Here is a 288,358-nt window from a genome sequence, read left to right on the forward strand (position 1 = left end):
ACAAGTCATTTAGATGATTTGGAATAGCAATGAGAGCAGATTTAGAGGAACAAGCCTTCAAAGCAGGAATGCAGAATCCAGCAGTATCTGGATGCCACTTCTTTTCCAAATCCTTTCAGATGCAGCCTAAGGGGTTAGTATTGACTTTAAAAGCCAGGGGCCCTGATTCAACAAAAACAGCTAAGCACTTAATAACATTAAGCACATGCTCAAGTCTCTTCCTATTCAACAAAACACTTAAGCACATACTTCACTCCTCTTAGATGGCCCAGAACCAAAACACTGAGTTCTCAGAATTTCTTCAATCTTTATTTAATTTTGGAGGAGGGACAGGAATTTGAACCTTGATCCATGTTTTGCAAAGGGTCCCTATTTGCAAGTGAGTCAGACTCCAGCTCCAGACCTACACACCCAAATGCTGGTACATTAATGTTTTGGATCGGGATCTGAATTTTTTAGCTTGCGCTTCACTCTGAGCTAAGCTCATGTTCATTAAAGAGATTGAACTGCAAGCAGGGAGCTGTTAAACCATGTTTCTGTGCAAGGTTTAAAATGATGATACTTTCCCCGACTCCACCTAACGGAGATGCAAAACTGAGGTGCGACCTCAGTGTATAGTGTGCAGATGCTCAGCCTAGGAGTGTGCAGGATTTGCAGAGCTCCTCCAATTTGGCTCCTCTTCCAAAAATTTAAACCCACCACAGCCCAGTTCTGTAGCCCAGCTCCCAGAGTCATGTGAAATCCTCAGCCTTTGGTTAGTATTAAAATGCCATATAGCATTCACTTAGAGGTTGCAGAGGGAAAGTGCAAAGGGAGCGGGCCCGGCGTGCTGGGAGCCTGCTGGGGAACGCAGCCGAGGCAGGGGACTGGCAGCCAAGAGGGAGAGCCTCGGTCTGCCTCGAGATGTTGTTTCAAGCTTTCGGCAGACTGAGGCAAACGTCACCGCATTGCTTTGCGCACATTTCCAAATGTCACTGCTTCCTCCGACACCTTCTTTTTCCCTTTTTTTTTTAAATTTTGATTGGTTTCTAACAAAAGCTGAGATCCTCCAGAGTGAAGCAGCAGGCACCAGGAAAAGTAGCAAACAAATAAAGAAATCAAAACAAAAACATCTGGGCCACGTGGCCAAATCCGAGCCCGTTTCCCGTCTCACACCAGTGCCAGTCGCATCTCGGCGCGTGGAGCTCAACTCTTCTCCTCTCTTGTTTTGGCAAGGGAGCTCCAGGGCTGCTGGCAGGGCAGAATAAAGCTACAAAATGAAAGGCCACACTCGTTCCAGGGAAACTGAAAACAAATAGTCTGCCAATTGTCTGGGCGAGCAGAGGAAGTGGTGCTCAGACATCTAAGGCAGCAGGAGGATGTGAGCCCTCCCGTAGGTATTACCAATTGCCTGGAGGAGGAAGAAAATTAGCCTGGTTAAAAAGAAAAGGCAGAACTCAAATAGCCGCATAGTGGGCCTGCCAGGAAGAGCATCACTGGAGGATTTGCTTATTAAATGGTTGCCAGAAGGAGAAGAGGAGGAAGGAGCATCCAGCCAAGGGCTATAGGGCCCATAAGGAGGCTGTCACTTTGAGCAACAAAAGGCCCAGGGAACCAGTGGGCCTTTCCTTGTGGTCACGGCAGTGGGAAAACCAGGAAAGTCAGAGCAGCTGGAGGGACCGCTTCACTCAGGCTTCCCTCCACCGCTGCTGGGGACCGATAGACATCCAGAGAAACAGCTCTTGACCTTCCCCGGCAGCTAGACTCAAGAGGAGTCTGGCACAAAGACTAAACGTGAGACGGGTAATGAGGAGAGACAGGCATGACAACTGCCTTGTGGGCAATACCTGCCTTAAACCTGCCCTGGTAATAGCTTTCCACTATACCTGCGCTGAACAAAAGCACGTGGGCTGGAGACACCGAGCATCCTTCATTTGGCTGGCAGATGAAGAGGCTGCAGTAAATGCCCAGTCTTACTGAGCTGGAGGCAGAAACGGGGAGACAAATCCCCTGCCCAGGCTAAGGCACAGAGATAAGAACTGAGCTGTCACGTGCACACGAATCTTACTCGTCAGCATCTGGCTCCTTCACACCACTGGATGACACAGTTAAACAAGGATTCCTCCTGGGAAAGATCAGACTTGGAAAACTTGAAGGGGGAAAAAAAAAAAAAGAACAACTCCTTGCAGCCCAGCAGGAGCTGCAGTCGTGATGCTGAGGTGCGCTGGCTCGGCAGGTAATTTCCCAGCTTTTGTAAATGGATGACATCCTGGTGCGACGAGCTCTCAAAATTACCCCACTGCATTGAAGAGACAAACACAGCACCCTGCACCGTTGTGATGAGGCAAGAGCTTTATCTTCCGTGGACAGGTATATGAAAGCACTAACCACAGCATATTTGAGAGTGTTGGGAAGGACTGGATGGCAAGTGTTGGTACAATAACAAGGGTTTGGCTCCTGGGAGTCACTCATTGCCCTACAGGCCATTCCCTGTTCTCTCCCATCCTGCTATGAAGCCAGAGCAAGATAAAAGGTGGGGAGAGGATGGACCCAGCCCAAGAACCACATCCAGACCACAGGGTGCTGGCTGGATTGTGCTGGTCTGCTCAGACCTTCCCCACCACTCCCCAGATCACAGGCCATTTCCAAGTGGGAGCACCAACCCTAAATGTGGGTGCAACCCCGGGTTTACCACAGCAGGTGTTTTGCCAGCGCTTCCAGCTTAATGCACAAAGGGCCCTGCAAAGCCCAGACGATCAACATTGGCTTAGCCAAGAAGCAGGGGAAAAGCTCCAAAGGCTGTTACGCTCGCCTGTCTTTCCCAGCAGCTTATCCAGGGGACTTTTTAACCAAAGTGACCAAACCCCATCTTTTGTTCCTGTCCCCTAGTACATACACTGGCTTATTTTCTATCCTACAATTGCAGAGACCATCGGAAACCTGCAGCCCTTGGAGAGCACGCAAGGGCTGCAGCAGCCACCCTGGGAGATTTATGAGGGCAGCAAGCTCTTGGTTTCCCTGGTCACCCTCAGAGGATTTACAGCCCCGTGCATTGAGAATGAACAAAGACCTGCTGTTCCTCATCAGAGACCTTATGATTCTGTCCATGGGGAGGAGGCTTCAAACACAGATAACCTTTGCAAGGAGAAATAGCCATTCCTGGATGTAACACGAGAGATAGGCAGAAAGAAAAGCATCCGCCGTGCTCTGGGAAATCTCAGAAAATGAAGCTGGGAGTTTGCGTTACTTGTAAGGGTGGAGAAGAAAGGTTAGTCGTGGGGCAGCGGGAGGAGGAAAGGAGGTTGGTAGCAGAGTTTGTTCATGTAAATTTGGCTTCTGGGCTGGTTTTCTCTTGGATGTGATACAATTAAAAGCTGCTTCTGCACAGGACTCGCGTTCCAGCTTCTTCTTCTATCTACAGAGCACATGGTGCCTTGAGGTCTGCACCAGTAGTCTTGGACCCCCGTTCTGAGTGGGTTACGCTCTTTGACATACAGATACAAGGCACCTATGGGCAGTTTTTGGAGTACAAGGGCTGATAAACTTTCAAAGGCTTTGCTGGAGCCTGTGCACGTTGCCCCTCCATCTGTTCTGGGGCTCTGATCTCCCTGTAATCAAGAAGAGCACTACCAGCAACACTTGCTAAAAGACTTTGCTACAGAGCCGTGACCTGTGTGGTTTTCCTCTCAGCTTGTTATCCAGTCTTAAACGACTGGCATGAGACTTGCACTCAGCCAAAATACTTGATTCTGCTAATGGATCTGACCATGAATCCCACACAGCTGTTTACTGTACCCTTTGTATTGGAGTCATCAATGAAGGAGGAAGGATGGTAAACAGTAATTACTATGCAGATTTCAAAGAGAAGTGCATCTGTGCCTTTGGTTTCTGCTTTGTTTGGTGACATCTTCACAGGACAAAGCGGATTTTTTTTCCTTAACCCTTAAATTATCAGGGGAAGTATGAATTTGTTGTGATACTAATTGTCATATGCATTTAAAAAAAAAAAAAAACACCACCAAACAAACAGTAACACCATTCCCTGGGACTGAAGATGCTGCATCTCAGTAAGTGGCTTCCTGGAGGAATATATCCACAAAGGAGCAAATTCCCTTTCTAATTAAAAGGAAATCTCTGAGACAAGCTTTTCCATGAAGGAAACAAAAAGGCAGAGCTGACACGTCTAATGCATATATTAACACTAAAGACATGGAAATTAATTGGATTTATTGCTAGTCACAGCTGCAAAGATGGCGCATTTCTAAGTTTATTTTACAGAAAGTGGCAGGAGGAGTGGGATTTAATAGTCATCTCAGTTAAGCTAATGAGCCAAAACTAATGGTCTCTTCTTGTTTAGAGAGGCCCCAGTTCAGTGGAGCACCTAAGCATGTGTGCAGCTCTCACCGTGGTTTCCAAGGGATGCTTTGCATCTGCTGGAGTGTTTGTTGATGAGTAGGATGCTTACAGATGCTTACGGTCTGGGAGGGAGAGGAAGCATTTTTTCTGAATGGCAGTCAAAATCAATGGGATGATCAGTTAGGATCATCCTACGTTATCATTTCTGTCCAGAAGAGAGAAAATTACTTTCCAGAGAAAAAAAAAGACAATGAGAAACTCAGTGTCATGAGGAGTTCCCCGCTGTCTTTTAAATTCTTAGTGTGAAAACAACAAAATCTCTCCCTGCTCTTGCAGGTGATGAAATGCAACGGAGGGGCCGGCAGGACTCACACCCTATGCACAGGGCACAACTGGGACAGAGGTGATGGCACAAATACAGTGACATTAATTGCATTTCATTTATAAATCAAAACTAAGTAAATCCAGCCTGCCTACGAAGAGGTTTGCAGCTATCCCAGGAAGATGGCTGGATCCTGCAAGAAGGCCAGTCACTGGAAGGACTGGGGCCGGGCTTTTTGCAGTGTCCGAGCTGCAGAAGGAGCATCATTCCTTTTTTTCCTCCCTGGCTGCAGAGTCTCATCCTCTCCCTAGCCCAGCAGAGCACAATCTTTACAATCTTTTTCTTTTTTTTCCCCCAGGTTAGTTTTCAGCTATTTTAACAAGCCAAATCAGCTTTCCAAGGGGTCGGACCCATTCCAAAAGAAAGCCATAGCTACCTTGTGATGGCTCCAGCAGGTACACCACTGAGACGGGAAGCCAGGAGCCCAGCTGCAGCTCAATACCAGCACCAATGTCCCTAAATCACGGCCTCTCTCATGTTTTCTAGGCCACATCACTTGAAAGGATGCTGAAAAGGTGCCCAAAGGAGCTTTCAGAGATCCCTCCTCTCCTGTAGATGAAGAAAAACAGAAGGTGTTCGATGGGAAGGCTGACCATGGAAGTGGCAAGATGGGTGTCATTTGCAAAGCACTTATCTCGCCTCTGCATGAGAGGGTTTGGAGGATTTTTGGTAGCTTCCTTCCCAAATTGGAAACCAATTTTCTGAGGCAAAGACAGGCTGCCTTAGGCAGGGAGGTGTTAGACTAACAACAAAAGGGAAAGGTGCAAAGAGGGAACAAATGGAAACTCATTTAGCACATAATGAAGGTGCTGAGAACAAAATTAATCAAAGCAAAGAAGGAAGTGGAGAGAAATTCTCTCATCACCTATCCACCAAAGGTAGGTCCTGGCTAATAAACAGGAATCACTGTTGTACAGGCAAAAATTTGGCCTAGCTGGAAAGACGGAAACCTGGTGGGAAGCTGACTGGAGTGTTAAAGTCATGGCTTTTAGGAAGGCTGAAGTGGGGACAAGATGGAGAACTGTTAGAAATAGGATCACGAGCATCCAGGTCATTGGACTCAGTAGTAAATTAATCTAAAAATTGATGGCTCAATCATCTAAGATAGAAAGCACAAAATAGACCAACCAGTATCTTCAGTGGAGCACAAAATCAAACCTGCGAACCATCTGAACATCTCCCTCAGCAGCTGCCAAAGGCAAGGAGGGGAAAAGGGCCAGATTGTCACGGGGAAACTTCAAATGGAGCAAATTCTGCAGGAAAGCTGCCTCCAGCACTGAAACAGCCTCTGTATTTGTAAAGATGACGGTGATTATTTCCTATCTCAAAAGAACTCGCACATCCAACAGGGGAGAATTGTATATTAGACCTTTTTTCTTGGCAGATACAGCGAATTTGATCACAGGACTAAAAACGCACAGTAGCTTAGGTAGGAAGTGATTGCCACTTGAAAACATTTGTTATGTGCAGACAGAATAAAATAAAACCCAGTAAGATATTGCCTTGCTGCTCTCCCAGGCTGCTTTTACAAACCTGAAAACAACCATGAGCCAAATCAGTTCAGAGAAAGAATTTAAACAGAAAAAACCCCAAGAATTATAATTGGGGACTATTGAAGAACATTTCTCTATACTGACCAAAAGCCACAATCCAACAACCAAGAGACTATTACAGTGGTTAAAACAACAACCCCTTCTTCACGAAGAAGAGAATACAAATACCCTTTATGAAACAAGTGGGGAAAAGGGAACCTGATGGCAGTGAATACAAATCAGCAGGTAGGATCTATAGATCATCCATATGGGAAACAAAAGGGCACAAGAGGCAGGAGACGGTCAATGGCAATCGCAGCATTTTTTTTTAAGTACAGGGAAACTTCTTGTTTTCCATGTAGCAGGCAATAACCCTGCAGAAAAGGCAGCAACATCAAAGCAACATTTTTGGTGTGTGTTTTTCAAGAACAGCCAGATGGCAAGGTTACATCATATGGGGCTGATGACATACTTTTCACTCCAGTGGTAACTAGGGTGAGCGTTAGGCAGAGGCTAGATATTTTTAAATAAATGCGTTTGTACAACCTGCAGCTAGGCAGAACTGTCTATGCTGGGCTTTTACCTTGAAATTTCCCATTGTTGCTTTGTTGACACAAGCAACGCTGGGAGTTTTCGTGCAGAGGCATGGCCAAAAAGTATGTTGGGTAAGAATGGGTAATGCAACATCTAAAACACTGGGAGTAGCCTTACGGTAAAACTCTTCTGTATCTCCACCAGTAGATATGAGCCAGTTGTACCACTGGCAAACAGATCTTTCCTGTCCTCATAAAGAGCAGTGGGGTTTGCCTCCTGGATCCCAGAGATGAAATCTCACGAGGAGCCCGTGCTGTTGTTGCTGGATGCTGCCCTCAGAGCAGTGAGAAGGACCCGGGCATTGGGTGGGACCGGATCTTGCTGATACTCCCCTACAGCTCCTGGGCTTGGGACTCGCTGTGGGATCAAGTGCCTTTCCAGCTGGACACTCCCAAACCCACTTCATCTGGGTTTGGTAACAGAGATTGTTTATTGCAAAGCCAGTTTAGAAACTCCGTATAAATAATCCTCAGCCTCTTTCCTGCTATTTAGCAGAGCTGAAGCCCTCCAGGGAGCTCCCAAAACATCCTCAGAGTTGTCGGAAAGGCAGAGTTAGTCACTGAAACCTTTTACTGATGGAGACAGATCCAGAGCATGGGTGAGCCCAGGACAGCTCAATGAGCACGTGGCCAGGCTTGCTTCCAGGACAAGGCATCGCTCTTCTTTCCGCCTCCCTGCCTGAGCCCATGCTGACCACCTTCCCACAGGCAGATTCTCTTTTCAAGATGGGGGGACTGATGCCTCATGGCACTGCTGTGTGATGGTGGCCATCCTGCTATTGACCCACACAACTGTCCCCATTTCCACTGCAGCTGCATGGAAATCAGCCCTGTGTAAATGTATCCCATGGGCCGCTGTTGGCTCAACAGTCAATAGCTGAGCTGGTCCACTCATGATACACGTGCAGAGGTGTGTACCAATTGGTATCTTCAACTTCCAGTGTCTTAAGAAAGAAGCAAATCTACAGAGTGGCACAGATCTGCTGTATTTGTGCAGCCATGGTGAGACAAGTCTCTAAATGATGTCCATACACACCCACCTCCACTTTCCCAGAAAACGCCTGTTACGCCACTACAAAAAAAAACCCCTCGGTTATTAACTATTAATGAAAGCATTCTCCAGAGAGGTGGGAACAGGAAAGCCGATGAGCCCAACCCAGCTTACCAGAGCCAGAGATGTGGGGTGTGCAGTGCCAAGCAGTGATTGATGCAACGTGAGCAGTCCTGAGCCAGTAAACAGAAGAGACCTGGCCTGCTGAAAGAGGAGTCTAAATCCCATCGGTGTATAGCAAGGGCCTGGCCAAAAACTTCAGGACAAAGAGCAAAGAGCAAAGCTACGTACCTTGAGTTTGCCATGAACCCCGCCACGCTCCTGGGTGCTGCTGGCTACAGTATATCAATTCTTATTAATACGGACTGTTATTTAGCAAGGGAACAAGTCGATGGAATAATATACTCCAGATTCATTACTGTCAGCTCACTCAGAATTATGTGTATTAATGACCAGATTATATCTGTTTATATAATACAAATTACCATAGAGTGACTGCAGGCATTGAAACGCTCCTTGTCTGTTTGACACACATAAATAATGGAGGAGCTCACGCTGCATTTGGTACACATGACTAACCTTTTATCCCTGGCACCCTGGTGCAGGCTGGAGAAATGACTCGGGTTTCAAATTCCTCGCTCCAGCTGTCATTAGCCTCGCAAAGCGCTAGCGAATCGGCGGCTAATTGATGTCCTTGTTGGACATTATTTTATTAGTCAGGCCTGGTGAGCATCAAGTGGAATTTTAATGCCCTTCTATCCTTGGGTCCGTGTGGCCGTAAGTGTTAAGGCTTGTAAATAATTAACTGCACTCTAAGAGCAATTTTAGGAAGAAACACATAAGTTATCCTGTGGGTTCAGGCTGCTTCAGCTGGCCCTGGGGTTGCGACCAGCGGAGGCTTCTGGCAGAGATGAGCTGAGCTCTTCGCAGGGTGGAAGGAACAGCCCAGACCTCGGTCCCCCGGCGATGGTGGTTCATAGGGTGGTTTATCGACCAGGTCTGGGGTTCACATCGTCCTTGGGTGTGGATGGTCCTCAGGGAAGCTGCCATGGGGAAAAGGGAGAAGCAGGAGTTTGCAAATAGCCTTGAGAGAAGGTTCAAATGAAGGCTCAAGGGATAAAGCTGGGCTACGCTGCCCGGTGCTCATTGCTGCACCAAAAATACGTCGCTGCATCAAGCTGTCCCCAACATGTGGTGAGGAATAAAGGATTTTCACAACCCACTGTGAGCTTCTGGCTTGTCTGAAAACCCACGTGCCGGGTCACGGAGGGGTTCAGGCTTAATGGCTGTGTCGCTCATCAGCCGGGGCACCCAGCGGCAACCCCGTGCTGGTCCTGAGTGCCGTTCGGCAGCAAGACCGCAGCTGGGGGACCCAGGGCGAAATCAAACCCCTCTGTGAGTGTGGGGAGGAAGGGTTCACTTTGACAGTCTGCATGCAGAGCTTGTTGCTTGGAAAATACTAGCCTTTTTGCTTCTACTTTTTGCTTTAAAACTGGCTAAATGACCTGAAAAATGAGCATAGGTTTATAAATCAAGGACAAAAAAATATTTTTGCTCAGGTTGAAATGAAAATTTGGGATTGTTTCCCTTTTTAAAATGTCATCTTTTTTTTTTTTCCTTTTTGTTTTTTAACAGCACTGGGAAGTCCACCATACACCCAGACCTCCCGAGCTCACAGCCGGTGGATGTCCTCAGTACCATCCGCTGCTGATCTCTTGGTACTTCTCCCCTTCCTTTCCCTCCTCTACCTGTCCCTCTGTAACCTCTCTCTGGGGCAGGAATCATCTCTTCCTACATCAGTATTCTGCATTTGTTCTCAAACAGAGCCTCTGAAGCAATAGTGCAATGCAAAAAATAAATAATTTAAAATAAAACCTTCATCAGTCTCATGAGATCCTTACTCTAGCCCTGCTTACGTACTGCACGGGCTTTCCAGGAGCTGAGTAAAAATGAACAGAGAACTTGGGCACACCAGGCTATTCATACATTAGGCAATAATTATAATGTATATTAACTGCCTGGGTGTTGAAAGAGTCCCAGCATGAGATTGCTTCTCTAATAGGAGACAGAAGTGATAAAAGACGGTAATAGATTGCCTTTCAGATGTGGAATTAAAAGCAGCAACTCATTAGATTATTTTTTTTCACAGCCTCTAATCGCAAGTAGTTTCTTTTCAAGTCAGATTTCCATTTCCAAGGCTAAGCTCGGCAACACAAACAGAAATTAAAGGGGGGGTGGGGGTCCTATTCTGACCTCTCATTCATCACAGGAACGGGGAGTAACTACGTTCCGCTCAGCAGTGCTGCCCAGCCAGAGCAGGAGCCCAGGAGCCAGCCCACCTAGGCAGCCTTCTGAAGAGACTCTCATCAAAAGATCAGAATTTGGCAGCTTTTTTTTTGGTTTTTTTTTTTTTAATGCTAGCTGCAGCCACTAAATTTCCTTTTTTAAGAGATAGCCTAGAAGATAAAGCTTTTGAATTAGAGCAATCAAACAAAAAAATGAAGTTACATCAAAGCAGTGGCGGAGGTTTTTAAAATCTGACATTTCAACTTACTGATCCAGTTTGTCTCTAGCAAAGAATGCTTTCCAGACAATTTTGGCTGCTGTTCTTAAAAGAAAAGTATAGAAAGCAAGAGGAGAGAAAGCTGGATTTTAGCTGAGCTGGGAAGCACAGTAAATAACATTCATTAGGTTCTCTTGAACAGTTTTAATGACTCAGAGTTTTAAATCGTTCATTCAACATCTTTACGGGCCAAATTATAGTACGGTTTCAAACACAAATCCTTTGGCAGGAGCTGCATAATCCATAAAACATTTGAAGGGGGGAGTACAGGGGGAGAGGAAAGGAGGTATAAAATCAGGCTGGGAATGGTGTTGCTGGTCAAATTTCATCTAAATCAGCCACAAAGTCTGGTTTTATCTGTATGATGGCACCTAAAAATAAAGGAGTCCAGAGCACCTCCATCCTCCCACCCCCAGAGCCAGGACCAGCACAACCACGCACACGTTTTGGCTGCCAGCCCTCCCAGAGACCCCAAGCACAGGTTAACCAGGTTTCATCGCCTGCATTTATAGTAGCCCAGCTCTTAAACACAGATGGAGATTCGGATGTGGCAGCATAAAGGCTGCTTTTTTTTTTTTTCCACTGTGCTATTACCCTGGATGGGAAATAAGCTCTTCAGCAGATGAGGGTTTTCACAAGATTCATGCACAAAGCCAGGCCTGGGGTTTAGGGCTAGTTTAAGTCTCCCAAAGCGGCATGGTCCGTGTCCCTTGGGAGCAATCCCGCTGCGTCCTCCCAAGTGGGGTGCAAACGCTGCTAGTCCTGGCAAGCGGGGGCTCAGGCACCTGGGACTTGTCTGTGCCCCGGTGCCGCTCCTGGAGAGCTGGGGGAATTGAAGGCAAAGCCCCGCAGCTTGGTCACAGCTCTCCTCGAGGAGCGTGGGGATGCAGGGAGTGCCCAGGAGTTTTTCTGGAGCCCAGGGGCTGGTTTTGGGTGCACCCCTATGGGGTATAGTCACAGCCTCCTACTGGGAAGTCCATCCTCTTGCCCAGCACCACTAGGTTGAGGCTGGTTATGGTGGTTTATCCCACCCGTAGCATGCTCTGATGCCAGTTAAAGGGAGTTTTTAGGGTGATTTAGTGCCTGAATGGGCAGAAACGTGAAGCCCATACCCACAGCCCAGCACAGCCATCGTCCACAGGAGCCCTTCTGGCTGATGGGAGATGCGAGCTCACGTGGCGCAGACCTTGCAGCAGCAGCAAGCAGTGACATGGACCAAGTGACACCAGCCCTGTCACAAGCCAGAGCCCCCCAGACCGAGCTACGATGGCACAGCTGACCCACGGCAAGCCCTGGACCCCAGCTGTGCCGGCACAGGGGGGCGAAGGGTCGGCGTCCCGGGAGAGAGAGACCTGATGCAACTGGGCTGTGCTGTTCCCCGAAACGGGCTTGCTCCCGCAAACCCCATTGCAGCACCGGGCAGGGAGGGAGCGGGGAGAGGGCAGCACCTGGCAGCTGCGAAGGATGGAGAAATCCTGGCGGAGCATTAAAGGCAGCACCCGTTGGCCCGGGGGCTGTTGACAGGCATCTCACTGCTGGCCCTGTCCCCAGGGACACACACCCGGGCAGGGCTCCTTGGGGAAAACACCCCATGCAGGAGATTTTAAGGAAAGTCTTCAGCATTTTGGGAACTGGAGCAGGCTGGGGGTGCTGCAGAGGTACCAGCTCGCCCCGGGGCGCGAGCCGGGAGCTGAGATGACTTTTGTCATTTTGGTAAGAAAGCGCTTGGGATAAGCGTGGTCAGGGCCCAGATCTCACCTCCAGCGGTGTAAATCAGGAGTGCATCCACTGCCGTCCGCAGAGCGTGGGAGCAGAGCAAGTTTGTCCAGAGGTGATGAGAAGCAGGGAAGATGCTTTGCTGTACATCAGTTTGATGAACATGGTGTTGTGGTTAAGAGATGTCTAGGAGAGCCCTGCGAGGGGAAGGAAAAGAACATGCAGGATTTCCCGCTTATCAGCTGTAACCACCTCCTCCATCTCTGCTGTCAGACAAGAAAGAGTTTGCAGGAAGGCGCTGTGGTCTGGGCAGGAAAGGGATTTCGTCCCTATCACACCACACTGCGGCACATCAGGCCCCGCTAATGGTTTGCCTGGATCAGACATGCTTTGCCCGGATCGGGCTTGCAGCCATGTGCATTTAATTGCAGCGGCATCGCAGCCATGCAGATTACCCAAGACGCTCACCAGCTGGATATCGAACCTGTAGTCAAAACCAAAAGTCCACAAATACAGAGCCTCTCGCCACACTCCAGCTTGGCTCCACTCCCCAACTCGGTTAATTCCTCCAGAGACGAAAGGCTCAAGCCCTGTGGCCGTTTACTTTATAGAAACAGGATCAAGACCTAAAAGTAGCCATTAACCCCCCCTAAAAGTCCTCATGGATTAATTTTTGTTGCTAAACGCCCTCCCGCTGCTCCCCCTTCCTCCCAGCATCCTGTTGCATGGAGAGCTCTAGCACAAAAAAAAATGCGCAGCTGAAAATGAAGCATCCCCCAGAGAAAACAAGGAAACCAACCCAGTAGTGAGCCCTCCCCTGTACTGCCCCATGTGCTAAATGCATTGGAGATGAACAGTGCAGACCGAGAAACCCCAGGACATCCCGCTCTCTCGCTCTTGTATGATGACACATCCCCGCTACAAGCAGGCAATAAAATCCTGCAGCCGCATCAACAAAATTAGATCAATTCCATGGCTACACATCCGCATTTAAACCTGATCAAATAACTCCTCATCCTAAGGAACCTGGGGAATAGCTCTTTATAGAGAGAGCGCGAAAGGAGACGGAATCGAATTAAAGATTCATTCAAATTAAAAGGTTCAATTTTAAAAGAGGCAGGGCCAAGCGAGAAGGAGCTGGGGAATGTATTTCTTAATGAGCTCGGTGGCAGGAGTATCTTTAATAATAGATCTGATGGGGGAACCATGTAACCCAGCAGCGCAGGAGGCATTTGCCTCCGCACCGCAATAAAACGAACGGCATGTGTCCCCTGCGCACAGGTGGTTGTTAATGCTCCGTCTGAGCCTGAGATTAAATTTCGGTGACCAGAACAAAAATGTGGCGTTGGTATTATGGACAGGCCTGATGATGCTGAGCCAATAGCACAGGGGACAAAGTGCCCTAAAAAAAGGGAAGCTAATGAATCGTTATGGAAGAAAATGAATAATTCTACAGTAGGATGAGGTCCCCGGTAACTTGGCTGTGCCCCTGCCTGGTCCTGATTTGAAAACAAACTCAGCAGGAGAAATGCTGCCTTCTTCGAAGTACAGATGAAGATTAAAAAAAGGGAAGGTTTTTCCCCAGGCTCTGGCCTTAACTGCTGGGGCAACCTCAAGGCAGCCACTTACAACACGGACAGTACTTCTCCTTATAAATAGAGCAGGATACATAAGGTGCTTGTTGTGATGAACCCTCAGAGCATTAAAAACACGTGTGTATCGCTTAGACACATCGTTTCCTCACAATTTTGTCTTCAAAATGAGATTTCTCTAACTTTTTCTAGCCGGGGGAGCAGAAAATAAAAGGTAGTTTACAGCTATTATACTTTTTTTTTTTTTTTTAAAGCAAAAATGCTTCAATTGCAAGAAAAAAACAAGTTTTGAGTAAAAAAATTAAGTTTAAGCCCCTGGTGAGGGGGCTCTGAGCTGACAGCCTGGGCTGGGGGGCGATACCTCTCCCTGCCCCGTTTCGGGAGCGAGTGCCCCAGCAGCCTCGTGGCCCCTCTGCCAGCTTCGAGCCCTCGCCCTCATCAATACCCCTCCTTGTCTGCCTGTCGAGAGCAGGCGACGCCGTGTCACACAGAAAGGCAAGGCAGGGAAATAGCCCCCAAGAAAAAAAATTACCAAACCACTTCTTTCTAACCCGTGCAGGAAGCAGGGTCCAGTTTTAAAGAGCTTCGGAGTATTTTGCCGTGGCCCCGAGCCTGCCCAGAGGATGCTTCCCCGCACCCAGCGTCTCTGCTGGGGCCCTTTGCCAAAGGCAGCGGCTGCTGGGGATGGGGCAGGGGGGCTGCAGATGCTCACAGCTTTATTAGAGTTATTACAGGCAACTTCACCTCCATCATTGCAGCTCAGTTCTGCAGCTCTCCAGGCTTTTTTCAGTCAATTGCATCAAAACTTACTGTCCAATATTGCACCGCGAAACAGCGAGAGCTGCAGCCCGGCCGATTGCCATCTCCCTTTCCGGGCCGGCAGGGGAGCGCGGGAGGCGGCAGCGAGAGGAGACAGGCGTTCTCTGTGAGCAGGAGGTGAGATTTATGTGAACAGTTGTGGGAGGGAGGAAAGGGAGGGCTTTGGGGCTCAAGAAAATCTGCAACTGTTTTTTTTCCACAGCCGGGTCTGCTTCGCGGGCAGCCGGCTGCCAGCAGCACCGTCAAACTCATCACTCTCTGCCGCGGCCGTGCAGAGGCTTTGCAGGAGGATCCCAGGCACCGGAGAAGTGCAACAGGCTGCGGGAAAGCAAGTTGGCAGCAAGAATGGGTAAGAGCTTGGCCAGGCAGATAGGCAGGTGGGGAAACAGGAGAAAAACAAAGAGAAAAACGAATTTGCACCCCAACATCTCCAGCTGCAGATCAGTCCTTTTTTTTTTCCCTTAATTTTCTTAGTTGACTTCAGCATCCTTCTCTCTTTTCTCGGCAGAATCTGGCTCATTTTTCCCTCCCAAGGGGAGAGATGGACTGCCCATGTCAGCAGCTGCCTGCAGGCAGACAGATTGCAATATACAACATATATATACATATATATGTACATATGCGTTTATAAGTATATCTATATATAGGTGGTGCCCCGAGACTCCCTAAGATGTGGTTATCCAAGAGCATAGTCCCACATCACCCCCCACCTCAAACTTCTCCCTCCCTTGCCCCGAACTGGAAGGCATTTCAAAGTCAGGTTTAAGGTCTTAAATTGCTCCACTGCCTTGGAAGACTCCCCTGCTTGCTGGAAGCGGGGTCTCTGCTGCGGCACCGCAGCCCTGGCATTCGCCAGCCCAGCTCACCCCGATGCAGGATTTTGGTACAAGCATTTTACAGCGAACAATGTGGCAACCCATCTGTCAACAGGCAGGGTTTGGGAAGAGGCCCGACCTGGAGCACTGGGGTTTTGACGTTACTTTATGAATAGCAGCAAAATTAGAGCCCAGCATCTCTGTCCTGGGAACGGGGAAATTCTGCCAGAGATGTGGATGGGTGAATCAAGCTAGGAAAAAGCTTAGAGAGACACTGCAACATGCTAAAACCTGATATTTTAAAATGTTAGAACCTGGGATAGCATTGGAGTAAAGGGCTCAGGACATTCACCAACCCCTTCAAAACTAAATGGCTTAGGTGCCACCAGGCCCTAATGAAGTGCCCCAACCCAGGACCATATTGTCATCGTGTCCCACCAGCTGCTGGCCACAAAGAACATCCTGAGTCACTTGGTGCCATCAAAAATGTCATGGTACTTAGTCGCTGTATTTAGCACAGCTCTAAAGCATCGCCTGCTGGTCTTGGATCACATCACACCAGCGTTAACAAAACAGAGCAAGTCTTTGGCTCTCATGATTGTGGGGTGAAAACCATTGGAAGCACATTGGCCCCTAGACCTGCAATGCCAGAAACAAATAAGAAGCACGAGCAATCCCATGCTTACATAGGGATTTTCTTATCCCAGCCTTCCACATTTTTTTCAGCTGTTATTTCTGGGGTGATACCCTATTTCTTGCTTGTTTTATGATATATGAGACGTGGACGGTCACCAAGGAGCAAGTGTCGTAATATCTTTAGGATCTGCCAGGATGGGGACTGAGCGCATGGGATGAATCCTGCAGGATGGCTGGGTCTCCAAAATGCCGACGTCCAACGAAAGCATCAAGGAGCAACTCCCCACTGACACTTCACTTTCCCAGCATGACCATCCACTGAGTCCTTGAGCTAAAGGGGATTTTTGTACTTGTTTAAGACTTTTTTGTCCTCAGGAAAGCACCATTCAGGGCTCCCCGGCAGGGAATAGCCAGTTCCCGTGAGCTGGAATAGCCCATTCCCATGTGCTGAGATTGCTGCACTCTAAAACAAACATTTTTAACAGTTTTGGCTGCTGTATGGCAAATGCCCTCAATCCCCACTTGGGGTAGGTCCCTTGGAAAGCAATTTCTGACGAGTTTTGTTTTTTAATTAGAATGTGGCTGCATAAAAAGTTATAAAGAGGCTTCTGTTCAACTATACTTTTTACAGCTGCGCGGTGGGGAAAAAGCCCTTGCTTTAAAGCATGGGGAGGAATCAAGCGGGTAAGAAAGGTGATAGCTTCCCCAGCGCTCTCCTGATGAACTCAGAGCAGCCGAGCCTGGGGGAAATGCCAAAACAGGCAGCCCATTGCTCTTGCCTTCACCCGCCCAAAAACACACCGTGCCTCCACCACGGCCATGCAGCCCCCACCTTCCCTCTTGCAAAGGATCTGCTGCGGAGTTGACTTCCATTCAAGGATGGCTTCAAAAGGCTTGATTTAGCAACAGATGCAGGCACACGATCAATCACGCCATCACCTCTGGTTGTGCACCCAACGGTTTCTCTTTCTCTTGCTGGCCCGTGTTCGCCAAGAGCAAATTGAAGAGTTAGAAAGAAAAGTAATGGAAATTGTTTATTCCCATTCTGCAAAGGATGCGGGGGGGTTCAGGGCCCTCCGTGCAGGTACGGCTGCACTGCCACTGATACCAGGCTGACTGAAGGTAGGCTTTGCCCAAAGTTAACCACTGGTGAAAGCTTCAGAAGAGCAGCCCAAGTGCACTTTTCCATCTCTGGTCACAGATGCGTCATTGGAGGTTCTGCGAAGTTTCTCTCAGCATTTTTCTTTTATTTTTTTATAGCCTCATAACCACTTAAAAACACTTATTTTGGAGGAGCAAGTGTCTCTTTCGTTGTTCAGAAGCAAGGAGTGGATTGGCAGAGGACAAGGCGAGGAAAACCCCTTTCAAATAACTCCCCGTGAACCAAGCAAAGTGCCTGGATCTACAGCATGATGGAGGCAGAAGTCTTTCTTTGCTGGCTCTCTTTGGAGAAATAAACACAATAAATGTGATTTATACAGCAGGTCACATGCTTAACAAAAGGCAGGCAACAGTTCAGCGGTTTCCCTGCTCCTGAAGGTGGGAAATCTGTTTGGTTACACTCGCCCTCTTCCTGAGTTGTTGGCATATCCCAAGGAAAGCGTGATATTCCCATGTTTCATGGGAGCAGCATAATATGACAGAGAGACCTAGAAATCAAGGACCAGCACAAAAGCAATAAATACCAACCACAGCGCTGAGCCAATTAGCAAAACAAAACAAAACCAATTCAGCCTTGGCTTTTCACTTAAAGGTAGCAACGCCTCTGCTGCAGCCTGGGAAGTTCGCAGGCATTGGCAGCTCTCTAAATTCACCTCGTGTAAACTCAGCAGAAAGATGAAAAATACGTTCCTGCTCCAGGCAAAGCTGCCGAGAAGCTGCAAAGTGGCTGAAAGAGGAGTCTGCAGGCAGATTAATGTGGGGATCAACGAAAGAGCCGGAGCAGCCAAATGAACTCAGCTGGACATGTGAGCAGATCGATGGGGATACGTGAGCAGCCCCCTGCCCAGCCAGTTAGCGAGAGCTTTGGAAATGACAGACTGCCTGGGTCAAAAGCAGCACTTAGAAAACACGGCCAGAAAAAGGGGCTGGAATCAAGGCTGATCGTATCTCCTCGCTGTGGGAGGAGGAACCCAACACAAAAATCAAAGCACCCAAATCACCGTGGTACTTGGAGGGTGCTTGCACGGCAGAGAGCGGGGAGAGCACCACAATATCCTACAAAAGACATACATGAAAGCATGAACAGAGGTTTTTGTGCCAGTAGCTCTCACCCCTGATGGAAGGATGTCTTCCAGGTTGGGACTTCAGTTCAGCTCCTGAGCTTCTACATAGGCAAGTCAACATCTGATGCCCCAAGCAGCAGCTCTGTTTTGCCTTTATTAACCTGTAACCAAATGAAAGGTTTTAAATCAGCTTTTACACAAAGCTCCTGTATCCCTGTTTTTAGGCTGCAGGAGCCATGGCTCTTCTGAAATCCTCTTTGCAAAAAGAAGGCACCAGGAACAGGCTCTGCTGCTGCATGAAGCTCTCCTACTCCAGAAGCTCATTGCAAACCTCTCCTCTCAGTGGGAGCATCAAGCCCAGCTAGCAAAAAATGTATTTTTTTTAATTCATATAGACGTTTTGGCATTGCAGCCAGTCTTCATCAGTAAGAGCAAATGTAATACTGGTGACTTCAATGCACCTTGCTGAAGAACAGGCTTCAAAACTTGTCCTGATGCTGTTGTCCTTGGGCCCATCACCCTCAAAAATGGGGATATTTGAGATTTAAAGGAGGCTGTGCTGCACCAGGTAACTGCAGCCCCAGTCTGCAGAGGACAGAGCAGCCCACCCTGACCTGAGGGGACGCAGGAGCCCAAAACCCCGCACCAGTGTGAAGGAAGGCTCAGGCCGGTCTGAGCACCCCGACGCTGGGCAAAGGGCCCGGGGAGCACCAGCACGGGAGGACAGAGGCGACGGCAAGCGGCAGTAAAACAGGCTGAGCTGGTCACCTAACCACAGCCTTGCGAGAGCCGGTATTTATCACTCCACGGGCATCCGGGAGGGCAGGTAATGGTGACACAGCGCTGGCTTCGGCACTCAATAAAGCACAGTCTGCAGGAGATCCCTAATTCTCCAGCTGGCGGGGAAGTTTTCACATCTGGGGACCTGCTCTGTTTAAAGCTCTCCTAATGGTCCCCTCTGACTGTTTTCACAGCCAGTTGCCCTCTCATCTGCAGCAGGGAAAGGAGCAGGGCCTCATGGCTGCCTCGCCTTTCCCACGCTGGCTCTGCCAGGCTGCGAGCATCGGCAGCCACCTGCCTGTCCTTGGCCTCCTCTGGCTGAAATCAATAAAGCGGCTTTGCTTTTCAAGCCCTCCTCTCACTTTCGGAAACTCTGGGCCACACTCCAGCTGAGAGCTGGCGTCATCCCCAGATAGCCATCAGCTCCCGCAGCCGCGGCACCTCTCGGTGGGATGCGGGCGGCTCATCCGGGAGCTGTTCTGCCAACCTGATCCATCACGTCTCTGGTATCTTTGATCAGGAGCTCTGAAATTTAAAAGACTATTTTAAAAAGTTGTTTTCAAATGAAGAAGGATATTCCTGCTGGCGCTCGGAGCCAGACTGGCCACCGGCTCTGCTGTGCAGGGCGATACATGGTAGCACAGACCCGTGCGGTGCCAGTCCAGGGAGCAGCGAGGGAGCCATGGGTGCGTTGGGCAGGAAATGAGACAGTTTGCTCCATCGTCTGACAAACCACAAATCCAGGGATTTTCAATCATTCCCCGTTACCTCTGGTGATGCTTGAAGGATGCAGGGAAGGACCAGACGATGCTGGCAGGGAGACGGGGCAGGAGGTCCTTTTACAGCCATTTCTCAGCTCGGCTGGAGCGGACGGTGGTGGGGCTTTGGCTCATTCATCCTCCAGACATCGCCCATGAGGGGTGCACAGGGGACGGAGCACACCTCCCTCCTCGTCCCCCAGCACAAAGCACTCCCCACACCGCTGCCATCTGGAACAAATCCCTTGTCCGGGACAGCAGCAGAGGACAGGGAGTGGCGGGAGAAATTACTTTATTTCATCTCTGCTGCGAGCATCAGGAATCCGTGTGTAAACTGGCTTTGCGGCAACAGCACCTCTAAAGAAGCGTTTCCTGGCTGAGCGAGAAAGCCTTCTGTTAAATAATAGACTTAATGAAAGATGGTTTAAAAACTGTCTGTTTCTAATTGAACAACCCAAATTCCTAATTTCTGCATACGCTCGCTGCCCTGAGACACAGAACGTAATAGATCTACACATACCGGCATGCGGTCTGAGAGCTGAAATACTATACCCATCAGTTTGTCTGAGGGAGGAAGAGTTCTCAGATTGAAGATCAGCAAGATTTCAGAACTGGTAGAGGATTCATCACAGTGGTTTTTGCACTCATCTGCTTTATGTACTCAACTGGGATTGACTCGGAGTTGTTACTATTTGGGCTCTGAGGAGGAAGTATATGGAGTCCTTCTACGTTTCTCATTCGGTGAGACATCTGAGCCTATGCCTAAGTTGAGCCAAGAGAAAGGTCTCATTGAAGCCGGCACAAGTATTCATACGTTTAAATGTACGCATGCATTTTAATTATCTTGTGAAATTGAGGCTTGGGCGCAGTAATCTAAAATGCTTTCATGTTTCTAAGCTTGTCCCCGGCCCTGCTCCTTTCAGAGCTTCTGTCAAGTTGCTCAAAACCTTTGCACATTGATATTTTCCATTTTGTATGGATACTGTGTCAGTTTTAGCGGCAGCAGCCCAAACAATTCAAATACTCCCAGGGACAAAGTCATGGTAAAACAACATCTGATCAGGTACTTGGGCTGCATCAGAAATGTATGCATTACCTTTATTCTTATTTATTCCTTGCTGCAAGGGTTCAGCTTTGCACCCCTTAAACTATCCAACTTCTGAGCACTGTTTTCTTCAGATGTTTCATTTGTCATGCAAAAGTTAAGTATCACAGCTAAAAATTCCCATTACACCAAACACCTTTTGAAAAAAAAAACCCCAAAACAACCTTTTCCCTAACAAAGATACCTAGCAAGATACAGAAATAGCTGTAAAAATAACAGATGAAGCGTAATGGCTGTACTGCATCCGTCTAATTTTGTGCTGTGTTCCTGGTGGGGGCCACCAGCAGATGCCCACAGCACAGGAAAAATAAAATCTGTGACAACTGTCTCACATTTGCTGAAAACGATCTGAATTTCCAGTAATTACCTCGTGTGAGAATTGGCCTTTACGCCATCTCGCAGCCTACGAAATGCTCTTGCAGACAGGAACCGGGAAGGAACATCTTAATGCCAGTAAAGGCTTTGCAAGAGGACCGTGCTTCCCCACGATGCAGCGCCCTGCCTAAAAACCCAGATCAGTTTTTCTCTGCTTCTGTTTAAGAGCAGCGTTCCCAGGCTGCATTTCCCAAAGGTGTTTGGTTTTACAGCTGTCATGACAGTAATTTTCTCAGCTTTGCGAGGTTCCCTCATATCCTGTTCGAACCGGCTTATCTCTGTTTAGAAGTGATGTTCCTACACGGCGTTCTTCAGGAACAGATGTTCCAGCTGATCCCCCATCGCCACGCTCAATGTATTACACAGCCCCATTTTGAAACAATTAGCCTGTCACCATTGAAAGCAACCTAATGTTTGGCTACTTGTTCACTTTTGAAACAAACAAACAAAAAAGAAATCAGAAGTAACCTATGACTTATACTTTTTCCAAGTATGCCAAGATGCTCTAAATTTACAGTTCATTAAAATGGCAGCGTGTCCTGGTTCAGCTGCTGGTCCCAGGATTTGTTATCGGGAGAAATAAATCTCTGGGGAAAGCTGCTGGCAAAGAGCTTCCCCAGCCTCACAAGTGACCAAAAAAAAAATTAACAAGAATCTTTATTTACACAAATTAAAAGCTAATGAATTAGTGAGAAGTGTTTAGAGCAGTCCGTAGCTTTTGGACCATAGACTGCTGTCAACGCACAAAATTTATTGTGGAATACAAGACAGTCTAATTACTAAGTCTTTAATGGAAGATGCTCTGGAGAAGATTGCAAACACCCAACTGAGGGCCGCGTACCCGTGGTTGTGACTCCAGTCGTCTGCAGATGACAGCTTGGGAACCATCCATGCAGGGCGCTAACGCAGACCCAGTACATCACAAGACGCGGTAAATGGCTGTAGTGCCATAAGTCAGTGGAGCTACATGTGGATTTATATCAGCTAAGAATTTGATCCCCTACATTAAGCAGCAATACTACCCACAAAAAAGGAACTTGCAGGATGCTGTAATAAAACTATCTCCCTTTGATCTCATCAAGATTCTTCCAGCCTAGTTCCACTTGGAGAAATTGATCTCATGGTCGTACAGATCCAGACCAAACCGAGTGAGCACCCAGCAGTGAGCCCATCTGCTGCCAGCACACGTCCCCTACTTGTCCCTGGCTGCTTTGCACCTCCTCGGTATGATTTGTAACCCTGCTTTTGTCGTCTCCCTTTTTCCCTACATCTCCCTTCCTCTTCGGGGCGCACGCATGCAGCGATGCGGGTGGTTGAGCAAAGCCCGAGCTGGCAGTCCCGTGGCTGATGGTTCCTGGCCGGCACAGGGTGCAGTAACAAGGAAGACGGCAACAACCGAGTTTCCAGCATGGAGCAGGTGCCAGGCCACGCGTCCCTGCTGACACGCAGCCTGGCAAGGACAGGTCCAGCCTGCCAGGACCAGGCTGAGCAGGAACAGCATCTCCAGGAGCAGGCTGAGAGCCCAGGCAGGAACAGCATCTCCGGTAACAGCTCAATAGCGGCAGACGGAGATAGGAGATGAACTGAGGGTCAGGAGAGGGCTTGCAACGACCACGAGCTTCAATTAACTGAAAACAGCAGAGGCTGCCTGAAATAAAGCTCCTTCTCATATCAGCCGACACTCAAGACAACTGCATTTTTGACCATCAAAGCAAAAACAAAAAGCTTTGCTGTCTGCAATAGCTCACAGACCTTAGCTGGGAGGTAATCCTGCCATGCAAAATTTTAGCAAGAGAAATGCTTTCTCAGCAGCGCAGAGGTGCCAGAGACATTCCCAGGTATTATACATGCGTATCAGATGTGAAACTCTTTTCATAAATACATTTTACTCTCAAGCAGACAGCCCTCAAAATAGGAGTAGCTGAACTGAAGGGCAGGAGTGGAACAGTGAAATGTTTGCGGGGACCTGTCCACGTCACTGCTAACTCCAAATACACATTTAGCAGCCAACATTCCTCAAAGAAAGGTTAGAAGATGAGGTCTGCTCACTTGGCGGCTCTCAGGCCAACGGTGCTATTAGAATATGACCTCTGGGGTGAGTTAATCTCTACCACCCCCTGATTCCCACCATCCAGGGACGCTGAAGGGAAAGATCCACATCCTAGTTCCAAAAACCATAAGGAGGTGCAGAGGGCTAGCAGAGATGTGGACATCTTCATTGCCCAGCAAACTGAATCCCATCCTCAGCAGAGACATGGCAACAGGACCTGTGTATAGGCTTACCTTTTGCATACACAGAAATAGTTGTTCTGTAATGAAAGGCAAAGCATGGACCCAGCACTTATTCCCCCTGGAATATTCCTACAAGGTTCATCACTGATTAAAGTGATTTTTGGCTCCCTACCACCCCTTTCTGCCTCTGGGTTCTTGCACATACCCAGTAGTGCAGCACTCGGGGACTGAATTACCAGGGTTATAATTCTTGGCTGTGTACTTTTAACTACAGTGAGGCATTGGCAGAGCTCAGCGCACTAATTCACCTCCATGTAAACATGATTATTTTAAATGAACTCCAGACGAGGTTTAACTGTAAAAACATCTCCAGTTTTTGTAGCATTTTTAAGCGTTCAGCTCAGAGTTGTTTTCGTTACGGCAAGAACTTACCCCTTCTTCAGTTTAGAAAGAATATTTTCAGAATTAATGATGTCCCAACACCCCCCCAATTATAACATGACACTTGAACAAAAGTCACAAGTCTGAAAATTAATCTGCAGCAGGATTTCACAGTCAGGATTTTCTCTTTCTTAGCTGGCCGTTCCTTCCCTTACAAGCAGGAATGCTTTCTGGTTTCGAAGCCAAGTTGCAGAAGAGAAGTGAAAACAGTAAGAGGTATTCACTTGGCCGCATTTCTTTCAATGTTTCTGGCGTAGGGTTCCCATTATAGCTTGCAAGGAGAAGTGGCAGAAGAACATTGTGTATACGTTGTAATGGTTGTACTTTCCCTGAACAGACATGCTTCCCGGAGGTGGCAGATTAAAGAACTGGTGTTACTTCAGACAGAGAAAAATAACATCTTGCCAGTTGTGTTTATTTGTAGGGACCCATGATTTATGCTTTCCCATTTGTAGAGGGGTTAAGAGAAATGGATCATGTGGGTTCTGTTTAGATAATCTTTGAGGAAATTCAGTCTGCATCAGGTGGGGAGAGAGAGGGTTTGTTCTCGTAGACGAGAGAGGCTGGGAAATGGTAGGGAGACGCGAGATTTCCTCAAGATCCTGGAATGAAGTTCAAGGCTCTGATTTTCTAAGATGATGGAGTGTGGGTTGTGAGAATGAAGCAATTAAGTAACAACAAAAATAGTCCAGGTAGGCAGGGATGAGCAGTTCTTTGCTGTTATTTATTGGGCCAGTGCAGAGAAAAAATGTTGCTAAAGGATCTTTACCTGTCAAACAGTACAAGAAGATGCAAAACTGTTCCTACAAGCACAAAAGAGAGATCTGTCCCCCTCCGACCCAGACTCCTGCTCTTTGTTTTCCATAAGGATGCCTCTTTGTGGTGCGGTCCCCATCTCATCCCTCTGCACCCTCCTGGTTTTAGCAGGACTTGCAGAAACCAGCCACTATTGTCCCTATAAAGGTCTATAAGAACCTAAACAAAACCACTGGCCTCCCCTGGCCTGAACAACATCCTTGTCGAAATTAGAGGAGGCAAGAGCGCGACTGCTTTTAAAAAGAAGATACTTATGGCAAAGACAGTTTGAGTTAATTGATCTGGGGAAACAAAGCAAAGCAAAACAAAATCATCTGTTCAAAGTTTGGCATCGAAAGAGGCAATGGCACAGCAGCCCAAGCACAGAACGGGAAATCCTCCTCAGTCCTGAGCTGCAAAGCTTATGGGCCAGAGGAATCCCTTACTCTACGGCACCTGGCACCGTACTGCCTAGAAAGCTGCATTAAAAAATCGGCATTAACAGACGTAAGTGCTATTTAAGCAGATGCTGGGTTTCACAGCAAGTACCAGGTTTGATCCGTGGCTCGGTGCCCGCTGCTTTGCCATAGGTGCTGATTAAGGAAACGCAGCAGGGAAGGAGCCACAACTCTGCAGCACGGAAGGGAAGACGGTGTTTATGTGACAGATGCAGGATGCTGAATGCCCTTCTGCAAGGGCACATCACGCAGGAAGAGCACAATTTCCAAGACTGTCAGAATAAAAAGAAAGGGGGAAAAAATGACAGGATGCCATTAACCCAGCAAAATCCCCAGCCACTGCAAGAAGCGTCTCCCAGAACCCATTAAAAATAAGCTCTAAGTCATCATTTCAGTGGCAAGATTTTTACATGGTGATCAAACAGTCGGCCATCCAGGTGATAACAGGCTGCAGGGTAAGTACAACTGTACGTATATTAAAGAACAGACACCAACCGGGGGAGATTTTTTTCAGCTGACAGTGAGAAATTGGTGTGCTGAGACGGTAGAGCAGGGAACGACCCCACCGATACAACCGCAGCATGTCCCTGCACAGGGGGCTCTGCCTGCAAAATCAAGGCAAAATGAAATGTTAGCTACCCTCATTTGCAGGGCTGGGCACTCCTGCCAGGAAAAGCCAGAGCCGAGACAGGGCCTGAAGAGTCGGAGCTGCTGCCTGGCCTGCCCGGGGCAGGCAGGATGAAGACGGGCACTGCTGGGAGTGCCCTGCCTGCTGCCGGCAGTGATCCCTGCCTTCCTCCCCACCGCCCTCCCGGCAGCTGCCCGGGCTTCCAGCTCATCGGCAAAGTAGACAGCAGGATTGCTACTTTCCAGTTGGGTTTAGTTTTTTGAGTTTTAGTAAAGTTCTTTGCTCAGGACCCACTCAACTCTTCAGATGACTGATTTTTGCACCTCTCTTTTTCCCAACTATTTTTCTGAGAACTGCCCTAGACCTGCAGCGGCAACTACACTGGCAAGAACCCCACTGGCTTTTAGTTCAAGCCATTTCAGGGCCTTCATGCACCCCTCCAAGGTACTCAACAGCTTCAGTGCAGGACCCGTCAGCCTGGAAGACCTACGGGCCTTGGGGGTGAAGTCTGATCAGAATGACGATGCTTCTCTGCCACAAGCAAGTTCTACAGAGGGGTGAAGAAGTACCTCTTCCCAAAACAGACCTTTCTTGGACTAGAAATATTGGGGAATGACCTCCTCCATGAACAAGGTGCCTCACAGGCTCCTGATTACACTTCTGATTTGACTTACTTTTCTCTTACCTTCTGGTTTCTAACCTAAATATGAAGCAATGTATAAGGAAGAAAAATAACCCCTGAACTGTAAGAGTCCACTTTCTGCACTCGCCTCCCAAGGCAGAGGATGAGAGCAAAAGGCAAAAGCGGGTTTCACCTTCTACCCAAAATACAACAAAAGCTCTAGACGTGGACACAGGATTGTGGGTTTGTATTAGTGCCATCACAGGAGCAGCGCCCAGGGCATTATCATAGCCTCTGCTCAGCTGGTCACATCACCATAGTGAGATTTCGGGGGGGTTTTTTGAGATTTCTGGAAAAAGCTTCTGTTGCAGTTCCCTCACCCGGCTCAAGGACACCACAACATCAAGGTTTTGATAAATGATCTGGCCACATTTGCAGGATCGAAGAAGCAAAATCACATCCAAGTCCTGGAAGGTTGGGGGAGGCATCAACACACAATCACAATAATGAACACTTTAGAGACAGCTTTCGAGGACATGTATCTAAATCAGGAGTGCAGCAGAAGAAGGGGAGAAAAAAAAGAGAGCTCCATAGGAACAGGCCTGCCAACCAGTACAAATATCACAACGCTTATACAATAGCTTTCAGTCCCACACACAAAACATTCTTGGACACCTATAGAAAGGATGAACTTCTCATGTCGTATCAGTTCCATAGGATGCAATCCTCTTGCCTTTCTGTCTTAAACTCTCGTGTCGAGTGTTAACAGCAAGCTGTTAAACAGCTGCAGGGTTCCAGGTCTTAAATGGCTACATTTCAGACTGGGATCCAGCAAATTTTTGCAGATGTGTAATTTTAAACATCTGAGTATTCAGTTCACAGGGAGGAGGTTGGCACATACATCTTTACCCAGTCAGGACAGAAACGCTACCCTGTAGTGATTTGTAAAGCACCTTGGAAGGTTAGCGTATGTTTTTAGCAGCTAATTTTGACAACTTCCATCTCTGAGCTATGAAGGTGAACAGGAATAACAAAAAACTCACTTTATCCAATTTCCCACAATTCAGATAAGATTAAACGTGCACATGAAATTTTCCACTTCCTATACTGAAAACCAAGATAACTCAGCTGAACAGGGGAAGGCCGACACTGGCATCAGACAAATTACCTACCAGCTTACGGCTGGAGTCCTGTCCCAGGAGCCTGTGCTGGCCCGGGAGCGAGGATCCCCACGTGTGCCAGGAACTGTGTGATGTCCCCCTAGATCCACCCATTCTCTTTATTGCTGCCATCCTCGCCACGCAGCATCTCTCTTTTTTCTTCAGGGAGGGGGAGAGGAGGAGAAAAAAAACCACCTGGATTTTGAGCACCTCACTTCCAAACGGCCAGATTTTACTTATCAAAGTCAGAAAAGGATGCTCTGCAAATGTAAACACTTCTGACATTTCAGTTTTGCACTTTCATATACTGCAAGTCCAATCCATGAACAAATACCCTTGTTCTAGTGCTTTCCTAATGTAAGGCACGAGCAAGCTTCACCAGGAATTCAGTCGAACCAAAAAATAAAGCCAGGGTTTTGGTTTCCACACTACAATCCTGAAATCCAATAACACCCCCCTACCCTCCCACCTCTCTGCTGCTGAGAATTAACTGAAAAATATAGCTGTATAGAGGTGGGTTTTTAATACTTTTCCTGGATGGAATTCTGTTTGATGCTGTTAAGCTTTGATGACATACCCCAATGACTTGCTTGGAAGAAATCCATTTAGCAAGCTTGCAAATCATGCTGTTTCAGTTCTGTGAGTGCCCATGAGAAATGTGCATTTTCAATCATAAAAGCTGTAGAAACAAAATGGAACTTGGAGACGCAGACAGACGAATTCCTTATCACGGCTTGGCTGTGTTCACAGAACATGTGCTTACCATTTCAAACTCCGGAAAACTATTTACAGGAATCTGAAATACAAGACTGAATCCAAAAGTAAGAAATAGATAAATTTCTAGAAGATACTTTTTTTTTTTTCCCATTTCAAAGGAAAAATGGAGACTGATTAAAACCAAAGCAAACACCACCCCCTCCACCCCTCCAGGCAGCCTTTAGCTTTTCCTAGGAATATAAATAGTTGTAATACGATCTATGCATGGGGTGCCAGATTTACAGAGGTCCCCTTAATGTTTATGCGGCAGGATACTTTGTTTTGGGGAAGTTTTGGGGAAGGAAAAGCAAATAGTTTGCACTTCCTTCACCTCTCCAAAATTCTCTTTGAATGGAAACAGCAGAGGTTGCAGTGGGGATGAACAATTAGCACATCCACTGCCACAGTGTAATCCCCACCAGCAGCAGACCTCCGAAGCACAGTGCCAGGGACCCAGAAGCTTCCAAAAAGATCAATCGGTCACATCGAGTTGGGAGACAACAGAACTCCTCGGGGAATTTTCAAAACTGATTGAAAATGGTCTTGACTGGGCATTTTCTGACAGATTTTCCAAAAAACACAGCTCATTTCTACAGGATTCAGTCAATGACGACAACACCTTTGATTTAAATGCATTTGTTCCCATAGAAGAGAAAAATAAGAGAATTAGAGCAAAATGTGGGATGCTCAGCACTGCAGGCAGTGAAAGCTGACGCAGTTATTTTCCTGGTACGATGAGACAACTGCCTCTCCCACTGGCCAGGGCTGTCTCATCCTTTCCTGGGCCTGTACATCCATCTGCTGTCTCCTGTCTCATCCTTAGTTTCTCAGCTGTCTGCATGTTCTCGATTCGATTACTGTACTTTGTTTAGCAGAACGCAGTCCCGATGCCAGCCTACGGCTCTGGGCGCAAGAACAGTACAGCTCATTTGCTTTTTACGCTGCAACAAAGGAGACCTAAATTATATATTAGCACCCTTAAAAACCTAGCAGTCTGAGAAAGCGCTTGGAACATAGTTTCATGAAGGTTTTCTCTTGCAGGAAAGCTGGTTTAAGAAGCTCTTGCCCTCTCCCCTGCAGTTCATTATCCTGCTGGCAGTTGTTCTAGTGCAACCACTTGATGCCCTGCTGTAGCAACCTGCTGCAAGGTACAAGAACATCTCCACCTTCCCAAAAAAGGCTGCTGTTTTTTAAAGCGTTGATCACGTCAATAGTCTGATTTATAGCACAGTTGCACAGACAGCAGCATCAGCACAACCTCGCAGATACTCTCCTCTGCTCCTGGTGGTTTGCCACAGTGTAAGAATGTCTAGAAGCAGCTTTACCACTGCAGACAATATTCGTGGCATCATATGCTGAAAACCAGCTCCCAGTAATGCTGTCTCATTTGTACCTTTTCTTTTTTTTATAAGTGAGGTTGCATTTTGCATGAAGCCTGCCACGCTTTTACCCTTCACCCAAATCCGCTATTTACGTGTCCGTCAAGACAGACAAGAAATCAACTCAATAACATGCTAAAGAGACTCCCTTTAAAGTTGAATCCTCTGGATATTACCGACCTTGAACGGTTGAAGCTCTTTCTTCTTCCATTTACCCTTGCAGATTCTGCAGCAAATCAACTGAACACTGTGGCCAATGAGATCAAAATAAAACCAAGAGGAACTTCTAATCTTTCTCTGTTACGGAGAGATGAAATCAGTGCAGGCTCCATAAAATAAGAGTAATGGGAACCGTTCACGGTTATGCGTATCTGCAGCAACAAAGTGCCTCTCATTAAGTGATGCAGTGAAGCTGTGCAGATGAAGTTATATGCTCCAGTATCACAACAAGGTACAAGTCAACCCAAAAGGAGTATTTTTTTTCCTAGTTTTTCAGAGATGCCTTCACGCCCCATGTCTTTGAAAGTGCCACAGTATCTCCTCTTTTCCACAGATATCCCATGAAAAGCTCAGACTGGATGAGGAACAGAGCAAAAGCTGTGTTTGCCCTGTTTGGAGGAGAGCTTCTTTCCTAGTTTTCCTACTGGAACATGTCTGAATTCCTCTTTTTTATTTTGCTTGGATGCTGCTTGGGGCAGATGATCCTACCTTCCTCCCTAGCCACTGCTGGATCGACCATGTTGTCCAGATTGAGGCAATAAAAGATGGAGCAGTCCCTGGGAGGGTGGCAATATGTTCATGTGCTCTTGCTGTTAATCATTACTATGGTATTTCTGACTAGAGTTTATCGGGCTTCTGAAGGGCTGAGACTGCAGCAACTAGCTCTGTCTTATGAGAAGGAGAAATTTACATTAAAAATGTAAACAAAAAGCCTTACCCCCACAATCTCTCATTCAGACATGTTTCAAGATGGGGAAAAAAATCTTTAGGGAAACAAACATCTAAATGCTGAAAAATTCTTGTAATTCTAAAAAAATAAATTCCTCATAATAACAATACAAACTCTAATGGTCTCTTTTACATACAATTTTGAATTACTGTCTTGTGATAGCAGTTTTCTAAGGATGAGCAAGCTCTGAAGATATCTAGGAACACAATTTTCTTGCAACCTTTGGTTTCAAATATATTTTCCTCTGGCTCCACATTTTGACAGTAGTGACATCATATTGAGCCAAGCATTTTTCTCCATCAGCAAGGCAGAATTTTGCCATGGATTTTAATACCAATCACTTCCACGTTCATCTGTACATACAATAAACAGTTAAATGGCCTTCACCTTTATTGACTTAAACTCACAACGATTCTGAAAGAATTGCATTTTATTTGCTTAAAAATATTTGAGATATTTACAAACAGAATCATTGCCTAAATTTATAATCATAACAAAATTATATGAAAAAGAGTAGAAAACAGTACTGAAAGACCGGTATTTTGATGAAACATCCAGACTATCACACTAGGCAGACAAATGCACCAATGACAAAATCTTCAGACAGCGACTGTCACAAAAAGCCGTAAGCTTTAAAACGTATCTGTCCCTGAAGAATCTGAATCGCCATGTATACTACTCATACTCTGTGTCTGGTTATCTATGTTCATGGAAGGCAGCTTCACTGACACCTTTGCTGCAGAAACACGTGAATTTAAATGTGGGGCAGCATCCTCTCCTAAAAAAAAAATTAAAAAGCAGAACAAAACACATTATTTGCTGTCTATGACAAACTACTAAACTGTACTGAAGTCATCTCCATATTGTGTCACTCCATGGAAATACAGAGACACAGACACCCTTACTGACCACAGTTTTGAGGCATTTCAAAGAGTGCTGTTTTAGCCATCAGAGTTCTCTTTCTCAGGTAACAATGGGATGAATTTCTGTGCATATATAGATTGGGTAGTATTTACATACAGATACACCATACATACACACACACGTACACATATGATCTCCAGTAGGCCCAGAACAATTTCAAATATGTATACTGGTGTTTTCCACAGAAAGGAATTGAGATCCGCAGACACTAACAGTATTTCTAAACTCCATCTATATGCGTATGTCTATTCGCATCAAACCCTTAGAAAACGTTCAGGTTGTTCAAGACCACATATATATACACAATCATAAAAAGCAAAGCAATACAAGTTGAAGCCATTGGCTACAAGTCCTACAGAGAAAAACACCCTATATCAAAGCTTCAGCTGCCTAAAACACAAGTGCGAAGTTGTTTTAGCTCTTCCCTATCTCCCACCCATTTCCCTGACTCATTAAGCATCCTTCTTGCTACTTCTTTGCGGTTTATCTCCCTTCTTTCATCCTCTGACAGACTCCAGAGAAAATGTACACAGCCTCCCCCCAGAGACGTGCCTTGCAGGACCTTACAAGCCATGTTCATCTTCCAGCAAGTCTGAGATGGCACCGTGCCACTTCCCATTCTTGCGAACTGACCCTGCAAAACGTGGGATGTGCTGGGAGAGGGACAAGCCCCCGCACAGCCCAGCCACCGCCACGCCAGCAGCCCCTGCAAGGGAGGGGGACACGTCCTGCAGCGTTTCCAGCAGCGCTGGCTGCTGAGCAGCTGTGAAAGATCACTGCAGCGCTGAAAAGTTCCCCCATCTGGGAACCACTGGAGGGGTAGAAAACAACCTGTAGCCAGATACCAGAGATGGGAAGGGAGAAAGGTCATGGGCAAGAGTTACCGGATTTAGCCAGAGGAAGGAGACAAGATAAATCAATTCACGGGGCAGGGGGAGCACGACATGAATCAGGCTACAGACACAGAACGAAGGAGGACAGGAGAAATGGCATTGGATGAATGGTACAACATTCACAAAACTACAGAAAGAGCAGTTTGAGATTTCCGTTGTCCTTGGGATGTTTATTTCAAGTGCAGCAGCAACAAGCAAAACAAACATGTATGAGTCTGTGTACAACAGCAAAGGCTCTCTTGGAGTTTGTTCTTATTCCAATAAGCTATAACAATTCTCCCTTCCTCTGTGATAGACTAGGTAATTAAAACACTATTTTCCCAATAAAACCAAGAAGTTAGGCTTTCTTTCACCCCAGTTAATTATCTACTATGTCACTGTAGTAGTAATCTGCTTTCATCTGACTTGTAGCAAAGCACGCTTCAAATGGCTAATTAAAACAACAAAACCCCACTGCTAAAATAAAATTTCATCCGGTGTTTTTCATGTTAGAACAGCAGCCAACAGCCTGGGAAGTCAAACACGATCGAGGCCAGAGACAGTAAAGCCAGTACATGGAGCAACCTGTGCCAGCCAAGCCTCCTGCCCCTCAGGAAGGCCAGGCTCTGGAGAGGGAGCGAGAGCACAAGAGCATTTTTTGTGTCCCCAGGGAACCAACGCGTCACCTGCCTGCCACAGCCACTTACGCACTTTGCAAGAAGCAATAGTCTGGTTTCACTAGACTGTCCTCACTAGCTGGACAGCCTTCGTCACCTCCAGCCCGAATCCCCCTACAAAGCACAGCTGCCAGAGTTTGGGCTGGTATGGGCCTGAGCAAACCTAACACAAGAGCAGCAAGAAGACATGAGAAATTCCACATCTTCTGAACATGATTCAAAAGCACATTTATGGTAACACCACAAAGGCGTGCAAGCAACATATGTGTTTTGTTTTTCCAGAAGTATTTCCACAAGCTTAGTCTGTAGCCATGTTTGCGTGATAAAAATAGGTTATTCAGAAGGGGAACTGAAGAAAAGCAAAGCGTTTATTTGGTCAGACGTGAAGCTGACACACAGTAAAGATGTGAATGTGTAAATGCCCGAGGAAACTTTGTAAATCACAGACGCTAAAGCAACTTTCCAACACTATATGTAGTTGATGCTTTCAAAGCTTGACTTTGTTAATAATTTCCACAGTCATGTCACTTCCATGATGTCATTGTTTCAACAGCTGTTTTCAGGTTTGTTTAAAAAAAAAAAAAAAAAAAAAGAAAAGAAAAAAATGGAGGTTAAAAAAAAAAGAATATTCCCTTATCCCAAGGCTCTGTGGTAATTTCCCAAGTATTTAGTTCTGGGGTGCTGAAAGAATGTATCATATTAGTCTACATTCTTCCTAACACATACTCTAATATATTTTACAGACATACTATAGTTCAATTTTATGATAGATATAAAATGCTAAAAGAACAGAAAATTTAAAAGAATAATTCCATCTACTTGCTCAACAGAAAAGTTACCAGGTCCTCAGTTATCTAAATATCCTTAAAGATGAGCTTAAAAATACCCAAATTAAACATTTCCCTTTTTTTAAAGACAGAAATCTGAAGCCTTTGACCTTGTTAGATGCACACAGAAAATACAGAACCTGGATTTTCAGCATTTTAACTGTAAAAAACCTATGGATATCCTATTTCAGCTACACGGGAGATTCTGCTCCATGACTGTAACTTTCCAGGATAGAAAGCTGCTAGTCCTGAAACTCTACGTTGGGCCAAAGATAATACTAAGTTACTCTTACATGTGCTTTATCATTATTACCTTTTGCTTAATCTAACCTCGTGCATGCACAGTGCATAAAACACATTCGCATATACATATAGGGATGGGTATGTGAATAAATACACAAATGCAAGCACAAAGGTTTAAATGCTTGTATTCCTGCTCACATATATATTCCCTACCGATGTCTGTATCTGCTTTTTGCTGTATACCAGTGACAGTGCTTCTATAGTGCCTGGCCACCTCCTTCTTTAACAATGTGATATTCCATTTTATTTCTTCCCCCCTTCAGAGAACAGCTCATAACCAATACTAAGAGGGTTTTCTCTTAAACATTGAGCTCTTCACTGCCACAAATATGTAAATTACAATGATGCTTATAATCTTCTGATATGCCATAAAAATGGAATAGAAAATTCCTCCATTTACGAAGCAGTGCAGGGCAGGAAGGCAGGTAATCATCGCAGCTTTTTTCCCCTCTTTAGAGGCTCTGGAAGTACTCAGTACAATTTTGTAATCATGTACTTAGATGTATTTATAAAAATTTTCCTTGTTAAAATCCAATAAATGGAACGTGTGACCTGAGGTGACCTCCAGTTCTCCAAATTCATTGTCACTGTCTAATAGAATACATTCACATAAACTGTGAAAACTGACACTCTTAATAAGTGTGTAAGGGTCCTGGTAGAAACTCAATAGTGACTGAAAACATCTTGGTGACCCACTGATGGAAAAGGTCAGATTTCAGATTAGAGATTTTTCCTGTTCTTGGCAATCTGTAACAAATTCATGTACAGTACTAAATTTCCAGATCTTTGTTTAACAGAAACATAAAAATTAATGGTGTGTCAACCATCCGGTGACCTGTGAAGGGAGTTTTTCTCTAAGAGGTACTGTCACACAGAGAGTATGCTATATACAAGTGTATCGTGAATGTATGCCAAATGGAAAAGGAATTAAACACACTGAAGGGAGGTTTGGTTACTAATACCATATGGCAACAATAAGAACATAGAAAAATGTTTAAATCTTTCTTTTTAAATTTTTCTATTTGGCAAAATAAAAAGACTAAACAAGTCTGACTTTTAAGCCAAATAAAAACCATGTGCTTTAACTCCTTCAAGTGGGTGTCCAGACATTAAATAAAACTTCTATTTTTAATCTATCTGGAGGTAAACCAGACCCATATCTTATAAGGGAAAAGAGCTATCTTCAAGACAATAAATAGGGAGAGGTTTGAAGGATCAGGACCCAGGTTATTGTTTCAGTATAAAACCAGAATCATAATTACTGTAATTACCTACATATTACTTCCTAAAATTTAAAAACAACCATCACCCCTCAGCAACCCTCCCCCTACTCTCTAACGTAACAACTGAAGCAGCTAACTTCTAGAGCAAGAATAAACTTCCAAGCATATGTAAAAACAACTCCAGTGCAGTGCTCTCAGTCCTTTAATTGCATGGGTTGATACGAATGGCTTGTTTCTTCTTCTGCCAGATTCCAGCTGCTTCACTTTGTTTATTACTGACTTCAAAGTTTAAAACACTGTCCTGTCCCAACAAATAACTTCCTCCAGATGGCATTATCTCAAGTGTTCAGAGCACTGGGGACAGCACAGCACCTGCAGGTCTGTAACTCAGCATCTTAAAATCTTCAATTAAAGTGCCTTTTTTTTTTCCTGTGTCATTCCCCCATTTGGCTTTTTCCCTACAAAAAAGATTTACATCTGGGATATAGTTACAAAGACTGTTAGCAGGGAAACAGAGTTGTCAGAAATTCTTTACAGTAATGACTGTAAAGTAAAGTAGAATACCTACAAGCCCAAAAGTAACAGAACCACTATCAGCAGAAACGCTTTATCTGCTCCTCTTACCTGTAAGTAAAGATGTGAGATATGTATTTGTGCCGATGTGTGTCCGATCCATGTCTCCATGGATATCTGTAGGGTACCAAAGAAAAATTCACTCATTTTCATACGTGGTTGTACAGGCAAGTTACCAAGTATAGCAATCCAAGCAGCAGCATTTTTGGCAAAATCAAAATTATTCCAGACATGCGGGGCTAGTATATACTGATAAGAAATGTCCGTATTTTGATGTAAGCAATTCTGAAGGCTACACTGAAAGAAGAAAATACACTGCAATGTCAGTCATGTTACTAATTATAAGGAACAGTATTTCCAGTTCAGACTCATGTCTAGCTATACCCTGCGTACCGGCTACATAATTCAATGCTTCTGGAATTTAATGGCTTATAGAATTGAGGGCAGGTATGGTAAGGAACTAGTCACATGGCCTCAAGATGGTAAAGAATACAACATTCTCAGGAATAAACAGGACCATCAACAGTTTATCAAATAATCCAATCATTTCGACAAAATTATTCTCCATTCATCATTAGAAATGATAGCTCCTCCACTTTTCTAGGCCTGGCCACCTTGAATCCATATGCATATTTATGTTATTGTGGAGAAGGTGTCCTTTCTCAGCTCTGCCAGAAATGAAGCAAAAATGCTTAAGCATGAGTGCTTTTTAGGGCAGGGACGCTCTTCTCATTGTGTAAATGCTCTGCTAAGCATAGGGCCCCTGGCTGCAGGTCAGACTGCTGCCTTCCACTAGGACAGAAATACAGAAAGCAAGAACAAGATGCTCTGCAAATGCATGCAGTTCTGTTTTCCTAACTCAAAACCAGACTGCCCCTAACTTAGCCGGTTTCATGACAAACAGAAAAGACTCTAGGCAAACTTAGGCCAAATTTCTAGGGCTGAGTTACATGAAAGGGATAGATTTACAATTAAAACACTTCAGTTGTTTTACAGAAATGGACTGACATCTGTAGGGCTTGAGCCAAAAATGTCTGGATTTAAAAGCATGAGTCTACTGCTTGAGCTGAAAAAACACAGTTTCATTCTCAAAGGCTTCAGCCAACTCATAAACCTCCATAAGTGGGCCACAGACACCAGCGGAGACAGAAAACTATATAGTATGAGTTCAGTTCAAGTTTTGACCTAAACTTGGCAAATTCCACCTTCCCATGGTGTAATGTACTTACAGAAACTCTGCATACAAGCGCACAGAAAATAAACATGCGTACACACATGCACTTTTCTTTTTTTGTTTGTTTGTTTAAACCCTAATGTATATCCTAGCTATAAATATTTCTGAAAAGAAAATAAATTCAGATCCTGAGTCAGTAAAGGAGGGTGGGACACAGGCTAAGCAGCTAACAAATTTTTCAAAGCAGAATATTTGAAAATTATTTTTCCTCCTCTCAAGTCTGAGTTCAAGGTTCAGTGGTTTTCCAAAACATACTATATTCCCACCAATAGCAACACTAAACAGAACAAAAACTAGAAATACATAAAATAAACTAGAACCAGATTTTTCAAAATCCTAACACAGAGACCGGTAGGGAAGGGCAGACAGAAAGCAGCTCCAAAAACATCTAGGAACGAGATTGCAGAGTTTACTAAATAAATATTTCCTTTTGGTGCCTAAAATCTACTCTGCTCCTTTAGATCTGGCATATTTTGCTCTGTAGAATATCTCATTGCTTAACAAGGTTGTTCTCTGGCCACAACTCTTGCTGTTGTTTCCCAGCAAATCACTTCCAAAAGATGTGTAAATCTTTCCAAATAACTACAATAATTATTAATACTAAGAAGAAATATTAAAAGTCAATTTGATTTTTTCCGTACAGATGCCTGTGATTTTTGGATGTGCAATTGGCTAGAAACAAATAGTCTTTTCTTAACTTTTAAGCACTGCTGTTTCTTGACTGCAACCATTTTCTTGAGGAGAACTGAGATGAGGGGTCTGCGGTAAACCCTGAAGCAGCAGCTTTTATTTCAAAGCAAAAAAGGAGAAGGAGATGGTTCATTATGGGTCCAAAGTCTTTGAAAAACACCAGGAAAATGTGTATCTTGTGCAAGGGCTGGGGAAGGAGTAATCTCTAAATCCACGAGAGACAACCTAGGTAAACAGCTGGTGGAATCAGAAGAATCTGACAAGTGATAATTAAAAACCTGCATATCTAATTGTGTAATTAATATTTTATTTATCCAGTAGAACTAAATATCACCTACATACCAATCTTTTTCTCATTTTCTGCAAAATCTAACAGGCAAGTGGACAGGAAGGTAATTTTAAAAGTATGCTTGTACAATATATTCAGCTCTGTTATTCACACCTTCATGTTTGGGGATCCGAAAGACATTTTAATGCCAGCACCTGAAGCAAAATAAAGAAGCTCAAAAAGAAAATGGATTCAAATGATCAATAGTGGGAATTCACACTAAATTCTAAGATAAAGTTATGCAGACTTCCCTCAGGATGCAGAATCATTCACTGCAATCCTAGCAGTAGGACTGGCTCCACTGAGACCTCGTATCTTAACAATATTAATTGCAGCAATACTGCCTCCAGCTTATCTACATCATAGCACAGTGCTAGACATAATAGCATTCATAGCCTACATGGGGAGTGGCAAGTAAAAAAAAAAAAGTATCTTTGTAATTCTTAAAGGTTACATGGTCTGTTTTTATTTAAAAATAATTGAAACACAATTTACACAAGTAATTAAAGTTGAATGAACAAATTCAATGATGTTTCATCATAAATTAGGGTTGCAGTGGGTTTGAAAATGAATGTCTTTCCAGTTCATGCTTAAAAAGCATATGGGTGTCCCAGTGAGGGGATCGCCTAAGCAAATGATGTTCTTTTGTAAGTTAGCGTACTGGCCAGGACACATCTTGGGTTAGTCTAGAGTCCCTTACTGCTTCACAATTTTTGTTCAGATCAGTTTTGCCCACACAGTTAAATTACCAACAATTACTCCAACATGCTGCTCTTCTGCACTCTTTGATGTGTGGTTGTCCGTGTCAGTTGGGATGCACATAATTCAGGGCAAATGACAATCTCCACTTATCAGACAGGTTCAGTATGTTGCAGGTGAAGACTAAGCACGTTATTTGCAGTGATGCTTGCACTGCATATGCTTACTAAGCATTGCACGCTATCCAGCCCTATTAACTCCTCAGCTACGTGACTATTAAAAAAATTGTTAGGAGTGTAAGAGGACAACTTTCAGTGAATCAGTGTGAGAAGTCGCAAGCTACATTCTATCACTTAAAAGTGTGATGGGAGACCTTGATGAGCTCTCCCTCAAACAGCCAAGAGGATTTCCTGGGCAAGGAGGTTTCATCACCTCCAGCCATGGCAGCAATCTGCACCCAGAGCTGAGTGAAGGCTAGGGGATGGGCATAATCAGGAAGAAAACAGAAACCTGTCCGTACCGCATGGCTCTTCAGGCAGTGCCACAGGGCAGAATTTTCTCATTGCAAGCCACTCTTCACATATAATGGAGTCACTAAATGCATTCTTGTAATACAAATTTATACAAGATATACTAAAAATAAAAAACTGTTCAAATAACAAGTGTTTTTCTAGATGACCACAAACAAAATAACTGTATTTCTCTATTCTGAATACTTCCAAATATTCACATGACCCTATGCATTTGTTTTGATGATTTTCGCTTACAAAGTCATGGGATTCTCCATATGGAAAAAGTTTGCCAAGACTCCTATCGCTGTACTACCATTACAAAGATCTGGCATATTAAAGTGCTTATACCTACAGCACAATTACTCAGTTTTTATAATTACACCCTTTAAAAAGGAGATTGTGAATGTTTTCCCCAGGAAAAAACAAAACAAGACAGAACAAAACCAGCCCTATGCAGTTAGCATTTTCCAGTGATACGTTCTAATAAACACTAGGACGTTTCTACACACGTTTCTAGCATACATACCGACAAACTTGTTAAAAAGACCTCCTTTCAAGCTATTTGTGTAACAGCAGAAGATGACCACTAAAGGTCTTACAATTTGTTCATATCAATTAACTTTGAAAAAATGCATTAGGAATAAGCAATTCTAGGAAGTTTAGGGAGGCAAGCAATTTTTCTATTAGCTCAGAAAGAATACTGTTGTAATCTACATAAGTAAGCATATGATAAAATAAGGAAAACATTAAATGTCTTTACTGGAAGATCTGCTGGGAGACAGCCATTATGTAAGTGTCCAGACCCTAGTCTGCCAAAGGCCGTCTAAACTTTCTCTTGAAATGAGTACCTGGTGTGATGACAAGTAACACTGCCTCTACAATTTAATGCCCGGGACCAGAGACTTGGAAAGGTCTGAGAGTAAATATACGTTTTTATCCTGTGCTATTTTAAAGTTTGTTAAAATCTAAAATGTTTAAACTTTGTGCAATAGAGATAAGCATTCCTCCTCCTCCTAAAAAAAAAAAAAAACAACAATCCAAGAACCTTGGCCTGTTACATGGGAAAGAGGAAAAACAAAATTCCTTTGCAATACTTGGGTGAATCTGAGCTCTAAATCAGCAGAATAAATGAACTGCAGAAACATATTGCTCTGCATCTATCCTACATATTCAGCACACTACACCACCTTCTTAACTCTCTCATGCACATCACTACTGATTTTAATATGACACACACCTCCATCTCTGCTAATTGCTATAAAAAGCAGGGAAAACACTGCAGACTGCTCCCAGCAACACTGTGCCCCTTGAAGATTTAACTACTGACCAACGGTTCCCCAGCAGCAACAGTGAAACCAACAACTGTTGTTAGCAACCCAGGAGCTGCTCTGCACAAATCTTTGAGCAGCAGTCAAGCAATGCCTTCTGAGACACTGAACATACTCGTTTACGTTAGGTTCTCATTTGGGCAGATGTTCTTTACCTCTGAAGCTGCACATACACACGCCAGTTGAAACTCTGAAGACACTGGCTTCATTAACTGATGGTGACAACTCCTTCTCGTATCTAGTGCCAACTTATTTTAGAAAGCATTGCAGCACTTTGACATTCACTCTTCCCAGTTCAAACTGTTGGTGCCAAACCTGGCTGCACTCAGTTCATCAATAGCTTTCTTCATTGCTCTGGGCCGCGAGCATGATTAATATAGCCTGTAAGCAGCCTGAATGAAATTCATTTATCAGTTGTCTGGGTTTAAATATTCCTGGCCACAGTACAGGGAAATCTGCACTGGAACGGAGTGCGTACGGAAATCCAGTTGGCATGTGTGGGAGCAGCTTCCTTGCAGAGGTGTGGGCTACTGCGTGCTGATGGGACACGACTTGTGCAGGTGAACGGCACAGACACCTGGGTCTGTTCACCGCTCCAGAGCACACACTGCAGCTCCTGAATTTATGTAGCGTTCATAGGAAGAGCAATTATGGAAAGCTCCTTCAGAAAGCAGCTTTTGCAAACCCTCCATATACCTGACAATGACATAAACCCAATTATTTAGCACAATCCTAATCTGCCACGATGACACCCAGTGTGTACCATTATGAAAAGCACAAAGGCAAAAAAATCTTCTCTCATGTGTCTCATGGCATTTAATGGCTCCCCAGTATTTCACTTGAAGCAAATTCATTCACATTATATACACACACTGCACTCCCAAGTTCAGGAACACTTACTCCAAGTATTAGATAAATCAATCTGCTTTCTAGCAGTTTCTTGCACACGTTCACAGTAAGACCAGAAATTTTAAATGCATTATCCATTATTTTCTTTCTCTCCCTCTCTTAAATATAATGAAAAAACTAAGTCCAGAATATACTTAAAATTCAATACATATACAAGTTGGGGAATATGTTTCTCTTCATCATTACTCTGACACTGAGTTACATGGCTACACGGCCTACACATGAGCAGAAGAGAACAAATGCTTAAAGATCATCTTTCTTTATACAAGGCAACATTGGAATGTCACTGTTATTTGATGCAGTGTTGGGTTTTTTTAAATCTTGGAGGGAGAGAATGCACATATTGCAAGGTCTCTTGGAACAGGACTGTCTCCTACCATGTCAGAAGCCTGGCAGAAAGGGGCTGGGATCATGGCCAGGGCCTCTCAGTGATTCTGCAATGCAAACTGTAATACAGTTTTACTGCCCAGGTTACAGAGTTATCCAATCCTTCTCTATTCCTTCAGAGGAGAAATAAACAGGTTAATGCAGACTCATTGTCCATTGCTCTGTATTTTTAGATAGCTACTTGGAAAGTGAGTAGCGTAGTAGCCAAGGTGTAGCATTATTCACACAACCTATGCTTACCACGCACAGCAAGTTTCCTGGAAATGTATTCTAAATCTGATAAGAAAAATTCTCATTAAGAATAATTTGCTTGTTTAATTTTCACTTATTGAGCTTTAATGTACCATAAAAGTAAGTCATAACAACAGAGCCTTAAATAAATATTGCTTGTCTTGTACTCATTAATGTTTCAGAAGAACACAAAACTGCCTCTAGATACAGGAAGCTGCTGGAAAATAAAAACTAACCAATCATATAAACTAAAATAAGAGCTTTAAAGAATTTTTTGTTGAACACGGAGTTCAACAAAAATGTATTCTGTTCACTGTACACACGACACCAATGGGAATAAGAGCCAGTTCAAGTTCTAAGTTACCATTACTTGGGTAATAGTTTCAAGCTGCAAGGCACAGCTGTATGGGCCCAGCCAGACAGGCTATCACAGCAATGCTTTGATAGCATGGGGCCCTTAAGTGTCAGGATATAGAAAAGGCAGCAGTTGTTGGCTGTGAAAACAGTCTGATACAAACCAGATGGGGACTTACTTGATGGGCAACACAAAGGAAAACAATTGGCTCATTCAACAAAGTCAGGCCACTGCCCCAGAGAATTAACAGAAGACAATAACAGTCAACCAGAGTTGATGCAAACAAGAAACAGCCATGTGGTTACAGTTTAAGGAATTGTTTCTCCTCAGACTAAACATAAAGTTTTGATTTCTAATTCTTATATTCATTAATTTCAGTCTCGTTTACAAGCCCCCTCTTCCTCCAAAGTCTTCCGTGTAATTCATTTATGTAGCACCAGCCTTCACACACCTACTTAAACAAGAAAAAAATTATATGACAAAGGCAGCTATATTAATCTAATGTTTCCTGAAGAATGCCAAGACCACAGACAACTTTCTGAACCGTGTCAGAACAACATTACAGATACACAGCACACAGTGTGTTATTAGACATATTTGCATGCATATGGCAGTATATTTACTGATTCTTTTTGATTCGAAACGCATAAAGCCCAGTAGGTCACATGCTGGGTTACCAGAGTACAGATGTCTTCCAGTTTTGTGAAGAGTTCTTCTGGTTTCTTACTTAACTTTTTTCAGAAGTAAACTTCAGATCAATTATGTTACCACGTAAAAGTTTTGTTTGTCAGGCTACAGTTAAAAAAATATTAAAATAGCTATTACCAAACTTTTTTTGAAGCAATCAAAAATTTAAAAATTGGCTATTTCAGCCATAACTAAAAAAAAAAAAAAATCCACAACCCATTCGTTTTTAGAAGCTTGTAGAAGATTATGGTCCAAAATCTTAATTGCTCTTGCTGTTTTATTACAGGAAATATAAAAGTGACATGTGCAAAGGTATTTTGATTACAAATTACTTACAGAGATTGCACAATAAGTCAGACCTCTAAGGGCCTTCTGCAATTTCACTCTCAGACTAAAAACATCTGAACTTTCTTTTCAGATACTTCAAAATATTCCCTCTGGCAGGCTCTGCACTGCAGTGCTCTGCATGAGTGTGAACAGTTGGATGGCACATTCTGAAAGACAGTCACATAGCGGGGACACCCAAGCCAGTATGTCTACAAAATGCAGTGACACGCAGATGTCCTGAATGCCTTATGAAATCACATCGTCCTGGGACCCATCAGCTTCAGCACAACACCACACATCCCCTGAGTTTCACTGCTTCTGGAGATTGCTTGATGGCTAGTTCACAGCTTTCTGAGCTAGCGGCATTGCAGGATGTAAACATCTCCTAAACACATCACTCAGACCTACGATGGGTACATATGAACTCTACTCTTCTTTATGAGCGCTTTAGTTTCCATGCAGACTTGCAAAAAGCAGCTGGGTTAAAGAGCTGAATGTATGGCTCTCATTTAACAGCCCACAATGGACAGACAGAGCAAGGGAGTTTGTCCTTAAAGAAAAAAAAAAGACCTACCAAATTAGTAAAGTATAGAGTCGGGTCCTAATTGTCATCTTAAGTGGTTCTAGCTTTCAGCTGCTGTGGTTCTCAAGCCTGTGAGCATGGGTTTACCTCAAAAAAAAAAAGACTAGAAAGCGCAGCCTTGGCTGCATTCAAAACAACCACCACATATTGTAGGTAGAAAAGTAAGGTTTTTACTGCAGTTTCCTGCCATAAGCCCAGAGCCAACACTCCAACAAAGCCGTTGTGTGCTGCGCTCTGTCTGAGCTAAAACATCTCTCCGGCAGAATCATGAGGTTTATTTCCAAAAGCGCAGCCAAATTCTTGAAACCTCCAATGAAGGGGTGGGTTGTCACATCGTAGCATAGAAGATTTTTTTCTGCAGTGCTGCTATTATTCATTTTCACATCATATATATCGAGGTCAGAACACATTTTTTACATAGAGCTGAACTTTTGGGTTGAGTCTCTTCATTAGGCCGTTTCTACAAGGCTACGAATCTTAGGAACAGAACAGCCTTTATCAAGCCTTAACCTCACAGATACTGGCTGTCATAGCCTTGCATTTAAAAGCAGATGAGAGAGGAGCAAAAATCTCTTTAAATCCCAGCTCTGCCTGTAGAGGCAAACCCCAAATGCTCTTGTAAAAATGGTTTTGGACATCGTTCGTCAGAGAACGCCTCCGCAAAGGACGGCATGTAAAGGCCAGCTGGAGCAGGGGGAGGCACAACTGCCTGGCCTCCGTTAAAGTGAGGACTCCAACAGGAAACTGTTCCCCTCTTTCTTTTCTCTTTTTTTTTTTTTTTTTTTTTTTTTAAATCAGGAAGGAAGCTTCATCTTCAGAAACAAGCATTCCCTGTGTAATCTCCCTGCTTGCCTGTCTCTAGGAGCGGGTCCAATTACTGAAATAAGCAACATGCACTTTTAAGAAAAGTTAATCATGTATTTACACTGTAACTCAAACTAGTAAATATTTCCCATTTATAATTTTGATTTGCGTAACAGGGCACAATGGCAGCTATTAAGTAAATAAAATAATTTTCTCAAGATCTGTAATTATGGTTTTAGGATTATAAAAACAAACTAAAAAAACCCAGAAATTAAGCAACTGCCAGCAAATTCCACGCTTTTTACTTCTACTGAAGATACAACGGCCTGACAAGGACAGAAACTGCAGCTGTTATACTGTCTTTAAGCAAACATAGCTCTGCCCAAGTTTTGTAATATGTACAGTGCATAAAACAAGGCCACAATATGCAACCCTGAGATTATTACTTTACTGTAACAACCTGAGTTAGGATGGAGGTCTGCAGGTCGACCCATATTAAGTCTAACCTGCTTTGATTGCATAGTTTTGAGCCAAAACATAAACGTAATTCTACCAGACCCAGAAAATGTGAGATACACATTTTCATTGTTCTCATATGGTTGATGATTTATTATTTTGTATTAAAAATACATGCCTATCTGACATTAAAAAAGAAAAGAGTTAATGAAAGTCAAAGTTGTGCCATACACAAACAGAAACAGTTACCTCCCTGCAGCCAAAGCACTGGGGAAAAAAATGCATTTTACAGTACCGCTACGTATTTTCTGTCACGCTGAACAACCTTCACTCAGGTTGTTTAGAACTGTGCTTAAAAACAGTTCTTCCTTCTTTAGAAGCAAAGCGTAAGTTTTAGATTAGAGAAGAATGACAACACAGATACAAAGGTTCTAAATCTAAATTAAGTTTTTCTAGGTGTAGGGCTTTTTTCCTGAATGACAGCATTCATGATAAAAACCAGAACACAGTAGTCCACAGCCAAAATTTAACCCATCTCCATCATTTACTATTGTTCCTTGCAAATGCAGTCACCAAAAGCACATTTGCAAGTGGTATTTCAGAGATGAGGATTTGTTGTATTTTACTTTCAAAATTAGTTTTACGGAAGATGAAAAGTGTTTTAACGAAGTGTTACATTTGACTGTGTTATTCAACACCATTAGAAAATGCAGTCCCATACACAAACTCAGCAGTGAGCAACAGGTCACGCATGACAACTTTAATCTTCATTCACCAGTCCTTACCCTATTTTTAAGAAGAAAGCTACTTTGGCAGACTGCATTTCTCAAAATCAGCATGTTATCAATGAGTAGCACTACCATTAATTATATAGTATTCTTCATTTGGAAGACATCCTAGATAACATTTACTCCATGCTGTTGCCTTATTTGAAAGTTTCCTGGGCTCCTAGTCTTAAGAAATTAATCACATGGGCATTGGAAACATATATTTATATTTAATTATAGGCAGTCTTTGTATCACTGTATTGAGAAGCTGGTGCTGGAAAAACCTGGCCTCTATTCAGCGCATAAAGTAGAAGCTCTGTTTACTCCTAAAGTGTCTAGAAAAATAAGCAAACAAGATACTTAGGTAACAACACTGTTCAAGAGCATGAAAACTGCCAGTAAGTCAAGCCCTCTCACAATATAATAAGCAGTAAAATAAAAAAAATAACATTACAATTTGACTGTGGACACCAATTGTCTAAATATCTGTCTTTATTGGTTAGTTAGTTAATTGTTAGTTAGTTGTTAATAACTTTACAGCTATGCCTCGCCTCTGCTAGCAGTGCAAAAATTTACAAAGCATTAAAAAAGAAAAAGAAGAAAGTTAATGGCTGAGAATTACAGCTTTTGTAAATCCCCCATCTCCTTTATAAAAGAGGTTTGGAGGCAGACAGTCAGAATCTGTGGGTTATTCATCACTCACATTAAGCTACCTCCACTTGGCATATACATTCTTGTCCTAGTAATTTCTCTTTTACCCAGCCACTCCCCACACATACAGCTGGCTCCTTCCAGTTTTTATGTAGTGCTTTAAAAAGCTGAAGTGAGAGCTCTTAACAACAGGTAAAGCTGAAGAGTGTCCAGCTGCCTCTGCCCGAGGATCACCAAAACCAACCCAGTGGGGAAAGCAGAAGCCGTTCCTTCTGTTGCGTTGCTCTCAGCCAGTGAATTATAAAGGGCAACATCTGCCTTCCCTGCCAACCAGAAAAATAAAACAAACCCAGCACATACTGAAGACAGAAAGGTTACGTTTCTCCTATCGCAGTGCTATAAATGTTTCTCCAAGTTGAAATATGTGTTTGTAATACTCCTTGTCTTCACCTGTCACCATACAGTATCCATGCAATGTGTTGCCAGCACCCAAAGGCATCAAAGACTTCCTGGTCTGATACTGATGCCTTTTCTAAAAGAAATGCAACTTTCACACTAAAAAGAAATGTGAGATAAGAGGCCTACTTAACAGTGACTGTTAATCCAAGGAAGGATGATCATCCTAAAAGACCCTATAGTGCATCTGCCAACTGAACTACCACAGAGTCGGCAGCAGGTCCACCTGAGACAGCTGGAATGGTTCCTGACTCCAGCTTAGCTGGCACTGATGTACCAAGCTGAAAACAATAGGGACTGAGGAGTGTAAATACATCTTATTCAAGAAATTGTCTTTGCAGGCTGTAACCTCTGGCAGAGGCTGTAGCATACTCCTGGAGCTAGTAACTCCAACCAAATGCTCTGCTGAATAAAAAAAAAAAAGACAATCCTATTTCTTACAACACATCTTGTTATAGAGACACGCTGAGGAACATCGTTTAGAACAACTAGGAATCTCAATTTAAATTAATTTGCCATCGCTGCTAACGAACAGGCATGTGAATTAAAGTAGTACAAGACTATAAAAATCGAATGCCTCTTTACAACATTACGACAGAAGATGATGTGTAAAGGGACTTCAGACTCAATTATATGTATAGAAATGAACAGCAGGTTCAGGAGAGACCATTCTGATCATTTTCCATGACCTACCACAACACACAGGCCACAGAACAGCTAAGCATGCTTACTTTCTAGAGGCACATCAGTTCTTTCTTATTAAACCATGGGCTCAGAGCTGTGGAACCACTAATTTGTGAGAAACTTCTCCCTCCAGAGAAGCCCTCCAGAAGCCTGGAAACAGCCCTCGGGCTGATGTAAGCATTAAGTACATGGGGAGTCTCTGTCCTTAGGTGGCTTGCTCAAGCCCATTAATTTTTTGTGGTGTGCGTCCCCCATTTATATAAGCAATGTTTGCATGAAAGGGGAAAGCAGGTCAGCCTAGTCAGCTTGCTACCATCTGCTTTTATTCAGAGTTACTCAAGATCAGTGCCAGTGGGATCAGTGCCCATTAAGGGGTTTTATTGTGTGTGTTTATTTTTTGCTCTTTACAATGAAGGCAACGGCAATTACTGTAAGTTTGTAAAAGTGCATACAAATCATAATACACAATACAAAGCTGCTTCAGTCAGATCCTAGCGTGTTTACGAATCCTACACAGGCTGTGAGAAAGACTGCTTTGGCACAACAATTTGGATAGACTGGTGAGGAGCGTGTTAGTGTCCAGGAGATCTGGACTGTATTTAATACTTGCTATCAAGACCATATCCTGCTTGCAATGCACGGCGACTCCAGCTGATTCACTACCCCATGAGAACCTTACACAAAAGAAAAAGCATCACATTCGAGCTTGTCCCCCAGACGGGCAGACAATAGGTGGATTTATACAACTGGAAACTGGAACTGATGAAAGATGAAAGGTAGACTGCCAAAGTGGAAATAGCAATTTAGGGCTCTCAGCTTGTACATTCCAACTCTTAAGAGTGGATATGCAGCAGCAAGAGGCACTCTCCTCTTAATGAGAATTCTGCTTAGAATATGCCTGGCCACTAGAGACACAAGCTACAAAAAATCCCACAACCCCCAAACCAACCACACACCACACCCCCCACCCCCAAACCTGCAAAAAAGGAAAAAATGGAAAAATATGGAGAAATATGGAGGGTAGGAAGGCTCTACAGAGGGATCTGGACAGGCTGGATCAATGGGCTGAGGCCAATGGTATGAGGTTCAACAAGGCGAAGTGCCAGGTCCCTCACTTCGGTCACAACAACCCCATGTAACGCTACAGGCTTGGGGAAACGGAGCTGGAGAGCTGCCTGGTGGAAAAGGACCTGGGGGTGTTGGTCAACAGCCGGGTGAATATGAGCCGGCAGTGTGCCCAGGTGGCCAAGAAGGCCAATAGCATCCTGGCTTGTATCAGAAACAGTGTGGCCAGCAGCACTAGGGAAGTGATTGTCCCCCTGTACTCGGCACTGGTGAGGCCGCACCTCGGATAATGTGTTCAGTTTTGGGCCCCTCACTACAAGAAAGACATTGAGGTGCTGGAGCACATCCAAATAAGAGCAGTGAAGCTGGCAAAGGGTCTGGAGCACAAGCCTTATGAGGAGCGGCTGAGGGAGCTGGGGTTGTTTTGTCTGGAGAAAAGGAGGCTGAGGGCAGACCTTATCGCTCTCTACAACTACCTGAAAGGAGGTTGTAGCGAGGTGGGGGTCGGTCTCTTTTGCCAGGGAACAAGTGATGGGACAAGAGGAAATGGCCTCAAGTAGCCCCAGGGGAGGTTTAGATTGCATATTAGGAAAACTTTCTTCACTGAAAGGCTTATCAAGCATTGGAACAGGCTGCCCAGGGAAGCGGTTGAGGCACAATCCCTGGAGGTCTTTTAAAGATACGTAGATGTGGCGCTTAGGGACATGGTTTAGTGGTGGAGTTGGCAGTGTTAGGTTCGCGGTTGGACTCGATGATCTTAAGGGTCTTTTCCAACCGGAATGATTCTGTGATTCTATGAAATCTGCATTGCAGGGTTGCGCAGTGGTGCCGCATGCAGCTTAGCAGAACTGCCTGGCAGTCTGGACTGCTTTGGTTCCAGCAGGTAGTCACAAGTGTTTGAAAAGCAAATGCAATTATGAATCAAAATTTTTAAAAGAATTTGTAATAAACTTGGAAGTAAAATCCTTTACATTATTAAGATATACTTAAGAACAGAAGGTCCTCAGAAGCCTCTGGTGTCTGTGTGATGCGATACGGACAGTTCAGCAGGCACCCATACTGGGTACCACATGATATTTTGAGGCAAAAAGGACATACAAACTCCAGAAAGTACATTAGATGCTTTATGCAGCAGTACCACAGGTTTTCAGCTTACCAGTATGAAAAAGGGACTGGGCCCTCATTATTTGCACATTACAACACCCATGAATGAGTGAAATACCAAGCTTAATTTTGTCATTGCCCTGAGCTTCAGTTTATGATATATAAAATGCACTTTGAGGGATGCCACAGGTCACTGGATTAGATCACCTGCAATCCCGTAAAATCTAGGCTTGAAGAGGGAATCAGATGACATTTCTGGATATTTACCTTGAGCCCCAGTAAATCTGAAAAAAGACAAGTAAAAATCCAAGTATTTGACAGTCTCCATAGGAAGCAGTCCTTTAAGTAGTGATCATATCAGTTTGAATAAGTTTTTTTTTCCCTTTCCACAGAAAAAAACCCAACTGGTGCTGGAATTTCAGTGAGAATCCCTGCTGCTGTGTACAGACCAGAGGAAGGACTTGGTCCAGGAATACACCCTGAACCTCAGCAAAATAAGTGTACTTTAAACGCAAAGATCTGATCAACAGGGAGAAAGGAGCAACTGTAACTGCTTTCACCTGCTTAAGTAATGGGGCTATAGATGCCAGCCTCACCTCCTGAACTTAAAACTTCTGAGCAGAAACACTCCTTAAGCCCACACTGGAAGGTTTCCTGCTTTATTCTTTTGACTGTATCAAAAGTGCAAAATACCTTCCCTCCAAAGATACCCACATCCAGCACGGAGCAGAAGTCGATTCTCATGAGGACTGTACAAGGGAAACTTGAAGATATACAAAGCTGTGCACATTTCATGATGGGTGTAAAGCATCATCTGTATAGGCACCAAGGGAAGACTAAACAGGGAAGTTTTCTGCCTTTGCACATACCTCCCACAGCAAAAGCCTCAGCACAAGGTCAAAGAAATGTCTTGACAATACTGCAGCAGTGGGAGAGCACTATATCCCTCTGTGCCATTTAAGGAGGCATGCAGTAAGAGGAGAACTATCTCTCAACCTCTTAGAAGTTGAAGAAAATTGCCAAGTGAATAAAAACCTAATGCACATAGATCTGTAAGAAAAGGGCCAGGTGATACGTGGTGTGGAACTGGACTCCAGAGGAGAATGACTTCTACCCGAGCATGCCAGTCAGTAGGAAATCCTCAGAATGCAAGGCCATATGAGCTGGCTTGGTACAGTTTTCTTTAAGTATAAACTCGTTTTTTTTTATTTTTTCATTTCTCCATCTGATTACTTGGATTTCAATTACTTTAGATGCCTCAAAAAATCAAATTACATTCTAGGAGACTGAAAAACATACCAGGGAGAGTTGTGCTTCACCTGCTAGAAGTTCCTGTTGTTCACGCCTTTGCACAAATAAGTGACAGGAAGAAATGACAGGTCTAGGAGATCGGAGGATCATTTCCCAGAAAGAGATCTTTCAGGAATGGATGCAAGGATGCGCACAGTCACATGAAACCCACAGCAGTTCCTGGTGCTTGGTTTCCCAGGACCCTAACTTGAAGCAGCAGAACACACCCACAGCAGAAGGACATCATTGTCTACAATAACAATTCTACACGAGACTTTGCCTTAAGCTATGAAAAAAATCAAACTTCCATTTTAACATTTTATCTGAAAAATAACTGAAGTAACTCAGTGGCAAAAGAAGCAACCATAGATATAAATGGCACTTCTTAACAGATAAATAATATTTACAAAAGCCAAGAAATTCAAAACTCCTGTTCCAAATGTACTGTACAGCTAAATATTGACTTACAGTAATTCAAACTAGAAACTCTCAAATGTGGCTACTGAGGATTTAATGCGGGGATAATATGCAAAATGCATTATTACTCAGATGCATGTTTTCTAATGCATGGGCTATCAAGTAACCGCTATGGTCACATGTGCAGAAAAAGCAAACAAAAACTCTTTGAGAACTGGTGTTCTAAACCACTTGGAGCACCTAAAAGCTAATGACTACTTATAGAAAAGACAGAGTTTCTGTGGGAAACGCAGCTTTGCATTTCCTGACTTGCCCGAATGTAAAATATATTAAGTGAATTATGTCAATGAGCCATCTGATAGCACAGGGAGGTAACTGTATAGGAAAACCAGAGTCAAAATAGACCAGAAATAAGAGTTCTGAAGAAGCACTGAAAAACTTACATGAACCTCTAACAGGACATTTGCTTGAAAAATGCCATAATTATAGCTAATTGATTTCACAACTTCAATTTCCAAGATCTCTCAGAAATTAGTCAAAATCAAGGAGCAATGTAGGCTATGCAAACTATTCCTACCTCTCAGGTTGTGGTGGTACTGTCTACAGTGTGAAAGAATAGCTACGTTTTGCTTCACTAGCTGCTATTTTCAGGGTGGTATGTATGGACAGTCTTTAGCAAAAGCCTTTAGTGAAATTCAGTCCAAAAAAAGAAACAGCAAGATATTAAGGAGAAAGTAAACTTTCAGTAGAATATTTGTTAAGAGTTTGACCAAAACAGTTCCAGTTCCAAGAAAAAAAAATAAAGACCTTTAGCCTTATCCTAATCTTCTTCCTTCCTTGAAGCATCTGTTAGAGATTTGCGTCATGCCACAATAGTTTTAAGAAAAAATAACCCAAAACCTAACCCAAAGCAATGTTTGGCTGAAGAAGAGAGGCAAAGAAGTATTTAGTTATATCCATATTTTCAATATTACAGTTTTCAATACAGCATAATGTCAATGTGAACACAGAACTAGCGCATTTTCAATACCAAACAGGGACTCTGGAAGCTTTATTTTTTATACAGATTGTTTTAAGGGCTTCTTGCCCTCTTATTCATTTATTGCACAGATCATCTCCTCCCACAAGCAATTGTGCAATATCTCTGTGGCAACAAAGCCAATTGCTTAGTGTCCCAATATTACTTTCCCATGTACTTATGGCTGCCTGAATATAATTCACTAGCTGGAAATAAAAAGGAATTACTATCATGAAGTTGTGCTCTCTAGGTCACGTTTTGAGAGTCTGTGCTGTAGAAAAATAATTAAGTGAAGATACATCTACCTCTTGGTTCTGAGCTGCTCATATTAAAGTTTAAAAACGCTCTGCAGTCAAGCATTGCCACCTGTTCTTTCATTTTAATTTAAAAATTCTGAATCATGTTAATGTAAGCCTGAAAAATGCTTGTATTCTGGAAATATGTGCATTCACCAACCACAACAATTATTATCATATTAAATTTATGAAGATGTATGAAAGAATGGTACAAAGATTAAAGGGTATTATAAAGCCAAAAATATATATGCATGTATATTATATACTACAAATATATGTTTTCAAACCACTGTCTCCACTATGTCTAGAGAAGGCACACATTTCAATTAATAATACATTCAGGCTTTATTTTCAGTTGTAACTTTCAGGAGACATTACCCTTTCAGGCATGATACTGTAACAGTCCTACTGAACTTCAACTTTCATTAGAAGACATCAATCAACTGACTTTCAGTAAAAACACATGTTCACTGTAGACCACAAAAATTTTTTAAACAACAAAAGAAAGCTCTATCATATATATATTTATGACCATAGACAAAAGATGAATCAAATCTTGTCATGCATTTATCAATTAAATAAAAAAGGCTTTTTTTACATCCAACTCAAAGTCCAAAACCATTTCCCTTTTCTCCCAACATCTTGAATTCACACTTCATTTCAGGGCTCCAGATTTTCTAAGCTCTAATACCAATACAACCCTTTACCCTTTAAACTCTGAAAAAATACCTAAATGGTCCTGCCTCTGAAATGCTTCTCCATTTTCAGGCAAGTACTCATTGTCCCTTGCTATCTCAGTAAAGGCAACCATTTGACATGAAGTTTTTATAAACAGGGTGCTTTGAACTTACAGTAACAGATGTGCTTAGTTTTAAAATGTTGTATTTACTTAAACCCATGTATACTTATCATGTTGCAAGTTTTCATTTTTCTTTCAAATGATTCTTATTAATTTTTACCCTCAACTTTTTGACTGATTAAGTTGCTGTGGTGAAGCTTATAGAGACAAGACCTTCTGGTTAAAACTGACAGACAGTTGTTTCCATTTGCAAATCCTCTAGATTTTTATTGGCTCATTAAATATGTATACTTTGAATGAGATTTAAATTATCCTGGTATATTAATAATCTTTTTTTTTTTGTTCCTCTCAAAGAAAATTGACTACTGCCATCTCGTGGTCAAATATTTCCATTTGACACACAGACATCGTTGGACTGTGCCCAAATACCTTGGATTACAGCATAGGTAAATTATTATTATTTTTTTAAAGATAAATATTCCAGAAAACGAGATTTGATAAAAAACATTTTACTCCATTTCCAGCCCTCTCTAACACCCTGCTCAATGATACAGGCTGGAAGTACTGTCTTGTTAACACTTTGAGACAAAGTTGAGGTGTAAAAGCATGAAGTACAGTGTTAGGAAGAGTATCCCCCTTTTCCTCCTTCTCTCTGATGCTTAATAGCAAGTGTTGGGAAGAAGAAAAGGAAGATTCCTATAACCACTATTAAGAAAAACTGCTTTTAAAGTTGGGAATGGGTTGATCCTGCAAGGCAGACCTGCCACATAATTTCCTTTGTGGCGATTTAGAGGTCATACTCAACTCACCGGAAATTCAGCTTCCTTAAGCAATTTGGATTTTCTGAACACCAGAGGAAAAATACAGTTCTTCCTGTTAGAAAAAGTCATTGCACTATTTTCCACCAATGTTAAATAAGAGTTAAACCCTATTTTTTAACAAATTAAGTCTTCATTTACCCACTTTTAGAAACACATGTTGAGAAATGTCCCTACAACAAAACATATACATGCACTACAGTGTGCCACTTCAGTTCTGTAAGCTTCTCCACTAATTGTCCATAGAAGCTAAGTTTTACATTATTCATAACTTTCTTCATATGTAAACCACGGTTTTGAAATTAGGTTCCAAGTCCCACGACCAATAACATTGGCCTAGGGCTTTTCTTACCACTTATAAATATTTGAAGCAAAATAATTCTATCAGAATTATAATTCAATTAGATGTTTTAAAAAAATTAAATGGAAGAAGTTCAAAGAATTATTTTAAAAACGGCTTGAAGGAAGAATTTGTCTATACTAGGGTGGAGCAGTTATAATTGCATATTTTGTAGACATGCAGGTTTTTAGATTCCTGTTCTTAGCACATAAGATTAAAACTGCTACATATCTCACTCTACCACCTCCATGAACTTATCTGCTAAAAGAATTCAATATGGCAGTAATATGCACAGTTTATGTTATTCCAACAGTGACTTGAACTACAATAAACAAAAAATATTCTCTCCCTCATGCAACATCCTTAACACTTTTAACAAACACTGTTAAGTAATCCCCAAAAATAGCATGGTTATGCATAGATAATACATAGTGTCCTTCACAAAAGAAAATCACTATCTGTTACACACTAGCTTGAAGCCCATCTCAAACCAGGCCATTTTAACACTGAAAATCTCTATTTTTTTCACATTTGCATGATCTTAACTTTGTATTATCTTTCAGTTCTCCTCTAGTACCCCTGCATTTTCTCATGTGTATGAACCACTGCCATCTATCACAACATTATGAATATTTTGTTTGCTGAACAGCATTCTATAAAGCAATTAATATTCAGCTGACTATATAATATGCACATTGTAACGCTCTTGGAAAATAAAAATTTAAATAAGCATTTAATTGCAAGGATTCTGATGTCTTACATACACATAAATTTCCAATCCTTTCAGTGCACCCCAACAATATCATAACTATGCACACAGATTTATACACACTATATATAAATGTTTGGAAATTTGGGGAATTTTGTAGTAATGAAAACCAAATTTTAAAAAAATCAGAACTTTATTATACATCGGTAAACAACAACATTTAAAAGTGATGTGCTTAACTGAAAGAACTATGTTTGCTTATTGACATTGATTTACCTTCTTTTTGCATCTCTTCAGACTTCCTTCTCACATGAATAACTCGGGGTCTCACAGTCTCAACTTGTGCAGCTCCTTGGCTTTCCTCCTATATATCATACATTAAAATCATATTACAAATCTGACTTTTGATGTAAAAGCACAGTAAAATTATGTGGAGCTTCAAGAAACATCCAAAGAGGTTTTTAAAGATTCATGAAAGGATATGCACTTGTTCTCCTTCCTTTCGACTTCAAAAGAATTCAGATCTGAAGTGGCCTATTGCAATGCTATTTCCTCTAGATGAACATCCTGGGAGCAGTAGGTATGGCAAAGTGCCATTTAGACCTGAAGACACAGGAGACCCTCAATTTCTACTCAAAGCATGTGCCGGAAAGAACATAAGATTTCTCTGGTTTTCTTCAATACCCAGGACTTCTCCCTAGGTATTATCCTCCTGACTAAAAAGAGGAAATTGAAAGGGAAAAGAAAAATAAAAGTTTCAGCACACAGGTTGGAAAACTCATGACAAGTATAAAATTTATTTCCTTGTCCATGCTTTTAAAAGCATTTTCCGCTCTTCCTGAAATGCTCTTCAGGACCTAAGTCTGCAACAATGCCTATAGGAAAACAGCTTCTTAGAAGCAACAAATGCTCTGCATATTAAAAAGGGAGACATCATCTTTGTCAAGTACGCTTGTTATCTTATGTGTTAACTGGAACAGGAATTGTGGCCCAAGGACATTCCACTACATGTAGACAGGAAACATGAGAAGCGCAAAACAGAGTCACGGAGTCCTAGAAGACTTAAGGGTTTTCTAAGACAGACAAATTTGATTTCATCAGTTATTCCGTTGATTCCATAAATGACTATAAGTTTTTTAATGAAGATTCTTAAAGAAGGAGGAACACGAGAAAGTTCATAAATGTTTGCATATCACAGAGCATTTGGAGCCTATGGACAGAATTGTTGTATGACTTCTAGGAAAATTATATGCCCTGAGAAGCAACGGCACAGTTATTCTCTTGAAGACCTGATGACAAAGTACCAGTGGTATTTTGCTCCCCAAAAGCTGAAAAGGAAGAAAAGGAAAGTATGCTTCAGTTCTGTAAGAGAAACCCTCCACTACTGGGGAGGCCACAAGTGAAACAAACAGACAAAAATACAGATGAAAAGAAGAAAATTTTTACATCTGGCAAACAGACAAATAAGCATGGTGCCAACTATGCACTCAGGGCTTCCCATTTCTTTCAGCTAACAACTGTCTCCCACGATAACAGGCATCTCAACAGTGATGATATTGCTTCTCATGTACTTAACGATCATTTAAGCCAGTGTTGCAAAAATCAAGAGGAACAAAAAGATAAGCCATTTGGTCACTGTCTTTTCCTCAATAGCTGCATGGACTTGCTTTCGCTCCCCAGTAAACAAAGCATAGAGAGGGCTATGCTAGTAGATAGCATGTCATCTCTTAATAAGCACCAACACAACCTCACCAGCACAGCGATGAGCGTAAGCTGACAAAAGTGACTATAGATGCACCTGAGATCAAGCTAGCACCTCCACAAGGCACCGTGTGCATGGATACAGTTAGGACTGGCACTAACTTGGTCACCTCTATACACCATGATGTTGACCAACTCTGTTCATCATTTAAAGCTGACAAGATAAGAAAGAGTTGAGGTGATTTTCTGAAAGCAGGAAGGTCTCATGGAAATGTGATCGAAGGCAACCAATGTTTCAGAACATTAAATGTAAGCAGCATAACAGTATACTCATGAGTTCATTTGAAGTGTTTTTTTGTTTTGTTTTGGATTTTTAATATGACAAACCAAAAACCAATTTAAACTGAACTGAGGTGCAAACAGAAATGAGAGACAACACATAGATTCATAACCTACAATTATGCATTCCTGAAGATTAAAAACCCATGTCTTTTGAAATACTAAGAATGAAAGCTAATAAGAATACCAAAGTGACAATCCCACTTAAAAAATGTTGATTGTATAAAAACATTCATAATTATATAAGAACATTATGAAAATATTTTGCAACTAACTGATTTTCTAAGACTTTAACAATGCATTTGGGACTTCAAATGAATTAGATTTACCGTCTTTGAAATGATTAGCCACACAAATATGACTTCAATGAACACAAATATGAGCTCCCATGATCAAAATGATTTATCTAGAATAGGAAGAGCCCAGCTTCCTCCTAATCATTCTCTTGCTTCTTAGAGCTAAGAGCACAGGGGCAAAGTGGCCACAAATAACAGTCAATTCCTGTATTGTTGCACAAGAACGGAGAGAAGGGGTCAAACTGAAGATGGATCCAGTCTGGCATTCTGTCTAACAGTGGCTAAAAGCATATATAAATCTCAAAAAAATCCAATGCCAGAAATGGAGGAGCAGCCAAGGAATTTGGGTAGATAAGAAAATTCCTGTATGACTGAAGCCATTTGTTTTGGAGTGAGTGACCACACAGACTTCACTCTTTGTTACTAAAGGGCATTTGCGCTTGCCCTACGTGAAAAGACAATGCTCTTCCTGTTGGTCAAAATCTGATCTACACATCGGTGCCAGGGAGCAAACAAGAGGTACGTGTATGGTGGCTCCGCATCGCTGCCTACAACTGCCCTGAAACGAGGATCCTGTTCAGACAGTTACAGAAACCACCCAAGCTTTGTCATAACAAATCCTAACATCCAGGAGGATCATTCCCAGTTGAATCAGAGCAAAGCTCTACCAAACCCAAGGCCCAGCTGGACACCATCTGAAATACAGTGTATTTTCTCAGGTCTCTCAGTAAACACCATGAAAAGCCTAGTTTTGCTCCTAAATAGATTCATCTTCTTGCTTTGTACGTAGCTGATACAGTTTCCTTTCAATGAAGGCAAACACTGCCTAGAGATGAAGAACAAGATGTGAAACAATTGATGTGAGAGTCAGTGACTAACTTGGGAGGAAATCTTTTAAGAAGTTTAAAGTGATTATTGCCTTAAACATTGCATAGAATGAATCATTCTGAAAGCCTGAGCACCTCTTGCTCTCTCAGTTGGTATTATGTTACCAGAAAACCTGTTTCCTACAGGCAGGTAACAAAGCAGATCCAGACGTAGATCTGAATACAGATGCCATCCCTAACTGAAACTAGGGGAAAGGCTCATCATTGTTACATGGTAGATAGATGCTGTCAAAACAAGCTTTCAAATCATCTGGTACAGGAATTTTTTTTCAGAGAAGGATGTACAGATCTAATAGAGGATCTTATGGAGCATGGCTTTGTGACATCCTGGACGGACGTTTACAGTGGTTATCGTTTATAGGCATGGTCATATCATAGAAAAGCAAAAAATCTAGCCGTGAGAAACAGTGATTTAGAGTCTTACCTCAGGAACACCCACATACGGGAAGAGACCATTTTGTTTGGGGGAAACAACCAAAACAAACAAAACCACACACACAAAGTTCAGGGGTTTGTTTGATTGGTTTGGAGGGAGGGTGAGTTTTATATGCCAGCAGGCAAAAAGCCCACACTAAGGGTTCAGATGCAAGAAAAAGTTTCTGAGGATAACATAATATATAACTATCTCTATATTTTCTATGAAAGACACTATGTCAGATCACATTACATTTCTTGCATCAGTAAGACTATGTACATGGGTAATCTTACACATGGTACATTATCATCTGCCTGTACCCAGGCAAACAAAAATCAATCCTAACTCCATCAGTTAATTCTCCAGAGCATGAGATGCAGGTATCACTGGGTTCTTTATTACAGCTAATGGTGTTAAAAGAAGGAAACACATTTCACCCTCTCTGTTCCTTTTACTTTTGGCTAGTGAAACGATAACAAGGATATGAGCTTCACCCCAAAGACACAGCTGTTTAACAGAATCCAGTCTTGCCTGTGAACAATCATTCCAAGAAATAGTATGTTCCCGTGACCTCAAAGTGAAAGAGGTATCACATTTAAAATCCTCTTTGAAGATGCAACACATTGCTTCAGATGACACATTTAAGAACTGCTCAGACACCAATGGCACGATACACATCAAGGCTCAAAAACATAAAATCAAAGACAGGTCAATATAAGATACTTCAGGTTATTTTTAATATAGAACATCAGGGAAGGGCAGAATGCATCCAGGAACATAGCAACCATGGTAAGTACATTATTACTTTCAAACACACTGTGAAGCTTAACATATTAAAGAGCAATCTGCCACCTCATTTTTAGCTTTTGCCACTCGCTATTTGAATTTATCTTTAGTTAGCAAGTAAACCATCATCTCTAGGTAACAGCACATACTAATGAAGTAGCAACGGATTAACTCTATAGGTTTCAAGCAGAGATCAATAGGATCTTCCTCTACTTTCAAGTACTCTGAGGTGCATCATCATTGCTGCCTTTCCAACCCTGCCCCTGCGAGGACAACTGAAGCTGCTGAGATGCTGAATCAGTGGGTTACAACTGGTGAGGCCAAACCTCTATTGCTGCTTCCTCTCCCATATATCCATCATGTTATTCTTCTGTATTTGAAGCACTGTGCCCCTAAAACATTGGAACGCCCCATCTGAACTGAGTATGTATAGTATTAGATCCTGTGAGACCAGTGAAGTTGTGAGGAAGTGCAGAAAAGGTAAAAGAGAAGGTCTGAGCCTAACAGAAAGCATATTGTAAGGATCCAGTCACAGTAAACACAATCATTCTAATTACACACATGTACTTTTGACTTCAGTTTCTCAGCTGAATGTGTCACTTCAAATGCATCAGTTCTGTGATGTCAATCACCACAGCAAAACAGGAAAATTTATTTTCCTAGGTTTCAGTTTGCGCTTTCTGACCAGTTATAGAAAAGATCCTTTGAGTTTACCTGGGACAGATCCTCTGAGAGAGATGTCACTCTGCAGCTTGGTTGGGCTGCTTGCAGAACAGGTTTTGAAACTGGTTGTGATTCCAGTTCAGCCATAAGCATTGGACCACGACTTGTATCTGCATCTCCAAGAAATTCTGCAGAGAGAGAAAAATGAAGAGAAAAAAATTCCTTGATGAGCTGGAGCAATAATCTCCCAGTCAACTCATGTGGCAGGATGTGGAGCCTTTCAAGAGTCAACAATGGGACATGCAATGTTAAAGAGAATTATTTCCTCCTTACATGGCTCATTGTATACCCCTTAAATTGTTCTTGCGGGGAAAAAAGAAATAAGAATACATGTCTGTGGAAATTGAAAAAAAATAAATCAGTTTTATCATCTGTAGATTTCTAACACGGCAGCATTTATGATAGCTTCAAAGCTGTATAGTTCATCATACCATTATATGCTTAATGAGCTTTATCACACGTATTGGAAAGAGACTGGAAAGGTTTCTTCATGAAAATGTTTCACTGTTGTGTGAATGAAAAGAAACCTGTATATAGTCTTTTTTAAAGGGATAATTTGCTATATAATCCAGCATTTATCATGCTTTTGCAGCCTGGAAGCGTGTAAAGCACCTTTTTGAAAAATGTACTGACAGCTCATGTACTAACTTTAGCCTTTTGCTATCATACAGAGCCAAAGAATGAATTTAAAGCCTAATTAACTATAATCATTGCTTAATTAACTGTAATTATTGTTCACTTTAAGACTACATGTGCCACATTTCATTTGCATGTTGGTTTTTATATCCATGACTTTAAGCACTGAAAACAAGGATTTATAAATGAAAGACTGATCATCAAGATGCTGTTATATACCTACATGAGCAACACCTGCTCCGTCCTACAAATAGACATCATGTTTCCATAATACAGATAAAAACTGGTCACAAAACTGAAGACACCCATAGACACACAATCCCCAGAATCCTTACAGATATATCTGTGAGTGACTCATTCTGACAGAGAAACCGAGTATCCTCTTCAAGGTTATATGTACAGAGATATACACCCTGAAATATATGAACTTTTACACCCATTGGTGTAACAATTATTTAATTTTTACCCCTAAAAATAATTATGAAATAAAATGATGGGCCTGCATTGTAATTGTTGTGGCTATCAGGAAATAGCTCTTAGTCCTGAATTGCAATAGACTGAAGGACACGCAATCTCACATACCAGTGGACAGATACAAAAGATTTGGAAGAAAAGTGGAAACAATCACAGATCATTCCTTCCCCCCTTCAACCTCCCTCCCCCTGCCACCCAGAACAGATTGTTTCCTATTCAGTGTTGACTTCGCTATCAAAGGGACTTGGAAACAAGATCTTCTGTTCCTCCCCGACAGGAAAATACTCTTGTCTTGAAAGTAGATCCTAGCTTTTATACAATGTTGTTTCCTTAGCAATGTCAATGAATACTGTGCTGTGTGTTCAGAGGTGTGGAGGGAGGAAAGCTAAGTTAAAAATCATTAGAATGCAACAAAACTCAGTCTGGGATTATTACAGATTATGTAAAAACACAGGGCATCCCCCATGGTAGTTAGTCCAGGGTACTTGCCTCCTCTAAAAAAAATACTACAACAGAAATAATACTGTAAGATTTAGGGAGATGAGCATAAAAAATTACTAGAGAAACACACTGCTTCTAGATTATCATCACATGCAGGAGCTGGTTTTGAAAAGTGTTAGATATTTACAGGACAGACAAAGAGCATTCTGAATTAAATTAAATAAATTTTAAAAAGATACAGAGAAGATACAAACAAGTTATTCCAGATACAGTTATGGACAGTCTGGGTAAGAAAGAAATATCCCTAGTAGATAGGTCCTCCCATTAACTTGTATCTTCTAATTCTCTATATGGTTCTGAGCGCTATCAGAGCCTTAGAGCAGATTGATCTAGATTACTCATTTATTCCCACATCACAGTGTTCTTAATGCTGACTGTACTCTAACAACACAGTGTTAAACAAGTGACTTGGAGAAAGGGACGGTAGCATTACCTAGTCCTTTGCCAGGAAGCCTAATGTAACAAATCTCCAAACAACATTCAACAAACTACTTTCAAGTAAAAGTTTGATAGTATATAATGTATGCAATATATGTGATATGTAAATACCAGAATGTATTTTCAAGGCTGACAGTGGTGTAGCTGGTCCAAAACGTGAGGTAACAGCTACCTTAAAAAGCTTACTCTCTGTATAACCAGTTGAAATGTGAATCAGTTCAAAACTAAACAAATACTCTTATTTCTCTGAGATAATTTTTGCCACATGTTAAACACATTCAATTTCAATCCACTTCCTACTGGTCAGGGGCTGATAATGTGAGATATGCTTCTCTTGTGAAATTCATAAATGTGAAAATTCAAAGGACAGAAAAACAGCTGTTTGATCACTTTAGTTTACACAACTTTTGATGAATCAGTGCAACCACATTTGTGTTGTAACAGTTTAATAATTATTTCAGTTTAGTTTAATCATATTTAAAACCACACTCAACAAAACCAAGAGTTTCTACGAGCTTGCAGCAGTTTAACTAAGCAAGTATAGATGTACATTTTCAGATAACAATAGAGAAACTGGGATAAAAAGATAAGGGAGAGGAAGGATGGGCCAGTGGTTACAGCACTAGTTTCAACTGAAAAGAAATAAATTAATTACCCTGCTTTATCACAGCAACATATTCCTGCACTACTTTGTACAAGCCATTATGTGTGCACCTCAGCTACCCATTTGGGAAAAAATGAACTTCCATATTGTTACAGGAATATATGAAGCTAAAAATATTACCAGTTATGAGACACTGCAGTATCACCTTGATGGATTGATAAAAACAGTGAGGAGGAGTGCTGTATAAGAGGACACAGAGAAGTAGCTTGAACTGCTGATATTAATACCTGTCCTATGGAAACTGATTTCAAGAATGGTCAAACTAAGTGGTTTTGAGAACTGAAGTTGACTTAAAAGAATAAAATACAAACTTTACAATCAACTTTTCTACAGGCAAGTGGGTACTTGGCACAATTTTTGTTCAAACTGTAGAACATTAAAGACAAAGAAGAGTGAAGACACAGCTTGAATTAAATCCAGTTCTCAGAATAGGAATGCTAATCATTTCATTGCAGCAATTGCCTGTAAATTTTTAATATTGGTTTTTGAACATACCCTCTGAAAGTATTTTAGATACTGTTATAGAAAAAAACTCAGAATCCACACAAATATCACCGAGAAGAAGTGACAGTCTAACTGTACCTCCAATTTGGGCAAGCTGCCCTGGCGATGGAGAACGGAAACCCTGGGGTGGTCTGTTCTCAGAAGTCCGAGCAGTTGGATGGTCCATATAAACTGAATGTCCCATTAGGATTCTCTCTGCTGCACGGGTCAGCTTTGGTCTTTGACCTTCACTGAGCTCCCCAACACTATCATCAGAATCCTACATAGAACAGCAACATCAGAACAGCAGGTATAAAAATCCCCAATGTATTTCTTCCAAAACCAGGCATTGTTAATCTAATTATATTAACCCTTACAGCATAAACTTAAGTCTATACTATTAGCATTGAATAAAGAACACTGAAACCGAAGAGATATCATCTAACTGGGTTTGAAAGCAAGATCTACATTTATCAGTACTGGACAGAAAAGAATCACTTACAGCCAAAGAACATTACGTATTTTGTTAGTGGTATCCCAACATGATCAGAACCTAAGTTATATTTTTAGCACATGAAGTCTTTAATGTTACACATACAGCCATTGTTGACTGCCTGGCCTTGTAACACTAGAAGCATCTAAAAGCTATTGACTCTCTGTTGTACAGCATGTCACATTAGAAGTTCAATTTTTAAGTAGGTTTGGATGGCACTTAAAATAGGGATGGTTCTCTGGATTCCGACTTTCAAAGCTGCAGAGAAAAAACAGCTTGCTTCTATGCAGGAATACAGGTTGAATACACATACACACATGTGCACAGAATAATTCTAAAGCAATACTAGTAACATCTAGGAGAATATTCTTTCTCTTATAAACAAGAAGGTATGCTTGCACACACCTTGCCAGAATATGGGTGGGGGGCAGTTTATTAGTGTCTCGTATGGACAGACTGAGCAGTCCGTGACTATGGGAAAGGGAAAAAGCAAATTAGAGATGCATTTGTAATTGGCAGTGCTGATGAGAAAATGTCATTACAATTACAGTCAGACTCAGAGCTGACACTGTAGAAAGCTTTTCACTAAGTCCATCCACCAGAGCTCATTAAGTAAAATACCAACAGACAAAGGAACAGTTAAGGAGGTGAGTGAAGTTAGTAATTATTTAGACTAAACTGACCAAGACAGAATGAAGAAACTGCATATGCATCAATAAAATCACAAAAAGCAAGATCTGCTGTAAATAAAGGTGTTCACGAACCATACTGCAGTATTCACAGTTCACTTCCTTTAAACATTCCTCCAGCTATGTCAGTTAGAATAGACATCCAGTCCAAACTACTATTTTCCACATAGAAAATACTTAGATGTGTGACAAAAAAATACTTTTGTCCTTTGTGAGGCAGATAGTTATATTTTTTTGTTAGTCTGTTTTTTCTGCCAACTGAATATGAATATTTTGAGGTTTTGTTCCAAGATCAGTATCAACAGCATGTGCAAAAGTGAATGTAAACATTTGCCGAGTTATTCGTACCTTCTTAAAACACTCATAAGGCTGTTAAGTACAGTGAACTTGTACTGCTAAATATACTATACTGCTGAAGTGACAGAAAACTTCCCTGCTGTTCAAAATGACAGGACAAATCTGGTACACTGGAACAGTCACATATGCACCTTGAAAACTAGGTACGTGTGATGCTATGTACAGCTGACTTGTTTATACCAACACTTAACCTTCAGCGTTTTTAAAAAGTTTTACATGAGAACATAGCCAACAGAAGTGGGATTACTTCCAGCAGGGAATGAAGTGTACGAACCTGTTCTGTAGCCAACAGGAGGGATAAGTTTGAAATATTTTATCTACTTTTGAGTAAGAAAGTATCACTTCAAAAACTACTGTATTGGAAGGAAAAGGACTGTAAGTTACCTCCAAATGGCACGTTCCTTCTTGTGCAGCAACAGGTGCTTGATTTAATTTGGCTAAAAGAGTCAGGACAGGATCCCTGTGATAGCCTTTATCCGGTCTTCTCACAACTTGCCCTTCACTGGGAGGATCATAATCCTAAAACAAAAACAAAAACCACATAATACATGATCCAAAACTGTTTTTTGTAGGAACCTGAATCATTCTTTCTTTAGTTCACAATTAAGCTTTTTTCTTTTATAGCAAGTTGTTACAGTTTCCACACTGAGAACTTGTGTCACAAAAATCTAGACATTTAAAAATAAGCAAACTGATGACACACTGCTCTCTCCTTTTACCCACAGACATGCACAGTCTTTATTTGATGCATAAGACTGCAATACTTAGAGAAGAACAAGGTCCTTTAGGCCTCCAAAGTTCAGGGAAACAGTTAAATCCTCACACATACTGGTTGCTAGCAACGATCTGGCTGCAGAGCTGTTCTCACCAGCAAGGATTTAGCTTCCTCAACCAGAGAGCCTAGTTTGAGGATGGAGGACTATTGGAAGGAGTTACGATCCAGTGACAAAGAGAGGGAAGAACACCTTAGCAAGCAAGCTTTCTAACCTGATGAAGAGAATTTAGGTTCACCTGATAACAGAGTCTTAAGCCCAGAATGTAAGAGAGGAAGTGTGGCAGACAGAGGAGGCGTCTAAAGGGAAGCCTACAAAAGGAACTTTTACAATCTTGATCAAGAGGGAAGGCATTCTCCTCAAGTGACTATACACTCATATGGCAAAGTCTGGACAACAGATGGAAAGATCTGCAAGTTTGGGCACAGTCTCACAACTATCACGTGAATAAAATCGTGGATATTAGATGGGAAAGTATGCACAGGTGAACTATGGCCATGCATGGTAGAAATGTCTAGGAAGGATAGGCAGGGAGAAGAAAAGTGGGCTCCTGCTCTAGGACATTTAAACTTTGCATTATTGAGGTTGGAAGGAACCTCTGGAGATTGTATAGTCTAACCCAACTGCTCAAAGCAGCACTTCTTCCAGTGTTTGGCCACCCCCATGGTAAAAACATTTCTTATGTTTAAAAGGAATTTCCTGAATTTCAATCTATGTCCACTGCCTCCTGTCTTTCACTGGGTACCACTCAGAAGAGTCTGGCTCTGTCTTCCTTACTTCTTTCCACCAGGTATTTATACACATTGGTAAGATTCCCCCAGAGCCTTCTCTTCTCTAGGCTAAACGATCCAAGCTCTCTCAGTATGACAGATGCACCAACCCCTTAATCATTTTTGTAGTCCTTTGCTGGACTCACTCCATTAAATCCTTATATCCTTCTTGTACTGGAGAGCCCGTAACTGGACACAATACTCCAAATGCTATCTCGCCGGTACTGATTAAAGGGGAAGGACCACTTCCCTTGACCTGCTGGCAACGCTCTTCCCAATGCAGCAAAGGATGATGGTGGCCTTCTGTGCCACAAGGGCATATTGATGGTCCATGTTCAACTTGTTCAGCAGGATCTGAGGGTTTTTTTCTACAATGGTGCTTTCCAGCTGCTCAGCCCCCAGCATGTACTGGTGCATGGAGTTGCTCCTCCTTGGGTGCAGGACATGGCATTTCCCTTTGTTGAACTTAATGAGATTCCTGTCAGCCCATTTCTCCAGCCCAGTGAGGTCCCTCTGAATGGTGGCACAACCCTCTGGTGTTTCAACCAGTTTTGTATCATCTGCAAACTTGCTGATGATGCAGTTTGTCCCATCATCTAGGTCATCACTGAATATGTTAAACAGCACTGGCACTAGTATTGACCCCTGGCATACACCACTAGTGACTGGTCTCCAGGTGGACTTTGTGCCACCGACCACAACCCTTTCAGCCCAGTAGCTCAGCCAGTTTTCAACCTCAGGTCAAATCATTCCTTGATTTCACAGACCTCCATGTGCCTACTGACGGTCTGAGTCAGGATGAGAGGGGAAAGGAACACTGGGGATGTTGTGGGCAGGGTCTGCTTCAGAGCATCTGACCAACAGAAAACAAGAGGAGGCTTTCCACAAAACATTAACAGGGGTCTGATGATTGCAGGTCTTCATCCTCATGGCAGAGATTTCAACTATCTGGACATCTTCCAGAAAAGCCATACAGCATTGTGGAGACAGTCCAGGAAGATTTTAGAAATCCCTCTGGAGGTCCCTTCCAACCAATACTATTACAATTTCACTATCAATTTTTTAATTCTCTCATAAAGAAAACAGTTTGTTTTAAGCATAGTATTACTCTACCTGATACTATCATTTATCTGACAGCTATGTCCTACCAAGAGGCATTACGCAAAGTCAGAGAGGGAAAGTCCAGGCATTTGAGGAAAAGTGTTAAAAGAGGAAGGGAATAGAGAATACCTTGACTTGGGAGGCTTCCAGGATGATGGACTAAAGTACACGTCAGATGAAAAACTAGACTGAAGTTTTAAGCAGCTTTAACTAACTCCAGCCTCAGCTAACCTACTTTAATAATTTAAGCACACAAGCAATTAAAAGATGGCTTAAAGCTGAAACAGCTCAGAGCATAACAATGTTCTATTCTGTTTAAGATGTCTTAAAACTAAAAACAATAAAGATATGAAAATGCATATTAGCTACCTCTCACCTACAGAAGTATATAAATCATTCAACCTTTTTTTTAATATAAATTAGCTTGTATAATGTTTTTTTTTTCTTTGGAGCTCTGAAATGCTAACATTCTTTGTAAGTGTACAGTTTAAAAGCATAAAGTTAAAAAGTTTATAATTGAAAATGCTTAAAGCACATCCAATTTATCAAGATGCTCAAGGTAGAATACCACACTAACTCCGTTTCCTTGTAAAACATTTCCTTACCATTTCATTGGCATCTTGTAAAGTACTTGTTAAGCTCTCAGTGAGGTTTGGAAGAGACAGTCCTCCTTCTGCTAATGCTGAAAAATATTTTAAGTTACAAATACTAAAAAACATGCAAGTTATATGAAAGAAAGCCAAGGCCACATTCTTTAATAATTGCAACACAGTGCTTTAGTAAAGTTGGAAATTCCTGCTACCGGATGTATATTATAAAGATATTTTCAGCTTCCAAGAAAATTGCTCTTATACTTTGCTTTCAATAAAAACTTAGTACTTTGTACCACATGGTACTTGTGCAAGACAGTCCCTGTGATACTATGACAAAAGAGCAGATTTAATCTTTTTTCATTAGTAAACAGAAGCATTTTGTTCAGAAACAAGAAAAAGAGCAATGAGGTCTCTTAAATCCAAAACCATGAACTGAAAGTTAGAGACCAGGTTAATGCTTGTAGTTATCAGAAAATGTATGAAATGTAACTTCAGGAGACTGGACGATAATTTTATAAAGACAAAAACATTAATCCAAACTCTAATTTCCACAAATTTATCTAGTTAGTTACCTCTTGCAGCCAGCATCTGTCCGTAGCTGAAGAGTACCTCCCCTTCTGAGATGGGTCTGTCTGCAGTTTCTGTTTCTGTTTCTGTGAGGGTAAGGCTGCTTTCCTGCGTGGACTGCCCAGAACTAACTGTAGGCACAGGGGATGGAACCTGTGGATTGCAAGGAGGTGATTCGAAGGGCCTTGCTGATGACTGCTGAGATGGTAAAATCAAGGCTTCTGGCTCCTCATCATTAGCCACTGACATCTCACTAAAATGTAAGAATATGCATTGTGAACACAACAAAATGCATTAAACAATATAGACTAAAGTCTTAAATCCATACTGAAAATAAATTAATCTGCAGGTATTTTTTCAAATGAAAGAGCACAGCATTTTACAGAACAGTCCAAGAATCAACATGGTTAAATAAAATTATTAATGAATTTCTGGTTATAACTAAAAATTACCACGTGTATTCCCACTGAGGTAATAGAAAAAATAAAATGCTAATAATACAATATTTCATTGTCATTACATTTATTACTGGCAGGTGTAACAATACCAGTTTACTAAGTATAATGTTCAACAGGACAATGAATAAGGACCAATAAATTCTGAGAAAAGTCCTGATTTCACATTTTTCTCTAAAATATAAGTCAAGCAATTAAAAAAAAGAATCCTGGCTTATCTCAGTGTCTCCTGATATACACATTAATAATTTCTCTACTGACTTTTTGAGGATATATGTAGAAATAATGTATTAATTTTTTTAAGAAATGAGAAAACTGTGCAGCCTGTTCAACTCACACAGCCTTGGGACGGAATGGTTCTTCAGTCAAAGGACTGGGTTTCTCTTCTTCCAGAGGAAGTTCTGCATCACTCCATGGGTTTGGAGGCTTTGGACTTTCCATTTTTGCAGCTTCGGAGACCCATTCTGAGGCAGGAGGGCTTGGTGTGGTTGTTCTAGGAGGCGTATTGACAGGGGTAACCACAGGTGTGCCAACACGACTAGTGGCAGCTGGAATCTCAACTCCTGCAGGCGTGAAGCCAAATTTCAGATCAGAAAGGAAAGCAGGAAGTAAATCTCAGACAGAGAGTTAGTCAGTTCCACAAAGCCCTTGTAATGTTTGTGACACCTTTTGATAGTTATGGAGACAAGAATAGATTAAGACTAGTTTCTTTTAAGTAAAGTGTTGGCATCTGAAGGAGCTAGAATGAAACCTCAATTGCTTATTTCCTTTAATAAGGGAGACTGCTCTGCATTTTAAAAACTAAGCTGTTTTACTTGGAGAGTGTAAATTTGGCTTAATTAACATTAGAAACACAGGAAGGAGCAAAAGACAGCTATTTTTCTGATGTGAAAAAGCATGGAGGGGCTGGGAGGGGTAGAAATCACACAGACCATAAAAATGTGCATTAAGTTTGAAAACAGAACTGTTACCAAATAGAAGATGTTTGCCTTTTATATGAATTAGCCCATAATTTTTGTACTACATGAGTTCCCACTTGAATTATAGCCTCAAGAATATTTATCCTGAGAGATAACGTGTCTTTGAAGAAGAAAATTAAAGGCAGTAGATTAAAGCATATTTTCTACTTCTAAACTTCAATTATTATTTTCACTACCTGTTTCTTTAATTTTTTCATGTTTGCGAACATCCCCACTCATTTCTGTAAGAGATAGAGAAGACTCTGGAGTTTTGACCGGAGGCAATTCTTTTTCTGAAGGTGGTGTTTGTGGTGGTGTGGCCTGGGGCGTTGGCAACGGAGTAGGCACAAGAGACTCCTGAGGGGAAAAAAAATCATAACCACAGTTACTATCTCAATGCAAAATGCCTATCTTCCACCTATCCCCAGAGCTAGCTGAGAGAAAGGCAGGTTATCGCAGAACAGGAACAGCTGTTGCTTAGATACCTGCTTCATGGATCTACATGCTGTGATCTTATTGGCATCATGGAGACATGGTGGGATGGCTCTTATGACTGGAGGGTTGGAATGGAAGGATACAGGCTCTTTAGGAAGGACAGCCAGGGGAGACAAGGAGGGAGTATCACCTTCTATGTCAATGACCAGCCAGAGCGCATGGAGTTCCACCTAGGGATGGATGAGGAGCCGACCAAGAGCTTATGGGTCAGGATTAAAGGGAGGGCAGGGACAAGTGACATTATAGCGAGAGTCTGCTACAGGCGATCTGACCAGGAAGACCAAGTGGATGAGGCCCTCTATAGACAGATAGGAGCAGCCTCACGTTCACAAGCCCTGGTCCTCATGGAGGACTTCACCCACCCCGGTATCTGTTGGAGGGACAACACAGCAGGGCATAAACAATCCGGGAGGTTCCTGGAATGCATTGATGATAACTTCCTTCTCCAAGTGATAGAGGAGCCAACGAGGAGAGGTGCGATGCTGGACAAGGAGGGGCTGGAGGGGAATGTGAAGCTCAAGGGCAGCCTTGGCTGCAGTGACCATGAAATGGTGGGAGTTCAAGATCCTTCAGGCACCGAGGAGGACACACAGCAAGCTCACTACCCTGGACTTCAGGAGAGCAGACTTTGGCCTCTTCAGGGATCTGCTTGGTAGAGTACCATGGGATAAAGCCCTGGAGGAAAGAGGGGCCCAAGAAAGCTGGTTAATGTTCAAGGATCACCTCCTCCAAGCTCAGGAGCAATGCATCCCAACAAAGAGCAAGTCAGGCAAAAACACTAGGAGGCCCACATGGATGAACAAGGAGCTCCTGGACAAACTCAAACCCAAAAAGGAAGCCTACGGAGGGTGGAAGCAAGGACAGGTAACCTGGGAGGAATACAGAGAAATTGTCCAAGCAGCCAGTGATCAAAGCTAAAAGCCCTGATAGAATTAAATCTGGCCAGGGATGTCAAGGACAACAAGTAAAGCTTCTATAGGTATGTCGGTGATAAAAGGAAGACTAGGGAAAATGTGGGCCCTCTCCGGAAGGAAACGGGAGACCTGGTTACCCAATATATGGAGAAGGCTGAGCTACTCAATGACTTTTTTGCCTCAGTCTTCTCCTACAAGTGCTCAAGCCACACCACCCAAGTCACAGAAGGCAAAGACAGGGACTGGGAGAATGAAGAACCGCCCACCATAGGAGAAGATCAGGTTCCAGATCATCTAAGGAACCTGAAGGTCCAGAAATCCATGGGACCTGATGAGATGCTTCCACAGGTCCTGAGGGAACTGGCAGATGAAGTTGCTAATCCACTATCCATCATATATGAGAAGTCGTGGTGGGCCAGTGAAATTCCCACTGACTGGAAAAGAGGAAACATAACCCCCATTTTTAAAGAGGGAAAAACGGAAGACTTGGGGAACTACAGGCCAGTCAGTCTCACCTCTGTGCCTGGCAAGATCATGGAGCAGATCCTCCTGGAAACTGTGCTAAGACACATGGAAAATACGGAGGTGATTGGTGACAGCCAACACAGGGCAAACACTAAGGGCACTAAGGGCAACACTAAGGGCAAATTTGGTGGCCTTCTATGACAGGGTTACAGTGTTGGTGGATATGGGAAGAGCAACTGACATCATCTACCTGGACTTGTGCAAAGCATTTGACACTGTCCCACACGACATCCTTATCTCTAAATTGGAGAGACATGGATTTGACAGATGGACTGACAGTGGATAAGGAACTGGCTGGATGGTCGCACTCAAAAGAGTTGTGGTCAACAGCTCAATGTCCAAGTGGAGACCAGTGATGAGTGGGGTTCCTCAGGGGTTGGTATTGGGACCAGCGCTGTTTAACATCTTCGTCAGCAACATGGACAGTGGGATTGAGTGCGCCCTCAGCAAGTTTGCCCACGACACCAAGCTGTGTGGTGCAGTCAACACCCTGGAGGGAAGGGATACCATCCAGAGGGACCTCAACAGGCTTGAAAGGTGGGCCCCTGCAAACCTCAGGAAGTTCAACAAGGCCAAGTGCAAGGTCCTGCAGATGGGTTGGGGCAATCCCAAGCACAAATACAGGCTGGGTGGAGAATGGATTGAGAGCAGCCCTGAGGAGAAGGACTTGGGGGTGTTGGTTGATGAGAAGCTCAACAAGACCCAGCAATGTGTGCTTGCAGCCCAGAAAGCCAACCATATCCTGGGCTGCATCAAAAGAAGCGTGACCAGCAGGTTGAAGGAGGTGATTCTCCCCCTCTATTCTGCTCTCATGAGACCCCACCTGGAGCATTGCATTCAGCTCTGGGGCCCCCAACATAAGAAGGACATGGACCTGTTGGAGCGAGTCCAGAGGAGTGCCATGAAGATGATCAGAGGACTGAAGCACCTCTCCTATGAGGACAGGCTGAGAAAGTTGGGGTTGTTCAGCCTGGAGAAGAGAAGGCGCCAGGGAGACCTTATAGCAGCCTTCCAGTACCTGAAGGGGACCTACAAGAAAGCTGAAGAGGGACTTTTTACAAGGGCCTGTAGTGACAGGGCAAGGGGTAATGGGTTTAAACTGAAAGAAGGTAGATTTAGATTAGATAGACGGAAGAAATTCTACACTATGAGGGTGGTGAGGCACTGGAACAGGTTGCCCAGAGAAGTTGTGGATGCCCCATCCCTGGAAGTGTTCAAGGCCAGGTTGGATGGGGCTTTGAGCAACCTGGTCTAGTGGAAGGTGTCCCTGCCCATGGCAGGGCATTTAGAACTAGATGATCTTTAAGGTCCCTTCCAACCCAAACCATTCTATGGTTCTATGATTTAGCCTGGTGCATAAAGTCGCACCAGGCTAAATGGTATGCCTGGACAAAATAAATTAAATACCAGTAAATTATGCATTAGAATTATTACATTTGGAAATCATTATGTATAGAATAGAATAGGCTAGACTATTTCAGTTGGAAGGGACCTACAACGATCATCTAGTCCAACTGCCTGACCAATTCAGGGCTGACCAAAAATTAAAGCATGTTGTTAAGGGCGTTGTCCAAATGCTTCTTAAACACTGACAGGCTTGGGGCATCGACCACCTCCCTAGGAAGCCTGTTCCAGTATTTTACCACCTTCTCGGTAAAGAAATGCTTCCTAATGTCCAGTCTGAATATGAATTATATGATTATATGAATTTTAATAAAGTATTTGATACAATGTTAAGCAAGAAAATATTTTGTGACATGGATAAAATTGAGTCAGTATGATAACTTTATGGTAAGAGAATCAGCTAAAGAGAAGATTACAAACAAAGAAAGAGCCAAGACAGTAAAGCACTAAAATAAGAACACAGTTGTGATGTTCCTTAAAAAATGACAGTGATGGAGATAAATCTGACAAGCAAGTATGATGGTTGTCATTCAGCCTGCTATGGAGGAATATGAGGGACCTTTCCAGGTATTTTCCAGCCCTGTTCTCTGACATCTATAAAGAAAACAAGATAATGGGGCTAAAGGAAGGCTTCCAGGCTAGTTTCTGAAGAATAAATCCTCAGACTGATGATTTTTATTAACAACTCCTAGGGCAAGTAGAACACGCTAACACATTTGGCAGTTCACACACAACTGCATGACATCATGAACACCAAAGAACTCGGTAACTGGGCAGCTGAAGTTCTAGATAGGAAACTTCACAGTAAGAAGGGGTAGATCAAGAACGCACAAACTACATATTCAAGAATGTCTGCTATAAGTTGAGCAGAAATGGAAAAAGGAGAAGAAAAAAAACTTATGAAGGTACAAGTTATCCGAAGGATAACTATTAGCTGCAATTGTGGAAAGACTTTAAAAAAAAAACAACTGGCTACCTGAGACTCCAGTAAAGGCTGGAGAGTATCACTACTATAGCACAAGGCACTGAGGAAACCCCATGTACATACTACATTATTATTAAAAATGTGTATTAGCATAATAGTGTTACCTGTGGCCAAGACCAATCTAAATTGGAAAACATTAAAGCACTGCCCATCAGTAAGTCGAAAAATGGAATGCGTACGGACAATTGCTTTATTTAGCCTAATCAAACACAGGCCAAAAAGGACAAAACTAATCTCTAGAAGTGTGCAAATGAATATATATAATAAGGAGAAAACAACTGTTTCAGCCTAAGGACATTTCAGTTTAAGCTGGTACGGGAACAAGAAGGCTTAAGAGGGCCATTAGTAAATGTAGAATGGTTATTAGAAGAGGTTTCTAAGTATTAGGAGAACAAGCTACAAAGAACAGTCCTCTTTAACATCATACCCTCCTTAATCTGTAATGGAGTGGGGAAGAGCTCTTTAGATGAAGGATGGCTGTATTTAAGCCTCCGGCAGTGAAATGATTAGTTTTGACTACAGAATAATCCGTTGGCCACTTAGAGCAGGCACTAGCTGGTATTTCAGTCTACATGCACTGTAGCAAATCAGAATTGATCTCACTTTCAACAAAGTTTTGTATAGTTAGATTTCTAAGCACAGACATTTCCACATTCATCCCAAAGACATTATACAACACCAGATTGTAGCACAGCCATGTTATCAAAATAAGAGCCAGTTGTCATTTGATTATCAAAGGGAACAGAGAAAATTATGCTGTATAACAGGAAGCTCTGCTAATAATTTAAGCATTTACTGAAAACTACTGAACTCAAAACTTAGAAAGAATTAATACTCATTTTTACGGATATTAAAGAATGGCTGCAAGCCCATAAGACCAAAAATAAAATCGCTCTCAGTTTCTACTTCTTATATGAAGAAATTGGTTTCTTCATATTTCATTTCTTCACAAGAAAGGAGCATAGCTATTTTTCTTGGAAATAGCATGAGCTGTCTTTTGACAACATGAAATTAAATACCAAGTCTGCCCCTTAGAAATCAGTTTTGTACTCAGTCTTCAAGTAAATAAATAAATATAGCATGTTGCATGCAGCACAAAGGAATTAATTTTTTTTCCCTTTTCAATTTTTTTTTTTTTTTTTTTAAGTGAAATAGGTTTAATCTTGTTGCTTGCTGGGGTATAACAAGGAACAATCAAAAAATGCAAACCATGCACATTCAGTTCATCAGTCTTTTTCTGTCATCTTTGTCTTGCACATAGTTGAACCATCATGCCACGAAGAAATGATCCCTTAGAACTTCAGTAGGAAAGCTTAAATAAAACGGACTCTTACCATCATAATCGCTGTACTTGGAAGAATATTTGTAGCAGGAATTGCTTTCTGAGCCTGCTTGTTACCCAGCATGGTTGCAATTGTCTCACTGAGAGCTTCATTTATGAAATGACTTATCATTTCTGAGTCCACAGGCATGCCGGCATTGATAAAGAGTTGAAATCCTCTACTACCTGCAACTCCAACTGAAAATGAAGAAACAAAGCACACATCCAGGTCTCACTTCTTAAAATGCATATACTGTACTGCAGCCACTCATTTTATTGTCCATGAACTTTTAAACATTCCTTTGCAAAAAGTAATTTTTTTTATTTTGCAGATAAAGAAACAACAGCAGAGAAGCAATTCAGTATCATAAAAGAAGGCAGCAGTGAAGGGCAGTGACATCACAGGAGGAATGGATTTGTCTCCCATTCTCACACATTTATAAGGGAGGTTATTTTTTACATATCTATTAACAAAAGAAAGGCAAACAAGCGTTACAGGCTTAGCAAAATGCCAAATCTGATTTAGATGGCAAATAACAGAAGTTGATTTGTACAGTGGTATGTTATATGTGTTCTTTTTTTTTTTAAGATAATTTAATTCAATGGCCTTATAATGCTTGCTCTGTCTCAACATAAATTAAAGCATGCACTTTTGCATTTTATAGTTTCACTGGTTCAGCATTATCCACTCTTAGGCTCAGGCAACAGCTACCTACACAGCTTGTTAAAATTAGCTGAAAATTGAGATAATCTATCTGCTGAGAACAGTAACTCCTACTTACCAATGTCAGAGGTTACAGTCTCACTGTCTTCACTCCCTGAGGTGCTAACACTGGGCACTGTTTCTTTCTGAACTGGGTACATCCCACTGATAATTTTTGCCATTATTTCTTGTTCCACCCTAGCAGAATAAAACCCATTTAACTATCAGCAAACACCAAGACACCTAAAAGTATACAAAAGAGTATTCTTGACATAAAATGCAAGGCAGCTCAAAGGAAAGAGGAGAAGGGAAGGGAGGGGAGGAGAAGAAAGGGAAGGTATTCTTATGGAGTCATTCCTTCTTCCATATATATTCTCTCACCACTTTGTTATATTGCAACTCACCAATTAATCAACCTGTTTTCTATAGTTTCTCTCCTTTGAATCAGTTCACCCAGAACATCAGAAGACTGCTGAGGAGCAGAAGCCACTGGTGGAAACAAAGGACCATTGTATTTTGGCGAGGCAACTTTAAACTGTCCATTAAGCTCCAGAAGAGGCTCAAAGAATTCTGGAATTTCATCCCTCTCCTCTTCCTGATCCTAATAAATAAGTAGTAAATTAAGTTATGGTGCGTTTCTGGAAGGCAATGTCATCAAGGTAACCATCAGATATTTTTCTCTGAGAAACATTTGTCGACGTGTCACAGCACACAAACCACATTCTCCCCTCTTAGTATATTGTAGTTAATTAATACAATTCTAAACTTAGCAAACCATAAATCTGTATAAGTATAAGGCTATAGGAACTGCTAAGTAAAACATGATTTGGCTCATATTTCCTGCCTGTGCTGCACAGGGCAGGGAGCCAACAGTAATGCTAATCCTTGAGAAATTTACTTGTGACGTAAGTCAAGTTTCTTTAATATATACTCCAGAAGTGCTCCTCTTTTAAACAAAAAAGTTTAGGAAACTTCCTACAGTTACTTGTTGGGTTAAGTTTTTTGGTTTGGTTTTTGTTTGGGTTTTTTTTTTTAGAAATTAAACTTTTCCTTTAAAGTCTCCTGTCTGAAAAGATACATTCCCAAAAGTTAACAATCACACAGTCAGTCAAAACTCTAATAAAGTTGCTAGCACTGAAGACTAGACATTAATAGTTTACATATGTTACATGTATGCTTACACTTTCACTAACTTCAGCTGCTGAAAGTTAAAAGGTATTTCTGGGTAATCAATTCACAAGATCCTCACAGTCACTTTGAATTTAACCTTAATGTGCTATTTCTAAAAGTTATGAAAGTTACTCGGTCTGCGTTATAATGTTTGACTGTTTCCAAAGACGCCACCCTCCTTTTCCCCCCTGAGCACATACACAGCATTAAGTCCCAAAAAGCAGTCACCAACCCATCATATCGTAGTGTAACACTTTACAAATGTCTCCTGATGGATGAGAACCTGCATCCTTCACTCCTAATATTAAAAACAAATGTCTCTTAATAGTAATATGATTCTCTAAGAAGAAAATTTGGCATGCCAGAAAGAGATGAAGAGCTGAGCCCTAAATTACCAGTGAGAAGTATGTGATGTTGCATAAAAGAGCTCACTGTAAATCTACAGTTAATAAGATTAATCTCCGACACAGTGAAAGGAGAAAAAATATCTTCTTTCCCCTTATATAAATTAAATTTACTTTTAACCCATAAAATAAAAAAACTGCTATATATTTTCTATGAATTAAAGAACAAATCACTAAAACCAGAAAGAACAGCAAAGGAAAAAAAAAAAAGAAAATATAGTAATATTTTCCTGTCTCCTTCCCCAGCCCAGCATTAATACTTCTCTCCTACCTTAATATACTTTAAAAGTGAAAAGTCAGATAGGTCCATGATGGGTATTATAACAAATACCTATTGGGGAGCGGGATCTTTCTGGATATTTAAATAGTAATCATTCTTCAAAAGAAAAGCTGTAACTTACAAAGCAGGCAAAACAGAATATGTGTATTTGGGTGACAAACAAAGATCTCTAAACCATTCTAGGCATAGAAATAACACAGTAAAGTTAAACTCAGAATGGTACTGGATGCCTTGCAAGCTGATAAACAGTTCATTCTGTTAAGATATACGTATTCATAACCATAATTCATTCTGACAGCAAATGTAAAGATGTCTTTGTCCAGTGTTTCATTATGCATTTTCTTCTGACTGCATTAGTCCATAAATTTTCTTTGATGTTGCCTATTTAATATAATCTTTTTTGAAAGTATGCAAAATACAAACATCTGGATTAAATAAACCGAGTACATACAATAAATCTTACATATATTTAGTAACTTCTGACAAACTTTTGCAGTTCTCCTGCATTTCTAAACTATGTGCAAAAATATTTTATATTTAATAGTGTACAAATCCAAAAGAAAATTATATTCATTTTGGGGTGATATATTACCTCTGCTGAAATAAATAAATAAAATAATAGTCAGTATTTAATAACACAGCTTTAACTTGCACATATATCACCTTGTAGACCAATCCTGAATAATCTGCACTCAATTCTGCATTTTACCTCCCTGGAGACTGTTGAAAATATCTATCATGACTCCCAATCAAAATATGGCATAAATTAGAAAGTCTTTCAGATATGACGGGAATATTAATCACTGCACTTTATTATAAAGTATCAAGCTGAAATTCTATTTCCCAAATTACATTCAGATAATTAAAAAAATGTTTGAAATGATTAGGTGGTATAGATTAATTTTGTTCTACTACTAAACATGTATATGCATAGTCTTTTATTAAAGCCATCCAAAACTTCATCATGGATTTCTTCTTGACAGATTTCTAAAGCAATTTTCACAAGCAAGGTCAGGCTACATTGCAGGTGCCACCTGTGAGCTTTTGTCTGAAGAATTATACATGTAAAAAAATCACTGTCCCAAAGAGCATCTATGGGAAACCAGGGTTGAGGAAAATACATTTACTCTGATCTCTGCAGGTTACATATTTTGCAGTGGTATTCAAAATTGAAGCAAAAGTTCTGAGAAATAAGTCCCCACCTTGCAATTAGGGCATGTTCAGAGAGAGCAAAAAGTGTCTCTAATCTTAAATCCTAGTAAGTTTGCTAAAGGTACTGCAGGACGTGGCTGCTTGTAAGAGTTGGAGAGTAGATTCAATAAATCTGAGAGGCTGTTCTGGGCTCATGTTAGCTGAGCAAGTATCTCACTCTGGAATAAGGCAGGGTCCATGCAAGGGCTGGCCTTACAAAACCTCTTCTGTGCAGAAAGTCTGAACCTACATTGTTGTAGGTGCAACCATGCATCAAAAATAAAGAAGTGTGTAAATCAAAGCTGTAACAGCTTTTTCTGCTTTATTCCACATGTGAATTTTCTTATTGTGAAATAAGAGCACCTAATTCAACTATTTTGGAAGACAGAGCTCTGGGTCTTTAAACACTAGACAGCAAGGGTGCAATGGGAGAACAAGGCACATCACCTCTTCCCGTGGCAGGCCTTGTGTTTCACAAGTTGGGGTGCATTGCATTAGTCCTCAAAAACTGTTAAAACAAATTACCATTAGGTTATGTGATAAAAGGTTTGTCTCCACCCACACAAAGGAGCACAGAGGAATGACAATAGGTAGGAGAATAACCTCATATGACAACCAAGCACCCCAACATGGCTACTCCCAGGGCTACCACAGGAGAGGGCTCAACCGCAGTGTCCAGGAGCGAAACCCAGCAAGATGAGCCCATGGAAAGACTCTCCATAGCACCTTTCTTAAGGCTGGATGACGTGATGAGATGATGACTTATTATGGGATGCAGGGAAGAGTATTTTGCGATGGTACAACACATTTTATGTGGTGTTTACGGGGAGGAACCAGGGGTGTGGAAAGGGAAGGACCAAGGTGGTTTGGAGAGGTACAGGTGTGGGAAAATAGAGGGCTAAGGGGACAAAAGTGGCTGGTCAGCATGCTTGCCTGGCTCAGTGCAGCCTGGATCACTGCAGCCTGTCTTGTCTCCTCATTAAATGCCATTCCAACTATTTTCCTGAGCAAGGGGCTTTCAGGGGATTGATTGCATGTCCAGGTGCCAGAGCTGAGGAGGGCAAGGACCCAGGGCCAGCTACTAGGTAGACTGAGCGTCTAACGCCAGATACTGGAGGGTTCCACACTGCGTGTGTGTATGCCTGAGTACATACATGTATACACACACACATACATATGTACATACACACAGCACACGTATATCCCAGACCTCCATCCTGAACTGCCAGAGGGGGGAACAGGATCAGCACGTTGGTGCTGTTTGAGTGCTGATCTGTGCGCCCACTCGTGTACACGTATATATATGTGTATTGCATCCGTGTGTTTGTATGCGTGCCTGTTGGCAATACATGCTCAGCCTCACTACTGGCTGGACCTGGGAGCAGGCAGCTGCGGCAGCCTTGCTTCTATTGGGCAAGCATAACTCGCATTTCAGCGGCTAATTATCTCTTAAATAAGTATCTTCTAGTAGAAAAGGTAAAACAAATCCTAGGAAAAGGAAATGCCTGGGCCAGGGTTCTGAGGCCTTTTTGCAATATCCACCAGGGAAGAAAAAAACAGAAAAAAAAGAAAAGAGAAAAAAAAAAAAAAAAGGGTATTTCACAGAAATACTTACCCTCTTCGGTTCTAACAGAATTAAGTTTTCATAATAAAAGGGGTGTGGGAGGAAGACAATAATAAGCTATTTTCCTGTATAGCATTTTATGCACATTTTTTCATGAATCTGAAGCCTCTTTTATAACAATAACTTTGCTTTCTTTTGATGTCTTAAATACCCCTGCCACTCCAGAGGTTGATTTTATGCTTCCACATTGTGTTTGCCTTGCACATTTTTAAGAACGTTGTCTGTGTGGTCACAGGCCAAACATATGTTTCACTTAGAACATTTTTTGGTATTGTGGTTAAAATATATCCCATTGCCAAAAATAAAAGATAAAAGCAATCCAGGAGAAAAATGAAAAAAGGAAAGATTAATAACTATTATCCACATATAAAAAAATTTAACATTGCAGCATTTTTTTTGTTAGTTCATAAACTGATTTCTTTAATAGCTCTCCTATTTATTTGTATAAAATAAAGCTTTTTTGTGCAAACAGAAGAAAGTTGTCCAAATAGATTTAACTCCTCCCCTCCAATAACGTAAGGTTATTTTGAAACTAAAAATGAATAAAGCATTTCCCCACTTTTGATAGGTAAACCACCCCTTTAGAATTGTTTCAACTCACTGATAATGTTAAATGACAAATTCATTTTAAAAATGAATCTACTATACTGACCTGTAGGCTACAGAGTTAATATTTGATGTACACTCTAATCCTGGGATCAGGAGCACAAAGAACAGGTAAAAAGAATACATTTTTGGGTGGATTTTGATATGCACACAGCAAGACTAGCTCACTGGAAAGAAGCTTGAGGAAAAGGCATTTCAAGATAAATACTAGCCAGCAACAGCAATTTCAAGCTCCTGGTATCTACTGAGTCCTAAATGCAGCAGGAGGTGGAAGCTGCCATCTTCCACAGAGGCAAGATACTCCACAACAGCTGGGTGGCAGCATCTTGCTTCCTTCAGAGGCAGCCTTTCCCAGCTACCATTGAGTTTCTGCTTCTACTCTTAATCTGGAGAAGAGAAATACAGGCTGGTTCACCAACCCTGAGCATTTGTCAGCCCCCACTTTGACTGACAAGAGGTCAGCTAACTTAAAAAAAGGACTTGCTACCTACAAAAATTAAACTGTAAAAGCGTATCTCAAATAAACCCATGTTATCATAATCCAGAAACAACAATGTTGTTAAACGTGCACAGACTCGCTAACAAGGCATCCAGCAAAACAAAAATCGTGTAAACTCTTAATGGGATCCATGAGATGACTAGTACATGTTGTACGCATATACTCACATACACTGCTTGTCTTTTATTTTTTAAAGTTACATAATGTTTGACTGAAATGAGGTATTATGCTAAAGCATTTTAGGAGCTAAAAAGCATATGCAAATTGCTCTATACCAAAATTTTCTAAAAGGGAATCCTCAGAAAATACTTTCACATTTGAAAATAGAGGTCACCTTACTTAAAATCTGTAAGGGCATCTCATATGTGCATTACATTTAGAGTTTTAATTTGTGAAATCTAAGTGCTATAACCACCACTGATTTTAGAGGACTACTTTTATTTCTAGTGGATTCTAACACATCCAAATAAAAGCTAATTATAATTTTTAATTGTAATTCTTCAAAGGTCCTTTACTTACTAACACACAGCAATTTCAAATATTGTTTACAGCACTGTAAACAGTCCAGCATTGCTCACAATGTGTATTTTTAAAGTTGCAAGTAAAGCAAACTAATCTTCTACACTGTGTTTTCAGTTATGACAGAATAATATAAAACAAATATAAAAACATTTAAAAGGAAAGGACACCTTTGCAATATAATTACCTGCATGACACCAGTAACATCAATGAAATTAGTTCCTGGAAACTTTGTGTCTTCCTCCTCACTATGTATATCTTCTGGAGTCTTATAAAGACAGATTGAAATTGTTAGGTATTTCATATTAGGGGGAAAAAATGCATTAGCAGAAAAACTTCATGACAAGAATGCAATTAAATCACCACTCACTGTCAATAGCCTGAATCCAGAAAAAATGCTTTACCCACCTTAAAAGTTAGGAGGAATTTCTTTGCATAGCATAAAGAGAGATTATTAGAACTTTTTCTTGTATGCTGACAACTAAAACCTGCTGTTACCAAACCTAATGGAATATCTCAACATCAAAAGTTCTAGGGCAATACCTGTAACACTTATAAAAAAAAAAAAATAGTAAGACAAAATATTCTAAAACATTGCACACAAGAGTCTAAAAGAGTCTTAAGCAATTTACTTACGTACAATTTCTACAGTGTTATTTAGTAATATAATTTTAAAATAATAATCACTATTTTAGTTCACGGTCTCCGTCTTATTCAGTGAATACCTTAACCACAGGACTCTGGAGGACCTAACTCCTTAGGTCAGAATAGCAGCTAACACACAGGGAAAACAGAAGGTACAATAACGATACAAAAATAATCACTGCATCACCATGCCTTCACACTGTCCAGTCCGTGCAACACACAAGACAGAAGTCCACTGAAAGAAACAATATGCTATCCTGTAAATGTGTGCCCTAGTTTACAGCCTTATCATTCAGCATGCAGCAGTTAACCTTTTAGTTGCACAAAAACCTTCATTACTGCTTAGATCAGATTAAAAGCACTTCTGAAAAGTTATATGGAAAGAGAATAGAGTAGACTGGCCAGCTCCACACACAACAGGCTACCAGTGAACATGCTACGCATACATGCCACTAACTGCTCAAGTACAGCCAAGGAGCAGATGGAGGAATGAAGAACAGCCTCAGTCTTCATGCCAGAACACTGAAGCCAGAATAAATAAGACAGACATGGGCCAATAAGGGATTACAACTCTTAACGGGACAGAGAAACACTGTTTTGCTTAAGAGTTTTGCTATGGTGATAATCTTGGAAGAACAGCGTCTTGCTGCAATTTTTCATTTTCTTAAACAAATACCTCCTATTACAAATTCTTCAGAATAATTACTCCATTTTTCCTGGAACTGTCTAATTTCTCTAAATAAAACAAGATAATGAGATAACTTTGTCGTAATTTAACATATTTTCTTTTTTAACAAAATTGAATTCACAGACATTTAGACCAATCTGTACCTGTATTACAGCATCGACAGGAGGAAGTGCAGATTTGGAGCTTGGAAGAACGTGGTTTACACTCACACTGTCACTTGAAATACTGTCAATATCTACACTTGGTAACACCTAGGGCAGAAAAAACCACCAATCTGAAAATCTATGTATTAGCTTGGCTACTATCATTGAACTTTCTAGATTCTCTCTTCCACTTGCTACTGAGCCACTAAACTTCAGTGACCTCCTTTTCTCATACCTGTATCCGATAATAACTTGGTTCTGAAAAACAAAATACTGTAACATACAAAAACTAACCCCAGAAATATTCAGTTCTTTTCTTGCAGTACCTGATTTCTCCTGTTCTCTAATGCCCTGATACTTTGTCTTGCATGTGACAAAAGGCGAGTATACCTATAACTATTTATACAGCAGATGTGTGTTTGACTTGCAGTTTATTTACACTATGTTGGCCTACAAGCCACTGTGTAGGCTGGTTGTTGGCTTCATGTTGTCATATATCTGGTATAGTAAAACAAAGGGATAATTGTATTACAATATACTTTGTAATAAAGGCATGTCCATTAGAGCATCAAAACGTGTTGCGGTTTTTTTTAAGAACAAAGATTTAAATGCTTGCTTAATTCTTTGGGGTGAAAAAAAAAATTTCCTTAAACATTTAAGAACTGGGTGAAATAACAGCAAAATGCCTGTGGGTGGAATACAGTGATACAGCAAGGGAACAAAACACATACTACTCTACCTGTATTTAACTTTGAGTTCCATGAATCATTTGTATCTGAAAGCTGTGTTTAGGAGCGTGTATATTCTCAACAATTTGAATCCGAAATAATGTAAGAAACATTGACTTCCTTGACAACAGACTCATGTAAAAAATTAAAAAAACAAAAACAAAAAAACCCCAAACCACTAGGTAAGGACTGCAATGGTTGATTAATCAGGAGTGAAATCCTTGGGTTGACTATCATGCTCGAAACAGAAATCTTAAAGGCCAAAGCAGTCATCCAAGAAAACTGACATTTATATTAATACTTTTTTTATTCCAAGTTTGTTCTGGCTCAAAAATCTCATTTAAAAAAAAAAAAAAGTGACACAGAACTATTTTACAAACACCCTGCATAGGTGACTTATGGAAGAAATAAGTTCTCTATTTTGGTCAAATAATAAAGACAATTGTTAAAATATGAATTAAAATATTAGCACAGCATGACAACTTCTTGGTCCCTCCATTCTACATGTTTCTAATGCCTACTGAAAACCAGCTACTGATGTCAAAGTAAGTTACTAATGGATGAGACTGTCTTTAGTTAGCATTTATTAAAATAAACAAACATCACTCTTGAAACGTACCTGCACAGACAGTTGAGGTGGATCCTTTTTCTCTGATCTCATCTCTATTACAGCCACATTTGTTTTTTTTATCTCAACTGGTGGTTTTGGTGGCACTTGAGGAAGAGAGGTTGTAACTGTAACAGGGTGCGGTTTACCTATAACTACTCCAGCAGGCTGCAGTGAGATGTCACTAATTTGGGTTTGACCTAAGGACAGTTTAAAAATACTTAAAGATATATATACGTCTCTCTATCTCCAAAGTCAGTAAATTAATAAATTAATTAAAATTAAATTCTGGGTGTCTGTGTTTCATATGAGACAGACTGAGATCTTGTGCGCAATTACAGACCAATTAAAAAGTCCCCTATTAACACTAGCTAAGTGCTTCACCAAGTAATTTTAAGGCTTTCCCAGCAGAAACTGTAAACTCAACACTGACATTTTTTTTAATTATTCACTTTTCTTGACTACGGTGACACCTACTGCTGAAAACGAGAATAACTACATTGCATTTGCCGTGCAAAAATTACATACCATGCTTCCCCCACCTCATATTTTCTTAATCATATTCAAAATACTATTACAGTTAGTACAGCATCCCACAAATTTTTGTTTGAGACACCCTTTTTTTTAAATAATTATCTTTTGTAAATGCCAATATAATACTAACCCTTCTCAAAACAAGGCTCAATAAAGGTTTTATTGAAGGCCCAAAAATACAGAAGCCATGACAATGAATTTCACGTGTTTGGCACAATCCTACTGAAATCGTTGGGCTGAGGTCACTGTAAATGTTGAATCCAAGGGCCAATAATTCAGTTCCTGCTCATACGGATACCAAACTTAAAGCCAGAACAAGAACCCTAGAAATGTAAAGCGTACCAAAGAAGGTATGTACAGCTAAGCAAATAATTGCTCTGTCAGGGTGTCGCCAGACATCCAGCATGAAGAATGAGGAGAACCAGAACATTTTAAACTGTTCCCCCATGCAGGTTTCCCATGAGAAGGGCAGCGCAAATCTCATGGGCCAGGGCAAATCAGTGACTTAAGAAGATGTAAGTTGTATTTCCATGAAGTAGCAGTAGTTAACCTTCACACATCCCTTCTACAGGTTATTTGCTCCTACCTAGTGGAATAGCCATAGGAATTAGGTGACCTTCAAGTGGACCGCAGACTGCAGGTACGTCTCGACTTGGACTAAAGAGATACTGATTTTCTTGGGTAAGTGCATATAAAGGATGCTGTCTCCTAGAGCTGGTTACTACCTCCTGTGTGCGAGAAGTCTGTGTTCTTGCTGATTTTACCTTTGTACCTGAAACGAGAGCAGATAACCCACATGTCATCAATGCATGTACAAAGAGAATAATATCACACACCACTCATTTCAGCCCTTCAACTGAAACAGGTATAAATTTTTTCTATGGGATGGAGGGAGCAAGGGAGTGACACAGGAAGGGTGGAATCGAAAAGGGCTAAGTTAGATGTCACAGTATTGACTGCAACGAAGGAATTAAAATTACAATTTTTGAACATCTGAGTCTAGCAAATAAAGGCACAGAAATGTGAAGAAAAGGACACAAGGATGGTAGTAGGTTGGAATTAAAGGTGCAATTTAGCAGGTAAGAAGAAATCCATGGTTTAGATTTGAAATAAACCATTAGAACAGCATGCAAGCCTGGCATAAAAAATAGAGAGGGTATAGAATATAGCCAAACTTTCATCTGTTGTTCATCTGATCAGCTGCCTCAATTTTATAAACATGCAGTTTATTTCCAGCCACAAGATTAACAGGTACTCAAAGGAACAGGTATAATCTACAAATTCCTGGTTTAACAACTCACTGCTACTTGAAAATAAAGCCATAACTAATACCCGTAAGTCTTGACTTACAACACTGAGGAAGCACTGATTTTTTTGTCCAGTTTTGAAAATGTATTGTTAAATAGCCACGCAGAAGTAATTTGTGTGTAACTATGCCTAAGCATATAGCAGAGGAGAACGTTTATTGCAATGTTGCATTTCCTGCTATACAGTCATGCAAGGTCTTATTCGACCTATATTCTTTGCAAACAATGGATATTATTAAGGAAATTACTAACTTTAATCTAAATGGATAAAAACTGCCTGAAACATCCCCAAAAAAGGAGTCAACAATTGTGAACCAAACAGAAGTGCTTCTACTGCTATTTTGTAGGCGTTAGGAAAATGAACCTGGAAAGAATCACATTGGTAGCCAACTCCGTATCTCCACTACAGCTGAAAAATGTCATCTTGCTCCTCTGTCGTTTCTAATCATCACCCTTCCTGTATTAATGGCCAGCTAACACATGGCAACAAGCACTTTTTAGCTCTGTTCACATTTAATAGCTTCCTAATTAACTGAAGAATAAAAGTCAATGATTATAAAATTTAGGGATAATAAAGAGTGATAATGTGACTTCTAACAAACGCAGACAAGCAAGGCAATCTACTCAAGAAGTGGTATTTTTGTACACACAAATTATGGGTTATAAGCCTAGAAACAAGAACAGCAAGTTATAAGTCTTCATTGAGAAAATACAGGTCAGAAAGAAGTGTCTTTGAAAAAGGCTTTGAAAAGGTCACGCTGGGTAAGCAATGCAATGAGAAATCACAATACAATGCTGTGGTCAAAGGGATAAATGTAATCCTCAGATGTCTCAACAGGATGTCAGTGAGGTGGAACAGGAGAAGACTTCCATATATGATAACACTGCATTTAGTTCTAATTCTGTATCTCTGTAAATATTAAAATAGATTGGACATTACAAGGCCTTTTTTCATTTTTTAAGGAAAATCACTTGGAAACTGAAGTAGCAGTAAACTGAAGCCAAAAACTCACTATAAATCAGATACTAAATTCAAAGCATCCCATTTACTTTTGAACCATAAGGTATTTAGCCATGGGAAGAAGTAATTACGGGCAGAATTTCTGATGTCTTTAAATGATGAGCACGTGCCTTTCTGCAAAGCAATAGGTTAGCCAGAAAAATTGTTCTTTAGTCAAAGACAAATTACTGGACTCAGTAACATAAATAGATATAGTTCAGTGGCTTGTGATTTAGAAGAGGTCATACCACATGATCTAACAGTCCCTCCTGGCCCTGAACTTTTGAGTAAAAGCAGAAATTGGCAACGTATCTGTAATACCGCCAACTTGTAAAAGCAAGGTTCTCACAGTAAGAATGATTAAGTACTGTATACACACAGCACCTCATTTTAATTGCTTTCAACTTTTCATTTCCCCCTGAAAAGTTTATTTGCACTGGGCAGAAACTAGACATTTAATTAAACTTAGCTTTAAGAAACTGGTGGTTTGCATATATTTATCAGTTCAAATTATGCAAGAAAACAACTCAACTTTATTTAGAAATGCTCTCTTACTCATAAAAGTGTTAGTTGGATTTTTTTCCTAACCTCCCATAAGAAACCAAGCATTAGTCACTACAGTTTATTTGCAAAGAAAATGGTTGATAGAGTTATAAAATGACTGAAAAGAGACTCTCCAGATGGCCATTTCAGTCTTAAATAAACATCCTTATTCTAACACTAATTTAAAACAAGCTCAGTGGACTGCTCTAACAAAATAGAGTAATTTAATAAGTCTGGATTTTCCAGCCAATCAAACCCGAGGCCAATGACTTCCAATAATTTTTAAGCCTTTATCACCTGGTACATCAAGGCCAGGAAGGGAATCTGTGGGTGCAGATCCGTGAAGGAAAGAACTAACCATGCCTAATGCAAGCAAGATTTCTTTCTTTCTTTCTTTTTTTAAGAACCTGGTGCTTTAAAGTGCTCATTCAACTTTGTTTATTTACACTCCTACTATAGAGGAGTACAGATCTGTTTCTAATTTTATTATTTATACTTTCCTGCCCTAACAGCATCTTTCAGAATAGCAGCCCTCAAAAACATGTAACTATTTTGTCTTCATGAAACCCACGTGAAACACCGAAGTATTACTTTTCCATCTTATTGGCAAGATGTAGCAAAGCACAAAAATGAAGCAGCTTGACCAACTGTCTTATATGAAGAGTCAAAGACAAGTAATGCCAGTATCAAACAAAGGCTGACCTCAGGCTAAAGCCATTAAAATCAGAAAACTTGGAAATAGGACATATATTAATTGGAGTGCTATTCTTGTAAGTGACATGCAAAAAATTCCGTATTCTTCCTTTCTTCCCTTAGATAAGCATACAAAGGGGTGTCTTATTTTACTTATTGTCAAGAGAGACAAAAACATAACTTTCTGTAACTGCAGTCTGATGTGAAATAGAGAAATTTTATGGCAGCTTTATTATTGCAAACACACACGTTGCTGTACTGTTATAGTATGACTTAATCACTTGGAAGAGAATCACTTTGCGTAAAGGCTATCCAGAGTTCATTCTGTTTTCAAGCAAATAGCTTTTAAACTGTATTTGTCACACGCAGGAGTTCTGGAAGATTGAATGAAGCATGGATCCAGTACACAGTTTTCTCTTTCATTTCTATTTGCCTCCAACAGAAAACAAGCTAAAGCACAGGAGCAGCTTATTACAACTGCATGCAACCTGTACCCTTAGATTTCACTGACACTACTGAATTAAACACCTTAACGGTAGAAAACAGTTAGTATCAAATGATCAAATGACCTACTTATTATAATCAGACTGGGGGGGGGACACGACTTTTTCTGCCTCTTTACAAGGCATTGTTTCTGGAATGATGAAATTGGCCTCCCTGGAAAGGTTGTGACCTTCTATAAAGCAAAAGAGCCCAATAAACATAGAAGAAAAATGTCATTTAGGACTCAGCAAAAGCAGAACTGCTGATTAAATATTTTTAAAGAAGTGTCTGTTCTCAATCCAAATCTTAAGAGGTCACTGTAACATTGTTATTGCTACATTAAATGCTTACTAGCACACATTTTATTCAAAAAAATCTGTACAGAATAAACTAAATTACAGGTGTGCAGCATAGCCAGTAGTCTAAAAGAGTGATACATCATGCGGTCCTCCAAATGAGTGTAGCAGCATTTTTCACAGAAAAAGAAGTGTTTCAAGAGAGGTCAAATAAAATATTTAGCAACAAGACTAGCAGTTTTCATATACCAAGTTCTCACCTTTTAAAAAATAAAGTAAGTTTTGAAAAGTCTTCTACATTTTTGCCAGGACTATAACCCACATTTTCCAGGGGGGTTATGAGAATTGCAAATACTTTCTACCAATAACACTTTTTCTTCATGGATCACAACTGGGGTCCACGGCAAAGATAAGAAAAGTGCCAGGAAATGGCATAAATACTACACTAAGCGTTAACAATAGATTCTTGTACTGTTTTGAGAATTTGACACTGTGGATGTACATCATAATGTGGAAAAAAAAAAACCCAAAACTAGCAGTGCTTGTCTTCAAAGACATATATAAGTTTTATACCATACATTTTAATGGCCTAAAAACATGGTCTCATCAAGTGACTGCCTTCTCATGTTAATCTCTTATATTTCATACAGAATATAATATTTTGAGAGTTATAATAAAAACTTGGACATCATTTTTTAAACATGACAGTTAAGATTGCATCAAGTATATTTTCCCTGCATGGATTACAACAGCATAAGTGCAAGAAGCGTAGAGGGAAGCCAACTAATATTTTTCCATTGATGCTCATCCTATTAACTCGATTGTGCCCACTATCACTTTAACTGCCTCTTACATTTAACACACTCTTTCTCCCCATCATTATCTTTTATCATGTAATTTGCTCACTCTCTCCCGCAGTGAGAAGATTATAAACATTAGTTTTTCTGACATATCATTTAAAGATTAATCTTAGTTTCTGTATTAAGAATCAGTTAAATTTTGAGAAGATAACTAGGAAATAAAATAGATTCAATTACAACATTACTTTCTACTAACTCAGGATCAAGTTTATCTACACTTACCTATGTCAGATATCATATAGGTTCACTTTTTGATTATTTTTACACATTTTTAATAGGTTTGAAAATTAGAATCTTCTGATACTAACACTTTGCCTACAAAACTAATGAATGGAATTCATTATTAATCAACTAATAACCTTTATCAATCAATTAAATAACCTTAACAAACTAGTACAAAAGAGAGTTATACTCCACTTTTAACCCTGACTTGACTAACAAAAGAAGTTATTTGCATTTAGTGAACTTAACCAACGCTTCAGATTAACATGTCTTTCAATATTTTCAAGTTAATAGATGTCATCTTCACACCCATAAATTCAAATTTTCATATTTCAATTAATGTATTGGAAGTGGGAAATGGAATACCAGGCTCCCTTAATTTTTCAAATCTCAGTAGATTTCTTAACTCTGAATGAATCAATAATTTAAATGACATGACTGGGTAAACCTGACACGAAGAATACATCTCTCAGTAACCTTTATCAAAAGCCAAGTTAGTTTTTCAACACACTCAGCTTTCAAGTGCTTATGTCATTACTTCTAGCAATTCAGTTGTTTTAAGACTTGGGCAACAATAAATATGTATTAATATGTTTATTAAATTTAGAAATAAGTATTAATTTGACAATTTAAAATAAGTGAGATACCAGTAGGTTTTCAGATTTGCTTAGTGTGTATTTTTTAGTTTTGAAAAGAGCATATAATAAATAAATAGTTCAGTTGGAAGGGACCTACAATGATCATCTAGTCCAACTGCCTGACCACTTCAGGGCTGACCAAAAGGTAAAGCATGGTATTAAGGGCATTTTCCAAATGCCTCTTAAACACTGGCAAGCATGGGGCATCGACCACCTCTCTAGGAAGCCTACTGCAGTTGCTTAAGCTTTAAATTGAAGAGCAGGTGAACTACGATTAAATGTTTTCATTTATACAAGGAATTCCTAACAGAAAAACTGGGAAGGAACACCTTGTTCACACCAAAGAATGACTTACCTCTAACACACTCTATCACCTTGGGTCTTTGAAGTTTAGACTTGGGAGAGGGAGAGTTGAATCTCAGATATGGTGCCTTTTTAAGCGTGCTACGATGGCCCTGGTAAATCGGTTTCCCATAAACTTGACACAGATAGTCTTCGTTTTGCACCATTGCACTTCCATTCACAGGTCCCTGACACCACCAAAAAAAAAAGAAAAAGAAACAAAAAGTAGCTTACAATTCTTCACATATGAAAATTTGAATACATCAGTAGTGTTGCAAAAGTCTAGAGGAAAAAAAGTAAGCAGTTCTGCAACAAACAGTAAACATTGCAAGCACACATGAAAACATGCTTAAAGAATACACACAAGAAACTTACTAACAGCTGAATAAAACAGCAGGTGCTAGGTAAGACAAGTTGATAACACGACAATGAATTCCACACTGTTATACACACTCAGCTTAGGCTTCTACAGCACATGAAAACAAGGACAATTCTGACAACAGAAATCCACAGGACAGGGCTATCACTTTCCTTTAAAATTATTACAGTTACACATACAAACAATTTTTCACATGAATACTGCAATCTAAAGCATAGAAGTCATTACAAAAAAAGAAACCAACTACTTGGGAACTCACAGCTGCCCTTTTTTCTTTCCTCTGCAAACTTTCAGAAGAAAAGTAAGTCCTAAACCTCTGTTTGCTTGTGTTATCTTCTGCTTGCTTCTGCAATGGCTTAGCTGCAGATAAAGGCTTCTTTGTCAAGCATCCTTGGATTTTTTGAGTTTTTCCTTTAATTTCTTTATTGGTCTTCATAGCCTTGATGTTTTGGGCTCTCTTGATCCATGGGACCTTTTGATCATACTTCACTTGTTCCAAATCATTTCTTGCCATTTCAGCCTAAAGATAAAACAAACATAATAAAAGGAGATTTTATCTTCAAGGCTATCAGAAGAGTCTGTGGATAACTCTGAAGTTCTGAGAAATGGCCTGTTTTTCATGTTAGCCAGCAACTGTGACCAGTGATTTTTATTAAGCAATGAAAGTCTAAAAATAGAAGTAAGTATTTTATTATAGCATACTACATGCTAGTACTAATAAGCAGTTTTCTCTTGCTTTCAAGTTGTAAGTGAATCACGTTTAACTATTGACATGAAAGAACAATGTAAGGTGGAAAAATACAATGCTAAAACCTGAACTCATTTTTTCCAGCCATACCTGGATTTCTACACTGATGGCCTTAATCCACTCATCCACAGTCTTTCTGATACGAACCTCTTCCAATACATCTCTGAAATAGAAGAAAGAACTATTTTAGGTCAGTGCTTCTTAAATTGCACACATTTGTTCCTGGGAAAGTAGTGACCTATAAACACTATAAAAAGAGAAACCCAGAACACAGAGACAGTAAGATTATGTACCCCTACAGTGTCCCAAAGGCACTAAGCATACCCTATCTGAGTTTCCCAAACCTAAACCTGTTCTTACATAATGCCACCTGCAAACCCCACCCCCCACTTGTATATACTATCATTATTACAAACAACTATGAATAAGTGGCAGCCATGTGTCAGTTCTTATTTTGATCAAAAACTGAAAAAACAAGCCAATAAAAACATTCCAACTCAAAAGACAAAAAGCAGATAAGAAAAATTGCTACTTCCACTAAAAGATAATGATAGCAGATATCACGCCTGAAAAAATCTTCACATGAAGAGAATAGTTACCTTCCTCAGGAAAACACAAGATTAAGGAGCATTTTAATAGGAAAACTTTCATTATGATTCAAGCAGGAGTATTTAACACAACTAACTAACTAAGCAAAAGTTCAAAAGCCAAAGATCTGCTGTAGGATGACTAATTCTGTAACATTTACAAGTTAATGAAGCCTCTTTTGTTTAGAATTATGAAAATATTGCTTAATTTTCCTATTAATGCAAGTTTGTCTATAAAAACCTAAATGCCCCCTTGTCATGACAGCAGAGCGGTTTGTCCAGATGACAGAGTCTCAGAAATCAGATTTAAGTCCTGGAGCATAGATTATACCAAGTAACAGGTATCCATCCAAAAATTCAATTCACATTAGGAGGGTCAAAAAACATTTGATGTTCAAGAGAATCATCTCATGATTGCAAAGAAGAATCAATAAATACTTTTTTCAGGGAACTGCACTAGTTCTTCAATGCACAGAATTTAAAAAATTGAAAGAGAGTTGATAAAAGGTGAGCACATACAACGAGTAGTCACACAACACACTGAATAATAGGGTCTAACCTGTTGGTAGTCAAGGCGTTAATAAAAGTATACATGGCATCCCCATCTTTTGCGCGAATAACAGCTTCCAAATTTTCTTCAAGGATTTTTTTATTGTTTTGAACTCCTCTCAAAATCTTTTCAGCATCCCTCAGTATAGATTTTGGCACTTTAACATTTTGAAGGATGGATGGTCTATTGAGCTGATGATGTTCAGGAAGATCAGATGCAACAGTAGGTTTTTTTGCCTAAAATTGAAACAGAACCGCTAGCTTTTAACCAGAGATTGTAATTTCCATTTTCTACACACTGATCAGAATTCCTATTAATCTATTATCAAATCAATGCCCATTATACGAAATACCATCCACGTGTACTGTCATCAACTTCAGTTACTCAAGAACATTCTGTATGTTGCAAATATATTTAAAAGTTAAGCAGACATCCAAAAGCTCTCAAATGCGAAATGATGTAATGCATGAGAAGCAATGCTAACGAAGCACGTAAGTGTGTGAAAAGACGGCAATTAGATACATGAAGTATTACATGCCAATCTCTCCATGTAACAGTATTTAAGTATAATTAAAAGCATAATAAAACCCAAAGTCCTCTAAATATATGCACTCATTTGACATCAATCTATCCCAAGAAACACCAGGCAATATACGCATGTTTTAACAACAACAAAATAAATCCCCTCAACAGCACCATGATCCTCTCCCCCTTTCATGATTTTTACTTTTTAAAGGAAACAATGAAGCAACTATTAGCCTTTTACTTTGCAGAACCCTTTTACAGAGATAAAAATCGAGCATGTATTAGCTGCTAAATACAAAATGAAGGGACACGAGTGCACAGGAAACAAGGAGCCATACAGCTATAGTTCTGACATTCATTCTCACACTCCTGATGAAACCCAGAGGGCCCCAAATAGAGTGCTTCATTTTCCAGAAAGGAAGCAAAAAAATTTTAAAAAGTGATAAATGTACATAAAGAAACCCCAAAACAAAAACAAAATACCCAAACTTGAGTAGACTCTGAAAGCATCAACTGAATGAACAGAAAAAAATCTCACAGATCAAAAATCAGTTTTGGCTTTAAGGCTACACTTTTATCAAATCAGAATTAAACAAAAGTTTATGTTCTAACAAGTGTACTGCCAAAGCGCAATGGACATAACAAAACAGAAATCAACACACTGATACCATGATTTTGGTTTTGCCTGGTGAGAAAAGGACAATATACCAAATTATTTATCAATTTTATACAGGTTTTTATTTTAAAATGAAACTTTTTGACAAATACTAGCTCAATAAGGTGAAATTGGTGAGAAAATGTAAGAAATATGGATATATGTTCAACCATAAAATTATGTAGACTTGCCAATTAGACTCAGATCATGAAATGCTAATTGTATTAGCAGTCCACACCATGCTCGTTTTGAGGCAGCAGCTTTCTGCCAGACGTTTATATTATTCCCTCAAGATACCTCATTAAGATTGAATAAGACAAGTCAAAGAACAAGTTAAATCTTAGAGTAATGTAATCTGTACATAATAGCAACTTTTTAAAAAAAATACAGGTCTGCAATAGTTACTGTAGTGTTATCTCATTGGCAGCATATTCAAAACTGTTTCAGTATTACAATATTTAAAAAAAAAACAAAACAAAACATAAAAATTCAAGGTATACCTTGACAAGATCATTCATGTCTGATTTCCACGAGTTTGCTTCCTAAAAAGACAGAAGAAGAGCTGTTGAAACTTACCTAAAGACAGATGTGTCAAGGTAAAATCTAGAGTAGATATTTGATCAATTTAAATGAGCACAATGAATTCCTTGTGAACTACTAAATCTCACTGCATGCTTCTTTTGGATTAGAGCACCACCTTCTGTTCCATCTCAACCTATCTGTTAATTCAGGCCTTTCATTTGCTTGCATGACAAAGCTAGCGGTCATTTACCCCAAGCATTTACTTTCTCACTCTACGTATCTTTTAATGATGAGAAGTCAATAGCTAAGTATCTAACTGACTCAGCTCCACATTTGCTGAAGTCATCATCTCTGTCTTCCTATTGACCTTTTTCATAAGAAAGAAGACATTTGAATCCATTTATGTCAACTGTGTCTTTCTCACCTGCCACTCCTTCTCCCATCTTGTCCTGTTCTCTGCTGCCTATACTAAGATATGTTATTCAGTGTAAGTTTTTAGCAATAGTGGTAAGCAAGTATTTGCAACGTAAATGGGGCACATGGCATCAGTGCTCTTACTAGTAAGAACAGTTAAACGTGCAATCCACTAATATCTTACAAAATCTATGAAAAAATGCATCAGCTATACTGTAAGATATGACAGATGAAGCTATGTAAATAACTGGCACGTAATGCACAGTATTTTTAGGGAAACATCCAAGCTGAAACCTTCAACCACAGAAACAAACCAATAGAATCAAATCTATTATGTTCCAAGCCAATTCACAAACCTGTGGATATTCAAGTCTTTCTTCTTTCCCATCACTTACATTTACAAGAACAGAGAGGGCCAAAACAGACAGGCTAAATGATCGGGTACACCTTGCTTCCACATGAAACCAGTTTAACAAATAGATAAAAGCCTCCATTTTCAAGAGCCAGACACAAGTTACACGTTGCCAGCACAGAACCATTCTAGCACCAAAGGTACAAAATCACTACCATGAGAAACAATACAACGATGTACGCCAGGCAATTCTTCGGAAACAGCACTCTTTACAAAAAGAAATGGCAAAATGAGAAAGGAAGTAGCTTAAGTCATCCCTAAAGTTGACTGCAGATAAATAGAACATTGTTCTTTCCCAAATGGGAATGTTACATCAGCTCTGTAGCTCTAGTATCACAGGAAGAGAGCAAGCAGAAAACAGGCACTGAAAATACCTGAAACCTTAAAATAAACAAATAAAACACACATTTTTTTTACCTGTTTTATGTTTGGTAGAATGGCAGTAAGAGCCTCTACAGTCTAGACCACTGCATACTGATTGAGACATTACTCAGACACAAAGCCCTTCCACATATAAAGACTGCAATATTTCAAGTAATTGTAAACAAATGTCAGTCTTTTTACAGAGGTAGAAGCAAGGGCAACTCTTTTACTGACACCAGACTTCTAAGTTTTTCTCCACATTTTTTATTCCCCTTATTCAAATTCTTGGTCATTCTGATAACATGGACTTTACCTGTAGCATGTCATGCATTTCTCTTCTCAACTGGCCAAGATCTTGAAGTAAATCATCTGCTTTCTTCACCGTTTTCTCAATTGAACTGCAATTTTGGAAGGAGCTTTCAAAAGCAGGGAACGAGTCTGTACACAAAGCAGTATGCCTGATGGAAGAAACACTCCTGATTAAGTCTCATGGCTCCTCATGTGCCCCAAGAAAGTAGCCAACTTTGAAACTCTGGATGAATTTAAAGTGCAAGAATACCAAACCTTTATATAAAATGGAATTTGCTTTTTCACCTGAAGTTAAAGACAGGTTATTGGCTTTACTCTGTTTACCACTTAACACCTTGAGCTGTATCATTGTATTTTGAACAGTGAAACTATATCTAAAATTCAGATCTAACAGAGCAACATTTAAACTTTGGATAGCTTTCTGTTTGAAGCAATTAATACTTTTGTCTATACTATCTTAAATAAGACAGTATCTATATAGCTCCTTCTCATTGTATTAGTGAAATTATGACATCAAACTGTTGCCTGGGGAAAAAATGTTTCAGACTGGATGGCTAAAAAAATTTCCTAACTCATTCTAAAGCTTAGAAACTGGTATGCTGGGGCTGCTCCCTCCCAACAAAGTGTTCTCATACAGCTCCCATAAGCAGGCAGCTTGGAGTCTCACTGACAAGGGCAATTCCACTGTAACACAATGCCTGTACCACTGGCTTCCTGACACTACTCCACAAGCTGCTGCAATAGAAGAAATATACTCAGAAGACAGAAAAGCACTCCAAGTGACACCCACTGACCTCTGGGAAAAGTCTTCCAAACTATCCTTAGCAATGAGCTTTCATCTACCTTCAGAACAACAGAAATGCAAAAGTAGCATAGAAATACCAGTGCTCCAGTGTTTTACTTCAAGCACAGCTTTGTCAGACTCAAGGACCACGCCAGTGACTCTGTTACCCCATCAGTATCTAATAAACCTTTCTCAATTTCATTAAAACAAACAAAAAAATCTTCCTCAATTTTGGATTGTTATGTTTATTTACCTGTCTCTCTCAGCATGCCAGGTCATTTTATTATTGTTTAATGTTGCCTTCTTGGAAAACTCAGTTTGCCTCAGTGGCATTTCTTGAGAATTCAGAATACGCTCAAGAAGTCTCCCTTCACCTAAGGCAGAAAAAAAGAAAGTTACATTTACTGTTAAGTTTGTTCAATATATTTAATACTTCTTTTTCCTTTCCAGATATGTCACCATTATATAATAATCACCAAGGATATTAAGAACAATTTTTAAAATTTTAAAATACAGATTTACTGCAGATAAGACAAGTCACATAAAACCACTCACACTATGTTACTATGACTGCTTTACATTAGCAAAGTCAGAAAACAGATGAATGAAACCGTGACGGCAATTAACTGAGTCACAGAGAAACATTCTGTCCATAATGTCACAGACTTGTTCTTCTTCCTTTGACTCGTTTCATTTATTCCAGGACCCACGGAACAATAGGAATACGTGACAGTTTTGTAAAAAAAAAAAAGATAGAAGCAGCAGTCTGAGAAGGATCTGATGAAGACACAAACAGGCATTTTGTCCATGATAGAGTAAAATGGCTGGATCTTTTAAATGTTCTTCCTCAATCTCAGAACCTCAATCCATTCTAAACAGAACCAGCTAAAAAAAATGGTTTATTTTTGGATGAAATCTTCAAAACTGAGTTTCATGCCACTAACCTGATCAAAAGCAGTAAATTACTTCCTTTGCTTTACTGATGCTATTTTCATTACGATGGCCTAGAGACCCTATGAATGCATGTTTTTATGGGGGGAAAAAAAAAAATCAATCCAACCAATTATAATGACTAAGTTATTGACTAGATCCCAAGTTTTTCATTATTCTATATAACAGTCCTTAAACCTGAAAATGAATGGTCATTCAATTTTTCATCTAAGAAAACATTTCAGTGAGCAATCACGTCGAGATGCTACAGCTTAATCAGTACTGTCATTAAGTCTTTAGTTAGTTAAGAGTAAGTGACTTATCCACAAAATTATCCCTTCCCAAACGTACTTTCAAATATTCTGAATATATGTATTTAAGTGCCAGCAACCTGACAGCTCAGATTAGGTGAGGACCACACAAAGTAAACCTCAGGCCATACTATTCATGCCAGTGGAGGACAGGAGTGTCTTACTCACAGTACCTTCACATGTGGATTTGGGAATATTTTCCTTTTCTGTTACAGGGTTTTCTTTCTTTGAGATTTTCACATTTTTTGATACAGGTTCTGGAGCGTATCTCCGAGGAACTGGTGTCTTTAGAGGAGATTTTTGTGTATGAATGCCTTGAAATTGGCTTGAATATGCTTCAGGAGGGAAAAAAAAAGATGTTATTTAAATGTTAACAGTCTTCTTCATAGGAAAACAAATCTAGAAAAAAAAAACCCATGGCAACATTATGAATTTTTCACAAAAATGCAAAACATTACAGAACTAGTTAAAACACAAACAGGAAGAAAGTTTCATACTTACAAGTACTATTATAAAAGGATCAAAAAAAACCCCCAAACATAGTATGAGCTATTTCATTACGAGCTTCCACATAGATTATTTCTCAGTAAGATTATTTTCAGTTAAGTCTAGGCCTCTCTTGGTGCAGACTAAGCAGTCAATAAATACCAAACTCTCACTTTAATTTAAACTGCAACATTTGCAGAATAAGTGCTATATGTTATATAGTATATTAGGCAATAAAAGCAATTATACAGAAGCAATGTTTACTACTCATTACTGATGTGATGTACAATCCAATATTAATGGAAACAAAATTAATGCAAAACTAACACTGGAAGTAAGATATTAAGAATCTGTCTTCACCTTGGGCAGGTGGACTACTGGTAGGAAATAAACCCCTCGGACATGAAGACGCTCCGTTAGTAAGCAATCGCTGCTCTGGCTTCTCAGATTGTTTTGTGATGACAATGGAGGAAGGTACGTGAATTTGCTGTAAGCCACCCGTGTTGACCGCAGAGCTAATGAGATGGGACTAAGAGACAAAATGACAAAGTATTTCTGACATATGCATTAGTTTCCGCAAGTAAAACTCTAAGCATGAATACTTGCCATGTAATCATACTAATCAGATTTTGACATGCTATTTGAGAGAAAAGTAATTTACAACAACCTCGGAACATAGACAGGCTTGGACATTATTCTGCCTTTCAAAAAGCACGCAGGATTCTCTGAATAAACAATTTATAACTGTTCTTAGATTTTTAATCCGACTGGCTAATGAAAGTTTCTTCAATTAACAAAGGTCTAAACAATTTCTTAGTGGAAATGAGAACATTTCACAATTTTTGCATTTACTTTCCACAGACACAAAAATTATGGGGAGGGAGGGGAGCAGATATCTGGGACAGAACCAGAAATAAAACTTTTCCCGAAAAGCTCTAAGCTCATGTGCTGGCCACTGGATCTTTCTTTCTTTCTAATACTAAAATATAATCTAAATTACTATAACATTAACACTGAGATACAGAAGAAATGATTAAGCAAAAGCTTCTGCATTGTTACTTAGATACCTGAATATTCATTTGTTGCTCCTGTAACTTTTCCAAATGCTGAATCCGTTGCACCATGAAAGCATTCATTTGTTTTTCAAGCTCACTGACTCTTTCATGACAGTGGGGCTTCTCATGTTGAGTCTTCATATTTGTTTGCTGTTCAGCAACACGCTGCAGTTGTCTGTCTGTCTCCTGTAGTTTATGAAGTAATGCTGAAACCGAGTTAACTTTTGCTTCCAAATCATTTTGAACCTGCAAGGGGGGGGGCAGGGAGTAAGGGAAAAAGCCTTACTGCAAAAGAGGTGCAAGCATAAAGAGAACAAAACATCATTCCCATCATCATGGAATGATTTGCTTCCCAAAAGACACAAATAAAATACTAGTTAGCCCTAACGTTTGGTGGTTTAGCAATACTATAAAATTATTCTAAAAGATGAATCAAATGGTCTCTGTCCATTTGCCCATTTAGCCAAATCCAAATTAGTTCTCTCTGGTATATTGGTCAGTAAGTCTGAGATTACTAACACACAAAAACCAGTACACAGACACATTCAGTCTCTCTGGCTCTACTACCAACCATTTTGACATCTACTATTTTAAGTGGACAAAGAATTAATATTACCACAAGCTACTTACTTTAAGAAGCGGAGCTGTAGTAGCAATGGCAGCAGCAGTTGCTGCTGCGATGGTTGTTGCAGAATCAGCTTCCTTGTGTGTTGACCTAGTGTCTTGACCAACACTTTCCTTTTTTTCTGTGGAGGCATCTCCTAAGAGCTGTACCTTCACCTTCTTAAGTACAGGAGTATTTTGAGTTCTATAAAAATAAACAAGTGCCTGTAAAAAGCATTGTTTTCTCCATATCCCCTCCAAGCAAATGATTTCCCACATGCAGCACTGGTATCGCTACTTATATAAGCATTTTTTCTTGAAGTTCTTGACGACCAAGAAATAATTTTATTCTCATCTTTTAACATGACATGGGAAATTTCTCAGGATTATGTTACAGATTCTAATATAAAAGGCGTTTCTGCAACTGCAACAAAGAACATATTTACAGGTTGTATTTTGCAAAGTTCAGTGTACTAGTAGCAAGGTCCAACTAAATTTCTGATCTTCAAGATTTCCAGCTTATGGATAAACAGCATGTGTCCTTATCTGTCTTTAAAAATATTACGCTGTTTTGGCACGAAATGAATTATCTATCAGAGCAGATCTTGCCTGACTCTTGTATCATGAAATCATTAATTCAAATAGTCTAAAGGCATTACCAAAAATACATAAAATGAACAAGATACTCCAGTGAGCTCTGAATGATAAAACAAACTGAAAACATCTTCATAGACAGAAAAAGAATACAACAGAGAACAATAAAGAACACTTTTTCCTTACTAGCTATGCATTTTGGCAGAAGCTGAAGAAGTAGTATAGTAGTATACCTGTACAGAAACAGAATAGCTGAGACACTAACAACAACATATACTTACTTTTGCTTTAACAACGCTCTCAAAGCCTCTTTCTGGCCAGTAGCATATTGAGAAATAAAAACATCATCTGTGGGGAAGGACATAAAATATACTTTGTCGGGTTAACTGACACAAAATGTCTATTTTAGAGGTAGACACAAAGCATTATTTCAACAACACGTACAATTTTGCTGCAAAGAATCTGTTGCCTGCACAAACCACATGATCTATTGCAACCACAAATTGTTTCCCTTCACTAAGTAGCAGACTTAAATCACGATGAGTGTAAGGGTAGGCTTCATTTAACACAATTTTATCTAGTATGGAATGTTGGTATCAATAAAATCTATTTTGGTATGCTGTGAAAATGACAATACCTTACCTTCATAAAATTTGGGGAAAAATGCCATATAAATGGTAACTTGAGCTCAGCAACCCATTCAATAAAACCCTGCAAATTCTAACTTGAAAAAAAATGTAATTAAAAAAAAAAAAAGAACTGTAATATTAGTATTTCCCCACAGTCATCATCCATTACAACAAATATTCTTAATAGCTTTAAATTATGCTAAAAGGATTGTGGGCTCTCCTTCATTCAGTGTTTGCTGGGCAGAGGTAACAACCCAAGATATGGCAGGTTCGGTGTTTCTCTACTGCTGACTACACACAGCTAGTACATACATGCTGATAAGCCAGCTTGCTGCTGCCTCTGTGAGCGCAGAAGAGGAAACTGAAGTATTGATTTTTGGCCTTAAATAGGGGTATTGATTTGTGTTTCTTTCCTCTACACGGCCACAGATATCCAAGAAACCTGCAGAAGTGTATTTTCTTTAAAAAGTCTTCATTCTCCCAAATCTGATTGAAACTGACTGGCAGATTCAGAAGTTAAAGGAAAAGGCATCAACAATGTGATTTCTTAGATTCTTAAGGATTAAAAATATACTTTTTATGGTGTAGGTTGCTTGCAGAAAAATATGAATTTGTAGTACAATTACTCACAACAGGAAAATGCATCCAAACAAGGTCCCCCACCCCCCAAAATTCTGTATTCAGAGACATGAATAGTTCCATTAGCAAAAGGAATCTCAGCATTCTGGTGCACTGGTAGAAGTCCCTCTTAGTTAATCACAAGAGCTACATAAGTTAGTGTAGTGCCAGCAAGACTGAAGTAAATTTTGCAAAATTTAAGAATGTAAATTACAATTATAATCTTTTTATCAAAGAAACCTTTGAATATTTTCACTCAAAATTTTCTATACTGAAGAAAATACCCTAGATGAAATTAAAGCTCCCTTTTCCTCTAATTAATCAGTTTTCTTACAAAAAAGGGACTGTAGCAGTACATCGATGTCTCTTACCTTTAGGTCTTCTGCTATCTTCCAGTAGCAATGAAGAACCTTCTTGTACTGCAGCATCTCTAGGATAATCCTTCAGAACAAGAAGAGCAGAAAAGCATACATCAAAGCCTCTGGTATCAGTGGCCAAAATTTTAGAAGCGGAGGGAATTGCTGAATACACAAACATAAGCATCTCCACACACTAAGAGAAGTTCTTAGAACAAAACATTTTAAGATCTCTACCGCAGAATCATCTGGACTTTGTAGTCAAGAACTCACATGACATTTTAGGGAAAAATAACCCAGAAACACAATTCAAATTAAAAGTATATATTCTAAGTGCTGATTAAGTGCATTCTCCTCATTTATGGCCAAAGAAGCAGTAGTGAAACTGCCTGTGTTTAAGTTTATACAAGTCGCTAATCTCAAACAACTCAGGACTACCCATACACACAGAAATAAGCACTCATAACACTAACTGTGGAACTGAAGGGACAGAGCTGAATTTTCTTGAAGTGAAATCCATGAATAATCAAAGTCTATGAGGAGTCATAAAGGCAAGTTAGGAAGCTAAAAAACTGTCACTTAACCTTATTTGATGGTGGAGTACTCCACCGTATTTTTTGAGACTTTTGTTCAGCTCACTAGGTCTACTTTGAGCCATGTAGAGACATTGTTACAATCCTTTCACAGTGTAGGTTAATTTTATCCTCATGCATGCTTATCACTATATGGATGCCCTAGGCACAAGTTTCCACTCTATGTAAGGCACAACAAACAAATCAAAAGGAAATAAGCCTTTTAATTGTAAGTATTAAAGAATTCCACATAAACTAATGTCCATTTCATTATCTATGATATGAAGAGAAAAAAAACACCTACAAAAAGTGTTAGGGTTTTTGACAAATATTGTGCCATGTGTAACTGCCTTTTCAAAGGAAGAGTTACACTAAAATTTAAGAACAACCCTTGGTATTAACTATGCAACAGGCAGCAGTACAGTAAACAAAGCCCCTCCAAACACTTCAGCATTAATACCACATTAGCAGCAACTCAAAGAGGAAAGCAGCTGCACAGTTATTGTGCAGAAGCTGAGCCAAAGATTTGCTATGCTTTTACAGAAGCTACAACTTTGTGAGAAAAATACTGTTCTCTTAGTTCGGGATTGCAGGAAGCACCAGTAACTTTTCTTACCATTTGTGATAAAAGCATGGGCTCTGTAGAATTTTCTACTGAAAGCAGATTTTCTGGACGTCCTTTAGCACTCGGGACTCCTGAAATAAAAGCAGTTTTACTGTGATCATAATGATTTGTTATGCATTTTCAGTATCCCTTGACTAACCCAGGTCTCAACATTTCCTCTGCCTGTATCTTTGAACATCTAAACGTAATGACTTTCATAACACAAATGACCACAGCCATCAAGCTGAAGCTTACAAACATTAATGAATTCTGTAAGCCTGGATTATAGACTTGTTTTACAATATACGAAAAAGTCTCTGAAAAACAGAGCATTAAAAAAGTCAATAATGTCTAGCTCAAATCCAAGTCTAAAGATCATAGGAACGTAGAAAGTTACTTGTCTAGAGAGACAATTATATGATAACATATCTTACAGAAGGACACTGAGGACAGTACACGTTGTAGTTATGTGAGAGACTAGTATGTCTTCCTAACACTATAAAAATATCACCTTTTGAAGCTGTTTGAAGCTCGACCCCAAAAAAACTAAAACCCCTTCCCCAAACTCCAAAGACTGTAATTGATATGTATTTTAAAGAAATAAAATGAATATTCTATCTGATTAGATAAGTAGCACAGACTGTGTCAGTTTTGAATTTGAAGAGTACATGGTACATCACTACAGTCTCAGTCTCTTAAAAAAAGACTTAAAATTATTTACTTAATATTTCTACAAATAGCTTTTAAAAAAAAATTACAGAAAAGGATGCAACTTATTTTTTTCATATTGTTTACTCAGCTATGTGAGCTTCCTTAGTACAGGCAGTTGACCAGTATATGTTGTTTGTGTCAAGCAGGTGGGGTTTAAGAGGGGTAAGGTTGGTTTGTTTTCCAAGACTACAAAGGAAGAAAAATAATTTTAACAAGTAAAATTTAAAATTATGGTAGGTAGCAAGGAAACTTTTTTTTTTCCTAAGAGTTTTTTGAATAGTTGTTTAACTGACCAGCTCTGAAACTCGTATTGTTCCATAAAACCTGCAAAAACTCTGCAAATTCAAAAAGACTAGAGCTGAATGACTTTCTCAGAATGCCTGCTTCCAGCATTTAATATTTATTACCTTTCAAATGTCCAATAAACTTCTTTAAAAAGGCAAGCTTGTACAGCTATAGCTTGAACATCTACTAGCTCAAGCTCTACAGAAAAAAATAATCTTTAATGAAGCAGAGAGAGAGGAGAAGTGTTTAAAAGACTTTTGATCTCTCTTCCAGTATAAAACCACAAAATAATTCACAAAATTCCATGAAAACACAAAGAAGGCCCAAATATTGGGACTACTCAGAGCTGTCTGTTGGCAGGAGCAATATTCTGTTAGGCACAGATTCGCTTGCTAACTATACTTTGGGTATAAAATTGAAGAGATACATGTGGTGTCTAAAAAGATGAGCTACAAACCACATTAAAAACTGTGACAGACTGGAAAGGCATCAATCTTCTTAACTTTCTTCTTTAGGTACCTGCCCACGTACACTGTTTCATCCGCTGATGCTGCCTAAAACCTTCCTGCCTAGTATACTTGTGAACATCACAATGACAGCCATAGTTTTTCTGACAGAGGTGATAATTGCCAAATTTAATTGGACTACAAATCTGGAGCCCAGACTGGGGTTCTGTTAACAGAGCTCTGACTGACCACCTCACCCTGCACGAGTTGCTTTTTGTATGCAAAACAGAGTCTGGGAAAACAAACAAACAAACATAACTTTTGAAAGAGTGCTGATATTTGCAAGTACCAGAAGACAAAAGTTCCTTAATTATAAAACTACTGCATGACTGAAAACACCACACAGTGACTTTACCTCAAGCCTAAGCTGAACACCCACGGTAAATCACGCACCTGGTACCGCGCTGCGGGGGGTATCGGGGGTTACCTCCCCCCACGGAGCCCTGTTCGCTAACAAGGCTGGAGGAACGCAGGCTGTTCCATCTTCAGCCGCATCAGCTGCCTGGCAGGGAGAAGCCACTCCACGCAGCTTCTTGACAGCGATCGTCACTTGTTTCATACGGCCACCAGCTCCTGCCACAGCTTCAATGGGCTTCTCCCTGTGGACACCTGTGGAGTGAATGAGCACGTCGCCCGCCGTGAGACTCGCCAGGGAGTCCTGGCTGAGGCTGGACTTGCTTTCCGCTTCCATAAGGAGCTCATCACGCAGCTCTGGAAGGGAGTCCAAAAGCAGCACTCTGACGAGGAGGCCGTCCCTGCGGGCCGAGCGCTACGGCGGCAACCGCCCCGCCGCCTGAAGGCTGAAGCGGGCTGAAGCGGCCTGAAGGCTGCGGGGAACGGTTGCCCCCGCGTCCCGGGCACGCCTGCCCTCCCCAGCGGCCTGGCGGACAGAGAGCCCCGCCGCGGCCCGCGCCGCTCCCCGCCGCCCGCACCGGAAGCACCCGCTGCCATGGCAACAGAGCCCGTCCGCGCTCCCTCACGCCTGCGCGCTGTCCGCGCCTCAATATTGTCCGGAAGGAAACCTGCGCCCGAGCCCCTCCCGCTTCCGGTAGGGCAGCGCGGGGGGCAGATAAGAGCGCTGCGCTTCGGGGAGGAGAGCAGAGCCGTCGGTGAGTCCGTGTTCGCTGATTCGCCGCGTGGCGAATCGGCGGTGCCGCTGGGCCTGCTGCGGCCGGCCTGCCCCTCCCGCGCGGTCCGGGCTCGTGGCGCTGCGGGTGAGTGCGCGGGCGGCGGCGGCGCTCCTGAGGGGACCGCCCTGGGCGGGAGGGACTGGGCGGCCCGGCGAGGCCCCGCGGCCGTGCCCCGCCGCCTCACGGCAGGCCCCGCGGCGGTGAGGCGCGGCGTTGCGGGATGCGGGTTGGGAGGGCGGCAGGCCGGGGTCAGCCGTCAGGTGCGGCCGTTACCGGGCGGTGCTGGACGGGGAGGCGGGGCAGGAGGGGCGGAAAAGGTCTGGGTGAAGGAAAACCCGTCCCTTTTCGGGCACGGCCCAAGGGCCGGGGCGCCTCTGCCTCGGCTCGTGTCCCCGCACTGGCCTGGCGGGTGCTGGGTCTGTTGGGTTGGGGCTGGGCTCGGCGAGTACATCCCTGGGCAGAGAAACTCAAGGTGCCCTTGAAAGGAAGAACTGCAGGATGTAGTACAAAACAAAAAAAAAAGTCAAGGTGAAATTTGTTTTACTTCCGGCTTAGGTTTTTACCTTACTGGGTCACAAGTGCCAGCCAGGGCTAATCTAACTGAAGTAGGAGACCACTCGTGGAAAAATAGGTATTTTCTTTCAGGAGAGAACCCCTTGTGTGTGTGCAGTCTGTTCAAAGAGGCTCTTGGGGTGTCTGGTTTCAGACTTACTGTGCTAACTCGCCTTTGGTGTTAGGAGACCTTTTCTACAATTGATGTTTTTTTCCTCAGAGCAGGGTCTATCCCATGGCCATGAGATCATGAATTATAATAATTCCAGGTACATCATATTTGCAGCTACTTTCTCACCAGTCCACTTCATTTGCAGCCACTTTCTGATCAGTCCTTTTCTCATCTCCCCATGCGCCTCTGAAGGCTGATCGTAGTGTGCAGAGCAAGAAGAAAACCTTCATGTAACCACATTGCAAGCACCAGTCTGAAGGAGAGCAGCCAGACCCACTCTGGGCGTGGGCGAGAGCCGGGCTCTGCCTTCCCAGCGGGGCCATTGCTGCTGCCTCACTGGGCTGGTGCAGGACAGAGGGTTGGTTGCCCAGGCACACAGAACTGCGAATTTAGTATTAAGTTGCCTCTTGTCCTGAATTTGATGTGATTAGTTTAGCAGCCTGCTGGTTTCACAGGTATTTGTAGTTTGATTAGATTCAGTAAAAGAGCTCTTTAAATCAATGAGGCTTTTTTAATCTGATGTCAGTCAAGTTCTAGCCTAGTAATTCCCAACTATAAAAAAAACCCCACTTTCTCTACAAGCTGTGGGTGCCTTATCTGGACACATTTTTGATGTGGTGTTTTTATTTTTGTCTGTCCCTTTTACACACATACAGAAACACTTGCATGGTGTTCTGTGTGTACAATTGGAAGTGAAGGTTTAAAAAAAAATTGCAGCCTTGTATGTATAGAGTAGGTTGTACCTACACCTAATTCAGATTGTTAATCAGGATAACAAGTGTGATGGATTTATGGTGTCTCTCCACAGACCCCTCCCCCAATAAAATGTGGCTCGTTGGAAAAAAAAAAAAGCCCCAAAACACAGGGCTTGTTTAGTTTCCATGGGAAAGGATGCTGTTGACTCAAGATTAGGTAATAGACACTAATGTTGATTACATCAGTGGAAAAAAAACCTTCCTCACTGGAGTTTACAGCGTATGCTTCCACCTGTAAGAACTCCATGCTGTTAAATGGCAGCAGGTTTTTCAGCCACCTAGCAGTACAATAATGATAATCAAAAGCTCTGTTCCAGTTATTAGTGCTTAGGAGTTACATTCATGAGCCCTCTGCTTCTGAAGGTCTGTAGATACTGTTGGGGAAGCTGTATTGCCATGTGTCAGAAGTTTTAGAAGAGTTCTGACCTCCGTAGTTCTGGCTCCTGTTCCTTCTGCCACAGAAACAGATAGATGATTAACCCAGGTAGGCTAGGAATCCTTAACCTAATCACTGTTCATGGTTAATAAACCAGCTTTAGCTTTTTTAAAAAAGCTGTCAGTCTGTAGTGATTCCATGTTTCCATGGCAATGGGAGTGGCAGCTGCAGCAGAAGGAAATATTAGAAGCATTTTCCAGGTTCTAAAAGAGGGCTGGGAGCTGGGATGGATCTTGCATAGAGAATAGGTTTGAATAGGCTAAAGCCTTTATTATCTTTGGAAAGAGGATGTAAAACCCATTATGCCTAACTATGAAGAATCAAAATCTCAAGTTATCCTTAACTGCTGATTTTGCTCAGAGAGGCTTATCTTAAAAGAATGTCTCTTTAGAACATCAAAACCTATTTGGCAAAGCTCCAGGGCCCTTCAAGAAGGGAGACTTCCCAGCTGTTGCTGTTTTCCTGGTGAACCAGCACATCCAGACCATGTGGCCCTTGTTGCAGAGGTTTATTCAGAGATATCTGCTTCCTTCAGTGTGACATGTTTAAAAGTGTGATGCTGAATTTCTAAATCACATTTAGCCCAGAGGAACGTAATCCAGGCTGCGTAGGCTTAAACCTGAAGTGTGCTGGAGTTGTTTGAGCAGCTAAGTAAGAAGCTGTGTGGTGTGTTAGTCGAGATGCCAAGCCCTGTAATGGGCTCTTTCATCACTTTTTTTGCTTGTTTCACAGGCTGGAGGGAAAGGGGACAAGCAACAAGAAAACTTGAAATAATACATTTAACATACTTAAAGAATAAACCAGATGCGCACATTCCTTGGAATGTTCAGGTAGCGCATTTTTAGATGTTAAGGCAACTGCCTGTAATTTCTAGCTACTGAAGAGGTGCAGTAGAGCCATGTAATTTCACTGCCTGCTGTGTGGAAAGTGTAAAATGCCTGTAGAGGGACAAGTGCTTCAGACGCTTAAAATCAGTTGGTGCCACTATGCTGATTTAAATTAGAGCTATTTCCCAAGCGCAAGGGTAAAAGCTTTGTGGAACTGCAGTTCAGTAAAACTGTAATTTTAAGCTTGCCAGACTAGTCACAGAAGAACAAAAGATCAGGTTTGTTATAAACAAGCATAATGAAGCAATACTGAGTGTGAGAAAATGGCACTGACAGTTGATGCTTTTAGCTTTCTGTGCTTGGGAGAGGACAAAAGTCTTTCCTCTTCTCTGTGATTTTTAACTCTGTTTAATAATCTCCCTAAACTGACTATAGAACTGTCACTGATTTTTCTTCTAACAGGCTGAGAAATGAGAGAGTGGAGTTGCTATCCATTTTCACTATTTGTTGTCCCAGATGATAGTCGTGTCCACCTCACCTAAAACAAGTTAGAGGTTTACATTAACCTGAGTAATGCCTTGTTTCTTCTGAGCAACCGTATCCCGTAGGCTCTCCTTAATAGTAACCTGTGTGACCTATCTACCCACGAGGAATTCTTGGTCGTGGGGGTATGTGTCTTAAATTCAAGAATCATATGTGCTCTTTACCTCCAATACCTGAATTGACTTTCTGTGTAGTGATAAAGTGTAATGTTAAGAGGCAGATGTTATAATTACTCTGCTGCTGGGAGGGGGTGTAGGGAGAGTGCCTGCTTGTGAGAGCTCCGTAGTGCTATTTTTAGTTGCTTAGTTTTCTTTCTGTTGTAGAAGTAATTATTAATGACTTTTTGTTCTTGTTCAGAAGGCTTGCTTACCCTCTCCCTTTGCCCTGCCAAGAGACTGGAATAGTTTAAGCTTTCTAAAACATTAATGTCTTGCTCAAAACTTGGCAAAGCATAATACAAGATTAATTATAAGTAGCTCTTTCTAAAGGGTTAAATGAACTTTTTCCACAAAGTGATTACACTTCAGTGCTAATTTTTCTTCCACAAGTTGACGTGAATTAAACTGAAGGATCTTGTTCTTGTCAATGTGTAATATTAGCTTGCATTATCATCTGTGATAGGTCTTAGATAATATGTCAGTTAAGGGAAAAGGAAGACTAGCTTTCAGTAGCCTCCTAGGAAACCTGCAGGGATGCTTTCAAGCCTTAACTTGTTTACTGTGTTGGATTAGGAACGTGAGTCTTCCTTGAGGATGCTTGCTTAAATTCTTGGATCCATGGCTGTTCATTCTTCCCTTTTTCTCTGTCTGCTTCACTTCCTTTAAGGCCATTCTCATTCTTCCATGTTTTCTTGGATTTAATTCACCATATTCACTGCACAGAACACTTGCTCTAGTTTAAATGTTTGGTGCAAATGCAGGTACGTAGAAACCAGGCGTCTGCTTCTCTGATGCAAGCTGGCTTATGCTGCATCTATTCAGCGTGGCTGCCATTTCATGCTTACCTTTTTTCCTTACTGTTTTTACAGATGACATCTAAAGTCACTGAAACTATAGGGCTAGAAAACGTTGTTGCTTGCTTCTCCCCACACTTCTGCCTCACTCAAACTTTGTGAGTTTGAATGCATTTATAAAATACCTTTTTTTTTAAGTCACTTTAACTGTTTGAAATGCTTAAAAAGTGTTTAAAGGACAGTAGTTAACAGGTGGATCTGGGAAGGCTTCATACCTGGAATTATCTTGGGTGTTCTTTTAACTGAATACATTTCAAATAGATAACTTTCCTTGAAGTGAATGGCTTGAAAGTTTGCTAACAAAGCTGCATTTAAACACACTTCAAGGATGTGTACAATTCCATTCTGTTGTAAAATGTTGCAGTTCGTATGTATGCTTTTTGTGTGAAACTCTACTTTTATCTTTAGAATAGGTGAGTGCATCACAGGCGGTAGAATATGGCTGGACAAATATCGGAATCTGATCAGATCAAGCAGGTAAGATGCTGTATTCACGAGTGGTGGCTTTGAAGATCTTATGTTACTTTGTCACGTAGAGTAAAAGGTGTAGGGCATGGAGAAGGACAAAATGTTTAAGCTATCCAAGTTAAGAGTAGTTCTGTAGCAACCAAAATTTAAACACTTGATCACTGACAGACACAGTATAGTATCCGATTTGAGTACTAGCAGCATTTGGTGTAATCTTCTGACTGATAATAAATGTTTCTAGTGACTTGTCCTTTAAATGTTAGTGTCACCAGATGGCCCATGCAGCTGTGCATAAAAAGAATTTCTACATTAAGTTCTTAATACTCATTGTCTGTTCAATTTTTATTTATAGTTCAAGGAGTTTCTTGGAACATACAATAAACTTACAGAAAACTGCTTCCTGGACTGCATAAAGGATTTCACTAGCAGAGAGGTTAAACCAGAAGAGGTAGGTAAATGTTTCCTATGCTTTTAATGACCCTTTGGTAGAATTGCTTTGTAGCATTCAAATTTCAGAAGCAACTACAGTTTTGATCTTTCACCTAGCTAAAAAGCCAGTTAGCAGTCTTTAGTGGAGTACAGGTGTCTGGTATGCAGCTTCGAAGTGAGTTAGTGGAAGGGAGGGAAATAGCTTGTCTGTAGTTTTGCTTCTCCAAGTATGTCCAAAGGTGATGACAAATACTACTTTGCACCCTAACAGTCTCTTTACAAAAATAAATCAAACAAAGCCAAGTGCTTTTGATGTGTTAGATAATCTGCTACAGACAAACTATGGGCTAGGACCTCTTGAGGTTTCATCATTGTTGTCTTTTCAATATGCACACCCAGAGGGAATCTTACTGATCTCGCTGTGAGTATTGGCTGCTTATTGCAATTCTGTGTGTTTCCTTCTCTGAGCTATCAGCAGAGGTTCTTGTGCCTCAGTTTCTGATGGGTGGTATCTTTATGGACATGGAAGTGGCCCACCTACAGCCTGCATCTTGTTCTTTGAAGGTAGAATCCTACTGAAATACTTGTTTACCTACCCACATTCCCTGCATTGTAGTGAGACATAGAAACATAGGCCTCCAAAGCTCTGGCTGCTAAATCCACTTCTCTGCATTGCAGGGAGCTCCATTACATAGTCATCTGCAAAAAAAGATTAAGCTCTTGGTAAGATTAGTTGCATGATTTTTGCCTCTCCCCTCCTGTTGAGAGGCTGTTTCAGAATCTCGTAACTTTGGTTAAAAGTCTAATAACCTTTGCTTGACTCTGCTGGTGGGCTGTGGGGGGAACCCTGAAGTTTTAAACTAACCATTGTTTTTGAGCATTTTCTGCCTCCTTGGAGTTTAACTCCTCAGCACAGGGAAAAATCATGTCTCCTTTCAGCTTTTGTTTTGCTGTGCTAAACAAAGTTCTGTTAGCTTCCCAAGGCAGACTCCTTGTTTCCCTGATCTTCTCTGCATCTGCTTTAGTGGAATTTTTATTGATTACAGGAGGTCAGAATTATTCTGGATAAGGTCTTGTTACTGTCTTGTACCAACTCATTTTGAATGCTTGAACAATACAAGGAGTGTCAGTTAACAGAACCGACAGAAGTGTTAGTGGCACAACCTCTTTACCTTTCTGTGGTGGTATTTGATTTCCAGTAGAGGATTATACTTCTTTCTTCTGCTACCCAAAGTGTTACCAGAATTTCTTTTAAAAGTAACAGTTCATATAGTCTTTCATTAAAGACCTGGGATCCAAAACCAAAGAATGCTCATTGAAGGGGAATTAAGATTATTCAGATACAAAAAATATTCTTAGGTTCTGATCTGCTGCTTTTTTGCTTCCGTGATCTGCAAAGAGGCCATGTCCAGCAGTACAGGAGCCATCTGTTAATGATGGAGGCTAGGAAGAAACTTTCTTATGGGAAGTTTTGTCCATAATTACCCCTTACGGGCTTTCTTGCAGAGCGTCTGGCTCTCAACACCTGCTGGAAACAGGACACTGGTCTAGATGGACCACTGGTCTGATCTGGTATGGAAAATCCTATGTTCCTATTGAAAGTTGTAGTTTCTTATTAAGTATTTAAGATGAATACTTCCCCTGAATCTCCTTTGAGATTCTGCATTTGAAAAAAAAACAGCTTCTGACCTCTTTCCCTACAGCAGGTCTGCACTGCAAGTCTAGACTTCCCCAGGGCACCATATCACAAATACCACGCCCTCTGGGAGAAGTGGCTTGGGGTAGTTCCAGAATTTGTTTCCTAGTCAGACTTAACTCCTGCTTAACAGGTCTTGCTATAGCTGGTGCCAGGTCAAGGAGAGAGAAGGGTGGGTGGTGTGCAGAGCTGCACGGGGTTTTTTTGTCATGTTCACTTTCAGCCCCTCTGCTTTTCACATCCCTTTACACTGAGCAGAATCAAAGCAACTTCTGGTTTTCTAGTAATCATGCGAAGTTGTCATCTTTCCTTTCTATCTAAATTTGTTAACTTTTACAGTGATAGCAAGGTTTAGAACCATGATACAGAATAGCCAATTGGTAGAACTGTTGCTTGGAAATTATCTCATAACTCTTTCTCTACATTTAAAAAATAATACCATGGGTGGAATAGGCCCTGGTATTTATTTCCCTGTCCAGCTGACTGATAGGACTTCAGAGGGTACTCTGGTTGCTTTTGTGAAGGTTAACCAAGCAAGTACAAGAATACTGATAGAGCCAATAGGAACAAGGTCAAAAAAAGGCTAAACTGAGCCAGTACACAGACTGTATTTGGCTGTCAAAAATAGTATGTGTTTGTAAAGAGAATTTAAAAAAGAAGATACTAATTTAATAGATTCAGTATTTATTGCAAAATAAAATGCTTTATATATTTTAATCTCGCAAGAGGAGCCCAAGGATGAAACGGTAATATCTCCTAGATCTGAGATGTTTTCTGTGAAGACTTTCATATGAGAATGAGTATTAAAAGATGTTTCAGACATCCCTCAAACACTAAACTTCACATTTTCCACTGCACGGAGAGGCTGTGCACAATTAGGCCCTCATCTTGAGGCTTAACACAGAATATGAGGTGTAGTCACCTAATCATTTATCCCTGTATATGGTTATATTTTAGGTCCTGTTCAGGGAAGTGTTTTAATTACTGTTTGAAGCTTTCTGTTTCCCTCTTCCTCTAGATGACTTGCTCAGACCACTGCCTACAGAAGTATTTAAAAATGACACAAAGGATCTCCATGAGATTTCAGGAGTACCACATTCAGCAGAACGAAGCTCTGGCAGCTAAAGCAGGACTGCTTGGCCAGCCTCGTTAGAGAAGAGCACTCTGTTTGGACTTTACAAGCAGTGCCAGTGTTCACGGGGCAAGAACACATTTTGGATTTTCTACTGTCAGGATGTATGTCCAGCAACTCAGAAGAGAGTTCTAGATGCTGTTCAGACAGTGGAAACCATGAAGGGTTAAACAAGAAGTTAGGGTGGACTGGCAATGGAGTCTGTTTCTGAGGCCCTTTTCACTCTACAATGGAGTTATATTGATACAAACTTTTCCAGGGCCCACAGACTGGTATGTTTAAATTTCAAGGGGGGTGGGAGGGTTATACTTCTTTTCTGCTAGGACTGGTTCAGATGAAAAAAGTGTAATATGGGAAATACACTTTTTTTTATTTAATTCAAGTAAAATCAATGGGAACTTTACACTTGTATGTATGTTCTTTCCAAAGACACATTTTTAGGACACTGCTTGAGAGCAGTGTTTTGTTTGCTGTGGTCTCATTCCTCAGCTGCTACGGAGTTCTGTTCATTTGTTGCTGCTCTCAGTTGCTGACAGGTAACAGAATTAGTGACTTTGTTTGTTTCAGCAGCTGGGGATTTGTGAATGTGTTGTCTTACTTTGGGACAAACTTCTGTTGAGCCACCCTCACAGAGCCTTGTGATCATTCCGACTCTCCTGGAGTGTTTGATGGTGATGATTAGAGTATCAAGCCAAGGGTGGCTATAAATGGCAGACAACTGCTGTAACTAATGAGCTCAGGTAGGCACGGATGCTCTGCCGGCTTATCCCTTGGTTATGTTTGCCTTATGTTTCACCAGGTCATTTACAAGGGACACAAGCATGTTGTCAGCAGCGCCTGTGCCCGAGGCAACTTCTGTGCACTCCTTGTTTCCCTCGGGGAACCCCAGGGGTCCTCCAAACCCAGCTGCCTTGCCTGATGCAAGCATGATGTACTCCAAGCACTGAGCTTGCTGGCAGTTTTCTCCTTTAATTGTGTGAATGCCAACAGAAAGTGCAAGGTATGCACAAAATTATGCCTTTTGCTGCTGGATGAGTACAGAGAGAAGTCTGTGGAAGCTAGCTGTTCTGATGTTGTGGTTTTGGTTTAGAAAAAACACCAGTCCTTTGAAAGGATCTTGATAGCTGAAATCCTGCAGTCAGATTGTTAGTACCACAGAATGATAGCTAACAGGCACATTTTACTTAGCTCTAACTAATAAAATACAGTAACAAAAGGAACTGAACATCAGGATTACCATATCGATTTTGAGATTTCAAGTGATGAAGACTGAAACAAAGCTATTTCATGTCAGCTGCCAGGTTCTGCTGTTGGCTAGAAAGGCAACAACAAGGAACAGAAATGGCAGGAAGCCTGCCTACATGCTTTTTTGTTGTTACCTTCTCCGTAGCTTTTTATTTCCAGCAGCAATTTGAAAGAACAATTTCCTGCCTGTTTTTTCTTTACTTTTTTTTCTTTACTACTCAAACTCTCAGCTATCCAGGCTGTGGATTACTAGGCCCTAGCTGCAGCACAGTATATCTGCCACTTGCACTCAATGCTGCTCTGCTTGCTGCTGTTTAAAGCAGCCCTAGCTCTCCACAGAAATCTGTTTGTATGCCTTTGAAAGGTGTAAGAAACAACTATGTTCCTATGGTCTCATTACATGTGTTTTTGTACTAGTTGTATCACAGCTCTTTCCTACATAGCCCATGCCTTGTTACCTTGGAGATGGCTAAGAGCTAACTCTAAAATAGTAAAAGCTAAAAAAGAGCCCAAACATGGCAGCAGGTCTCCAATGTCCTGTTTTTTCAAAGGAATAACAGGCTAATAATGTCTAGATTGTTTGCTACAATTAGGCCACAAATGTTATGGCCAATTAGACATATACATCCATAGTAAAGATTCAAGGCTTTCTTTAAAGCAGTCTTTTTGTTAAACATTTGGAAGTTATGCATGATTGAAATAATCCCATTTTCCATTGTATCTTAGTGTGCAAACAGAACAGTTGCTCAGAAAAGTGACTGAGGAGTTTAAGTGATGGGATTGGAGGATGTTCATCTCTTCTGGGCAAAGCTCCTTGGGGCTGAAGTGAATCCCCCTCACTTAAAAAAAAAATCATGGTTTTCCTCATGTTTCAGTGTTTGGGGTTTGAGGGTAGGAAGATGTTTAAAAATTTAAGACAGATTTACTGTACAAAAGGTCAAGCAAGTGTTAGAGGGACTTAGTTAATAAATTCCTCACTTTCAGGTTCCCCAGTTTCCTTTTACTCCAGTTTTAAAGCTGCCTTAACCCACTGTTATCCAGGGAAAACATATTCTTAAAATCTAATTAATGGCACATCCCCTTGCCTCTCCCCATGCTCACTAAACAAATAGGTGGGATGAAAAGTGTTGCTGGAAGTATTAGTGTTGGGTTGATACTGCTACCCTGAAATGAAGCTGGCCAGATAAAAAAATATTGACTTCCACAGGAGCAATGTGCTTATAGTGACTGTAGTTTGTTTGGGGATGTGCCTGTTAGTTATGACTATTTCAAAGCTAACTAGAGTGGAAAATAAGTTGCAGTGCTACTGCACAAAGATGCAGGTAAGGATGGAGTCACTGTCTTGCTCTTCTGGATGACCAGTTTTGTCCTAGCTCTATTTCACTCAAAAAATGTTGTGATCTTTCCACATCTTTCAATCCGGGTGACTGATTGAAGAAAGATGATACAAATATATTTTAGCTTGGAAATAAAGTGCATCCATGTAACTAAAGCATCCAGTGGTGCAGAAAGCAACAGTGAAAACTTTCTTAAAAGGTTAACTTGCTTTGCTGAGCTTTGACTTCCCTTTGCTTCCTTGATGAGTTAGCACATCCTGATGGCTGGTGCAAATCATGTTATTTAGAAAACAGACTTTGTTAACAGGACTTCTGGGTTGAGAATGATTCATGCCACAAAGTGTTTCAGTGCTTCTCACACATGTTTTATCAGCATGTATTGTCAAAGTGTTGCAGCTGGTCTTTATTCCTTGGAGCAGCATCTCCCAGCACCCAGTTCTCAAATATTTAACTGCAAAAGCAAGAATCAGTATTTCTACAGTGCCTGGATGGATGTCCACTGTGAAGGCTGGGAATGTCTACAAAGGCAAGCCAGGCCCTGTGTCTTCTCTGCCAGCGGAGTATTCTAACCTCCCTGACCTAGCTTAGTCTGGAGTGTTCTCTATCCCTCCTCTTGAATAGCTTCGAGTTTGCATGGCATAATGAAATGCACAGCCAAAAATCAGAATAAAAAGGAGAATACAGCTTAGTCTCTGGAACCTAACTGAAAGGCAATGGTATTTAAGGTAAGGTGGGAGAAGAGTATGTGAATTGCCGTGTGATAGGTTAGGTGCAGGAATGGAACCAATTCTGATGGAAGGAGGAGCAAAGGTGAAAAATGGAGTGCTGCTGAGGAAAGCTGTGAAAAGTGTGAGCCAGAGCACAGGTGGGAGGGGAGAGAAGGCAACAGCAGTGCAGCCTGCCAAAAACTGGCTTGATGAGACTGGGCTAGTGAACAGATGCTTATCTGGAGGTGACACTCATTGCAGCAGCGACAGGACCACTGATCCTAGAAAAGCATGCAATTACTAGTCACCCTACAGAAAACACAACAATTTCAACAGGAAAGGTCAAATGAGAGCCTGGCTCCAGACTGCCCTGTACATTGGTGGTACTGGCAGAGTGACCGGATCAATCAGCTGGGCGATTATAATGGAGGTTCCTTGAATTCTCTCAAGGATAGGAGCAAAGTCCCCATTTCTGTAACCCCTGCTGAGCTCTTGTCTGGAAGGCAAGGAAAGGATGCAACTGTAATCTTCTGTAAGGAAAGTGTAGGTTAAATACCTAATGCCCAGAGATAGATTGTGGCTGTGACTTCAAGGGGAGGAGGTATTCTTCTGGACTCTTAAATACCTAACTCTGAGAACTGGAGCTTAAGCAACAGCTCTTTTTTCAGCATTTTCTGTTAGCTAGGTTAGGAAGTAAGCACACAGCATCTGAGGAATCTATTTCAAATCTTGGGAAGTCCATTAAGCTCAGCTACAAAATTTCTTGAGTGAGCCTGGCCCAAACTCTAAAACCTGTAAAAGCAATTAGAGCTTGTGACACCTAAGCTTGCATTATGCTTGCACCTTGAGTTGCAAGAAGACAGGATTAAAAGAACTCAAAGTTACAGTTCTGCTAAATACTAGATTTTTTTTTTTAAATTATGTTTTACTTTAACTTCATGCTCCTTAGCATTTTGGTGTTAGGTTCTTTCTGTAAGCACAACAGGGAGCATTCAACATTCAAGCCTTCGTAGTTCAGGACTGTAAAATGATGGTCAAGTCTGTTTTCCCAGGATTTCTCACATACAGAAACAGATGTAACTGAAAGACATGAAAGACCCTAAATTACTCTTAAAAAAAAAAAGTCTACACTTATATGATGCTTCAACAGGCCAGAGCTGGTTAAAATTTTTTATTCTGTAATTCACTTTCCTCTGACAGAAAGTGAGAGGATGGCTGAGGGAGCTGAGCTTACTGTGTAAATATTTAAGGTAGTGTACTTGACATATCACCATTTGTTTATGTAAGGCAAAGGGGAGCTTATCTAAATTTCAAATAATCAAAGTAGAAATCCAGTTGGTGGCTATTTCTGTATTTCACAGATCCTGGCCTTACTAGGATATGGAAATAGGGACCCTCTTCCCCTCACATGTCAAACGCCCCAGGGACCTGCCAGGAGCTCTGTTTTGAGTCATGGCTGAGAGAAGAGGGTTTCAAGCCTCCTTCACAGCAAGGCATGCTCCAACCTTCCCACCTTATCAGCAGGAAAGGGGTGTTGGCCGCCTCTCCTGCCGTGTTCTTGTTTCAACCTCTGGGAGAAAGTGCCTCTGCCCCACAGAGGACATGGATCCCCTGGGGATGGTGGCAGGGCCTGAAGAGAAGAGCTGTGGGACTTCAATCCTGACCCCGGGGGCTTACCAGCGCTTCCAGCCCTTCGCGGGGATCCCCTCCACCGGTGGTTGAGGGAGGTTGCAGCCCACCACCTCCCTGCCACCGGCCCAGCGCGATGGCGGCGGGAGCGGCGGGTTCTCCTGTCCGCCTCAGGGCAGCGCGCCCCGGGTGGCTGCTAACCCCTCAGCTGCTGCCTCCGAGCTCCCGCCCCTGAGCAGGGTAACTCACCCCTCACGCGTGGGGACCTGCGGTGCCAGCCGGAGTGGAGCTGCGGGCTGTGTGTGGCGGGCCCGGGGAGGGAAGGTCCTGAAGTCAGTGCATGTGGAGGAAAGAAAAAAAACCCACAGGTTTTTATTGCCTTCGGGACACGTAGGGAGGATGTCTCAAAGAGGGAAGCGAAGTGCTGCAAGTGGGGGCAGGTGACAGAGGTGACGGGGTGCAGCCATGGCACAAGATGTGGCATTTGGCTGTGGGAAGGCAGCAGAGATGGAGCCACCGCCGTGACAGGGCCATAAACTGAAATGAAAAAGAATGAAGAGTGTGGAAAACAATTTTAAGAGACCTGACCTAATGCAGGCTAATCAGGGACTTGACTATAAAAAGCAGTACCCCCTGCAGAAGCTGCTGGGATGGCACATGGTAGTCACTTGCAGGGTGGGAAGCAGAGTGTAAGCAGAAGGAATCAAGGGTTTGGGTTTTTTTTTTTCCTTCTTTTTTTCTTTTTAAATAGCTTTAAACCTTACCCATTCCTAAGGGAAATAATTTGCAGGAAATGAATGAGCATCAAGAGGTAGGGTTTTAAGCTGCGCACACACGTAAACAAGTGGCTTGTTAAAAAGAAAAAAAAAAAATCCACCCTTGTGCAATCTAACCAAGTATTTCATACAAATTCCACATCTTACCCCTCCTTATGTAACTGGCATAGCTGGCAGGATCATGGCAAATTAGGTCAAGCTGTACCCAGATGAGGGATTAGGCGAGGAGTAGTCCAGAAATAGCTGAAGACACTGACAGGGCTGGAATGGAAATGTTGTTGGGTTACTCTGAAGAGCAGGGAAAGAGAGAGACATTGCCAATAACACATAACTGTGTCCTTCTCCAACAAGGCTCGGAGGGAGAGTTAAGCAAACATGCTACCGATAAACAACCTGCAGGTTTTCACAGCTGTAATGGAGCTCTAGTGCTGCTTTTCTTTGCTGGCAAGGAATGAAACGGAGAGAAAGTAAGCATCGCAATGCTTCCGTGGTTTTTTTCATGAGTGAGCTGTACTGGAGAATTAAAGCCAAGTGTCATAAAGACAGACCCTTTCTTACCCTTGAAAACTATTGGATAAGCACCAGCGTAACAGTGTTAACTAATATAAATAGCAGGTAGTTGCAGACCTGAAGCAGAACCAGACAGTACAGCCCTGCTCCGAAACAGAAAGTAGGATTTCTCTGAAAATGGGAAGAAGCAGGAATAGCAACATAAATAGGGCTGAGATAATTAAAAAGAAAGAGGAAGCCAGAAAAGTCCTATTCTTAGAAAGGGTGAGATACAGTCTGCTTTCACAATTAAGATTGCCTTATCTTTTCAGTTTTCTTTTAATGACGATGCAGTATTTGTCACTGGGCTGTGACTAATCCCAAAATCCACCACTCAACTGCATTAAAACAAGCACGTATTCAGACTAATAACACTGTAACACAAAAAATTGAATGTACATATTCTTCCAAAGCAATGGAGGAGACTAATAAATGCTTGTGCAATTTGGGGAACTCACAGATTTCCAAAACAAACACCACACCACCACCACCACCCCCAATAAATACTAGCTACTTAGTGGTGACTAATAAAGGTGAATAATGTTAAACTCTTCCAGAGACCTCTTAAAAATCATCCTATTTGGTGGAAGATAATGTGGTAGAATGACAGATTTTCTCAAAATTTGAGGGCAATAGCTTGATAAATAGTGTGAGCCAATTATAAAATGTCTTTTTCCTAAGGACTGGAATTATAGTGAGTCAGTCTCTGGCAACATCCCCATTGGTTCCACTGCTTTGTTATGTTCCTTACGTCTCCAGAGGTAGTCTTTATCCTGCACGTTGTAGCAAATAATAAAATCCCAAGTACAGAGAAGTAAAAATAACCAAGATTTTAGTGCACAGTATCTGCAAAACGCAAGGGCACAGTGAAGTAAACAGCTCGACATACTTTTGTTAACACTCTCATCTTTTGTTTCAGCTTGTAAATCTGTCTTCTGGCTCATCTGTCAGGTTTGTTTCAAGCGATCAAACCAATCATGCTCTTTTCTTAAAAAGAAAACAACAGCATTTCTTACACTTACTGCTGTAAAAGAATTCCAGTCAATGCTGCCCAGAAAACCCATTTGGCTGCCTCAGCTATCCAAGAATATTTTTAACAGGGAAAAGAAGAACATTTTATAAGAATGTTCATTTTTTTTAATGTGAAATTCCATCTGGTTGACAAACCTATCTGGAGAGAGAAGGCTCTCTCAAGAGTGGATAGTCTGACTGAGACACAGGAGTTGACAATCCTAAGATTCAGATTCTCTTTCCAGCTCCCCATCAAAGCCATCCTGTGTAATTTTGGTAGCCATTGCTATGTGGCTCCCTACATGTAAAATGAGAACATGCATCCATTTTAAAAATTTCTGCCTAGATTATTCTAATACTGCACCTTTAAAAAAAATGGATTAAAGTGGAACTTGTGCAAAATACCACAAAAGCGAAGAAGTGATTTAATCACCTTTTCTCTTCTACTGCTGTCCTTCAAATTAAAGGTCTTTGCTGCTCCCTGTGAAGGTCAGATACATTATGCTTCATGAAGATACACACTTTTATTTGCCCTTGTTATGCTTTTCTTTCACTACTAATTACTACTGTAAATCTGTTTAACCTCTGTTGAAATAATGGCTTGTAACTACTCTTCTGACATCCTTGCTTCTCCTGCCTGATCTGTTCAAACTGATGAAACAAGAGAAGGTTTCTCAAACACAAGCAATCTGATGGAGGAGCCAAGATTTATCTGAATATTTATCACAGAAACAAGTGCAGATTTAACTGGGTGTTGCTAAACTTACACGTTAGAGAGAAAATAAAAAAACTCATTAGTATACATGTAGGTGGTATACTTTATGGAAAGAAAGTAAAAACTGAAACAAGTAGGGAAATTAATCTTTTCTTACCTTATGTCCTTGCAAGCAAATGTTTCAAGTTTTTTCTAGCTTTCAGATATATGCTAATACAAAAATAATACATCTGACAAATCTGACAGTTCTTTGTATCTGTCAAAGGAGGTGGGGGGAGAGTCTGAATTCTCTTACAGCCCTGGTCTTTTTAACAGTTCTAACAGTGTTTGATCCCATAATCTTAATTATATATTTTTTTAACCTCCTAAGCAAGCTTGAAATAACATATATCATTTTGAGAAAAACTGTAAAAGATTAGAAGGCAGGAGAACAGCATGAAACCTGCCAAGAGGGTGCTTTATTTTTTATTGCTCTTGCACACGACACCTAATCGCTTATTAAAAAAAAATCCCAATTCAATATAATCATAATTACTGCATCTTCAACAGCATAAACTTTCATTCAAGGCATTGGATGACACAAACAAAGCAGAAATAAGGGGATTACAGTAAAGTTCGAAATAAAAGACCTAGGGTTTCTTGTTGATTTCACCTTTTAAGTGCAGGATAGTCCCATATTATATAGTTAATCTTCTTTTCCCTACGGTATTTTTAAATGTCATAAGAAACTAATTTAGCCAGATTATTCAGTAGATGTTTAACAGATACGCTTCTTGCCAGAAAGATAGAACTAGGAAATCAGTAACATGCTAGGGGCCTTGCCAACGGCTTGGCAGAAAGTCATCCACCTTTTCTCGCAGGTTTAGTTTTCTGCCAGAATAGTAATGTCAGTTGTTATTTTGGGGGGGCGTGGGGGGGGGTGGCTGTCTGTCTGATGACTACTAGTGCAAGGTAAGCAGGTGGACAGAGGAAGTAAGGAAGCGAGTTCTCCATGTCAAGGAGCAACCCTCTGTTAGAACGGGTTTCCATGTTTCATGGAACCATACCTTCAGTCTTCCATGCAATATTCTAAACATTCCTAAGAGATAAGGAGAAGCAGTCAGTGTACACACGGAGAACATCTGTCCTGAAGTACAGACGGTTCAGAGCTCATCCATCATCTGTGCATGTTGAGTGTGTGTATATGCCTGTTTAAGATCTCACAGTTTGTAGACAGGGGTTCGATATCTGCATAAAATATAATTAATCCTATTATTTCACTGGATTTAAAATTTACTTCTGCAAATATTAAACATGGAAGATAATCTGAGAAAATGTGACCCATGTTATTTCCTTTTAAATTAGTATTGCTTTTTATTCATAGCTATTGTAAGATTAACAGTAAAAGTTAGCTCTGAAAAAAGTGTGTACAACAATTTATGGAGATTAATTTTCCTATTTAGGTAAGCCCAGACATTTACAAGAACAATCACTTAAATAAAAATAGAATATAAAGCCTATGTTTAAAACATGGCCTTTATTAATGCTGTCTAGTGAGCTCCATATTTATCTTACATTGAAATAGTTCTGCTTTGCTTAAGAAAAGACAGAAAAAGTGCATTTACAAGAGTACTTTTTCTTTAATTTTCTGCGAAAATGGAAGGAATTGGAATCACAAGTTGACAAATGTTGTAAAATGAAATTTCAAGAAACATCAATTTTAGTAATGCTACGCCATCACTAGTGTTTCGTTCTGACTTTCTGCCGTGTGAACCAGAATATCCTGATATACAGTCTAGAGCATCTATGTTATTACTCTACAGCATATTAAACACAGAAAAAGGGGTTAAGAACCCCTTTCAATGTACAAACATGAATAAAAAAATTGATAAAAAAATCACTTTTATACATAATGTATATGCAAACTGTTTTAAATACATGGTTTTGGAAGAGTTATTTACAAACTGTATCTGTCTGTGGGACAATCCACAGACAAAGCATACACAGTTGCTTTACTTTACTGTTGCATCTCAACTTTGGGAGATATAAATTCATTCGGCAGTATAGCAAACATAAGAACTTGTGACAAAGTATCTTAAGGGCAACCCGATAAATTTTGTTCCTCAAAACAATGTAAGTACTAGGACTGCCAAAGTTTCCAAATAAAGTCATAGTTTAATCCAGATGCCCGCTTACAGATCTATGTCGTGGAGGATACGTAGACAGACCCATTTGAAATACAGGCGTGGCTACTGGATAAAACCTCCTTAAGAGCCATAACTGATAAGTATGTTTTATCGAAAGAGTGAACTAACCTAGATTTTTTTTTCCAATTTTATTAATATTTTAAAAAATACATAAAAATACAACATCCAATGTCTGAATAAATATATTTAACAAGTTGCAAGATACCTTATTTTACACAAAAATTTCAGCTTTAGAAATCTTGTTAAATAACTTCATTGTTGTTATATATTTCATTTTTCGTCTTTTTGTAACAAAATAAAAACTCTGAAATTACATAGAAAAAAGACAAAATATTTTTGCCAAGGGATAAGATAGTCCACTGAAAACCTATTCACAATTCCACTGTAAACATTAATAAACATTAAAATATTTGCATAATTGTGTGCTCAAAAATCCTATAAAAAGTGGAAGACTTATTACAACTGTAGTTTTCAGTCAACTACACTTCCTTTCACAATTTATTTTGTCCCATTTACACCTTTAAAACTGGGCACATTGCTGAACACATACTTTGGCAGTTCTGTATAGCAAGTGCTTCCACAAAGAGGAACTACTCACCAAGAGTTAACGTACAGCTCGGTGAAAGTGCAGCAGTAAAACTCAGTTCTTTTTGATAATACTCTGATGTCTGCTTGGTGCACTTGCTTTTCTAAGATCTCCCTAGAACACCTGAATGCTTCATTGGACATAACTTTTCAAATTTGATAAGTGCCCTTTCTCTGCATTAACAAAACAAAACAAAAACAAACACAATGACAAGCATGTCACATTGTGCCTACAAACCTTCAGTTACCAATGAGCTTAATTTCTCTGAACAGTAAATTAAACAAAAGAAGAGGGTAGGAGGGGAGAACAGGTACAGTCCAGCAGTGGAAGTGTGTACAGAATATACTTGGCAATGTCAAACTAGTTGAGTGCTTTCTGTGGTTGAATTTCGGGATTTATGTCCATGGCAGCAAGTTGCTGGCAAGGCAGAGAAATGTGTATCACCTGCATTCTACAGCAAGCACGTTTTGTGGAGGAGAAGATGATGATGGACTCATTCCAGTGTCTGATGAAGCAGATGACATGGATGCTCCTGTATGTGACACTGAATATACAGAACAACAGATCAGCATCAGATTATCAAAGTATATGTCAGAATGAAGGTCTCTGTGGTTATTAGGTTGTTTAAAAGACCTCAAAGAAGTGGCACAGTCACAGAAAACTGCTACAGATTTTTTGTCAATTGCTTTCACTGCTATATTCACATGAGCTGGAGGCGTAACCTTACCCTTTCTGCATCACAGACCAATTGAAAAGATAAATCAGGTGAGTCATTACTCTGACTGAAAACTCAGACCAAGCTTGCACTAGGAAGTCCAAGTTTCTAATACACAGTTATAAAATGCTTTTGTTAGGTTCAAGTTCTGAAAAGCCACAAATATTCTTTCTAAATACATGTACATATGAACAGATGATAACCACTTTCTTTTCAAAAATACTGCCAATTAAACTCAAGTTGCTTTCAGTTATGTATTTTCAAGAAAATTAACTTCTCATGGGAAGCATAAAGCAAATCTGAAAGTTACCTTCTCTGTCTTTCTTTTTTAATCGTTTTCTTCTCCTGTCTATGGTTGCTACTTCTGACTTCAAGGACATGTAGTATTTTCGTATTTCCTGTAGTTTTTCTTGTAAGAAGGAGATCCTTTCAGTGCTGGTCATATTGTCTAGTTCATCTTAAAAGTGGGAAGAAAAGAAAAAATAGCTTCATCAAGGTGATTTTAAACAAATGAATGCAATTCTTAAAGAGCATACAAGATGCAGCACGAAAGACAACACACTTCCATAACTACACCATAGAAGGTCTATACCTAATTTAGAATCCCAAAATTTGCACCTTTTTCTTTCAGAACAAATTTTCTTGTAAATTCCTTCTAATCAAGTCATTTAAAGAATTCTTACTGAGCTGAAAACTCCATTTGTATACTCTAGGCGAAGCATTCTGGTGGTGGTGTTTCTCTCTGTGTTTATCCTTCTCTCCATCTTTGATGTGAGGTGAAATCACTCTTGCAGGTGATCGAGAAATCTTCTGTGGTTTGGATGCATTTATGTGTTTTACAGGAGTACATTTACTTGAACTGTCCAGGACAGGAAGGTCTTCACTGTCACTACTTTGCCCTGCAGCAAGAGAAATGTATTTGGACTTCAAAAAAAACCCCTTGACTTTTTAAAAATTTTAGTTATAGTCAGAAAAAATGATTAAGAAAAAACTGCTCCTTCTTGCTCAGAAGATCCCAGAACGCACACAAGGAAAAACTGTATCGGATGCAGTGTATAACCTTATCAGACACAACATGCACTGAACTCTCAAGTGTACTGATCGTTAATGCAGGAGAAGTCAAGGGCTGACTAGGCCTTTAGTTAAAAAACGATAGTCAAATTTTTTTACAGAAGCAATAAAGAAGCTTATTAAAATAAGAATATTAGAGCACTGATAAACTATCTTAAGTCACATATTTTGGGGTTCTAATATAAAGCAGACACTAGAATCCCTTTTTTAAAGATTAAAACTGTATTAATATAGATAGGTAGCACATGATGGTGAATATTTACCAAATTGATTTACACATCTAAAGGAACAGTTCTGAAACACGACTGAAAGCATAAAAGCTTTAACATGTAACAGAAAATTTTAAGCTGATATATGCAAGTATTTCAGATTCCCACAATAATTGCCAAGTTTTACACAAGCATCTTAAATATGTCTGAATAATGTATGTCAGATAATTAATATTTTAGTTTAATATTTAAAAATTAAAACAATGCTGCCACAGGGCCTAAATATATTGACTCATTCAATACAATGATCACCAAAAATGAACTACAGAAACACAAAAATCCAGATTTCTATAGCAATTTAAAAACTAGTCACATGTTTGAGATAAAAAACACACAAGATTCCTTTTGCTGAGAAGTTATTCTTTAGGGTCAAACATTTTTTCTGTACTTCATAAATGCACTTTTTCCCATGAGAAACACCTATCCTAAGACTTTAAAGGAGATGTTTCTATTCAGAACAAGCTCCCCTCTCCCCAAATCATAACCAACCCAATATATAAAAATCAGCAAATTGTAAATATTTAGTAACTGCCGATATACACAGTTATTATTAAAAGTTTCTCCTAACGAAGTAATTAAAAATAGCCAAGAGATTTCCCAGTAACACTGCTACCACACAGCTGGTAAGTTCTCTCCATTTAACAGCCAATAATACTGATGAATAATAATGAAAAACCCTGACAAGGAACTCCCATCCAACAGAAATAAGGGGTAACAGTGAGAACAGTGGGCCCTTATACACGTTTATAGGACAGCATAACCTGCCCCCTCTCCCCACCCAGGTACATACCTGTTCCATTCTTTTCATTTTTGGCTGCAGCACTTGTTCGCTTTGGAGTACGCTTTTGTTTTTTTGCCAGTGTTCCACTATTGCTATCACTGGGTCTTTTTTGACCTATATGAGAAGAAGAAAAAGACAAGACACCTCAAATATTTCTGCTACTAACAAGCTCTTTTTACAAGCAACAAAGAAATTCAAAAGCAGAAGACAAAACAAATCAGTAATTTTTAGCAAAGTAACACCAGACCTAAGATGACTTCAGAAACCATTACAGCAGAGAATGACTTTTCACAGGAAGTGCTCACCTTTCTCTCCAATCTCTCTTTCTTGCACAGCTATACTACAATTGCTTGACGTAGTACTGGCTTCAAACCCATTAGCAGACTCGCTTTCACAGAGACCTTCTTGAGACTCTTCTGCCACACTATCGACTTCAATAGTCACATCACTTTCACTCTTGATACTGCGCGATTCATCCTGACTAAGAGTAAGAGGCGAAGCCACTGAAAAGCTCGACTGGACAGCAGGGGGTAAGGCAGATGGATTTGAATTTGAAACATTAGGGTCTGGCTTTTCTGATACTGTGTCTTCACTACTGCTCTTCTCCTTTTCATCCAAGTCATCCAAGTCTACTTCATGGCAGAGCAAAGTTTCAGGACCAATCTGAGGCATTGCATCATCCTCATCTTTTAAGGGAACATTCTCATTTTCCTCAGATGGACGTTCGAAGTTTTCATTCGTCAGCTCCTGACTGTGCTGAACTGATTCTGCCACCAGGGATGGCATTTCCTCATTTTCAGTTCTGAGGGACTCTTCAGCATTCAGCCCTCTACATTCCTCTGCTCCAGTACATTCATTGGTCCTCTCTTCAGATACAATATTTGGCACTTCCATCTCACTCTCTCGTCGATTTCTCTTCTCAGGTGATGCCTGTTCCAAAGTTTTCCTTTTCAAAAGCTTCTTATCTTTTGTAGAAGGCTCTGTTTCACTTTCAGTAGTGCTGGAAATCTCTTTACAGTCCAAGGAAGACGCGTCTAATCTTTCAGGTTCTGTAAGAGATTCATTTGCCACCTCTTCTTGGCTTCCTGGTGAAATCTTTGCATACTCTAAACAGGGATCTTTTGTCTTGCTCCTTCTCCCTTTTCCTTTAGGTGATTTTTCAGCCTCTCTTTTGATTTCTTCTATTTGTTCTGTTTTATTTCCAAAAATCTGAACAATTTGTTCACTTTCTTCAACTTCCAGTTTCAGTGTTTCTAATGGCTGTACTTGAGTCCTGTCATTTTCTTTCAGTGCATGAGGAATCTTTGGGTTTTCTTCATCTAGCTTCTCATCATGTAGTTTTTCACTTTTTTCCAGTTCTGAAGTTTCTGGAGAAAATTCTTCATTCAAATTCTTTTCAGATGATTCATCTGCTTCACTGTCGGATGAGCCAGAGTCTGCAAAAAATTTTTAAAAATAAGGAAACAGCACCCTAAATAATAAATTTCAGCACAAATCCTTTTTTCAACCACACAAAATTTTTTGTCAGTAATCTATTGTATTAACATCAGTTTACAATAAACAACTTCAAACAAAAATTCTGCATTATTCAACATACTTATTACAGTTCTTATTTTTACTCAATTTTTTTTATGAAACTACAATAGTAGTAGTACTTTTACGATTTCCCAAATAAGCCAATATAAACAAATTACAGTTTATAGTAGCAAAAATACTTTTACAGACTCCCATCATCTACCTGGCCATAATGCCTCCTCCACCTGACATTACAAAAACAAAAACCAAGCCTCCTCTCCTCCATGCACCCCCAAACAGAAAAAAACCCAACGCTTCCACACCACAATATGGACATTTCATTGCTAAACTACTATACAAATCACGCACCATATGCAGAGCAAGCATTGTTACGTTACCAGAAGATTAGTCAGGGACCTGTACTAAAAGGAGACAGTGATTTCACTTCAGTTCTTATTCACAGAGGCTTAGAAATACCAAAAATATTGCTGTCATTTGTATATAATTAACAACTCTGCTGGATGATGTAGTACTGAGGTTGAGGACTTAATTACCACAATAAAGACGTACTGAAAAAAAACCTCAAAAGCATCCAAAGGACTGAGGTCACTCACCGTTTGATCCTCTATCAGAATCAAACATTCCTGAGCTATGTCTCATCTGCCTGCGAGGTGTTGCTAAAATCAAAATCGAAAGTTATTAATTTTTAGAGAGTAAAATCTCCACCAAAACTTTGTTATATTGCTTATTCACTGACTGGTTAAGGAGGACTTTAAAGCTTCTGACAGCACTGTGTTCGCTGAAGTTGTCATATTAATGCACTGCATTACATCACTGTTTACATGCACTTCCATGCCAGAACACGAGTGCACCAGATGTACCTTCTGTTCCATTTGGTAATGGTGAGGAATCTGACAAGTTGTTCCGTGCACTTCTGGCTCCTGATTTACCTTCACTATTAGGTGTTTTGGATAAACCGCAAGATGTGTTTGATGGAAGAGTAGATTTCAGAGGTGGTCGCCCACGCTTTGATTTTTGTTTCTCCTCATCCTTCTTCTCATCCTTTTCACTGTCTTCTTTATTCTGAGGGGGGAAAAAAAAATGAATTTTTATTAATATGTTTCACTGCTGATCATCAAACCTTTTCTCCTTTTGCTCTACACTTCTAGTAAAAAACTAGACTGTGGACTGAATAACTTTTTTTTTAAAAAAAAAAATAATAAAAAAAGGAACTGTGATGTAGTAAGTATTGTACCACAAGAAACTTATTGAAATAACCATTACTTTTGTTTTTTTCTTCTGTTTTCTCTTTGGTCCTCCTTTGTCCACAGGCCAGATAATCCGATCAGCTTTCACCCATTCATCATATCTAAAAGTAAATAACAGCATACTGTTATTACTGCACATAAAGAAGTTGTTTGCAATACGAGGCTTAAAAGACTGAATTACAGAAAATATTTATTAAGGAGAGGTAGGAAAGCAGAGCATATATTTACAAACACATGCAGTATGTGGCATTAGAAAGATGAATTACATTTCTAACCCATAAAAAAATTTACAGAACAGGGGAACGGAGGTGAAAACCTCCTTGTTTCTTGCTAGCAAAGCACTGGAAGTCAAGGGACTCAGTCAATTTGTCCCTAAGTTTGTCTGTAAAGTTTGTAAGTTATTTCACATGATATACAAAAGTCAGTTTTCACCACACCATGCGTCAACAGTAAAATAAAACTCTTTTTTTTTTTTTTTTAAAAGGAAAAGTTTTTAAATTATAGCAACAAACTGTATGAGATTCTGAAAAGCACAGCTATACTACTGGTGCTCCTCACAATCTCCCAGGTCACTCATAAGATAAAGGGACACATGTAAGTATTTGGGGGATACCTCCAATACACATAAACTTAATGTAGCCACATAAAAAAATCTGCTTAGTTTACTTAGAAAAATATGGATTTGTCATGTCTCAAGTTATATACCAGAAGTGTGGTATTTTAAAAAATTATCAATTTTGTGATATTTTTGCTTATATAGACAATCACAATGCTCTTAACAACAACAACAAAAAGCCATTTCTAAGCAGTATTGAATATAAAGCATGGCTGCCAAGAGCAGCATTTGATTCATTTTTTTTTCTGTAGTTCTTCGTTGCTTAGCCCTCTCCTACCCTCTCTACATGTAACAACCGTTTGTTATAATCACAGTTAGCACTGAACACAAGAATAAATTTTGTTGCCAAAATTTCAGGGCTTGATACTCTTAATTGTACGTGTCTTCACCATTATCAATGACTCCCTTTAAATAAAAGTCTGAAGCTGCTAACGCTAGCTGACACAATAAATTACAGGGATACTCCTGTGAGGAGCGAGGATTACTTACTTTAAGCAGGATGGAAACTTGGAAACATACAAGTAAGTATATTCCGAGATTTCAATGCAATAGTGTCATACCACGAACAAAACAACTAACATTGAAAAATGTAATAGAGTCAGATCCTGTATCATGTTGGTAATTGGATTCAGAGCCAAGTCACTACTTATCTTTCTCTTTTTTTAAAAAAAACAAAAATTCTTTTGCAAATAATCCTTTTAACAAACAAAGAAATGAAATGCAATTTGTTTTCCTTACCTTACATTCCAACCATAGTAATGAACTAAATATAAAACCTCTCCATCATCAATTTCTGTGCTTTTAATACTGGCTTCATAAATTTTCTGAGTCTTTCCACGTCCATATTTTACTTTCACTTTGGTTCCAGTCAGGCAGGGTTCTGCATCCTCCTCATCCTCTTCACCTTCTGACTCTCCTTTGTTCTCAATTTCCTCCCTGCAGTAAAGTGTATTTGAAATGCCCACTAATTAATGACAATCAAAGCTTTAACATTTAACTAGCATAGCCAAGCTACTACAAAAGAAAAAGGCTGCAACAAAAATTTTTCTCATTTTCTGCATCCTGCACTGCCTCCAAAGCCAGCTTGGACACAGCTTTTTAAGTCAAAAACAGGACTTAGAGAGAATAGGGGTAAGTGACAAAAATATCCAGAAAAATTATATTCTAGTTTAAACACAATGTATTAGGTCTACAACTACCTCAAAGCTTAGAGACTTTTTTTTTAATGCATATTTTAATAATACAAAAAGAGGAATAAGTTAACTCAGTGTTTGGCTCCTAAATAAGACAGGAAGAACTAACTTCAGTTTTTAAAATATACTTGATTTTGACAAACTATTAAAAAAAAAAAAATTTCTTCTACAGTTTGCTTAATAGGCTACAGTTTACTACCAGTGCACAGTAAGTCTAAATCGCCAGTGATCTTCTTATGGGTACAAACACCATTCCATTGAAAAAGTAGTTGATTACAACAGTGTTTAACCAAGATTAAAAGTGTCTACACAGCTCTTATATATTACCTATATATTTACCTCTTATTATTACCTATATCTAATATTTAAACATTCTACTTAAACGTATTTTCAAGACCTACAATCTAACCTATTTTTACCTGTACTTCTCCTGCCCCTATTTAGCATAATGTAAAGGTTAAACTACAAAAAAGTCACCAAGAAAGAAAATACTGAAAAAAAAACCTATGGGTTTGCTTTTAACGAAATATATTTGCTAGCCTTCAGTGAAAGATGAACTGTCTTGTTGTGGCAAACAATTAAAAGAAAGATGACAAGCACCATCCGCACCACTTACAGAAAACTCTTTGATGCCTGCCTTAGTCATCTGACATACCTCTGCAACCTGCTACACACCCACACTGTACCTTCATTTGAGGCATTTCTGCGTGCTATGGTGCACTGCAAGATTATTTTTTTTGGACTGCACAGTGACTCTTTCTTTAAAATAATTGTGTATTGTTCCTACTCCTCAAAGCTCTTTAGAAGAAAATATGCAATACTCCTATCAGGCTTTATTCAGTATCAACTTGTGTCCACACCAGTTAGCCACATGGACAAGAAAAACAAGGTAGGAAATCCAGCTTAAACAGGTAAAGACACTGCCCTTGACTACAGCCAAAGTTAGCTAAGAGGAGGTCTACTCTGGCAATAAATTAGTCACCTGCTCACAACTCGTTTGTAACCAGGACTATAAATCCAGTTCAACTTGTCAAGCTTAGTCTCTGGATGCTCGTTTCCCTTTGCCCTTCCACATTTCTCCATCCCCTCCTCTTCAACTGACTTCTAAGGTTTCTTTCAAACTCCCTCTTTCCTTCTTTGCTTTATTAGCTGATCCCCTTCCTCCCTGCCTACAATACATCAAGTAACAATAAAACCAAGAAGCTCTAGGTTCACCAGCTATCACTAAACACTTAAGCATGGGAGAAGAGGGGCTCTCTTTTCCATTTATATTTCAACTGCTCAGAAAAGTCTCCGCAAACAGTTGCTCACCATCCATACAGCACCTGGCATACTTATAGCCTGGTCTACTTGGTATCTGTACATAACAGCGTGATAAAATGCCAACACAACCTTGGCAAGACCTTCCAGAAAATGGAAGTGAAAAATACTGTCTGGCATTTACCAGAAAAAGATGCTTCCATAAAGTACAGTAGACTCTACAAACCTGAAATAAAATTTTCATGACACAGACATACTCATAAGAAGGTGATACAAGTTCACGTTTACCTCTCCCTCTGCCTCTCTTCCTCTTCATCTGACTCTTTATCAGAATCCTCCTGTTTTTTAATTTTTTTCTCTTTTTGCTTTGGTGTACTTTTTCTCCCTAGTGGAGTTTCATTTTCTTTCTTTTCTGCATTCTCAGGTGTTTCCTCTATATCTTTGTTTTCTTTGTTACCGTCTTTTAATTTGTCTTGTGTTTTATCTTCTTCACTATCTTTTTTAGCAGGGGTTGCATCCCGGGCAAGTCGTCTTCGTCCCTATAACAGAAATAAGATCAGTTTAATGACTTCTGTCAATTGTTCTCTGTACAGCCTTTCCAAATCGCAGCTGAAAATGAAACACACTATTCCTGTACAGAAGAAAGGCTGGAGGTAACACCAAAAAGCATAATATTCTAAAATCTTAAGATAACAGCTTAAAGTCTTGTTATTGAGGAAAAAAGCAAAATAAAGGCATTCTGCTAGGTTTGGAATAAAGTAGACAAGCTTCTGATTAACTTCTGGAGGATTTCAGGACATTCATTTAGACCTGTAAGGTCTGTTGCCCCACCAGAAAGGGCCAAAATTCCTTGCTCAACTACAGCAATGGCCTTAATTAAAGTGCTTGTACAGAACCACTGAGAAGGCATCTTCCTTTCAGCATCTTCAATCCTGATAGCCATCTGTTGATTTCACAGAACAGAAATCTGTCAGCTTTAGAAAAACTGTTAAGTATCACATTTTTAAAAGGTATTTTGAGTAGCTGGACAACTGCTGTTTGGGACTATCTGTGATAGTTCTTGGGGATCTAGTACAGGTTTATCATTTTACTATTAAAAGTCTCTTGGATAGGGTCATTGCTTTGCAATCAGAACATTTAAAATACATTATGAATGCAAGATTAATTATTTGGAGGCCATCCAAAGATGACAGTAATGAAGGCACTATAATAATTAAAATTCACAATAGTATAATGGTAAATAATATGGAACAATACTTTGGAACAATAATCATTCATAAATACATAGCTGGTGACTGGATTAATAAAGTAATAAAATACATAACCAAATAATATTTAATTATTAACAAAATAACATAGACAGCCAATGATAAAAAGGACAAAAAATTCTTCCGTTTCTTTATCTGCTCACCAGTTTTCTCCATAAACAAAAAATAAATGAAAAAACTAACAACAAAGCTAATGTCATGCCAGGAAGTTCATTAAGGCTGATACAGCTTGGAAAAACCACTTGCAGTTAGATAGAAATATAATACGTAATACAAATCTAAACTTATGTTTACACAGTGTCTTTTCATCTATTAATTTAAAAGGCCATATACTTGCTTGAAAAGCTGGTTTGCAAGAAGTACTTTAATAGAATTACATTTTAGTTGAACAGAATCCTGACAACTTGAACAATTTAAAAAGTAGCAATTCCTTGTCCTTCAGTAATCATGCTCTATTAAGGAACACAAAATGTCCTTTTAACAGAATTAACAGGAGTGCTACAGAGTCATATTCAAATACCTTGAAAGTATTCTTGTATTCTCCATCAGGTTCAGTATCCACTAGCTGATGGGTCACTGGTCTTATCTAGGTAACTACTAATACAACCCTCACCCCTACAGCATTCAAAGACAAAGGAAGATAAGCGTTCCTCCCTCTACTTTTGTCTACGTACTGTAAAATTGCAGTGTTTCTTTTATTAAAGAAGAGATATTGTGATAAAAAAACAACCCAGAGAAATAGGTCTTCCTTTGATTCTTAAAGCTGTAGCAGTCCCTTGATATTCCTGCTTCTTGCCGGAAAGCTCCAGATTCCATGTGCCTGTGGAAATTCTCACCCACAACCAAGACTGTCCTGCTGAGTTTCACTGTTCTGATGATATACAGCTCTCAGTAGCTCTCAAGCCATCCCTGAATCGAAACATCTGACATCCAACACAGCCTGAGCAAATCCCATAGTTGGTTTAGAATATGAAGAAATAATCAAATGTGATTCTATTCACAGGTAGAACATACATAATTAACAGTTAACATCAACTCTGTGTTCACAGAACCCTGTCCTATGCTTGTACAATTACACTAACTCAAAGGTACAATCACTCCACAAGGGAAAACTCATTATGTAAACTGTTCACTATACAAAGGGGGTTTGTTCAGTACTAAACAGAAATCAGTTCAAAGCACTTACCCTTGGGGATCTTAGTTCTATTTCTTCTTTTTCACTTTCACTGCTGGAATAATTTTCTTCTGCTTCTTTTTTAACTTCTGTTGGGGGCATTTTTTGTTCCTCTTTTACACTTTCTTCCATTGGTTCCACGTGTTTCTGTATGTCTTCTACCACTTTTGGTTCATTGTGATGGATGGTCCTAAACTGAATGTTTGCAGAACGGCAGTACTCTTCAAAACCATAAAGATACCTATAGGTACAAGTTAAGTTTCATTTATATTTCATGTTTTATTTTCTACTTATTGAAGTGCATAAAACCTATTTTCCTGCCCACAGAAAAGCAAAAGGAGCAGTAACTTGGGAGGGGGAGAACAAAACAAACCCAAATAAACAAAAAGTAAAAAGACAGAGAAGATTTTGAAATGAAACAATTATGCACCCAAGTCAAATGGTTAGAAAGAATACAAGCAGGTGCTTCCCACAAATTCAACTTCACCCCTGTCCAATTCATGACAGTAAAGCCTAAGAATATCTACACTGTTTTGCAAATGCACAATGACAGCTAAAATCAGCCTACTATTAGAATATGGGCACACAAACAAGTTACCACACAGTAACAAATTGCCATGCATCAGCTTGTTCTCTGGTAACTGCCTATGTGCACACTCTAACCCAGTTACAGATAAGAGAAATATGAACTAGCTTATTCCTCAAAGAATAAATATGCAAGTTACAACATACTATCATGTGTCCACAAAACATAATTATTTCCACTGTAACAGCAACCTAGTGCATATTTACCAATTACTCTTTTTATGATAAATACTCTTCTCTGTAAAATACAGACCTTAAATACGTGCCCAGTTCAAATCCCACTGAAGATAGTCTGAATATTTTCATCTTCATCAATATTAACATGAGTTGAGTCATTAGTCATCCCTATTCAATCAGCCAAATTTCCTTAGGTTCGAGACAAGAGAACCTCATTCTTCCCTTTTACTCAAAAAGCCCAATTGTTTCTTGTCAAAATTCCAGGAGGATAAATAAAAATCATTCTTATTTAGAAAATGAGCTTGAAAAGTGTCATTCCTAAAAGGTTTCCATTTCAAAAGTTAAAACACAACTGAAAACCAGGGGTCAGAATAAAAATATTTATGCATTTTTTCATTACAAGCAGTGATTTTACTACTTAATACTGTCACATCCACCATAGCAATGTACATAGTTATGCCCTAAAGCCATTAGTCTACAGATTCCACAAAGATCATATTTAAATATGCAATCTGAAACATGTCTATCTCTATCAACATTTTTCAGGAAGTTAAAGAAACTGGTATAAAATTCTCCTCACTGCATGCAGCATCTACAGATCGAGGACAGAGTCTGCTCTTGTTAATCGCCATAAATTGCAAAGCTGAATTTGCCAAAGCTTTTTTAATAAATTTCATTGTTGTACTCTGAAATGGCATCATCACATGCTGAAAGTGAACACTTCTTGATAAGAAAATGAGCAGAATTCTAATGTATTAGAGCAACCAGAACTTATGCAGCCCTGAGCACTCCCTCCTTTCCTCCACCGTTTCAATCCTCAGCACTGGAAAATGCTCAGAACTGCTCATGAACTGAAGAATGCCAACTACTGTTTCACTAAACTATCAAAAATTGCTTGAATATTGTACATGCTACTAAAAAAAAAGGAAAAATGTTTTCACCACTATACAATATGAGAACTTACTTTCTATAAGCAGTTTTTACATTGTAGGAAGCAGCCGAGTTCAAAATAGGAATGCCAAGGTCCATATAAATTTGCTTCCATACAGCACCACTCTCAATCTTCAGGGGGAGGGGGGGGGAAAAAAAAAAAAGTAAGTCTTCAGGTTTTGTTAACCAAGAACATTAAGGAATGATATCTAACACGGCCACAAGCCACAGACTTTAATAATGAATAGACATATTTAGTTCAGGAAACATCCAACACTTACATTGTCACACCCACCCTGCTGATATACCAGTCTAAAAAGTTTGAAGAGATTAAGGTCCTTGTAGCCCAGAACAGGTGGTTTATTGATAGGAGTACCTAAATAAAACAACACCAGAAATAAGTTATCACGAAGAACAGCAAACTGCTTCTTCCATTCCTTTAGCACACATTTGCTTACTAATATCTTTCTACATTTTAAAATCTACATTTAATAGTTCTAAGATACGTCACAAGTCAGTAGTTTCCAACCACCAATTAAGGTTTTACCCTCTTTTCAATGCATCAGTGATATCTGGGTGGTTTATTAGCATACTGGCACCAGCTGCTTGATAACTATGATTTCTCGACCTCCTGGTCAGATTTGTGCAGTAACCCCCATCCAATTGGCTGCATCCCACTGTTCCTCTCTTGAGTGGGGGAGACAGCCAGAAGTGCAGCAAGCTCTACAGAACACCTGATGAATGCTTGAATATAGCAATGTGCGAAGAGATTAACTCAAAACACTGTGGTCTGAAAGGAATGGGGAAGAAGCAGAAATGTTGGATTAGAAAAAGATACACAGGCAAATTGTCAGAATGTGAAAAAGCACAAAGCCCTAACAGGACATGAATATCTGGGACAGTTCCGGGAAAAAGAAAGAACTCAAATCGGATGAGCCGCAATGATTAATTGCAAAAGGAGAAACTAAAAGTGACTTGGGGCAAGTGGCTGCGTACGTAGACAGTATTCCTCCCAGCAAGAAAGAATATCAAACCTCTTCCCTGCTGCTTCTCATCTTCCTTCATCTTCATGTAATTATATTTGGAATAATGAAAATAATTTTATAGGACTTTGGGAATACTGTCATGATTACACAAATCAAAACATTCATACTGAGAGAACGGAATGTAGAACAAATCTGGTGGGAACAGAAATCTTGCTATAAGGACAGAGGAAAAAAAAAAAAGTAGACAGGTAGGGGAAAGACCCAGTCCTGAAAAAAAGCCCTGTATATTGCTCAATTGACATACTAGCTTAAAGAATATTTTCTGGACTGAGTCTTCAAATTCAGTGCACAAATGCTTTCTTCTTTTGCCTCTACAAGTCCCTGACATGATCCCTACTTGGTTTGTAGTCTAAGAGTGCTTAAGAAAGGGAGTGAGGGAGGAGGAAAAACAGAAAAGGGGAAAGAATCAGGCTACTAGAAAAGAAAGAAAATTGTGGATTAGTCCAGCAGCATAGGATTCTTTTTCCCCTGACACAGCCTCTTATTGCCCCAAGGCAGGTTATTCTCCAGAAACACTAGTTATACACAGGAGGCCTCAAAATTATTTTGGATGAACCCCAGTATACTTTGCTATAATACATGACCAATTTCTAAACCTGTGATAAGAACTGGCAATACTGAACAGACTTGGAACTGTTCTTTTATGATTCTGTGGTCTAGAACACACCTCGTTAATAGGGATGCAGAGCCTCTTTTACAAAGGTAACTTGATTTCCCCCCCCAATTTTAAAACCCAAGAAAAAAAGAAAGGGGGAAATATTTGGACACCACATGCACTTTACATTTTACTCTTAGCTCTGATTATTTCAAATTCAAGTACATCAACATTTGCTGTACTATATGCTGCTAAGGAAATATCATTCAGGTAACTTTTGTCAAGGAAAAAGAAAAAAAAAAAAACGTAAAAAGGCAGTAGGAGTTGCACTTATAATCTACCTCCACCAATGTTATTGCAGGATTAACACAGTATTTGAATTGAAATAGTGAGTTCATGAGTAAACTGAATAAAACAAATATACTCTAAAAGATAAAACTCTTTCCAGGCTTAAATATCCTTAAAAAAAAAAAAAAAGGGGGGGGGGGGGGGGTGTGCAGCCAAGGAACAGAAAACCTTCCATTTTAGTGTCAGTCTCATCACAACTGCAAATGTGAATGGCTTATGCAACAACAGTTCTCCCAGGTCAGCAGGTATATCCTGCTCTCTATACATAGCGCATGCACTTCCAATATATGTCTTATGCCAGGACTTTAACTATTCCAATTTATAACAGTCTCACCTAATTCGGTAAAGAAAAACATTTAAAATATGCTATTTTCTTGTTCTAGCTACTGGACAAAGTAGAATCTTTTAAGTTGCCTCTTCAGGTGAGTACCACTGCTACATCTGCGCATGATTAAGACAGTTCTGCAAGGAGACTTGAAGATGGCACACCTCCCATTCTCTGCTGGTTGAATTTCACCATCCATGAATAGCATCCTCAGGTTCCAGCCTGAGATTAACAGCAGCAGAGTTCCCAGTCATGGCTGTCACAACAAGAAATCAACCAAGAGCTTATTTAACAGGGATTGTTAACATAAAAAAGGTTTTGTGAAAGCAAAACAAAAACAAAACACCTCAGGGAGGATTTGAGTTGCCTTTGTGCACTGTGCTTCAAAGTACTGGAAGCAGACCTGCCACACGTGAAAATGGGAAAAAGTGTTTTTCCTTGCACCAGACTAGCTGTTATCCTTTGTCACTGACATGAGAATATGCTCGTAATAACATCCATTACATTTAAAAGCAATTTTTAAAAGCCATTAAAAAAGTGGACTAGAGATTAAATTAAAAAAAAAAAAAAAAAAAAAAATCCGTGTTACCTCTGTCTTCCATAAACTTGTAAAGCTGTTGGAGGAAGTTGTCCCTCTCTTCAGGATCAAGCTCTTCCTCAGGCTGTGAAAACAAATAGAGTCACAATGAAAACAGAAAATATGCAAAGTAACAATTTATTTGTACAAAAGCCTAACAGCAAGAACTAAACCCAAACCACTTCCCATTTGGCCCTGCACCCATATAATGGTGAAATATGTAGAAAACAAAATTTACTCAGGAGACCGAAGTGTGCACCTCAGGAGGAGAAAAAGAAAACGCAGGTCAGGGAAACCCTCAATCCATGACAGAAAGAAAGTAAGTGTGATCCTCAAAATGAAAACACTAATATACTTAACATATTGTTCTAATACAGAAAAGGTCTGCTATTTACAAGACTGAAGCAGTTCACAGGAACTCTAGGTTTTTTGGTGTTTTTGTTTTGGTTGGTTTTTTGGTTTTGTTTTGGGGTTTTTTTTGAGGGGGGGGGGAGGGGGGGGGTGTTCTTTAACTCCTCTTCCTTACCCCAACTATAGCTAAGGTTGTCAAACAATTCTTTCTCCAACCGATCCTGGTTTTCATGCTCCAGACACTATTCATTCTGTGATTAAGCTCCCATGCTAGATTTCAGTTCATATTTGGAAACACTTTTACAGTCACTTCCATAGTTTCCTGAACACATATTTCCATAACTTATTAATATAAATTCCTTAATTTTATCTTTACAACTTAAATCCTCAGAGATAAACACTTATGAACTTTATGGTAAGCAGTCCACAGTATAAAATAAAGATTTTATTTTATTCAGGTGGAAACAATTAAAATAAAAGTACATTTATCAGGGGGAGGGAAATAATTTCTACATATCTACGTATACTTCATGGAGTTCTGAGATGCTAGCAGAGACCAAGAGGGGAAGGGGGGGGGGGGGAATCTTTTCCCTGCAACGCTTTACGCATGCTACTTTCTTCCTGCCAGCCTGGCAATCATAGGGATTGCTGGTAAGGCAGTTTGCACAAGGAAGACCGCAGCTGTCTTGAAGGAAAGATGTACAGTACGTGTCAAAAAAATCTTATCATTACATTATTAAAAATAACATAAAAGTCACAAGCAGTTCCAGAAGGAAACCAGAATAGCAATTTCAATTTCAGTCGTCTCTGCATTCTGTAAACTTTAAGCTTCAAGGCAGGAAGATAGGCAGTGAAATGTAAATGTATATGCTACTGCCTTGTTAACCAGAAAACAATCTGCCCAGCATCAGAATGAATTTCAGCCCTGCCTGCTTCAGTGAATTCTGAGCTTCAAAACCCAACAGGGATCACCTACAACCAGGCAGAGACAGTATCTGTTTCTTATTTTCCTATTTTTTTCTTGGGACATAATTTGAGGAAATTAAATGAATAATCACAACATTGTACAGCATCAGTTACCATTTGCTCATACTGCATATTATAGGGATTATATAAAAAGAAACCATTATCTATAGAATTATTAAGTTCTTCCAGGTTAACAAATGAATTATTGCTATAGAAACCACAGCTTTTTTCTCTCCATCTAGATTGCAAGCCAACTTCAAGATCGAGAAATTTCTACCATGTACTGTAATGTTTACTGATTAAAGGCAATACAATACAAACTATGCAAACTAAATATATCTAATAACAGTAAACATTCAGAAATATTTCTGAATAGTTGAATTCAAACAATTTCTTTTACGTGGGCATAACACCAAACCAGAACTGTAGGTCAGAACAGCAGAAATGTAGGTTAGAAATAGCACTCTTGCAGACAGAATGTTAACCATTTCATTCATACCAAGTATGCTTTTCTTCAGCTGAAGAAAAGCAAAAAGAAAAGATGAAAAGCTTTTACATTCTTATAGGACCAAGGCATAAAACCTGACTGCAATATTCATCCACCTATGAGAGACATCCTGAATCCTGTACCCACTTCTCTCTGTTGATGGTATATGAGCTAGGTTGCCATCCCTTGACAAAGAGAGTCTGAACCGTGCCTGAACCATGGTACCAGTGGACACCAAATCCTTCCGAGAGATTACTTGAATAAGACCTGAATAACTGTCACCAAGGAATAAATCATGTATCAGCTATTTCAAAGTCTTTTTTTGCTAATGGCCAAAATGAGAAAGACCAACCCTTCATGGATATGCTTACTGAAACATTAAGATACATGGATTTTTAGAAGAGGTCATATTTTTATCAAGGTTATCTGTTTGTAACTGGACATAATGAATTCCCAGGAGCGTCTACTGTTCTGAGTTAGAGTTAAGTTTTATTTTAAATACATCAACTATCATCTAAGCTGCTCTATCAGCAACCTTAAATCTGCACCCAAAGTGAAGAAAACACCTGAGAAATGTTGATGCCACAACCTGCAATCACCATCAGTGACTGGAGAGCTAAAATTCCCAGCATCTCTTTTCAGCAGGCACTGGGGTGACACTGCTACCCTCCAAAACTCACTTCTCCTATCTAGACACTTAAGCCCATCTTAGACTGGGCATAAGTAAGTTCACAGTGACAATTTTTCAAAACCAGTTTCTTTAAGAGAGTTCTGCGTCTCCATTTCATTTTTTCCCTATACAGATGTTGCAAGAAAGGGAGACTCTAGCTAAAGAGAAGTCCAAGTGAGAGGCAAAACAATATGAAATTTTTAAGTGGCAGGAGTTCAAAATTGAGACCTTTCTGTTGTTCAACCAACACCCATAACTAAATGCAACATGAGAAATTTTTTTTTTGTTTCAGAGCAAGAGGCTGAATTTCATTTTTTAAAAAAATCTCCAAGATGCCCTTTTTAATTCATAATTAAAAAGTTGAAATTTTATGGGTTTGAGATTTTTTTTCTGCCTTTCTGACTAGCAGGTCACATCAGTTAGAGAATATTTTGAACAGTAAAACAATGAAATCAACAATGAACATAGGATCTCTGTGTAAGGGACGTACGCCTTTCCCACCTCAACTCCTTATTGCCTTCCAAGTAATACTAACAGTGTTCAAGTATTTTGTAAAATTATTCTGAGAATAACCACCAACAAATAAGCACAACATAAAACCCACAGAAACTTGCAGAAAACTTGTATCTGGCTTTGCTTCATTTGGTTTCAAGCCACTTTATTCACCATGAGTTTTGCCTCTGTCTTTAGCATGATTTTAAACAAGAATGTAACTCTATTATCCTGACTCATCCTTTACTCTACAGAAAGACATTAAAGCTTCTGTGGATGCTAAGCAGTAGAGCCGAATGGGAGCACAAAGGATGAAACAGTTGATTTTACAAAACAAAGAATGAATCTCTACTTACAAGCACGTACACCATACACTCAATCAATACAGGGCTAGGGTACCAGGGACAGATCCTTCTTTTATGTTATTAATAGACTGACAATACCATAAACTCTTCTGTGAAATAAATGCAAGGTAAGAGGAAGAACAATGTGTACAGGATTTGGAGTTCAGAAGAGTATATGATCAAGACAAGCTGCCAGAATTAGAGTTAACATAATTTTGTTGCTTCAGAGCACTTAAATGCGTTTTCATCACTTGCACATTTGCTTTCTGATGCCAAGTTTGAACACTAATTAAGGAAATGAAAAGAATTAAACTGATTGCAACAAGTTAACAGCTTTACACCATGCGGAGATGAGAGCGGTCTTCAAATGTTCATTTCTACCAACAGGAACCAGGAATTCAACCATCCTCAACAATGACTCACTCTAGAGCTGCACCTCAGTTTGCAAATTCTTCGCTCCCCTTTGAGGACTATTCTGAGAATGCCTGTTAGCACAAAATTGTGAGCAAGAAAGTGTTTGTAAAGAACGTTTGTGCATGGTATGATGTAGGCCATGCTTCACAGCCCCAAAACTCCTACAAATGCATGCATGCATGAGAAGGATGATTAGCTAATCAACATTCAGCTGTTTTTTAAAGGCTATTCTGCATATTACACATCACAGCTGCTTAGGTTTTTTTATATATATGTAAATAAACCACTTGTTTCTGGATATCATGCTTCATTAACTTTGAAATTACTGTATTCCTGTATTTAATTTTTAGAGTCAGCTTTTTCAATGTTGTCTTAAAATACACATAGGTTGCAACAGAAATGGACAATTCATGTATTATTTTATGTGGTCTCACACAGTCACTTAGAAAAAACACTACATGGGAAACAAGAACTACTTTGAAGCAAAATGTTAATATTTTAATAGATGACTACTGATAATTTGTAGGAATCTCAAGCCTCCTAAAATACATAATGGCTTTCATATACTCATCCTTCCTTCATGAACTTAGTGCTAATAAAATATATGGTAATGACTTATCATGAGAACTGAAATCCTTGCTTATTTGCAGAATAGGTACATTGGAAAATGCTTCTAGCATTTTCCCTGCTCAACAATGTAAAGCAACTCTGACTGACGTTTCTTGATGCTGTTGTGATGCAAGAACCGTAAAAACTTTAAATGAATCCACACTATTAAACATACTACAGATACATCCTTCAGGTGACTGTCAAAATGAAGACGAAGAGAAAAATCCTCTAAGCATACACCTGGAGGTGCTACCACTCTTTCTTCAATGAGAGGCATGGAGACCAGCTAGCTAGAATTTTTTTCTGGACATTTTTTGCATGTTCGGTTGGGGGGTGGGGGGGGAATGAAAGAACAAGGAACTGATATTAAAGTGGGATAGATATGTTCAAAGAGTCTCTCAAAGATGTGTTATAACCAATTCTACAGGTAAGACAGAAATCCCTTTTTCCAGCTCTTGATATCGTAAAAAGATACAATTTTGAAACTTGCAAAATTCAAACTCTAAAGAACAAATTCCTTACTTTTACTCTGATCTTATGTGAATGTATCTGTTAAGAACATGTACTGAATACATATTTCAAATAACTGCATATTAAAATCTTGATTCTTTTAGAATCATAATGGCCTACAGGGAGACTGACAGGCAAAACCAAATGTTGCCTATACGTTCCCTTGTAAAATGGGGAGTATTTGTCTATTTAATCCTGAGAAACAAAGAGGTATGATTTCTTCCCTGACAGAACAACTTAAATACAAGCAAATACAGTAGCATATATAATCTGATTTTTAATAAAACTCAAGTAATGTTCCAAAAGCTTCTATTTCTATGTGGAGATACTGGAGTTTAGATTTTCTTTTTCCTTTTAGCTGCAGTGCATTCTTTGACTGCCAAATGTACCCTCAAAACACAGTTAATTCTCTTAATTCTGACATGTTGAAAACTGGGTAAGAATCAAAAGCAATATCCAGATTTTTATCTGGATTCAAAACAATTGTGCGATTCTTTAAATTTTCATTTGATAACTTTTTGTATAGTACCTCCTGATTTTTTCACTTTTTGTGATACATGCAATATCTGTTGTTATTCAGACCTCACACTGTGAATTAAAAGTAATCTTGAGTAGCAGCATGTACTGCAATTATTGCCAAAAATCCAATAATTTGAACATGCTGAGCAACTCAAATGTAACGCAATCCCTGTTAAAGTCCACGACAAGCAATTTCCACATTTTCCTCCTTCATAGTCAACTCTGGACCACACAAGTGAGTTACCACTGATGAAGAGGATCAGCATCTCACCACCACCATATTGGTTCCCACTCCTTAGCTTACAAAAGCCATCAAAAAACAACCATGTAAAGCCTGGAAACCTTGTTGTACCAATTCTACCATACTCTCTAAGATGTCATGAAAGGCAGCACAATTTGAAAGACACTCTCTGTCAAAACAAAGTTATAGATTTTAACCTAGCTACTGGAAAAATGGTAGGATCTATTATCACCAGCTACAGTAGGTCTCTCTGCTCCATTATCATTATAAAAGATCCTACTTCAGAAAAATAGGATCCTTTCCATTCCCAGAATTAGACTCTTCTGACTGACTTTATGCTCTCATTATAGATTAAGTAGGTCTGTGCCAATTTGATTGATTTAATGAAGGCCTCTCATGGCTGGTCAGCAGCTGGCCAGGCCTTGACAGCAAAGCTGCTGTGCATTTCAGGAGATGGGGGTGGGGGAAAAGATAATTTTAAAAATCTCCCTCCCATCTCCAACAATATAACAATTTGCAGTTCTAAAACAAAAGGTCCACTGAGAACATTCTGGCAGAGGATGGACAGAAGCTATTTTGACCTTGATTAATAAAGGAGAAACTCTACAAAATGTAAATGCAAAATTTGAGTAATTCAACATTTGTAGTCAGATAAACGCAAGGCAGAATAATTCACTTGTCAATTCTCTCTGCAACCAGTACTACTGCCTTTCTAAGGGAAAAGAAAAAATAAATTATGATAAATTCCCTAAATGCTCTATAATTGTAATTAGAGCATGGCCCACAATTAGAATATGTATTGTAACAGTTGAATCAGGAATTTAATGGGCCCGAATGACAGTTCTGCTCTGATATAATCTAAAAAGATTAATATCTATCCTCTGCTACATAGCTTCAGCATGAAGATGCTCACCTTATTTTTACATGCCTACTTGTCACCTGGAAATAATGGATTCTATAGCTTTTCCTACCAGCACATCTACCTGTCTGGAATCCTTTGCTTCACTACTCTACATTTAGATTATTCTTTAAAAACAACGTATATTTCTTTTACAGGAATGCCTTTTCTTTTCTTTTTTTTTTTTTTTTTAAACCACCAAGCTCCCCCCTCCCCCTTCTTTGTTTGAAACACACAGCACTTTTATGCAATAGCAATGAAAAAATTATATTACAAATGGATAACAGAAAACTAGTACAGCAATCCTTGATTTTTAATGACTGATATTCTGCAATTTTAACCAACGTTAATACAAACAGACCAATACAGACTGCAACAGTTCACACCCTGCAAAATGTGGCCTATTCAGTCCTTTTCACTGCAAACAGAGGAAAAAACCCAGAGGATTTTATATTCTGCACACATCTATCCTTATATTTATCTAATCATACCATTATTCTCAGACAGACATCTACTCCATTTTCCAGAGCACTGTTATCAAGGCATAAAATTATCACCTAAAAATAGACTCTTATTGTCTTTTTTTACCTGGAAAGATCTATCCTGGCTGCATGCTCCACCAGACAGTTCCCAGATCAGAAAACTAAGTCAAATCCGCATTCTTAACAACGATGTTAACATTACAGATTAAAACACAGAATCCTTACCTAGGAGCTGCATTCTTTCAAATGTAAAATGGTTTTACTTCCTTTCTATCTAATCTGCCCACTGCCTGGACATATTTCAGCCTGACTTCCAAATATTTGCTGGCTTTCTCTCTCCCTGCACGGCATCCGCAGTTATACGGCATTACTTACATTCTCTTCCATATAAAAAAATAAAAAAATCAGACATTACATGAAAGGCAAAGAAAAGAGACAGCCCATTTCAAAGCATCTGGCAAGCCTCCCCCTGGCCGGCGGCCAAGCCTCCGCTCCAGCGCCCGCTCCCCCCCGCCACCCCCCGCGCATGCGCACTGCCAACCAACAGTCGGTTGCCGTGGCAACGCTGTAGGCCGCCTCCAAGTACGACCCGCCATTCTGCGCTCCGGCTGACAAAAACGCACGCTGCAGGGGAAGCGACAGGGAAAGGGTGTTTGACCTTCCTCAGAAGACAAACTTCACTTGATTTTTTTCTGTATAAAGAAAGGAGTGTTTCCGAGCGTGTTGTGAAAATCGCACGAGAAAAAAACCAAACAAATCCCACAACCAACCCCCCCCCACCTCCTACTTCTAAATATAACATCAAGGTTAAAAACAGGTAGCAGAAATAAAAGGAAGTTCTGTAAATACGGTTTTAATGACATGAAGAAACTGGCTAACTTTGTGGAAAAGGAGCCACTCAAAGTATTCCAATGCAGAAAAAACATTTTACCCTAAATATCAGACAGAAAGTCCATCCACGTTGTAGCATATGATGGTAATACTGGTTTTAAGAAAAACCTAACGCTTTCAAACTGAAGTCCTGTACTGCTCAGATAGTGTTTTAGGCACCAAATAGCTTTAACAGGCACTGTGCATTAGCTCATACTTTCAGTCAGCCTGCCGCTTTTGCTTTAATAGTTTGTCTTTTTTTTTTTTTTTTAAATCAAACTACTGTTTTCAGAACCAAGTTACTTTTTACATAAGCTACATATAAAGTACAAAAGAAAAATACAAAGTTACTTTTATTTAAGGTTGGATTGCTACTATTGGGCTCAGCATCAATTTTTTTGGTTATGTCTCTCCTGATCCAGATTCTTTCTATCACTCTTCTCTTAAATTCTTAATTTCTGAGATTTGTCTCCAGTTTCTGCACTGGATAATAAAAGGCAACCTGCCCCTGCTCATAAATCCCACTACAGACGGCTGCAGCAAAGGGAACATGAACAGGTCTGAAGACGTTGAAGTGAGTAAGCCACGTCTGAGAGTAAAATGTTGGAAAAGTGCAGGATCTTCAGGCACGCAAGTTATTAAATTATCTTTGAAGAGTGACTGAAATCGCCCAGACTTACCAGTACTTCTTCTGTTTTCTCTTCTCTTTTTTCTTCCTCTTCATCAGTTTCTGCAGCAGCTCCATCTTCCTCATCGCTGCTAGAGGACTCCAGAATTTCACTTATGTCCATTTTCCAGTTCCGAGGAACACCCTTTGTGTTGAGAAACGTGCTTGCCTCCTGTAGCCCTACAGAAGAAAGGGCCCTGGTTTTACCTCATCCGCAGTATCCACAGTCACTAAGCATTTTTAATTTCCTTTTCACCTTCTTGTAAATTACAATGCCAACTTAAACCAAAAATGGAAATAAGTGATAAAACAGATACTTCAGCTTTAAACATTCAGTCTACACACTTTACATTTTGAGCCCGTCAAATTCTAAAAATCAAGTATCGGCAACTCAAGGAGTTCAGAGTTGAGACATCCATCCCACACACATCATCCAGTTGTTTTCTAGGCATAGGTCCCCATGAACACTAAGATTTATACCTATGTATGTGAACAGTACCAAAAATAAGCACCTATACTTATGCATACATATTCTATGCAACTGTGAACTGTTCTGCTTCTGTAATAAAGCTATTTTAAAAAAAGCAAACCCATCAATTAGATCAAGTACCACGATTTACTTTGTTCTTTTCAAAATATCTTCATGTCTTAAAGTTTAGATTGAAAAAAAATGGCAAATGTTTTGTTTAAGAGCACTGCCTAAAGAGATGTTACATTACTGTTTGGAACAGAGGAAAAATACACTAATGAATAAGGCCGTGATAGGATGGGGAGAAGTCACACTTGTACAACGGGAATACCTCAAATTCTTTTCCTGGAAGAGGTGGTCCAAGGGGGAAAACAACAAAGCAAAGCAAACCCAGATAACCCCCAAATATACCCCCCAGACACAATAAAAAACTGTAATAAAGAGGAATCAGAAGAATACCCAAAAGAGGGACATACTGCAATGAACCATTCACAGTGTTGCTGGAGAAGAAAAGGCATCAGTTTTTAATAGCTGCTGACAGAGTAACCTCCAGGAAGTTGTCCAAGTTCTTTTTGAAACCATTAGTACCTTTGGTTCCACCATATTCCCTCATGGCAATGAATGTCACAACCCAATTACGTTCTGCACGAAAAACAAAATCCCTTTCTTCAATTTATCTTAAACCTGGCATCTGATCATTTTTTTGGCTGTTCTAAAGTTCTTGTACTGTGAAATAGTTATTAAGAAGAAAGTATAAGTGAAATCACTAAGAATTACATGAAGCAATCAAAAGCACCTCAAGCTCTCATTTGTGAGTATCTTGTTAAATCTTCACTTGTTAAGGAGCTGTTCCACACCTTTATGCAAACCAGAGGAACCATTGTTGTTGAGTGGGGGTTTTTTTGTTGCTGGTATTTTTTAAAAAATTTATTTTATTTTTAATAAATATATTTTAAATATTTCTCCTTAACAAATTTTGTGTTTTGAGGTCTGATTGGGAGAAACAACACTAAAAGTTTAAGAATTATTTACATTAAAGTGAGAATCTGGCTTTTACAAGCTCACTAAAAAGATGGATTATTGTAGTCATATTATCCATCCATCCAGAAATCAAGTTCTGTAATTATACTTTTCAATCAAACATTAACCACAGGCAGGCTGTTCTAATGAAGTTTACACCTTGCTGTCTGGGTATTTTTAATGTAAAGACAAGGAGTTTTGAGCAATAGCACAAAACTTTTGTTTTAGGAGAGGTAACTATATATTCCGTTGTTCAATGACATTTCAAATACTCTACCTTGAAAATATTCTATTCACTTTCCATGAATTCGGAGTGGATCAAAAGAAGGAAATAAAAATCAAATAAACAACACTTCTGCTAGGTGCTATTTTAATAATAAGGCAGCTATGCCCAAAGTTTCTCTAACTGTTTCTCAACCGTTTCTCAACCGTTTCTCAACTGTTTGTAAAATATCCAAAAGCAATTATCAGAAATCAACAGGCCAACATTTATCTCCAAAAGTTGAAAGTACTACGGCATGAGATTACTTTTTTAAACACCTACAATTTATTCTAATTTACCTTTTTTAGGAGAGGACTCAGATTTTGGTAAGTTTTGAACATCTAGTTCTTTAATGTCTTTTCTTGCTACTGAGTAACTGAAAAAGAATAAGGTTGTTATTATTTTTAAATCACAGTAAAGCAAGGATTTGATTTAGAAAAACAGTGATTTCTAAAATTTTCAAGATTTAGCATTCATTTTCCAAGCTCTTTCTAACAACTAAATGCATAAAGCATTTGTTATTGTAGGTCCTAATACAAGATTCAAAACCAGAGTAAGTTTCCAATCTTTCTTTGAAACTCAGACACTAAAAGAACCCTTGTAATTAAGAAAATTTTGTAAAGCTTCTTTCTTTTAAATGTTTAACCTGCACAAATTTGCAAAGGTAAAATACTCTACATAGGCAAAAAACATTTTCTAAATTGAAAATATTCACATCAATCAACAGTTGCTACCCAAAACAGCAATCTAGCTAAGAAGAAAGAAACAAGCCCTCTAGTTTCAAAATGCATTTCTACTAGCACAGAACAGTGAAGCCAAATTCACATATCTGCATTGATAAATAGTTGATTTTTATTTTTAAATTACAAAAGTGTTCTCATAGCAAAATATATGGAAGTTGCTCTGTTCTAAAGTTATACTGAATATTCAGTTACTGAATTACTACAATAGAAATGCTAACCAACCTGCAAGGAAAGCCTTACAAGTGAGTTATTATAATAAGATTTTTTTTCTTCTTTCATTATTTCAGAAAAACTGGAGTAAAACCTCAGGAATTGGAGGCCGCCATTTTCTGAAGTTAAAGCCATAATACTATGGGGAAAAAAAAGTAAAACAGAGCAAGTCTGCATGCTTTTCCAATAACATTCTACCTTCAGTATATAAAGAACGAGACTTATCTAGAAGGCTGATGATAACAAGTCTGCATTAAGAGGCCAAAATGAATTAAGTCTTCAGTTACTTGAAATACGTTTCAGTAATCAAGTACTTGCATCCTACTCATAATCATGGCTATTAAAAATCACAAATTGTTCACTTTGAAAGAAAGAGAGAAAGAGGGGTGACAGCTGGCCTTTGAGTTACAATATGTTGAGACAGATGCCTTACAAGTAAAGATGAAGAGAAATAAAGGGAAACAGCTTTAAAACACAGTCTTTGTATTCTTTTGAATATATTATTCCTTAAGTAAGACACACATCTTCCTCTCCCCTTCCCCCTTTGGGGGGCAGGGGTGGACTAAGAGGACCTTTCTTTATTTTCACAGGAATATTGGTTCAGATTCTGTAAAGATTTTAAATTAAACAGTTACTTTACAATCACTTTTTTATTAAAAAAAGTAGATTAAACACTTTTAAACTTTGCTATTTAAATAGCCATGGACATCTGGGCACTGGAGGTAATGAGTCAATCAGATATCCAAACTACTACAACAGACACCCATAAAGACGTAATAATTAAGACATTAAGGGAAATAATTAGAACCAAAACTCACACTTCAAAGAACAGGAATCATCTAAAGCATTAACACCATTTTTTTTTCCAAGTTGTTGATTTTTTTTAAATGAAGAAACATAAGAAACTTTACTAATCCCATGAACTGTATCTGTACACATAATGTAATGGTGGGCAAGTAAGCACCGAAGAAGTTAGCTGGAAACGGACTATGAATGATCAATGTGTACAACCAACAATACACAGAATTGTACCCTTTCCTTTTGGACGAAATAATGCCTTTAGAAGCAATATGTAATTAGTTTTGCATTTTTCTCCCATATACATCTAATGAAAGTAAGCTATTACTTACAATTTGGAATCTGCAAAGGATCGAACTAAACACTGGTCCTTTTTCACTGTGACGTCATCATTACAGCTGGGAGACACAACCTGAAGTTTCAAATAAAACACTTTTTTTAAGCAAAACAAAACAAAAAGCAGCTGATCTTGAAAGGAAAGAAAGATGGACAGCAGGAAAACTGCCGTTTTCCTGTTTCTTCTATTATAATTTCCAGTTCTGAGAAAAGAAACCTACTCCCAATTTGTATTACCAAGGACAACAATGACAAATTTCAAGAAGCAGTTTACCTCAAACTCTTAACTTTACTTGTTATGTGCAAGCCAGAAGAGTTTGCAGTTTCATTTGTAAATTCAAAACCTACTCTACTAGGGTGACATCATGGGATCCTGTTTATTCACTCTGCTTTTTTTCTCTCGTTCATACAAAACCTGTTTAAAGCATCTATTTAAAAAGTCACAGACCCACTTATTTTATACCAGCTTCTGACCTTTGGCATTCAAACTGAGAGGTAAGTAGTATTTTTTTGAGGTGTGGATAATATAAGCCGGTGTAGAATCCAGCGCATCCTTCCACAGCAGTATCATCTCTAAAAGTCTAAAAAGGTGATAAAAATGCATTTGCAGTATTTGTATTACCACAAAGAGAGTACGTTTACACTTTGCTTTAGACCATATACAGACAGAAAATGTCAATGCAGATGAACTTCTGCATCTACCAGGACTCACTGGAAGCTGTGCCACCCCATTCAGATGAGTCAGAATTTTACCCCCAAAATCAAGGTAAGACATTCCTGTTTCTCAGGTAGCAGAAAATAGAACAGGTACATGGCCTCCAGTAACTTAACTCCCTAGTTAGAACCGTGTTACGTTAAAACCTGCTGTTAGTAAAGGGATATACAACAATCAGCACACATACAACAATACCACATTTCACATTTTAAACTGAGACACATACAGCTGGATAAGTCAGCGTCAAATATTCACCCTACATTACACCATAATGTTCTTTCAAGGAAGGGAAGACAACTGGCCTGTGTAGTTAGTTACCTTTTGATCCTGGATTCACGCAGGAAAATAAAATGTTAAACTAAGTTAGAAGATTGTAACAGCTGAGCTCGTTCCAGCTAACCATGAAGACTCAAAATAAAGGACTACAGAATATACAGTTAAGTAAATAAAATCTGCAAAAATTAGTGAACCAAACCTGCGTGTTTAATGCTCTGAATAATTTTTTTTAAACAAACACATCTCTGACAGATGACAGAAGATGTATATTCAGCTTGTCTGACAATACCAAAATGCTTACTAAAGAAAGCAACTTTTAATATGCATCCGTAAACTTTTCTGTGTGTATAAAGAATCTGCAAAGTATCTACCTTCACAGTGCAAGTCTACTTGTACTTGAATTTATTTAATATATATTTATTATCAGCAATGGCAATGAACAGCTATATCATACACTGACAGTCAAATAAAAATAATAACCAACCTCTACTGCTAGAGTAGCTGGCCATTTATGTAAATGCAAGCATGAAAGGAACTAGTATTTCACAAAATTGAAAGTCTAAGGAAAAAGGCAATCATTAAATACAAAAAAGATAAAAACTCCACTGCAATTAAAATTCATAAATCTAGTTGCTCTTGAATTGCCTGGGAGCACAAGTCCTAATGTATCTTATTTTTAGAACAAAAACATTGCTACATACCAATCACTTTATGTGCAGTTTTGAAAGACTTAAGAGCCATAAAACTGTAACTTATACATAAATAATAATCTTTCGTCTCCTACTTTTCATGGATACTGTACAATATTTGTAATTTTAGCAAATATGGGCAGCAGAGCTTAGCCTGACTACATTCACAACTTTGCTGTAGAAGTTGTGAAGTTTGCAAACCATCCTATCCAGGAAAACCGCTTATATGAACAATGTAACAAGTCAGATGACACTCTTGTCTAAAAAGATAGTAGCGTGACACTAGAGATGTCAACGTCTTAAGCAACTTACCAAAGCTGGATACCAGTCTGCCTTCTCAGAATTACAAGTCACACTCACAACTTTCCCAAGCAATTCATCATTGAGACGCCTTTTATCTTCATCCTCCTCTTCACTACTTTCTTCTTCCTTTTCATCTTCAGTACTAAATTATTAAAACATACAGTATTTTACAGTTTTCATTTGAAGTTAATATTTGAAAGCAAATACAGCTTACAACCAGGTCTTTCTTCCTGTTCTGCAAAGCTTCAAAAACAAAACTAGCATTTTAAGAGCTGAAATTGCTTGAAACACACTTAAATATTAAGTGCACTTAGTTAGTAAGAGGAATTTTGTAGAAATTCTTTCCAAGTAGTAGTATTTTACAACAGCATCATGCTGGAATTGGAGCCATGAATCAGGATTTGATTGTGCATGGACATGAAACAAAGAGAAATGGTCTGTACGCCAGAAACTTAAAAGTACCTTTTTTTCCTACTTTGTGCAGTATAAAGAAGGTTAAAAATCCTACATTTCCTGACACATGAGTTCCTATTATATGAAAGAAGCATAAATATTCTTAAGGCTACTACAAGAAAAAAACCCCATCAATTTCATAATACTGCTAACATATGCACATCTGTATGAACTGAATTGCTTAAGTCCATACGCTGTGTACACAGCTCGCATGACAGAGCATTCAGACCATTACAGCTTCAGTGGTAGTACTTCAGTTTTAGTAAAGGAAAAGAAAGCAATAGAGCACTACCAAAACTCACACGGGAAGAGATGATCTTCTTCCTCTATTAGATTTCTTCCCAATAACTGGAGTTCCAAAGTGCTCTGGATTGGTTAGTGGCAGTTGGTCAAGTGTCTACATGGAAAAATAGGAAACAATTAGTTTGAGATTTCTTCTTATTATAAAAAAATATAAATTAACTACTTAGTTTTCATTGCATGTCCATCATTGTCTTACCTCACTTTCTGCGAAGTGCCTTTCTCCCTTCAAGCATAACGAAGTTCGTCTCAAGGTCCTTTCATCACCATCATCAAAAACTAGTACAAAGCCAAGAAAACACATTGGCACAAGATGATCAGATCTCTTTCCCAAGCTGACAAAACAAGTCTACTGTTTATCTCACAATTTAAAATATTCTCTAAAACATGACTTCCAAGACCTCCATTTAACCGTTACTTTCGTTCACAAGCAAAATGGAGTATTCAAGATCCAGCCTAAGAACAGATAACATTTTCACACAGAGATTCAAGCCAGTATAAAGTAAGGCTTTTGGATGCAATAATCTCAGTCTAATTTAGACATCCTTCTTATCAATACACTGCACATTTCAAACCATAGCTACTGGCTGCATACCAGTTACTATTCTCTAACAATATTAAGGTTTTGTTTGGTTTGGCCTTTTTTTTGACCCTATCCATGTATTCCTTACTTGTGCCACCTTTTAATCCTCTCTCTTGCTACAAACAACTCTACAAAAAGACAAAGGAATGGAAAGAAAAACAAGTGTGTGATAGTTTTTGCTACACTATCAAGACTGTGCTACCAACAGACTGGGAGTTCTGGAAACTTGCAACAGTAAGTCTGACCAATTTATAAAGAATACTTAGTAGACATCCTGTTCTCTTAAAACTCATGTATAAGTGACAGGGAAGTTCCATCGAATTCCATCAATACACAGCTGAAGATGACTAGAATGCTTAAGGCTACTGCAAGCTTTGCCTGAGAAAGATCTACTCTTTAGTCAAATTTATTTGACTAAATTTTATTTAGTTTAAATAAAATCTTTTCACAAAAACTTCCTTGACAAGAAGGAAAGAGAAGTTACTAGTCCCCCCCCACCGGTTCAGATCCCACTGTCTGAGCCATGTGAACAGGCCCTTTTCAAAGAGCAGAGACCAGGTGGCTGCAGTCTGGCATTCCAGTAAGGTAAAAGTTTATTTGTATGGGTCAAAGTGCAGAATACAACTCTATATTTAAACTACTTGAAAGATACTTTGTCCAGTAGTGAACTTAAAAAAAAAAAAAAAGGTTTCATGAGTGTTGTGCATATAGGTATGATAATTTTGGCATGTTTCTATTAAAAAATATATATATATCTCTTGAGCTAGCACAACTACCAACTATATGTGTATTCTTAGCAAAAACAGAGAATGGTTGCAGCAAGAAAAGCACTTATTTTATTTGTTAAATAACTAAATAGAACAGTCACATTCTCATAATCTTAGATTAAAATCACAGACTGCAATAATAATTATATAAAAAGGTAGGAATAAAAATCAAATTAAGCTTGGTGAGATAAGCTTTAAGGTTCCCCCATCTTCAGAGTAGAGATACTGCTGTGGTACGCTCCACTACTGAATTATCTTAATGGCTTATGTTATAATACTCGTACACACAAAGCAACTAACTTTTCCCCTTTCCAAAACCCTAATATTTTTAAGAACAGCAGATACCTATAAGCCTAATTAGTTATACTAGTTAATAATATTTTCAAAACTTTTAAAATATAAATACTAGTAAGACCCATCAACCCCAACATCAATATGTTACTCTCAAAATCTTCTAGTTTAGCTTACAGCTCAAGGAAGCCACAACTGTGACACTTCGCACTAACTGGGAAAACAAAGTGTGAGCTCTTCCCCTCCGCATTACTAATTCAGCATTGGTACCCACTGATCAGCTAAGCGCAAAGACCAGAGCGCTCAAAATAATTCTGAAGTTCAGTGTTGTCACAGGTTTACAGTAATAATAATAAAAAAAAAAAAATCCGTGCCACCCCTTTGAATTTTAAGTGTCATTACCCACTCCAATGTGTCACTCATTAGCTCTCCATACACTTTGATAACAATATTGCATTGGCATATTTTTAAGTTTTAGGGTGGTTTGGCTGGTTGGGGTTTGGTTTGGTTTGTGTTTTTTTTTAATGTTCTGTGTACCCTTCAGATTGTGCCACTTCTCATCGCTCTGAAGAGACTTAAAAGCAGATAACCATCATAATCCTTTGCCAAACACATTCAGAACTGAAGTCAAAGTACTAATTTTTCACAAATAATCATTTTAGGGGACAAATGGCTTGTGACTGGCAACAGGTAACTTTATTGAATAAAGCAAACAGAACCTGATACATGACAGTAAAGAAAAAAAAAATCAGTCTAGTTTATCCCCAATTTTGGAAGCTCTACCTATTTATATAAAACTAGTATAGTAGAGGAAGGAATCAAGCAAACCATTCATAAACCAGAACAGTTTTCAAAATGAAGACAGTTGACAATGGGCCTCAGTATCATATTGTAGAGCATACAAGATGCTCCAAACTTCTATTTCTTACATTATTTCCCAAACTTCAATTTTTTGATGACATATACCATTTTTTCATCCCTAAAAGATAAAATCTTATAAATAATGAGTGTTAAGTAAAATACACTAGTAAAACACGCTAAACTCTACTTAAATAAGTACGCATAAGGAAATTATGACAATTAAGAACTGTGTGAGATATTCTTTTTTCCTCAATTACAACAAACATGCAAGTTCACTTAGAACTTTGAAAGTCACATAATTAGATATTCCTGACCAATATGAGACAATTATAGATTTCAAAATGTATTTGCAATTGCAGAAGTGTCAACTTCATAAATTTGTATTTCACTTCCATGGACAAAACAACATGGAAGAAAAAATAATTAATGCTGAATAATTAAGTTTTCCTAATCACTCCTCAGACCCAGAAACAATGAAAGCATGAGTATGCTTTCAGGGCTTGGCAGTCATGCTTTCAGTCCTATTCCCAATTTCATACCTGAATGAAGACAAGTCTACCCCATGCCTCAAAAGCAGCCCTCTTCCTACGAGCCTTTTCCTGCCATTTCTCTCCATTTTCTCTAGTTGAAGGTACAGAACCAGCCTGTTCTACATAAGCTGCTTGTCCCTTGCCATACAGGGGAAAAGTGCTAGGCCACTCCACATTTTCCAGAACCGAAACAGGTGGACTACAAAAAACAAAACAAAGTCAAAGCCCCTTCTGAAACACCTCTCCTGTCCCTAAAAGGAAAGCCAATTTTTCCAAAAGGATAGAGTACTTTCTTTTACATGAGAGGCAGTTATCACACAACTTCAGGAAAGGAAGGTGGAGAAGCACAAATTCTCAGACCTCCTTCCCAAACTGCAGCAGGCCAAAGAATTAGCATAACCATTAAATGGAAGTGTAGAAAAATATCTCACTTCAGCAGCCATGTGAGAGTGTCCTGCCTGGGGCAAAGGAAATGCATGGCAGAGTAGAAGAGTGCATGATTCTTTCAAAGTAATCAAGTCCAATATGTTCCATTTTACCTGGGTAATTTTCTTCCAGCACTGAAGTCTCTCTCCCCCTCACCCCTCATTCAGGTTAAAAGAACGGATAGAGTCAAGGCAAGATACCGTCATCGATGAGCGGAGACCTGCTGGTCTAACTAAAGGGCAAGACGGAAATGCACAGGCAGTAGAAGCAGGGACAGGTATCCTGGGAAGAGCATAGGGACGCTGCCCGGTTATGTAGGGATGGGGTCAGGAAAGCCAAGGCGCAGCTGGAGCTGAACTTGGCAAGGGATGCAAAGAATAATAAGGGCTTCCTACAGGTACGTCAGCCAGAAAAGGAAGGTCAAAGAAAGCGTTACCCCCTGATGAGCAAGACTTGCAAACTGGGAACAACGGACGAGGAGAAGGCTGAGGTACTCAACAACTTCTTTGCCTCAGTTTTCACTGGCAACCTCTCTTCCCACACCTCTCGAGTGGATGGACTGCAAGGCAGGGACTGGGGGAGCAAAGTCCCTCCCACTGCAAGAGAAGATCAGGTTCGTGACCACCTGAGGAACTTGAACATACATAAGTCTACGGGACCTGATGACATGCATCCCAGAGTCCTCAGGGAATTGGCTGATGTCGTTGCCAAGCCACTCTCCATGATATTTGAAGAGTCATGGCAGTCAGGTGAAGTCCCTGGTGACTGGAAGAAGGGAAACATGGCACCGATTTTTAAAAAGGGTAGAAAAGAGGACCCTGGAACTACCAACCTGTCAGCCTCACCTCTGTGCCTGGGAAGATCATGGAACATGTCCTCCCAGAAGCTATGCTAAGGCACATGGAAGACAGGGAGGTGATTCGAGACAGCCAGCATGGCTTCACCAAGGGCAAGTCCTGCCTGACCAACCTAGTGGCCTTCTATGATGGAGTAACTACATCAGCGGACAAGGGAAGAGCTATGGATGTTGTCTGTCTGGACTTCTGTAAGGCCTTTGACACGGTCCCCCACAACTTCTTTCTCTCTAAATTGGAGAGATATGGATTTGATGGGTGGACCATTCAGTGGATGAGGAATTGGCTGGATGGTTGCATCCAGAGGGTAGTGGTCAATGGCTCAATGTCCAGATGGAGATCGGTGACAAGTGGTGTCCCTCAGAGGTCCATACTGGGACCAGTACCGTTTAATATCTTCATCAATGACACAGACAGTGGGATCGAGTGCAACCTCAGCAAGTTCGCGAACAACATCAAGCTGAGTGGTGTGGTTGACACGCCTGAGGGATGGGATGCCATCCAGAGGGACCTGGACAAGCTTGAGAAGTGGGCCCGTGTGAACCTCATGAGGTTCAACAAGGCCAAGTGCAGGGTCCTGCACATGGGTCGAGGGAACCCCTTGTGTCAATACAGGCTGGGGGATGAAGGGATTGAGAGCAGCCCTGCGGAGAAGGACTTGGTGGTACTGGTGGATGAAAAGCTGGACATGAGCTGACAATATGCGCTCACAGCCCAGAAGGCCAACCATATCCTGGGCTGCATCAAAAGCAGCGTGGCCAGCAGGTCGAGGGAGGGGATTCTGCCCCTCTACTCTGCTCTGGTGAGGCTCCACCTGCAGTACTGCATCCAGCTCTGGAACCCTCAGCACAAGAAGGACATGGAGCTACTGGAGTGGGTCCAGAGGAGGCCACAAAAATGATCCGAAGGCTGGAAGACCTTTCCTATGAAGAAAGGCTGAGAGAGTTGGGGTTGTTCAGCTTGGAGAAGAGAAGGCTGTGGGGAGACCTTATGCAACCTTCCAGTACCTGAAGGGGGCTTATAAGAAAGATGGGGACAAACTTTTTAGCAGGGGCTACTGCGATAGGACAAGGGGTAATGGTTTTAAACTAAAAGAGGGTAGATTCAGACTAGATTTAAGACATTTTTTACAATGAGTGTGGCGAAACACTGGCACAGGTTGCCTAGAGAGGTGGTAGATGCCCCGTCCCTGGAAACATTCAAGGTCTGGCTGGACAGGGCTCTGAGCAACCTGATCTGGTTGAAGATGTCCCTGCTCATTGCAGGGGGGTTGGACTAGATGACCTTTAAAGGTCCCTTGCAACCCAAACCATTCTATGATTCTATGAACATATCCAATCCCCAAGAGTCTCATATAAATATATGTAAATACATATATACACACACAAATGACAAAAATAGAAAATTTTTACCAAGTCTGTGTGTGGTTATCCCTACAGACATCACCTGCTCAGTACAGAAGATGTTTTTATACAATTACAATAGAATTCTCAATAACAAAAACTAAGTAGTGTTATATAGAAGGAAAAACCACAGAATTATCATTACTTTAAAAGACCTTGCCTTTTTAAAATTATTAATAGAAAAGTGACAGTTACATTTAATTTTCTGTCTTGATGGGGACCAGTAGGGGCAGAGGTAGAAGGACCATGAGGGGCAGAAACAGAAGACACTAATATTTTTGGTCTTTCAAAGTCATTTAATTGCTTCAAGGATAAACTGAAACTGTCTTTGACCACGTAAGAGTTTTTAGATATGTAAGAAACTGTCTGCTCATTCTACAAGGATTTATGCATGTGCAACAGCACCTGCAACTGACAGCATAGCCACACAACTCAGAGCAAGACAACATCTTTGCAGAACCACAAACTATGTAACAGAACAACATAAAAAGAAAGATTTTCTTAGCCAAATTAGTGACTACTTTATAAAGTGTTAATAGATAAAAGATAGCACCATTTTTCATACAAAAATATCAAATTATTTGAATCACTAAAGTGGGGCCAAGTAAGAAGTCTCTCCAATGAATCACAATGCATAAAATATTTTGTAATTGTAGCTATTTTAAACTTGTTTCTCTTCTACAGAAAAATACTTGTTTGCGCCTTACTGAAAGGGTAATCAGAAACACACATTGATAGTCTCAGCACCTTTAAAAATATATACCTTTCCTAAACTAAGTAGGCCTTGTGGTTTCCATCTCACTTTTAAGAAAAATCTACTTCACCAAAAGTACCGTTCATATTACTGCCACCCTATGCATGACTTTTTAATGCTAGTCCTAGAGGCTTTAAATGTCCTTTCAATGTACATTATTATATATTAAGGATTTCATAAATATAAGCAGTAGGGCAGACGTCACAGATTTTGGCTATGCGATACTTTGATACTATGATAGTAGTCATGTCAGAAGAACTTAATACACTCTTAGAATGTGCTCTAAGCTGCAAATTCATTCCTCTTTTTAACCTCGTCCAGAAGTAAGGCTGCTTAATTCTAGTTAAAATGCCTAGTACTAACAAACAGACAAATTAAAACCTGTTTAATTAATTTTGAATAACTTGTATTAATTACATTATCATTCCTTAAACAGGTTATTGTTACAACTCCAAATTCTCCAACAGCAGAAATTCTAGAGGTTATATTCCATAAGAAAGAATTTACTGAACAGTATCAGTTGTGTTAAGGAGGGAAGGAAACAGGAATAGAAGAGAGGGAGACATCTCCCCATACACATGGAATGTGGTCACCAAAAGATGTGTTTACAGTGTCACAACATTTATCTTAGAAGAGGAACCTACAATCCTGTCCTTCCAAAGAAACAAGTGTGAAAAAGCAGAAGCCTTTTAAGTACTACCATTGCCTAATTTGTAGTGGGCAGGTATTTGTTGGGGAACCAGGGTGTACCAGCTGACTACTACAGTAAATACTTCTGGAAAGGCAATGATACATACTAGCCGGGAACCTATATACTACTATTCAAGAGTTAGTATAACAAAGTAGGAACGACAGAAAGAAAAGCAATGTTTCTGCTGGCCAGGGGCCTTTCTTCCAAATATGTTGCTTAACACCGAACACTGGCAGAAGGGGAAAAAAGTTGACTAAGCAGCACAACCTGGAGGCACAGTCTCTGTTATAATGCTTGTTCTAGTCCCAAGAATGGAGTTCAATATGCCCCATACAGAGCACATTTAAACAGTGGAAATAAAGTGGAAATTTTCAGAATTTCGCTGCATCCCAACCTTGCTGATAATAACAGGAAAGAAACAGAACTGACTTTTTTTTTCTGTTTGTGGAAGTCTAGGCAAGCCAAAGCTATGACAGAAAAAGAAAAACAAAGTTTCCCAGTGGGAATAAGTGCAATGCCTCACAAAAGTTAGGAAAAAAATTGCTTGATTAAAAGTTGAGTACCTCAAAAATGCATTAAACAGTGCAACTTTCCACTCGCTATAGATGAGCAGGTATCTTCCATTCCCTGTCTGTAGCAGGCCCATAAATGCCATTAACAAAAATACTACTAAACCCGTCCTCACAAAAATGCTGTCTCAACATCAGTTCTCATATATTTATAGAAGAAATATTAACAAGTTAACTAATCAAAACCACTTTTAGGAACCGTGAAGAAACTTGCCACAAAAGATTGCAGATCAGTTTAACTACATCTTGTTTATAAATATCCCTAAGATTTTAAAAATTAAAAAAAAGAAAGAAAAAGGAGAACATAGCAGGACTCTAGCAGTAACATCCTCATAATAGTTACCATATTACTTATACACAGAGCAGTGTTACCGGAACAAGGCAGTCCAGTAATAGGCAAGTGAATAGGAAGAATAACCCTCAAGGCTGCATCTGCTTGCTAACTTCAAATCCAGCAAGTTATGTTACTGTTGCTGCCCAAAGGAGGAGAGATTCTATACTGCACAGCAAGTAAACCTTTTTTCTCATTCCTAATCCCATTCAGAAACTTTTAAATCTACCAAGACAATGAAAGTACACACCAACAAGTAGAAACTAATCCAGTGTCACTATGCACACTTAACTATTTTCACCAGCTGCCTGACAAAGTGGTAATTTGTGAACTATCAGAGATGCTATCTATGAATGTCTCGATGAATGTGTGTAAGTTTTGCAGATTTTTGTTTTTCAGCTGTGGAAACAATATAAAGTACCAAGAGTCACACGATACTTGTGGAATGACCTTGTAGACAAGGACTGTACTAACTACCGATTCATCACTGTAAGAGGGCTTAAGAGCAAGATACTGCAGTGTATTGTGTTACTGGAGAGACTACAGAACTCAATTTTAAAAAAAACATTCATTTTAAATGAGCTTCAGTTCCTCTACAGAAATGTATATGAAGTATAACTAAAAACACAGAAGTGTGACCTTTGAGTCTACTCATAGAAGACTATCACCTTACAAACAAAAACCTACTGTCTGAAACTGCTTTTTCTGAGATGTTACAGTAATCTTACTATTATTACATATAAAGAGATTAGAGAACAAAATTCTACCTCCCTGCTTTCCCTACAGTATTGTTTGTACACTTTTTTTTTTTTTTAACACTCAGTCCACATTCTAACAAAGGCAGTTTTATAACCAAAGGCTCTATCCAGTTGATTTGTAACAAGGTTCAGTTAATATACTTTTCCACCGTCACATCTGCTCCTCTACCTGCACGTTGCCTAAACACGCTTAAGTGCTAAATGCGGTGCTATTCTTTTTTTCTAGATTCTCCAGAAAGCAACCAACACAGCTACTGCACAGTTTCCATGCGCCACAGGTGCACTTAAACAACAGTATGTCCCATGGAAGGACTCTAGGCAAATTCAGGGTTTCCTCAAAATCCACCCAAGCAACATTTTGAAGAAGAAAAGAACAAATTTATGGTGGGTCAGGGTGGTATAGAGCACCAGCAAAGTGGGGGCAACTGGACAGTTCCCCTGCCACATTTGTGGTTTTGGATTCCTGGATGACACATGCACAGCCAGAAGATGAAGTGATGCTTCTGGGATGTAGAACTCAACAGGATGCTGGGAAGAACCGGTCAAACCAGCCACACAAACGTGACTAGTGCCTTGCACATACTACAAAACGTGTGCTGTTGAAATTATAACATGACAAACCGACAAGCCTCTGGCATGGATGAAATCAACTGACTGTGGTGGCACTGACAGCTTTTATCACCCTTCATGCAGGAGTAAGACATGTTAGGAGCTTCAAGTTGTAGCGGAGCCAGGACCAAGTACAGATATCTCCACACAGCATCGGAAGAGGACAACTTTTTTTAAAATAGGAAAATATGACTATAAATAGCTCCTGTTAGCAACCCTGCTCCTGAAAGACCTAGGACATCACTGTTGGTTCATTTTCTGATAAACATTATCAGAATTATGAACTGGAATTTTCAAAACCCATGCAACATGAAAGAAGACTAGAACCAAATACTTAATACCTTTTGTTTCTGTCACCTGCCCTCCTAAATGCGGTACCCCAGAGTGGTGCAACTGGTGGCTGAGACTATACTTCATTTCCAAACAACTCAAGTGGACTACCCAAAACTTCACTTGCACAAGGACAAGCAGTCAGGTATCTAACTCCTCCCAGCACACACTCCGGCATTCCCTGCAACCTGCCACAGTGACTACATGAGGGGAGGAAGTTATCACCATGTGAGGCCGGAGAGCAGCACAAGCAGAGGTATGGGGCTCACAGAGGTGTCTCGAAAGTGGTGTCTGGCTTACAGCACAGCCAAAGTTGGGCCATGTTGATGTACAACACCATACTAGAGACAAAAAGGAAAAACTCTGTTGGCTTTGCAGACTTGTATAGTGTTGAAAAGAATGAGAAGAATAAACTCTTTACTATTCATGCTAAAATATTTTGCCATTTCATCATGATAACTTTTAAAAGGAGAAAAGATATGTCTTCTCTTACATAAAAGTACTAGATGAAGCTTGAAAGCCATAATTGTCAAAAAATAAAGATTCATGCTCCCTTTCACTCTAAACAGTATATAAAGCCCTACTGTTGACAGCAAGGTCTGCTAGAAACTGCAAATGCTTCTCACTGTTTTGTTTTTTCTCTCCCTATTTCCTACTCATTTCAGAGGAAAAATTACTGAAAGTTAATACATGTTTTCTCTGTCTCTCTTTAAAAAAACTTTTCCTTGATTTTATCTAGCAAAATACAAGGCACAAAGCTCAATGTATTTGATCTGCTTTTTTCTTTTGTTTAAAGCTGTAGATATGGTAAAATTACATACACTTAATGAGATCTAAGCACATACAGATGATTGACCTGAGTTTTGTCAAGAGAGAGATGACACTTTCGTTTTGATGGGGCAATAAAAAAGGCTGTTCTAACAGCTACTCTTCAGATGCTTGCTCAATTGAAATACTGTTTCTCACTTTTATATAGACACTACATCGCTTCCAGTTCTGTACAGAAGTGATGCAAAAGTGTTTCCTTAAAGAACATATACATAAGGATTTCTGTTTTCTGAAATTCTGGTAATGCTTGTAAGATTCCAGAGAGAATGTGAAAAAAGGAAAATACAGCTATGCACTTCGTAAGGCATGGCCTGGGTTGTGGTTTCTTTTCTTTTTTAGTAATTTCAGACATTATTTCTGTATTTACCTGAAGCATTTTACATGTTAACACAGAATCAGGTGGATGGTACGCCATAATTCAAACAAGGCTCAGCTGAAAGCAGATCTGATAGATCATTCTAATGCTACGCAATTATCACCTAGCAATATATCCAGCACTTCAAACGCATCGATGCAGCACTTCAAGATTTGTAAATCAAGTAAATTAATTTTAAATAATTGCGTTTTAAAGATTAAAACATCCAACCAAGCCATTTGTTATCCAAAGAACTTAAACCGCTATTACTGTCATCCCACTTTAGATTCAGTTGAGCAGATGAGAAGGCTGACTTGTGCAGTGGCATTTTTCAGACATTGTTAAACTTTCACTCCAAACAGCTTTTGTTTCTTCACCTACTTATACTGAAAAGCTGAATTTCAAAGGTAATTTCAAAAATATTTCCAAATCACAGCTGAAAATTTTGATACAACCAAATGGCTACAGTAACATCATTATGAGGTAAAAATAGGTGAAAAAGGGATTCCATGGCAGCTACAGTAAAAATAAATCCTTATTTATTTTGGGTACATGAACGCCATTAATAGACAGGAGATACTGTTAAAATAGACTACCTGATCATCATTGTGGCTCTTTCATTATGTTGGTGGCAAAGTAGCCTACTACAGCAAATTCAACATAGCATTTCTACTGGTTCACCTTATTGAACAAAGCAAAGTTGTTTCAACTGACTTCTTTTCTTCTTTAGTTACCTATCTGAAATAGAGAACCTGATTTGCAAGATTGAACATCATCACTTCTCACTAGACATGCATGTCTTTGTTTTGGTGGATTTTTTAGATTTTTGTAGTTAATATTTTGAAAATGCTTGTCTGTATATATTACTCATTTCCCTACCCATATCAGTCTACTTTAGATCACCGAGAAAGAGATGCTACGTAAAACAGTATATAAATAGTACGGGAAAAGCACATACTACTGAAACACAAGCTTTCCCCTGTGCTTTCCATCTCAAGCCCGACCACATTCAGGAAGACATTCTAGAAACCTGAAGGCTGTTTAATCCACTTCCCTCTTAACTCTTTAGCTTTGACTGAATCAGTCAATAAGACTGCCAAGTAGTATGGCCCACCATCTATTAAAAAGGAAGCAATTCAACTCTGCTTGCTTCACAGCAACATAAGCATACACCTAATATCTATCCAAAACTTTCCACAAAGATACAATGGAAGCAGCAGGCAAAAGATAAGGCTTATTTTTCAGACCTCAATGTTTCTGTACTCAACCTAGAACATTTCCTCCAATTTTAAAAGTAAAATAAGCATTTTTTTAATGACACAAACTTCACGATCTGCTTACTTTGGTCAATGTTATCTGTACTTTCAACACCAATAAGCACGCCACCACATACAACTCACAAAAATGTTCATAAGATCTAAATACAATTCCAATGTGCTACAATTGTATTTTCATAGTCACAGGTATAGATACTCTACATGCCATATTACAGTACTGCATGTTAACTTACCATAAGATTACTGAAATCCCCCACACACTCCCAGCTCCAAATTTTTACAAAATCCTAGCAGTCTTAATACAGTTGCATATGGAAAACATATGATTTTATTTTCCCTATTCCACCTATCAAAAAGTATTTTGGGGGAAAGAAAATTACAATAATAAATTAATTTATTGGTTCAAGTTTCTGAGGAACTGCACTTTGATAAGTGTATGAAGTAAAAATCATGGCATGCATGATTTAGCTCTTACATTATTGGGGAGAGTTCAACAATTTATTAAACCTAAACAACAACCCACTAATACAGGGCAGAGCATGTATTCACCATTCAAATTACCTGCTCATCAAGTAAAGATTTTTGGCAGAGACGTACTGCTCAAAAGAAAAGGAAAAAAAAGAAAAAACAGACAAAACTCATGCCCAAAACAGGGGACTTAAAGTTCACCTGTCAAATGTAAGAAGACAAACATGTTTATTTTACCAATTAATAGTTTAAAGCCTTTTTAAATCACTGAAGCAGGAATATGTAGGGTTGGTTTACTGCTGTAAATCTTCTGGTCCAAATTCAAACAGAATTAGCTAAAAATGCTACTTTAAAATTAAAATAAGTAAGAGTTTTAAAATGGAAATGGTAATTCATAAATCATGAAATTATTAGTGCAAGACGGTGTTTCTTAACTCTTCTGTATCAGAACGGTGAACCTCTCAGTCAATATAAAGCAAAGTTGAAGGTCCAGTGTTCTTCACTGAGTATGTCACATCACAGTACTAAAACAAGTAGATTTTAAATCTTCCGCACTCCAGAATAATCCTGCCTTTCCTCCCTGACCTGACATACACTAAGATTTTAAAGCTAAATCTACAATTTTACAGCAATGTTATAATCTTGAATAAAAATGCAAAGAGCAGTGAGCTTTCTCAACTGGTAAGTCAAGCGGCTTGTATTTAAAGCACACAGTAACAATAATAATAATAAAGTGGTAAACCCTTCCAAACTATCTGTAGTGAGAGCCTTATCCTGATCCCACCAAGGATGACATGACCTCACCTACTGCAATGGAAATACTGGATTACTGAAAATATCTTCTTTATGACTTAAAAAAGGGGTTAATGAATGAAAATAATTGACACTTAATGGGAGAGAGGACTCCTCAAGAGAGTTCAAAAGAACATGAAGTAAAGCTGAATACATTCTGTATACAAGGCAGCTAGTAAGAAACAAACGGTTTAAATTTACAAGTACCAATCTCGGAAGCAATGCCGAAGAGTAGCATGTACAGGACAATTAAGAGGAGCATGTTCCCTCCATGCTACTATTAGTGAATGTAACGCTCCACTGCTGTGAGAAAGTTGTGCAAAAAATGGACTGGTGCTTGCAAAGCTCTTTGAGTCAAATACTGTGGGTTTTTATTTGCTTATCTAGTATTACTTGAATGTTGCTGGGTTTTGTCATTCCATTATTAAAGCTGTTTCAGAAAAATCTAGGTATCAGAATAAGCAATTCTAATTATTCAAAATAATTTATCTTGCAATGAATTCTTGTTCAACATTGACATTTTGCTGACCCTGCATTCTGTGGTTTCTATTTCAGTAACTGAAAAGTGCATGAGCCTCCAACATGAGAAGTAAAGTAGTTTTCTATTTCACTTTAGATATAATCATTATTTCAGAATTATTTTAAAGCAAACAGCTATTCATGTTATAAGTGAATGTCCTCTCTTTTCTTTTTAAGGTGTGATGGGTCAATTCTTTCCTTAAAAAAAAATAAATAAATCCTTTCTTCTATTGTTTCATACAAAACCCAACCCTCAACTCTACACAAAACAGAGGAATGACTTCAGAATGCATAGTGGTGCTACCAATGTTCTTCTTGTGTACAAGATCGCATATAGTGAAAGAAGGTTTGCATTTCAGTCATTCATTACATGCCACAGGTTTTCAGCTAGAAGTGCAATTATGAGGTTTATGTCTTAAAATCTGCAAAAATTATTCTGAATTCCAGTGAGTGACACTACCATCAGTATACATACATTGTGCCAAATAAAACTTGATTGTTCAGCCCTGCAATTACCTTTGCAACAGCCCCCCCGAACATCAAATAATTATTATCCTATTTTAAATGGAAAAGGAAACAAGACCTGGAAGACTTAAAAAAGGGCCCTACAAAATCTATCTCTGATCTTACAATACAAGATATAATTTCTTCCATTATTACCTATAATTAGAAATACTTTGTTCAAAGATTAGAGATCGTAAATGAAAGCATGTGGCTACTCACCTACAGTATACCAACTAGCATCTGTCAACTTGCTGATAACAGCTTCTTGAAAGGATCCATCAGGCATTTTGGTTTCAACCATTGCACCAACCTGCAAAAAGGAGTATCTCAAGGTTACATATAATCCCAAACTCATATAACGGAGAAAAACATGTGTATACATTAATTCTTCCAGCAAGCTAGAATTTTTTTTTTTTAAGTCTCATTTTAGCTAAATGTTACTTTGTAAAATTTAGTAACTTAGCTGGTAAGAACAAAGGTCCTTAAGCATGAAGGCTGAACTGCAAGTAAGACAGTAAGGCAGCAAGAAACTCGGAACATCTAATTTCGGCATGACTTATGTCATCACAAGAAACAACAGAAGGCTAATTGGAAATAAATATTCAAATATTCAATCAAAGTAATTATTACTTTATTACTGATGTGCATGCAATTATTAGTATTTCTTACACTTTGAACATTGTTATACTGTCAACTAGATAACAGTAGCAGCCTACAACATGCATTGGTGTTCTTGCAGTAGCTAGAGAAAAGAAAAAGACAGAAGATGATCTCCTCTAAAGAGCTCTATTTGCAGTCAGGTTTTTATAATGCAGCTATGTATTTTAGCAGACAACTCTTACATATAAAAATACAAACCAACACGTATTTTTATATAAAATACATCAACTATTTTAAAACACAATTAGAGCAATCGTATTTACTATTGTCTAACAGGCTTGAACTTAGCTTCATAATCAAGTTCTCTATTGTAAGAAGTTTTGTGTCTTACAAGATACAAAAATCATTGTGTGTGCAAAACTGTGTGCGTATGGAGTATACTACATGGAGAAGCATAAACAGGCTCTAAAAGCTACAAAAGTTAAGACTAATTACTCAGAATCAATCTGACCTAAAGCAATGAGCCTCTTCCTGTTGATTTAAATTCTGTAGAACAGGCACCCACCTAAACAGCATCAAAATTTAGAATTTTACAAATCAATTATGTGATTACAAAAAAAAGGCATGCAATATACATACTCTTAGAGGTCCTTTCACTTGGTCATCTTGCACTAACTGAGTTGAGTTATCCCCCTTCAGGACCACCTGAAAGATATTCATAAACTTTTAAATATATATCTTATTTTTAATAGCATACAAAAAGCATATGAAACTATTTATAATAATAATAATTTGGAAAATAAGATCTTTATCAATCAAATGGACTCAAACATTATTGAATGCAAAACACTTGGCATGGACCATTTTACTCACAGGAAGCCCCAAGTATCACACTTAGTATTTAACCTGAAACATCATAATTAAAGAACAGGGCAAATCAAACATCAGCCATTCCAAGGCAAAGAAAATACATTCTGATGTGAGTTTGGATATTAATGCAATCCAGGGCATACCTGGAATTGGGCTTCCAGATCAGAAGATTAAACAGGTTTTTTCTCTCTATCTAATTCAACTGTAGCACTTTATTAACAACACATTGAGTACTAAACTACAACCAAAATAAAAAGCTCTCTTTATTAAATATGTATCAAAAAATCACCCAACGGATCACAATACAACCATTTCTGCTACCTTGAGCGAGAGAAAGTTTTTATGGTAAAGATGTGAATCACTACAACTGTAATGAAAATAAGGATCAGTTACAGTGTAAGTAAACTATGCTTCTCCCTTTAAAAGCCAATGTTTGAGAAGGTAACACTGATGAGACAGAGTGAATGTAAGCCTATGCAATTTGAATCCTTGAGTTTGCAGAGACTCAGTTTAAAAACATAAAAGATCAATATTTAGGTGTCAACACTGTTAACTGGTTCACTGCCTTTTGTTATAGCAAAACCACCTACACTGTTTTAATAAAAATTTCCAAAATTCCTATTTATTTTCAGGAATCCAAAGTTCCAGGAGCTTCCTTTCCACTTATAAAGGTATCGTTTTCTAGCTCCGCCAACCATAATCTACACTGTAGCTGTATTTATAAATACTACACTAGTGGCATGCTAAAATAGAGTTGGTATTAACACACATTCAGGTTAATAATGCAGTTTATTTAATTCTTCTTTAAAATTTTATATCAGCATTGAGATGAATACAGGTTGTGCTGCTACTCAGGAAAAGACTACTGGACTTTCTGGACTCTTTGCACTCTTGGCAAGTGTGCCGGGGTGTGCCTACACGCTCTTAATTACAATATCAGGCTTAGCTTGTTAAAACTTCAATTGTTATAATATAATTGATATACAGCGACAGGAATTTCCACCAAGTCATAGCAGCCTCATACACTTCCAAATCTTATCATGGAGTAATAAAGCATAAGATTCTAATGAGAAAAAGAAACTCACACCTATTAACAGTCTAAACACTCTATCAGACCAAAGATACAGATACAAAATCAAGGATGTCAGACCAGGACAGGCAGCATGCTGCTTCCTATGGAGCTTCTCATTAACACAGATTTCAAAGAACATCACAAATTTATAAAAGTACTCATTAAGAACAGGGGAAAAGACTCCAAGATCTGAACTGCGGGTTTTTTTATCATGAAAAGCACTCTGATAAAGTGGTATGATCTATATACGTAACTGAAGAGGCTGATAGCTTGTTCTACTTGATCTAAGCATTAAAGCACACGAAAACTTAGATGTGTAGTTATAAAAAGAAGCTTTCATCTCTATTTGTTAGGGGTTTTTGGGTCTCTAATGCCTTATTTACATATCCTGGACAGTAGGCAAGAAAGTAGGAAGTGGGAAGATTTGGACAAAACAAAGCAGAAGAACAATTTCTGTACTTATTTTGATTTGTTAACTTTTATTTAACTATGTTTTATTCTTGTTTTCCCATACTAGCTTTAATAACAGTACTGCAATACCAAAATAATGACTTTCTTTTTTGGTTGTTTTGGCTTAAGACCTGTAAACGTGAATGAACACTACATTTGAACTACACATGACAGTACTTTGCATGTGTAGAAACTCAGCTACAGCCAAAGCACACTGTTTTAGAAGCAGCAGAAGATGCTCAATACTTAACAAATGTTATCCTGGACATTCCTAAAAAGTGGTCTAAGAAACTAACTACTGCTGTCTTTTTTGCTCTTATGTTTATCTATTTTGGCATTGCCTCTTAAGTTCTGAGCTATAAAACTGAGAATGTCAGCTGGAATGATATGGAACTTTTGCTTCTGAAGAGGTTGCTCTTATTCCTTATTACTGATGTAAAGCCTTAATCCTCTATTTGTGACATCAAAACTGATTGCTGTGAAACTGATTTGCGTTCACAAACAGAAGACAACTGTGATCAGGAAAGTAGCAAGAATAGGTAAATTGAAAGCTCATTCTTTTCCCAGCATCCTCCTAAAAAAAATGTAATAACCACCTCCCCCCCACAAAAGAACAAAAAACACCCCGAACCCAATATCAAATTATGAAAAACAACATTCAAGTGTTCTTTAAAATTCATACAGTGAGGTGAAGAACATTTCCTAGTCTTCAGGACTAGGATCTCCTCTGACAGTCCTTTCAACACAATGCTTTAATAAAATCAGCAACAACCACAGTATACTACCTTGACTTTCACAAGCCTTTTCACTGTCTTAATCTTTGCCTCACAGAAGGCACCACGGTACTTGGCACTGACATCAGTTCCCACTGTCAGGTAGGCAGGCTCATCTGCTGCCTATTAAGGAACAAAAAATAAGAACAAAGTTTAGTTCTCCTTATTTATTTTTACAGCTACATCATTATATATTTAATTTTACGTCTAAACATTTAAATCTATTGACTTTTAAGTGATAAACAATGTCTGTACTTGAACTGCAATCAGACTGTTCTTTAAAAGGAAAAAAAAAAAACCAACAAACAAGTTACAGGAAGTTATGTTTTACCAGTGATGTTGACCCCCCGCCAGCCCCCCCAGCCTAATTACTCTCCCAGAAATATCTTTGAGGGTATTCAACTGATATTTGGAACATCTCCTTATAAAAAGGGTAATAACATATAGGAGTGACTATTAATTCAAGTCATTCCTATACAGCATACAAAAGGAAAATGTTTCAACTGCAAAAAGGCAGTATAAAAGATAGTTGTGCTTTTTTCAGTTATAAGCAATCCAATGACACAGATTATTTTAAACACTTGAGACTGCTATCATCCCAATACTTACAATTAAGTCTATAACATTCTATATATAGATTTTTTTTCCTGCTGACTAAAAGGAGACCTCTAGAGAAATTTGTTGTAATCATTCAAACAGCTGTTAACTAGTATTTTTCTTTCCTGAAATGCCTTTATCAAAGCTTAATTGCTTATGCATTTTTAAGAGAAAGAAATATTTCTCATCATGTTTTCCTTAATCTGGACTTTATTACTCAACATTTCACTTTATTGTGCTTGTAGCCATTGATAAATAAGGACAAAATTACCACAGTGAAAATGTCTATCAAGACAGGAAATCAGCACAGACTATTAAATAACTTTTCCTGTTACAGGGTTGGTTTTTTTTTTAAATTCTTATTATGTCTTCAACTCCGAAGGCAAAAAAAAGTTTTTCTCTCTTTTGTGAATCATACTGCAATTGTTAAGCCTTTGTACTGAAAAAACCGGCAACAGCTAAGGCGGGACAAAAGCTGTGGTTTTGCAAACTTGCAATAGCAGCTGCTGATACAGGAAGCATTTAAAGACAGTAGCCCAAAGGACAACAACTCAAAAGACGTTGTGAATTTTCAGACTACTACTGCAAGACGATAAGAGCTTAGCTCACCCACACCTCAGCTGGAGAGCAGAAACAGGATTTGCAGCATGCACCGAAACCCCGGCCAGCGTTATCCTACTGTTGCTCAGCCGAGGCGTGCGATTAAAAATGAAATCGCCAGAGCAGCTAGCGAGGGGGGAAAGGCAGCCGTTCCCCGCTCCGCAGCCAGCCTACCTTCATATTTAAAGGTTATTTGAGGGATTCCAGCTCAAAGACTTCTCCTCCCCGCGAGCACACGGGAAAACACTGCAAAACAAGAAGGGGGGGGGGAGCGGTGAAGGCGGACCCGCGTGAGCGTGGGTCTCCCCGTGAGGGGGCGGCCGGGCTGCGAGGGGAGCCCAGCGCGGGCGGGCGGGAGCCGCCGCCCGTCCCAGCCCCGCCGGGCCGCGGAGGGAACGGGGCCGCGGCCGCCGCCCGCCGCTTCCCGCCCGGCGGCCCCTCGGTGTGTCACGTCGCCATTGCTCCCGCTCCCCGCCTCAGGGCGGAGGGGCCGGGGCGCGCGTTCCACCCGGGAGGGAAACCCGCCGCCCCACACGGGCCAGCTCCTCGCCGGGGGGAGCGGCGGGGCCCGCCGCCGCCTTCCCCGCCCCTCCCCGGCCCTCGCAACTTTCTGCGGCCCGCGGAGGGACGCGCCGAGCCCCTCCTCCCCGCCCCCCTCACCCGCCGGCCGAGCGGACTTCTCCCTCCCGCCCCCCGGACGCCCGCCGCGGCCGCTCGCCCGGGCGGCCCGCCGGGACGCCGCAGCCCCCGGCCCGGGGCAGGGGAGGCGGAGCGGGGGCGGGCCGGCGCCGCGCGGCTGAGGGGGCTGAGGATGGAGGGCGGCGCGGGCGGGCGGTCCCCGCCGCCAAGCGTCGGGGCAGCCCCGAGGACGGCGACGGGGGGAGGCGGCCGGGGCGCTCGGAGGGGGCACGGGGCGGAGTTCGGCGGGGAAGGGAGTCCCCGTCCCCGCCGTGAGGGGAGCGGCGGGCGTCCCCGCTCCCTCACGGGGTGGAAGGGCGCGCTGGCGCGGGGGGAAGGGGGAACTCCCGGCGCCGCTCCGCGCCCCCTCCCCCGGGACGGCGGCGGAGTTGCGGCTGCCGAGGCGCCCGCTGCCCTCCCTGCCTCCTACCTGGAAACTCGGAGCGAAGTGGGCAGCCCCGCGCTGCCCAGCCCGGCCCGGCCCCGCCGCGCTCCCAGCGCCGCAGCCCCCTCCGAGACGACGACAGCCCCGCGAGCGGCGGCGGCTGCTGAGCGCGGCCCCGCTCCACCCCCTCCAGCCCGGACTCGCACCGAATCACCAGCGACGAGCCCAATAACAAGCTGTTGAGCAGAATCTGTCCTGCTTGAACTCCCATTGGCCCCCTCGTGACGCCCCGGGGGCTCTGCCCCGCCCGGATTGGGCGCCGCGGACAGCACCCCCATTGGTCACAGGGCGGCCGGCAGAGAGCATTGGCCAGCCGTCGACGCAGGTAGAGCCAAAGAGACTTTTGATTGGCGCTCCTTCGGAGCGTCAGCCGATTGGTGGAGATTGAAGTGAAGTCAGCGTCCCCTCGCGGCTGATTGGTAGGAGCTGGATCCGGACGTAGCTCTGAGCGCGGTGATTGGCCAAGACCGGGGGACAGGAAGACGAACGGCGCGACGTGATTGGTGCAAGCCGTCTCCTGGAGACGCGGCGGGGCGGGGCCGAGGAGAGGGAGGGGGGCGGCGGGGGCGGAGACGGCGTCCTGCGGCGGCGGCCGCCCGGGGCACGCAGAGCGCATGCGCCGCGGTCAGCCTCCCGGCGCCATTTTGTGTGAGGCTCTTTCCCATTTTAGGCCCGCGGGAGGAAGGGAGCGGGAGTGGTCGGCGCCTCTCCCGCGGGGGGAGGCGGGGGAGCCGCGGGGCCGTGCCCTGGCGGCGGCCGCGGGCAGCGGCAGAGGCGATGGAGCTCGGCGGGAAGCCTCTTCCTGCGCTCCGAAGAGGCCGCACCTCGTTTCTTCCCCGCGGCCCACCCCCGCGTTGGATGGTGGCGGCGGCCGCGTCGCCCCCTCTCCCGCTCGGCGGCGATGGCGCAGGAGCGGGCCCGGCCGGACCCGGAAGTGAAGCGGCGGCCATGGAGGGGCGGCGGCGCCTCTGGCGGCGCGCGGCGGAACCGCCCGCCGAGAGGGCGCGGAGGAGTCGGCCGGCAGAGCGGCCCGGGGAGGCGCGGACCCGCCAGCGGCCGGCCGCCGCTGCTGTCCCCGCGGAGCCCGCCGGAGTCGAGCGGCGGTGCTGAGGCGGCCCGAGCGCCCCAGCAGAGACGCCGCCGGGGCTGCAGGTAGGGGCTGCAGGCAGGGGCTGCAGGCGCCGCCGCCCGTGCCGCTTTCCCTTCCCGCCGGTCCCTCAGCCGGTGCGGGCGGGACACGGGCGGCTGCGCTTCCCTCGGAGGAAGGCGTTGTTCCGTCGCCATTAATCATCCCCTGCTGCCCGTGACGCATTTGGGGTGAAGCCCGGGGAGGGGGACGTGACTGTCTCTTGCTGCCTGGTGGCTTCTGCACATGGTGCTGGCGGTTGCGGTGGCCGCCTGGCCTCCTGCCAGGCGGCTGAGGTCATCTCTTCACAGGAAGACGCAGCAAGGACAGGGGAAGACTAGTGTTGACGGAGCTGAGTGCTTTTCGGGGTGTGGCTGGGGGACTGTAGTCCTGTCCGGTCCTTCCGTACCTGCGATGGATGCTCGCTGAAGGTGCAGCCTTACAGGGCAGGATATCTGCACCTGTCAAAGGTCCTCTAAGAGAATTTGGTCTTAGAGGCTAGCTCTGACACTACTAAATAGGAGTTACTAACTGAAGCCTGTAATAAAATTATATTTTGAACATTAGTTTCACACTTCGGCTTCTTAGATAAAATTTCCTCCGTGGTTGACTGTAATGCAGATCCATTACTTTTCCACAAAGTAATGACCATCTGTTTGACAGTACTCACTCTGCTATAAGGCATACCTTAGGTTTATCTAAAGCAACAGTGGAGGGACCTATCAATACAGTTAAGAGCTCCATTGTGCTAATTTGACAGAAATGGATTGTTAGTTTAGGTGTAGCTTCCATTTAAGTTCTGGTTTGAAGGTGGTTTGTGGTTTTGTTTTTTTTTTTTCCCCTTAAGTCTGATGCTTTGGAAAGCAGCAGGCAAAAGGACAGTTCTCTAGGGAGTTTAATGAGCAGTGGTGTATAGTATAGATAAGCTCTGAAGGTTTAGTAAGGCATAATGCACACAAGGCCTGTTTAGAATTGACGGCAGGAGATGTCTAGCATGGGGGACGGGTAGCTCTAGAGTTCTGGTGTTTGGATCTGGGTTGTAAATATAAAGATGCTTGAAGATGTATACAAAATGTATAAAGGCTTGAGGCATTTCTTTTAGTCCTGAGGGAACTATGCTGTAGTTCCACTTTGTGCAATGGATAAACTGAAAAGCAAATTATTGTTTAGAATATATTAAATCTAACCCAAATGTTAACAGAACTTCAAAAATTCACTTTGAATGTGAACTTCTGATGTCTCTGTGGAATGTATTGGCCAAATCATTACTTAAATTGTGAGCTTTTTTTGAGGCACAATTTGTATCTCTGTACTAAGTATAGTACCTTTATAAATAATATTATAATAATATTAAATAATTATAAATAAATAACAGTTTGTGACAAAACTAATCAGTCTTGTTTCTGATTTCTAGCAGAAAAATCCTGTCCACCTGGATTTATCTGTAACAGCCGGCATGCTTAGGAGGGTCATGGCACATCACCCATCTAGCTATTGTGAGCAAAAGGACTCTCTTTCTATATAGCCAGTCAGCAGGAGAGGTGACTTGTTCTTTTATGGTATTTAAAGCACCTAAGAATGCCTGGATAGGCAGCTCAACAAAGAGCGTAAACATTCTCACACAACTTAGGGATGATGTCTAGTATAATGGAATGAAAAAGCTGTGCTTTTGGCAAGCCAGAGAAAGGGTCTAATTTTGATTTTAAAATAACCTTTCATTGGAATATGAACTTCAGGATTCGGAGTTATGCCATGATACTGAAATTTTACATCCTAAATGTATGTCAGTGTTAACTAGCCCTGGGACTTCAAGACAGCTTGGCTATACTGGATCCTTGCAGCTGTGTCCCATCCCCCAGTGCGATCCCTTATAGGGAAACAGTTGAAATGAGTGGAAGAAATGAGCAGCTGGCTTTTCTGTTGTGAGCCACTTTATCATGAGCCACTCTGTTAACTTCACAAAGTTAACACTTTAGAAGCTCTAGGATGAGACAATCGTAGTAAGTCCTTTTAGTACCTAATCTCTCTGAAAATAGACGTGCTATAAGGCAGGAAATTTTTTAACATCATTGTTCAAAGCAGCAGCTACTTGTATTATGTGTACTTTGTTAGTACGAAAGGTCTTGTAGCTGCAGTAGAAGAGATTCACCTGAGGATATGCATTTTGGTCTTGGCTTGTGCAAATTAGCACAAGGCTGCTTAATTTAAAAACAGTTAACACAAAAGCATCAAGGCACTCTAAGCATGACACTGGTCTCTGGTAATACGTAATTCTAGAGTTTAGGTGATGGCTGTAAGTAAATCAGAAAAAAAAATGTACTTTAAAATGTCTTCGGTGTATTGGTTGCAGAATGTACAGAAATTTTGCCCAAAGCCTTCCATATATGTGGCACTCTGTAGGAAAAGGCAAGATCAGGAATGTCTGTATCTTACAGTATTCTTTATAAGAATAGCAGAATAAGTAGCAGCCAAATAACACTGTTGAATGTATCATGTGGCTTCCTTGAAGAGTGACAAAATAATGAGAAGAGAGATTTCTGGGATGAGATGTTTTAATTCTGTTCAGTAGTGGCATACTGCTCTTGACATACTGCATTTACACGTAGATAAAAGAACTTGGAATACACATACAATCAGAGGGAAAATATTCTAGAAATATTAAAAATGTTCTAACACTGAGCTGCTTTGTACGTAATGAAATACTATGCTACTCTGTCAGACTCTGCAGATGTTCAGAAGGCTTGTAGCTGCTTTTATTTTTGTCTTGAGCATTTAGTTCTCCTTTTTTTAAATGCTCTTCCCCTTGGTGTTTCTATTCTGTAATAGGCAACATTTTTCCAGTGGTGGTTGAGCAAGCATCTGCCTTGCGGTTCAGAACCTCTGTCTGTGTGGAACTGCTGTATTTCTGTACAAATGAAGGTCAGATGTATGCTTCCCACAAAGCTTTATTATCTAAGCGATTGCAAACTGCTCAGGCAAGAGTGTGGTAAGAAGTTGTGAAGTACTTAGTGTGCAGGTATAGAGGAAAAAAAAACAACGAATGTGAAGTTGACAACAGAAAAGTTCAGTCAGTAATAGTTGGATTATAAAAATGACAGGTCAAACTTTCTTTCCTAGTCATGGAGAAAATTGTGCTTTACTGTTAACTATCAGCAATAAGTTCCTTCGTGTTTATTATCCTGTGTGAGAGAGAAAACAAAAACACCTGGTAGTGCTAAATGGTTACCTACAGTTTCCCCAGCTCTAGCACATTCCTGTTGCCTTGTTGAGAAAAATGGATATTTAGTTATTCAAACATAACTGTGCATGCTGTTTCTCATAATTTCCTTGTGAGGGTTGCTGCTGGAGAGGACACAAACTTTAGCAACCCTTAGGAAGCCTGAATTAGTGCATTATATCCACTAAAGTTTAGTAGTGGTTTCTTGAATCTGGTATGGGTCTGTTTTGCAGCAGTGCAGTATCTCTTCTGGATATGAATACTCATGAAAATATTTACAACAGAGTACTCTGTCATAAATATTTGTGTGAGAAAAATCTCAGAATTGGGTTTCCTGTCAGCTCTGTGGCTAACAATAATATTCACTTTGTAGTTGCATTTTTTCCAGTAACACTAGTAAAACGATGCTACGTGCTCAGCTTGTCAGAGTAGCTCTTGTTAGCAGCTTCAGAGATCTCAGGGAGAAGTAGTCCCATTTTTACTGAATAAACTATGTCCAGACTTTGTTGTGCTTTGTGGCTGCAGATCTTAACTACAATCCCATGTGTCATAAAATGTGTGCAGAGATCAGTGATGCATTAACTGATGTGTCTTATTAGCAGCCTAGCACCAGGAGAAGAGGTTTGAGTTCTCAACTGGTGCAACTGCTGCTTTCATCCTAGCCTGTTAGCCGTTGGGGGGTGTTTTGGCATGTATCGTGCAATCTTTTAATTCCAAACATAAAATGTTCCTTTTTTAAGACTGATTTGGTAATCTTGTGTTTGGACAGAATAAGAGCTATATTGTAAAAGACTATTTTTATTCTTTCTGGTATGTAATTTTATATTATGATAGCTAATATATTTGTATCAAATGTTAACGTTAGCTAATTTAGCAACTATGGAAGAAGGGTGCCCGTTGCCAGGGTTTACTTAAGATTGGATTCTAAAGCCAGTTTTTGCATGTTTTGTCATGTGCTGTTAAATTATCTGAATATAGATGTTTAATTCCTCTTCTGTTGCCTAGCAAAGGAATGCAAGATGCGGAATTTGATTACAAATCCACTTAATTTCTTGTTTTATTTCTAAGGACTATGAGTTCACATTGGTGACAATAGTGAGGCCATTACAGCTACACTTGGGAAGTCATGCAGTGTTGCAGAACAATAGCGCACAGTACTACAGAGAAGCTGAAGATTTGTACAGCAGCTTCAATTTAGATGTGGCAAAGGACTTCAGTTGTCATCTGCAATCAAGTGATCAGTCAGTCTTTCAAAACTTGAAGTATAGGCTTGAAGTCAAATGAGAATTTCGTTACTGTTCTGGGTAGTAATGTTACTTCATGTGACTGCTGAAGGAGAGCATCCTTACATATTTTCCAAAATGACAGTTTGTCTCTGAATGCCAGCAGTAAAGGCGAAGGATTAGATCTACCTGTCACTCGTGAGTAATCAAACCTTCTGTTTCAGGCTTTATGAATCACTTTTTTCGTGACAGGCACAAGACACTAGTTAGTACTAGAAATGTATCTTATGCATGTATGCATATGGGCTATATTAGTGCATCTGCCATTCCAATATTGTAAACTTTAACTTTTAAAACTCTCTGTACTTTTTAACCGGCTTTCAAATTATCTCTACAGCATGCAGCTTTTTTTTTCCGGCTTCCGAGCCATAAACGTTATTACTGATGTAAACATTTTATCTGTGCAAGTTTTGCACAGATAAAGTCAGATAAGTCTTTAAAGTTTTAATGTTTAAATGAGGTTGCATGTTGTATTTGAAGAACCTTACTGCAATCTTCTGAATAAGTTAAGCTTCTGAGACAGAAGGTATTCCTCCTTAAGTATTTAGCTTCTGATATCTATTTTGGAGCAACAGCATGGTCACTTTTTCAGCTTTTTGTGATACCAAACTGGGAGTAAATGTATACTGAATAGGTGTCTAATGCTATCCATATAGAGCAATAATGCACCCCATGTTCTTTCTGACTCTTACTTGGCTTGTCTTACCACGTCACCTAAAATGGCATTTTTCAGTGGCTAGTTCTTACACTGTCTTTAGGGGAAACTTCACAGGATTTCAGTTTTTCCTGTATCTGATTATATTTCCATTATATTCTGAAGAAATGGGTTTTCTACATGATTGGGGGAGTGGTTTTCTGTGTAAATATAGTCAGTCACCAGTCTACAGAGCAAATACGGTTTTAGTGTTCCTGAAATAAACTTAAGTTGGAAGCATTTAAACTTGCATCTGAATCTCCAAATAGTCTGTATTCTTCCTAACAGAGCCAGATCTTGTTTATAAATACTACTGCTTGAGTAACCTCCCATCTAAATCAAACATACAGGGTAAAACTTGAATGCAAAAACTGTGTGCTTTGGGGAGTGGCAATTACGTATTTCATTGCTATGAAAACTAAGGGGAGAAAAAGTCTTTAAAGTTTTAATGTTTAAATGAGGTTGCACGTTGTATTTGAAGAACCTTACTGCAATCTTCTGAATAAGTTAAGCTTCTGAAAGAGAAGGTATTCCTCCTTAAGTATTTAGCTTCTAATAGCTACTTTGGAGCAACAGCGTGGTCACTTTTTCAGCCTTTTGTGATACCAGACTGGGAGTAAATGTATACTGAATAGGTGTCTAATGCTATCCATATCTAAGATGTCGATTGCTGCTGATGTTGGAGAGCTGAAATAGGCTGTTGTTTCACTTTGGCAAAGAGAACTAACTGGTTGGATTAAATTTCTCAATACCTGTGTTAGTAGATTCAGGGGTTTCTTGTTTTTCAGAAGTAGTTTTGAGTGATCTGTCATGGCTAATCTGAAGTAAGAATCTTCCTCACTTATGCTACCTGTTGCTAGTTTATGTCTTGGAAGGCTTTCCCCCCTGCCCTCCCGATAAGAATTCTTGCTGCAGAAGTAGCTGTGTTAAAAAGTACAAGAAAGAAATAAAGCTGTTAAGAGCTATGTTCTTGTATACACAAGCTTTTTACAGACACTGGTAAGTGGCTTGCTCAGTTCGAATTTTTGCTAAAATACATGTTTCCATACTTGTAGAGATAAAAAATCGGGTTCTGATACTGATGGTGAGACCTTGGACACAGTCCACCTGCCAGCATAGGTGTCACTCTCAAGCCTGTCAGCACTGATAAGCTGTTGATTAACGGATTGTTACAGATGCAGGTTGTAGAGCAACGTGATCCAACTGAATCGGGACTGTAGATGCGTGGTCTTTCCTTGTAACTAGTCTCCAGAAAGCAATGTGTACACTGCTAATAGCATGCAGCGTAGCACAAAGAAGCAAGTGCTACTTCTGCAAAGCACGGTTGCTCAGCAAAAGAAAGCTTGTGAAGGCAGTGGTTACATCACCTTTCTTCTAGGGCTTTTGCTTGTCCAAATTACTTTAATCGCTTAGGGTTAACTTACTTTTCAGCCTCAGCTAACAAGACTGCAGTTAGTCAGTATTGATTCTTTTTAAGAAGTATTAATGCCCTCAGTCTTTTGAATTAAATGTTTTTAGCTATAAGTAGCTGCTGTTAGTGAAAATCTACAGTTTGGCCAGTGATTAAATTCTGAATTTTTTCCTACTTAGCTGCCTTTTTTGAAAGATACTTTTTATTTGTGTATATTGTTTGGAGGATATTATTACAGGTAGCTAATTTCCAGGTGGCCAGGGAGTTAGCTGACCAATCAACACCGTGTAATGCATACTTAACCTGTGAATTAATTGCAAGACTGTACTGTTTGCAGGAGGCTTGTGCCTTCAGGGATATGCTTTCCCCTGCAGTGCTTCTGTGTAGTTTGTCACCCCATTAGTTATACCAGTACAGCTGTAAACAGAACCACTGACATGAGCTGTGTGGTGTGACATCCAGAACTCTGAAAGAACAAAATACGTATCTTTTTGGAGAGTTTAAGTATTCTGGATCAATGAAAGATCTTTTATTAGCGTGGGAGTGATTTCCTCCTTGCAAGCAGCACAACAGGGGACAAACTGGTATGAGCATAGAAACACACATTTGCCTGGGGGAAGTAGTTGCTTGTTAAACCGACTGACAGGAAACACATTAAGCTACGTTTTGATTCTGCCTCCTAAAACACTATTTCAGATTTTTTCTCTATTGCTGATATATATAGAAAAGTATTGGGGAAAAATAGCCTCTCAAGTGGTGTGCTTTGCAGACTATGGAAACACCTAGAATTAGAGCTGAAATTGAGCTTTATGTAAGCATTCTGTTAAAGTCATCTAGCACTTCCTTAGCTGCTCTTGACACCTGTTAACGCAGTCTAATGTAATGGGTCTCTGTCCTTCCCTGAAATAATGGAAGTAGCAGATTCCCGCTTTTCTAAAAAACCTGCAAACAAGATAAATCTCATTTTCAAAACTTGGCCATCACTTGGGTGGGTGTTTGGGTTTTGTGTGTGTGTGCATTTGGAATGTATCAGCTTCTGGGTTCAATTATAGTAAATTCACCTACTATTAATCTGCTGAAGTTAGAATCTTAAGGAATGTATTTTGGATATGCAGACAATACATATACCAAATGATATCTAACTTTATGTAGCAATAATGCATGCCATGTTCTTTCTAACTCTTACTTGGCTTGTCTTACCATGTCACCTAAAATGGTATTTTCAGTGGCTAGTTCTTACACTGTCTTTAGGGGAGACTTCACAGGATTTCAGTTTTTCCTGTATCTGATTATATGCACATGTTTGGACTATAAACTATGTGATGCTGCTGCCTGCTTTATTCTAGTTGTCCATTTTTGGTTGGCAGAGCAACTTGTAAGAACCATTTTTAAACAACTGTTTCGGAGTCCTTTAATAGCAGTGTACTGAAGATGAAAGAGCACTGCATGGTGGTTGCTTCGTCCATCTGGAAATAGGAGACTTGGTTTGAGCTGGGGTGTAGATCCCATATTCTCAAATTCTAGAATGTATTTACTGGACAAACAGTATGGCTACACTCTTACCTCTTCTACCACCTGTTTTCTGCAACTGTATAATTAGACATAATAGGTAGCAAGATCTTCTATGATGGAAAGTTACAAGCAGTTGGTGTCTCAAAATAGCTCTCAATTCTTAAGTAAAAGTAACTTCCTTGCTGCATGTAACTTGAAAAACTGGTGGGTGGAGGAAAAGCTAGTCCTTGTCTTATAGGCATACGCAACTGAAGGAAGAAAATGAGGGGGAGAGAACAGTCTCCATACTGTATTTTTGGTACTATTACAGTCTCAAAATTGTCATGACAACTAATACTATTTTTCTCTTCAGAATCTTGAAACTGTGCACTTTATTTTAAGGTCATGATTATCTTCCAGCTGATAAATGCTTAAGATGCATTGTTGAATTCACTGTTTTGTGTTCCCTTCTATGGTTACAGTTTTACCTTAAGGAAGACTTGCAAAACAGTGTATGTAGTTTTTCCAAATCCCCTTCCTTAAGGGTGACTTGGCCTATATAGCCAGACAGTATCTCAAGCACTATTGCGTCCCTATGGACAGTTGCACTTTCAGTATGTGGGGCCTTTAACTTCAGGCCATCAAGCTATTTTTGGTGATGAGAAGGAAGCAATGCATGACCCGATGCTTGGCATACTTCAGATCTGCATGAGACAAATTCTGTTTGAAATGTTTCCTTTCTGAGAGTCAGCACCAAATACAGATTAGTAGTATTTCTTTTGGAGATACCCTTATGGATATCTGCCACACAGGAAATTTTATGTATTGGTTACTTCTATGAGCTGTTCTTCTAGGAGCTTCTAACAGCTCAATCTTACTGTAATTTCATCAGCAGTATTAGCCAGTTGTAATGCAGATAGTATCCAAACCAGTATTTTTTTATAGCCATGTAAAGGTAGTACATGATTATCCTGATGCAATAGCCTAAACTTGATTTTTGAACTCTGCAAGTCCAGTTGCATATTCCAAAATCTGTCCTGGTGCAGTCATGGAGAGGTATGTAAGTAAACTAGATACTGGAGCCTGGTTGGGTTTTTTTGTTTTTGTGGTTTTTTGGTTTTTTTTTTTACTTTGTCATCTGCAGTTCACCATAGTCCCCTTAATTCTCTTTAACAAGGCTTCTATATGGGGACTTGCTGACTAAATAACAGGGAATGTGACACATCCAGTCCTATTAAATATCACAGTTGTGATTCATCAGGTGCTGAGTAACAGTCAGTGGATGTATGAGACTTAAAGGAAAGGAAGCATCTTACTGTACATCCTACTCTTGTGTCATTATTGGATCTATGTATTTCTAAAATACTCCTTGGTGGAGGGATGACTTTAAGCTAAGAGATGAGTTTGTCTATACAGCCTTACTTTCTGGTGTTCTGTTAAAGCCTGTGCTTTGGGTCTTAAGCAACAGGCACATGCCATTAAAACTGAACGTAAAATGTTTCAGCATGGCAAGAACTGCAGGTATGCAGTCCAAGCGGGTATTTGCCTTTCTGCTCTATTATGTATTCCCATAAATGGCCAGAGTCTGGACTGAGTAGGTCACTTGTGGAATCTGAAGCAAGAAGTGCTGCTTGGTATGGGCTAATTATGCTTTTTCTGATATCTTCAGAACTGAAACTTCCCCGTGCTTTGGGCAGAAACAATCCAAATTAGACTTAAGAATCACCTCTTGCTCAAATCTCTGATTCACAAACTTTTACCCTGCCCATTTGCTAGCCTTGCAGTGCACTCTCACATTTCAATGTTACACTGGAGTTATAACTGACCATTTTCAAGCCAATTATAAAAGCTAATTTTCATTTCAAGAAAGGGGATCCAAGCCCTACTTTGTAGGAAAGCATGCTGCCTCTGCTGCTGAAGGCCAATTCTGGGAGCCTTCAGAGGACACTGTCACAGACCACTGCTGTTAGGTCTATCGCATTGGGCTTGCATGTGTTGCAAGCAGCTCTGAATTGAGTCAGCCAGCTGGGCTGCCCTAGTCCCTTGGCATGCTATGAGACTTGCTGCTCTCAGAGTGAACTTAAAAGTAGTAAGATTTAAGTAGGAGCATATGCTATCCTTTGTCTCAAGGAACAGCTCTTCTGGAGCTTCAACTCTGCAGACTCGGAGCATACATACTTTCTCCAGACATGCTGCACAGCTGAAGCTACAGGAGATTAACTGGTGGAAGCTTTCAAATCTTTGTTTTAGCTACCTGATCAGTTGTTGTTCTCTGGGCTTAAATCAAACTCTTCCCCCCTTGATATTGCTTAAGCCTGGAGGGTAAGGGAGTATCTACAATACAGCTAGATTTTTTTTTTCCCTAGTCCTGTACTTAAAACAGAGCCTCTGCTAGAAGTAAGCTTTTTTGTTGAGATTTAATATTCTTTCCTCTTGTTCTGTAACAGATCTAGTCCTCACTTAAATAATAATCTCAGACGCAGCTTGAGCCCTTCTGGAGCTTAGCTTTCACCAAGTGATTTGCCTTAGACAGCTCTATGTACTTAGGAAAAAACCCAACATGGTCTTCAACATTTAATCAAAGTATAATGATGCTGTGCAGTCCCACTGCATTTTTAAGTCTTTATGTGGTCAATGTTGCCATGCATAGCCACTTCCTCCTTTTTGGAAGATTTCTTCCCCTGCTCAACTTCCACTGTTTGACACAGCAACAAGTAAATACTAATTCTCAGTAGCAAAATTAATTAAAGTTGGCATTTAGCCTATCATATGTGGACTAAATTAGTGAAACATTATGATGGCTACTGCACAACTGTATAATTAAGCATTCTTAAGTAACTAGCTTCAAATTAGTAAGTTACTTGTTAAATGCAGTGTGGTTGCCTCACTGGTTATCCCAGCTGGAACTGCAACTAGGTTAAGGCTACAAAAATAGCTGTAGTGGGGAGTTTGCAGTAGTTCTTCTGCTGAAATGAGAGTCCTTCTGGACTAGAAATCTATTCTACTGTTCCCTGGCCTTATTGTTAAAAGGTAGCAATGCTTAATTTCAGATCAAATAGAAGCTTGCTAGCTTTCTGTTTCTAAAGTTAAGGGAAATTTCAATACTGAAAAAGCTTATTCAGTATTTTCCTGCTTTTTTCCTCCTTGACCCTTCCCCTCCTGAATAAATGCAAATATCTTTTCCCCACCTTCTAATGCTCACTTTTTTCCTCTTTTCCCACCTGCAGTCAATGGAAATGGAAGTAATAGATTTAGTAATAGATAAAGATCAATTCTCATAAACAGGTTGAGCCTATACTCTGATAACTTAGTGATTTACTGACAGTAATAGTCACCTTGGTATTAACTAAATGTTGCCATGACAGGCAAGCCTGCTGTGCTATCCACTGCAAAATGCACATCCTCTTGAATTGCTTCTCCTTGGACTTTACTATACACCTTTCCATAACAAGCAAAAAAAATCAGAGCATGGTTCTTCAAAGGAGCTTTTTAGATAGCTACTTATTAGAGAACATGGCAACTTGGAAATTCTGAATAAGCAAGTCAGTGGCTCTGTTCCTACCTGTATCTTTTCACATAGTGTAGAACATCTTCCTTCTGCTTTATCTTGTAAATACACACAACTGATGCTGTTCTTACCCTGAAACCTGACTTGTATAACTGTTGTTATACTTCCTGTCCCTAATTCTGAATGGCTGTGACTGAAAGGATTGGATGGATGTGTGTAACCACACATGAGGATGGCTTTTAACTTCCATTTAGCAGTTTGTCAGCAAGACTTTAGGTATAGCATAAAGACAAAGTGAAGAGAATTGAGTAGATCTGCTGTCATGTACAGCGAGTGGAAGATCAGCCCTCAGCTAATGCTTTAGAGTGCTGATAAGAGTTTCCTGACTGGCACTTGCTAATGAATCAAACAGCTGAATCAGCAGTAAACTTCAGTAGCAAATTCAGTTTGGAGAAATGCTACACAGAACTAAAGGCTGACTCAGTGTAACAGCTATACTCTTGCCTTGGGAGGAGACACTGAAGGAGGCTGGCTGTCATGGTTCATGTTGGCTCAGGCAGGCCTGATCTAGAGTTCTAGCAGCCTTTGAAAGCTGTGCCCAGCTGGAGAGGCAAGAGTTCAGGAAGCTTGACTCCAGCTAAGGCTTAAGCCTCAGACAGTCACTAAGTATCAACACAGACCCATCTACCTCTATTGACTTTCCCTCATCACAAAAAGGAAGTAGAACCTGTATCCTGTAATCCCATTAGAAAAGAGACTATATTTTCCTGTTTTTTCAAAAGGAAAAAAAACTATAGGAAAAACACACACCTGTAAGGGAAAGCTTTTGGTTTAAGGGCTGGTATCATTTGTGTGTAGTACTAAAGCTGAGGAGTTTGACTCATTAGGAAAGTATGCATTTTAGATTAAGATGACTATTAGAATTTTAACTGCATGTACAAACAAGACTTCAATTTTAACTGAGTTTTAAGGTGGTGAACAGAACAGTTTGTTACCTTGTCTTTCAAGACTTTGAAGTGACTAGAATAGACAGTCTCTTTTCCTAGGGAGTGGGGAAAGACAGCAGGAAAGCTTGTTTTCAACTTCTGGGAAGGTCAACAATTGACAAAGCTGATTCAGAAGTGATTTAAGAAACTACAGCTGAATGAAGCTGTTTAAAAATAGTTTAGCTCTTCAAGCATTCATTCCAGTTACAGTGCTTAATAGATCTCACAGCTTTAGAGCTTAATGCAAGCACTGTTTTAAATTGAATTAGTTTTTAATTTCTCCTACTCTTCAAGTAAGCCTAGGCTTAATACTTCAGATTAAAATTCCTTTTCCTGAACTCTTGCTTGTTATGTAGGCTGTTTGGAGTTGTTAGCTGTGCACATCACCTTAACTGTAAAACAGCTGCTTACAGGTTAGGTATGTTCTCATCTCTTCTGCCAAGAGCAATCACAGACTGTGGCTATGAATGAACTGCAAATCCTGATACTGGTTAATCAAGGAATAACCAAGTACTCGTTTCTAATATTAAACTATGCAGTATAAAGAAGAGACTTGCCAAATTTCTAAGCAGATTGTTTTTCTGTACCTAGCCTGGCTGAAAGAGTACTGTAGTAAGAAGAAGCAAGACCAGCCTGATAGTATCTTTCCTTCTTAGTGTCTGTTTTGATACAGAGTACAGTTGCTTCTTGATGATGCTGGCCTATACTCTTGAAAGAAAAGCTAACAGACAGTAAAATGAAAAATTTATTAGTGCAAGTTGGTCACTCAGTTTCTTCCAACAAGTACACGATAGCATTCCATGCTTAATACATTATAAACAAACCTGTTGTAAGTTAAGAAAAGTTGAACTTGTCTTGAAGTAACAATGTGTTACATATTGTCATCGTCTGACTCATCTTCCTCTTTCAAAGATTCCTGTTTGAAAAAAAAGGTTAATTAAAAAATAGTTTCACAGTTGTTTTATAATTCAGCCTATAATAAGCAAAACGATTTTGCTGTAGCTTCACAATCCTCTCAATCTGTCCAAAGCCTTGTATTCAGCAGGCTAGTTCATATCTTTAGGAGGTAATACTGAGCACCATCATTACTTTTAGAACAAAAGCAAAGCTGTTAAATGCTGGAAGTCTAGCTTTCTCCAGCTGGTTATCTTTGAAAACAGTTCTAGGCAACATGACTTACTCACTTATACCACTGTTGAAGAGTTAATACATTTACTTTTGAAGGAGAAACATGCCACCTGTGCAAGCCTGCTGAATTACACTGGTTTTGAAAGAAAGAACTATCCCTGGATTACACTGTATTCTACTCTAGACTTGTTAAGTGAAGCACTGAGACAACACCAAAGTCAGACCTTACCTTGGCATATTTTTCTGCCTCTTCCCTGATGTCTTTGGGAACAATTTCATGTTTTCCATTGGTTACTGCCAATAAAAAGAGTACATCTTAAGTAGAATTCACACAAAGAGCTTGGCATACAGAGTGAATTTAAGAAGCAATGTTTTACTTTAGTTACAGAAAGTTATAAATTTTCTGTAGTGTTTATAGAAATTACAGAAATGCATTACTTTCTCCAACCCAGCTGAGTTCCAGCTCAAAAGCTTTATCCTTTACTTCATCGTGAACTATGTAGATTCTGGAAGGAAAAGACAAAGTACAGATTAGAACAGATTGATCAATAGGCTAAATATATTTTCTTCCTTTCACAGATTTCTTCTGTTGAAGTACTCTTCTTACAGTTAATAGAAGCTCTCCCCATGCTTTCTCCCCTGCCCACGTACACACACACAAAACAACCAGCAGAGAATTTTCCAGGCTTAATTGCTAGTTTAACAATACATTAAATGATTACAGCTAAGATGCAGGTTGAGATGTTCAACTTAGCCTAACTAGAACAAACATTAAGATTCAAATACTGCAGAACCAAGGCTACAGCACCATTGCTTGCTTCTGCTAGATTAGTTTTAATACAGTTAGGAGCATCCTATATTTCCCCTGTAAATCTTATTTCGGTTTACACTTAAGACTAAATCCCAACACCGTAATATCTTGTGTCTAATTAGAAGCCTGTACATAGATCTCCATATAGACTGCCATGCTTATGGCAAACATGATGATAATCAGAATTTAAACTACAAGTGTAGTTTAAACTACAGAATTTAAACTTTAAACTACTATTACAGCATATGCAGTACCATCCAGACTAGTAAAATCACTCCTTAGTCTGTGGGATAAAAATGTTACACTATAATAGCAATACTGATTTGACTGCATCATAGTAGTCAATCCTCAGTGGCAGAACAAACTATAACAACCCTGAGTTGAGACATACACTGAAAACAATAGTAGAACTTACAATAACCCGTGGCTTCACTTGTTGAGAAGGTTGTTTTCGTTAGTTTGTTTCAGAAAGCATGAATAAGTCAAAAGCTGAAAAATACCAGCTATTTCCAGCCAACATAGAAAGCTTGAAGGTAGTGGAGGAAGGAAGAATGCCTTCAGCCCCATGCTAAGTACTTCCAATTAAAGTTTGATAAAAGTATTGTGGAACAAATACAAACAATGAAGTTAACATTCGTGTCCAGGGAAATACCACTATATGCTTATGTTCTTCTGCCACCCTTCTGTCACTGTTAGGCTGGACTTACTGATCATTGCCTAAGATGATCTATCGGCCTTTCTTACCTGTTCAGCTGGTTACAAGCCTTTTGCAACAAAGTTACCATTACAAGCTCTTGAAGAAACCATTACTCTCGACTCTGGCTAGTATTTTAGAGTTTAAAAAATGATTAAAATCTTTGCTATCTTGCTAAATGCTACTAAGGAGCTAAATTTGAGCTGAAAAACAGAACTGTATCTAGAGCTGCTGTTAATTTTTGAGCTGAGGCAGAATTAAAGAACAGAAGTCTTTTCATTATTTGAAAATCCGTGCCTTATTTGTGCCATTTTTTAACTGCTTTGAGGTCCTTGCTAGGTTTTAAGAACAGAGATCCCACAAATTCTTTCCTCTAGCTGCTGCCATGACAGCCTCAGACACAAACTCTGAAATAAGCTCACATGCTGCACCACCAATGATAGAACCATATTTATTACTTCTTTATAACCTTCTAAGCAATAGCCATAAAATGCTGGGGATTACAGTTTTGCAGCTGCAGATTATTAAATTTGTGAGAAGCACAGAACATGTCCCTAAAGCATTAAAATGAAGTATTGTAGATACCTGAAAGGATACGTGTATTTGTTGGAAGAGATACTAATTCACTAAGTATTTTCAAGATAGTATACTACTGGCCAATTCATGCTCTACCTAGCAGAAAGTCTTCTCTCTTCCTGGTGTCTTTTTTCCCCCCCTCGCTAGTACATGACTTACTGAATGGTACCTTTTTTCCCTGTAAATACACTATCCTCACATAGAGTTTGTGGGATAGTATTAGTGACTACAGGTGATTCTATCACTGATAGAATCAGTGTTGTCCTAAACTGCATCAGTAAATAGCAAATTAAATATTTCCAGTCTTTTCATGTGTTACCAAGCTTTATCATTTAAACGAGACCAGCTATACCCTATATACATCTGTAAACAAAGAGTTAGTTACACTTTGCTTCTTTCCTAAGCACTTGAGTATTTTTTTAGGCAAATAGGAAAGCTGGGTCAAAGACCTCAGCTCCATTTCTGGACTGCTACTTCATGTCTGAAGCATCAGCACATTGTTCAATCTGCGCAATAAAGTGTACAGCTCTTTCTTCAGAATCAGGACACCAAGGAGTTTCCCCCATCTGTCACCTGGTTTATATATTTTTAAACCAGTGATTATATTCACACAGTTTAACCTTTAATCCACTGCTGCTACAAGTTGCACGTATGAAAAGTAGCAGATGAGATCAAAAGGCATATTTTTCACATCCTTCAGCATTTTTCAGTGCTGAGTAGCATATCCCGCCTCACAAGAAGAGAAAAAAATATTAATAGCAGAAGATACTAGAGTCAGCATGAGCACTCATCTAGTAGAAATGAAACCTGGTACCCAATTTAAAAGGAATAGCTTCAGTTTGAAACCACAGCAAGCTCACCAGTACGGATTTTTGTCGAGTTGGAAAAACAGGTTGGAGACTTACATTTTCGCAACCTCTTTAACAACATCACGGCAGGTCATTTCCTTCATCTGTAGACAAAAAAATACACAGCTTAAGAGAAGATACTGTTTTCCATTTCCACAAGGCCAGAACATGGTGGCTGCGCACATGCCTAATGAGCTTACTGTTCAGCAGTGATAAAAGTGACAAAAAGTTACGACTGGAACCAAATTTATTCTCTACGATGAGTCTTCAGCCTGCTATATGCAAGTCATTCTTCCAGTGAAGAAGTTTACAACTGAAAGATTCTATGAAAAAACTGTTAGGTGGAAACTTCCCCAGTTTAAAGCACTCACCAGCTGGAAGCTTAGAAGCTCAACAGATAACCTTAGCGTCGTAAAAGCTTGACTTGTTCTTGGATGCTTTATGATCAACTGACAGAAAGTAACCACATGTACAATATGGGGGAGGCACTGTATTTTCACCTATAATATTCATATTCTTTCTAGGTAGTATAGTAATACTTTTGGTCTTACCAACATTTTAGGCAAGCAATTTTGACTTCTAAGTAATGCTCTAAGAGGAGAATATTGTTCCAGTGTTAACAACCAACTGCATGCCTGAGCAAGGTATCGGCATCTCATTTCATATTTTCTCACTGTTAGATCACAGTCTTCTGACAGTTTCACAGTTAATCAAAACAAAGTCTCATGCCAATTTCCATGACATAATAAACTTATGTTTTGTAGGTCAAATCTCTTGCCAGTCAACTCTTCTGGGACTGTGAAGTAGTTAATATATTCTACTATATTTCATTAATGGAGGGTTGAAACAAGATTAGCCTCGTTTCCTTTCTCAGGGTTCCATTTGCACAAAGCAGGTAGACATCAGCCTTTGATACTGCACTCACAAGAATGCACCTGTCATTATTCATTGAAACCAGTGGGCCATTAGTCACAAAATACAGTCCAATACATTACACATTTTACTGACACCTTCCTTAGCATAAGATGATTTTCAAGTTCAAAATAAATTATCGGGTTTTTTCCCCATTATTTACACTGAGCTCAGAATGTAAACCATTGATTATATATAGTTTACTATCTCTTCTCAAAATGTTTTCAAAACCATAGCATGGAAGCTAGTTTTGAGACACTGGTGAAGGAATTAAGGTGACAACAGTCCTTTGGTCATGTGGAGAGCCACAACACTTTCTGGGGTGAAGCACACACCCACGGAAGCAATAGGCAGAGAAGAAATGCCCATGCCTGCTCAGACATGCCATGCCATCACTGTCCCATCCCACAAAGTTTCCTAAACAGACGGAGACCCATCGCCCCAGCCCCTACATTTGTGACACTCCATCCATAACACACACAGCACTGGCTGCTGTGTACAAATATAACTTGTGTCACAGAAATATTTAAAATTACTATGTGTATTTATGCATGTAAAGTTAGTAGTGAAATAGGAAGACCCAAAGGTCTGCTACTATCATGCATATTTACAAGAGAGAAAACTGAAGTAAATTTATTTTTTGCCATTATCCTTTTCCCATCTCAGGTATGTTAATTCTGCAGACAATAAGAGTAAACACTGTGAACAGTTTATCACAGGAGTTAATTACGACTATGGCCATATATCAAAGAGTTGTACGTAGCATCGGAGCTGCATAAGTAGCACTGTAGAAGAGATCAAGAGATTCAAGTACTCTCCACATGACTACAAGTTTTCTCATAGCTGAAGAGATGAGACATTTGCATAAGATGCAACCGATGTGATCAATGCAGTGTTTTCTGCTTGCGCCCTCCACTGCGTAAGAGGGTTTCGCATACTACGTCCCCTCCCCAATACAGGATCTGCTCTGCAGTATCTGTAAGGCAGGTTTAAAGTTTTGACTACCTGCTTGCCTCTTACTTTCCACCCTTAGTCATCTCTTCCACAGGAACAAATCTTAGTTGACAGGCTACTGTAGGCGGTATCACCCCACAAAAGCTTTTGTACTTCTGTCTTTTTCCCATTTCAGTTTTGACAAATTCATCTTGTCAAAATTAACTCTGACCTGGAAACCTGCCCAGTCTACGCTTAACAAAAAGCACTGGCATGCAAGACTGGACTTGCTTCACATTGCTGTGACAAGATCATACGCATTACTGAAGACATTCTGCAAACGAGCCATTAAATAAATAAAGGCAATTAGGCCATATGGCACACCACTGTTCCCATGTACTAAATTTTACAGGCTCTACTGTAAAGTTCAAGCGATACACACACTTACTAGCTGTACAAAAACTCGGGCAATAAAACAGAAGTTCTTCAAAATCCCAGCACTGCACAGAAAATGAATTTTTTGCAGGGTAGATTATATGTTACCCAACATATTATCTTTCTGCCAATTTGCACACATGGAAATTGAAATTACGATTTCCCAGATGCCACGATTACTGTATCAAGATCAGATGATCTTGTAGGCTTCTGACTTTTAATTTGGTATTCAAGCACCTGACCAGATTCAAGACTGAATGAAGCAAGTCTCAGAACGTTGTAATTTTTCCTGTAATTTTTCAGTTATGATGCTACGGCACCATAAACAGACTATTCTTAAATGTATAACCACCATATGAACTCTGAACCTTTCCATGAACAGCTGTGATGTACTTGTGCAGATCGAAACCATAAATAAGATGCAAGCAGAGTATAAACTAAGAATTACATGAGACAGACCAGGAGCAGGATTTTGTCCCATTAACTGTCTCCAATTCCAAGGGTGTCAGGTATTAAAACACAAGAGAAGGACAGAAGTCTTTGAGGATTCTAACATAGTTCTAAATCAGCTTAAGGCACACTTCCATACATTTCAGTAGTCTTCTCTCCACAGACTGGTTTTACGCAGCCAACTGTTTGCGTGCTCATTCAGAAGGCTACAAAACAACTTCTCAGTGTGCACTCACAGAACCTCCTCATAACATCTGACAAGTTACAGTACTACACAAGCAGGAAATGCTGAAGAGAAACGGCTCTTTTTGGTATCAGTGATGGTGTGCCATAGAGTTGTACTCTTCCTCGTGTTCACAGCACTAACGTTCTTTTCATCAGACACGCAAAGATGTTTTGAAAGGTATATTACAGTCAGCAACAAGCTACTTGAACACATCTTTTGAAAAAAGGGAGGACCTCAACACTAGCCAGCTGGGAAACACTGTCTTACCTGGCAAGGGTTTTATTTTTCTCCATTACATTTTCAGAGTCATAATATTCCAGCGGTCATTCAGTATTCTGCAGTTCCACTCACTGTCCTTAACAAGACCACCTTTTTTCAACTTTTTAAACAAAAGGATCATCTAAAACCTTTGGAAAAAAATAGATATACCACCCTGTACAATGCTGCCCTAAGGTTTTCATTCACAACTAAAAACTTAGTTACACCTTTATATTCACTCAATAACTTTGCTCACTGGCATGCGTAGGAGTGTATGTTTATGATTCCTGTTTTAAACATGTACACTCCCTACGGGCTACCTGTGCCCAGGGGCAAGACTTGAGAAATACTACCATTACAGAGGCTAAAACATCTCCTAGAACATACAAGGAAATATTCCATATGTTTCTCTTGTATTTTATATATTTTAGGCATCCAAAAAGGTAACATAATAAGCTAGTAATATTTGTCTTGAAACAGCACACCAAAACTGTAACATCATACCTGAAGTTTTTCTATCTCTGTTTTTGCAGCCTGCCTGGCTTTACCAATGGCACAGCCCCAATAACCCTAAAAAAAAAAAAAAGGAAAGAAAAAATATGCACATTTAATTAAATACCAAGCCCTCTACAGTTCTTACTGTCACTTAGCACATGACAACCCCCCCCCACCCACATAGCGAGAGGCTGATAGGCAGTAAACCTTGGTATTGTTCTTTCTCGAGGCACGTTCCCAAATTGTTGAATAGAACCCAATTACTAGACTAAGTTCTACCACTGCTGATAGAAAACAGAAGAGCTCAGTATTTCTGGACAGAAACATATCTGCTCAATTTGTTGCAATAGAAAATTTTTGTATTGTTATTACAGTAAATGGAAGAGCAAACTAGAATTAGAGAAGTTCTACAGGATCAAAAACAACCAAACCCACCTACCATGAAAATATATTGAAGTGTAAGCACGTAAAAATTACACACTTCTCCTTCCTTCAACAGCTATGGTATCGGATATATTGAAAGAAAATTTAAAAAAAATCACAACAGTATGAGTGTGTATCGTCCTGTGTGTAATACATAGCTGAAGAGGCAGCACTAACAATTAACAGAAGTATCTCTCTTGGTTTGACTTGCTGTTAGCAGCCAGTGTCAGAGCAGCAGCCCTCTCTTACCTGAAGTATTTTGTGAATGGGGTATCACCACAATACTTGCCCTTTTTGGGCAGCGCGTGGGACTTTTCATTGGATATAGCCAGGAGGAATGAACTCCCAAATTTCTGAGACAAGCTTTAAAGCTAGTTTCTAAGAGACTGTACTTCTAAGAAATACAGAATGTGTATTTCACAAGGACATGCAAATAAGCAAAAAACCAGCTCTGTTCATTTTAAGCAGTGATTCATCAGAGATCTTCCCAGGCAAAAAGAGAAAAAATGAACAGCTCTTTTGGAATAGCACTTACTATTTTCCTAACTAGGAACTTCTTTTAAAAGAAGGAGGACATATACCAAGATGGAAATATTTTTGACACACTCACGTATGAAACTCCTGATGGGTCAATCATGTATAGTTGTGCACCATCATCATCATCATAGGACCCCAACATGAAACTGGAGGGGAAAAGTGAAATTAGAAACATTTCTTCTGCCAACCCAGACCGAATTACAGAGACTACACCAACTCGGGTTTCCTACATTCTCCTTGGAGCAAAACTCCCGACTGCTACATTCTATTAAGCAATTTGTCTGAACAGTTTAGTGTTACCATGACAGCCCAGAAGTTGCCAGAAACATTTGACTTATCTGTAACTAGAGAGCAGATCTCAGTTTATTAGTCCCTTTGTACTAGAACTGCATAGTAGTTGTACCCTACTCTTTAGGTAAGAGGGCAAGCAGGATGATTGTAGAGGGAAGTTCTGCTTTCGTCACTGTCACAGACTTAATATCATCAACTCTTCAACTTTAAAATTCAGGGACAAACTGGCAATCTATGTAGAAGCCTGGCATACTGTTACACAAATCCGAATTCTTCACCTAAGGTTTTACATACACACAAAAAGAAAGGGGAAGGGAATCTGTTTATGAGATGAATCATAGGTTACTAATTCCAAGTTTAAAAAAACACCTTGGACAACCTAAACAGTTCCAGCAATTGTGAAACAAAAGATCCTTACAAATAGTATATGTTTGAAAGACTTACCTGCAACCAAACGGTCTGACAGCACTGTATAGCGTGTATGCATGCACATACATAGCCACTCTGTCTGCAAGATGCTAAGCGGAAAAAGAAAAAAAAAATTGAAAACTTTATTTACACAAATAAGTAAACCTCAAGTAATAAAACTTAATTCTCTGTGTCATAGAATCAATCATTTAGGTTGGAAAAGACCCTTAAGATCCTCAAGTCCAACCATTAACTTAACACTGCCAAGCCCAGCACTGAACCATGTCCCTAAGCACCACATCTACGCATCTTTTAAATACCTCCAGGGATGGTGCCTCAACCATTTCCCTGGGCAGCCTGTTCCAACGCTTGACAACCCTTTCGGTGAAGAAATTTTTCCTAATATCCAATCTAAACCTCCCTGGCACAACTTGAGGCCATTTCCTCTCATCCCATCACTTGTTACTTGGGAGAAGAGACCAACCCCCACCTCGCTACAACCTCCTTTCAGGTAGTTGTAGAGAGCGATAAGGTCTCCCCTCAGCCTCCTTTTCTCCAGACTAAACAACCCCAGCTCCCTCAGCTGCTCCTCCCAGGACCTGTGCTCTAGACCCTTCACCAGCTTCGTTGCCCTTCTCTGGACACGCTCCAGCCCCTCAATGTTTTTCTTGTAGTGAGCGGCCCAAAAGTGAAGACGCTATCCGAGGTGCGGCCTCACCAGTGCTGAGTACAGGGGGACAATCACTTCCCTAGTCTTGTTGGCCACACTGTTTCTGATACAAGCCAGGATGCTATTGGCCTTCTTGGCCACCTGGGCACACTGCTGGCTCCTATTCAGCCAGCTGTTGACCAACACCCCCAGGTCCCTTTTGGCCAGGCAGCTCTCTGGCCACATTTCCCCAAGCCTGTAGCGTTACATGGGTTTGTTGTGACCCAAGTGCAGGACCCAGCACTTGGCCTTGTTGAACCTTGTACAACTGGCCTCAACCCATTGATCCAGCCTGTCCAGATCCCTCTGTAGAGCCTTCCTACCCACCAGCAGATCAACACTCATGCCCAGCTTGGTGTCATCTGCAGACTTACTGAGGGTGCACTCGATCCCCTCATCCAGATCATTGATAAAGGTATTAAACAGAACTGCCCCAACACAGAGCCCTGGGGAGCACCGCTTGTGACCAGCCGCCAACTGGGTTTAACTCCACTCACCACCACTCTTTGGGCCTGGCCATCCAGCCAGTTTTTTGCGCAGCAAAGAGTGCACCCGTCGAAGCCATGAGCAGCCAGTTTCTCCAGGAGAATGCTGTGGGAAATGGTGTCAAAGTCTTTACTAAAGTCTAGGTAGACAACATCCACAGCCTTTCCCTCATCGACTAAGCGGGTCACCTTGTCATGGAAGGAGATCAGGTTAGTCAAGCAGGACCTGCCTTTCATAAACCCATGCTGACTGGGCCTGATTGCCTGGTTGTCCTGTCAAGACTAAGAAAGCCAGAAAACCTCAGTGAACTGTGCCAATTTCTTACCTTCAGTGGAATATCGTAGCCATAGTTAGATCTAAAGTTAGAAGCCTCTTCTCTAGCTATGTCCGCCAAAGAACGAGCATCTGCCAGAAGTCCCGCTACTGCCTGCAATGAGAATTGTCATCAGCTAGGCCAAACATACCTTGCAATAATTTATTAATAAAATCGATGTACAAAAGTCTAATTATGTGACTTAACTGTGATTTTACTGAATTCTATGTATGACTACAAGTGAATTCAATCAAGCTATTAATCTGCTAGCAAGCCTAAAACGTTAATATAATTACATATTAATACAGCGTAAAATTTTTCTCTAGGAAAAGTCAATAACCAAAATTATCTTCATGTTAAATAGTGTCTTATGATTTTCCACCACTACACTAACCCAAATAATACTTCATATTATAAATATTAACATTATAGATGAAGCATTGTTTATTATAGTACTTCATCTAATACTTCAAAAAAGACAACCACAGCAATAAACTATTTTTTTTCCTGTTTTGTTATGACTACTTGGATTAGAAGCAAATCCAACTCTCTGCCTGATACTGACAATGTCACCAGCAGATAGTTTCAGGCACTTCTGTCACACAGTAACAACTACTTGATATCATGCCGACATCACTATTACAGATTAGCCAGTAATCTATATGCCGGTCTTTACAGAATTCAGCTGACTCCCACACTGTTGAGAAGAGAATCTTCTGGGAGCTGGACTTGATGATCCTTATTGGTCCCTTCCAACTTGAGATATTCTATGATTCTGTTTTAAATTTGGACTTAACTTCTATATGTGTGTGCAATCAAGAATAAACTACAGAAAACAGTAAAAAAAAAATCCACTGGCATTTCCAACTATGTACACAAAAACATTAACATTACTTTCTTAATCTACTTCGTATTGATTCTGTGATACACAGATTTCTACTTTTGAGGGGAGTCCCCTTCAAATTATGAGAAACTAAAATAGCACCTTACCATTCCAACATGTCGATCGACATTAAAGAGACGCTTATTGGAACCCTCTTCATAAAGCTTGGACAGAACTAGTTTTTCTACTCCAAAGACAACACCATCTTTGCATCTTATCCCAATTGCTGTACTGAAAGACAAGATAAATATAAGCTTCTCACACAGAGCCGTAGTGTAAAATACATAACAGAGAATTAACAAAATATGAGAAACAGTGACATAATTTCCCCCAGCAGTAGATTTGTTACAACTCCACTTTAGCATTGAAGACAATAAGGGGGGAAAAAAGCCAAAGTTCACTAAACCTACAAACATTTTCTTACACCAAGGAGGAGGGGGCTGCCAAAAGTCCCTACCCAAATAGTTTTGGACAGACTATATGCGGTGGTGGCATTGTTTGGAGCGACGGCATAGCCGCTGCCTCATCACCGAGCTGAACAGCACTAACATGAAAACCATGGATTGTTTCATCTCTCCTTTTGGTAAATTCACTGTTGATCTAGGAGATGCAACAACTCTTTCTCTAACCCTCAAAAAGCGCATCATCAGGCATAAGTTACCAAGCATGGCGTGAACCACTACACAGAATACTTTCACTGATCCTTATCTGGCAGCCTGTGGCTACAATCAGACACGCGGGTGATGCAGTCCATGCCTTGCTAATCAATCGTCTCGCTGCCGCTAGAGCACAGTTGGGATTTTCGCTTTACAGCATTCCTTTGCAGATACTCAAGGGAAGAGAGATACTCTCAGAGAAGCTGACAGAGCTTTAGCAGAACTTGGATGTTCTCTGTTTCCTGAGGAACGCATATGAAGTTATAAATTTACGAGGCCCTGAGCACATCAGTCTTTCAGTGCCTCAATTCACATCCATAAAACAGGCTTTTAGATACTGCTACAGCAGCTCTACTACCATAACAGCTAAGAACGTTACACATATTGATGAGACCTGCCATCAGATTTTGCCCCAAAGCATAAAATTCTTATTGCCCTTAACACACCTAAGTTTACTGCCTTCCTTTGCATTCTCCACAACATACCAGTTTCTAGCAAGCAAAAGTGATTTCTAGCAAGTGTGAAAAGTGATTTCTAGCAAGCCAAAGTGATTACACTACTTTTACACTTAATTTGAAACCTCCTAAAATGAACCTAGGGACACAGTTGCTCAGAACTAATTTTAACAACATAATTTTGTCTGCAATGCCATCACAATTGTCTAGTCCAATTACACTGCTTTAAAAAAGGCCAAGAAATCGATAGAGATGCAGATATTTGTATCTTACCTACTATTCTCCACAGCTTTCATAGCATATTCAACTTGAAATACTCTGCCATCTGGAGAAAACGTGGAAGCTGACAGGTCATACTGAGGAAGAAAAAACACTACTCAGAAAAAAACCAATTATATCCCAGTATTTTCAGAATAATTTTATTTATTGAAAAATACAAGACTGTCACCCGCGTGACATCGATGGCTACGAAGTACCAGAAGCAGGCTGCCCTCTTACAGAAGATGCATGACCAGCGACAAGCAAACAGCAACAACTACAAGAAGTCATAGCATCAGTGCTGGGCATACCCACACTTCACATCCTGTCAATCCAGGCGTCACGTAGGTCTGAAATCAACGTGCATTACGCAATACTTAAGACCTATGGGAACTTTCTGCATGCCTTTTAAATCTATTTTATAATTTTTGAAAATTATAAGCCCTTAAAATTATATCACTGAGCAACCTGATCTAGTTAAAGATGTCCCTGCTCTTGCTGGAGGGTTGGACTAGATGACCTGTAAAGGTCCCTTCCAACCCAAAGCATTCTGTGATTCTATGAAAATAAAATAGGTATTTAATAACAGGAATATATTTTAAATGCTTAGAAGTATATTACGCACATAGGCAGGCCCTGAGCGCCGTCTGAGCGCAGAGCTGTGGGCCGGGGCCGAAGGCAAGAGAGCGCAGCAGCTCCGTGAACTCCCGCTGAGGGACCGGCGGCAGCCCTGCCTTATTCGTGCCGAAGCCGTGGAAGGCGACAGGAGGCCGCGGCTCAGCAGCCACCCTCGCAGGTGGCAGGCGCAAGGTGACAGCCGGCCCGAGGCCACCGAGTCCTCCGCCAGCCCGGGAGGGCCTGTGCGAGACCCGTGCCGTAATCCCGGGAGCAGAACAAAGCGGCCCCCCCGCCCGGAGCACAGGCTCGCCCCGCGGCCGCTCCAGCGGCGGCAGACCCCTCCGGGCCGCCTTCAGCCCCGCAACGCCCCGGCCCGAGCCGGGGGAGACCCGATCGCCCCCCGCCCCGGCCCCCGCCGCCCCCCGGGCCCCTACCGGCGGCTCCGCCCCCCCGCCTTGGGGCTCCTCGGCCTAACGGGCCGCAGTGACTCAGCAGCGGCTCCGTCCCGGGCCCGGCTGCAGCGAGGCGGCCGAGCTGACAGGGCCGCCCGCGCCCCGCCAGCCCCCGCGGCGGCCGCGCTTCCCCGGCGGGGGCGAGCGCAGGCAGCGGCCGCTCGCCCCCGGGCCGCGCCCCCCTCCCCCCGCCCCGCTCGCCGCCGGCACAAAGCGGACCCCACGCCGGCGCCGCGCCGGGCCGGGCCGGGCCGGCCGCGCTGCCGCCGGGGCCCCGCAGGCGGTCGGGCCGCACTCACCCCGGTGCCGATGGAGCTCATGGCGGCGGCGCGCTCAGCCACAGCCGGACGGAGCCCCCCTCCCGCCCCGGCCTCGCTCACGCTCCCGACAGCCCAACAACACGCGCTCCCATTGGCCCCCGCGCCGGCCAACCAGCGCCGGCCGAGAGCGGGGCGCAATCGGCAGCGCCTGGCGGGGCGGGGCGCCGACATCAGCCCGTCATATGGTGAAGGGCAGGTGGCGAGAGACAGCGCCCGGCTAGCTCAGTCGGTAGAGCATGGGACTCTTAATCCCAGGGTCGTGGGTTCGAGCCCCACGTTGGGCGCATCGGTTTTGCGCCCCGGCTTCGCTTTTGAAAGGCTGCGCGTGGGGAATCGCCGCCTCAGCCCCGGCCGCCTCCGCCGCTGAGGGGAATCGAGCCCCTGCTCCGGAGGGATCCTGAAGGAAACGTCCCTGGTGCAGCTACAGCCTGGGTAATGTCGGCGGTGACTGTAATAAACGCTATACTGCAGCAAAAAAAGGTAAAGTTTTTATAAATGATCTGCATGCAGGAAGCAAATGTACATTAATAAACCAGGAGGAGCTGTGGACTCCCTCGAGGGGCGAGAGGCCCTACAGAGAGAGGTGGGTAGACTGGAGAGCTGGGCAATCCCCAACCGTATGAAATTTAACAAGAGCGAGTGCAGGATTCTCCAGGTTGGGGTAATCCTGGTTATACGTACCAATCGGGGGACAAGAGGCTGGAGAGCAGCCCTGCGGAAAGAGATCTGGGGGTGTGGGTTGATGGCAAGTTGAATATGAGTCAACAGCGTGCCCTGGCAGCCCGAAGGGCCAAGCATGTCCTGGGGTGCATCATCACGCGCAGCATAGCTAGCCAGTCGAGGGAGGTGACTGTCCCGCTCGACACCGCGCTGGTGCGGCCCCACCTCCAGTTCTGCGTGCAGTTTTGGGTGCCTCAATATAAGGAGGACATCAAACTATTAGAGTGCGTCCAGAGGAGAGCAACCAAGATGGTGAAAGGTCTCGAGGGCAAGACAGGAGGAGCGGCTGAGGTCACTTGGCTTGTTCATCTCGGAGAAGAGAAGGCTGAGGGGTGACCTCATCGCTGAGGGGTGACCTCATTGCAGTCTACAACTTCCTCAAGGGGGGCAGCGGAGGGCGAGGTGCTGATCTCCTCTCTCTGGTGACCAGCGATAGGACGCGAGGAAATGGAATGAATCTGCATCAGGGGAAGTTCAGAGTGGACATTAGGGAAAGGTTCTTCACTAAGGGGGTGGTTGGTCACTGGAACAGGCTCCGCAGGGAAGTGGTGCCTGTCAGAGTTCAAGGAGCATCAGGATGATGCTCTTAGTCATATGATTTAGTTTTAGGTAGTTCTGCAAGGAGCAGGGAGTGGGACTCGATGATCCTTGTGAGTCCTTTCCAACTTGAGATATTCTATGATTCTGTGAAAAGGGAAATGAGGGGAATGACTTAAAGCCCCCTTCCTCAGAGACCAGCTCCCATAGATGCAGCACGGACACTGGGCAGATTGCAATGGGCCGTGCTCATGATTATTCCAAAATATTCCTCCTGTCAGCAGGGCTCAGCTCGGCTGGAGCTGTTTGCTTGGCCAACAACAACCTTCAGGAACAGCATCCAGTCCAGAATCGAGAACTTCAGAGGAAAGACCTCCAGTTACTGCACGGGTTTGCGTCCGTCACTGTCCTTCCTGATAAAACATTTGAGTTCACTGTGAATTTGCCTGCTGTGAGGATCCACGGATCCCTGCCATGCCAGGGAGGGATGAACTACAACACTTAGGCTGAAAAAAAAAAAAACCCAATCCCTTTCTACATGATAACGCATTTCAGGTGTGACCTCTAAGGGTTTTCCAGGGCTAGTTGTTCTGAAAATCAGATAATAGTCTTTCCTCATCCCTTTGATGAAATAAGAATGCTGTTTCTGTCCTTAATGGGTCATGGGACTCTGCGCTTAAACCTGCCAGTAACATAGGAGTTAGGATTTCTGGTCGTGCAGTGTGAAACAGCAGCTGTTGAAGCTGTTCAGCGATGCAGAAACCCCACAGGAGAAGAGAAGAGCAGGCAGAACGAAGGCGAGGTGACAGAACATGCCGGGCTTGTGAAAGGTCCCCGAGTACAAGCACACAGCAGTACAGAAATACCCCTGAAAAGGGAAGGGCTAAGAATATTCTGAATTTCCTCAGCTGCAGTCTGATGCAGTTCAGGAAAATGACATCATTGCACCACCACGAACACAGGCTCCGTAGGAGTTTAATCTCCCCTGCATATCCTTCCCACTGCGAACTACTTACGGACACGAGTAATCCCTCCCAGCTCCACGGGACTTGCGCCGATGGCAAACTCTTCCCTCAAGAGCATGCCTCGGTAGGCTCTGGCTCAGTTCTTACTGAGGCAAGACACAATCTGGGTCACGGAGCTGCATCCCAATTATTCAAATAATAAATGAAAATAAGCAGCAGAGCTTGGGTCTGAATGTTCTTTACCCAGGCATGAGGATGGCTCTCTGTGCTTTGCAATGAAATTGTTTCTATTTATCAAGCCTGTAATCACATCACAGATTGTTAAAAACAATTTGTAAGTTAAGAACAGGGATATAGCAGGCTGGTCTCCAAAAACTGCATTTTTATCCATTTTGCTTTATTAAGCACAACTGTTGCAATCATATATACTTTCTGAAGTCACTCAGAAACCTACCGATATCCCAAATCCTTGCCGAAGACTGCTCCAGACGGGTCAGCCTCGCATACTAAGTATCAGGCTCCATTGCTCCCCCCTTGTTCAGCCCTGTAAGGAGAACCAGACCGCACCCACAGGTTTTCTTGCCAGAAGCAGCTGGATCCTCGAGTCGCCCCGTAGGTGTTACACCTTGGGAGAAAGGCTACGGTGGGGCGGTTTGGCTGAGCAGCGTACCGCACAGCAGGGCCCCGCTGGAGGGGATGCTCTCCACTCGCATGCAACCCCGTAGTCCTTGGTCTCGCTGCAGGGGAGATAAAAAGGGCTTGGTAAGGGGGAACAAATTAGAGGGAAGTTCCCAAACGCTCAGGAAAACAAGGGGAATGCTGGTATCGGAGGAATCTGCTAGGGAATGAATATCCCCAAGGATATTAAACCATTCAAGGATCGTAGGCTTGTAGAAGTAAGCAAGAGAAGAATCCTAAGACGTAAAAGAATGCTAAATACCAGACACAATGGGAACACATGTATCTAGCTATAGCGTTTAATCCATTTTTCCAAGCCCAAGCCTGACAGATAGAACACAACACAGTACATTCTGAAGAACCTGGTTCTGTGTCATGGCATACCCTTCTCATCCTCAGGCTGCCGCAGAAAAGCTCTTGTGCATGGTAACTGCAACTTGTTTGACCTGGAAATCCAGAAAACATTTGGGCTGGAGACTCTCACATCAGTGCAAAGAGGCACTGGCCAGGCCCCATCGTGCTTTGAGGACTAAGAAAGGATCTCTAAAAGACCAACCTCATCCCAGGACTGTAAAGCAACCATTAACAACTACTCACAACCATGCCTGTTTATTTTTCTATGCTGTCTGCGTAGCAGCCACACAGCTCATTGAAGGAGGAAAAAGGCAATTTACAAATACACCCGCCAGCACCTCTGGAGAGAAATCATCCATGGTAATACTATCAGATCACTGTTACCAACCAGCAAAGCCTTACCTATGACACACTAACACTTTAAGCAGTGATTCCTGGTGGGGTTTGGTTTGTTTTTTTTTTTTGGAAAACCATTAAGATAAAAAGGACTATGTCCTACCGTGTGCCAACTCACACTGTACATTAAGTTAAAGCATATATGAAACAGAATGACGAAGTCATGCAGAAGCTTATCTAAATGCCATAGCACACTGCTCTGTGTTAAGTTTCACCGCAAGAATGTTTCTTTAAACATACGCTTAACTTCTAGAAACACGCTTCAGGAACCACAGCAGGCAGTTAGCAGACAGCACAGGGAAATCAGCCACAAAAACCATGGTTGTGTCAATAAAAGACTCCACCACCCCCAATCACTTTATATATATGTATCTCCCCAAATTGGAGATAAACAATTACTCCTCGGAGTAGGATTTAAACCTCAGTAATCAGCAGGTACCAGCAGGGTCACCATTTGGTCAGCGAGTCGGGTTCAGCACGTTGGCGGCACGTTTTGCAGAATTTGAGGCCAGGGGAAACCCTTCTCCCAAGACGCGATGCTGCTGAGATGCGGTCGCACTGCCTGGAGTGCCCACCAGGAGCCACAGCTCTGCGCGCAAAGTTAATTCACAGCCGTGTGATGGAAGGATTGTGAGAACCACGACAAACCAAAACCAGCAGGACTAGCAGCAGAATGGAAGCGTATATGTGTGTTTTCCCATGGGAGCACTCCTTCTCCTTCAATATGTGAAGTTACAGCACTGCTAAGAGCCTATTAGCCAACAGTTCCTAAATATAGTGTTAATATCCAAATGTACTTTTTTTATTTCCCCCTTAAGCACTGAACTCTGTATTGCGTTTTCATTTAATACATATTGCTGCGGGACAATGAAGTTTAATATTTCTGATGGTGGGAAGGAGGGCAAAGAAGTGACCTTATTTCCATAAGAGACTCAAGATTTCCTCACACTCATTTATAATTCTTACATGGTTGAATTCTTTCTTGGAGGAGAGATACTGGGAGAGTTGTTAGCTCAGCACTATTTGAGAATTACAGGCAGAAGAGTTCTCTGCTAAAACTCTCAAAACAGGACCATGTCCAGGGGAAATACTGTTCCAGCACCTTTGCTAAACAGCCCCAAACCATTTCCTCACGGGTGATTCAAGGGTGGAGTATTTTAATACAGAATTTGGCAGAAAAGCTTCCATAGATGTTTCCCACAGTAGACTGTCCTTCATTCTTCTAAGCATATTTAAAATCAAAATATCTTAAAACAAATTCTCTCAACAATGTCATTTACTGTACAGATAAATAACAAAACTCAGTAGGCTACAACTCATGACAGTATAGAATTTCTGAAGAAGAGGACAAAATAGCACAGTAGTTGCCAGAGTTAAGTTTTTAAACTATAACTGGACATGGTTTTAAATAGTGTTAGTACCTACCACCATACTCCCCCAAAACATCAACATTGTTCATATTTAATAGTGTTACACACAGATTACTTAATACAAAAAAAAAGCCAAGGCATACATATGTACTTGAAATAGATGAGGAGAATCCTTGTGTAGCATTTAGGTGCTTATTTCTCAGTAGAAAAAGCCCTCTTCATCAATGGTGGGGGTGCTTTTCCAACATCAAACATCACTTCCAGTGGGGGATTATTAAGACAGCACCAGTCAGGTATGCGGCCTGTCTGGCTGTAATATTCTTTGGACACAGACCGGCTCCCAAGTATGTCCTGAAGTGCCCCAAAAATGGCTCCTACGTTATTGGAGGGAAAAAAAAAAATGTTGCATTAATTTGATGTACTGAATTTCTTTTTCTGCTTCTTCCCATCAAGAATCTCAACTGCCTTTTTTTCAGCTCTGTCCCAAAAATTAAAGGAATGAAAGGATCTAGCCGCCTTCCTTTTCAGTAGCCCAGCTAGTCCCAAATTGCTTCTGTTTATGTTCCTTGAAAGTAACTGAAAACAAAGAATCATCTAGTCTCTGCTGAGAACAAAACTGGCCTAGCTGACTTGCTTCTTACGACAAATTTCCCTAGAAGTTTTTATTTTAAGCACTTGAAACACACCACCTTGTGTTTAAGGCAATTTCCTCTCCCCAAAAAGGGAGTCACACAACACCCACAAGAAGTTTACACAAGCTGTGAGAAGATTCAGACCACAGCAGCTGACTAGCACTGCCAGTGAAGAAAAGTATCAGAGAAACTTGGTGCATAGAAATCATTCTTGTTTGCTAATCCTAAAAGTAGGCTCAAAAGGTTTTAAAACTAAAATCTGATAAACATTTACATTTCAAAGCATATGGAAATAAAATCTACCTTTACAGTTAAAGTTAGTTCCTCATACATACCAGATGGGCTCAGCTTATTAACCAAAAGTTTAGAAAAGCATGAATTCTTATCAAGCTCAGAACCTTCCTTAAAAGAGTTGCTACCAATGGAAAGCCCTTCTTCTTCCCCTAACAGCAGCCAAAATGCGTTGCAGAGTAGCTGTATTTGTTATTGGCAGCTGGGAATAGCACAGGGAGTTAGCAGCCTCCGGCCTCTCCATAGTTCACAGCTCCTCAGTCAGTAATTAAACTTGTTTTTTCACTAAGCAGCTCTTCCCACTCGCAGCAGGTCTCTGCTCTGCCTGATCACTTTGCTGGTGCCACCGTACGGCAGCAGCCCTGTACTGCACTTGAGTCAACCCCTCATCTTCCACACGGCTGTTGCAAATGTCACCTGTTGAAAGCTCCCTTAACCTGCAGTGCCATTCTGCCCTCCAAACGTCCCTGAGGGAGCTTTACTCCGCAAGAGTTCTTCCAGGAGGGTATAACAATTCCACAGAGCTCCAATGCAGCTTAATTTCAATAGTTCGCCTAAGTTTTACTGCTATTTATTCATTACAAAACCCACTCAGAAGGTTTGTTTTTCCACTTTGTACCTTTGCTTACCAGCTGTTTTCATTCTTACCTCCCAGCCAGGCCACGCAGTTGGGTTTGGCAGGTGGAGTGTGAATTCTGAAGGTTTTAGTGGCAAGTGCTTCTTTGTATTTTGGTTTCTCTACCAGGTATCTGATTTCAGCCATGAGCCTGTGAAGGAATCCTGGCAGCATAGCAGTGCCACCAATAACTACTAAGTTCTCTGCCAACTGCTTCCTGGTGTCTATGGGACACTAATGCAAACAGGAATAAAAAACCCACAACACTTCAACTGCAGTTGCGTGAACAAGCATCCAAAGGTCTGTTAGAAATTCAGTCAGTTTTTCTATGCACTTCAATTGCTGTTTTCTCATACTTAGCTGACACATAACCGACATAATTTTTTTCCCTAGACTTCCCAAGAAAGCCAAGCTTAAGGAACTGCCCAGTTAAGGCTTACATGAGCACACTGAGTCCCTGCAAAGCCCTTCAGCTGAGACAGGCCAAGACAACAGAGGGCAGAGGTGTCAGTGACAGTAATTCCCATGAGTTCTGGGAGAAGATGTGCCGGAGAGAGGTAAAGCCTCAACCAGTACTCTCAGAGAGGGAAAACTGTCACATATGAGATTGACTCTTTTTAGATCCATGTGGGAGAAACGTGCTACAAAAGTCTCAGTGGCAGAAGAGATTTCTGCTGGAGCTTGCCTTAGGCATCAGATAACCCAACTAGAAGACACAAAGGCATGAGAAAAGCAAGCTTTGTCAGTTCTGCCCCTCACAAGCAGATCTGTGCTATCCCTTTGAAAAAGAATCCAGACTGCTGTGGTCCTCTTGTCCAGCAGAAGTCGCTGGATGCTACTTAACACTTACAAATTTAACATTTGCCTTTCCTCTGGCCAAAGAGTGGTACAAGGTAAATGCCTAGAGGTACAGAGGTGAGGGGTCCAGGCACAGATCTTGTTAAACAATTTGTTTTCATAAGGAATTCTAATTGAAACATTTGTCATGTCATCCAAGCCTACAGCTCTCCAATAAATTATGTCTCAGCAAACTAATTTAAATGGCATCAATAACTACAGGAAGTCGACTCTAATTAACATGCATATACCACCATATAATGAAAATTTCCATTTAGAGTGGTTTTCTAATCCATTTTTTCCTAAATATAATAAGAAATGAAGCGTTCGTATATGCCAAGAAATTTTTCCATAATATATCTAATACACTGCCTGCAATAGAGATGTCCAAATTAATTTTACTCTGTCTTAGGTAAACCAGCAGTCTGCAGAACTCAAAGTCTAACTCTTAGCAAAACACCTTGAAAAAAAGAAGAAACAGAATACCTGTGTCATTTCAGTTTAAGCAGTGTAATCCCTATAACACCAAGTATTAGCTACTCCTTTGTCATTACGTATGTAGAGCCTCACTCTCAAGTAAACACAAGCTAGTTTATTACTTTTGCTGAGGGGTGAGCACTGCGTTTCTTAGAGAACTGTCCTAGCCACGTTGCAGGATACCAAAGAGCAAGAAAACAATCACAGAGTGGATGACACATGCTGACTTACTACCCTATGGACATTCATCATGTGGCAGAACCCTAGGAGTCATGCTGTGCTAAACTTTTTAAACCAATCACAACCTGCAGTCAGAAGGGTGTTACTCTAGAAAGAGTCATTTATAACAGCAGGTTCTCTAAGGCTGGAGGCATTCAATAAATTGTTTATAATATAAAGATACCTGAATCAGCGAATCTAAGATCAAAGTGGCAACAGATGTCTCTTCATTATCCTGTTCAAACAGTATTTCAACAACGGAGTCTCTGTTGAAAAGACAAGAAATGAGTGTTAATGAGAAGCAATACTACACTATGAGCTAACACTCACGAACAGCAGGGCTGGAAATAACTGCAGACTTCCTGCTGCCAACGCATCATCACTACTTCTTCTGTCATACAGTCCATGCACCAGGCAGTGCCCACAGGGAGAAGACAATGCCCCCTTCACTTCACTAAACCTGTCTCATTATCCTGCATCAATACTCCATTTCTGTTTCCCCCATCCCTCCAATCTGTTTGCTCTCATCTTCAACTGTGAGCTCTCTGGGAGAAGCTGACACCTCTTATCATGGGCTTGCGCTATGCCCAGCACAAAGTCTAAATTTAAGAGACATTATATTTAAGAGACAAATTAAAAGCATATGCAAGTGTTTCATTAAAATTCAATTTTATGAAAATGTATATGCTTTTAGAGTTGAAAATACATCCTCCTAAAGATAAATACTCTGCTATGGTATTTCTCACCTGATGGGGCCAACTACATGGAGAATCTTTTCTCCGTCTAAAGGATAGTCCACATCTGGGGGCGGTGAAGGACGCTAGAAATAAAAACATATGTGCATTATTTTGGAGGCCAAAAAGGCTACATCCACTTCAAAAGGCTAGGATAAGCTTCATTCTCCACCCACCTCAGCACTGCCATCAATGTTGAACTTGGCTGCTTGGATTTTCAGTCCACGTTGAAGATCACTCACAAAACAAGTGCGGACTTCATAAAAGAAAAGAAAGGGGTAGAAGAGAGACTTTGTTGGATCCTTTCATCACCAATAATGACAATCATTTTGCTTTATTTAGAGAAGAACACACACTTCAGGCCCTTGCTTGTCCAAGACATTATCAAATAAATGCAAAGAAAAAACCCAGTCTCTACACTTCAGCAGAGTTCAGACGCTATCTAGACCATGAGTTTAAATGAAGCTGACACCAAAACAATGCTAGGACAGGCAAGATTTCTCTCTCAGACAAGCTACATCAGATTCAAAGAGAGAGGGACATTACTAATCATGCCTTCGGTTACCACAAGGTGCCAGGGGTTGTATTCTGCTGTCAAACACACCACTGCGGGGCTTGCACCACGGCTTCAAATGAGGCATTGCTCATTTTCTTAACAAGCTGTAATCACGAAATATTTTTCCTAGTGCAACTCTTCAGCTCCCTAAGAATTCCAGAGGGTTTTTTATCCTCCAGGCAACACTGACAGAGCACAATTTCATTCGTATCCCAGCTGTTAGTGTTATTATACGCTTATTTATTTGTATCTGGCACAAATGAGTATCTTCTTCGTAAACGGCTGTCACAAAGCAACAATCCTTTAATACACAGGCAATCGTAAGTTCAACCCTGGCATATTATATCCAGTTCCAAAAGACTGCATAAAAACCAGAACTGATCAGAAAATTGTGTTCAAGTCCAGGAATTAGAAGAGCAACTTCCATCTGACAAAGCACCAGCTGCATTTAAGTTACTTGGCATTTGACTGATGGATCGCTTCCTAATTTGGCTCAAGAGATATACACTAGTTGCTATTTTCTATTATTATATACGTATCTGTTGCACATGAAACACTACATAGGAATTCATCCAAGTTCTGCCCAAGGATAGACTCTATTTTTCCTGGTGTAAATGCAGTCCTTGACTCATTTTGCCTATCTGATTAACACGCCAAAGTGTCTTTCATACACACTTTTTTTTTTTTCCCCCCAAAATTGACTTTCAGGCAAATTAAGCCTTCCTAGTTGATTTATAAACAAAATTAACTTAAAATACTCTTATGTCATGATGTTAAGACTGCTTAAATGCTGCATTTGCAACCAAAACATATCTATGGTAACAGGTGAACAGCAGATCTGCTAACTCTACGTCCTGTCTTGACTACACAGTGTACACATTCATACACAGCAAACAAAATGTCCGTAGTTAACAAATGCAACACGAAGTTAACCTGACCTGCTGATCACAGGATATATACAGTAGTGTAACACTCTTTCTGTGCTAGTCTACCAAATGTATTATGAGCTGCATCTTAACAACACATAAGCTAAACCTGAAAGAGGGATTCAACATGGTTTTGGTTTTGCTTTCAAAGAGGAAGAAGACTGCAAGTTCTTCCAGTAAGCAAGAAATATGGTAAACAGCGAAGATAAAATAAATTCCTAAATGTAAAGTATTGCACACTTGTTATTATCATACTCTATTGCACAATTTGATAAACTAGAGTTTCATGAAGCAGGAAATTTTACCTTTTATATCCTCTACTATGTCTTCTGGAACAGAGCCTGAAATAATTAAAAAAAAAAAAAACTTAGAACAAAACCTTTTAAGTAGAAAGAGAATTTAAGAATGAAACTAAGTTTGAATTACATTTAGTACATTAAAGTTTCACTTGGACAGCAGCTTTTAAAGATTTCTAACGAAGAACGAGTATTAAAAACAGAAATAAAAAGTTTGTCTTCTCTCAAAACATACTGAAAAATTACTGCAGAACTTTTATCTCAGCCTTCATTCAGACCTGCTGTTATGAGTGGCTTATCATAAAAATAATACACTTGTTAAATAAGGAGAAAGAAATCATGAAAGTAGATCACACAAAATGCGGTGAATACTAAACTCATTTTATTCACTGTTAGGATTAATCCACTTTCCCCAGTGCATGTTCACAGCACATATGCTACAAACAGACCTTACCCATCACAGATGGAAGGCTTTGTCCTTTGGCTAATCCTGTATCAACTGTGCACTGCTCCAACAACTGATATTCCAGCTCCCTAAAACATCGCACATGAAGTTAGTTAAAGACAGCTATTAAGTCAGGCTGATTCTCTCTATCATGCTTAAGGGACAGTATTTATTCTCTTCAGTTACATTCTTCTAAATATAAACTGAAGCAGATCTGATTTCCACAGCTTTTACTACAGCAACAAAAGCCAAAGAGCGGTAACTTTAAAAATCGGACGCTGTCACAGCAACAGTTACGATTTCAGTTATGTTCAATGGGAATCTTTGGTCATTAGTCAAATATGAACTTGCACAAAGAAATCATTAGTAACTTGGAATGTATAACTGTGAACTTACTTGTGGATAGCCTTTCCTCCCAAAGGAAGAGAACCCCAGCAGCTCAGAATCGGAATTCCCTCATATATCTACATGAAGATCAGGAAATTGCCCTTTTTTGTTGTGAGTTTTCAGTCTGTTGGAACTAAATGCTTTTTCCCCTCAACATTCTCTTGCATTAGCTATTTGAAAAACTTTCTAACTGCTTTTCTCCAAAACTAATTTCCAGTATACAAAGGCTGGAGTTATGAACCACCCTTCCCAAGTTCTGAGGGAACACAGATTTAGCATGTCAGCTGTGCAGAGATTCCCCAAGTCATGATATCTTACAGTCAAAAGCTGGACTGGCTGATCTGTTCCTATTACTTTTTAGCACACTTGAAGTCTATAAAAATACCATCTTGTCACGACAGCCTTATTGATGAAAATTTTGTTTGTTTGTGTATTATTAAAGGATACAGGCAGCACCAAGCTTTCTGCATATCCACAGTCTAGCACCATGGCAGAATTGATCCCAAGTGTCAGGAGAGACATTAGATGACTTGGAGCAAACAAAACGGAAGGTACCTACAGGGAAACAAAAAGGACAATTGACAGAAGGGGGGGGGGGAAGAAACAAATCACCCAAAGCACTGATGCTTTCCCTGAATGTCATATTAAAAGCAAAACCCAAACAACTGTATCTTGAGGTATCCATTTTTAATTTAGTTTTTAAGGTAGTGTAGTAATGAACAAAATACAACAGGATTCTAAATTCATCTTATTTGTGGTACATGCCAGTGACTTCAGTAATAATGAATCTGGGAATGGGCTTGTAAGAAAAACAAGTGTTAACTATAGAACTCATCTTAAGTCATAGATCAGGTTTCTTATTGTCATTGAAAAGAAATTAAAGAAACTAAAACACAGCTACTTGAAATGTTGTATAAAGACTTGAAGATGTGAACAAAGGCGCCAGAAAACCCATAAAAACGTGCCTTATGACAACACACTGTTGCACACAACCTCACAGAAGAGGCTATTTAAAACACTCTCCCCAAAGCAATGTGGAAACTCAAGTCAAAATTACACCAGCATTACTTCCTTCGCCCAGAATTCCATAAATCAAGTTTCCTAGATAGTGACAGTTCCTTTAATGGAACACCTTAAAGTGTGAATTAAATGAGCAATTACAGTAAATCCTGCACTTAAGGGCAACATTACTGATACTCAGCCCAGAGACACAAGTTGTAATATTGACCCTGTATTAATACGCTACTCTTATTCTTTGCACCGAATGGAAATACTAGCCAGAGAGACTTAACTTCACATCAGTATTAGCTGGCTTCTTAACCAGTTACAAAGTCTCTCCACCAAAATATGACTTTCCAAGTCAAGTTATTTTTGACAACTAATTTTGCATGGGTGTGCTTCATCTGAGACATTTTTTTTTCCTGTAAGGGGATGAGCAAAAAAAACCCCTAATGACTCAAACCTTTCCGCAATTTCAAGTCATCAGAAAATTTTATCAATAGTAGGAAAGAATTATGCAGAAGGTTAAGATTAGTTGGTAAACTGTGTTGTGGAAGCACAGTGAAGAAGTACTGCAGACAAACTAGTTTCACCACTTTTTATAGAAGAACCCTAAACTTTGTTCTATCTGAATTGAAGAAATATGGATTCAACTTCCAAAACGTTTTCTGTTAGAACTAAGCAAGAATTAGGTTCAGACTTCTCTTCAAAAAGACTGATTAAGCTGAGTAGATAATAAATTTCAGGTAAGCTCTTATCTAAATGAGTACAGCCAGAGGTTAGATCGCATGCTAGGCAAAGATATTGACTCTGGTAGAAGTCATGAAGTTTGCTGACAGAGCACTAACAAGTGTTTAAATATAAATTCTGGCCTCAGGCTGTGCTCAATGGGGATTATTGGATCTGTCTGGAACAGTGCGATGTGAGCTGTATTTTCGTACAAGCCAGAGAAACCTTTCAGATTCTTGTTAATAGCTCCTGTTTTGCGGCCTCATGAACAGTCAGAACGGAACAAAAACGGCCTTTAGTCCAATCTCCAAGTCCTACTTCCCCAGACAACCATCAGCTTTTTTTCATCTTCTTTCTGCCTCTCTCATTCTTTTGGCATTATTTGCATTTCTTTGTCCACATCTGGTAGTGATTGTAAGTAAAATTTCTACCAGCAAGTGCTATGCTGAGCACAGACAGTAGTCGTGTAAAACACGTACCTCAAAATGCTTGAAAAGGACTTTCGTGAGCGTGTCTCTGAAGTGTGACGGGCACAAGACAGATTCTATGATCACAACACGGCGGTCTCTGGGATTCACCAACAGATGTCTAAAAAAGGCAAGACGTGTAAAAAAAAACTGGTAAGTTTAAGCATGTATTATGAGACCTACTTTATTTTCATATACCATTCTCCTCAAAAATCCTAAAAATTTGTATTTAGATAGCATTTTCTACAGCAGATCCCAAAGTCTTTTTCACAAATTTAAAAAAAACAACACTTTCCTAAAAGAAAGTTAGGAAACTGAGTTACAGAAAACATGTTGTAGAGCTATCTGCCAGCACGCTGTAGTTCTGAACGTGTGTTATAAATTTCTAAATCGGTATAAAGAAATGCAAAAATAGGCATGTGTAACAGCCATCAACGACTTGTCCAGTGTCATACAGTGTGTCCATAAAAGAGAAGGAATGATGATACAGATGTCCTGATTTCAGTGGAAGAGGATGGAATTGTCCTGATTTCAATTACAAAGCAATGATCAAGGACAGGGAAAAAAAAAAAAAACAAAACCACAACCCAGGCCAGAAGATCTGAGGCATAGAAATTAAGTCCTTGTTTCCCTGTGTCAAGCGATGATTTTTACTGTGTAAAAATACAGATTGGAAGTAAAGAGATAGGACTAAGTCCAACTTCATTATTCACTAATAAAATTCACTAAAATTCACTAAAAACACAATAAAAAGATGTGTTACTGAGGTAAAAATATTCCACAGGTTAAGATTCCTCCTTCCAAACCACTGTCAGGTGGAGAGAGTTCTGCACCTATATAAAATGAGCTTCAGCCCTACCAAAATCAGTACAACTCCTTAGGTAATGACTTTCCCCTACCAAGTCCTTTGTGAGTGCCACAGTTAAAAGGCAACTTATCAAATATTTTTTATTTCTAGAGAGAAACTGACGCTGCAGGACACTAACTCTTTGTAATATAACCTGAATCTCAGCACCCCTGAATTTCTCCTGCAAGAACACAGCCAGGCAGCCACCTGCAAAATCTTGTTTCTGTTTTCTTACTCAACTAGACAGCAGTCTCCGTTCACACTTCTAACACCTCAAGGTACTCAGAAAAGAGCTGCAGAAGGCTTGAATAACTAATATCCAAAGTATCTCTTACCTGAAATACAGCATATGGATAAATTCCTTCAGATACGAATATAGCTCTTCTGTATTAATATTATACTGAACAACTTTGACAGGCTGTAAAGTAAAAATATCCACAGTCAGCTTAAATACTAGGCAGTGATTACGTATAAAGAAATATACATATGATATACATGACAATATATTATATCTGAATGTATATGATCTGACATATAAAAATAAATACTCACTCTTGCCTGATTTGCTCTATGTCCTTAACAATGCATCTCATAAACTCATCCTATAACTAAACTCCAGAGTTTATTAATGCTAATTTTTTGTACTGGTAACTTATCTCAACATTAGTTTTCCAAAGCTGCCATCCTCTACTAAAAAAAAAAAAAAAAAAAGCATATCTAGGCAAAGAAATTACTCAATAAATGCCCCAAAGATAAGATGCATGGCTGATGAGTACCAATTAATATCAGTGTTGGTATCACACTTACTTGTATCTAGTGACAATCTTCCAATAGCAGCAGTTATAAGATAATGAAAAATAGCTTATGATGGACAGAAAACGTATCTGCAAATTCTTTCTATACCATAACATACCAAAAATTGTAAAGGTAAAACAGTTCGGGTAAAATAGTTTACCTTTGCGACATCGGGTTTCTTTATTTCGCTAGGAATAATGCATCTTGGTCCTGTTTCTCCTGCAAAACCACACCTAAAAGAAAATGTTGAAAACCTTACCATTTGAAGTCACTGTTTAACATACTGGGCCTAGGAATCATCAAAGAGTAATTAATTAGGGATATTTCTGTGACTGCAAAGAGGTGTTTTGCATATAGCCTTTCTATCTAGCCATTTTTAATGAGAAAGATTTTATATCTTTTTATTGACTCCCTCTCAGCAGCATAAACAAAACACATTTTTTCACTTCCGTAAGGACTGTAATACTTGACTCTGATGTGGCTCCTGCTTTTCACTGAGTAGAGTTTTCTGTTTACAGTCATCCACCTGCAACCTTCCTTACTGCCTATGACACTTCCAAAGAAATACCTTCCTGTGTCCTCCATATGGGCCCACAGTTTTACTGAGGCTCTCAGTAAACACAGGCAAGATTAAGTTATCACATCGTCTTTAAATCCTCGTTTGCTGTGACGTTTATTTAGAAGAAACAAAGGACAAAGACTTAATGACCACCATCACGCAGGTCCTGTGGCCTATTTCACTGCTGACCCAGCATCATTCCACTTACACTTTTTTTCCTGTTTCCAACTTGTTTAATACTTTGAAATGCATTCTCTTCACAAGCACCCTGGGTGATTTAAGGCATTACTGCCTCAAGATGACTAGTTACTACTCCAGGACTCCAGGCAAAACATGAGAGTTCTGCATCCAACTTAGATGCAACATAATAAAAATAGTAGCAACTCCAAAACAAACTTTTTGGAAACCCGTCTGGTTTTCATAAAGAGATTGCACCTTACAAGACAGAAGAACCATGGAGTCAAGAAGGCAAATGAAAAACAAAAGCAATTCAAGATTTGATTTTAAGAAACCCAGTGCCACCTCCATTAAGTACAAACATCAGAAGAAAACTATGGTAGAAAACACTACTAGAGAACTATAAAGCCACTGGAGTTCAAGTACTTTTAATGCAAAAGGTCAATTAATACTTTATTTTGGTATTTGGCAACTGTTAACACGTTTATTCAAATCATTTCAGAAAAATTCTAAAATAAGACATAATTCAGAATTTAATTTTTTTCTTTGGCCTCCCAAACAAAGACTTGTGCGGTCCCAGCGTGTCCCTGTCCTGTATACGCAGTTGTCCTTGCCTGTCATCCTGACAACTTTTGAACTTTTGGTTAATTTCATCTTTATTTGGAAAAGGAACGATGTCTCTCATATAATTAAGTTACCACCTCTTCTACAAGAATGAAGGTTGGAAACAGACCCTAAAAAACACTATTCAAGCGAAATGCTTTTGCATTAGAGCATTTTATTAGACAAATAATGCCCATGGGATAAAACCTCACAAGCGTCCCAAATTTGGGAAAAGCTTGCGATGGGTGACACGACATGAATCCACAAGAAGCCACAAGTGGAATCACTTGTCTCCATCCATGAAGGCTTTATTAAGTCCTCTCCGTAACCACACTGCAGCAATTTCCAGGTAACGAAGCCTGCCTGCTGGTCTCCAATTACACAGTCACTTGAAAAAATGCAAGCACAACTTAATACAAAACCAAGTTTGGACAAGAAACCCTGTTCCTGCGATTCCTGTCTCTTTAGACAAGCAGAGACATCCTCAGGGACACAGCCACAGGCACGGGCCTAGCCTAGCAGAGCGACATATATTTGAAGAGGTGCTTCAAACCTCAAAGGGGTTTGAAAATAATTTTTTTTTCTGTGTGCAGGCCACCTCTCCAAATAGGCCACTGAAACCCAAAGGGTATTTCCAGAGTATTTTAACCACGAATGTGGGGCCAGGTTGCTTAAACGACCCTTTTCTGCAGGGGCTGTGTGTACCTGGGAGATGAACGCAGGGAAGGGGATCGGGGTTTCTAACCCAACGGGGTATTTTGACACGGGGCGGGCAGAGGCACCGCTACATTTTTGGCCCACGACATAAATACCAAATACTGAGCATTTCTCCTGCCATCTCGAGTTACGCTGGTTTTTTTACCTAAATCACGAGATTAAAAAATAAGGCTGTTACTGTCGGCTCTGTACCACACAGATCACCACAGAAATGAGATGAGGGGAAAAAAACTCCACACAACTATTTATCCCGATGGCAGGCCCGCCCCGCAGCCGCGACACTGGCTCCACGGCGAAGCCTGTCGCGACAGAAAGGGGGCAGACGGGGCGGGAAGCGCGGCGCCACTCACTTGGTGAAGGCCTCGCCCAGGTCTATCACCACGGCGGTCTTCTCTCCGCCGCTGCCCAGGCCCTCGTAGAGCGGCATCGCGGCCTCCCTTCACCTCAGGCGACGGCGCGACGGGGCCTTCCTCCCGCCCGGCGCGGAGCGGCGCGACGGGGCCTTCCTCCTCGACGGCGCGGCGGGCTGCCCGCGGCGCCTGTCCGCCCTCCCGCCCCGCCGCCCGCCCCGCAGCGCTCCGAGGGGGCCAGGAGCGCCCCGGCTGCGGCGTGCGCGGTGCGGCGCGGCCTCCCCTCAGCTCCGCCCCGCGGCGGGCAGGGCCTCTGCCCGGGAGAAGGGCGGTTGTCCCGCGGGATGAGGCCCCCAGGCGCAGCCGGGTGATCCGGGTGCCGGCGCGAAGGCGGGGCGGGGGCTGAGCGTGAGGGCGGCCTCGCTCCCGTGAGGAGACCCGGCGCTGGGGCTTCTCCTACCCGAGCAAAATGGCAGCGGCGCCTTGATGCCGAGAGCGGGGCAAGCGTAAAGCCATGCTGAAGTGGTCGTGCCATAGGGATGCGGTAATTTATACTGCACGGGTCATTTCTGAGGGACCAGGCATCCAACTTCCATCAAACTGTTTCTTGTGCCCTTCCACAGCTGACACAAAGCCCTCCCGAAAGCTTAAACCCGCCATGGGCCCTGCGGTGCGTGCTCTGGCTGCAGCGACGTGGAATGCGACAGCCATTTAATACGAGGCTGAATGCGTAGGTACCCTTAGGGTATAGTATCCCTCCTCTCAAACAGAAATAAAATGTGTCGTGGGTCAAAAAAGCCCAATTTCCTCATGGCTCCCAGAGAGTGCTGATTAGGAGTTGGCAAATACAGTGAGGATAGGAATAATAAATAAACCCCACCATGGTAACCCATGCTTTCAAGACTGGGTCGCCTGTGTCTGGTAGAGAGGTGGTAGAAGATCAGCTATGGTGGGACTCAACTGGTAGGACATGAGTGCTAAAAATGTAATTTGAATTAGTTTTATTTTAGCCATTTTCATGAAAGCGTGTCATTGTGCCAATACAGCAGGGGTTTGTCTTCATCTGTCTTTTGCCTTCATCTGTCTTCCCCCCTGAACGGGGGAATTTGTCGCTGTTCGGACTTTCATAATCACAGAGCCACACCACAAGACACATTTTGCAAAGTTCATGGGAATGCTGTATTGTCTCAAACCCTCACGAAATAACCAGCTGTCAAAACCAAGATCTTACTCAGTTTTGGAGCAAAGAAAAAGCTGTGTTTGTGTGCAAGTATGTATGTGCCCACATATTACAATGAAAGACTTTGACTCAGTGTTGAGGTTTTAACCCCATCAAGGTTAGGAAATGTTATGTTTTTCTAAATAATGTTAATCTCTGCATTATAGCTAAATGTCAGCTCTGCTACAGGTGAGGTCAGTCACCACTTGTTTACAAGTTATTCAAAGTATCTGAAATATGCAGCCTTGCTTAGATGGTCTTGGTATTTCTGCTCTGTAACAGCCATGTCATGAAAGCCCCTGAGCGTGAGTTTGTGGGAATGGGTTCTATACGTACCTCAGGACATGGATGGAGAGACAGTTATCCAAAAACAGACTGAAGAGAGGAAAAGTACATGCCAAAAGGCAGCACGTGAAAGTCCCCTGAGAATTAATAAGCCCCCCCAGGCTAGCAATCCTGCTGAATCTGCCAGAAATAAACTCAGAACACCAAGAGTTTGCTGCATCTGGGCAAGGCCCCCAGCATCAGCGATGGGTTGTCTAACACTGACTGCACCCACAAAGGTGGTGGCTGCTCTATGTTGAGAGAGACAACAGGATTGTCTATACGCCTGATGAAACAAGGCACTCTTTGAGGGACTTTGTGAACACCCACCTTGCATCTGTACAAGCCTCTGTTTCTGGGCAAACAGCTGGGGTTGGCCTTCCAACTGTTGCTCCGGCTGGAAAACTGAGAGAGAGCATGAGTGAAGTGTGTAATTAGTTATCTGCTATTAATAATAACAGCTGGACTCTATTAATAGTAAGAGCTTAGTCAGTAAAAAGTGTTCTAATGAATATTGTTTGTGATACGTGTCTCCCTGTGACTTGATCTCCCAGCTGGTAAAAGGGAGTTTATAACAGATGTTGGCTAGTGTAACGAAAATTTGGGATCACTTGAGAAAGAGGTCCCTAAGGTAATGCTTATCCCACTCCCAGCAACCACCTCCTTTCCCCTACCGATCTTCCCCTTCTCCTTTCCCCACAGTAACCACACCTGTAAAATCAGCTGCTCTTCAGGCATTTTTAGGCACACCCAGGAGTGTAACTACGGCCCTGATCATGTCCCCAAAAGATCTGTCACAGGGTATTTATCTCGCTCAGTGCGCGAGACCCATTTCTTCTTCAGGGAAGCAAAATGAATATTGAAAAAGCTCTTAACTAGTGAGTTGGGTCTAGACATTTGCTCGTTGCCAGACAGGCAAGCCAAAGAGCCTGAGTGCGTACGCGCAGGAGGACGAGGGCGCTAATGAAGCAAGAGGATTCAAGGTGTTGTCACACTGATGTGCTCTGTTGCCACTGAACCCAAACTCCCTGAGCTGTGAGCTGCTGTAGCAGTTTGTAGATGCTATGCTTTTCACACACTCCGCGGCGGTCCTGTTTGTCCCACATCCACACTTTCTATTTAAGATCTGTGAAGGTGGAGGTATGTGGGAGAGTCGGACGATGAGTGGGAGTGATGTGAGACACCAAAAGCTGTCGTTGCCACCATCTGCTCTGTCGCCTGAGCAAACCTCTGCACTAGCCCATCATTGGGACTAGTGGCTCTACGCCACCTCTTTCTCTTCTGCTTCTGTCACAGTCTTGTCAGCTTCCCCCTTTCTGGTCTCCCTAAATTCACCTGGGTCATAAAGTGGGGTCAAGAGTGTAGAGCTGAGACGAGAAGGTCCATGTGTGTGCGGAGCAGGAGTGCAGACTGGAGGAGCTGAAGCAGATGGGGCATCCTGGAAGGGCTCTGTATATCTGGAGGAACATGTGAGTAATTCAGGCAGTGCAGAGGGAATGCAAGAAAGGTGTGAAGAAGGGGAACTCTGCAGTGACAAACTCCGGGGAGGCTCCTCGCAAAGCCCTTACATCCCTCATAAAGCCCTCGTATCTCTCCTTCAGATACTATCCCACGACTCAATATGAGCCCATGCGCTCTTCATACGACCCATCGCCAGCTTCCCGTCCTGTCAGCTACCTCTCCTTGGAGAGGAAAACTGAGGAGCAAGAACAAGGCTGCAGTGGTGATGTGAGATGCAGAAACAGCGACGGGACCAGCATGCAACCAGTGGGTTCTGGAGGAGGAGGAGGAATCATTGCCAAGGCAGCAGCGGAGGTTGCCAACACATGAAAAAATAAACAAACAAAAGCCTGTAGCAATTAAATGCTCCAACACTGAGTTCAAATTGCCTTATGATTTTGTGTGGTTTTATGTTTTTAATGTTTTTTTAAATTATTTTTTTATGGTTAGTATTTTATGCCCTTCCAGAATATGGAAATGCAGCTGAACTTTAAAGCACATGAAAACAACGATGCCCGAAAATATGTTTAAATGTCATTCTCACAACAGAGTCTTAACTCTGCCGTGTTTGAGCAATACCCCAGTGTACCAAGAATACACGCTCAGTTAGAATTACGGCTGACTGAGCTGGGAATTACATTCAAGAAGCTTTTCTCTGTTTGGGCTTTCTGTCGGGGAAATGATCTTTGAATTCCCCAGGTTACTACCTGGAGTGCTGTCTGCCATCGCTGGTTCTTTCAAGGACAGCAGGAGGAAAGCCACGTGGTTACTGTGCCTGGTGAGAATATGCTCTCGCTGCTGTGTGAATTTTCATTCTTTTAAATTCTGTAAAATGCTCCTGAATATCTCTGTGATAGGGGCCTTATAAAGGCATAATATAATATACTTAATGTTGTTGCTCTTGAAATACTTGAAGTCTAAAAATTGGAGTAAAAGTTTAGATAATATATGATTTATTTAAAGTCTAAGCATGATGTTTTCATCACCTCTTTCATCCCCAAATGTCACCTGTTTATGGTATCTTACTGTGCCATAATTACGTGTTTACAACACTATGCTTATGTTTTAAATTCAACATTTTAGGTAAAAATAATTACTTAGATATGTTTTACAAAAATCACAGTCCCTACTTGAAATACATAGCCCATCGCTTCCTCCTAAATGTATTATCACTGGGTTAGGAAAGATCAGAGTTTACTGCTAATCACATCACCTTCTTTATAGTCCGTTGGAAATCTTTTCTTAAATTACATTAATCAATCACAGTTAACATGAGTTCTGAAATGCAAGCTGCAGCTTAAAAGTGGTTTAATTTAATGGATGGTCTTTCCAGACCCTAGCAGTTATTGATAATAGAAGCCAGAGATGTAGAAATGTGCCAGGGTTTCATAACAAAATCCATCCACGCCATGCTGGTTTAATCAAGGAAGCTGCTTGCATAATGTGAAAAGCACTCGCGCTCTCCCGAATACGTAACTGTTGAAGAAACAGATGGTGATGCTAACCCGTAAGAATCAGACTATAAATACATTCAAGATAACAATATAAATGAAGATAATTATTCACAGGCTAAGGAGACGGTAGGACAATTAAGCCAGCTACTAAGCAGAAGGTCGAGGGGAGTAAAAAGCAGGATGTCCCTAACAATAAAAAATTATTCCCTGAATGCAGCCAGTTCCTGCAACTCTTGGAAGCAGTGGTATCCTCTGACAAGCAAGGAAGAGGTCGCGTAAGTGTGTAAAAATACAATAAATTAACAGTAGCTCCTTGAAATCAGTGGAAACTCTCCCATTTATATCAAGTTTATAAGACAGTTCCTTTTGGCTAATGCAGTCCTTTTCTTTTCTTTTTTTCCTTTTTTTTTTTCAAGACCCTGTTGGTAGTCAAGCCACTGGCAGCAAAAAATCTTTTCGACTCTCATGCAGACGCGTTATTGTCACAGAGCAGCACCGTGCACTCGTCTGCAAGGAGCGGTGGTGAAAGCAATGTTGGTGCCTCGAGGTGGCAGCTACAGAACTATCCTGGAGGGTTAAAAGGGAACATTTTTCATAAAGAAAATGACTTTCCTGTACGAGTCCTGAAATATGGCAGCTCTCAGCTGAATGAATCCCCGCAGTTCGCTTGCAAACATTGAAAACATAAAAGAATGTGTCCCGCAGCAGAAACACTGCAGGGCCGAATGGGTACGGCAAGGAGGCATCATGCCCAGCTAATATTCTGTTCCCTTTAATGCCGAAATGCCTGTCTGGACCCCTGCAGAGACTCGGATTTCAGCTGAACCCTATGCATATTTCAACAGCAAAGCATTATTATTTTTTCTTGGTCATAAAGTAAACAGTATTTTGTGTCCCTACATGGGATGGCTTTGTCTGTGTACTCAGTTTTAAGCCTCCTTAATCCCTATATACAGGCTAACTGAGGCATGTACCCATTTTGTCCTCACAAAATCAGCTAGTTGCATACTTTGGGCCAGCTTTAGACATAACAAAAGAACAATTGCTCCTAGATCTGTTGTAGCTTCTGGAGCTCACAGAGTGTCTCCTCACCTCTTCCCAGCACAGGGATTCAAGGGGATCCACTCATGGGCTCTCCAAAAGGAGAACAAGGAGGAAAGCCCATAGTCTTTCTACTGCTTGGGCTTCTGTTAACAGCTGGACCTGGTTCCTGCCATAGGATTTCAGCTTAATTGATCTGAATATTTCCAACACAAAAATGTGTATTTCTCTGCTTATAACCATCCAAAAAGTTGTCTGTACTGCCCTAAAAATCTCCCCAAAGGGGAATAATGAAAACACTGGTGGTGTCTGGATGGAGAGCGTCGCTGTTTCACACTAGAACGCAGTCTGCCTCCCACCCAGGTGTCCTGATACCACGTGTTACCCATGGCAAGGACCCCGCTCGTCCCTGTGGTTGTGGGCTTTCAGCCCCTCTGCGTTGGTTTCGTGAGGGCTGTACTGTGAGTGATGGAGTGGCAGTACCGACACCGCACTTCTTGAAAACCTGTGGATTCAGGGGTTTGGTTTAACCTCAAGTTTTGAGAAGCAAAAGAAAGCTGAAGTTTTCAAAGACCCTCTGGGTATTATCTGAACAACTATATTTAAGATGATGGAGAAGCAGAGGGTTTAATGTCAGAACAGTGCTTAGGGTTAGCTTACTTTCGGGTGGTGTGTCAAATGCTTTTTTTATTGTCAGCCTGATTTTGTAGTGGAGTATGTAGGACAGGGGGAAAAAATATCCAAGCGCTACAGGGAATTGACAGATGGTTCACGTTTTAGCTGAGACTCCAATATGCATGGGGATGGCTTCCTCAGCACTTTATTTCTGGGAAAATTGTAATATGCAGTGTGCTTTGATACTAACTGCATTGGTTTTGTTAAAGGATATGAAGAAGGGTGAGGGCTGTACCGTGATTCAGTTATGGAGGGGAGCATTGGTCCTCCTGGGCTGTATTCCCAGAGCAACTGCAACCGATTCCCGTGACCTTGGACCAGTCAGCAAAAGCCTGCTTCTACTCTGAAAAGTGACTGTGTAAAAATGGCACTCTCCTACTCAGCAGATCTGGTCGCTGTGTGCTCTCCAAGTCACATCTGCTGACTTTAGTGACAAAAATAAGTTTTTACGGCTTTCCTGCTCTGTGAGCACTGCAGAACCACGAGAGCTGGGGAAGCAGAAGCTGGATCCTGTGCCTCCTTGTAGGGCTAATTACCATAAATCACAGCCAGCAGTGGGGCTGCGCTGGCATCACTTGGCCTTGCACAGCTTTTCTGTTAGCGCTAGTGGTGAGGAATGTGGAAGAAAGGAATCCAAGTTGATTCTTTTGATTGAGTTTTAATTGCAGATGGCATTTAGCGGCTTTGCAGTTGGAGGAAAAAGAAATCTGTTCGTCTGTAAGATGATTACATTTGAAATAATTGATTGGCCATAAACTTCCTGATACCTTTTTCAGAGTGGACTCATTTTAAACATACTTCCCTCCCTAACAGGGGATACTGTTCTCACTTTCCCTGACTTAGACTCATTGCTACTCCATTCCAATAACTGCTGTTTAATGGGAAGAGCAGGTTCCCTTAAAACAGATGCTACCAGCTGATGTAAAGGTGAATTGTGTGATGGAGATGTGCACTGATTTATGTGCTGGGTGTCCCCAATATTCAATTTGGGAAAGTGATTCAGCAGCAAAATTAATCGTAACTATTTTAAAATTGCCTTTACCTTCTGTGGCATGTCCTGACATACTTAGGATAGCTGATACCATGTCATCAGCAATGCCAGGAGTAGCATCGTCAGATGCAGTATTCTGATGACAGGACAATGATTTTTGAGTTCATTTTGTACATACAAAATGTGTCTTCATATAGATTTTTAACTGACCCAGTCTCTTAATTAGGACATGTTATTTGTATTTTTTGGTTTGTGCACTAAGGCTGCAACAGGAATATCACCTTTTAAAGAAATCCACTGCATTATATTATTACTTTATACAACAGAGTTTGCTGTTGTAATAATATGCAGATCTTACAAGGGACTCTGACAAAAATTAGGTATTGTTATTCCCATTTTACAGAAGGGGAAATTAAGGCAGAGAGCGGTGAAGTTTGGTTTTGAAAGTCATCTAACAAGTCAGAGCTGGGAATGGGACATGAGTCCCATGCTCTTTACCAGCTACGCTACCCGCATGGAAGAATAAACCAGCTTACATCTGAATTTAATCTCTGAATTTCACCTGAGGGGTGAGGAGTCTTTGAAGGACGAGACCAATAGAGGATTGCACTGAAATGTCTCGAACCAGAGCATTGGTAAGAAGGGAAAGGAATGGATGTTTCTTAACTTGCTGTGGAAGTGGGGCTGGTTTTGCTTGGTTACGTATATGCTCTGTGGCATACTGAACTGAGTTAAAAATTAGTATTTCCAATTAATAAACCATAGAAATGAATAACAAAACAGTGCTCTCCGGTGATTTCTGATTTCTGCCTCTTTCATCATGCCTCCTCCTTTCAGTCTGCAGATTTTTTTTGTTGATAACGCAGAAGCCTGTGATTTTGGCAGGTTATGCGGGGTAGAGAAACTTGCAGTGTATGGGGAATTTGCAATTTCAGACAGGGAAAAAAACATAGATAACCGGCTATTTTGGTTACAGTGATTATCAGTGAAATATTTAACCTTGAGAGTATACAGTGCCAATCTGGGTTCAGAGTCAGTCAATGACAAGGGGGAAGTGAAAACCTCTCCAATCTATTAAGTGCTCTGCATGCCTTAGAGAACAGTAGAGCATCAGTTACACATGCTTTACATTTTAAATAACTTTCCTGATAATTTTAAAGGTTAGATAGAAACAGGGTTGAAAACAACATCCCTCATTCTGAATCCCAGGTCAACTGTTAGGGGTGAATTTTGTAGCTACTGAAGCAAAGCCTCTGGCTCGAGCCTGGCGGCCTCATCGCCGACAGCTCTGATTTCTGGCGGGGGGGGGGTTCTGTGGTCGTGCCCCTCTCCCCGCACACGGATGACTGAGCGGCTTGGGAATCAATCCCTGACTCACCACAACGCGCAGTGCTGCACTCCTTGATTTCGGTTTGCTGTAAAATCTGGCTACACCGTTAACTTCAGAGGTGGCACCTCCTCCACAGCTGAGCCATCCCCTCTTCTCAGTCAGAGCCCTCGGCCAAAATGAAACGGGCGGAACAGAAGATGAACCTGCGGAGAGCTTTGGGTCCCTAATCTGGGAGTTAATGGTGTTTAAAATGGCCACAAAAATGCAGCTCTTACCTCTTCCTTTCCCCCCCCGCTCTGTCTCCCTTACAGGAGAGAGTAAACATCCTTTCTTTTCCCATATTTGTATTTTTTTTTAGAAAGATGTTGCAGCACTAGAGATATTGATTCATGAATAATTTCCCAGATTTTACAATTCATAGATGCAAAGCCAGAAGGGACTATTCCCATCGTTTTGTCTGACCGTTTTTCTGCCAAGCCTAACTCTGAAGTTCTTTCTGATGCCTTTTGCCAATGACTGTCTTTCTTTGTTGCTGATACAGGCATTTTTACACTTTATTTTCAACTTATGCAGAGGTTAGCAATATTACACTGAAAGAAATTGCCCTGACCTACAACAAATCTGTCTTTTAAAAGTTTTAATATTGGATGCAGAATGCTACCAAAATGAATTGGGTTGGTTCCAGTTTGGTTGAAATCCAGTGGAAAACAGTCTATTTCTCTAAAATTAGATAGGTAAAACATTGGGGTGAGTCTAGCAAAGAGAACAAGCCACTAATATAAAAGTTATTTCCAGTGGCACAACAAACAGGGGGGGGTTGAAAAAAAGAACAATTTCTTGATGAGGAATATCTCAGTTTTCCTCAATCGGTTCTTTTATGTTCATAGTATCACAGAATGGTTTGGGTTGGAAGGGACCTTTAAAGGTCATCTACTCCAACCTCCCTGCAGTGAGCAGGGACATCTTCAACCAGATCAGGTTGCTCAGAGCCCCGTCCAACCTGACCTGGAATGTTTCCAGGGATGGGGCATCTCCCACCTCTCTGGGCAACCTGGGCCAGGGTTTCACCACACTCATCGTAAAAAATGTCCTTCTTAAATCTAGTGTGAATCTGCCCTCTTCTAGTTTAAAACCATTACCCCTTGTCCTATCAAATGGATGTTGTTTATTTAGAGAGCTCAGTGTTTGACAGGTATGAGCAGGTTAAATCTTACTCTCTTATGTGGAACAAAGAAAAGGGAGCCTAATTTTATAATTATAACTGGAAGTACAGATGGAGTCACCCATTTGCTTCATGTGGTAGAGCACATTGATAGCAAAGTCAAGATTTTGACTCTCCTCATCTTCTCCTGTACCATTTCTCTATTCCCTCCTAGCAATTCCCACCCCAAATCTCTCTGCCCCAGCCATTCCTCCTTTGAAAGAGCATTAGTTTTGGTCTCTTCTCACCTGTCCCTGCCCACCGCGAACGCTTTGCACCTGCTGCAGCACTGCTCTGAATGGGTCCTTGCCCGAGATATAAAATCCTGTGTGCGCAGCTGAGACCTTATGGTGCCTCTGATGCCTGGCTGAAGGGGGAGGCAAGAGGAAGAGAAGCTGCTCTCTTCTTTTGGAGGCAAGGTATGGGCTTCTGAGCTGTTATTTGATGACATGAGGTGCTACGTACTCCAGGACCTGATGGTGTAAAGCTTTTCTATTTCTGTTAGGCTAGCTGTGGGGTTCCTGGTGGAGGAAAAAAAAACCAAAACAGGTGGGAGAAGGAAACCAGGAGTAAAATTGTTTACTTTTTTTTTCCTCCCTGGCCAAATAGGTGCTTAAAATAAAGCAATGCAAAAAGAAGAAATGGAAGCAAGCTCTTCTAATGCACGTGTGGGGTGTTATTTAAGAAGTCTTCCTTTGCAGAGAGAGTATTAGGAGAAGGTGACCTCTACAGCTGAAAATACTGGAGGAGAATCTGTAGCTGGGAAACTCCTCAGGGTGCTGTAGGCCTTGCTTTTGCATCCTGTTGTAAGCAAAGCGAGGAGGGAGCCTGTTGGGTTAGGCTCTGCTCCCGGCTTGTGAGGAAGAGTTGGGTGCGTGGGCTGAGGCTCCCACTCGGATGCTGAAACTTCATTTTGGAGCTGGAGTCAATTAAAAAAAACAAAAACAACAAACCCGCCGGCGGGTGACCTCTCCCAAGCGATGCGGGTGCTGCTGGAGTACAAAACCCACCATGGGAAGGCGGGAACCGCCGCACGGGCGGAGCGGGCCGGCCCCCGACACCGCCCCGTCGGGGCGGTGTCGGGGGCCGGCCCGCTCCGCCCGTGCGGCCGCGGGGCGCTGGGGGCGAGGACGGCGCGTCGCTGAGGTACCGGGCGGAGGCGGCGGGAAGCAGGTGAGGCCGGGGGTGGGCTCGCTCCTCCGCCGCGACCCCCCGGGGTGTGGGTGGTCTGTGAGGGGGGCACGACCACCCCCAAGCCGAATTTACCTCATGTTTATTCATATTTATTTTTTTTAAATGATGCTTCGCTGCCCGCGGGGCAGCGCATCCTCCGTGCTGCTCTTTGTTCCCGGCGAGCGGGCTGGTCCCCGCAGCATTCCCGGGGGATGAGGCGTGGGGGGGATGTGTGTGTACAGTCCTGAGGAGATGGGGGTCCCGGTGTGCCCCCTCAGAAAATCCTGCGGGGTTTTCTTCTGTCGGGGAGGGGTGTGGGGGTGAGCACCCTCCATCCTGCTGCGGGCCTGGGCTGGAGAAATCCCCGGGTGGGTGTTTGCACTTGATCCGTTGGCGTGGTGGGCGGCTGAAGGGGAAGGGATGCACTTCTGGGTCTTTAAGCTCACCTGTAAATATGACTAAAGGAGGACAGGGGGATGGATCTGTACCCCGCAAACAGGCATGCTGGGTGTAATCAAGCCTTGAGCCATCCCTAATCCCATTCTCTTGCCAGCAAGCAGGTTCTACCTAAGCTAAAAGGGCCAGAAAAGGTGTATTTAATCAGCTCTTAAAGCTTCACCTGCAGAGACTCATGATCCTCCAGAAGATTTGCTGTGCAGTGTTGCTGTCTGCGTTAGGTGAGGCACTGAAATTTCTGAGTGTTTCTTGCTGGTTGGAATCTGAACGCTACTTCTCTGTTCCCAGTCAGTCTGGAGAGCAGTGTTTCCATCCTTCTGGTGTTTGAAAACTGCTACACCCTTTGGCCTCATTCTTAAACGCCCCCCCCCAATCTTTTTAATACCTCAGGAATTTGGTAGACCTCTGACTTCTGTGGTGCCAGGGAAGAAGCCATGAAGAGCTATGTGGCTTTTACTTGCAAATCTGTGTAGGGATTTCCATAGGTGGTCTGTGCTGTTCTGAACAAAGCAAGCGATTGCTTAGCAGTTGGGGGAATAATGCCTAAAACATGTCATGTCTCTTGCTTCTCAAAGAACTGCTGCTGGAACACCAATGCTGGAAGTGGAGGTGCTGTATTATGTATTAAGGTGCCTCACTAGGACTGGTAGGAAGCTGTCCTTACAGAATATTAATATCTCACTTGTTTGCTTGTAAGAATCAGCCCTCAAAGGTAGGGGAAGATGTGCCCCTCTGTGTGGTTGTGTCTACATAGCTTTGCTCCTCTGACTTTAGCTGTATTGGTGGCTGGTGTGGAGTTGTGTCACTGTTGGGATTTTGCTGTTGGAGATGGCTTAACTGGTTGAGGTCTGTTTATCTGAAGTATGTGCTGTAAGAGCATCTGCTCTACAATTCACTTGATTGAACTGGGCAAGGACATAATGTAAGATGAAATGAAGGCATTTTTCTCAGCTTGTGTGCAAAAGTAGGAGTTGGAGTTCTGCAGCGTATTATCTGCTGGCTTTTGTATTCAGCACGAGTAATAAGGCTTGGATAGCATACATTAGCATTCCAGTAACATAGCATTTGATTGCTGGCAAGTTGCTTGACTTGTATGTTTTGGCTAAATCTTCACATTAAAAGATTTGCAGCGTTTTTGTCTGTTTCCCTTATCAATCAGCGGATGAATTGTGGAGCCAAGCACATCCAGGACTGTTCAGCCAGTCAAAGCTGGCATAATCAAGCCTGTACTTGGAGGTGTGAAAAGCTGTGCTCTGCAAAGGCTAGACAATGATTTGTCTGAAGCTGACCTGTTAATCTCTTGTGCTCTCTGCTATATGATGTATGCAGCCACTTCAGCTTTGGAGTACAAGTGTCCTCTCTGTGTGGGAGAGGGATTGTTAGAACAGTGAGTTAAAAGCTTGATGCCTTTTTCTTGCTGTTTCACCAATTCAGGAAGAACACAGCCAGAACTTGCCAAAGGCAGAAAATAACAGCAGAGGGTTTTCTTGGGAGTTTTTTGTTAAGTAAACTGACTGGATGAAACTCTAAAAAGCCATCCTAGGGAGTAGCTGCATACAACTGGGGCAGAAGGGGAGTTTCATCCTTTGCAGCATGTGTCCACAAAATGCTGGTCCATGTAAGGAACAGCTATTGAACAAGAGAAATCTGGCCTGCTCTGTGCTTGTCCCCTTCATGCCTGCTCTGTTGGATTGACCATAACAGGATGGGATTCCTTTTGGGGTTCCTTTCATCACACTTCCTGAGAGCTGACTCTTCAAATGAGTCCTGAATTCACAGAGGGGGTTAATGGTTTAATAGCTGTTGCTAGTGCTAATTGTATGGAGCAAGGAAGCAGCCTGGTTCAGAGAGATCTAACTGGCTCTGCAAGACCACTTCAGCTGGTGACCAGTTTGTCTTTATTGTCCCTCAGCTTGTGACTTGCCCACTGTTGTAGATGGTTCTTATTCTGCTGGGCAGCTTCTGGAGATGCCTGCTTTTGGCACCTGTTTTTAGCCTAGCAGTCCTTTGTGCTTCTTGCCAGCCTACCAAGTGTTTAAAAAAAAAACACCTTTTTTTTTCCCATGCTAAAGATAAAGCTCCTTGGTTGTCAGCAGTTGTGCAGCCTTTGCAGCTAGGAGAACTGCATCTCTTGGGATTTGTTGTTATTAAGTGCAGGGGAAGTAGCTGGTGTTCTCTTGCCCTCTGCGTGTGCTTCCTGTTTGAAGCAAGGATTAGTTTTCCACTGAGAGCCTGGCCAGTGCTTGGCAGCTGTCCTCCAGGACTTCAGCTTGGAGAATGCCAGGTGAAATCTGGGGACAAGGAGATCCTGTGGCATGAAATACTGAGTTATTCTACAGCTTCAGGCTAGTAATGAAAAAGCTTAAGCTTACTACAGAGGAGGTGCTTGGTCAGAGCAGCATGCTCCAGCTTGCTTTTATCGCTTGGCTAAGGCTGTAGAGCAGACTGACTATAAAAATAACTAGATGGGAGGATAAATGTATAGCCCAATGCAGCTTGAGTAAAAACTGCTCTGCAGCCAGCTACCTGCTAGAACCTGGATCACTTTTGTATTAAAGGGAAGTGTTACAGCAAGGTGTCAAACTCTGCTTAAGAAGATAGCCAGGTCACTACTGTTCATACACTGTCTAATCCAGCCTCTTGCTAAAAGCTAAGTAGATCTTAAGCTCTGACTAATCTTCTTTGAAGCGTGAACTTATGCCATTATCCTGCAGCAAGCTCCATGCCATGATCTCCAGCTTTCATTGAATGTAGAGGTCTAGGTTAGCTTAGATCTAGCTGTTGTGGATTTCCTGAGCAAATAACTCTCCAACATTATTTTCACCCTTCACAAATGTAGGACTATGGCCAACAGTGCTTTTCAGACTGGGGGAAACAGTATGAAGCTGCCCAAAGTACCCTGGGAACTCCTGTATCAGGCTAGTACTGACAGCTCATGTTCTCTACTAGCCAGGAGGAGGAAAAGCTCTTAATCTTTTAAAAAATTTTAACTAATGGATCTCTAAAAGCCAGCCTTTTAGGGAGCAGCTTTCCCTCTTACTCACTGACACTCCTGATCCTAGTAAAGATGGATTAAGCCTGTTGAGGAAAGATATTAATGTTTCAGTACTTCTGCTAGCCTAAGACATTCAGGAAGTGGTTATCTGAACCTAGAGCTAGAAACCTACAAATGTATATACATATGTGTATGTACATATGCATAATGTATATGACTGCAAGAGAAGTGCTATGGCTGTCTTTCAAGTGCAGCTGGAGTTCTGTGTAGGTTTTACCACTGCTAAAACTACTTGCATAGCCTAAAGACTCCTGACTCCTAGAGAAACTGTATTTAGATCCAAACTGTTCTTTATTTAAAAAATAAAACCTTTTGATGTTTCAATATGTCTGATCTTAACTGGGACTTGCTAAAGAGGTGTGAGGTGAACATAATTTATATTCATCAGCATGGCAAGGCAGATGCATGTCACTGGGCACTATCAATTTAACTTGTGTAATATACTCTTAGTGCTTTTTAATTACAAAAGCGCATAGAGGATTAGTGTGGACGAATAGCTGAATACTGTCAGTTTTCAACTTTTTTTTTTGGCAGGGAGGGTAGAGGAGATAGATGAGTGACCACCCATCCTCCAGAGAAAGGAGATGCTAAAAATAGTGGAAGGTGTCTATGCTGTTGCTGGTGAACAGCTTCTTGGTGGCTTCTGTTTGTCCCTGAGCATCTCGTGCATGTGTGTGGCCTGTGACAGGGAATTATTCCAGCAGCTCAAACTGCTGAGGGCCAGGGCTGCAGGGAGAGTGGAAAAAAAGTGACTTGGTGTGTCCTGAAGGCTCAACCAGATAATGGGGCCTGCAGTAGTTGATGCTGACCTGTGTCTCTCTAAGCTGGTAATGCTGAGGTTGTCTTCTGTGCTACAGACAGCCCTGCAGATCATAAGGGTCTTCAGCTAGAGAAACCTCTCTCCTGTGTGGAATAAGAGGTATGTTTTACAATGGAAATACACATAGCTCTGTGTGACCAGACCAGATATATAAGCTTTCTGATGTCTTGGTTATGTTTAGCTGACTGGACATATACAATAACACTTTCCAAAAGGAGACAAATGTACATAAGGAGCAGGACACAGAGAGCCTTTGAGTTAGATGGACTAGCACAAATGTGGTGTTGCTGAGATCCCTCTCCCCGCAACAGCAGTTACCTCTTGCACAGCATCACATGGGTGCACGAGAAGACATGGAGTGATACACTGTGCTGTAACAAAGCAGTACTAGGTGGCTTCCTGCTGCACTGTGTGTACAAATGCAAGTAATGTTTATCTACATGTTGTTTGGGTAGGGAAATGAGGAGTCTAGCAAGCTGGGGGACTCATCCTGGTGCCCATGAGCAAGACTGCAGAGGGTGGTATTTGCTCTTCTTTGGAAGACTGAGGGGTGGTTCTGACAACCCCAACCTTTTTCCTTACTAATATTCATTAGTCCTGTGGCTTGAAGGTAAGAGCAGTTCACTTGTGAAACTGAGAACATACCAGACAAAGCAAGTGAAGCTGGTGATGGTTGGAGACTTCTTGCAGTAGGACTAGACTGTGCCACTGACAAGCTGCTTCCTGAAACTGGGAGGAGGACCTTACCAGATCTGCTGTGTGATGGAGGGCTGTTTGCTGTGCGGACTTGTCTGACGAGCTGTCCCACATGTGATGAGCAGAGCCTTGGATGGGATGGTCTTCTGCTGTTGAGTGATGGTGCAGCAAGTCCAGGACTGAGAGGCACTGGCCTGGAGGGAGGTGGCTGGGAGCAGGCTGCTGCTGCGAGGTCCTCCATCTGTCCGGCAGCCTGAGCTGCGTTACTGGAGGCAACAGAGCCTGCCAAGAGCAGGCTGTCAGCTGGCTGGATCACTGCTGGGCTACTGGTTCAGTGCTCTCTTGGAAACTCTTGAAGCACACAATTATACACATGAAACTTTATGGAAGTGTCTCCATGGTGCAGTGCAGCATAAACACTGTGCTAATGCAGCAGAGCTGCTGTCTGGGCTGTAGCCTTTCTCTGTGGGGCCAAGGAGCTCATACAGGACATGACACTAATGCAGCCCTGTTTTGGCTCTGGTCCTGTGTTGTGCCCTGTAGACCCACCTTGTTCTCTGTGCAAGTTCCTTGGTTTCCTTCTGTGTGAATACGGGCCTGAGACTTCAGTCTGGCTCTGACAAGCATCAGTCTTGGACTTAGTAAAGGACAAACAAGTTGATCCTCATCATATGCTTGTAAGTCTGATGCCTGCTGGGTAGAGCATAGGACTCTACTGCTGGGGTGAGAGCTTGGCAAGGTCTGTCTTGGGCTTCAGATCAAGATTTGCTTTTGTCTGGCATGAGACTTCAGATTGGGTGGGCTAGGAACAGTAAAACAGATGGAGGGATCCATTGCTTGGGGTGTGTGGGAAGGGTCTGCTCAGAACTGGCCATAGACTAGCATGCTTGGAACTTGTCACCCAGTTGTTTAAGGCCCTGGGTCAATAGGTGGTTATGGGTATGTGTAATCTTGGTTCCTGTTTCCCTTTCTAGGTCTTGCACTCTGGACTTGTCAGTCTTGCAGGCTTCTGGGCACATCACTTCTCAGCTATGAGTAGATCAATAGGATTTAACATCTGCATAGTCACCTGCAGCATCCTGCTCTTGTTCTCCAGTCCACCATGCCTTGCATCTCAGCCACTGGAGGAGAGGGACATGACAAAAGTCCAGCATGGCCCCTGGGCAGGGAATGGGGTAGAAGATGAAAGGACAAGCATGCTGAACTTGAAAAATAACCTGGGTCCTTCTGAGCAGACTGTCTCTGAAGAGCCGTGTGGAGTGTCAGCAAAGCCATCTGGGATGCCTTTAAATGAAGCTTTCACTGCAGAAGGAGGAAAGCTGCCTGTAAGCCTGAGCCATGTCATCCCAGGCAGCCAGGGGCTGGGTGCTCACACCTCTGCTGTGGCAGTGGCTGCTGTAGATGAGGAGGAGCTTGGTCCCACAAAGTCAGAGCTGGATGAGGATGATGCATTCAAGGCCATGCTGATCACAGCTGTGACCACACTGAACCCTGCTGTCCAGGAAGAGTCTGTCAGTGGCCCCATTAGTGAGACCACCACAGAGGGTGTTGAAGTAGAGCACAGCTCTGCTGGCCTCTCAGCAAACCCCATTTCTGGGGCAGCTGTGGAAGAGGAAGAGAGCAACTCAAACCCCTCAGCTGCACCCCAGCCCACGCTGTACCCCAGCTCTCCCAGCTGGGAAACAGCAAGTGACCACCCTGTCATCCCAAGTCCCCAGGCTCATGCTGTGACCTCTGAGGTGGGAATGCCAAGAGCACGCACAGGGAGCCCTCTGAAGTCCCTGGTTGTGCAAGCATCTGTGGCTGCAAAACATCCCCTTGTGGTGACTGAGGCCTCCCTCCACCTGGAAGCAGCGACAGGTGTCAGGCAAGGAGAGCTGCCTGCCACGGCTGGCACTGTCACCATCCACCCTGTGGACACTGTGCCACCTGACTGGGATGACACAAAACTGGGGGACACAAGTCAAGGGGGAAGCATGTCTCATGAGGAGGTGACAGAGGACCTGGGGGCAACAGAACAATCCCATACCCCACAGGGAGGTGTGGGGGAGGAAGAGGATGCAACAAGAGTGCTGCCATCCCCAGCGTCCCCTCCGCCAACTCCTGAGCTTGCCAAGGAGACAAACTGCACAGTGCTGGTGCAAGGGGAGGAGTTGCTGGCAGCTTCCACAGGCAGTGGTGATGCTCTCCACACTGCAAACCTGACAAGTGTAGACATGGCTGATCTCAACTCACTGGAAAACATAAATGCAGTCACAGCAGAGGAGGGGAAAAGCATCCTGCCATCAGAGCCGGAGGCTGCTGTGGTGACAGATACACAGTCTGATCTCTCTCCTACTCTGGAAAGCTCATGGAAAGGTAAAACTTGCCTGTTAGATACCTACACTTAGAGGAAAGTTTAGGAGGGATGCTCTTGGGAATCCATGCTTCCTTTCAGAGAGATAAAGCAGAGAAAGGTGTGATCTTGATACCTGCAGTAGAGGTAGGACACTTCTTCCTCCCAGGAAAGGCTGTGGACCTTTGTGGAGGGGTAACAGCTTAAACAGATAATTCACATCCATAAAGTACTGCCTAGCCTTGGCTGTTGCTATATGTGGTGTCCCTGTATACAGGTAGGCCCAGTCTGTTGGGTTGGACCTTGTCCTGACTGTTATGTGAAGCAACTGTATTGAGCTGCCTCTTCTGCTCCTCAGGCTGAGAGGGTGGCTGTAGTAGCAAACAGAAAAGCTGAGACTGGGAAGGCTGTGGCAGCTGAGCCTGGGGTTGAAGAGTGTACTTGAGTGCGGAGGTCTCTAGAGAATTGGAGTCTCATGAGCAGAGGCTTGGTGCTAGTTACAAAACTTGCTTTGTTAATGTTCTGCATGTGTGGTGTACTACCAAAGCAGGGGCTTCAGTTTTGGTGCTCCCATAGTGGTTGAGGGGGACAGCTGTAGTCTGGTTGTAGGCATCCTGCCTTCACCAGAGATATGTAAATCTGCTTCGGATAACCTTCTGGTATGCCTCTCCTGTGACTAGGGAAGGAGCCCAGCCTCTGACCCCCTAGTTAAACACTTTATTTCAAGGAGGATAACACTCCCCCAAGTGTCCCTTTCATATGGCAATGTCCCTTTCATATGGCTCCTTCTGAAGCCCTGCAGAATGAAGGGGGGAATAATTCCTGGGGGGTTAAATTAATTAGCATCTGGGATCACCTGGCTCTCAACTGCTAGCTATGGACACTTGCAGTCAGTGCAGAAGATGCAGAGACAATGGATGGCTGTAAATGGTTCCTAAATCTAGGAGGAGGCAAGCTGTTCCAACTGGCATCTTCCATGACTTTAGAAGGATGCTCAGATCAAAAGATCTGTTCAGAGCTCTGTGGTGTCCTTTAACAAAAGCCCCTGGTGTTGTCTCCCCACCCTAGAGTGAAGCTGTGGCCAGGTTCTGACTGTCCAGTGTTTGTGCCAGCTCTGTTACCAGCAGGCAGAAATCTTCCTCCTAGAGTCTGCCACAGGCTGATGGTGTCACTCTGTGCTGTACTTACCTGCAGAGATGGTACCCTCAGCCCACTGACAGTGTTTCCACTCAGTATTTAAACTGGTAGAAATGTGGGGGGAAGCTCTGGTCAGGTGTTGGACAATGAAATGTTCCTAGGCTGATGAGGGACATGAGCTGGGGTTTAGGATTTTGTTTTAATTGCTGGGCATCTTTAATCTTCTCCCTTAGGCTGCAGGGGCAAAAGGACAACTTTCCCTCACTGCATCCAAAAGATCTAGCTTTTGCTGTAAAAGAAGGAAAGCTAATGGTGTGCTGGTGCTGAAACCTGACTGATTAATTTTAGATTAATTTACAAGCACTTGACTTGCCAGCAGGTTCCCTCTCTGCTGTTTCCCCAGATGCTGGCGAAACAACACTATCAATAAGACTTGTGCAACAAAAATAAAGCCTGCTACAAAGCTGAAGTCTCATAGCTGTGAGAGCTGGTCACTAAAAGCACTGCTCTGGCTGCATCACTTGCTTTGAGTGGTATCTCACACCACAGGCCTGCAGTGCTGTGCTCCCATGGCATTGCTTCCCTGTGGGTCCACTTGTCCTTAAGGGACAATTAAGAAACTGAGGAGTGATTCTGCTTTCATTCCTGTTACACACATTCTCATGTCTGTTTATGCTGCACTGCCCTGATGATACTTGCCTGGATGTGCTGCTTACGTTGTGGCTCTGGAAATGCTAATGCATAGAGTTATGTTACTTCAAATGTCTGCTCTGTTGCTGTCAGCTGTCCTGTGAGTTGGTACTGACACATGTTCTTGCTGTAGGTGTTACTCAGGAGGTGACAACAGTTACCCAGGAAGCTGATGCTGCTCTGTCAGTTGTGACACTGGTGCCTGGTGCTACCCAGGGAACAGGAGCTGCAAGCCTTCTGCAGGAAAACAGTGGGGAGGACACCCAGATGCCAACTGCTCCTAGTGCCACCCAGATGCTGGTGGCAACTGGTACTTTCTCTATGGCGAACACTCCAGATGTAGAAGGTAGGGTTCTCCTCCAAGGACTAGGTTCACTTCCATGCAAGATGAGATGGTACATCTGAAACAAATATCAATGCTTGGACACTGAAGTCTCAACACACGGCATCCATATTCTAAGTGACTTTTTTGTAGCCTTCTGCAGGCTGCCTCTAGCCCTGGGCTGCCACTGCTTTCTGTCCATGCTACCAGCTCCACCACATTGAAATATGCTAGCATATATTTTTGTCCCAAATAACAGTGGAGTAGGGACTTAGGAAAAAAAACCCACCCCAAAACAACAACCCCCACATCCATCCTTGCTAGCAAGTTGACTTTTAGCCTTAGACATTTAAGCCAGTTCCTGTTTATGGTGGGAGAGCTCTTACTACTGGAGCCAAAGGCAGTCACAGATTGCTGATGCTCAGTGCAAAGGACCAGAAAGTTTCATTGGGGTAACATGGGAGCAGTGCAAGGTGGGGGGATTATGTGGTGTGTGTGTGTGACCCTCTTGCAAGAGCCTGGCAATCCCTTGGGTATGGAAGCCTGCGTTGACATTCAGTTCATTGAGGAATGGTGAGTTCTTGCTTCTTGGGTCGATGTAGCTCATAGAAATGCTTTAAGCAGTTGTGTTCGTCCAGCTGCTGCCTACTGGCTCAATGTCACCTTGGCAGGTATATGTAGGAGCCTGTTGTCTTGACAGGCGTGTAGCACAGGTTCCCTTAGCACAAAGCTGACTTTGAGCTTGAGTTTATTTCTGTAGTAGTAGGTACCACTGTAACAAAACTGCTGCTGGGCAGCTTTTCTGGTAATTCTTATTGCAGGGCATCAAAAGGAAAAACCTATTTGCATTGTGTCCTTAATTTAAGGTCCCTTTGTAGGGGAGAGAAGGCTTTTCCAGCAGTTTCCACTAACTAATTTACTTCTGGGATTTAATTATAAATTCAACTAACTTTTATCTTTGCAAGGAACAGTTAAATCTGTTACTTGGTTCAGATCTCAAACAGTGTCTCAGTGCTCTGATCTTGCTATGGGGTGGTGACTCGCAGTCCTCAAAGCAATGGAAGTAAAACCTAGCTGAGTTCTCATTAAGGGAAACCTCCTGTGATGGCTGTCTAGGGGGAGAAGCTTTCATTACAGCAGAATAACTTACACATCTTGAAATAGGCAAGAGTTTAATAACTTCTTCCACTCTGAGTTAAGACTTCATTAAGGAGTTTGTTCTTAAATGGTGGGGTTTTAAATATTGTTGTGCCGAACTGCTGCTGCTTCATGTCTTCTGTAGATCTCACAGATGTGGTCCTGGTCACCAGTGAGAAGGCTGTTCCAGCTCCTGGTGGGTTGCCTGCTACCCAGTCTGAACAGACAGAGGAGCCATCCAGCAGAAGTGTGGTTCTGGTAACTCCATCATCAATGGCATCGTCTGTCAGGAGGACAGCTCTTCCATCTGTGAGGAAGATCAGTACAGCTGTGACCTATGGGCTGGACCGCCTGGAGTCAGAAGGTACCACTGATCCCAAGGCTAAGAGGCAGGCAGTTTCATGTGGAGTGGCACACTTGCCTTGACACTGAGCTCCCCAATTTGTCTGTTTGGCACACAGCTATGTGCATATGTTATTGTTGCTAATAAAGATGTTGACCACCCTGTCCCCTTCCAGGAGGTACAGGAAGCAAGCAGTGAACAGTTTCATGGAGGATGCTTGAAATTCAAGTGGTTGTGGTGGGAGGGATGGGGTTTTCCCTTGGAGAGGGAGCAGCAGTGGTATTGCTGTTGCAGTAGAGTCTGGCTCTGTGCACCTGTAACTGCTGATGTGTGCATTGATTGTAGAGCCTCTGTACCAGGTAACATTTATGGGAACATGTTCAGACAGCTGGAGAGCCCTTGCCACCCTACTGCTGAAATCCTCACCACATGCAATGCAGGGGGATGTTCAGCATGAGATGGCTACCTCAGCATCCAGCTGTCTGAAACCTTGCCAGGACAAGTGATACCCTATTTACACTCCCTATGTGACACTGATGGGAGAGGCAAAGGATGCATCCCCTTTGAGATGGTCTTCCAACTCAATGCTACCTGCTAAGCTGTTCTCCCATTGCTGGCTCCTCCAGCCTTGCCTCATGCCCTGGGCTCCCTTCTTGTAAGCTGCTCTTGCCCACTGCCAGTCTTGGAGTCTCTGCTTCCTGAGTGCCTTCAGACAGCTGAAACCCAGTGATGCAAATGCTGCCTGGGCAAACACCCATCAAGAGAGGTGAAGTGGATCCTACTCTGGAGTTGGTCTGCAGTTCAGATCTGAGAACTCTTCAGCTCATCCATGATTTTCCTGCAGAGAACTGTTTCACTTCTGCTTCTTGATCTTTCTTCTAGTTAAACTCTTCTCTGCTTGCTCATCCATCCAGTTTTGTACTCCAGTGTCTGGACTGACACCACCTGGCAGGGATTAATCTTTCTGCCTGTTTTGCTCCCCTTCCTTTATCTTCACCTTCTCTTGCCTTCGCATTTTACTGCAAAGGTTGGCAGCCCTCCAGGGGTGGCATGCCAGATGGTATTTTTCTTCTGATTAGAGGTGGGGTGCCATAGACAACAGCTAATCAGCATCTTTTCTCTGCATGAAGCAATAATTCTCACTTCTGTTAAGTTTAGAGGGCAGCAGAAGCTGGGAGCCCTCCCCACTGCATGTGGGAGGTGCTGCAGCTCCTGTTCTGTCAGGCTTGCTGCTTGCTTTGAAGCCTGCCATGAGCTCTCTGGGCTTCCAGCTACAGCCCTCACCCCTTGCCAGGATGAATCTTGTGCATCTGGCAACCCAAGGATGTGGTGCTGATGATGGGAGAGTTGCAGCAGGGGAAGAAGGGCATGTGTGGGGGAAAACCTGATCTTTCAGGCTGGGAAATAAGGTCTCTGCTTAGCAAGAGCAGTATGATTCAGGAGGCTAAACTGTTACTGAGCCCTCTGGGATCTCCTTTAGAAGCCTGGTTTTCTGTACAGGAAAATAAGAGGGATTTCTGTTTCAACTGAGCATTGGTCTCTCCCTGTTTAATGAGACTTTCTGCAGAGGCATTTAAAAAAATCTTTCTGCTCTGACATAAGATTGCTGCAACTTTCTTGGGTTCCTACTGAGCTTTCTTATGCAACCACAGGCCTGTTTTCTCTGAGCTCCTCTAAGGGCAAATGTGGGCTGTAGCTAGGACCAGCTTTCCTAAATGATGATGACTCAACTAGAAGGCTGTGGGTTTCTTGGCTCTGGTGTATGGCTCTGCAGGTGCCTGTCATCCAAGGGACATGGTGCTCTCTGGTGTGCTGTGTGGTTTTGACAACTGGCACAGCTTTGGTCTAAATCTCTTCTGATCAACCTAGACCTTAGTGCAGTGAGCCAGACTTTTTCCTAGTGTTAGGGATCACCAATCCACATCTTGTAAAATGGGACAAATACCACTTGGGGATAGGCTTTCTGCCTGGGGATGCTACTGCCCCAATTAAGCACAAAGGAAGCTTTTGAGCTGTGACTCTGCTTTCTAATACCTTTTTCTCCATATAATGGCAATTAGGGGGTACCACATCCTCAAGGTGATGGGCATTTGGAACCTTGGTTTCTGTTCCCCCAAAACTACAGTTCCTAGTGCTTGCTCTCAGAATATCTAGGTGGTGCCAGATATAAGATGTCTGGGACTGCGTTCCTATAAAGCTACACTGAGCTGCAGCCTAGGGTGCTCAGGCTCTTGGGGGATGCAAGATCAGGCATCACTGCTGTTGCAGGCTTATGCTGGAGTCCCTAATGAGGGATTCTGGCCCTTTGTGGGGAGGCTGTGCCTTGCTCACCAGTGGAAGAAGTGCAAGGAGCTGAGTGAGCTCAGCTGGTCTCCACTATCTTCAGTGGGGTCTTGCTGACTTGTCTCGCTGAGGGCCTGGCTCATCATTAAATATAAACCCCTGCTGTTCAGCTAGTGCTGTTTCTTGTGAACCATCTGTGCCAAACTACCTGTAGTTAATTGCATCAGTATATTCACCTATTTTGGATGCAAAACTTTTAAAAATCAAATTGCGCAGACAAACATGAGGTGTTTGAATATGTCTCTAGATGAGCTTATCTTCCTCTGTAGTGGACTCTGGAGAGATTAGCTGGGTAACAAATATCCTCCTACCTCTGTGGTGAGACTGGTTCTACTTGCCCTTCCTAGCCAGGGAAATCCTATAAAGGGATTATAGGATATTGGGACAGGACATAGCAGAGGATGATGAGGCTTACTTGTCTGGGAGACTTAATTATATATTTTGTTCCTGTGCCCAGAATTTGGGTGTCTCTGTAGCAAGCCAAACACTGCAGCTTTCTCTGTAGGGGTTCTAGGGCCTGAAGAGACATAATGTGGTTCAGCTTGCCTTCTCAGGACCGCTGTGTAAGCCTCCCAACACACTTTGAAAAGTGGCTCTTTTAAAAGTAACCATGTTCCTTTTGGACTAGATTCCTTTGCCATAACATCTGCCATGGTAGGTATGGGCAGACATGGCTGTACTCCTTAAGTATGGCAGCATTTGGCAGGTATAACTTTCTGAAGTGGCAGGTAGTCTGCCACATTCTCTCTTCTGCAAGAACCTTGCAGTGTTTAGTTGAAACCTGGTGGACAGAGCACAACAGCAGCTTGCTCCTCTTGGCTGTTCCTCAAGCATGTTCTTCCTGTCACTGTTCCATATGGGATGTGATCCAGGGATGCACTGAGGCTAGCAGAAGGTAGGTTAGTGTACTTCCTATGAGGACTTTGAAGGTCATGTCATCCTTACATGCTAATCCTAAACTAGCAGTTAGTACAGAACTAGCCTGCTGCCAAGAGTGATGCCTTGCCCATCACAGCCTGGGTCACAGGCCAGTTCAGTGTGAACAGCTTAACAGCACCATTGCCTGTGGCTGTTGGTGAGGGTGAGTCTGTATCTGTCAATGCAGACTCAAGGTTTGGTTTTCTTGTGTGCCACCACCCAGCCTGGACAGCAAAAATTCAGCTGAAATGGCTGGAGGTGGTGATTGTGGAGCAAGGCACATGGGATGGAGAATGGGAAGAGGTCTCAGCATTCATCAAACCGTGCTAAGATTAACGTCATCTGACATGTAGGGCAGATGTCACTGTTAACCTTCCAAGGCTGCCCAGATGCAGCAGTAACAGCTGCCTCTTGATGTACCTGTGTTTCAACCTGCAAGTCTATAGAAGCCCTTCAGCTGTTAGACCCCCACATACTGCCCTTGCTGCATCCAAACTCATCAGGAAAACAGTTTAAGCTCAGTGTTACCCACTCCCTGCAGCTGAGTGAGCTCCAGCTTGACCCACTTCAGCATTAACTTGGGATTTGGAGACTGTTTACTTGTGTTGATTTTTGGGATGGAGGGAGGAACAAACAATCTGGATCTTGCCACTCATGTAGGGTTTTTGAAGATAACTAAAAAGGATATTATTTGTTGGTGTTTGACTTGTCTATCCTATTTTTTGTGTGTACTCCTTCCACCCCAAAAAATCCAAAACTGCTCTGCAACAGTGTGTAAGCCCTAAGGCTGGTTCCTGTTCAGTCATCTAGGCTTGCTTCAAGTTGTCGTTGCTGGGGGTGAGCTACTTACCCAGTTCAGCTGTCATGTAGGCTGCTGGATGTGGATGGTGCTTAGAGCTTTATAAAAGCAGGAGATGCTCTGCCTGTTGTGTGGTGTCAGGAGCAGTCAATAGCTCTGTGAAAATGGGTGACTTCCTCTGCTGCTTTAGCAGGAGGAGATCTGAGCCATGTAGCTCTTTAATGAGGAACACTTCACATTCATCAGGCTGGCTCTCAACCTGCAGCTGGCAGAATCCTGGTCTTTAGGGTGGAAGGGTTGGAAAGGCAGTGTCAGATGTCTGCTGCCTAGGACAGCACAGTGCTATTTCCAGTACTCTGCCTGGTTAGCTGGTGTGTCCCCACCTAATGCAGCATCTGGCTGTGGAGAAGCCCCTCAATGATGCTGAAACATGGCTGGTACTGTCCTTAGGATCAGCAAATCCAGTGTCCTGCAGTCATGGGGCACCTTCCCTCTGAACCTTGGCTGTGGGCTTCATTGCATTTGCTCTGTCTACTGCCTTAAAGGCTGTTCCAGAACAGTGCCAGTATGAAGCTTTAGGCTTTCTGACCTAACATATTAATGACATATTAATACCTACTGTGTCTGGGTTTCAACAGTTCCTGTTGTTCTTTGCTGACCTGCATACTCAAGTTTACCCTTCTGAGGAAACTGTAGCTTAACTAATTTCAGTGATAAGAGCTCTCCTAGTCTTCTCTTCCATTCTCTGCCTGCTTCCCCTGCATCTTGTTCTTGTACACAGTCATTTAAGCTGCATGTCATACTTCAGAAGTGAAGGCAGTGGTTGCCTTTTTCAGAAAATACTTCAGAACTTGTAGCCATTTACATAATTTTATAAAAGACCCTTCAAATTCTCCTTACATTTTTCTTTTGAGCTGTGTGACAGTATAAGGAGCCTTCTCTTTTTGGATGTGAAGATTATTTGTGCTGGAAATCAAGTTTCTGATGGGGATTGCTTTTTGGACCCTGACTGTATGGATTAAGACCTGCCTCATTAAATCTCTGCAACCCTATTAAAAATTTAAATGAGGTTGCAGGGGTGTAAATAAGGCAGGTACTTAGCCCAGCATGGTTAATTAGCCTGATACTATAATTCCTCACCAGCTCTTTGGATATCAGCTAAATTGGCAAGGAACAGAAGATTTAAGCAAAGCCCAAGCAAAATGAATTAATTATTAAATGTTCTTGGTGCACACTTTTGTCTTGTTTCCAGTTTATTGCTGCCACTGAAATGGGAACTGCTGTCCCCCTGGTGCAGGTTGACCTCCATGTTCTTCACAGTAGATAGTAGTTTATCCCTAATTCTGCTCCTTTGTAGCAGAAAACTGTAAAAAGAAAAAAGTGTGACAATTTTGCATCAAAACCAAGCTCTTTTTCCTTTCTTTTCCTGAAAGTGGTTGACCAAACACCATCTCTGCTGCTAAATCTGGTGGTGACTTGTTTTGTTTCATGAAATCCACCTGAGAGTTGAGGAAGGAGGGGTGGGGAGGGTGATCAAGCCCTTAATGATTTGGGAGCTTGTGGGTGAACAGCTAAGATTGTTAGGCTAATTAAAGGCTTGCTAAGAAGAGGAGTGAGGAAACTCCTGCTGTGTGCAGCTAGTGTGCTGAGCTCAGCCTTGTTCGTGCTTCCCTGCAAAGGGAGGCAGAACATGGTCTGACCACCCTGCTCTGCAACAGGTGTGCTGGCAGCTCTGATGAAACTAAAACCACATGATCTTTCAAGGGACTGAGTATTCAAAAGGAGAGGGCTTTACCTCAGATACCCTATCTGCTGTGCTTTGTGGTCTCCAACAGCAACTCCTGCAAGAATCTCGAGGAATGGCTTAAAGCATCATTGCATTGTCTTTCCCAGATGTCTGGGAAGTGGTATGTGCCTGCCCAGCTGCTTTCTGGGCAGAGGTGAGCTGCACAGCTGTTTTACTCTTGGTTTTTGGGAGGGGAAAGAAACTTCTCTAAGTAACCTTGTTCTTTCTGATATTCTGGCACTGTTCTGCCTCCAGCAGGTTAGATGATATTTCTTAGTCTGACCCACGCTGGTTGCTGTTTGGGCCAGGCTGTGCTTGAATTTTTAACTGTATCCAACTTCTCATTTGTCCAAAAAATTAGAGTTCACTTAACTATTACTTTAATGTTGTAGCTTTCACATGCTTGTCTTCAAGCTTAAACAAAAGCAGCAGAAGCCCCCAACAGTTGCTGTTGAAAGGTAATTGGACTGTGTGGGTGAAAGTTTTTAATGAGTTTTTGTTTGTTTTAATCTGCGGATTAAGCAGTTCACCCTCACAGCTCTAAGGAGGTTGATTCAGATAAGCAGGTATGTGGCAGTTTCTTCTGAAGACTCTGTAAGGAGCATTTTCATCTGGAGCTGCTGATGGCTGGGGTCCATACAGGGGATAGTGTTCCTCATGGGGCTTCTCTGGGGAGCTTTGGGCATTGGGACCAGGGCAAACCACCCTGCAAATTGGTTTAGCGCTCTCATTTCTGCTTCCTGCCCTGTGCAGGTGGGATGCTGACCCTCTTGTTGATCTGACACAGGATGCAGTGACTACAGCACTGGCTTTTTACCTCATCTTCTGGGAAGAGTCATAGGCTTTTTTCCTTTTTTTTTTTTTTATAATAACAAGCTGTCTTTAAATGGGGGGAGATATTGTGGTGTTTTCTCCTGGCTGACATCAACACTTCAGGCCATATGGGTGCAAGGACAGGCCAGCAGTGTCGTTCTGAACCTCTTCATGAAAATACCTTGGGGAGAAGCACTGCCCTTGACAAAGGATAGTGAAGGGTGATCAAGGACTTAGAAGCATGAGCTCTGACTAGAAGTGAGCTGAGTGGGCTTGCAGTCATCCTTCCTTCTGGCACCTGATAGGACTTGAGCTAAAACCTTGGTATCCTAGAGACTGTTGGCTGTAATAACAGAGCCACCCCCTAATCTACATCACCTGTAATGGGTCCATGCTGAGTTTGTCTAGAAAATGAAGCTTAAATCAAATGTTTTCTTAGCTCTTGGGCTGTTGGTCGTTCCTTTCCCAAGCAGTTGAATGGATACTTCTGAAGAGACACCATCAAACAGCTTTTTGCAAGAGAAAATGGAATTAACATCTCTGCTGGGGCTTATTTTTTTGTGATTGGAAAAAAGTACCATGCCCACAGCCCTTTTCATGTGAAAGCATTTTGTTGAGAGAAGTAAACTCTGTATCTGCCTTCATCTGTCTTGTTTCTGCCCTGTCCACTTACAGGTCCTGGTTGTTAAATCTGGACTGATTTGAATGCCCTCACTTGATAGATCGCCTCTTTCTTGCCTTGATTTTTACACTAGTTAGTTCAACAACTGCATACCTCAGGTTAGAAGAGCTGTTCTGCAGCAAACTAGGGAGCAAGCTTGTCCATACTGTGTATTCTGCAGCATTCTGTTTTTTTTCCCTTTAAAATAGCCCTGTGTTGTTAAACCTACTCTCTAGCCTGGCTCACTGTGAAAGCAATTTTGTGATGAATGCTGCTAGAAATGCAGCTCTTAGGAATGATTGTTTCTGATCTTAATACAGAAGCAGACCCGTGGTCCCTGCTGGAATATCTTTTGCCCTTTTTTTTTTTTTTGTTTTCAAAAGCTCTTCAGTGCCTCGGATCCCCTGTGACAAGTGATGAGCCAGGACTGAAAAAGCAAGTGTGAATCCCCTCAGATTTGTGGGGGAAGTAGGTTAGGATCAGAATCCAAATCTCTCCTTGTACTGTCTTTGCAATGTCGAAGAGGCCTCTGCTGGGAAGCAGCTTCTGCAGTGCTTGGGCTTTGGCAAGCAGAGGCTGAAGACTTTCTGCAGCTCAAACATCAGCTCAGCTCTGCTGCTAGGGGTATGTTCCCTCTCCTAGTTGTGGCAAGGATTTACCTCTGTTACAGAAAAGCTTTGGACATGTAATTTCTCTTCTCTTGAAACTTATATAGGTTATGGTTAGGTTATCTTGCTTTGTGTGGTAGGGTCCTACCCAATGGATGCGTTCTTCCCAACAGTCCCTTCCCTTGGCTCTGTGCAGTAGGCCGCATGTTGATACTTCCCACGAGAGGCCGTACTTGATTTGGCTCCCCTTCCAGAGCAAAGCATTTAAGACTATGTTCATGCAACACGATCTGCAAGTACCCCAGATAGCTTTGCAGTGAACATGGCTGGGCTTAGCTGAACTCGTCAGTATAGGGGTTTTACCCTGATGATTTTGCACAGCTTCTGCACCCACTGCTTGCTTGGGTATCTCGACCCACCGTGGTACCGTACTCTGCCCAGAAAGCTGCCTGCACATGATGAGAGCCCATCTATGTTACTCCCAGCCGTCTCCTTCCAAGCTGTCACAAGCGATTGTTCTTGGCAGCATTTTGGAGACGACGGATGGTGACATTATTACTGATCACATGAAAGCAACAGATTAATAATAAAAGAGAGTTGTCCTGGAAAGGCCTTCCTGTCTTGACAGTCAGCTGTGATCATAAAAGCAATGCAGAAAATGAGCCTCACTGGAAGAAAGTGTTTGGCAGAGACTTCTTAATGCCTCTTCCTCCTGTTCTGGCAAGAGAAGGTAGTCATAGACCCCCATCCCTAATCCTGTTGTTGTTTATGTTCCTCTGCTTCCTATACTGTATGCACATATGGGTGACCAAGGCCCAATGCTGCTGTACAGGTGTGAAGTGGAAGAAGATAAGCTCTGGGGTGCATGGTGGACAAGACACTTCAGTTTGCCCCTGCTGCCCTTTTTCCTGGTGAGCAGCTCCAGTACACACAAGAGGAAAAGAAATCGCCTCCTTAGTTAGATGCATGGCCCATCTGTGAAATGGGTGTTAATTCTTCTCACCCTGGTGTAGCATCCCTGGGAGAGGGTGGGACTGATTTCATACTGCAGAAAAGTTATAGCAAGGGCACAAATTAATACATGACTGCTGCTGTAGCTTGCTCTATCCAGCCTTTTGAAGTCTGTAGTTTAACACTTATGAATCCCCTTGCTGTCTTGCGTGACAAGACTGTAGATGGAGAGAAGAGGGGTAACTTTGACCAAAATGTTGCCTTAAGAGGCAGCATTATGATACCTCTTAGGTGGCTAGTTTGGTGTCTGTGGGGCTGTTGTAGAGATCAAAGCAGACCCTGAGTCCTCTGCCATGTTTTGGCCAGCCAAAACTTCTTGAAAAGTAGAGTTTTGCTCAATAGTGTGTGAACCCAAGCTTCCCCAGTCACAGTGCAGTTGGATGTCATCGTGCTCCATAGCGCTCTCCTTTCCTTCACAGGCACCTTATGCAGGTAGGTTCTAGATCTGCACTCTCTGCAGCTATCACTCAGCTCACAGGAGCCTTTGCTCAGTTCTTGTGCAGGAGAGGTCTTGGCATCCTGCATCTCCCTGAAGTCATGCAAAGAGTGGGCTCACCACTGGAAACCAGTTAGTGCTGGCTGCTGGTTCATCACAACTTACTTGGCACTCATCAGGTGCTCCTACATTCAGACCCTAAAGTGCTGGGTACAGTATAAAATGATAGCTTAGACTATCATGAAGCACAACGATGCTCTGCGTTACTGTCTAGACGTCATTGTCCTCTGAGTTTGGTGTGAGGGAGGCTGGCAAGGCAAAGGACAGAGAAAACGACAACTCCAGGTTTTGTCCTGCAACCTCCTTTTTAGGTTTTCTTTTTTTTTTTTCAATTTGAATTCAGTTTGTGACTGTGAGTGAATCTATCACCTTCTAATGAGAGACTCTTGCAGCTCAGGGCACAGCAAGCTATTTCTCTTGTGCGCTAAACCTGACAAATGATAGTTTCTTGAATCTTCTGAGGAGTAAAAAGTGTTTGCAAATGTTAATGGAAAATATCTAAAGACAGAAACATCCCCCATCAGTGAAGGTTTCTTCAACTGAAAACAGAGGCCCTGATCTAAGTCCGTTGCCTTCAGCAAGGTTATGACAACAGTGTCTTTGGCTCCAGCTCGTTGCATGCCGTTATACCAGAACTTCAAACCTTTTTTTGAAGCAAGCATAGGGAGCTTTTGCCACCCTGAAATAGAAAATCCCTGTTTTCAATAGATATCCTGTGGATAATCACCAGTGTTGCTAATGGATCAGTCTGGAGCCCCATGGTAAAGCCCAACCGTGGCCACTTCTGGTGACTATTAATAAAGCTGGGAACCCCCTAAAACTCCACTAAAAATTTGTTATTTTGTCTCAGACTTGTTTTCTTGGTGCTATCCTATAGCTTCTCCAAACCTGAAAATTTTAATGCCTGTTACAAGGTTGTCAAGTCCTTCAAAACTAAAATCTTTGACATGTGAACTGGGAATCTCATTTTCCTGGGGGTCCCTGCTGCTTGCGTCTTTCTTAGGTTGTACCATTGTCACAGCAGGGAGGTGTTAAGTGTCTTGACTTTTTTTCTTTCCTGTTTCAATAAAGGTAAAGCAGAGCCTACTTTACAGAATACAGTGCTTATTTAGTCTGTCAAAGAGTGGCAGATTTTGGATTTCTTCACTCTTGGAGATGAGTCTCTAACTCTGCCCTAGACTACTCTTGTATTACCCTAACTGCAGTAGAAAATACAAACATATGCTTGGACTATGAGTGTTTCAGTGCTGAAGTCTCCTGGCATCACCAGGAGAGAAGACAGGCTACCATCCCTCCTCGATAGGTCCACGTGGCACATCGCAAGCAAGAGCTAGGATTCGGTGCATGCAAACAGAGTAACAGGATCAGCTTATATGTAACATATGAAGATCTATAGGGCAAGGACAGCTCACAGCAGAAACTGCTCTAGGTGCTGCATACCTGCCTGCTTCAGCAAGCAAGGGGCACTTGTGACCACTGTCAGATGTTCAGAAGTGCTCCTACAGCTGGGCTGTAAGTGAATGCTTGATTTAGATAGACTCATACCTGTGACCAAGAAAACTTAATACTTGCAATTTTTTTGGTTGGAGACTAGTGCCTTGACCATGAGACACTAGCATTTCATTATATGTTTGTCTTGCTTCTTTCGTAAGATGAACCTTAGCCAAAACTGAAGAGTATATACAAGCATGATACACAAAATAGATCACAATGGGCTGCAAATGCACATGAAAATCCAAATGCCTTCTGAATCTGCTGGGCTTTGCACTTTTGGTGCTTGCTTTCAGTGTCTTCTGTTTCTTTTCTTTCAGTCTCTTTTGCAGTTCAGAGACTGAAAGACACTTTCAGTCTCTTCTGTTTCTTTCAAGCTGCTGCTGAGGCCTCTGAAAGGCTCAAAAGTGCCAATTTAGCAAGGAAAACTTGAGTTTTGTAAAAGGCTCTCATGTGAAGCACAAACATCCAGCTTGAAGTTCACCTGTGTGATGCTTGCTTCCATTTTACATCTTATGAGACTACCAAGTGTTATGTGCATCCTGCCCACGGCTGCTGGGCTCCTGTTGCGCCTCTGCTCCTGAAATAACAACATTTGTGAAGTTTGTAATTTTTTTAGAAGTGTAGTTTCCTCCTTGTGACCACCAAGTGGTGCTCTGCACTGCACCTTGCAGCAAGGCAAGCTGTTGGCATTTTGAGATGGGGGGTTAAAAAGCTGTTTTCAGAAGTGGGAATGAGCTAGAGAGGAGGAGGAAACAAGTTAAGAGCCCTTTCTTTTCCCCTCGCAGTGGCTGTACTACAAGGAGTACATTATTCACATCTTTATGCTGTGGCTGCGTGATGATTGATGTAGCTTGGTGATGACCAGACGTGATAAGTAGTCTTGGCAATTTCAATGTGGGTGTTCAGCTTGGCTGCCTGCTAGACTTTGGAGGTACAGAGATGGCTATCTGCTGCTTCAAAACTAGATCCTGGCAGGCGTCTCTGATTTGGCTTGCTAAAATCGCGAGAAGCTTCTAAAAGCCTTGTCCCAAACTAGTTTTTCAGAGATAAATATCTGATTGGTTTTTTCTTGGCTGTTTTTTCATGCAGTCCATCTAGGGAAAACCTCTGTTCATGTTCCTCCTCTCCGGTGTGCTAGCTGTTTAGAGTCTTTGCTATTAAATTCTGGAAATGTTTATAGCTGTGTTGTTCTCAGCAGAGGCAAAAGACCTACACTAACTTGTCTTTGCAGGTTTCCTGCAAGCACTCTCCAGGTGCCATTCTCAGATTTACAGAAGCTGTGTAGTTTGTATGAAAACATGTGGTTTGATAGAGAAAATTCTTATGTTGATTTGAAATGATGGGCACATTATGAGACAGAAACTGCCTATAAAATGTAATGGGAATTTAAGGGGCTAACTACATCCCTGTAAGCTCCATTAGATGCTCTGTGTGGTATAATTGTTTGCAGGAGTGATCATTCCTTTCCAGGTACTGAAAGCCATGCTATAGCAGGATGATGCAGCTGAATTCAAACAGCAGCTCATTTGTATGAAATGCAGGGCTAGAATTGAAAGGTGGCAAGAGGGATTGTCTTGTCTGGTGAGCTGGAAAAAACATGCAGTGTTTTAAAGCAAATCCTTGAATTAGAAGGAAAGGAGATGCCATGTAACAGAACAGTGAATGCCGTGGTTTTATAATGTGCACTGATTTCTGTAGGTATTCCAGTCTGTGAAATAGAGGCCAAAGGAAGGAGGCCAGCTCCCCCCAAATAATTCAAGTTGGATAGCCACCAGCTGAGTAGCTTCCCCAAAGTTCCCCAGTTTGTTTCTCAGGTGTTTTGTGGAACAGCTGTGCTGGAGCGCCATTGCATCCTGCAGCAGAAAGGAGGAGAGTGAAGCATCACCTGCTTTACTTACAGCAGATATGATATGTGCAGCCCCTCAGGTGTCCTACCTCAGCTGCTCTATCTTATTGCAGTGTCTGTACCCTATATGAGGTACAACTCCAACAGAAAAAAAGGGATAGCTAGATAACAAATGTTGATTTGGCTGGATTAACATGGTCTTAGGCCCCATGGCTGAGCCAGCTGCTCAGGTGCAGGGTGATGGGCTCTCCCAGTCTGAGTACATCAGGAGGGAGTTTTTCTACAGGGCTGAGCAGAGCTTTGTGTAAATTAGATGAAGTGCATAAATATTATGTTTTAGCTTTCGTCTTTGAAAAAACTAACCATCAGAAATTCAAAGCATGTCTTTATTCCAGATACTATCTTTTCATGGTGGGTAGCTCCATTAGTAGCTATTAAACATCTCATGAAAATTCCGGCTCAGGAAGTCCTTGAGTCTTTGATAACTAAAAGCTGGGAAGAGAGACTGTGGGAAGACTGGCTCCGTGTGTCCCCTGCTCTAGTCTTTCTTCAGCATCTGCAGCTAGTTGTGGTCAGAAATAGGATGCGCGCAGAAAGGGCCTTTGGTTTGATCAAGTATGGTCGTTCTTGTGTTGCCATTTTAGATACTAGCGATGAAATATGGCTTGAATATTTATCTCTCCACATGTAAACAGTTCAGTCAGCTTTGGAATAAGATGGCTATCTGCTCTAGAGGAGATTCCACAGGGATTTCCTCGCCGTCACATTTCTGCTCTCACGTGAAGTGTTGGCTGCGCTGCCTTCTTTCCAATACTGAGTTAAGTATTCCTTGGTCATACCTTTGTCTGGTGTAAATCTGTTGTGACAGGAGTCACCCAAGAGCCGATCTGCCAGCGTGCATCAAAGCGAGATCCTTTTTCTGGAGGAGGGACTGTATCAGTCTAATGGGCTGGAAAGCAGTGTCCTTTCCAGACCTTAATAAAAGTTAAAAATAGAACCAACTTATTGCTGCCTCCAAGATTGGAAATCAGGGAAATACTTCTCACTTGAGCTGAAATTAGTTGAGCACAGAGCACTATAGTTATACATACTCAGGTATTGGTACGCACGCACATGCTTGTTTGTACTCCACTATTAGGAAGCGAAATAACAGTATTTCCCACTAATGCATTTGACAGTCTAAGACAGCATCTTATTGTTACTTAGGAACTTCAAATGGTGGTGAGCTCTTCCAAATTAATCCCTTTGGGTGTCTTTCCTGTTAGAAAACAGGCAGAAGTTCATTCAACTGGTCTGCCTTTGGAGAAGTGGTATCAGCTGGCTGTGTTGGTGCTCACCTGTAGAGATGTATGAATATTCTGTCTTGTGGGATCTTTCCTGATGTTGCTTTTATGTCTCCCTGGCCAGAGGGTGAGGAAGAGGAAGAGGATGAAGAGGAGGAGGAAGAAGAAGAGGAGGAAGAGGAAGACGAGGAGGACAAAGACATAGATTTGATGGATGAAAGCATGGAGGGTGACACTGAGCTGCCAGGTTTCACGCTTCCAGGCGAGACCTCTCAGGAGCCCATAGCTGGCCTGGAAAACCCTGTGGCCCAGCTGGCTGGGGTGTCCTACCAGGTTCCTGACACCATCGAGTGGGAGCAGCAGAACCAGGGTCTGGGTAAGAGAAAAAGCCCCTTCTTCCTTTACCCTTACAGAGGACATGTCTCCTGCTCTTCACTTTGCATGGGACAGCCCCTCATGCCAGGGAGTCTCACAGGTTGGCTCTCAAGGTAAACACAGAGCAAGCTCATTTTTGAGGAAACCCCATCCTGCAGTGATGACTGGTTGAACTGGGATGGGTCCCATGCAGCGTGACCTGAGTTTTCATTTTGGGGAGATCTGCTCTGAATACTCCAGACCTGCTCCTTCATTCCTAGAGCTTAGTGTTGTCTTGCTCTGAGGGTGGACAAATAAATACTTCTCAGGTGAGGGGAAATTTCAGTGCCCTTTGCCTGCAATGGGTCGGTGCCAGGATATACATCCTGTGAGGACAAAGAGAGTAGGATAGTTGGGTAGTTGCTCGTCAGCCCATTTGCTACTTCAGCAGCGTTCTTGTAAGTGCCACTTTTCTTGCATTTTTAAGGGATGTACGGTCCAGCCATGGGACCCTATGATGGCAGTGTTAAGCAAGACAAACCTGCAAGACCTCTAGAAAGCTTTATACAGTTTATTCCCACTGTACGTATAGGTCCTGTGTTTTATGACTGGACTAATTTATTCCACCTAGGAAAAGCTTATCAATGTTTATATGTGTGATGTCCATCTGATGCAAATCAAAGCTGGTGTGGGACAAGGTAAAGTTTAGAAGAGAACTTGCCCAGCTTGGCTAGGGGCACTGGGATCATGTTCCAGCATACTCAATTTCCAAGCCAAGCCCCATCAAAAGCAGTGGGAACCTTTCAGGTGAATCAGTGAGAGCTGAACCATGTCTATACAGAAAGTCTCTGTGTCTGACTATTAGAGAACTAGCTGGTTTGAGAGGCTCATCACATAAAGAAACCCCAAAACTCTTTTATATGTTGTGTTAGAAGAACTGTCACTTCCCTTGGATGTTAAATTCTGATTTAACCTGGCAGTTCTTCCCCTGTAATGCTGTTTCCAGCCTGCTTTAGCGTTGTTAGCTTCCTTTGAGTCGCATCAAAGAGCGTATTTCAAGATCTCTGTGGGAGGGTTGCTCTTTGAGGGCAGATTGAGTTTGCATCAGGTCTGATATCTCCCTGTGCCACTAAGGCTTGCTTGAAAAACATTGTTTTGGATGGTTGCCATGTCAGATCTGTTTCGTGTGTCCTGTTATCCCATAAGTCTGGACAGGAGCTGGGGGGGGTGGGAATAATTTTAAGTGTTTAATGGTTTTGTGGTTGGCTTTGGCAAGCTGGATTAAAGAGGTACATGACAGTGCTTGGAGGAAAAGTGTGTAACAAACATAGGGTTATGTTGGGAGCCGCATCAGCAGCTTTGTGTTCTCATGTTACTCATTTCCTTGGTGCAGGATCTTTGTGGTGCCTCGAGAGAAAACGTGAGAGGAGCAGCATATTTTCTGCACTCAAGGGTGCAATGGGCTGGCTTGGTGAGCTCTGTATGACTGCTAGCAATAGTGAGAAGGTAGCATTAAGCTGTTGACCATCTAAAGCTATTTGCTTTGTTCAGTACCGTAAGTACCAGGATGGACAGCTTGGCAGAGCTTTGCCTCTGAATCTGTCAGTCCTGGCTAAGGGTGCCAGTGCTTTGTAATGTGTTCAAGAGAGGCAGCATTTTGCAAATTCCAAGGTGTGTCCCCACACACCAGGCATCATGTTGTGCAGCACAGAGGAAGATGGCACTGATATCTCTTCAGGGATCTCGGTATATTTAACTGTCCCAGCTAGGGTGGCTGATGCAATGCCATCTGGCTTGGGTCTCTGGAGGGCTCCGATGGGAGCCCTGTTCCCAGAGCAGGGTGCAAGGCAATCGTTGGTTTGTCTGGAAGGGTGCCTAGAGTCTGCTGAAGATGCTGTTGTATATGACATAGGCTGTTGCCGTGAACTTTGGGGCTATGGAGCAGGTTGTTCCGCATAAGGCATCAGGGGCATCTCTGTTCATAGCTGATGCAGGTCTGAACTGGAGTCATGGCTGTGTTACCAGCCCTACCATCTTTGCTGCTGGAGGAAGAGGCTCAGGGTAGGAGATACCCGTCAGATGTGTTGGTAAATGAGGCAGGTGAGAAAGCAGTGACCAGAGGCTGAAGCTGTCCCTGGCGTGCAGTAAACCTCTCTGGCTGGAGGGGCTGTAATAATTGTGTACAGAAAATAAGCAGACCTGGGCTATGAAACAATATGTAGCTTTAACACGCCTTGTGTAATAGCATTTGTTATGAGGTCCCCTTGCCCTAGGCAGAACCATGCTGGAGGATTCATTTTGCAGTATCTCTTTCGGAGATCTGCTTCTGAACATACGGGCCCAGTTCAGTTTCTGATGTTTAATATTGCATCATCCTGCAGCCTTCATCTTCTACCACCTTCACGCTTTCTCAGAACATGGAAAGGCCACCTTTTTAGAAATTTCACATGTGGAATAAATTGACTGTGTGGCAAAAGGTAGGATTTTTCTCCCTAACTTATGTTTTATTGACCCTCATGCAAATTGGAGGAGCCCTTGTGAAGTCTGTCAAGGTAGGTCAGCCACAGAGCACCGAGTCCAGGCACTTGACGGACTGAGCAGATGTGAATTTCTGCATTCTCTGGAAGTGCCTGGCTGGGTTATGTGTCACCAGATCCAAATGATTTGAATTGCCTTTTATTTTTAACCTGTTGTAGTCTGTGCAAGTAGCCGTGAGGGAGAGGATGAAGCTGTGGCTGAGCTGAGTTCATCTTTAGGAGTTAGGTGGGACTTCTGTGCAGTGGTGTTGTAGCTGAGAAAAGAGGGGATGTGGTGGGATCAGTCTCTCTGCTTGTGAGTCACCCCTCGTATTCCACCAGGTGAACACTTATGTAAAGAGCCATTTATTCTTTTTCTGTCTAGACGACCTTAATGGCTCTTTGATATTGCTTCCTTCCCCACCTACAATGTGCTGATGCCCACAATGCTCCTAAGAGAAAGGGAAATTATTCATGTTTTAGAGGCACAAAGAAAACCAAGGACTTGCATGAGCTCACACCAAAACTCTGAGGCCAAGCAAGGAGTTGAACCCAGGTGTTTTAAGGGCTTGTTTGCTGGGGGTGTGTGAGGAATGAGAGGTGCTGTTGTATCTTCGTGGTGGTGCTGGGCTCCTTTTCCCTGAGATGCTGCTGCAGCAGTGTAGCCCTTTCCCTTTTGCCAGTTTGTGCCAGGTGGGAGTTCTGTCCTGGTTCCCTGGCCCTAGGTGTGTGGGCACATGCTGGGCTGCTGCTGTGTCCATACCTGTGTCCATACCTGGTCCTAGTTACATGTGTCTTTATGGGGTGTGTTAGGGAGAACAGGAAGGGTGGAAGAAACATAGAGCTCGTGTCAGCAGGAGGTGGATTGTTAAGAACAAAAGAAATCCCCCAAACCTGTCAGAAGGCCAGAAGAGCTGCCCACCTTGTTCTGCTGGAGCACTTGGAGAGACCAGATTCACCATGAAGGGCTCGTAAAGCTTTAGATCTGCTGGATGTGTGCATGGACTATTTCTCTTTGAAACCCTTTTTCTCTAAGTGCTTTTCATATAAAGCTACTTCTTTGAAATGCATTTCCTTTAAGTGCTTTTCTTCTACAGCTAAAATTAACTTGACTTTAATTTTAAGACGACTTTGTAACCGCTGGACATCCCCAGATGCAGTCCCTGGAGAGGGGAGCTGCAGTTCTGAATGCAGCTGGGTCAGGGGCACTGTGCTCCTGCCTGCCTCGGCCCACAGTGTGCGTCTTTGTGCATCCTGGGGAAGAGCTCTGCACTTCCCTTCCTTCGCCAAATAGTGCTGAGCTGTGAAGAATTTCCCATCTTGTGTGAGTGAAATATGGTTTAGAGAAGAGACGGAAGTTGTTCTGCTTGACATGGGATATGGCACAGGAAAGGAAGACTTGAGGAAAGTCTTCAAGTAGCCAATGGAGTACAAGATGAGGGTACACCATCTACGCACCAAACTTTTACAGTTGTCTTTTTCCATCTTTCAAATACTTTGCACATATGTCCTTCTCCTGGGGATGCGCCTGTCCTCTGGCCTTCAGAATTTTGACATTTAACGCTAAAATCTGTAGTACAGAAGAGCCCAGAAGTATTGGAGTAGCTATTCTCAGGTCAGTTATTATTGAGTTTGCTTGGTCTGATGGCTGACACACTGCAAACCCCTAGAGAACAAGTAACTTGATCCACAGCTTGGCAGAGCAAGAGACAGTTTGAATTTTTGTAATGGTCAGTGAGAAAGTGCTGGTGAAACAGAATCATTAAAAATGTCATTTCTGGGAAATCAGATGGTCCTACATTAACTCCAGCTGAGCAAAAGCAATTTATAAGCACCAGTAACGAGGCTGTCAGTTTTATAGTCCATCAGCTGATTCTCTAACCAGCAATATTTAGACAAAAAGTAAAGCAGAAGATTATGTCATCTGTGCCTTTATAAAATAGAAATTGATCCTCTAAAACCTGTTCTGATTGCCTGCAGCTCTGGAGAAGGAAGGTCTGAATATGCTTTGGGATCTCTTTTGCTGTCCCGTTCAAATGCTTTGTCTTCAGAGGTTGCCAGCAAAGGACATGGCAGTACTTTGGGACCCCTGTGCATGGTGTGCAAGATGACTTTAACCTTTTTCTACTTGATTCTTGATTTGTACATGGGTGGTGTGTGGTAGGCGAACACTAACTGTTTGGAGAGCATCAGAGGGGCATGAAACTTGGGCTTTCTGGGAATGAATAAAAATACATAATTTTCCCCTGCTACTTCTTTTGTGATTACGTGTTTATGCATTACAAGGAGAACTGCAGTTGGTTTAGATGGGTTCAAACCTTGTGAACAGTTTCTGGGTCCTTTAGTTATTCCTCATGAATGTTAAAGTAGATGGTCTTTGTTGTACACCTCCATGGAGATCGAGGCCCTCTACTTCTGTGTTGATGGTGGCTACTGTGACTGTGCTCTTCTCCCACATCTTGAAAGTATTTATTCTCCCAGTGTCTGTGAGAATCCTTATTTTACAAACCATGAGCCAAAACATAGCAACTTAGCTTGCACTGGTGTGGGAACTTTGTGGTGGAGCATGAAAATGTCCCCAGGCTCCCAAGCTATTTGTTAATCCCATAGTGCTTGCCCATTGTCCATGTCCCAAGATGAAGAACTCCTGCTATCAATAGTAAGATAGCAGCAGGAGGTCTAGGGCAGTTTACTAAGCCTTTAATTTTGCTGCTTTGGAGCATGCAGTAGTTTGCTTTGTGCATTCAAAATGTATGGAGTTGTCTGGAGTGACAATGACGTTTTCATCTTGAGGCATATAAGGTTGTGATGTTTTGAATATATGGCTCAAGTTCTCTAAGCAGAGGTTGTCATGGTGGACTTCGGTTCTTTAAGATATTGACTGAAACCACCAGTTGCTTATCCTAGGCCACCACTAATATGAGATAACACCAGTAAACAGAGGAGAGACTGATTTGAACCATAAACCTTAACAGAGGAAACTCCATTGTTATGCTCAAAATCTTGTTTTATGGGCAAAGAGAAGGCATACCTCATATATTTATAAAACCAATAATTTATTGCTAATATTGAAATCTTAAGAGTCTAATAATTATTAGTCCAGATCTAATTATTAAAAGAAATAATAATGCAGTTAGGATTGTTACACACACACTTCTTAGTTTCTGTGCTTTATCCTGGTGTTATGCTTGTCCTTCCCTTGCTTCTGTGGGTCCTAAGATTGGTGGTTTCATGCAGGGGTTTGTGGTGAGTTTATTAGGGCGGGTCATCAACATCTGGAGTTCTTTGCCAGGAAGAATACAATGTTCACATTGATAGTTTCTTCTTTCTCACTTTATGGTCCACTTGAAGTCATTTTGTATGTTTGCTAGCATGCTTTTGCACCTTGCTCTTTCTTCATTGATCTGCAGTTCCATATTACATCTGAATTTACTATATATGGTGGCTTTTGTGTATGTTAGATACTATTTTTTGTTCTCTTGTTTACCCTAAACCCATTTTTGTCCAGGTCTACAGTCCTTTAACTGGCCATTGGCATGTTGTATATATCCACCTGTTTATGGCAATGGCAATACCGTATTACAGGGCTATGTGATTATGCTGTAGCTTTTAAGAAGTCACCTGAATTGCCTGGTTCCACAGCAGTTGTTACAGGTTTTACAGTTGTTACATCTACCCATGGAGGTATTGTACACAGTGGAGTTTGGACCACCCCTGTAGATGGGAATTAAAGATAAAGAAAAATAAAATGGCAGTTTAGAAAGAAGTTAAGAAGTGTGACAATGTAACATGTCTACTTCTCAACATGTAGTTTCCAAGATATATACCATGTCTGCGTTTCATGTATTTTTGTGTGTAGGATCTTAGTTCTTACAATAATGGAAGATCATGTAACTCTCTCACTTAGGTAATGACAAGGCACTTGCATAGTCGTTGTGGTTTAACCCCAGCTGGCAGCTCAGCCCCCCCACAGTCGCTCGCTCACTCCCCCCCGATGGGATGAGGGAGAGAATCAGAAGAATAAAAGTGAGAAAACTCGTGGGTTAAGATAAAGACAGTTTAACAGGTAAAGCAAAAGCCGTGCAGGCAAGCAAAGCAAAACAAGGAATTAGTTCACTCCTTCCCATGGGCAGGCAGGTGTTCAGCCATCTCCAGGAAAGCAGGGCTCCATCAGGCATAACAGCTGCTTGGGAAGACAAACGCCATCACTCTGAACGTCCCCCCCTTCCTTCTTCTTCCCCAGCTTTATATGCTGAGTGTGTTTAGTAGGCATGGAGGTGTTGGGTTGATGGTTGGACTAGATAATCTTAGAGGTCTTTTCCAGCCTTAATGATTCTATGATTCTATGACATCATATGGTACGGAATAGCCCTTTGGTCAGCTGGGGTCAGCTGTCCCGGCTGTGTCCCCTCCCAGCTTCTTGTGCCCCCCCAGCCCACTCGCTGTGGGGTGGGGTGAGGAGCAGAAAAGGCCTTGACTCTGTGTAAGCACTGCTCAGCAGTAACGAAATCATCCCTGTGTTATCAACACTGTTTTCAGCACAAATCCAGAACACAGCCCCATACTAGCTACTATAAAGAAAATTAACTCTATCCCAGCCAAAACCAGCACAATAATAAACACACTTTTAGAATGTGATTTTTTTTTTTAATGTATAAAAAATATTTGCAGCTCTGAGTAGTTACTTACAGAGAAAATAGCCCTGGTTGTATTGCAGATCTGTGGTCGCAAATTATACTGCATAAACCATATAACAGATGCCACTGGTTAATGATGGTAAGGCAGAGTAGCAGAGACAGAGTAGTGGAAGATGATGAATATTTCAAATGTCATTTTTACAGGAAGCTCGGATTAATGCATTTATGGGCAAAAATAACCAGCATCAGGAAGACAGAAGCTGAGACTGAGAAGTTAGTAGTATGTTCTTTAATTGCTGCCCAGAATGGATCTATTTTAAGTACTCTTATAGCTCGCGTTATTGGAACATCAGAGTGCCTTTTAATCTTTAATGCATTTATCTTCTTAATTACCCTGGAAAGGGTATCCATGTTTTACAGGTGGTAAGCAAAAACACAGAGAGGCCAAGTGACCCCACTGGTTTCATGAGGGAGCCTTTAGCAGAGTAGGGATTTGAATGAGGTGAATTAAATTAGTGCTTGGGCATTTCCTTTCTCTTGCTGGAGGAAGGATGTGTGCACCTGCATTTCTCCCTGGAAAAGGTGCAAAGGATCACACAAAAAGTCACCATCCCCACAGAAGGGACTGAGTCCATAGAAATCCCAGATGAGAGAGGCTGGCAGGAGCCAGGATCGGGAGCGGAGCCAGCAAATTTTTCTTCCCGACATGTTTGAAGTGCAGTTGCCTGCAGCAATCCTGCCTTCTGTAGCTTTGCCCCGTACATGTTTATGGGAGTTTTGTTGCACAAAGCGTTGGCCACGTGAGGTCTGTGTTCCAGACAGCTGCAGACTGAAATGAGCAGTCTCAGAAATATAGATGATTATTTTTCCTGTCTTTCTGGGTGCTCCAAATAATTTATACAGTTCCATATGTTCCTTGCTAGCTCCCCTTCCCTCTCCCAAGCAGTAATAAAGCTCCCATCATCAATCTGTGCCTAAATCAAGTTTCTCTTCCTTGTGAGGGATGTGCACTCTGTTTGGAATTACTTCTTTTTTAACTGTTTTAAGAGATTGTTCATGGTTGCGTCTTAATCCTGGAGCAGACTCATATTTAATCGGGTTTGCCTTGTCAAAGGAAATTTTGCATCCACATACCTGTAGACAATAATGATCTTCTCTGCCAGCTTGGTGTGACATACGCTATTGTAACGACAGAGCAGCTCCCAGTAGGGAACAATTCACATCAGAGATGGCGTTTTCTTTTCATCAAATTTTATCCCAAGGTGTTTTGTGGACTGTGTCTCTTTCCCCTCTTTAATATTGCTTCCTTCTTCGACCTGACTTGCTCCTACTTCTGGTCTGAAGCCAGCTGAGATAACGAGCCTTGCAGACCATCCTGCACATGCTCTGCAGCATGGTGCTCAGCGGCATGGTGAGAAGCAGCCCTATGCCTCACACTGGGGCCTTGGACAATGGGACCTTCCAGGAGACACAAAACTGGAACAAGTCTGGGCCCCGTGGTCCTGACCTACCACCCTGCTCTTCCCTTTTTCCATCCAGCACAAGACTGCCATGCCCTTGTGAACGAGGCCCACGCGTTTTAAATGGGAGAAGCTGACACTATGTCTGTTCTGCTGTGAACCGGGATGAGGAGTTTCCAGCCACGGGGCATGAACCACTAATGGATTGGAGCCACATCCTTCCTCTTGGAAGCACCTCAACTCTTGTCCTCGAAGCAGAAATCAAGACCAAGAGAAGGGAATAGAGATGAGTAAAACAGAGGATTGGAGGGTGTTTTGGTGATTCCTATCTGTGAAAGCAAGCAGCTATCAGAAATAGGTGAAATAGAGCTGTTGCTTGTGATAAAAAAAAAATGCGTGCTTGCAATTTATGAAAAGGAGGGGGAAGACAGCAGGGGCCTCTCTACATGGAAACCTCTAGCAGGAAACTTGGGCTGATATTTTAGCCTGATGTTTTTGGTGAAGTATATCGAGAAACAGCAGCACTATAACATCCTCAGATACATTACTTTGAAATAGCAGCCTTTCCACAAGGTTTATGCATCTAGTTAAACCTGTGTCAGAGGAAGACTGGCTAGGCCCATTTATTACCAGCCCTTAAGTGCTGCCTTCAGGAGCTAGGGGCGGATTTAGAGGTGTTTGCTCGGTTTTGGCTCTGCCTTCCCTCTCCCTGCCCACGAAGAAGATGGGATCCCATCAGACAAGGTGTTAGACTGGAGTTACTGGCTGTTGCTGGGGGGAATTAAGAGATCCTGTCCATCGGCAGCATTTCTGCCTTTTTTTCTTCAGTTTGGAGTGGGGCAGTGTGAGGCCACGGAGAAATCGTCTGCCAGTTCGTTGGAGGAGAGAGGGGACATTGGTCACCATGGCTGACATGGTCTGTATGAGAGGTCCCAGCTGAAGTCTGGCTGACTGGGGGGACGTTTCCAATGGATGGTGAGAGGCGTGGATGAACCCCAGCCTGAGGGCTGCTGTCGCTCCTGCATGCCGTAGTCCTCGCTACCCTGCCATGCAAAAATCTCCTGAAATACCCACAAGGAGGGAGCGACGGCTTCTATGGTGGAAACAGTTGTCTCCCCAGCTTGGGGCAGGGGAGCCTTGGGTGATATTTGTGTGCGGAGAGTGTTAGGGAAGCTTTGCTGAAGGGAACTGAAGTCTGGGCCACTGGTCACCTACAATTTGCCTGGCAGACCATAGCTGAGCAAATTCACCCTTCTCGGCTTGCTGGGGAGTACGGAAAGGCAGCCTACAGCAGCACCAAGCTCCTGGGCTTTCCCAGCACAGGAGGACTCCTTCTAACAGGCTTTCTGCCGGCACCTTCAGTTGCTCTTGTTGGCCCAAGAAAGCAAGACTGGAAAACTCAATCACATGGCTGAGCATTTTTGACCTTCTCCAGCTGTCTGGTCCTGACCATCCATTTGCTACAGCCTTTAGAGTTAGGATGTGTCTACCTTGGAGCACGGCTTGGCATTTGCTGCTCCAAGTAATTTATCTTGTTTTTTCGCCCGGATTAAAGGATAGGGTCCATTACCCTGTGCAGTGCTCTGTGCTGTGAAGGCTGGACTACATCTGCTAACCAAGCACCATCTGGGTTTCTGCACAGCATGGTGAGGCAGGCATCCTTCTAGACTGTCAGCTGCCTTGGCCCTGTCTGTCTGTCCCCGTCTGTCAGCCCTACTGTAATATAAATCATAGTGTCTTCACTGGCTTTTTAATCTGCAGTAATCCTTTTTTTCCTCACGTCTGCAATTTCAGAGTATGCGTGTATCACATATCAGTGTGCTTTGCCTCTTCTTCTATCCTTCAGTTTATATGTGTCAGAAAACTTGGCTCCATTTAGACAGAGGAGGTGGTTTTTAGCCCTCTCTCCCTTTGGATTTTAGTAATCACTTAGCTTGATTGAAGAACACAGGCAGGGCAGTAGCTTTCCCTGGGTGAGAGTTATTAATTTTTCCTTTATGTGCTAGTCTGGGTGGCCTTTGCCTTGTAAAAAGAGACTTGTCCTTATGTTGGAGAAATCATATTTATTTTCTAATAGTGATCTATAGTATGGTGCAAAAGATCTGTCTGGTTTCGTGGCATTTCAGCCCTCCAAAAAAAAAAAATGGAGAGAGGGAATGTGAAGGTTCATGGGCCTTGAATTGCCTCTGTCCTTCTGGGGATTTGCGTCAGAGGCTGATCTTTTGGGTTAAAATGTTGGCTCCATTGCAGACCTGGTAAGAGAAAAATAGAGGGGAAAAAGCTCATTGCGACAAGTAGCAGGGAGAGAGAGGGTAATTTATTGAGAAGATGGTTTTAAGATATTTCTGTCTAATGAGACTGTAGATACATTTTTTTCTCTGCTTGGGCAGTGCAAACCACAAATGACTGATGCTAAACCTACCTCCCCTCTGGTGTTTGCTCAAATTAAGACCACTTGAGGATCAAAGGGGATCCAGGTGCCTTCCTGGAAGGATGCTCTCTTGATACGCATATAAATCCTGCCCTGCCTGAGGGTTAGTTAGGCACATGTATTGGAAATAAGTAAATTGCTTAGATTTTGACTGACAATAAAATAATTACCTCAAACCTCAAGCAATTGTTGTTTTGCAAAAATGCTGGGTATCAGCATTAATCACAGAGAGGGTCGATACAGTGAGAATTACTAGAGGCTTTTGCTTTCTTTTTTTTTTTTTTTTTTTGCTTTGTTTTTGAATAACTAATCACAGCCTCATCCAAGCCTGGGATATAATAAAGGGTTTCAGCAAGGCTGTTCCCTGGTAGCCTATCATTTATTTTAATATACCGGCAACACCATCTGCGCTTGAGGCTTTATTAATGTGAAGCGAAGCCAAGAGTTTCTCCAGTTTTATTCCTTTTCTAGGTTGCTTTCCCCACATCCTCCCCGTTTCCCTCTGACCTCTCAGGCTGACTTTCTCACTCAGGCTTTCGCACAATCGGTTTTGCAGTAGTGGATGCTGAGGCTTGTGCTTGTTTTTAGCAAAGGGCTCGATGCAATCACTGGGGCTGAGCTCTGTCCTCCTGGCCACCCGTTCTGTAGCCACAATGTGTGTCCCCGGGGGACCCCCCGTTTTGTTTAGCAGTGTCACATCATACCAGCTTATGGATGCCCATGCCGAGGCGATCTGAATGTTGCTCTGAGGTCCCCATCAGGAACCCAGCCCTAGCACATGTGGCATCATGACGGTCCTTCTGCTCTTTTGCTGCACTTGCAAGTTGAGCTGGCATTTCTCTCTGCATGCCTGAGGACAGGTCTAACGCCAGTGGAGGATTTCAAAGGGCCCTCGATGGCCACTCTCCCCATACCGCCCTGTCGACCTGCCGTGGGATTGCCCCCCTTGAGTTGCCCTGATTTTGTTTCCTTTCAACACAGCTGTCCCAAAACCCAGACTTGAGTGCATGCTTTGGTTCAGGATTGAGGAGAGATCTTGGCGTTTGCCCTTCCAGTCCAGGCAGAAGCCATTTCTTCCTGTGAGCAAGCCTTGGGGGGCAGTTGCTTTGCCCTGCTCAGTTCTGGCTTTCCTTGCAACTATCCATAAGCAAGTTTTGGAAAATTATAAGATAGGATTGAGTATTAATATTCTGTCAGGAAAATACCTTCCTCTTGGTTTTTGTTGTTTTCTGCATCTGTAAGAACTGGTTAAATACAGTATCTTTCTATTTTTCAGTTGTAGGGAATGTTGGGTAGAGGGTTAAGTATAGTATTAGACTGAATGAATAGCCTCGATGAAGCAATGCTTTCTGGTTATATGTGCTCTCCTGTAGCCAGAACATGTTCCTGTGAGTGCTGTTTATGAAGGCTAGATTTTATTAAGTGCAAATAGTATGCTACTGAATTAGAAGATGGTTTGGGGTTTAGTGGGCAAGGATATAGTCCTCCGATAGACATCTACTGCCTGTAAGTGTGTACAGCTGTATAATATCTAGGCTGGAGGTGGGTTTCCTTGCCAGACAAAATGCAGCTGCATACTTCTGTACCCTTCGCTGTCTTTATTGTAGCCAGCAAATGTGTTCCTGATTGCAGCCTTCCTGGGAGACTCGTGCGGTCTTGTGCCTCAGGCTTATGTCAAGTTACGGAGCATCAGCTGAAGCACAGTAGCTGCTTGTGCATGTGGGCTTAGTCTGCAGCGACCTCAAGGTGACGTGCCATCACCTGGCCACAGAGAGACGAGCTGAGCTAGGTCAGAGCACCTTGTGTTTCCTGTTGGTTGGGGATGTGTCTGTGGCTGGTCTATGTGGCTCAGGTATTTTGCGATGACCTGTTAAGTCATGGTTTGCAGTGACTCCATGGTGAGTCAACCCTGTTCAGCCACACATTGCATGCTCCAGTACAATTGCAGCATGGAGCAGGAGAGGCAGAGAGTTAATTTAACTTGTACTAGACAGAGGCAAGCCAGGAGCATTATTTGCTAAGGTGCATATCTTAATGGAGCAGATAAAGTCAGAATCCCAGCTAGCAAAACTGAGCATCGTTCCTGTGAGTGCTCTGGTAGAGGCTCTTGTCCCACAGCCTTGGAGCTGCTGTGGTTGTGAAGACCTTTCTCTGGGACTGTGTACCATTTTGCTTCATGCTTAGCAGGGCTGCGTCACTGGCCCCTCGTGTTTGACTTGAAACTTTGCATCCTGACAAGCTCAGAGCAAAAGCCACAGTGGTTAAATTTGGCCCAGGTTTAATGTCTCAAACCATGCTAGATCACCTCTGTGCAAGAGGAGGTACTGGCCTGGCTGCAGGTGGGCTTTGACAGCACCAGCACACAGAAATGCCTTCAGGGGCAGAGTGGGGTTTGGGATGCATCTGCATGGCTCCTTCCCAGGGCACTGCAGGGGATCCTGTCCCTGGGGATGTCTCCCGGAGTCATCACTGCAGCCGGTGGGAGCTCCTGGGACAGTGCATGAACATGGACCGGCACAGGCGCTGCGATGACATCCGTCCAAACCAGAGCTGGCATCCCCAAATCCGAGTCATCTGCTGTAGGGAAAGCATGCTTCAACAATACTAATTGACAGCAGCAATGATTAGTAGTTAAGGTTTGATTAGTCACTACTGTGTGGGCTCTGAAGATGAATATAAGGGTTTAAAAAACCAGTGGGACTCTTAATTCTTAATATATTCTGAATCTGCTTCAAGTTCCTGCCAACAGTGACACTGGATATATTACATAGTGTGGGCCGGCAGGAGAGTCCCCTTGTTCTCACCCCGCCTGGGATGAGCTGGGAGAGGTCTGCAGCTACCTGGAGTGCTGCTGAGGGTGTTGGAGTCCCTCCTTGTGACCTGCCAGCTCAGTTGCTTTCATGCTTCTCTCCTCTGTTCTGCACTTCTTAAAACCAGGTTTTACTAATAGGGTTCCCAGGTGAGTACTGGACCCATCCTATCCTGTCCCAGGCCCCAGGTAGTGATGTAGAGGCTTTCTCTTGGGATGGGTGAGTGTTAACACTCAGAGTAAATATCCCTGCTGAGTCATGGAAGAAAATAGGACTTACTTATGCCTGGGTGAGTAGGAAAGCGTAGATAATGCTTCTGAAAGAGATCCTGGAGAAAATCCTAGGGACAGGCAAGTTGTAGGGCGAAATCTAGGCTGAGAGTTATTTTTATTGTTAGTCCTACCACCATAATAGGGTGAGTTTGGATGGTGATCTGGGGAGTCTGTTGGCAAAGAGCAGAAATTAAAGCAAATTCTCTGCTCCAAATCCTTCTGAGAGGAAGGGGAGGGTGATACATTAGGAACAGTGGTCTGGTGGGATGTGGGGGAACAAAGGAACAGAGAGAAAAATAACAACCATCATTTTGACCCTAAGTACTCAGTGCTGTTCTGCCCATCTGGAAAAGGATACAGCAGAGCTGGAAAAGGTATGTGGAAGAAGAAGGATAACCAAAGGATAACTAAAAAGATAAAATAACAAGAATAACCAGAGGATAAATGGGATTCTGTGCAAGGAATGACTACACAGACCTTGACCGAGGCGGGTAAAATCAGAAGGGGTGTTGAGCAGGGGAACAGCGAGTGACTGTCCCCTGACACCAGACCTGGGGAGCATCATGTGAAACAGGCAGGAGGAGGCAGGTTCATAACAAATTACAGGAGGTGTCGCTCGGTGCATCGCTAACCGTGGAAGAACGCCTATCCACGGGATGCTGAGGATGCCCACAGTTTGCACGTTTGCTTTTCCATTTGGGTAGGCAATTTCACCAAGGAAAAATCCATCCCAGTCTTTCAAATGCAGAAACCCTGCATCTGGCTCCGTGGGTCTCTGACCACAGAGCACCTGGTGTGTGGAGGGTGTGTAAGGGGAGTGTCGTTGTGTGATCGTCCCGTTCATAAGCTTTTCCTAGACAGATGCTATTGGCCACTGTCAGCCTTACTAAGCCAGCCAGACCTTTGGTGTGACCTAGACTGGCTGTAAGCGGAGCCTGGTCTCCTCATCTGTTTAATTACTGGCAATGCTGCTTTTTTCTTATGTGTCCTTGAGCAAATCACTTACCCATCCTGTGCCTGAGTCCTGGTGTTCATAGATGGGACAATACCGATGCTTTTGTGGAGGTTTATTTGTTTAGGTTCTTTTGGGCAGATACTGTCTCTCATGTTTGTAGAGCATTTATCACATGAGTGTGTCATCTCTGGGCTTTCAGCTGTTGCAGTAATAGAAATAATTAACAAGAAATTCCTTCTCTTCCTCCCTGTATTATATTTTGCTCATAAACAAAATGTTGACAGTATGACAAGGGACAAAAATATCTATTGAAGCCTGCTAAAGAGGAAGGCTGTGACCCCTGGATCAGCAGTAAATTGCCGCAGGCTGGAGAGTGAGGCAGGGAAGTATCAACTGTGTGTTTGCCCTGCGTTTAGGCTTTTCTGTGAGCATCGGCCTTCAGAGATGGGATGCGGGGCTAAGCTGATCCAGTACAGCCATTCTTGCATTCTCTTTCTTCAGCTTCCCCCCACAGCCCTTAACCATATGCCAGGGACCGAAACCCCAGAAACCATCCGGTTTTGCGCGCCAGCAGGGAGATGTGACTTAGTAAGTCAAGGTACCGTCCAAGGTGCTTATCTGAGCAGTGTCTTTCAGGTTCACCAGGTTCCACATAAAACGTTTCTATGCTGAAATCAGAGGTGTGACCCTGTTGATAATTTAGCTCAGGGACCAAAGACAGGCAGCTGAGTACAGACATCAGTGTAAGTCTATGTCATCCCCTTCCCTTGCTGAGGACTCTGCACATTTTCTTTTGCGGCCGGTCTGCCCTGCAGTTGTTGTCGCTGTTGGGCTGAGTTAATTTCCTGCTTGCAGCACAGGCAGGATCTTATCTCAAGTCCTCAATGCAGAAAAGCTGGTGCAATAGCGTAGAAAGTAATGGCATTTTCAGCAAGGCACCAGATAGGTTTGCTCTGCTCTGTTTTGCAGGGTCTTGTTTGCTCTTCACACATACTGGGATGGAAATTTTCTTGTACGCACAAACTGGCTGTGGATTCCCAAAGCCGCCTGAGTTATGGATCCAACAGCTGATATGGAAATACATGGTTTGTTGCTCCTTTGGCTTTGGTAGATCTATTTGTTATCTCTTAGAAATGGACTTTGAAAATGAAACTTAAGCTCCTTCGAGTTCACTTGAACCGTTCGAGTTCAAGTAAATGTGGACAAATAGCATTTCTCAGTCAAGGGACAAATTTATAAATCAGGATATAAATCAGGATGTTGTGATGAACTGGTTTGAGTCAACAGTTCTTCTGGTCCGTTGATCAAACTCCTCACTAGGCTTCATCAGTAATTGCCTAAATCTGTCAACCAATTCACAACAGTATAGGATAAGGCCAGTAATTTATCTTTCATATTTAGGACTAAATTTTGGAAGTACTCTGCAGTTTCACTGTTTTCTGTACCCACAAAGAATTGCAGATTTTAGGTGGCCCATAGAGGTTTTGTTTGTGCTGTGGAAAAGGCAACCTTTTCCCCAGGGAATTCCCTGGGTAGAATATTTGCAGTTATAAACTAAAAAATATGCAGCTTATTCAGGCACAGCGCTCTCCTGACCGATGGACTGTGATACTTTCGAAACAGCCAAAAGAAACTTCTGGTTCCCAACCTTTTCTTGGCTTTGTGTATTTCTGAAATATGCTGTTGGATAACAATTTCCTTCTCAGGGAAGGCTATTAACATTGCCTTTGAGATTAGAGCTTGCTCACTGACTTGTTTGCAGGATTTTGCAAGACCTGTTGGAAGATAAGCCAACAGACCCCTGCTTGAAGTCTGATGAAATGCCTGTGTCTTTCTCCAGGCTGATTACTTTTAGCACGTAATGTGGAGATTTATCTGCACACCAGGAGATATAAAATCCTGGCAAAGGTCTCTAAATATTTCATCGTGCCTTCTCCTGCTGCTGCTTCTTGTCTTTTTTGACCTTTGTCGCATCCCCTTACCTTGTGGGTGACGCTGTGTCCTACAAACCTTCCAGACTGGAGGTGAGAGTCGCCTGCGGTGAGTTTGGACAAAGCTCTCCCATCTCCCTATTTGCTTGGGGTGCAAATGAGTCTCTGTGTGATGGAGTATGTAGCCTGATGCATCTCATCATCTGACAAGAACCTGGAGGTCTCAGAGGGCTGACTGCCCCACAACTGGGCATGGGCCTTGAGGGAGGCTCCCTTTGAGCTCTGACCCTGTTGCACGTCTCACCTGGTGGGCATGAAGCAGCTGGTCAGTACAGGGTGAATGAGTCCTGCCTGGTGCACAGGGCCACGGAGGAGGAGAGAGTCTGTGGCACTGATCTGCTGACATGTAAGGAGCAAGTCATGTTGGGGAGGTGGTCATCAAGAAGAAATTAGGTTGTGTATAGTTGGAAAGCCTTTACATGTTGTGGTGGGTTGACCCTGGCTGGACGCCAGGTGCCCACCAAAGCTGCTCTATCACTCCCGTCCTCAGCTGGACGGGGGAGAGAAAATACAACAACAGACTTGTGAGTCAAGATAAGGACAGGGAGAGATCACTCACCAATTACCATCACGGGCAAAACAGACTTGACTCGGGAAAATTAGTTTAATTTATTACCAATCAAAATCAGAGTAAGGTAATGAGAAAATAAAAACTAAATCTTAAAACACCTTCCCTCACCCCTCCCTTCTTCCCAGGCTTAACTTCACTCTCGATTTCTCTACCTCCTCCCTCCAGCAGCGCAGGGGGATGGGGAGTGGGGGTCACGGTCAGTTCATCACATGTTGTGTCTGCTGTTTCTTCCTCCTCACTCTCTTCCCCTGCTCCAGCATGGGGTCCCTCCCATGGGAGACAGTCCTCCACAAACTTCTCCAACATGGGTCCTTCCCAGGGGCTACAGTTCTTCATGAACTGCTCCAGCATAGGTCCCTTCCACGGGGTGCAGTCCTTCAGGAACAGACTGGTCCAGCGTGGGTCCCCCACAGGGTCACAAGTCCTGGCAGCAAACCTGCTCCAGCGTGGGCTCCTCTCTCCATGCGTCCACAGGTCCTGCCAGGAGCCTGCTCCAGCGTGGGCTCTCCACGGGGTCACAGCCTCCTTTGGGCATCCACCTGCTCCGGCGTGGGGTCCTCCATGGGCTGCAGGTGGATATCTGCTCCACCGTGGACCTCCATGGGCTGCAGGGGGACAGCCTGCCTCACCATGGTCTTCACCATGGGCTGCAGGGGAATCTCTGCTCTGATGCCTGTAGCACCTCCTCCTCCTCCTCCTTCTTCCCTGACCTTGGTGTCTGCAGGGCTGTTTCTCTCACATGTTCTCACTCCTCTCTCCAGCTGCAGTTGCGCAGGTTTTTTTTCCCCCTTCTGAAATATGTAATCCCAGAGGTGCTACTGCCGTCGCTGATGAGCTCGGCCGTGGCCAGCAGTGGGGTCCGTCTTGGAGCCATCTGGCATTGGCTCTATTGGACATGGGGGAAGCTTCTAGCAGCTTCTCACAGAAGCCACCCCTGTAGCCCCCCAGCTGCCAAAACCTTGCCACACAAACCCAATACACATGTGAATTCATTTCTTCAGTGTATCTAATAGCCTTTAAAACCACAGTGCAATCACGCCACCACAAAAATAAGCTTAAAAAGTGTCCTCTGTTCCTTTCTTGGGGCTTGTCAATGCCTTCTTTATACATCTGTCTCTGCAGAGTTTGTCTTCGTAGAGGACCTGATATAACTCCTGTCAAGTCAACAGAAAACTTTCTGGCCCATTTCATGGGCTTTGGAAGCTGAGCAGTAGAGAGTGGCCATCAGCATTTAGATAATAAACATTTGCTGCTGCTTTGAAAGCGGATTAAGTTCTGAAGCTTTATCCAGATAATTTTGTGAAGGTTCTCGCACGTCAGATCATTTCTTCATTATTTGAACAGATGATGGCAGCAGAACCAGGAGTTCATTCAGAGACATTCATATTCCAAAACATCTTCTTAGAGCCACATCATATCACTGTCCTAATCAGAGAGTGGTCTCTAACCAGTTCCAATCAGGGTAATGCTCTTTCAGTGTCAGTAAATTGTTACAGATTATCTTAATCTGCTCGAAGAAACACCAGATCCATTCATTTCTGAGCGGAAGGGTTGGGATGGAGAATGCCACAGCACCAGGTATGGGTGCTTTGGGGACAGCAGCAAACCCCACGGAGACTGAAGTCACACAGACATTAATCTATCCTTCTCAGCTGAGCAGGAACAGTGCTCTGTGCCGTATGGGAAATAAATGGAAAATGCAGGTAACAGATGATCTGAGGATAAATTAACCCTTTGACTTGCAGCACCATGCAGAGCTGTCTGGGAGGTAATGATGATTTTACAAAGTTCAGTGGGTGGCAGCAAACGTCAACAAGATTTTGGGATATTAGTTTGTCTGCAAAGTCTCACCCGTAACTGTTAACAGGCGCTGCAGAGGAAAGAGAGGTTTTGCTTCTCTGCAGCCCCTGGAATAACTGCTCAACAGCAATTAAACTTAATATATGAGAACCTAGGTTGTAGGTACAAGGCCAGAGGGATGTGGAGGTAGGGCTGGTGCTTGGTTCGGAGTTTACTCTCTCAAGCCAGGGCATCTCTCCAGGGTGTAGATAAAATCTGAGGGGGACCAGGAGCTGCAGGGTCTGGGTGATAGCCAGGCTCTGTACCAGTTTGCTGTGCAGTGCTGAGTCCCACCAGTACAGTTTTACACTGTCAGCCCCATGGAACCAGGTCTGCTTGTCTGGGAGTTGAATGTGGCCTCATGCAGAAACAAAAAAAGCCAGGTCCTACCACAGCACGTGTGCTGAAGTTGCCAATCTAGCCAGTAACCAGAATTGCTCCTCTCCTTCAAAGCATTTCCCTTCAGAGACTTTTCAGTGTTAAAGTGTTTGAGATCAGCCATTTCCCCCTATGAAAGCTAAAAAGGGAGCTGCCTTTTCCACCTTTCATCTACCACATATATTTGTGGCTCCTTCGTTTGGATAGATCAGCATCAGATTGTCACGTTCTGCCTCCTAGGAGAGTTTTTCTCGGTCAAACTCTTTCTCCTCAGCTAGTGCAGACTCAGTGAAACCATTTTGGTTTGATTGCCATCAGGTGTCTGAGTCATTATTACTGAGAAATACGCACTGGCTTTGAATGCTCATTGCCTCATGGCCCAACTTTCAATAAGAAGCTTTGCTATTAACTAAATGGGCAGTATCATCTTGATAATTTTTGTTATGACAGTAAAATAGGACTGTGGGTGAGATTGGCAGAAGAACTCAGCGCTGGTCTGAACCTCTTTGTGATGAAATGCAAATTCCTCTTCTCAGCTGGAACAGAATCATATCTGTGCTGTAGATATTGGCAGATTTTGCCCCTACTTTCTCCACTGGCTTTGGGTCTTCCTGCCTCCATTTGGCTGTAAATACATCCCATCGATGCTTTCAGTTTGGATTCACAGTCAATAGATGAAGATAACACTGCTTGTTTATATTAAAGAACTGTTGTGAATGCAATTAATAAAGCTGTAAAGCTGAAAAGTAGTGGAAGAGCTAAATATCATTACATAATGAGACCTCATTCACAGCAAATGATGTGAAAAATGATTTCTTGCAAAGAATAATAAATTGCCATGGCTTTTTAGCCTAATTGTGGATGCTTGATTCTAATTTGTTATTTGTCATTTCCATGTTAATGAAGAGTTTTAGATATAATTACCGCATTTATGGCAAACAACACATTATCATTTTCCAATGCTTGCGAAGCACCGGCTTCTTTAGAAATAGAAGAACTGAATAATTGTCATCGTTGTGCAGCTCCAGGATAGGCTCTACAAATAACAGTGTCCAGCTCCCTCTGCAGAACAGGTCTTGTGCAAGATGCTTCTCAAAGGCAGCTGATCTCATTAACCTTCTTCTGCATTTGGGGAGCTGAGACTTGGAGACATGAAGTAACTTCCCCAGGGCACTCAGCAGGGCTCCTGGTACCCAGATCCCTTCTGGACAGCATCTTCTCTTCATCACTGTCACAACGCAAAAGATGGCCAGAGCTGCGATTTTGGTTGGCACTAAGTTTCCCGGTTTGTCCTAGTTATCATAGTCAGGGAGATGATCCCCAAGTCCCATTCACTGGCATATTGCAGAGATTTTGCTTGATCAAGGCTGGGTTTGACTCCTGTTGGTGGTGATGGGAGAGTTTCACAGGTTTCTAAGAGTATCTCATCTAAGGCCTGGAAAGTTCTGGTCTGATGGGAAGCCCATAACTGCTGTTTTGCAACGAAGCAGTGTAATATTTGTGAGTTCCCCTGCCCACTGTGATTGTGGATTTCCATTGCATTGATAGACGTAGAAGTTCCTGATCCTCCGTTTTAGCTACATCCCTTCTTGTCCTCCCCCATCCAACCACAGGGGCAGCCCAACCTGGGCTTCTCTCCATGGGGTGGCAAAAGGCAATTTTGAGAAGCTTTGATGCATAGCAGTAGGAGGGAGGGGTCCTAGCACCTTGACTTGAGATGCTGGTGAACTGTCGAGGTTTAACCCCAGCCGGCAACTCAGCCCCACACAGCCGCTCGCTCACTCCCCCCCGGTGGGATGGGGGAGAGTATCAGAAGAGTAAAAGTGAGAAAACTCACAGGTTGAGATAAAGACAGTTTAATAGGTAAAGCAAAAGCCGCGCATGCAAGCAAAGCAAAACAAGGAATTCATTCACTCCTTCCCGTGGGCAGGCAGGTGTTCAGCCATCTCCAGGAAAGCAGGGCTCTATCACGCCTAACGGTGACTTGGGAAGACAAACGCCATCACTCCGAATGTCCCCCCCTTCCTTCTTCTTCCCCATCTTTATATACGAGCATGACGCCGTATGATATGGAATATCCCTTTGGTCAGCTGGGGTCAGCTGTCCCAGCCGTGTCCCCTCCAAGCTTCTTGTGCACCTGGCAGAGCATGGGAAGCTGAGAATTCCTTGATTTAGTATAAGCTCTACTTAGGAACAACTAAAACATCCCTGTGTTATCAACACTGTTTTCAGCACAAATCCAAAACATAGCCCCATACTAGCTACTATAAAGAAAATTAACTCTATCCCAGACAAAACCAGCACATGAACACGTCGCTTCTCTGTGATGGGCAGGTGTATCATACCGTCCTCCTCCACCGGCAAGCTCCATCTCAGAGCTACTTTGAGGTTTGGCCAATGCTATGAAAAGAGCCTTGCTGCTCTGACAAGGAGAAGCCTTTGGCTTTCCAGTCTCAAGTGTCCATGGTCCCTTTCTCCCTGGAGCAACATGGTTATTTAATTTAACTACCTCTTCTCCGTAGCCCTTCTTCCTGTCCTGGTGCTTGCACACTAGGATGTGCTTATGGAGTGCAATACTGCTCCCTTTCAGCCTTTGCTATAGCTGAATGAGCCAAGCGTCTTTTGCTTTTCCTTTTAAGATAGTTTCTGCTTTTGCATCCTAGCACTGAGACAGTCTGAGCATGTCTGTTGTGAACGTTGCCTTTATGTGGCTTGTCATTACCTGTCAGGGAAGGTGGATGCAACTCAGGGAAAGATGTTGGGAAACCAGCAACAGGGAGGTGCTTTACAAATATCTTAAGGGTCTGGTAAGTAGTGCGGGCCAGAGGCATGTGCTAAGCTTTGGGGACAGACAGATGTTCCAGTGCCAAGTACAAGACTATGATCCTCTGTGTTAGGATATGTCATGAATTAGAGATTCACCTCCCTCCAACCCCTCAAAATGGGGCAAACTGTTTCTTTTTCACTGCTCTCCATACTCTGAGTTCCTCCCTTTCGTAGACCGGGCTCAGGGCCCAGGAGATGGGATGTAGTGTGTTTGAAGTGGAATAAATCAGTGGGCACCGCTTTCAATTATCCCAACCCAAGCTTGTTCACTGCACAAGGCAGCCTGTGAAATATGGCAGGACTGACAAGGTGTGAGCACTGCCAGAGCGTTAACGTTAATCTGCAGACAGACATCAGCACAGTGCCTGCCATAAGCAGCAATCCCTGCCTGTGCTGCCTGTGTCAGCTCCAGCTGCCCTGATTTGGGGAGGCTGAGCGCAGAGGAGGGAGCTGGAGGGGAGCACTGAAGTGCACTTCTGCCGGCATGCCATTGCTGAAATCCTCGAGCAGCTTCTGCAGCTAATGCTTAGAGCCACTTCAGCTTTTTCAGTCAAACATGAGATGTCCTGGGCTGCTAGTTTCAAGCCAGCAAAATTGAAAGCATTGCCACTCATCTCACTGTGGTGAGAAAAACCCTGCCCCATGCTAGTAATGCCATTACTGAGGGTCACGAACACAAAATGGGATAGAAGACCTTGCTCCTGCCCACAACCCAGCCTTGTCTGGTTGGTGGCTCTGAGTTAGTCACATCTCCATGGCATCCATGGGTTTCCCTGTCTGTCTTGCAGACCTAGATACCCAAGGTAGGATTGAGCAAGGCGACATGGGTATAGGGTGGGTGAGTGGGAAGCGATGCATGCAGCAGTTGGCACTGGCCAAATCTTAGGCAGAGTTGTTGTTTGTTAACACACACAAGCTCCTGGAGAAAGAGAGCTGAGAACAGACTTCTGTACTATGAAAGCATTCCCTAAGAGCTCGCCTTGAGCTTCAGTGTGACTTTGTGACAGCAATAGAGAAGAAAGTGCTCTCTGTTCTGTTCCTACAGAGATGTTCTCCTGTCACCCCGTTGTGAGTCTCCAGCTTCTTGTAATGAAATCATCAGGAGGGAATGGCCCACAGAGGTGAAGCACTGAAGCAGGAGGGACGTGGTTAACTTGAGCCTGGCTCAGCTGTTTCCTTCAGTATGAGATGGGAGTGAATCACTGCCATTCAAATGATGCAGTGATTTCTGCTCAGCTTATATTGGTGTAAGTGAGCTTATATTGGTATAAGTGCACATTTGCAGTGCCAGAACAATTGCAATTTGTCTCAGAAATGAGCTTAGAAAGACTGTATTTAGGGCTTATCTCCTTTTTCAGCTTTTCTGGGACCAGATCTTTCCTTACATCCACCTAGTGTTGGATGGAAACATCCCTAAGCGCCTCGGTGGACTTGACTGCCGAGGAGACCTGTCCTATGGCCAGCCCAGCCTGGAAGAGAACAGGAAGACGTCTTCTCCCTTTTTACTCTTTGGTGGTGTGGTAGCACCTAGGAGCCAGCTGAGCGTGGGACCTCACCATACAGGTGCTTGGGGACAATCAGAGCAGCCTCTTCTCTCCCCTCACCATGTCCCTGTTAGCCCCCCATGCTGTCACTGACAGCCTTTTCTCCCCATTGCAGGTTCTTCTTCCTTACTGCATCATCCTCCCGGTACAGTTGTGAGTTTGCATTCACCAGCAAACCACAGCATGGTCAAGAGCCTTGATGGAGAAGTGCTGCCCACTTTTCTTTGTGCTCACTCCACTGCTGGCCACAGCTTGTACGGGCCTGAGAAACAGGAGAGAAGCGCAGATTCCTAAACCTCTAGCAATGCAGCATGTCAGTATTATGTTTTCAAGCACTCTATCAAAAGGCAACAATGAAAATGTAGTGCAGAAGAAGCAAAGCTAGGTACTGCCATGTCTGAAACACCACCCCATGGCATGCCATTGCTTCACGGTTCCCGGACTTTTTGGCTGGTAGGATCAGCCAGACAGCTTGCAGGCTTACTACTGAGGAGTGGGAGGTGTACCTGCTGCTCGTTCAGAGCTTGTAGATCTCAGAGGAAAGTGGGTGATGGACCAAATCAGGATTTGCTATCACTTCACTACAAATCCCTTATATTTAACTCCAGCCTTACGATGTGGATGACAAATGTCCATCATAACTGACTGGGTGTCTTGAGCTAAGATTTGGATGAGGGTGCTGGGAAGCAAAACTGCTTTAGTTGTGGTGGATGACTTATACTGGATGCATGTTGGGGCTCACTGAATATGTGCATGCCCAGAGGGACTGTCCATCCAGTGGCTGTCTGAGGTCTGGTGGGGTAGACTAGCCAGCTGGCTGGACGTGCATCTCCCCAGGCACACCGTGGTGTGCCCAGGGTGGCTCCTCAAGAGTGTGGTGTCTGCAACTCTCCTCCGGCCCAAAGACAGCATCTAAAGGGGAGGTGGTGATATGACGTGAATGATTCAAGCATTTTTGGCCTGAGTGAGGCTGCTAAAGTTGGCTCTAATGAAAGCTCAGCCAGCCATCGGCATCCTCCCACGATACTGTTCTGTGCCTTGGCCTGTTAGACCAGCGATGTGATTTCTGTTATAATGTGGTGGCACTTTATAAATGTATCTCGCTGCTGCCAAGCATTGACTCTCCAAGCAAGTCAGGCCTCTGCTGTCCCACGAGCTGCCTTTTCCCTTGCACAATTTCCAAGGTCTGGAGTTCTAAATCAGAAGACAGAGGTTTCTGACCAGGGGAGGCTGCACAGCATCTGATCTGACACCACACCACTGGCATGGGATGACCCCACATTCACGTGAAGGCCATGTTGTGACAAAAGACCAAAGAGCATAGCATCCCGTCCCCAGTCAGAAAAGAGCTACAAGATGTCACAATGTCAAAAAAAAAAGGGACTTGTAGTGCTGACCTTCATCCCGTCCCAGGCACTCTGCTCTTCTGGCGTTCAGGCTGCTGCAGTGTTGGGCATAGCATACAAGGAGGCACAAAGCCTGGGAGGTGACCGCTTGACCCTGAAATTGCCTCAAAATGTTCCTTAGCCTGAACCCCTTCCCCTGGGAAATCATTTTAAGACAGCTGCCAGACTCCGTGTGGGGCTTGCCAGCAGCGGGGAGCAGAGCACATTCCCACCGGAGGGGCTGATTTCTGCTGTGAATGGATCCATCACCCTGGTTCGTGTGGCTGGCTGATTGCCCATGGTCACTCTGGTTCCTGTAGGCACCAAGCAGCCTGCTACGACGAGAATTACGTTTCTGATTTATATTTCATTTTAGCCAGTGCTGTAGTAACACTTTCTGACGCATCAGATCCTGTCGCTTGGCTTCTGGTTTAGCCTGGTCTTACATGACTTCATGGGAGGTACACAAAGAGCTTCACTCCCCCACTTCATATGCTATAAATTTAGGGTGGCAGTGTTCATTCAAAATGCATTACAGCAAGTAGAAGGCATCATTCATGCTGCCTTGGCCTGATGCTGCGTGTCATTACCTCCCTGTCTGCCTCACTTCCAGGCATGAAGTATTTTTGTGCCATCGCTTTCCTGGAGCTCGGAGTCTAATCAGCAGTCTCCTGGTACCCGGCTCTCCTGCGACCTTCTCAGTGACCTGCCCTCCAAAGAGTGCCGTAATTTCTGGAGTTTTTCTGGTTTTTAGCGGATAAAATGTGCCAGTGACAGAGGCCATTTGTAGACAGCTGGAATAAATCACTGGGAGGTGTAAGCACACTGGAAAATCACTGTGCTACTAGTAAGATCTTACCATTTCCATGTTCTCTCCCCACTGGTTTGCTTTGCCCTTTGCTCATTCCCTTTTCCCTCTTTGTGATTTCCCTAGGGCCCATTCCTATAGGTCTACTGTGAACATTACAGGTTGTTGGGAGAGATTTTGGGAAAACCCATTCACTTTCTTCACCTGCCTAATGAAACTATTTCATTTTTCTTCACTTCTTCCCCAGCTGGATAAGAATGCTTTGCTCCACAGATTTTCAGCCTTCCCAGTTGTGAATTTTACCTTAAGTGGAGACAGGTATTGACCATTTGGGGCTTAATACATAGTGTGT

General features: G+C 41.7%; 7 protein-coding genes, 1 long non-coding RNA gene and 1 other non-coding gene across 31 annotated transcripts in view; 3 read left to right on the plus strand and 6 right to left on the minus strand.

Annotated features, from left to right (window-relative positions):
* The window catches only part of DACT1 (dishevelled binding antagonist of beta catenin 1), a 20,414-nt gene extending 20,076 nt beyond the window's left edge, over positions 1-338 (minus strand). Inside the window, exon 1 of the mRNA XM_072865607.1 lies at positions 1-338. This exon is cut by the window's left edge and continues 711 nt beyond it. The gene's annotated coding sequence lies outside the window, so the exon portion shown is untranslated.
* Positions 339-8,471: 8,133 nt separating this feature from the next.
* Positions 8,472-18,416, minus strand: LOC140653486 (uncharacterized). Its single transcript, XR_012043130.1, has 3 exons — positions 18,308-18,416; positions 12,215-12,369; positions 8,472-8,936 (listed from the first exon to the last, which is right to left on the minus strand). It is a non-coding gene; the product is annotated as an uncharacterized lncRNA (long non-coding RNA).
* Positions 18,417-31,124: 12,708 nt separating this feature from the next.
* KIAA0586 (KIAA0586 ortholog) lies at positions 31,125-108,958 on the minus strand. 6 transcript variants are annotated; one of them, XM_072866147.1, is made up of 33 exons: positions 108,411-108,958; positions 106,528-106,607; positions 105,355-105,424; positions 104,018-104,084; positions 103,170-103,347; positions 102,552-102,785; positions 101,845-102,013; positions 101,172-101,333; positions 100,011-100,131; positions 98,978-99,122; positions 97,454-97,495; positions 95,783-96,009; positions 94,727-94,799; positions 94,148-94,408; positions 93,523-93,697; positions 87,712-87,897; positions 86,604-86,791; positions 85,257-85,364; positions 83,968-84,048; positions 77,892-78,088; positions 77,567-77,685; positions 76,798-76,982; positions 71,338-71,497; positions 70,519-70,744; positions 69,732-69,979; positions 69,172-69,248; positions 66,307-66,441; positions 64,483-64,663; positions 61,179-61,315; positions 56,317-56,404; positions 54,983-55,046; positions 36,148-36,213; positions 31,125-31,475 (listed from the first exon to the last, which is right to left on the minus strand). In XM_072866147.1, exons 1-33 carry the CDS (start codon positions 108,706-108,708, stop codon positions 31,394-31,396), a joined length of 4,830 nt encoding a protein of 1,609 aa, XP_072722248.1. In that variant the 5' UTR covers positions 108,709-108,958; the 3' UTR covers positions 31,125-31,393. The 6 variants fall into 6 exon arrangements, with proteins under 6 accessions (XP_072722248.1, XP_072722250.1, XP_072722247.1 ...); XM_072866150.1 differs by lacking the exon at positions 31,125-31,475 and adding an exon at positions 31,516-33,723; XM_072866146.1 differs by lacking the exon at positions 54,983-55,046 and having other exon boundaries at positions 31,126-31,475.
* On the plus strand, positions 108,818-117,572 carry TIMM9 (translocase of inner mitochondrial membrane 9). 10 transcript variants are annotated; one of them, XR_012043203.1, is made up of 6 exons: positions 108,818-109,231; positions 109,703-109,778; positions 111,795-111,892; positions 112,352-112,557; positions 113,460-113,542; positions 113,853-113,886. XR_012043203.1 is itself a non-coding variant. In XM_072866169.1 (6 exons), exons 4-6 carry the CDS (start codon positions 113,883-113,885, stop codon positions 117,188-117,190), a joined length of 270 nt encoding a protein of 89 aa, XP_072722270.1. In that variant the 5' UTR covers positions 109,063-109,231; positions 111,795-111,892; positions 112,352-112,557; positions 113,853-113,882; the 3' UTR covers positions 117,191-117,572. The 10 variants fall into 10 exon arrangements, 7 of the variants coding, with proteins under 7 accessions (XP_072722271.1, XP_072722272.1, XP_072722270.1 ...); XM_072866169.1 differs by lacking the exons at positions 109,703-109,778; positions 113,460-113,542 and adding exons at positions 114,265-114,360; positions 117,056-117,572 and having other exon boundaries at positions 109,063-109,231; positions 113,853-113,921; XM_072866167.1 differs by lacking the exons at positions 109,703-109,778; positions 111,795-111,892 and adding exons at positions 114,265-114,360; positions 117,056-117,572 and having other exon boundaries at positions 109,063-109,231; positions 113,853-113,921.
* A 133-nt stretch (positions 117,573-117,705) lies between these two features.
* ARID4A (AT-rich interaction domain 4A) lies at positions 117,706-179,574 on the minus strand. 8 transcript variants are annotated; one of them, XM_072866160.1, is made up of 27 exons: positions 179,288-179,574; positions 178,354-178,425; positions 176,995-177,105; positions 174,457-174,522; positions 173,437-173,527; positions 158,917-158,996; positions 158,720-158,814; positions 157,974-158,106; positions 155,978-156,057; positions 154,194-154,270; positions 152,157-152,323; positions 143,636-143,708; positions 141,014-141,108; positions 140,767-140,864; positions 139,053-139,281; positions 136,887-137,137; positions 134,884-135,081; positions 133,546-133,630; positions 133,212-133,344; positions 132,876-132,938; positions 131,052-132,182; positions 130,756-130,860; positions 129,309-129,524; positions 128,936-129,082; positions 128,355-128,454; positions 123,011-123,124; positions 117,706-122,414 (listed from the first exon to the last, which is right to left on the minus strand). In XM_072866160.1, exons 2-26 carry the CDS (start codon positions 178,357-178,359, stop codon positions 123,058-123,060), a joined length of 3,897 nt encoding a protein of 1,298 aa, XP_072722261.1. In that variant the 5' UTR covers positions 178,360-178,425; positions 179,288-179,574; the 3' UTR covers positions 117,706-122,414; positions 123,011-123,057. The 8 variants fall into 8 exon arrangements, 7 of the variants coding, with proteins under 7 accessions (XP_072722261.1, XP_072722254.1, XP_072722256.1 ...); XM_072866153.1 differs by having other exon boundaries at positions 133,143-133,344; XM_072866155.1 differs by lacking the exon at positions 179,288-179,574 and adding an exon at positions 178,840-178,936 and having other exon boundaries at positions 133,143-133,344.
* A 14,171-nt stretch (positions 179,575-193,745) lies between these two features.
* PSMA3 (proteasome 20S subunit alpha 3) lies at positions 193,746-207,703 on the minus strand. Its single transcript, XM_072866164.1, has 11 exons — positions 207,573-207,703; positions 206,219-206,301; positions 204,942-205,065; positions 203,964-204,065; positions 202,480-202,553; positions 201,818-201,890; positions 200,794-200,859; positions 197,133-197,179; positions 194,585-194,652; positions 194,376-194,440; positions 193,746-193,934 (listed from the first exon to the last, which is right to left on the minus strand). Exons 1-11 carry the CDS (start codon positions 207,591-207,593, stop codon positions 193,890-193,892), a joined length of 768 nt encoding a protein of 255 aa, XP_072722265.1. The 5' UTR covers positions 207,594-207,703; the 3' UTR covers positions 193,746-193,889.
* A 101-nt stretch (positions 207,704-207,804) lies between these two features.
* TRNAK-CUU (transfer RNA lysine (anticodon CUU)) lies at positions 207,805-207,877 on the plus strand. Its single transcript has one exon. It is a non-coding gene; the product is annotated as a tRNA-Lys (tRNA).
* A 2,901-nt stretch (positions 207,878-210,778) lies between these two features.
* ACTR10 (actin related protein 10) lies at positions 210,779-225,409 on the minus strand. 2 transcript variants are annotated; one of them, XM_072866162.1, is made up of 13 exons: positions 225,273-225,409; positions 223,027-223,099; positions 222,407-222,489; positions 221,237-221,345; positions 219,477-219,584; positions 219,039-219,106; positions 218,652-218,731; positions 218,207-218,242; positions 216,596-216,675; positions 216,432-216,505; positions 215,870-215,951; positions 214,185-214,386; positions 210,779-212,987 (listed from the first exon to the last, which is right to left on the minus strand). In XM_072866162.1, the coding sequence occupies exons 1-13, from the start codon at positions 225,347-225,349 to the stop codon at positions 212,806-212,808; spliced, it is 1,254 nt and encodes a 417-aa protein (XP_072722263.1). In that variant the 5' UTR covers positions 225,350-225,409; the 3' UTR covers positions 210,779-212,805. The 2 variants fall into 2 exon arrangements, with proteins under 2 accessions (XP_072722263.1, XP_072722264.1); XM_072866163.1 differs by having other exon boundaries at positions 223,027-223,155; positions 225,273-225,394.
* Positions 225,410-236,018: 10,609 nt separating this feature from the next.
* ARMH4 (armadillo like helical domain containing 4) overlaps positions 236,019-288,358 on the plus strand; it is a 70,086-nt gene continuing 17,746 nt past the window's right edge. Inside the window, exons 1-5 of the mRNA XM_072865498.1 lie at positions 236,019-236,180; positions 242,182-243,565; positions 245,503-245,715; positions 246,974-247,192; positions 261,354-261,605. Coding sequence (XP_072721599.1) covers positions 236,019-236,180; positions 242,182-243,565; positions 245,503-245,715; positions 246,974-247,192; positions 261,354-261,605 — 2,230 coding nt within the window. The remainder of the gene's footprint in view (positions 236,181-242,181; positions 243,566-245,502; positions 245,716-246,973; positions 247,193-261,353; positions 261,606-288,358) is intronic.

This window comes from Ciconia boyciana, chromosome 6 (genome assembly GCF_034638445.1).
Source record: "Ciconia boyciana chromosome 6, ASM3463844v1, whole genome shotgun sequence".
NCBI classification, from domain to species: Eukaryota; Metazoa; Chordata; class Aves; order Ciconiiformes; family Ciconiidae; genus Ciconia; species Ciconia boyciana.

What these genes read in the sequence shown, in the direction of transcription:
- KIAA0586 (XM_072866147.1), bottom strand. Translation starts at nt 108,708, where the DNA reads ATGGAAGCGGAAAGCAAGTCCAGCCTCAGCCAGGACTCCCTGGCGAGT. An exon ending in CTGTCGATGCTGTAATACAG is followed by an intron (nt 84,049 to 85,256) that starts GTACAGATTGGT and finishes TGTCTTTATAAG; the next exon opens with ACTCCAGAAGATATACATAG. An exon ending in GCAGCTTGCCCAAATTGGAG is followed by an intron (nt 61,316 to 64,482) that starts GTACAGTTAGAC and finishes CTCTCTCTGCAG; the next exon opens with AATTTCTTGGAGATGCAGAT.
- TIMM9 (XM_072866170.1), top strand. Translation starts at nt 113,883, where the DNA reads ATGGCTGGACAAATATCGGAATCTGATCAGATCAAGCAG. An exon ending in AATCTGATCAGATCAAGCAG is followed by an intron (nt 113,922 to 114,264) that starts GTAAGATGCTGT and finishes TTTTATTTATAG; the next exon opens with TTCAAGGAGTTTCTTGGAAC. An exon ending in GAGAGGTTAAACCAGAAGAG is followed by an intron (nt 114,361 to 117,055) that starts GTAGGTAAATGT and finishes CTCTTCCTCTAG; the next exon opens with ATGACTTGCTCAGACCACTG.
- ARID4A (XM_072866153.1), bottom strand. An exon ending in GAAGAGAGGCAGAGGGAGAG is followed by an intron (nt 135,082 to 136,886) that starts GTAAACGTGAAC and finishes ACTTTACTGCAG; the next exon opens with GGAGGAAATTGAGAACAAAG. An exon ending in TTCTGATAGAGGATCAAACG is followed by an intron (nt 132,183 to 132,875) that starts GTGAGTGACCTC and finishes AATTTTTTGCAG; the next exon opens with ACTCTGGCTCATCCGACAGT.
- PSMA3 (XM_072866164.1), bottom strand. Translation starts at nt 207,593, where the DNA reads ATGAGCTCCATCGGCACCGGG. An exon ending in CAGAGATAGAAAAACTTCAG is followed by an intron (nt 197,180 to 200,793) that starts GTATGATGTTAC and finishes TTTTGTCTACAG; the next exon opens with ATGAAGGAAATGACCTGCCG. An exon ending in AGGCAGAAAAATATGCCAAG is followed by an intron (nt 193,935 to 194,375) that starts GTAAGGTCTGAC and finishes TTTTTCAAACAG; the next exon opens with GAATCTTTGAAAGAGGAAGA.
- ACTR10 (XM_072866162.1), bottom strand. Translation starts at nt 225,349, where the DNA reads ATGCCGCTCTACGAGGGCCTGGGCAGCGGCGGAGAGAAGACCGCCGTG. An exon ending in AGAAACCCGATGTCGCAAAG is followed by an intron (nt 222,490 to 223,026) that starts GTAAACTATTTT and finishes TTTACTTTACAG; the next exon opens with CCTGTCAAAGTTGTTCAGTA. An exon ending in ACATTGATGGCAGTGCTGAG is followed by an intron (nt 216,506 to 216,595) that starts GTGGGTGGAGAA and finishes TTTTATTTCTAG; the next exon opens with CGTCCTTCACCGCCCCCAGA.